Source organism: Xyrauchen texanus, chromosome 22 (assembly GCF_025860055.1).
Source record: "Xyrauchen texanus isolate HMW12.3.18 chromosome 22, RBS_HiC_50CHRs, whole genome shotgun sequence".
NCBI lineage: Eukaryota > Metazoa > Chordata > Actinopteri > Cypriniformes > Catostomidae > Xyrauchen > Xyrauchen texanus.
In genome coordinates this window covers 3,612,600-3,882,426 of record NC_068297.1, presented here as the reverse complement: position 1 = coordinate 3,882,426, position 269,827 = coordinate 3,612,600, and the positions used below count along the sequence as shown (strand labels likewise).

The 269,827-nt window shown below is 38.7% G+C and overlaps 11 protein-coding genes, 14 non-coding genes and 1 pseudogene across 34 annotated transcripts in view; 6 read left to right on the top strand and 20 right to left on the bottom strand.

Moving 5' to 3' along the window:
* Nucleotides 1-3,259: 3,259 nt before the first annotated feature.
* Nucleotides 3,260-4,701, top strand: LOC127662300 (zinc finger and BTB domain-containing protein 2-like; annotated as a pseudogene).
* Nucleotides 4,702-4,998: 297 nt separating this feature from the next.
* LOC127662472 (mucin-2-like) lies at nucleotides 4,999-11,246 on the bottom strand. The gene is made up of 2 exons (XM_052153652.1): nucleotides 6,313-11,246; nucleotides 4,999-6,184 (listed from the first exon to the last, which is right to left on the bottom strand). Exon 1 carries the CDS (start codon nucleotides 11,119-11,121, stop codon nucleotides 6,346-6,348), a length of 4,776 nt encoding a protein of 1,591 aa, XP_052009612.1. The 5' UTR covers nucleotides 11,122-11,246; the 3' UTR covers nucleotides 4,999-6,184; nucleotides 6,313-6,345.
* Nucleotides 11,240-17,795, bottom strand: akap12a (A kinase (PRKA) anchor protein 12a). Its single transcript, XM_052153433.1, has 4 exons — nucleotides 17,539-17,795; nucleotides 15,489-15,588; nucleotides 11,368-15,317; nucleotides 11,240-11,254 (listed from the first exon to the last, which is right to left on the bottom strand). The coding sequence occupies exons 1-4, from the start codon at nucleotides 17,653-17,655 to the stop codon at nucleotides 11,240-11,242; spliced, it is 4,182 nt and encodes a 1,393-aa protein (XP_052009393.1). The 5' UTR covers nucleotides 17,656-17,795.
* A 13,041-nt stretch (nucleotides 17,796-30,836) lies between these two features.
* stx11a (syntaxin 11a) lies at nucleotides 30,837-35,631 on the top strand. The gene is made up of 2 exons (XM_052153675.1): nucleotides 30,837-30,954; nucleotides 34,069-35,631. The coding sequence occupies exon 2, from the start codon at nucleotides 34,074-34,076 to the stop codon at nucleotides 34,953-34,955; it is 882 nt and encodes a 293-aa protein (XP_052009635.1). The 5' UTR covers nucleotides 30,837-30,954; nucleotides 34,069-34,073; the 3' UTR covers nucleotides 34,956-35,631.
* A 6,355-nt stretch (nucleotides 35,632-41,986) lies between these two features.
* On the bottom strand, nucleotides 41,987-42,069 carry trnal-caa (transfer RNA leucine (anticodon CAA)). The gene has a single exon. It is a non-coding gene; the product is annotated as a tRNA-Leu (tRNA).
* Nucleotides 42,070-42,831: 762 nt separating this feature from the next.
* On the bottom strand, nucleotides 42,832-42,914 carry trnal-uaa (transfer RNA leucine (anticodon UAA)). The gene has a single exon. It is a non-coding gene; the product is annotated as a tRNA-Leu (tRNA).
* A 1,179-nt stretch (nucleotides 42,915-44,093) lies between these two features.
* On the bottom strand, nucleotides 44,094-44,176 carry trnal-uaa (transfer RNA leucine (anticodon UAA)). Its single transcript has one exon. It is a non-coding gene; the product is annotated as a tRNA-Leu (tRNA).
* A 1,018-nt stretch (nucleotides 44,177-45,194) lies between these two features.
* trnal-caa (transfer RNA leucine (anticodon CAA)) lies at nucleotides 45,195-45,277 on the bottom strand. The gene has a single exon. It is a non-coding gene; the product is annotated as a tRNA-Leu (tRNA).
* A 669-nt stretch (nucleotides 45,278-45,946) lies between these two features.
* Nucleotides 45,947-46,029, bottom strand: trnal-caa (transfer RNA leucine (anticodon CAA)). Its single transcript has one exon. It is a non-coding gene; the product is annotated as a tRNA-Leu (tRNA).
* Nucleotides 46,030-47,203: 1,174 nt separating this feature from the next.
* Nucleotides 47,204-47,286, bottom strand: trnal-uaa (transfer RNA leucine (anticodon UAA)). The gene has a single exon. It is a non-coding gene; the product is annotated as a tRNA-Leu (tRNA).
* Nucleotides 47,287-48,035: 749 nt separating this feature from the next.
* On the bottom strand, nucleotides 48,036-48,118 carry trnal-uaa (transfer RNA leucine (anticodon UAA)). The gene has a single exon. It is a non-coding gene; the product is annotated as a tRNA-Leu (tRNA).
* Nucleotides 48,119-48,713: 595 nt separating this feature from the next.
* Nucleotides 48,714-48,796, bottom strand: trnal-uaa (transfer RNA leucine (anticodon UAA)). The gene has a single exon. It is a non-coding gene; the product is annotated as a tRNA-Leu (tRNA).
* Nucleotides 48,797-49,545: 749 nt separating this feature from the next.
* Nucleotides 49,546-49,628, bottom strand: trnal-caa (transfer RNA leucine (anticodon CAA)). Its single transcript has one exon. It is a non-coding gene; the product is annotated as a tRNA-Leu (tRNA).
* Nucleotides 49,629-50,993: 1,365 nt separating this feature from the next.
* Nucleotides 50,994-51,076, bottom strand: trnal-uaa (transfer RNA leucine (anticodon UAA)). Its single transcript has one exon. It is a non-coding gene; the product is annotated as a tRNA-Leu (tRNA).
* A 1,487-nt stretch (nucleotides 51,077-52,563) lies between these two features.
* trnal-caa (transfer RNA leucine (anticodon CAA)) lies at nucleotides 52,564-52,646 on the bottom strand. Its single transcript has one exon. It is a non-coding gene; the product is annotated as a tRNA-Leu (tRNA).
* A 1,176-nt stretch (nucleotides 52,647-53,822) lies between these two features.
* Nucleotides 53,823-53,905, bottom strand: trnal-uaa (transfer RNA leucine (anticodon UAA)). Its single transcript has one exon. It is a non-coding gene; the product is annotated as a tRNA-Leu (tRNA).
* Nucleotides 53,906-55,079: 1,174 nt separating this feature from the next.
* trnal-uaa (transfer RNA leucine (anticodon UAA)) lies at nucleotides 55,080-55,162 on the bottom strand. The gene has a single exon. It is a non-coding gene; the product is annotated as a tRNA-Leu (tRNA).
* Nucleotides 55,163-55,755: 593 nt separating this feature from the next.
* Nucleotides 55,756-55,838, bottom strand: trnal-uaa (transfer RNA leucine (anticodon UAA)). The gene has a single exon. It is a non-coding gene; the product is annotated as a tRNA-Leu (tRNA).
* A 6,534-nt stretch (nucleotides 55,839-62,372) lies between these two features.
* On the bottom strand, nucleotides 62,373-71,089 carry fbxo30a (F-box protein 30a). The gene is made up of 3 exons (XM_052153668.1): nucleotides 70,953-71,089; nucleotides 65,652-67,740; nucleotides 62,373-65,075 (listed from the first exon to the last, which is right to left on the bottom strand). Exons 2-3 carry the CDS (start codon nucleotides 67,692-67,694, stop codon nucleotides 64,872-64,874), a joined length of 2,247 nt encoding a protein of 748 aa, XP_052009628.1. The 5' UTR covers nucleotides 67,695-67,740; nucleotides 70,953-71,089; the 3' UTR covers nucleotides 62,373-64,871.
* Nucleotides 71,090-76,398: 5,309 nt separating this feature from the next.
* On the bottom strand, nucleotides 76,399-85,093 carry LOC127662484 (pancreatic secretory granule membrane major glycoprotein GP2-like). Its single transcript, XM_052153673.1, has 9 exons — nucleotides 84,934-85,093; nucleotides 84,252-84,340; nucleotides 84,057-84,161; nucleotides 82,671-82,831; nucleotides 82,218-82,353; nucleotides 80,687-80,781; nucleotides 78,670-78,838; nucleotides 76,718-76,832; nucleotides 76,399-76,605 (listed from the first exon to the last, which is right to left on the bottom strand). Exons 1-9 carry the CDS (start codon nucleotides 85,007-85,009, stop codon nucleotides 76,433-76,435), a joined length of 1,119 nt encoding a protein of 372 aa, XP_052009633.1. The 5' UTR covers nucleotides 85,010-85,093; the 3' UTR covers nucleotides 76,399-76,432.
* Nucleotides 85,094-86,297: 1,204 nt separating this feature from the next.
* Nucleotides 86,298-109,171, bottom strand: shprh (SNF2 histone linker PHD RING helicase). Of its 5 annotated transcripts, none has more exons than XR_007972893.1 (31): nucleotides 109,058-109,171; nucleotides 108,059-108,640; nucleotides 107,745-107,874; nucleotides 106,976-107,194; nucleotides 106,776-106,854; nucleotides 106,495-106,645; nucleotides 106,263-106,359; nucleotides 105,804-106,057; nucleotides 102,544-103,203; nucleotides 101,956-102,207; nucleotides 101,730-101,808; nucleotides 100,722-100,885; nucleotides 100,120-100,376; nucleotides 99,876-99,997; nucleotides 99,693-99,781; nucleotides 99,336-99,428; nucleotides 99,117-99,224; nucleotides 98,895-99,037; nucleotides 98,622-98,795; nucleotides 96,198-96,260; nucleotides 95,447-95,672; nucleotides 95,039-95,176; nucleotides 94,844-94,945; nucleotides 92,472-92,543; nucleotides 92,191-92,379; nucleotides 91,943-92,035; nucleotides 91,769-91,855; nucleotides 90,847-91,025; nucleotides 90,677-90,757; nucleotides 88,846-89,445; nucleotides 86,298-86,557 (listed from the first exon to the last, which is right to left on the bottom strand). XR_007972893.1 is itself a non-coding variant. In XM_052153649.1 (31 exons), the coding sequence occupies exons 2-30, from the start codon at nucleotides 108,629-108,631 to the stop codon at nucleotides 89,349-89,351; spliced, it is 4,971 nt and encodes a 1,656-aa protein (XP_052009609.1). In that variant the 5' UTR covers nucleotides 108,632-108,640; nucleotides 109,058-109,171; the 3' UTR covers nucleotides 86,298-86,557; nucleotides 89,312-89,348. The 5 variants fall into 5 exon arrangements, 4 of the variants coding, with proteins under 4 accessions (XP_052009609.1, XP_052009610.1, XP_052009608.1 ...); XM_052153649.1 differs by having other exon boundaries at nucleotides 89,312-89,445; XM_052153650.1 differs by having other exon boundaries at nucleotides 89,322-89,445.
* A 2,898-nt stretch (nucleotides 109,172-112,069) lies between these two features.
* Nucleotides 112,070-117,613, bottom strand: LOC127662298 (kelch-like protein 10). Its single transcript, XM_052153432.1, has 8 exons — nucleotides 117,468-117,613; nucleotides 116,617-117,109; nucleotides 115,573-115,992; nucleotides 114,706-114,903; nucleotides 114,471-114,620; nucleotides 114,168-114,284; nucleotides 112,641-112,732; nucleotides 112,070-112,235 (listed from the first exon to the last, which is right to left on the bottom strand). The coding sequence occupies exons 1-8, from the start codon at nucleotides 117,611-117,613 to the stop codon at nucleotides 112,070-112,072; spliced, it is 1,782 nt and encodes a 593-aa protein (XP_052009392.1).
* Nucleotides 117,614-129,206: 11,593 nt separating this feature from the next.
* grm1b (glutamate receptor, metabotropic 1b) lies at nucleotides 129,207-164,395 on the top strand. Of its 2 annotated transcripts, none has more exons than XM_052153663.1 (9): nucleotides 129,207-129,246; nucleotides 129,755-130,568; nucleotides 132,734-132,983; nucleotides 136,687-136,922; nucleotides 143,785-144,031; nucleotides 144,398-144,566; nucleotides 144,769-144,895; nucleotides 155,617-156,547; nucleotides 162,201-164,395. In XM_052153663.1, the coding sequence occupies exons 2-9, from the start codon at nucleotides 129,854-129,856 to the stop codon at nucleotides 163,003-163,005; spliced, it is 3,480 nt and encodes a 1,159-aa protein (XP_052009623.1). In that variant the 5' UTR covers nucleotides 129,207-129,246; nucleotides 129,755-129,853; the 3' UTR covers nucleotides 163,006-164,395. The 2 variants fall into 2 exon arrangements, with proteins under 2 accessions (XP_052009623.1, XP_052009624.1); XM_052153664.1 differs by having other exon boundaries at nucleotides 162,236-162,473.
* A 1,248-nt stretch (nucleotides 164,396-165,643) lies between these two features.
* On the top strand, nucleotides 165,644-169,793 carry rab32b (RAB32b, member RAS oncogene family; the record flags this gene model as incomplete). Its single annotated transcript, XM_052153431.1, has 3 exons — nucleotides 165,644-165,911; nucleotides 167,354-167,631; nucleotides 169,289-169,793. Coding segments are annotated over 3 exons (687 nt in total), but the record flags the coding sequence as incomplete, so codon positions are not given.
* Nucleotides 169,794-181,943: 12,150 nt separating this feature from the next.
* Nucleotides 181,944-232,604, top strand: LOC127662475 (syntaxin-binding protein 5-like). Of its 5 annotated transcripts, XM_052153658.1 has the most exons (29): nucleotides 181,944-182,412; nucleotides 186,199-186,296; nucleotides 201,711-201,792; nucleotides 201,890-201,990; nucleotides 202,382-202,516; nucleotides 203,744-203,807; nucleotides 203,916-203,999; nucleotides 204,709-204,832; nucleotides 205,151-205,229; nucleotides 205,493-205,647; nucleotides 206,650-206,722; nucleotides 206,807-206,954; nucleotides 207,178-207,245; nucleotides 207,762-207,802; nucleotides 210,737-210,957; nucleotides 212,973-213,160; nucleotides 213,315-213,440; nucleotides 213,711-213,862; nucleotides 215,993-216,055; nucleotides 220,736-220,810; nucleotides 220,908-220,955; nucleotides 222,581-222,625; nucleotides 224,321-224,410; nucleotides 225,891-226,130; nucleotides 226,332-226,689; nucleotides 227,086-227,251; nucleotides 227,492-227,603; nucleotides 229,025-229,245; nucleotides 229,558-232,604. In XM_052153658.1, exons 1-29 carry the CDS (start codon nucleotides 182,275-182,277, stop codon nucleotides 229,597-229,599), a joined length of 3,537 nt encoding a protein of 1,178 aa, XP_052009618.1. In that variant the 5' UTR covers nucleotides 181,944-182,274; the 3' UTR covers nucleotides 229,600-232,604. The 5 variants fall into 5 exon arrangements, with proteins under 5 accessions (XP_052009618.1, XP_052009619.1, XP_052009620.1 ...); XM_052153659.1 differs by lacking the exon at nucleotides 224,321-224,410 and having other exon boundaries at nucleotides 229,558-232,603; XM_052153660.1 differs by lacking the exons at nucleotides 220,908-220,955; nucleotides 224,321-224,410 and having other exon boundaries at nucleotides 229,558-232,603.
* A 2,841-nt stretch (nucleotides 232,605-235,445) lies between these two features.
* The window catches only part of LOC127662474 (SAM and SH3 domain-containing protein 1-like), a 110,882-nt gene continuing 76,500 nt past the window's right edge, over nucleotides 235,446-269,827 (top strand). Inside the window, exon 1 of the mRNA XM_052153653.1 lies at nucleotides 235,446-236,330. Within this exon, the coding sequence (XP_052009613.1) occupies nucleotides 235,806-236,330 (525 nt within the window). The 5' untranslated portion in view covers nucleotides 235,446-235,805. The remainder of the gene's footprint in view (nucleotides 236,331-269,827) is intronic.

The window sequence follows — 269,827 nt, the reverse complement described above, 5'->3', positions numbered from 1 at the left end:
TCTTAGCTTGTTTGGCAATAGCTTTCCATTTATCATGATTGGTCTTAAAGCGACACTGAAGCTTATTTACCCTTTCTTCGTGTAGAGCTTGGGCCTTTTCAGTAAACTTTCTGTTTCTTTGGCTTTTTCTCAAAGCATCTTCTTCAGCTACTTGACTTGTATTTGCCTCTTGCTGTGGGCTTGGGTCTACACTTTCTTCATCAGGGCTTGCTTGCTGCTGCAACTTCACAGCTTCACTTACTTGGACTTCAGGCTCAGCCATTTCACTACTTGAGCTAATGTATGTGTATTGACTTAAGGTCGGATTACTTGTGAGTTTGTAAGATTACCTAAATTATTGTAAAGCACTATGGGAAATAATACTCCTTAACATGAACTCCGGTTGCCACTTGTCGCGTTTCCGTGCATGTAGTCCGTGTTGTCTTTGATGCTTGTGAGCGTAATTAACGATGCAACGAGCTGATCGTTGTTGGCTCCGTTGCAACAGGCACCACTCTCTTCTCCTCCAGCACGAAGCAGGCTGAGTTCTGACTGTTACTCCCCTCGAGGTTTAATAAAGGCTCAAGTCGTTCCTGAGTTTTAACGGGCATTTATTCGGTGACAGAGTATTCAAACATGTCTTTACATGCTCTCTTCCACATTGCCGTCAGAACTGATATAAATAAAAACACAGAAAAACTTTAATTAACCTTAAATTCTTGACATACTTGTAGACAATACTAAACGAAATCACATAGAAAACTAAGAAATAAAGCATACATTTATGCCTTGTAAAATAATATCTTAATTGGCTTGTTACAAACACAGTCGCGTAACACAAATAATTGACCAAGAAAGAAAAATATACCTCATTGGCCACATGAACCCGAGAGGGTAAACTTGAGGGGTATTAATCTTCACGCTTCACCGACAAAACTTATGGATAACTTTGTAATCTTCGGGCTTTCAGACAGCAGGCTCGCAAGCCGCAGCACATATCTCTCTGATCTTAGCGAGTGCACCCATACAGCGTCCCCATAGCAACAGAATGATAATTTCCATACGGAACAAAAAAAAATAAGTTCCCCCCTTCTTTCACAAAGTTCTTTAACAAAGAAATATACATGAAATTATTATTCATTGGCCATGAGACATTGTTTCAATCATATGATTTTTACCTCATATATTTATATTTTGACTATGAACCCTAACTGAAATATACGAGTTGCCTTTGACGGCAGCAACACACATGTACTCAATTCCATATTGCAACCTGTTACCTGTTAATATTTGCATATTTGTTTGTTTTTGAGTAGTCTATGGGCAATATAAACATTTTATTTTATTGAAAAACTTAGTAAAATAGTAAAGTATTAGTTTGTAGTCGAAAAATGCATCAACAAAAAAGGTTCCTGACCCCTGTTATAGTTCAAAAGGGCAAACAGTGGAAGTTATCTTATTATGCAAGATACAAAAAATTGCAAAGCTGCAGCGTTTGTCATCCACCACCGTGACCGCAATTTGACTTTTGAAGCTGAAATAATGAGTGTATTATACATGCTCTTTCAATCAGCAAGAGAGGAACAACATGGATGTTATTATACCAACTGTCTTGGCAAGCAGGATGGATTGTGTGCATCACGGTCAGGCACAGGAGAGAAGGCTACTAACGCTACATTAGGTAAGACACAAAGGTTTATATTCACAACTTGTTAATTAACTTGTTAATAGCAATTAGCTGTGGGATCTGTGCTGATCGGGTTCAATTGGGTCTGTGTGTCCCGGGTCCAGATTTCAAATAATAGACTGGTCTGAGTCGGTTCCGGGTAGTACATTTACTGCATTTCTCAGTTCCTTAGAGCTTAATCAACTTAATCATTAATTTAGAAAACATTTCCAAAAAAGGTAAATAATATAAAAAAAATTATAATAAAATTACGAATGTTTGAGTCAAGAAAATCAATGGGTTTTCTTAGGGTTACCCACTTTGACCTGAATTAAATGTGCCTTTTCATAAAAATGTCAGAATATCTGATATTTACAATATGTCACACAGAACCATGAAGGTATAAAGGGGTCTTTTGTCTCATGACAACAGACTGGCTACCTATATGTTGGTTACATCACCTGACTTGAAGGTTTTTCAAATATAAAAACTACTTTTTTTTTTTTTTTCCAAATTATGGAATCCCCATTTCCCAATACTTACTGGGTCCTTGAGGTGGTGCGGTTACTCACCTCAATCCAGGTGGCAGAGGACAAGACTCAGTTGCCTCTATCTCTAACAGTGGTGCATCTTGTCTCGTGGCTCGCTGTGCATGACATCACGGAGACTCACAACATGTGGAGGCTCATGCTGTTCTCTGCGATCCATGCATACCACGCACCCCATTCAGAGTGAGAACCACTAATCCCGACCATGAGGAGGTTACCCCATGTGACTCTACCCCACCTAGCAACCGGGACAATTTGGTTGCTTAGGAGACCTGGCTGTAGTCACTCAGCACAATCTGGATTTCAACTCGTGACTCCAGGCCCTCAAAAACTGCTTATTTTAAAAAAGTCTAATAAATATTTCTCCAAAGTTCTCATGCCAACATTTTTTGATTTCTTCTTTTTATTTCAAGAATTTCAGCTTCTACTGAGACTTTTTTTCTTCTTTACTATCTCTGGACACTTTAAAAAATATATATTTTTATTATTACTTTAAGCCACCCAAAAGAATATCAAAATTACTTTGAACTCAGAAATTGAAAACATGTTCATCAAAGTAGAAGTGTAGTAATTGTATTGTGTGAATTACATTTGTAATACATTTTTTAATTACTTAATAGATCCAAACAAAAAATGAGTGTTACGTTAAGACTCATACAGTATGCATACCATTACAAATAATGAAATTCTTGCACAGATATGAAAAAGAGACTGAAACTAAAACGTTACTGTGATGAGGAGGAGGGTGACAAGAATTGGGCGGTGGAGGAGTGTGACAAGGAGGAGGGGCCGTGAGGACGCACGCACGGCGCTGATTTGTGCTAAAGGGATAAAGACGAGCCGGCGGTGCCAGTTTGAGAGAGAGAGAGAGAGAGAGACACATCTGTGTGTTTGTTTCTTTAAGTTAATTTATGTCATTAAAGTTATGCTGACTCTCCGCCTCCTTGCCCATTAAGAACCCTGTGACAGTTACCTGTTATTTAATCTGAGGCTAGTTAAATTGGCCAATCACTGGAAAACCTAATTAGTGTTTTGTTTTTATTTGTGTATGTGTGTGTGAAAAAAAATGGAATTGGCCCACCATGGTCTGGTGCTTCTGAAACATCTCAATGCTCAAAGGGAGTTTGGTTTCCTCTGTGACTGTACTGTGGCCATCGGGGACATTATTTTCAAAGTCCATAAAGCTGTTCTTGCAGCTTTCTCAAATTACTTCCGCATGCTGTTTATTCACCATGACAGGTGAGCATAAATGCAAAAACAAATATATAATAACAAATAAATAAATAAATCTGCATTTTTACCTGAACGATTTGTGACAAGTTCTACAATCACAGTTGTAGTAGAGGTGTTTTAGCGATGGTCTGGATTAAAATAATTCTTTCTACTATTTTCCAGTGACTGTGTTTGACTGAAGCCCTCAGATATACAACCCGACATCTTCAGCTACTTGCTTAACGTAATGTATACTGGAAAATTTACCACACAGCTCATTGACCCTCTTCGCCTTGAGCAGGGTGTAAAATTCCTTCATGCTTATTACAGGAGGCAAGTCTTATAAACCCTGAGTCTCAATATTTACCTTTGACAAACTCCCTTTATGGCATACAGATATCTGATGAGACATTCAGCCTATCCAACAACAAAACAACATGCAAAGAAGATGCTAACAACTGTGAAATTATGGGCCAAGAATGTTCAGAGATGCCTGATATGGTATATAGATCTCCACAACCTGTTGGCATAGAGTCACCCACCCAGAACGCTGCCACCATGATCCAACATTTCACCTATGGCATAATGAGGAGAAACACTTCAACTAGAAAGCATTACACCTGCAGTTATTGCAGAAGCCGTTTTAACCAGAGGTTCAGATTGAAGGAGCATCTACATCAGCGAAGCAACAGAGCCTCTGTTATCGTCTATACAAAATGGTTATCCTTTTGAGGTTGAAGGTCGGGAAATGGAAGAGGACAATTTGCAAGCTGACAGTGATGTTATAAGTGATATCGATCAACAAACATGGATGGATGGAAGACACTCCACCACCCTCTGACATTGCTGACATAGACAACCTGGAGGGCATGGATCGTGAAATGAAGCGGCGAAAATTTGAATGTCTGACCTGTGGCCGCAAGTTTATTCAGAAGAGCCACTGGCGTGAACACGTGTATATTCACACAGGAAAGCCATATAAGCTTCTGCAGAGCGAACCAAGCTGCTCGACATGTTTGTTTGAGTCAGGGCAGCGAGTCATACATTATGGTGAACAAGCAAAGTTTGGTTCTTTGTGGTGGAGAAGGCAACAGTCAGGTGGAAGCTTTCTTCCTGTCTTCAGAAAGACCCAACAAATGCAGCATGTATGCAGTACCTTTCAGCAGCCCCTCTGCGGTTCCCAGACATCAGTGTTTGGCTAACGATGAGGCTGCACCAGTGGTAGACAATCCATTGGGGGTAAATGAGAACTGTGATTTAGTAACAAGTCCTCCTCAGGTAATCAATTCTTCCTAGAATTTTGCTGACCCAGCATTAGCCAGTTTCAGTGCCATTGTTTAACTTGTTTTAATCAAAGTCAGTGCTTGTATTATAAACTTGGTTAAAGAGAGAAGTATTTAAGGTCCACTACATTTGTTCATGTACCTATTTGTTTGGAACTAATAAAATGGCAAAAACGATTTACCTTTTTCCGTCAGAAACATACTTTACCTCTTCTATGTCATGTTGCAGAAAACAAACATTGAAAAAATGATATTGGTGTTCAGGTGTGCTGTGGTGTCCACTTCACACTGACCAAAGCTCAAAGACTTGTAAAGTTTGTTTTATTTAAATAAAACTTGAAATATAACATGTATTAAACAATACAATATGAAATTTAACAAAGGTCTAGGAACTAATACATTTAATTCATTGTTAATATTGCAACTTCTTTTAAGATGCATAGTCAAACACAGTTGTACAGGTGGTTTCAGATGCTTCATTGCTGAAAAGCAATACATTAGAATAAGTTCAAAATTGTATTTTGAATCTATCAAGCCAGATGCATTCAAACCACTTTAATACAGGCAAGGCAGCTTGAAGAACATTTAAAGCAAAATAAAAAATGTATATACTATATATGTATATAGATGATCATGTGCAGTGTGTATTGATCTTCAGTATTCGTGGTTTATAAAGCTTTTATATATGCTTTTTTATGTAGATATTTAAAAATACATGATGACAGTCCAGTAAATGCAACTAAAATTGGTGTGCGTGCATGCTTCAATAGATGTTTATACTTAAAAATATGCTGTATATTCACATTAATGTTTTCTTAAATTGTGTTTATCTGTCAATTAAACGTCACTTGTAACCATGGCCTTTTTTCTTGAACAAAATAAAATCATTAGTGCAGAATAGTACCTAAATACTCTGGTAATACCTGTAATACAGTCATAAACAGTGGTTTAAACAGCAACTTTCAATGCTCATTATAGCTTTGGTAAAGTGCACCAGATAACTACAACATATTTAGAGTATAGAAATCTAGATGACCACTGTCATGGTTCCCCCTAAAAGTAAATCATATTGTTATTTTGAACAATATGATTGTTCAAAATAAATTTACCATTAAACTCTTTACTCATTTATTTAGTATCCTAATAAACTAGGTATTTCACCTGACTACACCACTGACAATCATAATTTATTAATACCAAACGTATCAATGTGAAGGCTGTAATGCATGTATTAAGATAAGTTTTAACAAAATGGAATGTTATGGAATAAAACATGATATAGTGAGAGATATAAATGGTCTGATGTCAGAATCAGGATTAGATTCATACAAACAGGAACAAATACCATTAATATAAATATGACAACGATTTATCCAAAGTAGTTGTGTTGCCAGGGTTTCTACACTGAAATGATTTCTGCCAGTAGATTACACAGCCTCACGAGGTGTCACACATGACAGTTCAAAGAGACCGCAGTCAAGCTCATCTTGTAAAACCTGCACATGAAATTGTGAAAAAAGTGTGATGTTAGTTCTCTGAACACAGAAAAATGGAAACATTCTAGATTGATAATTACATTAGATGATTTCAGAGTTTTGAATGCTATACAAATGAAACGACTTACCAGCTTCTTTCATCTCATATAGCAAGACAGTTCTCAAATTGGAGCATCAGATGCTTCTTCAGCAGCAGTATCTTTTGGCACACCATCTGCTTGCGTCAGTACAGCATCTCCAATATTATCTACAGCATCCTCCCACACATCATCTTCCACCTCTGATTGAAGTTCTGTTGAAGTTGCAATGGACTCATGCTGCAAGGAGCCCTTTGCATTTCCTTCAGTTAAAACTGATGTCTTCACCTCTTTCTCAGTCACAAGTTGTGGATTAATATAATTTCCAGATACATCTGAAAGCTCTGCCATTTTTTCCTTTACCACTGGTGTCACAACCACTGAAGCAATAGATGGTATCCCTAACACAGGGGCTTTAGCAGGTTTCTCTACTGTTGAGGTCACAGTGGGGGTCTCCACCACTTCATTTATAACTGGTGTGCCAAATACTGAGGGGACAATTGATGTCACTGATGTCACTGGTACCTCTGGATTCACGACTGGAGTCTCATCCACTGTAACTGTGGGAGGTTTTACTGCTCTAATTTCAACTACTGGGCTCACAACTGATGTTTCTGCTGTTTGAATCACAGTTGGTGTCACCACCATTTGGATTCCATCTGATGTGTCTGCAACTGGCTTTACTGCTGGAGTTTCTACTACTGGGCTTTCAACTGATTTATTTTCTAATGGACTCACAGCTGGTGAAATGACTGGAAGTGTAGCCACTGATTCAATCACTGTAACCAGAGCTGAGGTCTGTAACACTGGGGTCACAACTGGTGTCTCTGCAACTGTAATTAGCTTTACTGCTGGTGTTTCGACTACTGGGCACACAATTGATGTTTCTGCTATTGCAGTCACAGCTGGTGTAAATACTGAAGATGCAGCCTGTGTTACTATTACTGAATGCAGAACTGGTGTTGCCACCACTGGGGTCACAATTGGTGTCTCTGTCACTGGAACTGGCTTAACTGCTGTAGTTTCTACTACTGGGGTCACAACTGGTGTCTGTGTCATTGCAACTGACTTTTCTGCTGGATATTCTACTACTGGCATCACCAATGGTGTTTCTGCTACTGGAGTCACAGCTGATGTAACTACTACTGGGGTAAAAACTGGTGTCTTTGCCATTGCAACTGGCTTTACTTCTGGAGTTTCTAATACAGGAATCACAACTGAAGTTTCAGCTAGTGGAGACACATCTGGGGTAACAACTGGTATCTCTGCAACTGGCTTAATGGCTGGAGTTTCTACTACAGGGGTCACATCTTGTGTCTGTGTCATTGTAACTGATTTTTTTGTTGGAATTTCGACTACTGGCATCACCAGTGGTGTTTCTGCGACTGGAGTCACAGCTGAAGTAACTACTACTTGGGTTGCAACTGGCTTTACTTCTGGAATTTCTAATACAGGAATCACAACTGCAGTTTCAGCTACTGGAGACAAAGCTGGTGTCACCACCACTGGGGTAAAAACTGGTGTCTCTGCAACTGCAGTTTGCATTACTTTTGGATTTTCTACTACTTGGCTCACAACTGATGTTTCTGCTTTTGCAATCACAGTTAATGTCAATACTGGAGATGCAGCCTCTGTTACTATCACTGAAACAAGTGCTGGTGTCACAACCATTGAGGTCACATCTGCTGTCTCTGCCACTGCAACTGGTTTTACTGCTGGAGTTTTTACTACTGGGGTCACAACTGATGCTTCAGCTAGTGGAGTCACAACTGGTGTCTCTGTAATTTCAACTGGCTTAACTGCTAGAATTTCTATAACTGGGGTCACAACTGGTGTCTCTGCAACTACTGGCATCACCAAAGATTTTTCAGCTACAGGAGTCACAGCTGGTGTTACTACCACTGGGGTCAAAACTGGTGTCTCTCCCATTGCAGCTGGATTTACTGCTGGAGATTCTTCTACTGTACTTCTACCTAATGTTTCTGCTACTGGTTTCACCACCACTGCTGCTTTCACAGTTGATGCGTCGGTCACTGCAACTGGCTTTACTGCTGGAGATTCTACTAAAGGGGTCACAAGTGGTGTTTCCGTCACTGCAATTCGCTTAATTTCTACAGTTTCTACAACTTGGGTTACAACTGATGTCTCTGACATTGCAACTGGCTTTACTGCTGGAATTTCTACAGCTTGGGTCACAACTGTTTTCTCTGCCACTACAACTGGCTTTGATGTTGGACTTTCTACTACTGGCATCACCAAAGATATTTGTGCAATTGGAGTCACAGCTGGTGTAACTACTACCGGGGTAAAAACTGGTGTCTCTCTCATTGCAACTGGCTTTACTGCTATAGTTTCTTCTACTGGGGTCACAACTGATGTCTCCTTCATTGTAACTGGCTTTACTGCTGGGCTTTCGTCTACAGGGGTCACAACTGATGTTTCAGCCACTGGAGTCACAGCTGGTGTCACCACCACTGGGGTCACAACTGGTGTCTCTGCCACTGCAACTGCAGTTGGCATTAATAATGGTATATCTACTACTGGGCTCACAGCTGATGTTTCTGCTTTTGCAGTCACAGCTGTAGATGCAGCCCCTGTTACTATCGCCGATGCAAGAGCTGTTGTCACATCTGGTGTCTCTGCCACTGCAACTGGTTTTACTGCTGGAGTTTTTACTACTGGGGTCACAACTGATGCTTCAGCTAGTGGAGTCACAACTGGTGTCTCTGTAATTTCAACTGGCTTAACTGCTAGAATTTCTATAACTGGGGTCACAACTGGTGTCTCTGCAACTACTGGCATCACCAAAGATTTTTCAGCTACAGGAGTCACAGCTGGTGTTACTACCACTGGGGTCAAAACTGGTGTCTCTCCCATTGCAGCTGGATTTACTGCTGGAGATTCTTCTACTGTACTTCTACCTAATGTTTCTGCTACTGGAGTCACAACTGGTTTCACCACCACTGCTGCTGTCACAGTTGATGCGTCGGTCACTGCAACTGGCTTTACTGCTGGAGATTCTACTAAAGGGGTCACAAGTGGTGTTTCCGTCACTGCAGTTCGCTTAATTTCTACAGTTTCTACAACTTGGGTTACAACTGATGTCTCTGACACTGCAACTGGCTTTACTGCTGGAATTTCTACAGCTTGGGTCACAACTGTTTTCTCTGTCACTACAACTGGCTTTGATGTTGGACTTTCTACTACTGGCATCACCAAAGATATTTGTGCAATTGGAGTCACAGCTGGTGTAACTACTACCGGGGTAAAAACTGGTGTCTCTCTCATTGCAACTGGCTTTACTGCTATAGTTTCTTCTACTGGGGTCACAACTGATGTCTCCTTCATTGTAACTGGCTTTACTGCTGGGCTTTCGTCTACAGGGGTCACAACTGATGTTTCAGCCACTGGAGTCACAGCTGGTGTCACCACCACTGGGGTCACAACTGGTGTCTCTGCTTTTGCAGTCACAGCTGTAGATGCAGCCCCTGTTACTATCACCGATGCAAGAGCTGTTGTCATATCTGGTATCTCTGTCACCGCAACTGACTTTAATGCTTGATGTTCTACTACTTGGCTCACAACTGATGTTTCTGCTAGTGGAGTCACAAGTGGTGCAACCACCAATGGGGTCACAGCTGGTATCTCTGTCACTGTAACTTGTTTTACTGCTGGAGTTTCTACTACTGTGGTCATAACTGATGTTTCTGCTGTAACTTGTGATGGATATATTACTGGAGCTATGGCCTCTGTTACTGTCACTGAAACCACATCTGGTGTCTCATTCACTGGGGTCACAACTAATGTCTCTGCAACTGAAATTGGTTTTGATGTGATTTCTGATGTAGTGGAAGCAACTGTAGTTTCGACTACTGGGCTCACAACTGATGTTTCTGTTACTGGGGTCACAGCTGGCATAGCTACTATTGGCATTTCAATATTTGTCACTGAAACAACTGATGTCTCCACCATAGGGGTTGCAGTTAGTGCAACTGTGACATTTCCTACCGTTGATATCTTCAACTCTGGAGTCTCAATTGGGATTTCTACTGGTGGGGCCACAGTTGTTGTGTCTACCACTGGGGTCATTACTGGAGTTTCTACTACTGAGCTCACAACTGAAGTTTTTGATAATGCATTCACAGTCAGTATAACTACTTCAGGAGGTGTAGTATCTGTTACTATCCCCGAACTGAGAGCTAAAGTTTTGACTACTGGAGTCACATTTTGCATCTCTACTGTTGACACAGCCACTGGATCAACAGCTGGTGTACATACCAATAGAGTCAAATCTTGTATGTCTTTCACTGAAGTTACAGGCCTTGATCCGTTGCCAAGAGCCACAACTGTTGTAACTACATCCAGAGCTTCAGCCAGTGTCAATACCGCAGGGGTTACAGTGGGTATCCCTACAACTTGTTCTTTGCCCTCTTCTGTCAAGAATGCGGTGTCAGTGTCTTTGTTTTGATTCTCTGATGTTGCAGAAGAGCTGTGTGTGTCAATAGTTTTTGTCATAGATGTAACTACTGGTGAATCTACCTCAAGTTCTGCAACCACTGATGTCACAAGTGGGGTCTCCACTTTGAGTTCCGTCTCTACTTCAACTTCTGTTGCCACATGTGTTTCTACCTTTGGCTCTGTCACTTCAAGGGTAGCTGTCTTGAGTGTTTTTGCTTCTATTTCAGAGCTCAATGACAGTGTCTGTGAAATGGGTGCTACTTCTAGTTTGGTAACAGCTGATGACTCCTCATTCATATCCATTAGTGGTGGTATTTCATCTTTAATTTCCACATTTTCTATCTGCAGCTTGATTGCCAGTGGTTTCTCGACTACCTGTTCAGCAGGTTCACATTTTAGCATGGTGTCTTCTGTTGCTTCATCCTTGTGTTTACTCACACTATTAACCTCATTTTGTGTAGCAGTATAATGTTGTGCCACTCCTACAGACTCACTCGCTGTTGTACTAGCCACTTCAATTTCAGTAGGCCCTGAGCTTTGTGGTTCAATAACAACAGGGGTTTTATCTTTTTCTTCTGGAGCTGATGTTTCTATAATTTCTGTTGCTACCATCACTGATGCTTGGTCCACTTGGTCACCACCTCTTACTTCAGCAATTAATTCAGTTATTGCTAATGCATCATTATCTTTTTCTGTGACCTTTGGTAGCTCAGATACTACAAGTGCCTGTGCTACTGGTACTAGTTTCTCCATCTCTGATTGTTTTGTTACATTCTCTATAATACCAACCATCTCTAAAACTTTAACAGTCTTAATATTGTCAGTTGTTATTGTTTGTTTATCCTCTTTGGAAGTTTCTGGACTTTGTTCACTGTCCAGACTCAATTCTGTTTGAAAGTCCATGATTTCTGTTTGTATAGGTTTTGTCTCAACTTGGGGAACAGCAGTTTCTAGATGTGTTAGCATGACTTCAGATTTAGCTTCAGGCTCTGCTGTTGTTTCTTTGTGCTCCAATACATCCTTTGAACTCTCAGAAACATCTGAATCCTCTCTTATTCCACTAACCATCTCTGTATTTTCTGTTCCATCATCGTTTTCAATAATTTCAGGAGATGCCTCAGAAATATGTGTATGCGCAGAAACCTCTAGATTCTCTAATTCATCTGCTTCAATGTATGTTAATGGTTGCTTTTCCTTCACGGCAAGTTCCTCTTCCTCATTCAGACCTTTCCTGTCTGTTTTGTCACATGCATCTTCTTCCACTTTATCTTCTACATAAGTATCTAATTCTTTGGGCATTTCTTCAGGCTCCATTGTAACTATATCCACCTCTTCAGTCTCCTCAACTAATACTGTTTCTGGAAGTGACACCTCCTCGGCTGGTATGTTTAACTGTTTATCCTGCAACTCTTCCCAGACAAAAAATTCAGCTGCAGTTCCTGAAATGTTTTCAGCATCAAAATTTTGAAAATCTTCTGAAGCAACAACATCCATACTCTCCTCTACATGTATGTTCTCAATTTTCTGCTGTTCCATTTTTCCCCCTCCAATTTCTTGTATTTGCTCACAGATGTCTTCCACAACAATTGCTGAATCACCTGCTGAGACAACTTGAATAACTGTCTCTACTTGTGCCCCTGCTGTTTTTAAGACTGTATCTTTTATGTCCAATTGCATTTCATGAACATCCTCATGCACTGATTCAACTAATTCTGTTTGTATCCTGTCTTCTACTTCGATCACCTCTGCCTTTATGGGATCTGAAATTGGACTAATAGTATATTTGGTTTCAAGACATTCCACAGTAGAGGCAAAAATGTCATTTCCTTCTTTATGAATGTCTGCAGCTTCACTTCGAGTAGTGTCAGGAACACTGGCTACATAATGTGTCAAAAACTCCAACACTTCAGGTAGTGCAGCTTGCTCAAACTCAGCAGCTGACAATTCATCATCTGGAAGCTTGATCATGTTTTCAACTTCAGCAGTTACTTCGGTGCAATGTACTGGTTGTATATACACAGATTCTTCTAACACTGGGTGTAATGGACCTTCTGTCTCAGGATCATGGATGTTTTCAGCAATTACCTGGTCCAGCACAGCTTCACGTTGTATTGTATCAATCACTGCCACATAAACTGGTTCAATACCCATCACTGGTTCTGTTGGACATTCCTCTTTGTCCTGCTCTGCCATCAACTGAATTTCTTGCTCTATATTGAGTTCAGTTTCAGTGGCATTTGTTATAATTTGTTTCTTATACTTTGTTTTAACTTCCACGATTTCAGCTTCATAGACATCATCTGTCCCAAGTCCTGCTACTTCGGGTACATCTGTCAGGTTATCAGAGACTAATTCAGTCAGGAGAGCATCACTTACTTCAGGTACCTCCTCCACTAAGGGTGCAGGAAGATGTTCTTCCAAAGATTCTATTTCCTGAGATATTAGACCTGTACATATTGCTGTTGCATCTGTTTTCTTATGTGCAACTAAAACTTTTGTTTCTTCTGGTGTGGATGACTGTAGAATATAAGGTGAAAGTGACACAGCCAGGGATTTTTGGCTATCATCTTTTGTGGTTACTGACTGAACACTTGGAGTCATGCACATAGATTGAACAGCTTCTTGTAAGATCACATCTGACATCTGAATGCTGTATTCAGCCGCCACTGGTGTAACATGCCCAGATATCTTGGGTGATTCTGTTAGCTGGGAGACTGCTGAGACCATTTCAGTTGTGTGCTCCCCAATTAATTCTTCACTTGCAGGCACTACAAAGTCCTCAGCAAAGGAGTCATCCTGTGTTGTACACTCAGCAGATGATATTGGCATTTCTATGCTTTCCTCGATCCCTTCCTCTGGTATATCATTCAGTTGTTGATGTTTGCTTATGAAGTCTGTCAGTTCTTCAAAGTTTTCTGATGGAACATGTACATTATTTGAAACTTTAGCTGCAAGCTTGGGCTCTGATTCATTTGGTTTGTCCTTGTCTAACACTTGTGAAGTCATCTCTGTCATCTCATGTTCTATAGTAATTTCAACTAGTTTTTCATTCAACTCTCGAAGACTTTCAGGCTCTATTATTTCATACTCGGACAATGGAATAATCGCTGGTGTTTCATCATCTTCATCACCACTTTCAGCATCCTTACCAGCCTCATCAGAGGATGTCTGTTCTTGCATTGCATCAGATTTTCTCTTTTTATGCCCTGGAATAAGTTTCTTTATCGAAAATGAGTCATCTTTGGTCATTTCACTGTCTGAAAGAATCGGTTCAGGTGAGCTACTTTCTCCCGTTCTTACCTTCCTCTTTGGGCTGACCATTTTTTTAAATGTTTTCCAAGTGGATCCTGCCTGTCCTTCTCCAGGACTTCCAGCTTGATCACTGGATGACGTAAGATGTTCATAATCGCCCTCAAAAGAACTTCCTAGTGGAGATTCATTTTTTTTCTCATGTTCCTCTCCTTTGTCTGGTGTCTCATCATATGCTTTTCTAGCCCTTTTCCTAGCAGAACCACCACAAACCAGTGCCTCCCAGGTAACGGTGGAGTCAGATTTCTTTTTGTTATCTTGAGGGTTAACATCAGCCAACTGCTCCTCTTCAGATGATTTTGGTTCTTCAATCAGTGGTTCCTCCACTTTCTGGACCTCTGGCAATTCCGATGATGACTCAGGCTGTTCAGAGACTTTTTCCACAGCCTCAATCACATTTTCAACAGTTTTATTTTCTCTCTGCCTTCTTGTGGAAAATTTCCTGAAAAGTCTTTTAAGTGGACTTCCTTGTACTTTATCTTTCTCTAGAGATTTCTGTAGTTCTTCTTCAGGTAAAAACTTGATGTCTCCTTTCCCCTGTAAATCTTTTTCTTCTTCAGATATGATATGAGGTATATCAATGCATATGCATTTACTACCCTCTTTTTCAGCCTCCTTTGCAGCATCTATTTGATCAATTATTTTGAGTTCCTCTTCCTTTCTGTCTTTTTGTATTTCCGCCTCTTTCTTTTTCTTTCTTAAACTGGCAAAAATTCCTTCTGTAAAGAATTGTTTGATTGGCGAAATCGGCTCCTCTGACTCAGGACTTGCTTCAGCAACTTTTTCCTGTTCTTTAAAAGGTGTGACCTCTAAATTATGTTCCCCTATATCTGCTTCCTGATCCACTTTGGTTTCATTTTCTGTTTTTTGAGAGGGATCAGCTCCCTCAGGCTGGGCAGACACGGCACTGTTCAATGGATCATCAGGCGTGTTCTCATATGAGATGTTTTCATATGCTGCCTCAGTGATTGTCACTTTGGTTGCCTCAAAGTATTCAGAGGTACTTGCCACTTTCTCTACTTGCTCATTTGGTAGTAACCCTTCTCCTTCAGTCTTTTCACATGTGTCTTTTTTCAGGGTGAACTTAAATCCAACAAATCTGAAGATTTTTTTGAAGCCATCTTCATTGATATCATTTACTTGGCCATCCTCCTCCATTCCCTCCACACTCACACCATCTGAATTAACCATTTCTCTGCTCTCGTTCTGAGTGTTTGGTTGAAGGGTATCCACATCATGAAGATCATCAATTGTGCCATCTTCTTTTATAGTAACAAACCCTGAGCCAACTGACAAAAAGGGTGTCAAGCTTAGTATGTGTGCTTAATACTGTACATGAAATATTTGCACATGGATATTTACAATTAAAAGTTTGGTTCTCGTTTGAAGCAATCACAAACAAGAACGTGAGTGGATGAGGACAACAGTGACAATAGTAGTAATAATATAGTTGTACCCACCATCTGCAAGTACCCTCTCCTCAAAGTGTCCATTTAATTCATCTGCATGGTTCTTTGTCTTTATATGCAAACTGGAGATCTGTCTATTTGTCTGTAACAACTGTGAGCACAAGACAGCACATATTAGAGTGTGACCTACAAGGTAAAGAATACATTTATATATCAGAACTTATGACTCAATGTCACTCATCAAGGAACTAAAATTAATACATTATTTTGCATTGCAAACTGAGAGTTAGAGCACTTTATAAGTACAGATACTTTATGCAGCAAAAGTGCAACACTTTAAGATCCAGGGAAACTGTTCTTGCAATCAGTATACTGATGTTTGCTAAATAAATGGCAAGCTAGAAACCAATCTCTAGGCCATTGATGCACAACTGAAATTTTTCATGAATTTGCTAGTACATTGTCATGAGTATTATATGCCCAATCAGCAAGCAACGATAAATATAAGCAACTGTGAACTCATGTTTAATGGCTATTACATTTTTGCACTAAAACTTAATTAAATAACAGTAAAAAGTGTACGTTAATTTTAATGTCTATTGAAAACACTATATAGAAAGACAACAAATAAAACAACAAGATCATACTCAAAGGCTCAAGGTTAAAATGCAGACAAATTGTTGCAAGTGGAAATCATTATAATAAATGATATTCCAGCTAAATCACTGTAGTCCTTTTCTTTCAAGTAACATTCTTAGTGTGTTTGTCTGGGTTACTGTTTATCTTGTGTCTGTATAACACTCATCACTCAACCCAACAATCAATTGAAGTAGATGGATTGAGGTTCAAGTGTAATTCCCCATTTTTACAAAATGTAACATAAAATCAGACTGCCTAGATTTTCTCAGATATCAAATGCATCTAACCACATTCAGGGAATGTGAGTAGTAGTTATCTGTCTTTGGACTAAAAGCCATCTTAGAGACTTCCTGTTAAACCGTGGCTGACCTAATCATGTTTTACATGGAAAATTCCATCAGTCCTCTGGGAAAAGAGCACTATAAATATCTTTCTCCATTAATGTGCACAAACTAGGTCTGAAAAACTCACAAAACTAATCAAATATTGCAATGCCTGTAAATTAACGGTAAAAGACTGTAAAATGCTACAGTAAAAACACTTACATTAAAAAAGACAGTACATGTAGTTTTATGGTAAAATGTTGTAAAAATTATTATTTTTTAGATGTAAAAAGTATGATTTCCCCATATAATTAATGGTTAAAATTCATATTATGTTTAACAAGAGAGTAAATTTACCTTTTTACAGTAAATTATTGTTAAAATTACGGTAAAAAAAAAAAAACAGTATTCCCAGAATTCCTTGCGTGACCCATTACATTTCATTATATTTTATGGGAATAGTTATGTTTCTTGTAATTTTTTATATCACATATGTACTTTGGGGTGTTCTGTGTTATATTTTATATAGATTAGTTCATGTTTATTGGATAATTCAAATGTCACACATGTTACCATGATGGTGTTTAGTGTTTGTGTAAGTAACACTGAGCACTGGCTTTACATGTTTTTTGGTCAGTGCTCCTGAAATGGCCTCGATTGATGAACTTCATGTCATTATGAGCCCTTCTGTAATTACTACGGTGATTAACAATACATATTATAAAGTGAAAAGAAGATTTTTACCGTTCAGAAGTTGAATATATTAAGTTTACCATTTAATAATGTAAACGACGGTACTGTACCGTAAAATATACAGTAAAACATTTTTTTAATTTACAGGTTGTTCTGTAAAGTTGTTTACATTTTTTCTGTATTTCTTATATTTATTAAAACCTATAGTGAGCTTCCTTGGCAGTATTTTTGTGTCGTCCCGAAACAATTTATTTTAGCGCGTGCCAAGTCAGCATTATTGCCACGTCCCGATACAGAATCCTATAAAGCCTCCAGAATGCGGTCAAGGAAGGCAGTCCAGTCTCACTAAGTTTTAAAGACAACTAATTGCTTCAGATTCATAGATCGCTCTTTTGAAACTTTGTAAACCATCTACATGTACCAGGAGTCAGGTTGATTTTATCTACCTTGTCATCAGCATTGGCGTCATCCCGAGCATCACTCGCCCCCGCAGTCTGTTCCTCCGGCGCTGCGTCTTCCTCACATCTACTGTCCTGTTGCGCGGATGATGCTGTAGCTCCCATTTCAGAAACCTGCTCTCTTTCTGTTCCGATGTCCTCCCTGGCTTTCACACTACGCAAGTGAAACCCGAAAAGAAATATCCACGGATGTGTGTCGAGCGGTGGACCAACTCACAAGTGATGCCGTTTGGCTCGATGCAAACTTTTTCAGGTCACGTCCTTTGCGCTATCACACGACGGGCCTTGATGGGAGAGAGAAATACTGTCCTCCCATTTCAGAAACCTTCACTCTTTCTGTTCCGATGTCCTCCCTGGCTTTCACCCTATGCAAGTGAAACCCGAAAAGAAATGTCCACGGATGTGTGTCGAGCGGTGGACCAACTCACTTTTTTAGGACACGTCCTTTGCGCTATCACATGAACACTCTCTGGCACGCCTTGATGGGAGAGATAAATACTGTCCTGAGATCACTGCGGGACAACCTCTACAATGAGCTTATTTATTGTTAAAGGATTTATGGGTTCGATATTATTGATCAACATGCAATAGGTCATACTTGTGAATAGTGGATGTAGAAACAATTTAAAATGCTTTATAATATAATTTTGAATTTAATGTATAAGATATATTATGGAAGACTAAATGTTCTATTTTTTAAAAAAAAAATAATAATAATTTATTTACTTATTTGGTATATTACAAAATTTTACTGCAATACAAATCCTGCATAGAAAGTAGCCTAATTGTATTCTTCTTCTTCTTCTTCTTCTTCTTCTTCTTCTTTCTTCTTATTATTATTATTATTATTATTTAGAGGTAATTAGACCTGAAACTGTTAAGGTGTAAAAATGTCACTTTGGATGATATTTTCATTTTTGGATGAACTATCCCTTTAAAGGACATTTCCGGGTGCAATACAAGTTAAGCTCTATCAACAGCATTTCTGGTATAATGTTGATTGTCACTCCTTTTCTTTAAAAAAAGTAAATCATTTTTTTTGGGTTACAGTGATATACAGTTATAGCCATTTTTTACAACTTCGTTGCCATGACGATGCCATCAACAAACCTTAAAATGACGATTTAAACAGCTTTACAGCTGAAATAATACATGCATTTTAACAGAACAAATAATGTAAGTGCTTTTATAAAATTATGAGCTTCTTCCTTTAAACCCTCCAAAAATAGGCCCCCATTCACTTCCATTGTAAGTGCATCACCATAACATTGATATTTGCTTTTTTAAAGAAAAGGAGGAATGAGTCACATTTTGTTTTTGTTTTTTTTTGGTAATCAACATTATGCCACAAAAGCTGTTGATTGATCTTAAATTTACTGAACCCGGAATATTCCTTAAACTACACATTTAATCCAATACATTTAACAAAAGTACAGTTCACATGTAGTTCGATTCACAGTTGTTATACACTTAAATTTGCAAATTATGAGGCTTCAGTTCATTAGTTTCAATAATAATATTTTTCTAAAATGGTTTATTTGTACGCAACATACTTATCAAATCAAAATGTGCTCTTTGCATCAGTATTTATGCATAAATGTTTCTTCCTATGCTGCAAAAGCAAAACAGTTCCCCAACAAGGACAAAGTTGTCAACTACATATGAATCATTATAACTACAACATAATCTAGGCTACATAAAATAATGTAAAAAAAAAAAAAGAAAAGAAAAGAAAAACAGTCCGAATAGTTATCTGGATTGGTTCAAACCACCTAGATATTGCTTAAGAAATGTCATCTTTATCTGTGATCTGAAACCTATGAAAGAAGCCACATAGACCAAGGAGTTCCCTTTGAAGGAGATACAGTATCTGCGAATCCAACATAATAATTGCATAATAACTGCACAAATTTGAGGAGGTTGGTCCAAACCACCATCTGAAGTCTAAAGATCTCAAACAGACCCATATAAAAGCAAGCCTGTTGTATAAAAACAAAAGGAGCCTATAGTGGAATTTTTTGGCAAAATATGTGGCTCAGATCTGATACTGCACACACCTAAAAGTCCACCATGCCTTCAGTAAAATATGGTGGTATATCGTGCAATGATGCTGGTTTCATCAACAGACTTTGGACATCCTGTTACAATGTACTGAAGGACAGAAGATGCTAACTTTAGGAAACTTATGGTAGAAAGTTCTTTCAGTAAACCCAAACATAAGGTCAAATAAACATTGGTGTGGCTCTAGAACAAAAAAGGGGAATGTCTTACAATTGTGTGCACAGCACTATTTGCATGGCACAAGGATGTAGGATTTGTAATTCATTAAAATGAGAAAATCCATTTAAGGGATAACTCACCTAAATATGTAAACTCTGTCATTGTGAACTCACCCTTGTGTTCCAAACATGTGACTTTCTTTCTTCTTTGGAAAAAAAGCCTTAGTCTCTATTCACTTTCATTGTCTAACAACCTCTTTTGAAGGAAACTCATGTGGGTTTGGAACTACATGAGGGTGAGTAAATTGTGAGACATAGCAAGGCAATGTATTTCTTATATTTTAAAATGTTCCTGCACTGTCAAGGTTTTAAGGGTACTGTGTCATATACACTGCTCTATGTGAAGGTACAAGTTATTATTGGCAACATGCTAAATTTAAGACTGGAAAATAATCATGGGTCATATTGTCAAGATATGACCTCAAAGTAAATGGTCTGCACTTATACAGCGTCTTTTTAACCTTAGTGGTATTCAAAGCACTTTACACTGTGACTCATTCACACATTCACACACCAATGACGGCAGAGCTGCCATGCAAAGCCCTAGCCTGCCATTGGGAGCAACTTAGGTCAGTGTCTTGCCAAAAGACACTTCGGCACGTGGAGTCATGTAGGCCGGGAATCAAACCGCCAACCCTGCGATTAGTGGCTGACCCACTCTACCACCTGATCCACAGCCGCCCCCAAAATACCAAACAAAAGTACCAAAATGGGTATGCAATCAATAGCTATACAGATACAAATGACTTGACTTGATATTAGCAGTTAAAATAATATTGTAGATTTTTGGACTCTATGGCATTTTGGGCATGTGCCAGCAACTTTATCAGGGGAAAAAGAATAAAGCATGGGTACAGGGTGAATTCAAATCAACTGACTGCTCAAATGTTATTCTGAGGAGGAACAGCCTTCATCGTAATGAAATTTGACATTAAACAAGGCCATGTGAGCTCAGCATCACAAGCGTGGTAAACAAGACCACACAAAATGCTCTGTAATGGTTCTTTTATACTCTGTGTCTGTCTCTCCAAGTATCTCTCTGGTTATCCAATGTTGATCTGAAAGCATGTTATTTGCTTGCTTGAAAAAAGCATGACCTTTCAATGTATCAGAACATAAAAAACAAATTAAAAAAAGATCTATAAAAAAAAAAACTGTTTACGTGAAATGTTAAAACCTTTAAAGGGATACTTGCCCAAAAAGGAAAATTCTGCAAAACATTTTTCAGCCTCATGTTTCTCTAAATCTGATTTCTTTCTTCCGTGGCACACAAAAGGAGATACTTCCCAGAATTTCCAAACTATTCATTACCATTCAAATAAGTAGACAGTGACCAAACGTTGTCAAGCTCCAGAAAAGGACAAAAAAGAAGTCCATAAGTCTCTTCTGAAGTCATACAATGAGGCTGATCTCATGAAAATTACATGATTCTGGTGACATTTTTGCAAAATTATATTACGTGGTTCCTTACATGTATCGCGGCAGTTCTACGGTGAAGCATCTGCTGTGTGGCGCTGAAAGTGAGTTAAATGTTTAGCCAAACAAAGAAGAGGTTTTAAAGGTTAATTCTCTATCGAGTTTTAAATCAACTATCCCTACAGTAAACCTTAAACCTAACCGATAGTGTAATAAAAAGCAAATGTGACATGAAATATGCATTATTTTGTGGTGCTTCTATGACACTTTCAGCTTACTTGCATGCTCTTCAGGACTCATACTACGGTTCTTTGCATCGCAAGTGCAACGCTCTATCAGTTACTATTATTTGATCAAGCTCGAACAAGTTTGTAAATGTAATCGTGTAATCAAACATTCAATTGTATCACCTTACAGGTCATACGCTATAGCAAAAGGTGTCATAAGATAGCATTGTGTGAGGAACAGGGTAAAACATAAGTGTTTATGAACTGTTAATCTGCCGTTTTACTTGTGAAATTTAAGTCTTTAATCACAGAAAAACTACCCATCCACCGTAGCTCTTCAATCTCATTCACACTTGAACACCTGGCATGTCAAAACAGACAGATCTTACAGTGAAACCGGAAATGGTAGGTTGACTTTTCTTTGGCTAAAATCGGTCTGTGCTTACTGAAATGGGAAACACTGCCCCCAGTGGACAAAGCGGTGAGTGTTGTTGGGTATTTGAGCATGTGTGTGCTCCATTTTCTGGGTGTAATGTCCACAGGGGGCACCAAAAGCAGTTGTGAAGGAAGTTATTTTCACCCGCACAGGATGTAATAAATGAAAGAGGAATGCATATTTTATTAACTGTACCCTCCAACCCAAACCCCAAACCTAAACATAACCATCAGTGGAGTAAAAATGTTATGTTAGAGAGAAAAATGCAACCTCAGAATCACACTCGTCACTGATAATGTGAACACAGTTGCTTCATGATATCAATACAGGACTCAGATTTGGGTCTCCCAAGCCTGAGTTTGGGACGGGACAACCTGTTTCACGAAAAATAGCAGACTATTATAATATACACTTCAGCTGTAACCATTCAGTCTGATAATGTTATAAACATCAACACAATGGCTATAAAGACTGAACTTGGAGATCAGGACATTGTGTGAAACAGGAAACAAACACAGCAGTGCTGGAATGATGTGTTCCTGCAAACACAATTATTGGTGGATAGATGCTTGTATCAATGTTAGGTCAAGGTCAACAGGCAGTTTTGCTGAGAAATTGTTGAACCCAAATCTCACAGGAAACTTGTACTTCTTTCCACATTACATGTGTATTCCCCTGCAAAGACACACAAATCAAATGGTGAAGAGTGGAAAGACAGGAAGTGACAGTTCTACAAGATGTTCAATCACCTTTTGACTTTTTATTGCACTCCAAATTCACTTATTTTAAACAAAAGTCAAAATCCGTACAAAAATAAACAATCAAGCATAATTGAATCACTGTAAGCTTTGGATGTTATCTGATATACAGGATTAATCTGGAAAAATATGGCAGTGTTATCTATGAACAGAGCAATTGAGCTATTCTGTGAATCTTTAACAGCAACCATGTCCTTATACTTTGAAAATTGTGCATGCAAATGTAACCATCACTGCTAATTCTTAAGTTTTAGAAATGTTTCAAAACTCCTACTAATTACACTTCCTTTGAAAATATATATATTTTTTACCTTTGCTGGGACATTTCTAGATGTGGTTTTATGTGTGAAATAACAACAAATCATCATTGATTTGTTCCTATATGAAGCAAAAATCACAGTCATAACAAAAGTCAGTTGTCGAGCAAAGAGAGATCTGTAACTCATGACAAACATGAACGATAATGTAATAAAAAGGCCCTGAAACACAGGAACGACTTTGGGTACTCTCATATGGAGTTAACAGGATCAGTTAGTAATTTAAGTCACAACTCGCAACTTGGCTAACAAAAATCAGCTGATGTTTTCTTCAGACATTATGCAGTTTGAAGTCCCTGGAAACAGGATAAACGATGTGACGGGAATAGACCACTGGCATGAAGGTACCTCTCAAAGTTATGGCTTGTTTGTCCATGAAACCTTGTTTTGCATCTAAATCTCAGAATGCAGCCAAAGATTTAAAGGGATAGTTCAACCAAAAATGTAAAAATTTACTCACGCTCATGTTGTTTCAAACCCAAATGACTTTCTTTTTTTCTCTGTGGAAATGTTAGACAAAATGGCATAGAAAAAAACAGTTAACATAACCTCAACGCCAACATTTACTTTCTATGTATGGAAAAAAAGATGCAATGAAAGTGAATGGTGAATGAGGTTAACATTCTCCACATTACTGGGAACAACATGAGGATGAGTAAATTATGACTGATGATTTTTCATATCAAAACTTTCCCTTGAAAGTCAGTCAATGAAAAGCTATTGAACATTTCCACCGTTATTGCCCATGACAAAAGATACAGTTCATCTATCTTCATTATATACTGTTGTTGACCCTTGCTTAAATGCACTGTATGCTAGTGTGGTTTTATTGTGTTTGCTTGTTTACCCAACAGCTACAGTTCAAATTATGATATTTAAATTTTAGTTTGGAGGATATAACTCACTAGGTGTTTGGAACATACAAAACTACTGCTTGATTTGTACTTTTGACTTTCGAGATATAGTTGCATAACTACTAGCCCCAGTCTCCTCTTTTTGGCTTTTGTAAAGGTTATTTGAGACCTGGGGAAAAATGTTTCCAGCTTGCAGGATGTTTGATTAATTAAATTGTGTGTTGCGTTTCTTTGCTCTGTAATGGTATGTGAATTTCTGCTAACCACTGATTCAACGCAAGGCTGAGAAGCACCTTTACCAAATTAATATTACAGTATGTGATATTTGATAGAAGTCTTTTTCATATGGGCACAAAATCACATTTATGTGGCAACTAAATTAACTAGTTTTATTTCAAAAATTGTATTTGGAATATCTGAATTAACCTTGTTACAGTCATTTACGTAAACAAAAGTCCTTTTCAAGTGTCAGATCAAGTAGAAAGAGCTCCTTTTGTGCATCAAACTGCATTTCCACTTTTTACAGTAGGCCTATGTATAAAAGTTATGAGCACATGCCCTGAAACAGATAAAGGGCCTTATTTGATAAGCAGAACAAATTTGTGTGTAAATCGCCTTGTTCGATTTAAAGGGATAATGTATGTGACAATACAGTGCTCATTTTCCATCAATAAAGTCTATAATAAATATACTGTGGCCCCAAATAGCATTTGAACACTTAAAGGGATAGTTCCCCAGAAATGAAAATGTTCTCATCATTTAGTGATGGTGGCGTAGTGGGCTAAAGCACATAAGCGAAAGCAGATAACTGTTAATCAGAAGGTTGCTGGTTCGATCCCCACAGCCACCACCATTGTGTCCTTGAGCAAGCCACTTAACTCCAGGTTGCTCCGGGGGGATTGTCCCTGTAATAAGTGCACTGTAAGTCGCTTTGGATAAAAGCATCTGCCAAATGCATAAATGTAAATGTAAAAATGTACCCTCGTTCCATAGATGTGTGTGACTTTTTTCTTCTACTGAACACAAACAAAGATTTTTAAAAGAATATTTCATCTCTGTAGGTCCATACAATGCAAGTGAATTGTGGCCTGAACTCTGAAGGTCCAAATATCACATAAAGGCACCTTAAAATTAATCCACAGAAGGGGGACATGGTTTAATCCATGTCCTCTGAAGTTATCCGATCGTTTTTGGGTGAGAACTCCTATGCAGTCTCTAGGCACGATCATGATTTCAAGCTCAATTACACTTCCTAGTGCTCGACGCATGCATAGAGTGCTAGATAGTACTACAGAAAGTGTAATCTAACTTAAACTCATGATCGCCAAGGAGACTGCAGTCAAAATGTATACTGAAAAGGAATAACATTTGGTCTGTTCTCGCCCAAAACCAATTGGATCGCTTCAGAAGACATTGATTTATCTACTGGAGTCATACAGATTACTTTTATGATGCCTTTTTGTGATATTTGGACCTCCTGAGTTCTGGCCACCATTCACTTGCATTGTGTGGACCTACAGAGCTGAGATATTCTCCTAAAAATCTGTATTTGTGTTCAGCTGAAGAAAGAAATTCATACACATCTGGGATGGCATGAGGGTGAGTAAATGATGAGAAAATGTTTTGGGTGAACTATTCCTTTGAGCCACACATAAAAAAACATGAATGACTTTGCATTATATTACATATCAAAATTGGAATTTATGTTAAAGAAGCCCAAACATGCTTTTTAAGCAAAAGAAGAACATTTTCAGTTTTCATATTGTCAAACAAAAGTCAGAAAGTATTTTGGACACTTTTTTTTTTACGATAGAAATACCACAATGTAATTAGTCTAATTAACGTATCCAATTAGCTAAAGCACAGGACTGATAAAGTGTTTAATAATATGTTTGATTAACTAATAACAAATAAAAAATGTAAATGTGCCTGCCCGTGCAAAACTGGTCGACACAATGTTCCTAAAAATGTATTGGTTCCTATGTGTATGGCCCCTTTTTAATGCAACTCTATGGGCCTTTTCTGTTAGACGAAAAAGTCGGAATATTTAGTAATACAGTACTGGCCTATTATTTTCCATCCATTTCTAGCTTTTTGACATGTTTGAAGATCACTCTTTAATCATTAATTTAAATCATTAACACCTCTCCTGTCGTTAAATCCAAGAGTTTATTATAAATTGTATATATATATATATATATATATATTGTATTGCTGGTCCCTTTCTAAGTAATTTAATATACTAATGTAACGGAAAAAAATATATACATTTTGACCATTTCTTAATTGGAGTGACTATTTGCACCCCTGTGTCAATAGCATCTGCCGTAATTCATTTGGGAAACACCCTCTCTGTGTTTGCACAGCATGTCATAGTTTTCTGTGCAGAACACAACCTCTCTTTTCTCACATGGTAGAAGATTGTAGGCAGAAGGATGTAATTCAGTTAGACAGTCTATCATGGACACAGTGTACAATAACAGTAACCTTGTGCAATTTCATTATTCATATTATCAAAATGACATGTGTTGTTATAGGAAAGATGCCAGGGCAAAAACAGCATCAGATTTGTAGGTATTATCGTCAGCTAATATATGTAATGAAACATCAGTGAAGTGCATAATAAACAGTGTCATAAATACAGTGTTTTTAAAGATATATTCCAGGTTCAATACAAGTTAAGCTCAATCTGTAAACATTACAATACTCACTGTTTCAAAATTATAGCCACAAGACATAAACAATATGCTTGATTTTAGTGTAAAAACATTGCTTGCTAAACTTTTCTGTGTAAAATGATATACAATTTTACAACTTCGTTGTCATGACGATATGACGACATCAAATCTGTAATCCTGCAAAAACAACGATTTAAACAACTTTACAGCTCATATAATACACACGTTTTAAAAGAAGAATTAAAGGTGGACTAAAGGTTCTTGGAATTACACTGACCCCTAGTGGAGTGGATGCAATATCATTCAAAATGAATAGTTTTTAGTTAAGCCATGATTAATTTAATCATTCAGTGGAAGCAGGACCGAACTGGTAATCTGGCATACCGGGCATTTTCCCGGTGGGCCGACACACTTTGGGGCCGATCAGGGGCGGACTGGCTATCGGGAGAACCGAGCAGGCCAGTGGGTCGACCGCAAAATGGGCCGAATGGGCCGCGATAAGCTAAAATGAGCCGTGGTGTTATGAAGAACGGACCACAAAACGGCGCCGTGATATGCAGAAAAGGACAGCAACATTTGGGCCAGTTGCTATGTAAAATCGCAGGCCGATATCTCTTCCCAGTCCAGCCCTGAATGGAAGTATCCAATAACATGCAGTTACTGAGATTAAGTGAGCAGTATTCAGCTGGTCGTGTGATCTTAATGTGGTGACCCCCATGAGGGGACCCTCTCCGTGTAAATAAAACAGCTTTTATAAGGTTACTGATATGACTGACGTCTTCGTCTCATCTAAGTGCCTGTGATTTTTTTTTACATATGTTTCTAAATTGCAATTCATTTCTTGAGAAGTAAAACTTTTTTTTAATGAGGAAAAAAATATTGAGTGCACCTTTAATGTAAGTGCTTTTATAAAATTAGATGCTTTACATTTCTTCCTTTAAACCCTACAAAAATTGGCCCCATTCACTTCCATTGTAAGTGCCTCACTGTAACACAGATATTTCTCTTTTTCTATGAAAGGAAGGGACGAGTCAAAATGTATTTTGGTGGCAATAAACATAATGCCACAAATGCTGTCAATTAAGCTTAACTTATATATACATTTATTGGAAATTTGGAGAGACAAAATGTACCTGGCAACTGTAGGGTCACGAAATTCATTTTTTGTGGACCATGGCTGTAGTACAGGGTCTGGAAACCTTAAGAGTCATCTGACAAGAACATAAGCCCTTATTTTCAAATAGCAAGACAAAACCTGTTCACAGTTTTTCCTCTTGCACTCATGGATTATATTAACTTTTGAAATATTGCCGTCTCACAAACTTATAAAAAAGGTTAGAAGAATTAAGAAACAAACAAAGAAAAAACTATTCAGCCATTAAATCCGTACAAGTAGATTTTCAGTGTATTTGATATATCAAGAAGGAAGTGTACACATATAGATAGAAGAAAGAGCAAAACCAGCACAATTCTGAACTGGCCTCATATGACAAGACGAGAAACTCTAGAAGAGCCAACAATATCTCTGCACTGTCACGCCAGTGTACAGACCCTGAGAAAATATTCTGATCAGTGTCATCTGACTACATTAGAGGTAATCATATTTTAATTACAACATTAGTTTGCATGTTTTAATTAGGCGTTGTCTCATGTGATCTCTCTGCTGTGTTTAATCAGTTTGATATGCGTTGTAAAATCAGTTCCAGACTTCAACATCAAAATTGTAGTTTGACAAACTACCACAAAATTACCAGTTAAATCAAGTAATAGGCCTACCAGTCATTTTTGGTATCATTATTAACCCGCTTTGTTTCACTGATGTCTGTTCCAATAAATTTGACACCATTTTAAGAGCAATTTTAACAGTTTCACAGGGTAACATCTTTAAGGGTTTCCCATGTTAACGTGGGGCATTGGTTTGAATGGGAACTGGCGATTACACTTGTCAAGAGCAGTAAATCACAAGTGGAATTCTTTTATATATAACACTAAAGCATCATAGGCTGACGTCTTCCCATTCAAACCAATGTCCCATTACAACATGGGAAACCCGACTGTGGCAGGGCGGAGGGCTTATCCGGGTTGTGATTATACACACCCGGTCCCTTAGCAGGCTAATTAAGCCTCCGAGAGGGATAAAGGCCGATGGCAGACGTTGGTGCGACGAGAGAGAGATAGTTTACGGACATGTCCGTCATGTGTGTGTGTGTGTGTTTGTCTTTTGCTTCAGTTTTATATTAAAGTATTATTTATATTATCAAGCCGGTTCTCGCCTCCTTTCCATTGAACTACGTTACACTGGTGCCGAAACCCGGGAAGGAGGAGGGATGCCCGTCGTGGATCCCCCGGTGGATGGCAGCGGTGCACCTCTGTGTACGGCAATGTCGAGGACTCCACGACGGGCACCCCTCCTCCTTGTACAATGTACAAATGACTAAAATGAATATAATATAACAAGGCATATTAAAAGATTAAAAGATTGACTAAATTTGAAGGAGATTTCCATAAAAAAAATATACAAAAAACAATAAAACAGCAAATAACCTTAACACATTAACATAATACAAACAAACCCTTTGGTCAGCCAAAGGAATTGAGGCACAGAATATGGTGGAAAACGCAAACCAACATTGAGAACAAACAAAGTCTGTTTCTGTATCATGTTTAAGCAACATTATTTGGACAAGCACAAATTTACAGCAACAATGAAAACTCTCTCAGAACCTGAAGTAGGGAAAGAACCACAGTACAAAGAGGAAACCCACTCCTCTGGTCAGCCTAAGATAGCTTAAGCTCCTATAAAGCACAGGAAACAGAAATTTGCCATCATTTTCAAAAACACAAAATGGGTCTCCATAAGCCAATTTCAAGACTTCATGAGCAAACTGCTATAAATGGAGGCGAATTCAAAAATCAGGGAATGTTTTATGTTTTTGGAAGGGTCACAAACTGCTGAGAACTCACTAGGCCAACTTTTTGCTCCACTGCCATCATGTGGTGTGTGTGCTGCATAGACTGAAAGGCTGTTTCCATTTAAATTGAGCATGTTTCTTAGACAAACATCTAGATTGCGTAAAGTGTGGGGGCACCTGCATACAAACCTTGTTAGATTGTGTTGCTTTGTGTGGCAGTTGTGGTTGTCAGCATCTTTTGGCTGTTCCACTTCTTCATTTTCACTCACATGATTGCTGTGAATCATCTGCTTTACATCTTTCTAAAAATAAAAAAAGCAGCTTTAGAACACATTACTGCATTATTTTAGCATTGGCACATTTTCCCTCAAGCACAAGATATGGGAGCTGCTGGCTCCGTGTGTATCCTATGGGTCACCTGTGGCCAGGAGTTGCTTGCACCAGACTTCTTGTTACTAAAGAAACTGTCAAAGCATTCAGAATTAATGTGTAGATTAAGGAATCCAATAATGCGTATGTCTTAGTGGTTGACTGCAATCAAAGCAGACTACATACCAAAGTATAATTGTCCAAAGGCTTGTCAGTAAAGAATGGGGCTACAGTTCACAGCCCTAACATGGCTGTGAACTGTAATAATAATTTTTTTTTTTTGTCAATGATAAGTGCTTTGGTAAAGACAGTGAAAAAAAAGAAAAAGAAAAAAAAAATAGATAAAAAACAAAACACATTTAAATTTCATTCCTATCAAATTTAATTATCTCAGACAAAACAATAATAATAATAAAAAACCTAAATATTTTAATTTTAATTTGTAAGACAATTACACAGTTCAATTTGATGGCATTTTGTTATTAAATTGAAGTGCGAATATCTTAAAAATAGGCAAAAAAAAAAAAAAAAAAAAAAATTTGTGCAGAATTAGACTGGAATTAATATATAAAATATAATATATAAAATGCTATCATGAGAACAAGCGAGATTATTTGCAGTTTACACATTGCCAAAGACCTCAGACTTCCCATATACTGTCAACCAAATGACATTTGCTCAACCTTAAAATATTTTAATCTAAACATAGCTGGCCTAAATGTTTATATGAATGGCCCATGAGTCTTTAATGGATTATTTATGATGAATTTGACCACTGTTCATTAATGTTAAAAAAGTACTTTTTTTTTTTTTTTTAGTAAAAAAACAGTAAAGATAGCCTCATAAAATATAGTTTAGAAAATATTCTTTGCATAGATACTACAGTAATGACAAAAGTATTCTGAAAGCTTTACAATCTGAAGATCCCATATTGATTTTGGCTGCAGATGTGTTTACAGTGGTAACCCTTTGCAAGAGATCTCTTCCTTTTAATCGGTTAACTTTCTTGTAGCGACTTGTCGGAAACTCCCACCAGTCATTCGATTGCAACGTTATTTCCTGTAATGATGATGTGAGATGAGATGGTGCGTGTGTGGTTGTATTTGGAAACGATTAAACTTGTGTTTATCTCGAGTGGTCAAAGGGGCATGAAATAGGGTAATGTAACAGTTTATTTCTTGTTTTATTATTTATTCCAAAATTCACTCAAATGTGATTTACTTAATAAGTGTCGGAAAGTTTGGACTTGTGCAAAGTAAATTCAAGACTTCGTGATAAAATCGGTATTTAACTACACACTCAACTTTATGTCGACAAAGTCTCTTTGTTTTGCCTTTTTGTTTGGTCGTGATTCATAGGCTTGAATTCTATTTGATGTGTCGAGGAAGCCGACTTAGACACGCTTTGTTATTTTATATAATATCAACTTTAATTAGCGCATTAACATTGTTTACAGTGAATCAATGCCGATATTTTATTCGCTGTACTTCCTTTTAAAGTTAAATGTAATGTTTACATTAAAATAATTAATTGGTGCACAGTGTTGACCTTACATCCGGCATAAACTGGACGATCTATTGTTCTATTCAATTGTGTTTCCATTGCTTGAGTGTTGTATTTTCATAATTATACAACATGGTGTTTACCCCAGGATTTTAGGTACGAGCTCTTAAAGTCACATTTGCTGTTAGTGGTACCTCGTGGTGTTTAACAGTAGAGCAAAGGGAAGTTCCACACCCTTTTATTCACTCTTGTGAGTTGAATTGATGGGAAATGTGCAGCATCATGTTTTATTTTAGATTTCTCCACTTGAATTGCTCATGGCAAGTCTTCATTTGTACCAGAAGTTAGGTAAAAAAATGTGAGCCAACTCACCATTAAACACACACACACACACACACATATATATATATATATATATACACACACATATGGTGGCAAAAAGTTTGGAATAATGTACATATTTTGATCTTATGGAAAGAAATTGGTACTTTTATTCACCAAAGTGGCATTCAACTGATCACAATGTATAGTCAGGACATTAATAATGTGAAAAATATCTATTACAATCTATTTGCAATTCTTCCCATAAGGCCTCCTGAGTGTTCTCTTTACGGTTGTACATGAAACTGGAGTTTAGCGGGTAGAATTCAATGAAGCTGTCAGCGGAGGACATGTGAGGCGTCTATTTCTCAAACTAGAGACTGTGATGTACTTATCCTCTTGTTTAGTTGAACATCTGGTCTTCCACATCTCTTTCTGTCCTTGTTAGAGCCAGTTGTGCTTTGTCTTTGAAGACTGTAATGTCTTTGTATAAATCTTCAGTTTTTTGGCAATTTCAAGCATTGTATCACATTCATTCCTCAAAAAAATGATTGACTGATGAGTTTTTAGAGAAAGCTGTTTATTTTTTGCCATTTTTGACCTAATACCTTAAGACACGCAGTCTGTTGCATACTGTGGCAACTCAAACACAAAGACAATGTTAATCTTCATTTAATGAACCAAATATCTTTCAGCTGTGTTTGATATAATGGGAAGGGATTTTGTAGGACCAAATTAGCAATTTACCATGATTCCTCAAGGGTAAGGTGTACCCTTCACTCCAGATGGCTGCTGGAATTGGGCCTGTCTAGATTTGATAAAAAATTACTTTTTTAAAATAGTGATGGTGCTGTTTTTTTTACATCAGTAATGTCCTGACTATACTTTGTGATCAATTGAATGCAACTTGAAACTGTACATTATTCTAAACTTTTGACTGCCAGTGTGTGTGTGTGTGTATATATATATATATTATACACAGATCAGCCACAACATCAAAACCACCTGCCTAATATTGTGTACGTCCCCCTCGTGCCACCAAAACAGCTCTGACCCTTCAAGGCATTGACTCCACAAGACCTCTGAAGGTGTCCTGTGGTATCTGGCACCAAGATGTTAGTAGCAGATCCTCCACAGATTGTTGGTCCAGCACATCCCATAAATGCTCAATCGGATTAAGATCTGGTGAATTTGGAGGCAAAGTCAACACCTTTAACACTTTGTCATGTTACATTCCTGAACAATTTTTGCCGTGTGGCAGGGTGCATGATCCTGCTGAAAGAGGCCACTACCATCGGGGAATACTGTTTGCATAAAGCGGTGTACGTGGTCTGCAACAATCTTTAGAGAGGTGGTACGTGTCAAAGTAACATCCACATGAATGCCAGGACCCAAGGTTTCCCAGCAGAACATTGCCCAGAGCATCACACTGCCTCCATCGGCCTGCCTTCTTCCCATTGTGCATCCTTCTGCCATCTCTTCCCCAGATAAATGACGCACACGCACCCGGCCGTCCATGTGATCTAAAAGAAAACATGATTCATCAGTCCAAGCCACCTTCTTCCATGGCTCCATGGTCCAGTTTTGATGCTCACATGCCCATTGTAGGCACTTTCGGCAGTGGACAGGGGTCAACATGGGCACTCTGACACTTCTGCGGCTTCATAGCCCCATACGCAGCAAGCTGCAATGCACTTTGTGTTCTGACACCTTTATCATGGCCAGCATTACGTTTTTCAGTACTTTGTGCTACTGTAGCTCTTCTTCGGGATCGGACCAGATGGGTTAGCCTTCATTCCCCAAGCCACCAATGAGCCTTGTGCGCCCATGACCCTGTCGCTGGTCCACTGGTTGTCCTTCTTTTGACCACTTTCGGAAGGTACTAACCACTGCATACCAGGAACACCCCACAAGACCTGCCGTTTTGGAGATGCTTTGACTCAGTCGTCTAGCCATCACAATTTGACCCTTGTCAGGGTTGCTCAGATCCTTACGTTTGCACATTTTTCCTTCATCCAACACATGAAATTCAAGAACTGACTTACTGCCAAATCCTTTTTTGTGATCTAATGAAAGTGATTGGTGACTTAAATATAGGGCTGGGTGATAATAAATATTCACAATATAATTACGATGATTGGTTTTTCTGGGGGTACAGAATTGAGCAATATCATTAATATCGTGATCATGATTTTAATGCGCTTTATGTTTGGCCACAAGTTTTCCTGAAGAGCGTATCATAAGACTAATTTCGCAATTCTTTAAGGCTGCACAGTTCAGTAAAATTGTTGTATATTGGTGCATATAAATGAAAATGATAAAATATAATTCTTCCTCGTGTTCATTTAATGCAAAAGTGTGGAAAACATGCCTTCATTATTATTAAATAGATTGTTACAGAATCTTCATTTTTGAGTGTACTATACTTTTAATCATCCTTTTTTCCAGGAGAAATGCGGGACAGGCTTGTTGAATTGGGAGGTGTTGCCACCAAAGTCGTACAAGAGGAAGACCGAGTGGATAAAGGTGAAGACGTGGACAATGGTGTACTTGAACAGCACGTGGTGGTGTTTGAGGGCGAAGATGTCATGGATTACATCTTCAGAGAAGCCCAATCTATCCAGAAAGAAATCGCTCATCTCAGGATTGAGGTAAAGAGACTGGGCAAACAAAACACTCGCTTTCTCACCTCCGTCAGACGCATCAGCAGCATCAAACGTGACTCTAACACGATTGCAAAGAGCATCAAAACAAAAGGGGAGAACCTGTATGCTCGCATACAGAAGATGGATGCACTTTGTAAAGAGTTGGAGGAGAAAAATGGACCGCAATCGGCTTTGGTCCGTATGATACGCTGCCAGTTTGTCTCAATAACGGGCTCGTTTCACGAGGCTATGAACGAATACAACAAGGCCGAAATGGCGCAGAGGGACAACTGCAAGACTCGTATCCAAAGGCAAGCGGAAATCATGGGTAAAGAGGTGACTGGAGATCAAATTGAAGAAATGATTGAGACTGGCAAGTGGAATGTCTTCGCAGGCGACTTGCTCACGGACGGGCGAACCGCTCGCTCAGCGCTCAATGAGATCGAGAATCGCCACAAGGAGCTTCTGGAGTTGGAGAGTCGCATCCGAGACATCCATGATCTGTTTTTCCAGTTGGCTTTGCTGGTGGAGGAGCAGGGGCCCATGGTGGACAACATTGAGGCTAATGTGTGTGCCACCGAGGACTATGTGGCCAAAGCGACTACGCAAATAAAGAAGGCTGTGATATACAAGAAGAAAAATCCTTGTCGTCAGCTGTTCTGTTGCTGTTTTCCATGTTGCAATAAGTGATTTCAGTGTTCATGTTGAGCTTTTTAATTTCGCATTCGTTTACAAAAGCCATAGCATATTAATTAAATGAGAAACAACCTTGTGCAATTTACCTTCATGCGTGTGAAGCATCATTCTTGTATTAAAGGGATAGGTTACCCAAAAATGAACATTCTGCCATTATTTACTCCCTCATGGAGCACAAAAGAAGATTTTAGGCACAATGTTAGCATCGTCACCATTCACTTCTATTGCATTTCATTCCATACAATAAAAGTAAATGGTGACTGAGGCTAAGATTTAGTCTAAAATCTCTATTAGTGCTCCATGGGAGGTTTGGGTCAACATGCGATAGAATATTGGTTTTTGTGCAAACTGTATCTTTTATGTTAATCTGTATTCTCATTTGCTATAAAGAGGACATTCATAACCCATGGTGCCCTGTGCTCGATGGGTGTCACTGAAAAGTTTTGTGTCTTAACCACAGAAGCTGCAATGCAAATGAGTCAAAGTGATACTGCAATCTTGTTAATGTTTTTTTTTTTATTGCGAGTGTCAGAACATTTAGTTGATGTGTAAAAGCCATTGCAATGGACACCATAAGAGAAAAGTGTTTTACATTGCCCATGTACAGTCCTCGGGCAAGCATTATACAGAATTTATGGTTTTATTGTCTATTTTAAAGTGCTTATGAGAAGGATCTTGTGTATATTTTGTTGTATTAATTTAATAAAATATTTTTTATCTTTCACTGTTGCATTGGTATGCTTGTTTGAACACTTTATTCTGAGTAAATGGTGACAGAATTCTCTTTAAGTGTCCCTCTTAAGGATTCTATGATTAGATCATTTATTTAATACATCGTATTGCAACAGTGTAGGTTTCGTAAGACTGGAAGTTAGTTACTTCTGCAATGTGACTTGTAAAAGGTAAGCCTTTAGCTTAAAGTGGTGGTTTAAAAATACAGCCATATGATGCATTTCAACTGACACGTAGCATTTAGTGAATTAGGTTAATCTAGTACATTGGGTAATGTGGGACACCTAAACTCTGATATGTACAATTATTACTTCTTAACACACAAGTGTGTTAACATTACCGTGTTCTAGCTGGTTTAACTTGAATTCATATTTGTTTGTCTGATGTGCTGGGTGTGACAATCACGGTTGCTGTAATGTTTAAAGTGCACCAAATTTCCCAGTTAACCCCAAATTCGATGTAGAGCTGGAGGAAAGCACACTGACTGCAATATGGGATAAAAAAAAACCAAACAAACAAAAAAAACGAATTAACATTAAGTTTTGGTACCCTCTATTTCAGTCACGTTTTTCCAGACATATTCAAGTTGGTCGTAATAACGCTGAAGATATGTTACCATTTTTTACCTGTAGATGTCAGTATTGTGATTTTTATCTTCAAAGAGTCTCTTGCAGCTGTTGCATAATGCTTAGGTATCTGGAGTAAATACTTAAGATAGTGCACGATATGGAAATAAGGTTTTGTGGGTATGTAAGGAAACACTTAATCTGTACCTAGGTAGCTTATTATTTCTTTACATTATGCATTTGTTGGTTTATTTCAGAAACACTTGGAGCATCCTATTTGTTAATAACATCTAGCATCACTGCAATATTGAAATCCATTTAAAATGTGCCTGTCCCAGGACCAGGAGTGAAGTTCAAACGACTAGACATGTGTACATTGGATCTTATGTCTAATGCCTTGACCAGTCAGCCATCCTGGTGTGAATTTAAGGGCATCAGAGCAGTATAACTTGTATATGTGAACAACCCAAGTGGACTTAGACACCCCTAAAAGGACCCAAAATGCGAACCATACTCAGGAGATGGTCAGAGCAGGGTTCGTTTGTGGGCCCTTTTGTGGTTCCATTGATTTTTGCGACGTGAAAGTGAAGAAGTACCAGCAGGGCCATGACAAGGTATTCTGGGGCCCCCCTGACTGTATATTCGTCAGGGCACCTTTCCTATTAATAAAATAGAGTTTAGAATTTGTTGTGGGGCCCCCTGGACCTGTGGGCCCCTAGAATCATTACCACCTTTCACCCCACTAGCTACGGCCCAGGGTACCAGTCCGCTTAGCATTTTATGACATAAGTACCTAGTGGCTTGTCACAATTTACTGTCCACATATGGGAATTTTAAGCGAATATAGATATATCATGATTAACATGACGTGTTTTTGTGTCTCATTTTCCATTCATGTTGTATTATTTGATCACCTAAAATGAATGGGCCGGCCACATTCAGAGCAGAACAGCGCCTTAAAGGTGCTCTAAAGTAATTCTAATCCAATAAACTTTTTGTCAAATTATGCAAATGTCTCCTCACAGTCTGCTAGCTGTCTGTTCTGTGAGTGGGCTGAAAAAAACCTGGCTCTGTAAATGGAACATAAACAAAGTGGATCAGACCGATCCACACAACAATACTCCAGCCAATTAGCAACATGGGGTGGTTCTTGCACGTGCACAGGATGGGGGTGGGGGCACAGCAAGAGGGAGGGAAATTCATTAGAAGAGCAACGGCAAATCTGGCTGATGCAAACTTTCTAAATTCCAATGAGGACAAATGTGTCTGCTGAATCTTAAGTCCAACGGCTTAACTACTATAAAAGTGTGTAAAAACCCTTTTTTCCTTAACGGGGTGTCTTAGTACTACATTGAGAAATTGGTTTTATTTTTATATATTAAATTTTTTTTATGAGAAGTAGCGTAATTGCAATCTGTTTTTGAGACACTACCAATAGTGGGGTTTGAACCAACTAAGACGTGTCGATTGGATCACCTTAACCACAATGTCAATTATTTTTTTGTTTTGACCGTTCTATTGCTGTATTTCCAATTGCAACTTACTGTAGATAATGTTTACAGTATGCTGCAGTCAATTTTGTTGTTTTTACAGTATTATTGCTGTAATTTCCACTGTGCCTTACTGTAGAAACTGTTTACAGTATGCTGCAGTCAATTTTGTTGTTTTTACAGTATTATTGCTGTAATTTCCACTGTGCCTTACTGTAGAAACTGTTTACAGTATGTTAATGTCAGACTGAGCTGTAATCTTTAGGAAAAAATATGCAGGAAATTATTTACAGTAATTTACTGTTTTAAACTGCATGAGAACTGGCCCAATCTCAGACCTGGACATACACAATTTAGAGAGGAACTTTTTGGTATTATTCAGTGATCTGTTATCAAAATGACGAAACCTAGGAGATGTCTTCTTTCCATTTGATTTACTCATCCAAAAAAAAAAATGTATGGGAATGCACCTGTCAACCTATGAAAGTTAAGCCTGTACTTGACTCCTCATCACTTCAGCCTTTTGCAAAATAACACATTGAACAAAACATCTTTTACCAGTTTATAATAATGTTTTCAAACATTCATCATTTGACAATGAAGATCTGCACAGTCATTTTTGACAAGTATCTTTGTAACGATAAAGTTTACATTCTCAAACAAGTCTAGATACTTGCATTAGTTAAAATAACTGCCGTTCTGTTTAGTATTGAAGTAAGTAATTGAAGTAAGTAATTTGAAGTACTAAGTAACCTTGTCTGTGAACAAAGGTTGTTGTATTTTCAATGGTCCAACATGCTCAACTTGCAGAACCAATCGAACACTTCACTGTCAGGCATGCATGGTGATAACAGTACAATCTATCGTCTCATAAAACAGCGCTCTCTAGTGGACACAACATACCAACCACCCCCCACCCCCCTGCTGCTCTCTAAACATGAAAGGTAGCAACAAAGTCTTTTAAGTGGGACCAGGTGCGAACCGGTCATGGGGAAAAAAAGAGTCTGGACTTGAAGCTGATAGTCACGGGAACCCTGGGAGCAGGGGAATTACAAGGCAAAGGAAGGTCGAGGTCTTGCCTGCCAACCTGGGGCATTGGGGTTTCCCATTCCAATGAGAGAATGGTACAAGTCATGTACCTGCTGCTTTGAGGGGAAACTAGAAGTGGCGATGGCACTTTTCAGAAGCGGCTAGAGTGCCATCGGGTACCATTGTCCAGGAGATAGGATACTCTTATGGGAGGGGACCAGAATAAGGCCATTTTTTTGCTCCTGTGGGTCCTGCAGACTCTCACCCTGTCCTCGACAGCATTGTCGGGCGCTTTGGCACGTTTGAGTCTGTTGAACCGCTGTTTCATCTGCTGCTGCTGGCGAGTGACAGAGGCCCGGTCTTATGGGAGGGGACCAGAATAAGGCCATTTTTTTGCTCCTGTGGGTCCTGCAGACTCTCACCCTGTCCTCGACAGCATTGTCGGGCGCTTTGGCACGTTTGAGTCTGTTGAACCGCTGTTTCATCTGCTGCTGCTGGCGAGTGACAGAGGCCCGGTAGTGTAGCTAGGTGAGGTGAATGGCTTGTTTGAAAGAGCACCCTTGGGACAGGTGTGCTCTAAGGCAGTTTTTAGGGACTGGTGGAAGCGTTCCACACCACCATTGGCCTGGGGGTGATAAAGGGCAGTGCAGATGTGTTGGATACCCTTACTCTCCAGGTAAGATGTGATGTCACCCAAAACTAACTGAGAGCCATTGTCTGTTGTGATGGTTTGTGGGAGGCCCCAATGAGATGAACAGTGAGTCCAAAAAGTCTACAATGACTTGGGAGGTGACAGAGCTGGTGGTAGTCAATTCAGACCATTTGGAGTGCGTGCATTACCACCAGGTATCGCTGGTTGTGACGATAGACGATATGAATTTCACTGAAGATAACCAGCTGCAAGAGCTGCCAGGGTAGTGAGGGCCAGGCTAGGGGCCAGAGGGGTGGGGGAGTTGAGTGACCTTTCTTTCTGCTCACAAGGAAGGCTGGGCAGTCTTTAACTAAAATTTCAATCTCCCTGTCTAGGCCCGGCCACCACACAGTCATGGCAGCACTGCTGGAGCTTCACTATGCCCAGGTGTCCCTTGTGTGCCATTGCTAACACACACGCTCGAAGGGGACCTGAGACCACAGTGCAAAGCCTGCATGCCACACAGGTGTCCTCCCTGCAGGACAGCTCGTATTTGACACGGGAGAATGCAGCTAGTCCTGACACATATGATGGCCAGCCATCTCGGAAGTAGGTACGGAGCTGCGAAACAATTCCTGTTCCTGTAATGACACGATGCCTTGCAGGGGTGTGTGTAGCAGCTGGATGACATCTGTTTCAGAGTGGCTAGTGTCCTCTGGCATGTCCTGAGCTCGGATGGAGCGAGACAAGAGGTCAGCCAAAACATTATCGTGGCCTGGGGTGAACTGTTGGCTATAGTTATACTGATGGAGGCGGTCATACCAGCGATGCTGCCTAACGCCCGTTTCACACATACTCCGTGTGCAGTGCGTATGCGGTACGTATGCGGTGCGTATACGGTACAGGAGCAGCACGCGCTATAGTGCTTTCACATATGTTGCGTTTGCAGTGCGCTACTGATCCGCAGTTTCTGTGTGCCACAAAATCAAAAATGTGTAAGGAATTTTGATTTTAAACCCAAACGTTAAATTTGAGATTGTTTAAGGCATTGAAGCAGTATGAAAATTCATTTTAATCATTGTGATTCTTTGTTTTACATGTAGTTCGAGTTGAAGAAAAGCTATCGCGCTATATCTGTTGCTAAGAAGGAGAAGAATGAGACGCATTTGTGTTCACTCTGTCTTTTTTTAGGGTAAAAAATCATATAGGATGGCATTTTGCAACTTTTGGGACTATAATCATTCTTTTTTGTTTTTCTTGACCCTGTAATTTAGTAACTGTACAACACATTAACTGAAATTATGCGTATATGATGAAATGATTACTGTTTCTTGTCAATCTATGTCTATTTTAATGAGAACAATGCGCTGCCACTTTAATTCAGTGCGGTGCAGCACAGCAAAAATAGACTCGGTGCGTAAACTATCGCTGAACTGCTGTATACGCACCGCAACTGGAATGGATCGACGGACTGCATCCGCGTGCAGTGTAAAAGCTCTAACCTGTTAACATGGGTACGGAAAAAAATACGCACCGCATACGCACTGCAAACGGAGTATGTGTGAAATGGGCGTTAATGGTCTGTGGCCTGTTCCTGTGGTTGCCAATAGTGCCACTAGGGTGCTGTGGTCTGTCCTCAGTGTGAAATGGTGGCCGTAAAGGTACAGGTGCCATCTTTCACAAGCCCAAACATACACTAGTGCTTCAAACGAGGGCAGTGTTTTCGTTCAGTAATGAACAGTCAATGTATGTGACCCCAGTATTTCAATTTTGAAATTGCCATAGCTGCAAAGGGCTGTAGAGGGCATGGTTAGGGGAAACACTTTAAAAACCTGTCTATAGGTGTCATTTTTGATGTTGATGAGAAGTGGAGTAATTGCAGGTGTTATATAGTAACTTAGTAGCAAATCATTCAAAACTTCTGAGACACTAACAAGAGTGGGGTTTGAACCCACAAGGACATGTGTCCATTGGATCTTAAGTCCAACAGCTGAACTACTCAGGCACTGAAAAGTAGGTGAGACCCCTTTGTTTCTGAACAGTATGGCTTCGTACTAGAGAGAATGTTTCTCACTAGGGTGCCTTTGTATTAAATTGAGATGGTAGTAATATTTTGTTGATGAGAAGTAGCATAACTGCAAATCGTTTCCACTTTTGTGTCACTACCAAGAGTAGGGTTGGCACCTACAAAGATATGTGTTCTTTGGATTCTAATTCCAAGACCATAAGCACCCAGCTATCCTGGCCATCAAAAGGCACTGCAGACTCCTTTTTCTTAACAGGGTATTTTAGTGCCACCTTGAGAAATAGTATGTTTGATGACCACATTAACATGAAGTTGCATAAAAGCAATCCATTTATTTCTAGTTAGACATTACAAGGAGAGGGATTGAAGACCAACGGCTGAACAACTCAGGCACTGAAAAGTAGGTGAGACCCTTTTGTTTCTGAACAGTTTGGCTTCGTACTAGAGAGAATGTTTCATTTTTGATGTTGATGAGAAGTGGAGTAATTGCAGGTGTTTTTATGTTATTCAGAAGTAGCTTAAGGGGAAATCATTCAAAACTTCAGAGACACTACCAGGAGTGGGGTTTGAACCCACGAGAACATGTGTCCATTGGATCTTGAGTCCAACGCCTTAACCACTCGGCCATCCTGGTGGATTTTAAGAGTTCCAGAAACCATTTTTAATTAGCAGGGTGCCTTTGCGTCACTTTGAGAAAGACTTTTTTTTTAACCACATTTACCATTGTTACTGTGAAAAAGCATCATTAAACTCCATTTTAATCTAGTTAGACAATACATGGAGAGGGATCCAAACTCATGAGGACGAACATCTATTGGATCTTAAGTCCAACAGTTGAACTACTCGGCCATCGAAAAAATATCATACCACTTTGTTTCTCACTAGGGTGCCATTGTATTACATTGAGATGGTAGTATTATTTTGTTTGATGAGAAGTAGCATAACTGCAAATCGTTTCCACTTTTTTGTCACTACCAAGAGTAGGGTTTGGACCAACAAAGATATGTGTTCTTTGGATTCTAATTGCAAGACCATAAGCACCCAGCTATCCTGGCCATCAAAAGGCACTGCAGACTCCTTTTTCTTAACAGGGTATTTTAGTGCCACTTTGAGAAATAGTATGTTTGATGACCACATTAACCACCATTACTGTGAAGTTGCATAAAAGCAATCCATTTATTTCTAGTTAGACATTACAAGGAGAGGGATTGAAGACCAACGGCTGAACAACTCAGGCACTGAAAAGTAGGTGAGACCCCTTTGTTTCTGAAAAGTTTGGCTTCGTACTAGAGAGAATGTTTCATTTTTGATGTTGATGAGAAGTGGAGTAATTGCAGGTGTTTTTATGTTATTCAGAAGTAGCTTAAGGGGAAATCATTCAAAAGTTCTGAGACACTACCAGGAGTGGGGTTTGAACCCACGAGGACATGTGTCCATTGGATCTTAAGTCCAACGCCTTAACCACTCGGCCATCCTGGTGGATTTTAAGAGTTCCAGGAACCTTTTTTAATTATCAGGGTGCCTTTGCGTCACTTTGAGAAAGATTTTTTTTTTAACCACATTTACCATTGTTACTGTGAAAAAGCATCATTAAACTCCATTTTAATCTAGTGAGACACTACCTGGAGAGGGATCCAAACTCACGAGGACGAACATCCATTGGATCTTAAGTCCAACAGTTGAACTACTCGGCCATCAAAAAAATATCAAACCACTTTGTTTCTCACTAGGGTGCCATTGATTACATTGAGATGGTAGTATTATTTTGTTGATGAGAAGTAGCATAACTGCAAATCGTTTCCACTTTTTTGTCACTACCAAGAGTAGGGTTTGCACCCACAAAGATATGTGTTCTTTGGACTCTAATTCTAAGAACATAAGCACCCAGCTATCCTGGCCATCAAAAGGCACTGCAGACTCCTTTTTCTTAACAGGGTATTTTAGTGCCACTTTGAGAAATAGTATGATGTTGATTGTCCAACGCCTTAACCACTCGGTCATCCTGGTGGATTTTAAGAGTTCCAGGAACCTTTTTTTTTTAACCTTTTTTTTTTTTCAACTGTTGGACTTAACATCCATTGGATCTTAAGTCCAATAGTTGAACTACTCGGCCATCGAAAAAATATCAAACTGCTTTGTTTCTCACTAGGGTGCCATTGATTACATTGAGATGGTAGTATTATTTTGTTGATGAGAAGTAGCATAACTGCAAATCGTTTCCACTTTTTTGTCACTACCAAGAGTAGGGTTTGCACCAACAAAGATATGTGTTCTTTGGATTCTAATTCCAAGAACATAAGCACCCAGCTATCCTGGCCATCAAAAGGCACTGCAGACTCCTTTTTCTTAACAGGGTATTTTAGTGCCACTTTGAGAAATAGTATGTTTGATGACCACATTAACCACCATTACTGTGAAGTAGCATAAAAGCAATCCATTTATTTCTAGTTAGACATTACAAGGAGAGGGATTGAAGACCAACGGCTGAACAACTCAGGCACTGAAAAGTAGGTGAGACCCCTTTGTTTCTGAACAGTTTGGCTTCGTACTAGAGAGAAAGTTTCATTTTTGATGTTGATGAGAAGTGGAGTAATTGCAGGTGTTTTTATGTTATTCAGAAGTAGCTTAAGAGCAAATCATTCAAAAGTTCTGAGACACTACCAGGAGTGGGGTTTGAACCCACGAGGACATGTGTCCATTGGATCTTAAGTCCAACGCCTTAACCACTCGGCCATCCTGGTGGATTTTAAGAGTTCCAGGAACCTTTTTTAATTAGCAGGGTGCCTTTGCGTCACTTTGAGAAAGATTTTTTTTTTAACCACATTTACCATTGTTACTGTGAAAAAGCATCATTAAACTCCATTTTAATCTAGTGAGACACTACATGGAGAGGGATCCAAACTCATGAGGACGAACATCCATTGGATCTTAAGTCCAACAGTTGAACTACTCAGCCATCAAAAAATATCAAACCGCTTTGTTTCTCACTAGGGTGCCATTGTATTACATTGAGATGGTAGTATTATTTTGTTTGATGAGAAGTAGCATAACTGCAAATCGTTTCCACTTTTTTGTCACTACCAAGAGTAGGGTTTGCACCCACAAAGGTATGTGTTCTTTGGATTCTAATTCCAAGACCATAAGCACCCAGCTATCCTGGCCATCAAAAGGCACTGCAGACTCCTTTTTCTTAACAGGGTATTTTAGTGCCACTTTGAGAAATAGTATGATGTTGATTGTCCAACGCCTTAACCACTCGGCCATCCTGGTGGATTTTAAGAGTTCCAGGAACCTTTTTTTTTTTAACCTTTTTTTTTCAACTGTTGGACTTAACATCCATTGGATCTTAAGTCCAACTGTTGAACTACTCGGCCATCGAAAAAATATCAAACCGCTTTGTTTCTCACTAGGGTGCCATTGATTACATTGAGATGGTAGTATTATTTTGTTGATGAGAAGTAGCATAACTGCAAATCGTTTCCACTTTTTTGTCACTACCAAGAGTAGGGTTTGCACCCACAAAGATATGTGTTCTTTGGATTCTAATTCCAAGAACATAAGCACCCAGCTATCCTGGCCATCAAAAGGCTCAGGCACTGAAAAGTAGGTGAGTACCCTTTTGTATTCTGAAACAGTTCGGCTTCAGTACTAGAGAGAAAGTTTCATTTTTGATGTTGACTGAGAAGTGGAGTAATTGCAGGTGTTTTTATGTTATTCAGAAGTAGCTTAAGGGCAAATCATTCATAACTTCAGAGACACTACCAGGAGTGGGGTTTGAACCCACGAGGACATGTGTCCATTGGATCTTGAGTCCAACACCTTAACCACTCGGCCATCCTGGTGGATTTTAAGAGTTCCAGGAACCATTTTTAATTAGCAGGGTGCCTTTGCGTCGCTTTGAGAAAGACTTTTTTTTTAACCACATTTACCATTGTTACTGTGAAAAAGCATAATTAATCACTAAAAGAAACAAAAAAACCTAGTAATTTGTTTCTCACTAGGGTGCCATTGTATTACATTGAGATGGTAGTATTATTTTGTTGATGAGAAGTAGCATAACTGCAAATCGTTTCCACTTTTTTGTCACTACCAAGAGTAGGGTTTGCACCAACAAAGATATGTGTTCTTTGGATTCTAATTCCAAGAACATAAGCACCCAGCTATCCTAGCCATCAAAAGGCACTGCAGACTCCTTTTTCTTAACAGGGTATTTTAGTGCCACTTTGAGAAATAGTATGTTTGATGACCACATTAACCACCATTACTGTGAAGTAGCATAAAAGCAATCCATTTATTTCTAGTTAGACATTACAAGGAGAGGGATTGAAGACCAACGGCTGAACAACTCAGGCACTGAAAAGTAGGTGACACCCCTTTGTTTCTGGACAGTTTGGCTTCGTACTAGAGAGAATGTTTCATTTTTGATGTTGATGAGAAGTGGAGTAATTGCAGGTGTTTTTAGGTTATTCAGAAGTAGCTTAAGGGGAAATCATTCAGAACTTCAGAGACACTACCAGGAGTGGGGTTTGAACCCACGAGAACATGTGTCCATTGGATCTTGAGTCCAACGCCTTAACCACTCGGCCATCCTGGTGGATTTTAAGAGTTCCAGGAACCATTTTTAATTAGCAGGGTGCCTTTGCGTCGCTTTGAGAAAGACTTTTTTTAACCACATTTACCATTGTTACTGTGAAAAGCATCATTAAACTCCATTTTAATCTAGTGAGACACTACATGGAGAGGGATCCAAACTCATGAGGACGAACATCCATTGGATCTTAAGTCCAACAGTTGAACTACTCGGCCATCGAAAAAATATCAAACCGCTTTGTTTCTCACTAGGGTGCCATTGTATTACATTGAGATGGTAGTATTATTTTGTTGATGAGAAGTAGCATAACTGCAAATCGTTTCCACTTTTTGTCACTACCAAGAGTAGGGTTTGCACCCACAAAGATATGTGTTCTTTGGATTCTAATTCCAAGAACATAAGCACCCAGCTATCCTGGCCATCAAAAGGCACTGCAGACTCCTTTTTCTTAACAGGGTATTTTAGTGCCACTTTGAGAAATAGTATGATGTTGATTGTCCAACGCCTTAACCACTCGGTCATCCTGGTGGATTTTAAGAGTTCCAGGAACCTTTTTTTTTAACCTTTTTTTTTTTCAACTGTTGGACTTAACATCCATTGGATCTTAAGTCCAATAGTTGAACTACTCGGCCATCGAAAAAATATCAAACTGCTTTGTTTCTCACTAGGGTGCCATTGATTACATTGAGATGGTAGTATTATTTTGCTGATGAGAAGTAGCATAACTGCAAATCGTTTCCACTTTTTTGTCACTACCAAGAGTAGGGTTTGCACCAACAAAGATATGTGTTCTTTGGATTCTAATTCCAAGACCATAAGCACCCAGCTATCCTGGCCATCAAAAGGCACTGCAGACTCCTTTTTCTTAACAGGGTATTTTAGTGCCACTTTGAGAAATAGTATGTTTGATGACCACATTAACCACCATTACTGTGAAGTAGCATAAAAGCAATCCATTTATTTCTAGTTAGACATTACAAGGAGAGGGATTGAAGACCAACGGCTGAACAACTCAGGCACTGAAAAGTAGGTGAGACCCTTTTGATTCTGAAAAGTTCGGCTTCGTACTAGAGAGAATGTTTCATTTTTGATGTTGATGAGAAGTGGAGTAATTGCAGGTGTTTTTAGGTTATTCAGAAGTAGCTTAAGAGCAAATCATTCAAAACTTCTGAGACACTACCAGGAGTGGGGTTTGAACCCACGAAGACATGTGTCCATTGGATCTTAAGTCCAACGCCTTAACCACTCGGCCATCCTGGTGGATTTTAAGAGTTCCAGGAACCTTTTTAATTAGCAGGGTGCCTTTGTCACTTTGAAAGACTTTTTTTAACCACATTTACCATTGTTACTGTGAAAAGCATCATTAAACTCCATTTTAATCTAGTGAGACACTACTGGAGAGGATCAAACTCATGAGGACAACATCTATTGGATCTTAAGTCCAATAGTTGAACTACTCGGCCATCGAAAAAATATCAAACCGCTTTGTTTCTCACTAGGGTGCCATTGTATTACATTGAGATGGTAGTATTATTTTGTTGATGAGAAGTAGGATAACTGCAAATCGTTTCCACTTTTTTGTCACTACCAAGAGTAGGGTTTGCACCAACAAAGATACGTGTTCTTTGGATTCTAATTCCAAGAACATAAGCACCCAGCTATCCTGGCCATCAAAAGGCACTGCAGACTCCTTTTTCTTAACAGGGTATTTTAGTGCCACTTTGAGAAATAGTATGTTTGATGACCACATTAACCACCATTACTGTGAAGTAGCATAAAAGCAATCCATTTATTTCTAGTTAGACATTACAAGGAGAGGGATTGAAGACCAACGGCTGAACAACTCAGGCACTGAAAAGTAGGTGAGACCCCTTTGTTTCTGAAAAGTTTGGCTTCGTACTAGAGAGAAAGTTTCATTTTTGATGTTGATGAGAAGTGGAGTAATTGCAGGTGTTTTTATGTTATTCAGAAGTAGCTTAAGGGGAAATCATTCAAAACTTCAGAGACACTACCAGGAGTGGGGTTTGAACCGACAAAAACATGTGTCCATTGGATCTTAAGTCCAACGCCTTAACCACTCGGCCATCCTGGTGGCTATTAAGAGTTCCAGGAACCTTTTTTAATTAGCAGGGTGCCTTTGCGTCACTTTGAGAAAGATTTTTTTTTAACCACATTTACCATTGTTACTGTGAAAAAGCATCATTAAACTCCATTTTAATCTAGTGAGACACTACATGGAGAGGGATCCAAACTCACGAGGACGAACATCCATTGGATCTTAGGTCCAACAGTTGAACTACTCAGCCATCAAAAAAACATCAAACCGCTTTGTTTCTCACTAGGGTGCCATTGTATTACATTGAGATGGTAGTATTATTTTGTTGATGAGAAGTAGCATAACTGCAAATCGTTTCCACTTTTTTGTCACTACCAAGAGTAGGGTTTGCACCCACAAAGATATGTGTTCTTTGGATTCTAATTCCAAGACCATAAGCACCCAGCTATCCTGGCCATCAAAAGGCTCAGGCACTGAAAAGTAGGTGAGACTCTTTTGTTTCTGAACAGTTTGGCTTCGTACTAGAGAGAATGTTTCATTTTTGATGTTGATGAGAAGTGGAGTAATTGCAGGTGTTTTTATGTTATTCAGAAGTAGCTTAAGAGCAAATCATTCAAAACTTCTGGAAAACTACCAGGAGTGGGGTTTGAACCCACGAGGACATGTGTCCATTGGATCTTAAGTCCAACGCCTTAACCACTCGGCCATCCTGGTGGATTTTAAGAGTTCCAGGAACCTTTTTTAATTAGCAGGGTACCTTTGCGTCACTTTGAGAAAGATTTTTTTTTTAACCACATTTACCATTGTTACTGTGAAAAAGCATCATTAAACTCCATTTTAATCTAGTGAGACACTACCTGGAGAGGGATCCAAACTCATGAGGACGAACATCCATTGGATCTTAAGTCCAACAGTTGAACTACTCTGCCATCAAAAAAATATCATACCGCTTTGTTTCTCACTAGGGTGCCATTGTATTACATTGAGATGGTAGTAGTATTGATTGATGATAGTAGCATAACTGCAATCGTTAACCACTTTTGGTCACTACCAAGAGTAGGGTTTAGCAGTTCACAGGATACGTGTTCTTTGATTTGATCAAGAACATAAGCATTAACTATGCTGGCCATCAGAAGTAGCATAACTGCAGACTCCTTTTCTCAACGGGTATTTTAGTGCCACTACTAAGAGTAGTGTGTTTGATGACCCACAACCACGATTACTGTGAGTTCATTTAGGCATTCTAATTTCCAGTTAGACCATAAGCACCCAGCGATCCTGAAGACCATCAACAAGGCTCAGGCACTGAAAAGTAGGTGAGACCCCTTTGTTTCTGAAAAGTTTGGCTTCGTACTAGAGAGAATGTTTCATTTTTGATGTTGATGAGAAGTGGAGTAATTGCAGGTGTTTTTATGTTATTCAGAAGTAGCTTAAGAGCAAATCATTCAAATGTTCTGAGACACTACCAGGAGTGGGGTTTGAACCCACGAGAACATGTGTCCATTGGATCTTGAGTCCAACGCCTTAACCACTCGGCCATCCTGGTGGATTTTAAGAGTTCCAGGAACGATTTTTAATTAGCAGGGTGCCTTTGCGTCGCTTTGAGAAAGACTTTTTTTTTAACCACATTTACCATTGTTACTGTGAAAAAGCATCATTAAACTCCATTTTAATCTAGTTAGACAATACATGGAGAGGGATCCAAACTCATGAGTTTCCCATCAAACTCAAGATCCCATGTGTCCATTGGATCTTGAGTCCAACGCCTTAACCACTCGGCCATCCTGGTGGATTTTAAGAGTTCCAGGAACCATTTTTAATTAGCAGGGTGCCTTTGCGTCGCTTTGTGTGTCCATTGGATCTTGAGTCCAACGCCTTAACCACTCGGCCATCCTGGTGGATTTTAAGAGTTCCAGGAACCATTTTTAATTAGCAGGGTGCCTTTGCGTCGCTTTGAGAAAGACTTTTTTTTTAACCACATTTACCATTGTTACTGTGAAAAAGCATCATTAAACTCCATTTTAATCTAGTTAGACAATACATGGAGAGGGATCCAAACTCATGAGGACGAACATCCATTGGATCTTAAGTCCAACAGTTGAACTACTCTGCCATCGAAAAAATATCAAACCGCTTTGTTTCTCACTAGGGTGCCATTGTATTACATTGAGATGGTAGTATTATTTTGTTGATGAGAAGTAGCATAACTGCAAATCGTTTCCACTTTTTTGTCACTACCAAGAGTAGGGTTTGCACCCACAAAGATATGTGTTCTTTGGATTCTAATTACAAGAACATAAGCACCCAGCTATCCTGGCCATCAAAAGGCACTGCAGACTCCTTTTTCTTAACAGGGTATTTTAGTGCCACTTTGAGAAATAGTATGATGTTGATTGTCCAACGCCTTAACCACTCGGTCATCCTGGTGGATTTTAAGAGTTCCAGGAACCTTTTTTTTTGTAACCTTTTTTTTTCAACTGTTGGACTTAACATCCATTGGATCTTAAGTCCAACTGTTGAACTACTCGGCCATCGAAAAAATATCAAACCGCTTTGTTTCTCACTAGGGTGCCATTGATTACATTGAGATGGTAGTATTATTTTGTTGATGAGAAGTAGCATAACTGCAAATCGTTTCCACTTTATTGTCACTACCAAGAGTAGGGTTTGCACCCACAAAGATATGTGTTCTTTGGATTCTAATTCCAAAAACATAAGCACCCAGCTATCCTGGCCATCAAAAGGCTCAGGCACTGAAAAGTAGGTGAGACCCCTTTGTTTCTGAAAAGTTCGGCTTCGTACTAGAGAGAATGTTTCATTTTTGATGTTGACGAGAAGTGGAGTAATTGCAGGTGTTTTTATGTTATTCAGAAGTAGCTTAAGGGGAAATCATTCAAAACATCAGAGACACTACCAGGAGTGGGGTTTGAACACACGAGGACATGTGTCCATTGGATCTTAAGTCCAACGCCTTAACCACTCGGCCATCCTTGTGGATTTTCAGAGTTCCAGGAACCTTTTTTAATTAGCAGGGTGCCTTTGAGAAATACTTTTCTTTTTAACCACATTTACCATTGTTACTGTGAAAAAGCATCATTAAACTCCATTTTAATCTAGTTAGACAATACATGGAGAGGGATCCAAACTCATGAGGACGAACATCTATTGGATCTTAAGTCCAACAGCTGAACTACTCGGCCATCGAAAAAATATCATACCGCTTTGTTTCTCACTAGGGTGCCATTGTATTACATTGAGATGGTAGTATTATTTTGTTTGATGAGAAGTAGCATAACTGCAAATCGTTTCCACTTTTTTGTCACTACCAAGAGTAGGGTTTGCACCTACAAAGATATGTGTTCTTTGGATTCTAATTCCAAGAACATAAGCACCCAGCTATCCTGGCCATCAAAAGGCAATGCAGACTCCTTTTTCTTAACAGGGTATTTTAGTGCCACTTTTAGAAATAGTATGTTTGATGACCACATTAACCACCATTACTGTGAAGTAGCATAAAAGCAATCCATTTATTTCTAGTTAGACATTACAAGGAGAGGGATTGAAGACCAACGGCTGAACAACTCAGGCACTGAAAAGTAGGTGAGACCCCTTTGTTTCTGAAAAGTTTGGCTTCGTACTAGAGAAAATGTTTCATGTTTCATTTTTGATGTTGATTAGAAGTGGAGTAATTGCAGGTGTTTTTATGTTATTCAGAAGTAGCTTAAGGGGAAATCATTCAAAAGTTCTGAGACACTACCAAGGTTTGAACCCACGAGGACACGTATCCATTGGATCTTAAGTCCAACGCCTTAACCACTCGGCCATCCTTGTGGATTTTAAGAGTTCCAGGAACCTTTTTTAATTAGCAGGGTGCCTTTGCGTCACTTTGAGAAAGACTTTTTTTTTAACCACATTTACCATTGTTACTGTGAAAAAGCATCATTAAACTCCATTTTAATCTAGTGAGACACTACCTGGAGAGGGATCCAAACTCATGAGGACGAACATCCATTGGATCTTAAGTCCAACAGTTGAACTACTCGGCCATCAAAAAAATATCAAACCGCTTTGTTTCTCACTAGGGTGCCATTGATTACATTGAGATGGTAGTATTATTTTGTTGATGAAAAGTAGCATAACTGCAAATCGTTTCCACTTTTTTGTCACTACCAAGAGTAGGGTTTGCACCCACAAAGATATGTGTTCTTTGGACTCTAATTCTAAGAACATAAGCACCCAGCTATCCTGGCCATCAAAAGGCACTGCAGACTCCTTTTTCTTAACAGGGTATTTTAGTGCCACTTTGAGAAATAGTATGTTTGATGACCACATTAACCGCCATTACTGTGAGTAGCATAAAAGCAAAAATATCATACCGCTTTGTTTCTCACTAGGGTGCCATTGTATTACATTGAGATGGTAGTATTATTTTGTATGATGAGAAGTAGCATAACTGCAAATCGTTTCCACTTTATTGTCACTACCAGGAGTGGGGTTTGAACCCACGAGAACATGTGTCCATTGGATCTTGAGTCCAACGCCTTAACCACTCGGCCATCCTGGTGGATTTTAAGAGTTCCAGGAACCATTTTTAATTAGCAGGGTGCCTTTGCGTCGCTTTGAGAAAGACTTTTTTTTTAACCACATTTACCATTGTTACTGTGAAAAAGCATCATTAAACTCCATTTTAATCTAGTGAGACACTACATGGAGAGGGATCCAAACTCATGAGGACGAACATCTATTGGATCTTAAGTCCAACAGTTGAACTACTCGGCCATCGAAAAAATATCATACCGCTTTGTTTCTCACTAGGGTGCCATTGATTACATTGAGATGGTAGTATTATTTTGTATGATGAGAAGTAGCATAACTGCAAATCGTTTCCCCGTTTTTGTCACTACCAAGAGTAGGTTTTGCACCCACAAAGATATGTGTTCTTTGGATTCTAATTCCAAGACCATAAGCACCCAGCTATCCTGGCCATCAAAAGGCACTGCAGACTCCTTTTTCTTAACAGGGTATTTTAGTGCCACTTTGAGAAATAGTATGATGTTGATTTCCAACGCCGTAACCACTCGGTCATCCTGGTGGATTTTAAGAGTTCCAGGAACCTTTTTTTTTTAACCTTTTTTTTTTCAACTGTTGGACTTAACATCCATTGGATCTTAAGTCCAACAGTTGAACTACTCGGCCATCGAAAAAATATCAAACCGCTTTGTTTCTCACTAGGGTGCCATTGATTACATTGAGATGGTAGTATTATTTTGTTGATGAGAAGTAGCATAACTGCAAATCGTTTCCACTTTATTGTCACTACCAGGAGTAGGGTTTGCACCAACAAAGATATGTGTTCTTTGGATTCTAATTCCAAGACCATAAGCACCCAGCTATCCTGGCCATCAAAAGGCACTGCAGACTCCTTTTTCTTAACAGGGTATTTTAGTGCCACTTTGAGAAATAGTATGTTTGATGACCACATTAACCACCATTACTGTGAGTAGCATAAAAGCAATCCATTTATTTCTAGTTAGAAATTACAAGGAGAGGGATTGAAGACCAACGGCTGAACGACTCAGGCACTGAAAAGTAGGTGAGACCCCTTTGTTTCTGAACAGTTTGGCTTCGTACTAGAGAGAATGTTTCATTTATGATGTTGATGAGAAGTGGAGTAATTGCAGGTGTTTTTATGTTATTCAGAAGTATCTTAAGAGCAAATCATTCAAAACTTCTGGAAAATTACCAGGAGTGGGGTTTGAACCCACGAAGACATGTGTCGATTGGATCTTAAGTCCAACGCCTTAACCACTCGGCCATCCTGGTGGATTTTAAGAGTTCCAGGAACCTTTTTTAATTATCAGGGTGCCTTTGCATCACTTTGAGAAAGATTTTTTTTTAACCACATTTACCATTGTTACTGTGAAAAAGCATCATTAAACTCCATTTTAATCTAGTGAGACACTACTGGAGAGGGATCCAAACTCATGAGGACGAACATCTATTGGATCTTAAGTCCAACAGTTGAACTACTCGGCCATCGAAAAAATATCAAACCGCTTTGTTTCTCACTAGGGTGCCATTGATTACATTGAGATGGTAGTATTATTTTGCTGATGAGAAGTAGCATAACTGCAAATCGTTTCCACTTTTTTGTCACTACCAAGAGTAGGGTTTGCACCCACAGAGATATGTGTTCTTTGGATTCTAATTCTAAGAACATAAGCACCCAGCTATCCTGGCCATCAAAAGGCACTGCAGACTCCTTTTTCTTAACAGGGTATTTTAGTGCCACTTTGAGAAATAGTATGATGTTGATTGTCCAACGCCTTAACCACTCGGCCATCCTGGTGGATTTTAAGAGTTCCAGGAACCTTTTTTTTTTTAACCTTTTTTTTCAACTGTTGGACTTAACATCCATTGGATCTTAAGTCCAACTGTTGAACTACTCGGCCATCGAAAAAATATCAAACTGCTTTGTTTCTCACTAGGGTGCCTTTGTATTACATTGAGATGGTAGTATTATTTTGTTGATGAGAAGTAGCATAACTGCAAATCGTTTCCACTTTTTTGTCACTACCAAGAGTAGGGTTTGCACCCACAAAGATATGTGTTCTTTGGATTCTAATTCCAAGAACATAAGCACCCAGCTATCCTGGCCATCAAAAGGCACTGCAGACTCCTTTTTCTTAACAGGGTATTTTAGTGCCACTTTGAGAAATAGTATGTTTGATGACCACATTAACCACCATTACTGTGAGTAGCATAAAAGCAATCCATTTATTTCTGGTTAGACATTACAAGGAGAGGGATTGAAGACCAACGGCTGAACAACTCAGGCACTGAAAAGTAGGTGAGACCCCTTTGTTTCTGAAAAGTTCGGCTTCGTACTAGAGAGAATGTTTAATTTATGATGTTGATGAGAAGTGGAGTAATTGCAGGTGTTTTTATGTTATTCAGAAGTAGCTTAAGGGGAAATCATTCAAAACTTCAGAGACACTACCAGGAGTGGGGCTTGAACCCACGAGAACATGTGTTCATTGGATCTTAAGTCCAACGCCTTAACCACTCGGCCATCCTGGTGGATTTTAAGAGTTCCAGGAACCTTTTTTAATTAGCAGGGTGCCTTTGCGTCACTTTGAGAAAGTTTTTTTTAACCACATTTACCATTGTTACTGTGAAAAAGCATCATTAAACTCCATTTTAATCTAGTGAGACACTACATGGAGAGGGATCCAAACTCATGAGGACGAACATCTATTGGATCTTAAGTCCAACAGTTGAACTACTCTGCCATCGAAAAAATATCAAACTGCTTTGTTTCTCACTAGGGTGCCATTGTATTACATTGAGATGGTAGTATTATTTTGTTGATGAGAAGTAGCATAACTGCAAATCGTTTCCACTTTTTTGTCACTACCAAGAGTAGGGTTTGCACCCACAAAGATATGTGTTCTTTGGATTCTAATTCCAAGAACATAAGCACCCAGCTATCCTGGCCATCAAAAGGCTCAGGCACTGAAAAGTAGGTGATACCCTTTTGATTCTGAACAGTTTGGCTTCGTACTAGAGAGAAAGTTTCATTTTTGATGTTGATGAGAAGTGGAGTAATTGCAGGTGTTTTTATGTTATTCAGAAGTAGTTTAAGAGCAAATCATTCAAAAGTTCTGAGACACTACCAGGAGTGGGGTTTGAACCCACGAGGACATGTGTTCATTGGATCTTAAGTCCAACACCTTAACCACTCAGCCATCCTGGTGGATTTTAAGAGTTCCAGGAACCTTTTTTAATTATCAGGGTGCCTTTGCGTCACTTTGAGAAAGACTTTTTTTTTAACCACATTTACCATTGTTACTGTGAAAAAGCATCATTAATCACTAAAAGAAACAAAAAAACCTAGTAATTTGTTTCTCACTAGGGTGCCATTGTATTACATTGAGATGGTAGTATTATTTTGTTGATGAGAAGTAGCATAACTGCAAATCATTTCCACTTTTTGTCACTACCAAGAGTAGGGTTTGCACCAACAAAGATATGTGTTCTTTGGATTCTAATTCCAAGAACATAAGCACCCAGCTATCCTGGCCATCAAAAGGCACTGCAGACTCCTTTTTCTTAACAGGGTATTTTAGTGCCACTTTGAGAAATAGTATCTTAAGTCCAACGCCTTAACCACTCGGCCATCCTGGTGGATTTCAAGAGTTCCAGGAACCTTTTTTAATTAGCAGGGTGCCTTTGCGTCACTTTGAGAAATATATTTTTTTTAACCACATTTACCATTGTTACTGTGAAAAAGCATCATTAAACTCCATTTTAATCTAGTTAGACACTACATGGAGAGGGATCCAAACTCATGAGGACGAACATCCATTGAGCCATCTAAAAGAACATCACACAGGTGCCTTAGTGGTGCATTGAGAAATTATCATTATTATTATCTACATTTGTTATGAGAAATAGCATAAATGCAGTACGTTTCATCTTTTGTGACACTAGCAGGAGTGAGGTTTGAACCCACAAGTACATGTACTCAGTGGATTTTAAGTCCAACACCTTAACCTCTTAAAGGTGCTATATGTAAAATGTTTCATGTAATATTTGCTGTTTTTTTTTGCCAATGTGTGAATGACTTGTAACACAACTTAAAAAACTTAAGTTTTTCTTCCTTCCCGGACTTCCTAGGTTTCCTATTAAAGCCTGTAGACTGATTTTCATGAGAAGGGAGCAGGCCACTTTTGCCGGGAAAATCCAAAGGATGTGACATTTATGCACACTCCCGAGAGCCTTGCCTCAGTACTTCCGCTATTCAGCTATTACAATTGGTAACGTCATCTTAGAGATGGAATCCAGAAAACATCCAGCTCCCAGCACAACACCGACTCCTACACAAACTCAGAGTAAGCCAAAAAAAAACATTTATCTACTGAATCCTGTCTGGCTAAGTGGGAATGTGATCGTGGTTGAGCGAAAACTAGAGTGAGCACCAGCAGTGCATTTGATTCCTGGAGGGACCTTCGTTTGGGGTTGGGGATCAAAACTGACCCCAAATTGCTGTTCTTCTTATTGGACAGGTAAGCTTACATAACTGCAAAGCATGTGAAATATAGTGCCATAAGGATTGATCTGTGTAATTTAAGCTAACTTGATCTTGATTGCTAACGCTGACTAATTGCAAGCTACCTTGCTTCGTAACTTTCAAATAATTTAAACGATCTTCTCTTTATGCTAAATGTCAGGTTAATGTCAATGTTAATCTATAATTATTCAGCAAGGTAAACTACAATAATATATTAAATGAATGCTAGGCAATTTTCAAGATACTTAAAAAAAGACTCATTCATTAGTGTTACGTAACTTGGTTATACAGAAAATATATACATAGCGCATCGCTATATCAAAATGCCAGTTGTGATGGAATCACATTAATACTGAACTGTGTCAACATATTTATAATTAACAGCTATTTATAAACAGCTACTGTCATCATCCACCAAATTTAGCTAACAACTATTGATGAAGCTGGCTAGCTAGCTAACGCCAACATAGGCTATCGTATAAATGCGGTCAATGTATCATGCAAAGAAAAGTGATTACTTCAAACTACAGTCTCGCATAATCAGATCTATATCCACACATTGTTTTAGCCCTGTTCCAGCACTGGAAAGTCAAATATAATATACAGTCTCAAAAGTTTCTAGTAAAACAATTTTAATTATGCTGCCTCATCTGTCAGCATGATGCGGGTGAATCACGTTCAGTCTCTTTGATTTGGTAGATGCTCGCGTACCTATGGAGTGTGTGCACGAGCAACATGTAGCTGGCTATGGCTATATCTTTAATAACAAGGGTTTCTGAATCTTACATACTGCACCTTTAAGCCATCCTTTATTGTCTGATAATATTAATTCAGAGAGCGAAGTTAAAAATGTTTTACGTATTCTAGTATGAGAATATGATAGTTGTACAAAGCTGTTTGTGTAAACTAAGAATGTAAATTGTAAACTGAAGAGTAAGTGATGTGTGATGCTAACACTGATATATAATATAGAACTGGATTGCTCATGAGATGACGGGGGTATTTTAGCCTGTCAGTCACTGATGCTCTATGAGCTTCTGGGCATACCAAGATGGCCGCTCGAACACTTCCGGTGGCTTCACCTCCTGCAGGCAGTTTACCGTTGCATCAACGATCCAGTTCTATATATACACTGATCAGCCACAACATTAAAACCACATGCCCAATATTGTATAGGTCCCCTCGTGCCGCCAAAACAGCACCAACCCGCATCTCAATATAGCATTCTATTAGCTGTGATCTTTCCCTAATGTTTTATAACTCCACTATTAATGCTTTTTTGCAGCCCTGTCACATTTCTAAGCATATGTCCAGAGGATTATGAGTGAGTAATCAGCACCTTTCTCTTTTCTTAGTATCAAGTTGCCTCAAAATGTATTTGGACACTTAAAGGGCAAGGTTTACTTTGAGCTGATTCGTCTCGTGCAGTGTGCGTAATGCAAATTTTGCCATCAGCATAGTGCAGCCTAGTTATACTAGACATATTTGTTCATGAATTACTGTATTTTAACGAATCAGTTGAATCAGTGATTCAATAATAATTTACTTGTAACACATAAAATATGCTAATTTATTGGTTGCCACCTTCTGGCATTAAAGCTGACATTAAAATTAATTTTCCTGTCCCAGCTTAATATGCAGTTACAATAAGTAAACCATTTGTAGGTTGATTTCTTCATTGAGGAAACTGTGGCTCTATACAATATTTATCTGTTTTGAGTGGCCCGGCCAGCCTAACACAACTACATTGGGTCAACCAATGGCATGAGTTTGGGTCAAAAGCAGTGAAATAACTATACGTTGAAATGCCGAGCACTTGACATGGAAAGACACGTGGAAAAGGAATAGGTAAGTATACCACAACCTTAAGCCACACTTAAAATGTCGTTACATTAGATAGAACATCAAGTAGCATTTGCAATCAAAAGATTGTATAGCTTTTCTCAGATCTTACTTAAATGTTACTAATTTTTATTGGATGTATAAAGTGATGTATTTTGGAGTGGTGCGGCATAGTGGACAAAAGCACATAACTGGTAATCAGAAGGTTGCTGGTTTGATCCCCACAGCCACCACCATTGTGTCCTTGAGCAAGACACTTAATCCAAGTTGCTCCGGGGTGATTGTCCCTGTAATAAGTGCACTGTAAGTCTCTTTGGATGAAAGCGTCTGCCAAATGCATAAATGTAAATGTATGAAGTTCACACAGGTGTCCTAGCTGAGTAACAAGTGTAGTTAAGCACATTAACTATGGACATGCTCCACTAACATTTGTCTTTATTTTAATGTGTTGTGTGAATGTTTATTTTTTATTATTTATTATCTTTGAACCTTTCTGTTTTGGGATGCACTTTGGTCAACTGCTGTTGTTTTACATGTGCTTTAGAAATAAAATGTTATAGTATTTTAAATTATATGTGTGTTGTATTAATTTACTTATTTTCATTCATGTTATCATTTAAAACTTAATATGTTTTGCTTGAGATGAGTGCTTGTGAGCTTTCTTAAAAAATAAATGTCACTTGGTGTGATATATTGTTATCTAATGCAATGACATTCAGACAATTGATTTTGATGCATTATTATTTTTTGTGCAGCATCAGATGTAAAAACAAAAACACACACACACTCATGACCTGGAGGACAAAAATGTCAGCATAAAAATACTGCCATAAAAATATTATAGAATAATATTATTTTCCACTTTCACTGACTTTTTTAACCAACATCAGTCCGGATTATAATTACCAAATATTCATTCATTTTCAGTATTTTAACCCTTTAAGTGTCAGTTTGTTTACATGATGCCACTGTTGTGCCACATTGGACTCAATGCAAACATAAAAAACACACTCTGGTATCCATACCAACACACCCACACAATTTTAGCTGCATCATTTATTCAATTGGCCTGCAGTGCTCTATAATACAGCAAACAGAAAATAGGAAAAATCATGTACAGGTGAAACTCGAAAAATTTGAATATCGTGCAAAAGTTCATTAATTTCAGTAATTCAACTTAAAAGGTGAAACTAATATATTATATAGACTCATTACAAGCAAAGTAAGATATTTCAAGCCTTTATTTGATATAATTTTGATGATTATGGCTTACAGCTTATGAAAACCCCAAATTCAGAATCTCAGAATATTAGAATATTACATGAAATCAATAAAAAAAAGGATTTTAAATACAGAAATGTCGGCCCTCTGAAAAGTATAATCATGCATATGTACTCAGTACTTGGTTTGGGCCCCTTTTGCATTAATTACTGCCTCAATGCGGCGTGGCTGAGGTGTTATGGAAGACCAAGATGCTTCAATAGCGGCCTTCAGCTCTTCTGCATTGTTTGGTCTCATGTCTCTCATCTTTCTCTTGGCAATGCCCCATAGATTCTCTATGGGGTTCAGGTCAGGCGAGTTTGCTGGCCAATCAAGCACAGTAATACCATGGTCATTGAACCGGGTTTTGGTACTTTTGGCAGTGTGGGCAGGTGCCAAGTCCTGCTGGAAGATGAAGTCAGCATCTCCATAAAGCTTGTCTGCTGAAGGAAGCATGAAGTGCTCTAAAATGTCCCGGTAGACGGCTGCGTTGACTCTGGACTTAATAAAGCACAGTGGACCAACACCAGCCGATGACATGGCTCCCCAAACCAACACAGACTGTGGAAACTTCACACTGGACTTCAACCATCTTGGATCGTGTGCCTCTCCATTCTTCCTCCAGACTCTGGGACCTTGGTTTCCAAATGAGATGCAAAATTTGCTCTCATCAGAAAAGAGGACTTTGGACCACTGAGCAACAGACCAGTTCTTTTTTTCTTTAGCCCAGGTAAGGCGTTTGACATTTGAAGCCCATGTCCAGGACCCGTCTGTGTGTAGTGGCTCTTGATGCAGTAACTCCAGCCTCAGTCCACTCCTTGTGAAGCTCCCCACACATTTGAATGGCCTTTTCCTGACAATCCTCTCCAGGCTACGGTCATCCCTGCTGCTTGTGCACCTTTTTCTTCCACACTTTTCCCTTCCACTTAACTTTCTATTAATGTGCTTTGATACAGCACTTTGAGAACATCCAACTTCTTTTGCAATTACCTTTTGAGGCTTTCCCTCCTTGTGGAGGGTGTCAATGATGGTTTTCTGCACAACTGTCAGGTCAGCAGTCTTCCCCATGATTGTGAATTCAACTGAACCAGACTGAGAGACCATTTAAAGGCTCAGGAACCCTTTGCAGGTGTTTAGCTGATTAGAGTGTGACACTCTGAGCCTACAATACTGAACCTTTTCACAATATTCTAATTTTCTGAGATTCTGAATTTGGGGTTTTCATAAGCTGTAAGCCATAATCATCAAAATTATATCAAATAAAGGCTTGAAATATCTTACTTTGCTTGTAATGAGTCTATATAATATATTAGTTTCACCTTTTAAGTTGAATTACTGAAATTAATGAACTTTTGCACGATATTCTAATTTTTCGAGTTTCACCTGTATTTGCTCCATAGGCTAGACATGAAAGAAATTGTGCCATCTGGTGGAAGCCAGGGCTCTGGAATTAAAGTATAATATCATAGAATTTATGGTTTTATGCTTTAATGGCACTGGGATCATATATTGGGTTTCAATTGGGACACTTTTGTCCTAAAGGTCCTGAGTTGAACTATTTTGTGTACAGTGTATTATAGATGATAGGAACTGAGATTGAAATATAAAAATTCCCCCAAAAATACACACCTTTGGCAAAATGTAAGCCGTTGGCATTAACACAGCCAAAATAAAAAAAAAAAAAAAAATCAAATTAAAAAGAAAAAAATTCCCGAAGGTCACACAATTGTCTTTCCTCATTTTGTCATCATATTTTGATAATCAAATGAACAGATGGATGCTGTTCTGAAACAGATGAACTCTCCAATAAGACAGACAGACAGACATAGATTTGGCCAGGATGCCCTGTTTGTCTACAGCCCTTCTGAGAACTCTGCTGTTGGAGCCAATTTCCATGAGTTACTGAAGCAGGTGAGCCCATCTGGATCTGTTACTCAAAGTTTTTCATTTGCTATGTGTATGTTTTGGTGCAGAGGGCAAAATAAATTGTGATTAAGGCTGAAAATGAACTGTAAGAGTATTCTCATATTAGTGTTATTACTGTATTTTGGATGATGCACATTGCAGCAACACCACCAAATGGCAAAAACAAGAACAATTTCAATGGCATAAGAATAGAGGTATTTTAAATATAAAGTGGAACCACATCATCATACACTTAAGCAATACATTTTGATCCATTCATTTTTATATTTAATAATTAAACAGTTCAATTTAAAACAATTAGTGTAGCAGGAGGTTGACCAAATGTTAAGTGATTGATTTCATACAATGGCAAACTAATTTCTTTTAACTTTGCATAATGATTTAATTTTAAATATTTGAAACTTGGCTTGGCCTATCTTGTGCTTAGTCAAGCATCACACCAGTGATTGGATCTCTTTAAAATGTGATAAACAATACTAACAAAACGCAAATGATGATAAGATGAAAAAACAGCTTAGGTTCATTTACCCAGGTAAACATCAAACATTTGGATTCTTAACAACAGAAAACGAGGATTTTGTGCACTAGCATGCATGAGGTCACAAACAACACAATAATAGAACTATATGGCAAGTGCCATGCTGAGTTTGAAATGGCACACTACCCATGCAACTTCTGCCATTTCTACCTAAGGCAGAAATAGTAAAAGTAGTGAGATTGTAGGACATTCCAAACTCAGCCTCAGTGTTTGGAGATGGCATTAAATTAACTATATGCTTATTTTCAAAGTAAAGGTGCAAACCACATATTGAATAAACCGACCTCTTCCAAACAAGTAAACAAACGGCACAATTTGTTATCAACCTCTTGGGCTCTAATTTAAAATCCTGATTCCCCTCATTCTTGTTTATAGGGCCTATGTAAAGGTAGGAAAACATTGAGAATTATAGTAATATTTCAATAAATTCATACTATTCACAATTGTTCCAAAATGTGCTCCCACACTGTGTTTACATGTTATATAAATGCATTTTGTTCCTTTAGAGATAAATAAATCACTTCAACATATACATTATAACATGGCGCACATCGACTGGTAAAGTCTCATATATAAGCACTGTTTCGCTCTTCAAAGTTCAAAGACGCTTGAAGAATGTTCAGAAATTTGAACGTTTCAGAATATTGCTCTATATAAACCACTACACATAAATATCAGGAGCTCTGGCTGTAGAATGTAAAGCATGTTATTCAGATTTTACAACATGTCTACTCAACAGGTATGGATAATTATTTCCTCTCCAAATTCAAATTTTACATTTTAACTGTACACCTAAAAAAACAAATAAGGAAAAACTGAACTCTGTAGAAACCGTAAACACTGGCTTGTTTTAAGTTATATTCGAAGAGCATCACAAAAAACTGTTTCTTTGTCACAAACAAAGCCCTCTATAATGGCATATGTTTCATATTAAACTCCTGATATACAGAGAAGAATATCTGCAGATGCACTGTTTAGAAGCACTGCAGTCTTGTACCTGTCCTGCAGGTTTTGGTACATTGACTCAAAATCACAAAGATTGTAATGAGAAATAAGTTTTGCCATACAGCACATACCGTTGACATCAATACAGTACATTTTTGGATGAGTCCTTTGCCCCGGAATTCAACATAATGGCACAAACATTAATAGTCGGCCGACATAATCAATGTTTGTTTACTTTCTGAAAGACAGAAGATTCTAGTGGAAGTGCTGTGTTTGAGGGTATCAAGTACGGGATGTTGTATGTTGGTAAAATGTAAAGGCATAAATGTTTCTCAGAGACTTAACTGCTATATGTTATTTTCAACTGAGTGGTAAAAATGAAAAATGCCTAAAACGAATTGATTTTTAAATGTACAATCAGGTATCAGTGGTTCTCAACTGGGCCTTGACCTCAAAATGGGTTGCAGATCTGTTCTGATAGTTTCACAGACACTAGCAAAAAACAATGCTAAATGCAAATAATATAATGCAATAAACCAAGGTTTCCTAAATAAATGCCTTTACTTGTTGACGTCTGTATGTCCAATAAAACTCTATAATATTTTAGAGCAAATTCATCTTAGTAGAAGTTAGTCAAATAAGATGTTAAGATGTTAACATGACATGTTGAATGACATGTTCCCATCCTCAGAAACCATTAAAATTATGCAAGGTAAAAGAATACATGACCAGATTATATTAAATATAGGTCACGCCAGGTGCTGTGTTGTTTCGCCACTAGATGTCCAATGTAAAATCTGGAAGCAAACCAATTGAGAACCACTGATCAAACACATCTTGAACTCCTGCATTACTAAATGTTGACAATTACAATTGGTCATTACTATTTAACAATTTTTTTCTAGTCTGAGTCTACATATCTCAACAAAAACAATGAAACTCAAAAACATTTCCAAATATATTGTATCAAAATATGCAGGCAATATAACCATTATCTTTACATCAAACAGGTAGATATTGTTTATTAGAAAAATCTCTTCCAAAAGTGGTTTAATTTGAGGCTCCAGTTTTATTTTACTTTGCCATAAAAATTCTGTACATTATAAAGCTTAACTTAAACAGATAAGGCATGCTATATTATAAAATGAAATGTAATCCTCTTCTGTCAAACTGGAAAATATTTTCTGTTTGCATTTGATTACAGCCTATATCACGGGTTTTAGCACTGATCGCAGTGAGCGCCCCTCCTTTGTGAGTTCTCTCGTGAAACTCATACATGGTAGAGGGACCGCGTCTTCCCGGTGCGATACTGTGTTGAACTTGCATGTCTTCAGGTGATCCGCCATGCTGGAAATGTTAGCAAACTTCCACTCATTCACAGTGTCAAAAGCTGTACTGAACCGCCACACCTAAAATCCAAAGACATCAACAATTAATGAAGAATTCTGAAAACAGTTGTATCTATGCATTGTGGAGTTTACAAGAAAAACCAAAAGCTATTTAAAGATAGAATGACAGACAGAATGACAGTCAGATGGATTGACAGAAAGAATAATGGATGATTAGATGGATGGAACGACACAGACAGAGGCTTTGACTTTTGAGGTCTCTTTTCAATAATTCAATCTGAACAAAGAGTGACCTATTTATTTATAAAAACAAATGAAAAGTTAAAAGGATCTCAACATGCAAGAAAAAAAAACATACCATTGTACCATTTAACAAAAACACATTACAGATATTTAGCTAAAAACCCTCTTCATCATCAACAACACAGATAGATAGATATATAGATAGAAAGACAGACAGAACTACAGACAGACAAATAGAATGATAGACAGAACGATGGAACAACAGACAGACCAACAGACAGATATATAGATAGATAGATAGAATGACAGACAGAAAGATAACTTGGCTTTCTATTGGCCAACCACTGGTTATCTGTATGGAATGCTCTGAATAATGAAGACAACTTTGATTACCTTGTCTTGTATCTGCCAGGATGACGTTCCATCAGCACGTTGTGTCTTCACCCAGAGGAGGACTACCATACCACGGGACAGAAGTAAACTGGCACACACATCCCTCATGGTGCGAGACACTCTGGACAGTTGGCACAGGCTAAAACCATCTAGGAAGCTTGCAATATGCTGGAGTAACTCAAAGGGCATGTCACTAAGGTGGTCACAGTGGGAGTCAAACTGACAGGTGTTTCTGGAGAGAGGTTCATCTGAACACTCTGCTAGACCTGGCTGCATGCCAAATGAGCCCAAATGTCTGTCATGGATTATTCTGAAACCTTGTACTGAGGGACAGAATCTTCTTTGTGAGTATGTGCATCCATAGTATGCCAGTGGGCATCTTTGCTCCATCCATCCATTAAGACCTGCATGGATGTCCCCATGAACATTCTTAAAATGGGAGGAAAACTCATCCCTACGAAACAACTGTCCACACACAAAGGTAAACATTGAGCGTTGCTTGGTTTGATAGCGAGCCACGCACTCCAGAACCAAGTCTAACCTCAGGGTATGGAATGGACTTGGGTTGGACAATTGTGGACTGGCATGATCACAGGCAGAAGCAGAGGCAATATCGCCAACCATGGTGTTTGTAGCCAATATGGCAGAAGGGAGAGAGAAGGTCTGTGTACCGAAGTCAATGCGATACCCATCAACAAAACGGCTGTCCGAGATGCCTCTGCCACCAGGCGAGTCACCCAAACAGAAGAGCAAGGCAGCGGTGATGAGGTCAATGCCATGCAGGCCCATTGGATCATCTGCCACGTCAAGGTCCGATGTGTCCACTGCCTTATCCTCCATCTTGGCTTTGAATAAATAGGGGTCAGAAAACAGACTCCTCCGCCCATTGATTGTAAACAAACTCATGCCCCTGAGTACCTGGAGGTTCTCCAATTTGCGCTCCAACCATCTGTCTTCAATTCGAAAATGCAAATGGTGCAGAACATTGTTGTGCATCAGGTTAGGCAAAGCAATGGGCAAAGGGAGAGGTAGTTGGGCCAAAGGGGCCATTTCTGGCTCCCGTGCTACAATAGGCATTGAATGATATGGCAACACTTGCCTAACGTTTGAGGAACCACTGATCGTTGCAGCTCCATCCAGAAGAACCTTTTTAAGTTTGACCAGGTTGTCATCATTCCCTTCATCATGATATCCATTAGGTTCTATTCCACCATTCTCTTCCTCTTCTTCCTCAGAAGACTCACCATATCCATTGTTTCCTAAACAATCATCTCCTTCTTCTTCAGGGTCTACAGGAAAAGGACAGTCAGCTCCACCAACAGCTCCCAACTCAGAGTCTGAATCCGTGTCACTTTCTTTCATGGCGTCACTCCTAGGGTCCCCATCTCCATTCCTGAAATTGGTGCAAGCTCCATTCTCTTCCTCACCATTGCAATTGTCTACGATCAAGTCAATATTCTTTGCACTACTGAGAATGTCCAAAGTTTCTGCTAAAACTACACTGTTTTCAACAGAAGCAATGTACGGTTGACCGAATGGTTCCTCATCTGTTTTGATCAATTTATTTTCCGTATCCGAGTTCAACCTTTCATTTTCCTGATTTTGCTCTTCAACGTTTTTTGTCACAGTGGTTGCGACTTTAAGAGATTCTAGTAACATACGCTGATCCTGTAGAGCCAAAGCCATGTCAAGCTGCTCCACATCACAAACATCCTTACTCAAGTTCTCATAGGACTTGCTATCTGCATAACTAACCGGCCATCGATTCCATTCCATAGTGCAACATACAACACTAGCTGGGCACGTTTTAAGGTGTTGTGCCATTTTCACCCTGGCAATTGTAAATGGACATCCAAATCCAAAGTTCAGACATGGCACTCTTTCATAAGGGCACAGTAAAAGGTGTTCATTCAGTTTGCATGAGTGGAAAACAGCCCCACACACAAGTGGGCAACCCATGAGGTCACAGGAAATGCTAGCCTCTGTTCTTATCATACATCGTCGGTTCACACAGTTCAGGCAATGGAAATGAAGGCCTTCCATTGCAAATATTAACAGCTTTCTTAATTCAAAGAGACTATTCCAAACTCTGTAATAGAATAGAAAACAAATAATTAGATCGGATCCCTAATTAATAATTCATGTCTTGTCATGCAGTGAATGTGAAGTGTTTATTCTTGTTCTGAAATACACCCAGTTACACAAGGTTAAAATCATAATCTTATTTTGGACCAACATGTGGGGCATTTTTGGGTACAACACATCACACGGCTTAAAATTTAAGTCCTCAACTCATTTGGAAAGTCCCTGCTAAGGGATAAGTGTAAATCAGAGCCATCTGCCCTTTTGCAGTATGTTTACCAAATCACTAGTCTAAACCATTGCATTGTATTTCACAACTCTCCTTGTCGCACAGTTGCACATCACACCAATTCTTCGAAGACTCAGAAGGAACATGAGCCTATGTTTCTGAACGGCATGTTACAGGAATCAGTCATGGCTTTCATTCAATAGAAACACTTCCATAAAGGCTAAATACTGCACTGTCATTCAAGAAGCTTCTCTCTCCAACATGATAGGGCTTGGCTAGACATGTGCAGTTAGACTCAGCCAGCATGACCTAAATACAAACCATTCGAGTAAGTTAGGGAGAGGGGGGGTCACACTGTGTTGTGAGCTTTGAATGATCAAGTTGACTTTTAACATAGACCTTATATTGCCGGCTGGGTATAAACATTGTGTAATGTTTGTGTACAATGCCAGCGTGTTAGGCTACCATGTGTCTTGTGATGGCATCTTCTGAAAGAAGTGTACTGAGGGGCTGCAAAACACATTTGAGGATGTTCTGAATCACTCAGGTGTTTGGTATAGTGCTCATGTGCAATGCCAATGTAATATGACATGGTTGCATAATCAACTGCTCATAATTACAACAGACCACAAACCAGTTCAGATATGAAATGGCATGATCCTAAATGACATGACCCCAATATGACAAGATTGAAAACAAGGCATAATTCATAAGGCAATCTAAATCATCGCTTCAGATCAGCAGCAGTAGGCACGTGACAATAGCGTTGACAAGTTCACGTGAGAACTGAGGCATGTGCATCACACATGAATGTGCAGCGCTGTACAGAAGCTTGGTTGGTTTTTGGTTAGATCTGTATTTATCAGTTTCTTTACTCACAATGGTGCGTTTGTGTGCTTATCCTGGATGTCTCGACCAAGAGGAGAATTTGAGATTACGTCTGTAATCTTGCAACGTGAAAAAGTCACACAAGAGACCGTGTGGTCCACCCTTACCTGAAGCTTACCAGAAGTGATGGTTCATAGTTAAAAAGTACTTCAATATTGATAATTTTTGCACCAACAGTGATCGCATCACTTTACAAGACAGTCGTATCGACAACATTTATGCTGACTGTCTGTGATTTTTGGAACTTTTTTTTGGAACAGATATTTTTCTATTTTTGTTTCACATGTTTTTTGCTGAAGAAAGAAAGTAATTCACACCTGAGATATCATGAGGGTGTGTAAATGATGAGAGAATTTTCATTTTTGGGAGAACTATCCCTTTACCATGATTTAATGAAAAAAAAAAAAAATCCCAAACATGATATGACCCCATATATGAAATGATGCCAGTGAACCTATACATGTCATGAACCAAATTGATCTTAAACATGATATGATCCTAATAAGGCCGTCATATAAAAATTCTAAATTAAATTAAAAAAGCTAATTTGAAGGATAAAAATATGCATACAATTTTTTCTGCAGCGGAAAATAAATAAATAGCAAAGTTGGTGTGCCAAGACACTTTTTTTTAACTCGACATACATCTGGAAGCGCAGCTCTCCTGCACGAGATGCTGAAAAAACAGATGTGGCGCAACGGTTGATGACGTCCATTTAGCAATGTTGACAATGAAAATCAATAGAAAAACAGCGCAGATGAACACAAAAATAAGTTTGGTGTAAACAGCCCATTAGATTTAGCTTCATCTCTTATCAGAATTCCTAGCATAAGCAAATGCATTTTAAAACGCTGAGTCAAGTGAAAGAAGTTACATTTGGAAAAGCGATTTTCGAAATCCTTTTGTTCCGTTTCATTCAGCTGCACTCCGTCTAGCGTCCTGGCTCAAATACAAGCTGTTGTTGCGGTGAGGTCGAGTATTAGCTGTTTCAACCGTGCAACATGAAGTGAGCATACATCTGTCTATCAAAGTATTTTCTTACTCATTTTCCTTTTTACTTAAGATTGGAGAATATGAACTGGCTGAATTTTGGATTTGTAATTTTTATTTGATTAATTTAAAGGATTAGTTCACGCAAAAATTTTAATTCTCTCATAATTTACGCACCCTGCAAGGCATCCCAGATGTGTATGACTTTCTGTCTTCTGCTGAACAAAGGAACATTTTTAAAAGAATAGTGAATGGTGACCAAAGCTCCAAAGGCACATAAAGGCAGCATAAAATGTCTTCAGAAGTGAAACAATTGGTGTGGGTGAGAAACAGATCAATATTTAAGTCCTTTTTACTATGAATCTCCACTTTCGCTTTCACTTCCACATTCTTCTATTTTTAAATATTGATCCGTTTCTTGATCATATCAATTCAGAAGACATGGATTAAACCACTGGAGTCTTATGGATTACTTTTATGCTGCCTGTATGTGCTTTTTGGGGATTCAAAGTTCTGACCACTATTCACTTGCATTGTATGGCCCTACAGAGCTGAGATATTCTTCTACAAATATTCCCTAATGTGAGCCCTGTTGACAGCCCTCGATCCTAATAATCCCTAAACATAACAACCCCAAAACATAAAATTATCCCAAAACAATGACCTCCAAACTGGTTTTATACATGCAATGAATTCAAGCTCATCTCAGTCAAAGCTCATGAAACCTGATGCAGCTTTTGTTGTTCTTCCTGAGCTTGAATATAACGACTGTCAACAATAACCGGATAGGGTCGTGACCACTTTTAGATCAATAACCAATGACTTAACACGAATGAACCGTTCCCAAACATCTTTAAATATTTATATTATGACAGGTAGGTTTTAATTTGTTTAAAACTCTCAAATACAAAGACCTTCGCATTAGCTTGGTAGCCGCTAATTCAGGGATAATAAATTACACGCACACGAAATGAATAAACTTCTTTGGCTGGCAAGCATTTTTGATTCTATTTAAAATTGGACAATAAATATTTAATTTGTCATTCAACAAAAGACGGAGTATATTCGGTTATGGAAACTAGTCAAAGTAAACACACATGAAAGTATCTTACCGTCGAACAGTCTTCGGTGTCGGATGGACAGTCTTATTTAATCGCTTATTAGTATTTAATTAGATATAATAACAGTGTGTGATGTTGTCACTGCTGTCTGTATATTAATATTTTGATTTCGGTGCGTGAGTGCTGATATACTGAAAAGAACTGCAGACAGAAATGGGCGGAGATTAAACACACGCGCATGCGCACACTATTTACAATAAAACATTTTACAAGTTATATATATATATATATATATATATATATATATATATATATATATATATATATATATATATATATATATATATATATATATATATATATTTATTTATTTATCCCCCACCCCACATCAATCTACACTCCGTACCCCATAATAACAAAGCAATTTTTGATAACTGGAAATTCATTTAAAATAAAAAACTGAAATATCACATTGACATAAGTATTCTGAACGTTTAGTTGAAGCACCTTTGGCAGCGATTACAGCCTCAATTATTTTTGGGTATGATGCGACGAGCTTTGCACACATGGATTTGGGGATTCTTCTCTGAAGATCCTCTAACACTCTGTCAAGTTGGATGGGGACCGTCGGTGGACAGCCTTTTTCAGGTCTCTCCAGAGATGTCCGATTGGGTTTCTGGCTGAGTTGTCCCAGAGCTGGAGCAGACACGGTGAGAAGAATAATGTCTCAGCAAAAAATAAAAAAATAAATAAATATATACATCACTTGTAAAATGTTTTATTGTAAATAGTGTGCGCATGCGCGTGTGTTTAATCTCCGCTCATTAGTGGTGCTTGCAAAGCATCACTATTGTAATCTCACATACTTATTTTTATTTTTATTTTTCTTCTTTTTATTATTATTCTATCTCCGTACAAAACTTCGGCACCTAACTCGTCCCGCACCGTTTGGCGTAGACCCACAAATGAGGTGTCAAATCGAACGGCCTATTGAGGACACGTGTGCTATGACTTTTATAAGCGATCGGGGTACGGTATTTGCCCCAGGGGCAAAAAAGCGGCCGAAAAATCCCATAGACTTAACATTGTGACAAACTTTGAGCGTCACAGCTCCGAGCGAGGATTTCACAGAAACGTGTGATTTGCCACATTTGAAGAGGCTGGCAGGCTCTGTAAGAGCATACCTCAATATGGGGTAAAAGTTGCACCCCTGGGGGCAGGAGCTGCCCAAAAATGCCCCAATTGACTTATAATGGTGTAGGACGGCCCATGAAATGAAAAGGCATAGGGATTTGTATTGAACATAGCTCTGGATCACAGTGTCATAGAGACCAGGGGTGGGCTCATTTTACTCAGACGACCAATCAGTCTCTCAGGATCATTGTGAAGCTATCAAGCCACGCCCTAGCAACCATTAAGAGCACCTTAGCAACAAGTCCCATAGACTTCTATTGAAACAGATCAAAGGGATATCTCCGGATAGAAGTGTCATAGAAACACAAGGGTGGTCTCGTTTGACTCGGGACAGCAAACAGCCAATCATGCATCAAATCAACACTTCCTAGCCCCTCCCTAGCAACCATTGTCGAGCACCTTAACAACCAAAATCCATAGAGGGATATCTTCCATTCTGAATGTCACAGAGGCATGGGAGTTGGTTTATATCATTCATACTGACAAGCAGCCTTTGGAGATTCATGATTGGCAGCTGCCAAGCCACTCCCTAGCAACTAAACAGAGTACCCTAGCAACCGTTTAGCAGTAACTATATCTCTGCACCACAAAATCAGAGAGACTTCTGGGTTGATTTATTTCAATCAGGATGGCAAGGAGACTTGATTAGTATCACTATGGTAACTGCCTAGCAACCAGATGGGGTTACCCTAGCAACCGAGTAACAAATCACATATCTCTGCATCAGAAAAACGTAGAGACTTCCGGGTTGACTTATTTCAATCAGGATGGAAAGGACACTTCATTAGTATCACTATGGTAACTGCCTAGCAACCAGATGGGCTTACCCTAGCAACCGAGTAACAAATCACATATCTCTGCATCACAAAAACATAGAGACTTCCGGGTTGACTTATTTCAATCAGGATGGCAAGGACACTTCATTAGTATCACTATGGTAACTGCCTAGCAACCAGATGAGCTTACCCTAGCAACCGAGTAACAAATCACATATCTCTGCATCAGAAAAACGTAGAGACTTCCGGGTTGACTTATTTCAATCAGGATGGCAAGGACACTTGATTAGTATCACTATGGTATCTGCCTAGCAACCAGATGGGCTTACCCTAGCAACCGAGTAACAAATCACATATCTCTGCATCACAAAAACATAGAGACTTCCGGGTTGACTTATTTCAATCAGGATGGCAAGGAGACTTGATAAGTATCACTATGTTAACTGCCTAGCAACCAGATGGGGTTACCCTAGCAACCGAGAAACAAATCACATATCTCGGCACCAGAAAAGAGTACAGACTTCCGGGTTGATTTATTTCAATCAGGATGGCAAGGACACTTGATTACTATCACTATGGTAACTGCCTAGCAACCAGATGGGGTTACCCTAGCAACCGAGAAACAAATCACATATCTCGGCACCAGAAAAGAGTACAGACTTCGGGTTGATTTATTTCAATCAGGATGGCAAAGACACTTGATTACTATCACTATGTTAACTGCCTAGCAACCAGATGGGGTTACCCTAGCAACCGAGAAACAAATCACATATCTCGGCACCAGAAAAGAGTACAGACTTCCGGGTTGATTTATTTCAATCAGGATGGCAAGGACACTTGATTACTATCACTATGGTAACTGCCTAGCAACCAGATGGGGTTACCCTAGCAACCGAGAAACAAATCACATATCTCGGCACCAGAAAAGAGTACAGACTTCGGGTTGATTTATTTCACTCAGCATCGCAAGGACACTTGATTACTATCACTATGGTAACTGCCTAGCAACCAGATGGGGTTACCCTAGCAACCGAGTAACAAATCACATATCTCTGCACCACAAAATAGTACTGACTTCGGGTTGATTTATTTCACTCAGGATCGCCAAGGACACTTGATTACTATCACTATGGTAACTGCCTAGCAACCAGATGGGGTTACCCTAGCAACCGAGAAACAAATCACATATCTCGGCACCAGAAAAGAGTACAGACTTCGGGTTGATTTATTTCACTCAGCATCGCAAGGACACTTGATTACTATCACTATGGTAACTGCCTAGCAACCAGATGGGGTTACCCTAGCAACCGAGAAACAAATCACATATCTCGGCACCAGAAAACAGTACAGACTTCTGGGTTGATTTATTTCAACCAGGATGGCAAGGACACTTCATTAGTATCAATATGGTAACTGCCTAGCAACCAGATGGGGTTACCCTAGCAACCGAGTAACAAATCACATATCTCTGCACCAGAAAACACTACAGACTTCCGGGTTGACTTATTTCACTCAGGATGGAAAGGAGCCATGTATTGTATTACCTTGGTAACTGCATAGCAACCACATGGGCTTACCCTAGCAACCGAGTAAAAAATCACATATTTCTGCACCAGAAAATCGTACAGACTTCTGGGCTGATTTATTTATGACCATAATTTTTTTTCTTTTCCAGTTACAACATGCTGTTTGACGAGTTTTGCCACGGCAAGCACCACTCACATTTTCTTCAGGAAATGTACCCATCTAGTTTCTGTCTGCAGTTCTTTTCAGTATATCAGCACTCACGCACCGAAATCAAAATATACAGACAGCAGTGACAACATCACACACTGTTATTATATCGAATTAAATACTAATAAGCGATTAAATAAAACTGTCCTTCCGACACCGAAGACTGTTGTGGGACTGTGAACATAAGAGTCTGTTTTTGAAGGAAATGTGCCCCAAAACATTTTATTTTTGTATTTTACACCAGACTGCTTTGTGAATGAGTGTCAATATAAAGCAGGATTTTAAAAAAAATGATTCTCAGGCACTGATCAGTACCAACTGTTCGTGTTCCAGCTTTATATCCTGAAGATGTAAGTATCACACTTTATATTTTGTGAATGTTTGTAAATCGCCTTTCCGAATGTGCTTGTTAGCTGATTCCACGGCTAATGCAGCTTAAGTTACTATTGTCTCTGATTGTATTGACAGAGACCAGATATACATATATGGCTGAACTCAGGGCTGGACTGGTAATCTGGCATACCGGTGGACTGGCCTTCGGGAGAACCGAGCGGGCCGGTGGGTCGGCCGCAAAATGGGCCGCCGCGATATGCAGAAAAGGACAGCAAACTTTCCAGAAATAATAATACAAGTAGGCGTAAATTACAGCTACTCAAAAAGTGTACTTAAGTACAGTACTCAAATAAATGTATTTCATTACTGTCTACCTCTTATGCTAGCACCACCATGCATCATCGTTGGGATGGTATTGCAAGGGTGATGAGCGGTGCCTGGTTTCCTCCAGACATGACTCGTGGAATTGAGGCCAGACAGTTTCATCTTCATTTCATCAGACCAGAGAATCTTGTTTCTCACAGTCTGAGAGTCCTTTAAGAGCTTTTTTGTGTCTTGCACTGAGGAGAGGCTTCCGTCTGGTCACTCTGCCATAAAGCCCAGATTGGTGGAGTGTTGTAGTAATGGTTGTCCTTCTGCAAGTTACTGCCATTGCCACACATGATCTCTGGAGCTCAACCAGAGTGACTATTGGGTTCTTGGTCACCTCTCTTACAAAGCCCTTCTCCCCCGATTGCTTAGTTTGTCTGGACGGCCAGCTCTAGGAAGAGTCCTGGTTGTTCCAAACTTCCATTTAAGAATTATGGAGGCCACTGTGCTCTTGGGAACCGTTAATGCAGCCACATTTTTTTCGTAGCCTTTCGTGCCTCGACACAATCTGGTCTCAGAGCTCTGCAGGCAGTTCCTTTGACCTCATGGCTTGGTTTTTGCTCTGATATGCATTTTCAGCTGTGAGACCTTATATAGACAGGTGTGTGCCTTTCCAAATCATGTCCAATAATTGAATTTGCCACAGGTGGACTCCAATCAAAGTGTAGAAACATCTCAAAGATGATCCAGAGAAATGATATGCACCTGAGCTAAATTTCAAGTGTCATCTCAAAGGGTCTGAACATTTACTATTTTATTAATTTGCAAAGTTATCAAAAATCAGCTTTTTGCTGAAAATGAAGGGGTCTGAATACTTCCTGAATGCACTGTACTATATATATATATATATATATATATATATATATATATATATATATATATATATATATTCTCAATTAAAATTAATGCCACTTAAAATTTTAATTGATCAGCAAGCTTTCAGGAATCTAAAAAGTGGTTTCATTGTTTTATTACTTTATTTATTTCACAATAAAACACAAAATAAGTACTAAAATAAAATGCACTACAGTTTAGTAGACACTTTCAAATGGAGCATTCCTCATAAAACACATGCGTGCATGTGTGTATGTTCATGTATTTATATATGGAGTTATATATCAGAGGTTAGCTGGCCACCTCTGAGATATGGTGGATGTTGGAGAGGGTGAGCTGGGCCTCTTGAGTGGGATACGAGTTCCTGCTCTGCAACCAAAGTTTCCCAAAAACCCCTGTGACGAGCATCAGGACGAACAGAAGACCTCCCAGCACAAACGTCTCGACAGGGGGTATTTTTGCACCTGAATTGGAGATGTTCAAGAAGACATGCATTATTGTGACAAATATATTTTTTACTTTCTGGTCAAACACAAACAAGCAAAGACCACATATACAACAGTTTGAAAGACTTACCCTGACTAGTGTTTTCAGTGTTTGCTTTCAGCCTTCTGATTGGTCCATACGAGACCGTGTGAGAAGATGCAACATTCCTTCTTATCCGTACTGACCTATCTTCAACAAAGCAGTTCTGTGATGTAAAGATGGATTAATGAGCATGTTTACATGCATGATGTTGCACTGATTATGCTTAGTAAACCATGTGAATGCTTTAAATGGCTTTCCTTTATCTGGTCATTCACTGTTTAAGCAAAAAACTAACAATCGGCACAGATTTTGGCCATTACCCCAAATTGGCTTTGCATGTAAACACCTTAACCGGTGTTCTTTCCGGCGTATCTAATGTGCACCAGTGTTGTGTGCATGCCTGTTTTTAAGTTTTGCCATCAAAAGCAGAGAATAATCAGATACATTTAAAGGGATAGTTCACCCAAAAATGAAAATTCTCTCATTATTTACTCACCCTAATGATATCCCAAGTATATATAACTTGCTTTCTTCACCAGAACACATTTGACGAAATATACTTAAATATCTTAGCTCAGTAGGTCCTTAAAATGCAAGTGAATGGCGATTACTCTTTTGAAGCTCCAAAAATCATAGTCAGCATAAACGAGATCCATACGACTCCTGCGGTTACATTTATGTCTTCTAAAGTGACGATCACTTTTGGCATGAAAAAGATAAATATTAAATAGTTTTTAAACTCAAAATCATACTTCGGTCAGGAGTGGTACGCAAGTGTGAAGTAATCGCATTTGAAACACGAGAACTGACGCACATGCGACACAGCTGGAAGAGCAGCGCTGTTTACAAGTGAGGAGGAGGAACACTGTACAGAAGCTTCGTTGGTTTTGGTTTAGATCTGTACTTATCTGTTTCTTTACTCACAATGGTGCGTTTGTGTGCTTATCCTGGAGATTGGAGAATATCGGTATCATGGCAACGCGAATACGTCTCACGAGAGGCCTCTTAGACACCACTGTCTCATGAAGCTTAACATCACGTTGAATTATAGTGAAAAAGTACTTAAATAGTGATGTTTTTTGCACCAAAGACATTTAGAAGACATTAATTTAACCGCTGGAGTCGTATGGATGATGTTTATGCTGTCTGTCTGTGATTTTTGGAGCTTCAAAATAGAAATAAGTCATTCACTTGCATTTTAAGGACCTACTGAGCTGAGATATTCTTCAAATGTGTTCTAGTGAAGAAAGACAAACACACGTGTGATATATGAGGATGAGTAAATAATGAGAGAATTTAAAATGTTTGGGTGAACTATCCTTTTAAGACACTGTTTTCTTGCATTGTAGGATTTTTTAAACAAGCTTATTTTTGGAAGTTATCAGAATACTAATGTGCATATAAACACACTCAGTTGATGCAAAAAATATTTTACACATTTAATTTTTTAAGGGGTAGTCCACCCAGTAATAAAAAAATCTTTCATCATTTACTCACCCTTATGTCATTCAAATTTTGTCATTTTTTCTTTTTCTTCAGTGGGACATAAAAGAAGACTTTTAGCAGAATGACCAGGCTACTCTTTTCCATAAAATGGAAAGTGTTTGCTGAAAAACTCAAACAAGCGATAACGGCTTAAATTTCGTTCTGTTCCTCACACAAAGCTATCGAATGACTTCAGAAGACTTGGAATATAGCAAACATTTTTTTATGTTTTTGTTTGAACTGACCTGGGCTTTGCTAAATATCTCCTTTTGTGTACCATGGAAGTAAAAATACATGCAAAAAAAATAATAAGTAAATCATGACCGAATTGTCATTTTTGGGTGAATTATCCCATTCAGAACATTAAGAGTAATTCAAATGCTTAACAATAACTGATGAATCATACATCATTATCTTTGATGCTCTTGTGTGCATTGGATATTCAATATAAAAGTGCTTTGTGTAGACTGTCTTGATGTTTTTGCGGTGGTTTGTAGGCATCGGTGTGGACTTACAGGTTGGCACACCCCTCCTGTGTTATGACAGATCTGGACGTTGCAGTGGAGAAACACATCTGTGTAGGAGCTGCCAACAAACTTGAACATTTGGACCCTGAACAGAGCCTCTGGACCTTGTCCGTTCTTCATCACAGCTAGTGTCTGGTCATTTGATAGCACCGGGCAGCTAATTTGATGGGAAAAGACGGTAAGCATTATATTGTTTTCCTCAAGCAACCACCACCATAGACACTGACAGGTGTCCCTCCCAAAAAAAATGATTAGTAGCCAACCGCTACAGGTTTGTCGATGTCCATGTGTATTTACAGTCTTGAACTCATGGGAATGATATTTAAATTGGACAGTTTTCCCTTTTGTTCATAAAAACTGTTTCCACTTTCTCCTTGCTGAAAGCATTGAAACTGCCCGTATTGTACAGGACAGGCACAGCTGTTAAACTGAAATGCATACGGCCTCAGACTGCCGTCACATGACTTAGACTGCATACTTAGTTTTGTCATCAGCTCCCTTAGCAACAGTTTCGACAATGTGTCTCAACAACATCCTTTGATACAGTTGGTGATAATTATCACTGAATGAAGTATTTAAAACACAAGCAAAGGACTAATGAGGTGGAGAATGAGGGTATCTTACACAAAGGACAATAGATGGGAGTTAATAAGCTAAATTAGTTTTTAAATCAGTACAATGCTCATCAGGCAAATATTTACCATGGTAACCATGGTTTCACCATGAATATCACATACAGAAGGTACTACAATAAATAATGCTACAATAAAACTGTGGTAACCTGTTATTACCCACAACGGTCATCAGCAAAACAAAACCAAAAATAAATCAAATGAAAAAGATTCAGAAAGCATCTTGCACTATTTGAAGGAGATTACACATACATTTATTTTGGAAAGAGTAACCATCGTATTTTATATAAGTAATGGAATAGCATTAATCTCACACACATGAAAACAGTATTTCTGCATCAAAGATACAATGAAAACAGAATTGGGGTTTTGTGCCTTTAAAGGAATATTTCGGGTAAAATAAGAGCTAAAATCAATCAACAGCATTTGTGGCATAATATTGATGAAGTTAATTTCAACTTGTCCCTTTAAAAAAAATGATAAATAAAGAATAAATCGAGATTACAGTGAAGCACAATAGAAGTGAATGGGCCAATCCATAAACATCAAAATTACCCACTGATCAAAAGTAAAGACGGCTCGTGAACAATATGCGTGTTTACAGGATTTTAGTGTGATAAAATTGCATACTAACATTTTCTGTGTAGTTCTTTCCAATTTTACAACATATGCCAGTATTCCACCACAAAAACAATGATTTAAACCACTTTACAGCTGAAATAATGCACAAGTTTTAACAGAAGAATTAATGTAAATCCTTTTATTAAATAATAAGCTTCACATTTATGCCTTTAAACCATCCAAAATTTTCCCCATTCACTTCTATTGTAAGTGCCTTACTGTAACCTCAATATTTCCTTTTGTCTTTTTTTTTTTAAGAAAAGGAGGGACATGATGACATAATGCCACAAATGCTAACAAGTTATTAACTTATTTTGAATCTAGATTATTCCTATAAGTCTGTTAGCTTTTAGCTTGTTTGTCTAGCATACTCCTAAAAGTTGAAAATAAATTTTAGCAGATACATTATATGCATTTAAAATGTATAGTCTTTTCGGGAAAGTGGAACAAAAATATTGATCTCATCTTTTCCATTGGATTGTGTACAAATTTTTTAAACGGCTTCTAGAATGAAAATGTCATTGCCCCAATACCACCTGCCTCTGACAAGCAACAGCATGTAGAAAATCATGGTTCTGCTGGGCTGTGACCTAAAGTATAGGCTATTGGCTATTAAAGAATAGAAAAGAAAAAAAAAAAGATGAGCCATTCAATTTGTCCCACACCAACTTGGTATTTGAATAGGAAATACATCAACACAATAAATAATATTGCGTTCATTAAACCATTTCCGGGGGTCTACATCAACAAACCTGTCCCTGATGAAGGTGTATTGAATGTTGCTGTATGGGTCTTTGGTTGGTGTGGCCCAGCATCTCTCCACTCTAAGAAACAGATTCGCTGGAATCTGTAAGATAAGAGTCCAGAAAGCTTTGTCAGTAATAAACAGACATATTTAAAGCAGTGACTGTTTGAGAGATGATGCACAGAACGTGTGTCAGTTTCTTTTAGAAGAGAGATAGAGAGATCAAATTTAGAACAATTGTAGAACAAAGGATGGTTGGACAGATATAACAATAGATTAATTGGATGAATGGACGGAAGGATGGATGGACATAACAATATATTAATTAAATCACTGGGATGGATGGTAGGACATAATGATATATTAATTGGATGGATGGACGGACGGACGGACGGACATAACGATAGATTAATTAAATCATTGGGATGGATGGATGGACAGATGGATGGACGGACATAATGATAGATTAATTGGATGATGGGCGGACGGACATAACGATAGATTTATTAATCATTGGGATGGATGGACGGAAGGATGGACAGACATAACGATAGATTAATTAAATCATTGGGATGGATGGATGGACGGACATAAAGATAGATTAATTGGATGGATGATGGATGGACGGACATAATGATAGATTTATTAATCATTGGGATGGATGGACGGAAGGATGGACAGACATAACGATAGATTAATTAAATCATTGGGATGGATGGATGGACGGACATAAAGATAGATTAATTGGATGGATGATGGATGGATGGATGGATGGACGGACATAACGATAGATTTATTAAATCATTGGGATGGATGGACGGACGGACATAAAGATAGATTAATTGGATGGATGATGGACAGACGGACATAATGATAGATTTATTAATCATTGGGATGGATGGACGGAAGGATGGACAGACATAACGATAGATTAATTAAATCATTGGGATGGATGGATGGACGGACATAAAGATAGATTAATTGGATGGATGATGGATGGATGGACGGACATAACGATAGATTTATTAAATCATTGGGATGGATGGATGGACGGACATAAAGATAGATTAATTGAATTGTTGGGATGGATGGACGGACGGACATAACAATAGATTTATTAATCATTGGGATGGATGGATGGACGGAAGGATGGACAGACATAAAGATAGATTAATTGGATGGATGGACGGACATAACGATAGATTAATTAAATCATTGGGATGGATGGATGGACAAATGGATGGATGGACGGACAGACCTTCATTAGTCTCTTGTATTCAGTGTTAATTTTCAGTTTTTTATTTTAGTCACATTAACTAGAAGTCGCTTTGGGTAAAAGTGCCCGCTAAATGTATTAATGAAAATGTAAACCGCTAATGACAAGCTGTATTTAAAACTTGTGTTCAGCGGGGGAAAAAAACACAGACTTTCCCACAAACTGTTCAGTCTTTTTTGATGCTGCATCCAAAGAATATGCAGCTTTCATGAAAGCCATTAATAGCTTGTGTGTAATGTCACCTATTCTGCTAAACACAAACCATGTAAACTTTGACATAGATGCTGTCTTCAAGTGTAAGTGAAGGAACAGTGGTCCATTTATCCTGGAACTCTTCGTCTTTATAGAGCAGCATGGAGACTGAGAAATTCCCATCCTCTGTATTGAGAGTAATTGTCCTGCGAGGGCAAAGAATGTTAAAAAGGGTCATTGAAGGGGCTGAAAGCCTTGCTCAATGAATATTGATTGAAACTCTTGAGTTAGACCCTGAGGCAGTCTTTTGTTACTTTTCGCATCCTTTTATGTGTTTACATACAAACAAACAATTAGTGGGGCTCAGCCTTTTATAAGCCTGGAAACATTTTAATAATTAAACCATTACTACATTTGGAGTGGTGCGGTCCCAGACAAACTGAGCTTTGAACCAAAATGACACAAGAAAGACTGACAGTTTGAAACTTAATTAACTGGTAATATAATGATGGGACAAACACACCTGACATCCACTCGGATCAAATTTTCCCCATTCTGCTGCTGGACCATGTAGTTTACTGGGTATCGACAGCCAAATGTGATGTTGACATAACTTCTGGTGATAACATCAGTTTCATTGTTGCGAATTGAGTTGGTGAACATGATGTGGTTATCATCCGATGCCTGGAAAAAATATTACCAATAATCAATACATCCATCCATCCCTTAGCAACTGTAAACAATTAGCAACCATGTACAATTTCAATCTGAATAACAACCCTACAGTTTAATAACATCTAACTGACATTCACAAGCCAATAAAAGGTAAAAGTTCAAAGGAAAGAAAGAAACAATTTGGCTATTGAATGGGCCAAAACTTACCATACAGCATCCGGTATAACAGACTTTATTGGCGCTTTATTCCCCTACCATTACAAACACACCTCCTTATTCACACTTAGTCTAGGCTCTAGAGAAAATGTTCAGTGCTAATCCACAAATGCCCTCGTTTCATCAGGCAAGTATGAGAAAACCTTAGGAAAAGTACTAAAGGGGAGAAGGAGGGATTCTGTCCCCTCTCAAAGCTGCGTTAACCTTTTGCTGGCTTTACAAAAAATGCCCTTGTGAAGCCTGAGACAGCCTCTCAACGCTACTCGTGGTCTCAAGTACAGATTTATGCCATGCCAGAGTTTAGCTTGTCGTCTGGGCTGTGCTACTGCTGTTTGAGACGAGCCGTAGAGCCAAATAAAAGAAGCAGTGTAAAGTACGACACTGAATTATAGTTGGCCTATTCACCGCAGCTGAAAACACAGTTATCATTTCCATATAAATCAGGATAATTTAGAGCCGCATGGCTGTTTGCCCTCCCCTCTGTGCTCTGAAAATACTCTAGCCAGCCAATTTGGAGGGAAAGGAACAACGCTGTGCATCTGCTTATTGAAAAATAAATAAATTAATTAAAATTATCACTAAAAAGGAAATCAAACCCTCAAGGTTTTCAGATATTACAATACACATAATTATGAGCATGCTAATGCCATGCATGTCATTTTTATTATTGGGACTTATTAAATAAAGCTGTACAATTCGCTGTTTGGCAGCAGCTTTACTTATATAATGAAAAAGCACATGGTTGCCTTTTATTGAAGGCATAGTAAAATATGAAAATGTACTGTTTGTATTTTTAAGTCTAACAGCAAAAGATGCCAAATTTGTAGTTTGTCTCAATGCAACAAGTGTCTACAACCTTTGTAAGAGTCATTAATGATCTGACATTTAAAGACATCAATTTGGAATGTTAATCCAATTTTAGTGACCTTGAATTAGTTTTCTGAAGTGGTTTATGGTTATACACGTATTTAAACACAACGTCATCTTTAAATCTTGTTGAGGACGTTTTCAGGATTACCATAATGGTGCCGCAGTCCGTGAGGTTTGTCTTTATGCTGAATACGTAGTCATTGCCGACCTCAACACCTCGACATTCGGGATCGTTCAGGTGCAAATCCCATATCTGAGTTGAGATCATGAAAACAGAATATCAAGATCACAAATTTATTTATTGCACATAATTACTTTGGAAAAGAAAATGGTACAAACTTACATAAACAGGTGGATCTTTGCTCAAGAAAAACATACCAGGAATGATCACTTGCATCTGATCATTGGTACAAATGACAGTTTCATTGAGTTCTACGAGAAAAATAAACAAAAATCTATTATTTTAGACCTTTGGAAAATGGCAGTCAGGAAGTAGGAAACTACTATAGACTATATGGGTGTCCAAACCTAACTATGTATAATGAAACTGGTCACCGAATTGATACTAGACAACAACAAAAAATAACAAATTTGCATAGTTATAGTAAGGTTTAAATGGTGGTATATTATTGCAAGCATTTGTTGATCAGATATGGTCTTTAATCAAGTGTCTGATGAAGGCTTAAATATTAATAATTTATTAAAATATTTTTTTTAAATGTAATTAAATAATTAGAATTACATATAATTAATATATATTATAAAATACAAATAATTGTAATGGTAGATGCTTTAATGTTTCAAAAGAATAATAACAATGCATGAGCAGTGCATTTAAAAAAAATATCCTTTAAAATTTGTACTCCTTAAATGACCAAATTGTACAAAAGTTATAAAATTACTACCAAATATAGGCTTTAAGTCAAACGGCTTAAATTCAATAGTCAACATGTTTTTTTTTGTTTTTTAAATAAGAAAATGATGGAATTTAAAGTTTTTAAATGCAGATTTCTAATCAGACTCACCCTCTTCTTCAGTCGGCACAGCAGAGGTGACGGTCCATATTGAGAGCAATGTCAATACCATAGTGGCAGATTCCATCTTTAAAGCAAATGCTCACTGGCCTCTTCTCTCCTGAAATGTAGTTCTCAATGTTTTTCTTCAGCCCGTTCCTCCAGATCTTCTCAGTTATCACCTCGACTAGCTGTCAGAAACAGACGTAGTGCTTGCACTCTCTCCAGACCTTCGAAACACTGCACTAATGAGGTGGGAACCTCCACTAGCTTTGAACACCAGCTTGAATGATGTCCACACCAACAATGAGATTCCACACATGAATAGGACAAGTTGGGGGCAGTCCAAGGTAATAACGTCCTACTAGATTTCAGACAAAAGCTGAAAAAAATAATAATAATAAAAAATAAATACTACTGACAACCCACTTAGCAGACAGCACAATAAACTGTCTTTGTGTGTTGGTCGACAAGGAGTTTGTTTGTCACGCAAAGGGAATGGAGGTACAGGGATGGTGTCTGGTTTTATTAAGACTCTTTTGTTTATATGGGTTTTTAAAAAGCATGGCAAAGGCTTTACTGTTTCGGGAACCCCAATGACTAGCTTGAAAAGAAACCCCGCCACACTGAGTCATGGGCAGTTCACGGACACCTCTGCCATGGATCTGGTTACTTTAAGACTGGACAGAAGGAGAGTCCAGGCATTTAACCTTGTGAGGGAGATCTTAAAATTATTTAGATTAATTTAAAATAAGAACAATTTAAAACAAGAAATGATGCCATTGAAATTAATGGTTGAAAACTTGAATTCAAGATGTATTTCCCTTTTCAAAGGGACACCTTTTGAGATACACATGTAAACTGAAACATTTAATTAATGGCACTAACATTAGTGAAGAGAGAATGTTTATTGGTTAAATTTCTCTCTGTTCACATCTCTTAAGGAGTTTTTATTTTCTTGAGATATTCAGTTAAAAATAAATATAATAATAAAACACTATATTTCACAAAAATCAAAAAAGTGTTTTACTTCTTTCACAAAGAACGTGCTCTTTTTTCCTTTTACTTTCTGGTTTTACATTTTACAAGTGCTCCTTTACTAGTGAGTTTTACGGACATTGAATCACATGTCTTTTGTCTTGCAAATAGCACTAGCTAAAATGTTTTAAATGGTCCGCTACAACTTTCCGCAGACAGTCCAATGAATGAGCGATTGAACGGAAGACACTCGGGACAAAGATTTGTGCTATAAAGTCAAACAATTGCATCCCAAGCATAATGGGACAAAATTGGTTTTAAACCATAAAACCAAAATAGACTATAGTACAAAAGAAATCAGGACAAGAGTGTAATTCCTTCATAGAACGTCACAAATAGTTATTTTTTCCATTTATTTTGAACAACTTTACAGCACAGATTTACAAATCATGATTCATGTGATATTACTGTGGGTTTCTTATAAAACATTTGTGATAAGACAAATCGCATAAATGCTAAAATCACATGGGTGTGTCAGGATATCAGAAGACTCAAAAGCAGAGGTGACTGAATAATAATTCTTTATGTAAAAACAGAGGTTCAGGAAAAAAAAAAAAAATATCACTGTAGGATGCTGGTCCGCAGTGGAGCACAGAGTCTGAAAAATAAAGAGAGTTCCAAACAAAATCTTTAATCAGGAACACTGTTCAGGAGGCAGTTCAATTAACGACTAGCATCATGAAACAATGATAAACTCCAACAGGGTCTGAGAACAAAAACAATACTGACAAAACACATGACTGACAGAGCAAAAAAACTGGTCAACTGAGCAAGGCAAACGGCACAGGACAATTCGACATCAGACAGCAAACAAAGGGGAGCTAAAGTAGGGAGAGAAATCAAGAGGGTAAGGACAGACTGGCTGATAAATGAGCAGCTGTGATAATCAGACCTGAGCAAATCAGCTGCGAGGGCACGGCTTTCACGTGGCACCAGTCAAAACAAAACGAAAACAAACACACGAGTTGAGGGAATTCACTGAGAGAGACAAGAGAAAAGTGGATAACTCAGGGCTCCTGACAGTACCCCCTAGAGGGGAGGCCTCTAGGAGCGCCACCAGATATTGAAACAGCGTCCCCGGGCATCCAGCAGCCTCCTGACAGTATATACACAGGGGAACCGTCAACAAGATGGGGAGGAGAAGACACAGGAGGGTTAAGGGAACTTTGACAAACATGTTTAATATGGGAAATATGAAACATGTGATGAACCCTCCGCAGGGGAACCGGAAGTCTGAGTTACACTACCGTCGGTCTACCCGTTGGTCTGGGGATAAAAGCCTGATGACAAACTGACGGAGGTGTCAATCTAACTACAGAACTCCACCAAAATTTTGATATGAACTGGGGCCCCCTGTCAGAGACCACGTCTACTGGCAATCCATGTAGCCAGAAAACGTGGTCTACCACCCAGGTGTGGTCTCCTTTGTGGTGAAGAGATTGGAGCAGACCAATTGGTTGCTTGTTGCCAGATTTATTATGAGGACAGACCAATCCCCTGACGAGAAAGAACCGACGGATGTCCTCCACCATGGCAGGCCACCAAAACCGCTGGCGAATGGCAGCCAGCTTCCTCCTGACTCCCGGGTGACACGTCAACTTGACCCCACTGGAGAGCGGCAGTCCGGGCCGAGTCAGGAACAAACAGCAGACTGCCTGGGCACCCTCGGGCACCTCGACACTGGCAAGAGCCTCCCTAGCATGCCCCTCGATGCCCCAGACGATGGCCCCCACCACAACATCTGAAGACAGGATGTCATATGTCTATGACAGCAGACTGATGTGAAACAACGACCTGCTTGAGATTTTAAGAGCCGGGACGGTAGCAAAGGGAAAAATCTAAGTGCCCGAAGAAATAGCGGCCTGCGCTGCCGTGGACCACAGAAAATTCTTCTTTGTGGAGGCTCAGGGTTACTGACCAGAAGGTCAGGGGTTCAAGCCCCAGCACCACCAAGATGCCACTGTTGGGCCCTTGAGAAAGGCCCTTAACTCCAGGTTGCTCCGGGGGATTGTCCCTGTAATAAGTGCATAGGAAGAGATGAAAAGAACCTGTGGTAGCCCACTGGCGAGCCTGCTCATCCAGCAAGGTTTTGACATAAGCGACTTTAGCACTCTCCGAAGAGACCGGGACAGGCTGAAGTGAAAATACCACAGAGCATCGAGAAAGAAATGAACGACATGTAGAGGGCTCACCAGAATAACGGGAGGATTTTCTTGCGGTTCTGGTGCAGAGGGAGGTGGAGCGGTCAAATGGGCGGCCGTGGTGACTGTAATGGCAGCAATGGATAGAAATGAGTCCCGGTCCAACCAGAGTCCATGGAGCTGGTAGGTGATGTCGGTGATCTGAGTGGTCAATGCATCTACAACTTGTGTGGCTTCAGCTATTTGTTCTTCATGCCACCCCAGTAAAGTGTCTTAAAGCTCCACTGCCAAATTCAATGATGATTCCTCCACTGAGACCATTATGGTCGAATTGTTCTTTCAGGATATCAGAAGACTCAAAAGTAGAGGTGAGTGAATAATACGTTTTTAATGAAAAACAGACGTTCAAGGGAAAAAACAAACAAATAAAACAGAATAATATCACAGTAGGATGCTGGTCGGCAGTGGAGCACAGAGTCCAAAAAATACAGATTTCATGTGAAACCCTTAGTCAGGAACTTGACCAGTTTAGGGGGCAGTCCAATTAATGACGTGTTGTGAAACAAAGAAGCTCCAACAGGGTCTGAGAGCAAAGACAAAAACACAACTGACAAAACACACGAATGACAGGAAAAAAAAAAAAAGTCAACTGAGCAAGGCAAACAACACAAGAGGAGAGAGAAATCAAAAAGGGTAAGAAGAGACAGGTGCAGCTGATATATACGAGCGGCCACGATAATCAGACCTGAGTGAATCAGCTATGAGGGCCGTCATGTGGCTCCTATCAAAATGAAAATGAAAAACACAGGAGGTGAGGGAATTCACAGAGACATACAAGAGAAAAGCAAGCGGATCACTCTGTGATCCTGACAGGGTGTTTATATTAAAACCAATCCAATATACAGCACGTACAATATTAGAAAAGTATTCAGATTTTTACATACAGATCACTTCACCATTAAAACATAATTCAATATGCTCATAAAAGATGTTAATAAAAATTACAGACTGGAAAACAAATCAATGAAACATTCTAGATAAAACATGGATACAGCACTGTTTTTTGGTACATTAACTAATTTTCTTTTCCACATTTAGTATAATGTATAAATTGCACCATGGAATAGATCATATACTGTAAAAAGGGGAATGTGTAAAGCAAACATATAAGAGTGCTAGAGTGTTGCAGCTGGTATTATTGTAGTGTTCACCATCACTGACAGGCTTAGTTGTGTGCAGTATCAGAGTTTACTCAAGAGCCTCGCCGTCTTCAGTGAACAGCTCAGCCAGGTCTGCTACTGTAAATACAGAGGCCTCCGAATGCTTCATGGGTGTGGAGCTGTGACTGAAGAAAATGTTAGTTTTAAAGTTGCAAATCAACAGAAGACATGTACAAATAATGTCAATCGAATAAAAATTTAACTAATCTGTAACACTTTACATAAAGGTTTTCGTTAACTTTAGTTAACGCAATAGGTATCATGAACTAACAAATTAACAATATTTTTGCTGCGTTTATTAATTTTGGCTAATGTTAATTTATATTTACAATTTGTATTACAGTACAGTAGTTCATGTTAGTTCACAATGCATTAACTAATGTAAACAAATCCTACTTTTAATGTTAAAAATGTATTAATATATGTAGAACTCATCACTACCCAAAAATAAGTTACAAATGATAACGAATACAACCTTGTTGAAAAAGTGTTACCAATTAATCAATTGACTTGATATGCTAATCAAAGGATAGTTTAACCAAAAATAAAAATTCTTTCATCATTTACTCGCCCTCATGCCATCACAGAAGTGTATGATTGACTTCAATATTGATCTGTTTCCACCTACACCTATCATATCGCTTCATAAGACATGGATTAAACCCCTGGAGTCTTATTGATTATATTTACGCTGTCCTTCATGTCCTTTTTGGACCTTCAAAGTTCTGGTCACCATTCACTTGCATTGTATGGACCTACAGAGCTGATAAATTATTTAAAAAAAAAATCTTCTTTTATGTTCTGCAGAAGAAAGAAAGGCATACACATCTGGGATGGCATGAGGCTGGGATGGCATGAGGGTGAGTAAATGATGAGGGGACTTTCATTTTTGGGTGACCTATTCCTTAAATCATTGAATGAATGAATGAATCAATTAATTCATTGAAATGATGTTAATTAATAACGGAATCAATCGATTTATTAATATGCCAATTATTTAAAGACCCATGAAAAATCTTTCCTATGATGATGTATGTAACCGCTGGAGTCGTATCGATGACATTTATGCTGCCTTTGTGATTTTTTGAGCTTCAAAAGTCTGATCACCATCCACTTGCATTTTAAGGACCTACTGAGCTGAGATATTATTCAAATTTCTTTCAAATGTGTTCAGCTGAAGTCAGTCAGTCATACACACCTGGGATATCATGAGGGTGCGTAAATAATTTGATAATTTCTCATTTTTGGGTGAACTATAACTTTAAAGCTAACAAACATAGACAAAAAACCATAAAACTCAAATTTTGATTTCATGGGCTTCATTTAAAATTCCTTCCTTTTGAGCCAGAAACGTACCTTTTTTCTGCCGTTTTTAGCATGGCTTGCATTCGCTCCTCAATGGTGGACTTTATCAGAAAACGATGAACAAATGTGGGTCTGTAAAATGGAAGAGAATGAATTCAAATCAGCACTTGTGAATGTGACACAGGCTCGATTCTAACACAAACGAGTGGGCTGATGCTCACTTGGTCTGGCCAATCCGGTGCACTCTTCCAATGGCTTGAAGCTCATGGGCGGGGTTTAGAATGGGCTCCACCAGCAGCACGTGTGTAGCTTCAATGATGTTCAGGCCGTTTGAACCCGTGTGCAGTGGCAGCAGTAGTATGTTGATCTTCTCTTCGTATTTGAAAGCACTCAGGTTCTCCTAACAAAGGAATGCACCAATTATTAACTTAATTCAAATTATAAGTAAAAAGGTGTCAGCATGGCTTAAAGATGGTTAAAGAGATCTGGACTGATAACCCAATGTTTGAAGGTTTAAATCCCAGTGGGGGTGATTCATGAACCCTCCATTGACTTATTGCTTTTCTAATGTGTTTCTATGAACATATGTACACAAAAACATGTTCTGTGAGGTGCTGAGTCCAAAAATGGTATCAACTATATAAGAGGCTCACACACTTAATGTATGCTCCCAATGGGATATTTAATAAATAACAATGCATGCTTGTTGCTTGGATAAAAAATAAGCTGACATGGTTGTATTTTAAATATTGCAACCATGCCATTTCAATACATTATCAATTAAATACTGCATTAGCATTAGCATACCTGTATATAATATATAATTATTATATATCTATATTAAAGCAATAAGCTGTGAGAAGTCATGCATTACAGTGATTTTACCATGGGTAAGGGGTGTTCAGCAGAAATCACATGAAGTGGCATGTATAAAACACCCTTAACCGTAGTAAAAACACTGTAACCAAGTCTCAAGTGGATTATTGTTTTTATAAAATGGCTACAACAGAAATAAGAATTAACTATTAATTTAATAAAAATATATTAAATCACAGAAAGGAAAGGGAAAATTACCACCATCTGTTAAACTTTCATAATGGCCCAAAGTGTTGCTTATATTAAATTTTCTATCATGAAACAAACCTGAAATTTGTGAATGCCGTTGATCTGTGCAAACTCCATGTTATTGTCGAAAAGGGCTTTTGCAATGATGTCCAGGACTCCCTGCCACTGAGAGACGAGGAATAAACGTGAGGGCAAAGGTCAAGAGCTGTAGTCTGGAGTTTGATGTAGTAACTCATTTAATGAGAGCGTTACCGTGGAGAACACAAGAGACTTGACTCCCGGGTTGGTCATCTGGATTTTCTTGAGGACCCGAACCACTGCTTCGACCTTCGTGGAGTGGCTACCCTACAAGTTAAAGAGATTACAGAGGGCGTTCATTCATGGCGTCATTCCATAAATCATATATGACCTACCTGAAACTGTCCCGATAGTACAAGAATTTGAGTGAAAAGTTGTCCAAAAAATTGAATTTACTAGCTGTAAATAAGTCAGGACTTCACCTTCACAGGGATGTCCTCTCCCTGGTCTGTGCTCTGAGTGGTGAAGACATACGAGATCTCTGAATGTGATGTGGTTTGTCGGCATATGGCGCACTTTATAGCCCTACGTCGATTACCGACACTGTACTGCTCCACGATGATGGAAATACACTCGTTACAGAAACAGTGTCCACATGTCAGTACGGCCCACTGGCAAAAAAAAAAAAAAGGCACAGGTCACATCGAGAGTAACATAAATGCATCCTACAAACTTGTATTTTCTGTAGAGTTTTATTCTTTACCTCCTGACCCAGTGGGCGAGCGCAGATAGGGCATGGTTCTGGATTCAGATCGCCTGTGGACATGTCCTGTGACTGAAACAATTGATTAAAACATTAACTACATCATCAAGTAGGACAGTTTAATTTATCAATATGCACCCACAGGAAGCATTTATAGAAATACTACAGGTTAATGGGGTTAAATGCCATATATTTGATATAACAAAAAAGGAGTTTAATGCACAGTCCACACAGGCTAATTCAGCATGGTATTGACATAACTTTGAGCACATATCAACTCTACTTAGTATTCAGCAACCTGGTAGACTTCAGCATAATTGCACATTTTACATTCAAATTGGTTGGCTAATCATAACACGAGTCATTATGTTGGCTTGAAAAAACAACAAAAGTGTTACTCCTAGAGCTTTCAAGCTGAAGCTACATCCACTAAACTTGGCACAGACCTTCAGACTGTTCTGACTCCTGTTGCTTTGTCTTTTCTAACTGATCAGAGTTATGCTTTTTGCACAGCGAGCGATTAAATATCACCCAAATCCCATTGACTTGCATTAAAGGTGCAGTAAGCAATTTTTTTTCATGTTAAGATATGCAAAAACTGCGATGGACTGGCGACCTGTCCAGGGTGTCCCCCGCCTTTCGCCCAATGTTAGCTGGGATAGGCTCCAGACCCCCGCGACCCTGTACACAGGATAAGCGGTTGATGATGGATGGATGGATGGATGGATATGCAAAAAAGTCCTACTCCCTGAAAAATATCAATCTCTCCTGTCTCTGTGGCAGCTCCAGACTCTGTGAACACCAAACAAAAATGTGTCCACAGGCCGCGGCCTCTGACGCTTTCTGCCTGTCAATCATTTCACGTGTTCTCATAGTGTTGTAGTTTTAGTGGATCATTGAGCCTTAATGCCCTTTTGAGAATTATAATATTTGTGAGTTGAGGGTTCTTTTGTGCTGCTATTGTACAGATTTAGGAACACACAATGCTGCCCAATTGCTAGGTTTCAGTCAAAATGTTATCTTTGGAGGGCGGGATTTGGATAGAGGGGCGTGGCTAACGTAACATCTCAGTGTTGTCAAGTCTAGAAAGCTAAAATAGCTTACAGCACCTTTACATTTATATATATATTAATTGGGAAAGATATATATATCTCCCACATTTTTCTCTCCAAATTGGAATGCCCAATTCCCATAACTCCTCATCCTCATGGTGGCGCGGTTACTCACCTCAATCCGGGTGGCAGAGGACAAGTCTCAGTTGCCTCTGCTTCTGAGACCATCAATCCGCACATCTTATCATGTGGCTCGTTGTGCATGACACCACGGAGACTCCCAGCATGTGGAGACCCATGCTACTCTCCGCGATCCACGCACAACTTAACACGCGCCCCATTGAGGGTGAGAACCACTAATCATTACCACGAGGAGGTTACCCCATGTGACTCTAACTTCCCTAGCAACCGGGCCAATTTGGTTGCTTAGGAGACCTGGCTGGAGTCACTCAGCATGCCCTTGGATTCAGACTTGCGACTCCAGGGGTGGTAGTCAGCGTCGTTACTCGCTGAGCTACACAGGCCCTCTTACAGCACCTTCAACAGAATGTTCAAATGGACCAAAACTATTAAAACTCCAACTGTCAAAACTTCTAATGTAAACAAATCCTTTAATCTGCTTTAAAGGTGCGGTCACACTAACCTTTTCATGGCTAAATTCCACAGGCGAAGAAGGTGTGGGCAGACATTGCACGTGTGTGAAACCAGCAAAAAATGAATTGCCATGCAGCCCCTTTTTAATGCTGCACTTTATTTTCTGTGAGAGTGAAGTAAAAAGAAACTCAATGCTAAAATGACGAAATTGTCCATTGTGAATTTTCAGTGTAGCTGTGTATGAAGCGCCGCCCACACAGAGGTCACTGCAAAATCCAAGCAATTTCCTATTGCTTTACCAAACTTGAACTCCACGCAAAATCCGCAAGGATTCCGATTGTAATTCAATCGGAAATCCATTGCACGAAATTCACGAACGCATGGATTCCCATTGCGATGACTATTTCACCTGTGGAATTTCGCCTTGCAAAGGTAAATGTGACCACGCCTTAACTGTCTCTTGCCTTGTTTTCTTTCTTTAATTGGTGTTAATCTTTTAGACCGACTTTAAAGTTTGTCTTGACAAGTCTCAATTGCCTCTGCTTCAGAGACCGTGCATCTTATCACGTGGCTCGTTGTGCATGACACCGCGGAGACTCCCAGCATGTGGAGACTCATGCTACTCTCCGCAATCTACGCACGACTTAACACGCGCCCCATTGAGTTACAAAACATTACAAAAGTAGAATATTGCCCATTTTAATTGGGAAAGATGGCATGCTTTACCTTCTCCAGATTGTTGAGATAGAGAAACTGGCCAAGTTTCTTCTGTAGTTGTGATTTAGCCACTGCCCTATCATTCAAGAGCTTTATTCGGTTCTGTTCCACCTGTTCAAAGACAAACATACATATTTTCGTACTTCACTTGGTGTAAATCACAAATCATATTTTAGCTGTTGGGGCACTTTGCGTTTTCATTACCTCGTGTGGTTCTATGATATGCAGAACTTTTGGTTTTGGTTCATCAGGTAATCGTACACGCATCCTTTCAGTGGCCATACCTAGTTCATCGATGGCTGACACATGATCTCGTAGCGACATCCAGTACTCATGCAGCAGCTGGCGGGACATAAGAATCTTTAGTATTTGTCATGCAATCCTCTGTTCTTCATGGGGACAGTCACTGTAAAGTCCATGGCACCATTTTACATAGTATATCTTAATCCATTTTGCTTTTCGGGTTTAGAACAACATGAGGGCTGGAAATGATGACATAATTTTTGGGGAAACTCTCACTTCAGTGTATGGTGATATGCAGAAACAGATTCCGACTATGTCGTAATAAATAAAGATTCTTCTATTCTAATAAGACAACAAATGGTCCCAAACCTTATATTCTTTTTTCCAGGACTCAAAGAGCTCCATAAATGTGTTTCCCTCCTCTATGAGACCAGACTCCATGCGCCGGATCTTGGCGAAGGACAGGGTGGCTTTAAGGGCTCGTTCTGTCTCGCTGGCAGCCCAGAGACCTCGACTGGTCGTGGGGAGTCTGTCATCGACCAGCCCATCCTCATCTTCAATCATCTCCTCAAAGAAGGCCGTCTGCCCCTTCACCCTGCCCAGAACACAGACAGTTGTCTGTGAGCCTTTATTTTTATCTATGTGTAAACTTTTAAAGATATAGTTCCCCTAAAATGAAAATATTGTCCTAATTTACATTTCTTTCTTCCGTGGAACAACAAAGTCATTTATTAGAATTAGAACATAAAAGCTGCTCTTTTCCATACAATAAAAGTGATATATGACCACAGCTGTCAAGCCAGATTTTCAAATAAGCTTTATAGGCAATAAAGACTTAAATTTCAGTTTGGTCCTCTCAAAATGATTTTGTATGGATTAAGAACATTTGGAATCTAGCGTACGTTTCATACCGACTACTTATGATGCATTTCTAGCTTCACAAGCCTTGGTCCCTATCCACTTTTGAGAGAGCAGCTCAAACATTCTGCTAAACTTATCATTTGGTGTTCCGCGGAGAGGTTTGGAATGACATGCGGGTGAGTGGGTGATGACAGAACTTTCATTTTAAGTGGAGCTATCCCTACAACTATCACACTATCCAGGGTGTTTTATAACTTACGTGTGAGAGAATAGTTTTGATTCGTAGTCTGTAAAAAGTTCATCCGCTTTGCAAAATACACAGCTAAAGAACAAATAAATAAACAAACAAATGTTAAATTCAAAAGAAAAACAACTACAATCATTTGTAAGTATGAGATTTAAAGGAGAAGAGAGTCATTTCTGTGACACTAGCTTCTTCTAACAAAATATCAATAATGTTTCCAAACACACACACAGTCTCAGGGACGGCAAGCATTATTATTAATTTTTTTTATTTCTTGAGATAACGTGATAGTCATTGTAACTTGCCTTCTTTATTATATTGAAATTATGAGAAAAATAATAACGCAGTCTCCGTTGGCTTGTTGAAATGTTTTAAAGAGCCCACATTATGCTCATTTACAGGTTCATGATTTTATTTTGGGGGTTTACTAGAATAGATTTACATGTTTAATGTTCAAAAAACACATTATTTTTCTCATACTGTCCATTGCTGCAGCACCTCTTTTCACCCTCTGTTGTAGCTCTTGTCTCTTTAAAGCCCCCCTTTTTGAAAAGTCCAGTCTGCTCTGATTGGTCAACAGCTTAAGAGCGTGTCGGAAATGCCCCTTACCATAACCGAAGTAGCCCTTAGGTGGGCATTATGTAAATGCGTTACATAGTGACATATCCAAGTCAAGGAAGTAATGGCAGGCAATTCAGGAGCAGTGTTGTCTGTGGGAGAGAATAACTCCCTTTGGCATGGACTTTGTGCTTTGTATCTCTGCAGACCCTTTACATGCACAAACAGCTATATTACACACTAATGGCACTTTTCCACTGCAAGTTACTGAGCTTGCATTTCCAATGCAGTTTAGTGCCTCTCAATGTGGGTGGGATTATAGGCTGATCGTCATAGTTGCGCCACATCTACTGCCGTGACATCATCTTAAACCCGACACAAACTGACCAATACAATAACATGTTTTGTTTAGCTGTTAGCTACTAGCTCATTGTGCTGCATGAAGCAGTTGTTGCATGGTGATTTTACACAAGTGTAACAGTTAAATTGGGCTGGTTGTTTTAGAAGCAAACTTCTAGTAGCTGGTCAACTAAATAAAGTGAAGCTTTCAAGCAGAGAATAGAGTGAACATAACAACAACAACAACAACAACAACTTACATTTAAATAGCGCTTTTCTCAAACTCAAAGCGCTTTACGTTGTATAGGGGGAATCTCCTCAACCACCACCGGTGTGCAGCATCCACCTGGATGATGTGACGGCAGCCATAGTGCGCCAGAACACCCACCACACACCACACACCAGCTATTGGTGGAGAGGAGATGGTAGAGTGATGTAGCCAATTCAGGCATGGAGATTATTAGGAGGCCATGATAGATAGGGGCCAATGGGGGAATTTGGCTAGGACACCGGGGTTAAACCCCTACTCTTTACGAGAAAGTGCCCTAGGGATTTTTAATGACCACAGAGAGTCAAGACCTCAGTTTAACGTCCCATCCGAAAGACGGTGCTTTTTTACAGTATAGTGTCCCCGTCACTATACTGGGGCATTAGGACCCACACAGACCATAGGGTGAGCACCCCCTGCTGGCCTCCCTAATACCACTTCCAGCAGCAACCTTGGTTTTCCCCAGGAGGTCTCCCATCCAGGTACTGGCCAGGCTCAACCCTGCTTAGCTTTAGTGGGCAACCAGGCAATAGCTGCAGGGTGATATAACAAAACGTACCATCCTCCATCGTGGCTAGAGTCCAGGGAACTCTCCCTCCCATTGCTCGCCGGTTTAGACAGCGTCGAACCACTTCCAATTTTCCTTGATGGTTCTGTAGTCACTTTTAAGCTTTTTAACTTTTCCCTACACTGTTGAGAGGTCCGGTGGTAGCCGTGTGTGGCCAACAGCTGAGACACTTCCCGAGAGACTTTATCGTTTCGCTCATCGCTAACGAGTGGACCGTCTGCACCTCGTTTATTGGCCACGCCGTGGTTTTGTGCACAGCCATTTATTTTTTCACAATTCGAAAGTCGCGTGAACAAATGATACTGTTATCACTGTTTCTAATGCTAAAACTAGCGGGTTGATGTCATGTGTCGGAAATCCAGTGATGCTGGTAGTGACGATTCTCCCTCACCGATCAGTGATCTGCAGGATTTTGACGTCACATTTAGTATCGGCTCGGCTCGCTTGGAACCTCGACCGAGGTCGTACTAAAAAATGTATCAGGTACCAGGTACTATCCACAGTGGAAAACCCCCAAAAAGTCGAGTTGAGTCGAGTTGTACTGTGCAGTGGAAAAGCCCCATAAAGGAAAGGTAAAATCCCAAAAAGCATAATAGGGCCTCTTGAAATTTATGTTTAAACAGTCAATAAATTCTGCAGTTCCATTTGGTGGCGCTAGTGTAATAGAAATGACACGCTTCACCTTTGAACTTTGAAAAGATTTTACTTGTTCAGTGGCACACGAACGGGCCGCAGGTGGCAAAGTGTCGTCTCCTCGATGACTTGTTGCGACGGTGGCCCCTCTAGCTTCTTAACAGCATCCTGGACGGTTTTCTGCGATTTCAGCAAATCGTCCATTTGAGTGCTGAGCAGAAACTGAAGCCCACGGGCATCTCGAAACCTTCATATGAGAGATTTCATTAAATATGTGCAACAATACCCATGTCCATGCTAAAAAATTACTAATCCGCAATTCAAAAAGGAATGGAAGCTGGTTTACTTGTCTGCTAATGAGAGCTTGTTGGCTTGTTGTTTATAACTGCAGGTCAGCTCATTTTGGATGCGACTGATGAGGTCATCGTCCATGGAGTACTGCATCGCCTGCTGTATGACGTCCAGCCACCAGGGGGAGCGGAGGTTTACCTAAGGCACGTTACACAATTGTTAAAAATGTAAGAAAACATTTTATTTAAAAATTAAAATAATAATTAAAAGATTTTACCTTGCGTTTTAGCTCTTTAATGTGTTGAAGAACAGGTTGTAGGTTCTGATGTGCTTCTGAAACCTCCGAGTTCACCTTGGCCATGTAATGTTGCTTTAGCTGTTCAGCCTTAGTAGAACACAAAGAACCAGAACTAATTTGCAAGCCAAACCCACATACTGATTAAAAAAATACTGCATGTAACATAGGTGTCTTGTGGGCTTGAGTGATTATACCAACCTCTTCTTTTAGACTGTCATCTCTCAGGGTTGGAGGTATCCCGGGATGCTTAGCGCTTAGAAGTTCCATCAGATTGTGGGTAGCGTGAAGCCTCTATATTTTCAGCCAAGACATGTTAAAAGCCAAAGAAAGACTGTGAGTGAGTGTTCATTTAAAGAGTGTTTACAAAAAAAGAAATACAATTTGAACTGATTTGAAGAGGGAAAATATTTAATTCAAATTGGAATTGTAACTAGAATTGGTACTGGAATTAAATTAGAACTGGACTTAAATATGGACTTGAAATTAAGTGGAATTGAATTTTACTGGAATTAAACTTAAGTAGAAATTAACTGAAATTGAACTGCAATTCTTTACCTGAAGGGAATCAGTTTTCAGTCTTGCTTTATGTTCTTCAGATGATCGTAACACTTCTCTGTACATCTCTGCTGCATCTACAAACTCAACTTAAGCAGACAGGAAATGATGTTACATATTTACAAATGTCCACAGCTGCCAGCATATCTACAGGTGAATAAACAGGTGTTTACTGGTTAGTACCTCTGATGATATGGATTCCAGCCAGACCATTAAGAGCACACACCAGCTGCCTGTGAGCCTCTTCACACTCCACACGACACTTCTTCTGCAGGGACTTCAATAACTCCTCCATAGTCATTGTGCTTCAATAGGAAAAGCAGTTTGGACAAAATGAACCAGAGTACTTAATTTCCCAAACAACCGATCACTTATTCAAACATCTGTGCCCTTTAGGAATCTTTCTAGGAATCAGTAAGGAACCCACCTTTTCTGGAAAGGCAGGAATTCCCCCCTTACGGCTTGCGGATGGCAGCAGGCCTGGCGTAGTCGCAGAAGCGGGTATAGTATAGTGGTGACAGTACGTCTGTCCAAACTGCCCAGCTTCAGCGACCAATCAGAAATCTTCCTTAGCTTGAGAAGAGCATCCTGGGAGCAAACCTCATGCTGGCGATGGTAAAAGTGTCCTTCTACTGGGGAGAAGTTGAGCCAGTGGATCTCTTCTGCTTGAGGAGGAATTTGGATCTGCAAAGCACATGCCATCAAATGAAGACATTGATGGGAGTCTGATTACCTTGTAATAATTTTATTACTCTGTACTGTTTTCCAGTAAAAATATAAAAACTTTATGAAAACAAGACATTTATCTGAGAAGCAAAATGACAAAATGTCTGAACCATAAACCTCCCCAAATTTTGTTATATTTCTCTAAAATCCGTAAAAAAGTTGTAATATGTCAATTTGCTTTTCAAGTAAAGATTTCAATGATGTTTCGATATTTTAACTTGTAAACAAGACAAAAATTCTGACTTTTTATTATTATTTAGTTTTTAGTGTGTAAGGAAATTGTTTTGGAAGTTAACCACTAACCTGATCAATGACATCTTTTTTGGCAGATCGCCACAGTAGTTGACCAATGACACTGTACAGCGGTCCCGTATTGCCATGGCGGTACGGGCGATAGAGTAACTGTTCCCACCAATACTTAACCCAGTAAGGATCAACACCCAAGAACAGGACAAGACCATACAAATCTAAAAGATTTCATAAAAAAACATATTAAATTAAAATAGGCAAATAAAAACATTAAAATCATAAACAATGTCATTTCTGGTTATATGGGGTTGTCTTTCTAGTGTTCCAGCACTACATATATTTGCACAATCAAGCTTTAGAGTAGGGTTGGGAGATATACAGAATATTTTGATATATTCCAAATTATTTTGATGTGTTATTATATGCAATTATATATAAATATATAAAAATATTATTTGGCAATGAAAGCCTGAGCTTTTCCTAAAGACTGCGCCATAGGCCAGTTACATTAATTAAAATGTTAAAAATATATATAAATATTATTATGTTACATATGTAAATGTTGCTGTTCATTACCATTTTGTTTGACATTCTATAAATTAAAATGATTGAATATCAATCTCAGATGTTAATTTACTGAAAAAACAGCATGGAATATACAAATTTGTACTGCATAGCATAGTTACTACTTAGTACATTTACATTTATGCATTTGGCAGACGCTTTTATCCAAAGTGTCTTACAGTGCACTTATTACAGGGACAATCCCACCAGAGCAACAGGGAGTTAAGTGCCTTGCTCAAGGACACAATGGTGGTGGCTGTGGGGATCGAACCAGTGACCTTCTGATTACCAGTTATGTGCTTTAGCCCACTACGCCACCACCACTGCATGTCTCCTTGGCAACAATGGCTTAGATGAAAAGTGGATTAGAAAATAAATAAAGAATAAAAACAAGCCTTTTCAGAACAAATACACAAACATCAAGATTAATATTAGCATAAGGCTGAGAAATTTCAAATATATTTTTAGCGAGATAAAAATGTATTCCAGCTTTCTCACCTTCCAAACCTCTCTGCACAGGTGTTCCACTGACACACCAACGATTAACAGATGTGAGACGCAAAGCCATTTCTGCAGCCTGAAAAAAAGAGAGATTGAATTTCTAATAGTAATCATTTACTTCCTTGCCTTTTCATTGGCTCCAAATGAAGCTATTCTCTGGCTGTGCAATCTCTGAGAGGCAAACATGTTAAATATTTCTATGCTGTAATAATGATTTGATCACCTTGGCTGTGGTGCACTCCACCATCTGAGCTTCATCCAAACAAACGCGCCACCACTCCACAGCTACTAGAGGGCTGGGTATGGCCATGTAGCGCTTCTGGTTGCGGAATCGTCGGCCATCTTTGCTATTGCTGTGGGGGATGTCGACGTAATTGAGCTCAGTGCGCAACACGTCATAAGTGGTGATGACCACATCTTGCTCTGCAAGAATGTGGGGCTGAATAAAACCGTGTCTCTTCACACCCTGATACACCTGAAAAGAATGGTTTGATACAGCTTGAAACTCAAGGTTTTTGGCGACTTCATGGTAATTGGGAAAGAATTTGGTTGGACTGATTTCATGATGTCAGACTCAAAACTAAATTTGGTCAGCTTTAATAGTAGTTGGGAGGATTTAAGGACTAAACTATGCTGAATGAGACTTAAACCTACTGGAGTAAAGATAAAGCGTACAGCCAAACTTCATTCAAGATATCATGTAGGAGTCACTAAATGAATCAGCAAATTCTTTTGAAGTTAGTAGAATCAAAGTCCCTAGAACTAATGAGTATGACTAAATAGAAGTAGTAGATATCTGGTTGCTCCTTACCAGCACTCTGAGGGAGGAAGTGTGAATGTGCCGGTTAATTTCATCAACCCACTGGTGGCAAATGGAGCTGGGAGAGATGATTAGTGTGGCACCAGTAGACACAGGGGTCATGGCTACCAGGCAGTGAGGGCAATAGAACGGAGTCGTTTCCAGGTTTTCCTCTTTGTAATTAACACACTCAGCATGTTGCCAGAGCAGACAGTTCAGGCACTGGACCCGAGCCTTATAGTCCACGAGACCGAGCTCTCCACAGATGCACTCGAAGCGGTAATCCGGTGTATTGAATGGGACGACAGATGCTCTGGTTGGGGTTTTTGGTTCTGGTTGAGTACTTTGGTAAAGTTCTGATTCTGTACTCTCAATATGGATATTTCCACTGTCTTCTGTTGTTTCTTGATAGGGTTCATCTTTATCAGTGATGTCTACCGGCGTCTTGAGCTGTGGATGCTCAGAGTAAGTGCTGCTCTGGACACTGGGTTTCACAGGCTCCAGAAGGGAATCTGGTTCACACTTTAGTTCCTCTGTGAGGAGAGGCGGTTCCACACTGCCTATTGTATCTTCAGAATCTGATGCTGTGGTGTAGGAGGTCATTGATATCTCTTTCTCCTGAACAGAAATCCGACGAGATGTTCTCCTGGGAGTGACGTTCTCAACTGACTTCTATAAAAATAAAAATAAAAAGTACAAAATATATTATTAAAAAGGAACGTTCCAGGTTCTATACAAGTTAAGCTCAAATGAATAATGTTGATTATCACCCAAAAAATTATGTCCACTCATCCCTTGTTTACATACACTGTGGGCCAAAAGTTTGGAATAATGTACAGATTATGGTTTCGGAAGGAAATTGGTACTTTAATTCATCAAAGTGGAATTCAGCTGATCACAAAGTATAGTCAGGACATACACCTCTAGACAGGTCCCATTTCCAGCAGCCGTCACCCCAACAACTTATACTTGAGTAATCATGCTAAATTGCTCATATGGTACTAGAAAATCACTTTCCATTATATCAAACACGACTGAAAGCTATTTGGTTTGTTAAACGAAGCTTAACATTGTCTTTGTGTTTGTTTTTGAGTTGCCACAGTATGCAATAGACTGACATGTCTTAAGGTCAATATTAGGTCAAAATGGCTAAAAAGAAACAGCTTGCTCTAGAAACTCATCAGTCAATCATTGTTTTGAGGAATGAAGTCTATACAATGCTTGAAATTGCCAAAAAAGTGCAGATTTCATACAAAGGTGTAACTACAGTCTTCAAAGACAAAGGACAACTGGCTCTAACAAGCACAGAAAGAGATGTGGAAGACCAGATGTGCAACTAAACAAGAGGATAAGTACATCAGAGTCTCTAGTTTGAGAAATAGACACCTCACATGTCCTCCGCTGACAGCTTCATTGAATTCTACCCGCTCAACACCAGTTTCATGTACAACAGTTAAGAGAAGACTCAGGGGTGCATTATGGGAAGAATTGCAAAGAAAAAGACACTTATGAAACAGAAAATCAAAAAGAAATGGTTTGAGTGGGCAAAGAAACACAGACATTGGACAACAGATAATTGGAAAAGAGTGTTATGGATCTTCACCCATTGAGCTTTTGTGGGATCAGCTAGACTGTAATGTGAGTGAGAAGTGCCCGACAAGACAGTCACATTTATGGCAAGTGCACTAGGAAGTGTGGGCTGAAATGTCAACGGAGTATCTGGACAAACTGATAGCTAGAATGCCAAGGATCTGCAGAACTGTCATTGCTGCAAGTGGAGGATTTTTTTTTTAGAACTCTTTGAAGTAGTTTTGAACATTTGTAAGGCTCCAAGCACCAAAGGTACAGGAACCCTATTGTATTTGTTCCAATTTTCTTATTAGTAAATTAGTAATTGCCTTGGCAAGTAACAGATCACATTTCTCTTCACCAGAACAACGTAGAGACTTCCTGTTTCGTTTATTAGACTCAGGGTAGCAAGGAGCCCATTGAGAATCACTTTGGTAACTGCCTAGCAACCATATGGCTTTATCCTAGCAACAAAATAACAAAACATATCTCTCCACCAGAACATCATACAGACTTCCTGTTTTGTTAATTTGATTTAGGGTAGCAAGGAGCCTTTTCAGTATCACCTTGGTAACTGCCTACCAACCAGATGGGGTTACCTTAGCTACCAAGTAACAAATTACATATACTGTTCACCAGAACATTGCAAAGATTTCCGGTTTAATTCATTTGACTACAAAACAATACAAAACAAAATCAAATTTTGGGCCATATCTCTTGAATAATTTTGTGTCAAAATATATGGATTCAACCAATGGAGTTTATTTAAATTTTATGATGCCTTTGTGCTTTTTACAGCTTCAAAATTTTGGTACCCAATATTCAACTAATTTAGCTTTGGCATGACCTATTCTGTCAATTTGTATTATTTGGCATTCACTGGATAATTTCTGTCAATTCTGATTATTTTGGTTATTTATTCACATATGCTTGGACCCCGATGATTGCCGCTTGTGGCTATATTTTTCAAATTGTAATTTTTCATGTTATTAATTTCCTGATCTGTTGAATGCCAATTTCTTTCCATAAGAGCAAAATCTGTACATTATTCCAAACATTTGGCCCCCAGTGTATAAAAACAAATGTGCAAAAAACGCAGTTAAAGTGAGGCACTTAAAGGAAAGTGATTGGGGCCAGTTCATAAATGTTAAACTACAAACCCTTTCAAAAGTATAGCCACAAGACATAAACATTATATACGTTAACATGATCATGGTGTGATAAAATCAGTGATTTCCCAATGTTACAGCGTTTACCGTATTACAGGGTTTACCAGCATTAAGCCGTCATGACAATGAAGTTGTAATATTGGATGTATATTTACACAGATAAGATTAATAAGACATTTTATCACACTAAAATCATATTAAAACACATAATGTTTACATCTTGTGACTATACCTTTGAAACGTTTTAACATTTATGGACTGGCCCATTCATTTCCACTGTAAGTGCCTAACTATAACTGTGATTTTAGCTTCTTTCTTTAACAAGTGACGAGTCTAAATGATTTTTTGTGGTAATCAGCATTATGCCACAAATGCTGCTGATTGAGCTTAACTTAACCTAACCCAACCTAACCCTGAACCTTTCTTTAAAAACTGCATGATCTATTCTGCCAATTTAAAGTATAATATACTATATATACCATTTCATTCACAAAAGTATGAATATTCAAGATAGCAAATGTGAAAATTACACACAGTTCGAGGAGTTGCAGGTTTCTTCTTTTCTTTGTAGTTCTTCCCCAGTTTGAAGGATCCTGCTAACCCTCGCCCTTTGATCTGCTCCACAATGTTCTCACTAATGAGCTTGGTTAGCATTTTTTTTATGTGGTTCCGGTTCTTCAAGGTGTCGTACTTGTACATGGTTCTTAAATAAGTTAAAATTGCATTGACTGAAGCACCTTTCCCAACCTTCATTTCTTTAATCGCAGTCAACAGCATCTCACGAACAGCTTCAAGGAGAGAGGAAATGCACATTTATTTAGAATGAATGCTGTCAGACTTCTTCCTAGCTTTTTCTTTTCCTTTTAGACATGATGGGATCATGACTTCATGTAACAGAAGGTTATTATACAAAGCACTGAGGGCAGGATTTCCAAAATTAAATTTAAAGAAAAGAGTTTGTTGGACAACAGAAGTAGGCATAAACATTCTCACCTGGATAGGTGATCTTCTCCTTGGGTCTCACCTCATGTTTAATTGTTCTTTGTCTCTCTAATGGAGGTGGAGGGACAAAATAATTTACAGATCGCCCCTGGAGATGACAGAAAAAGACTGAGACCACAGAGCAATTCTTGGATGGTGCAACAATATATTTTATTCTCACCGCATTTTATTTTCTCCAAACTATTAGGCACATATTTCAAGATAAGTGTTGTCGCAAACCTACCATAGGTAAAGTGAGAGCCCCATGCTCCAGGTTTTGCCGGGTATTACATAGAATAAGGGCTAGTACTTCCACGGTTTTCCCAAGCCCCATCTCATCAGCAAGAATTCCCCCAGGCCAGTCCATTCCAGCCAGGGGAAACTCTCGGATCAAGCTATGAGAGAGGCCAGGGCATTAAGATCAATGACCATGAAGGCAGATCAATTGTTAAATTAAAGGGATATTTTAATTGTGGTATTCTTAAAAACTCCTTAACAGCAATTTAAGTAGAGAAAGAATCTTACCATCCAGTGTAAGGACTGTAAAAGAGTTTTTTGCCACAGATTGTGACCACTTCTCTCCAAAGAAAATGCAACCGTTGCTCTGTACAAGAAAAATAAATAACAGTGAACTGGTATGGAACAAACTCTTTTGTTTATGAATTCACATACTAGTGGAATGTTCAAAATAATTGCTAAACACTTATTTAGAGAAAGGTCCATACCTTGGGAGCTGATGCTTTTATACTTCTCTCTCCTCAGCATCCAGTTGACCGCCTGGCTCTGATAGGGTCTCAGCACTGGAATGAGTCCTGGATGCTGAACATCAAAGCTCTGCTCCGCTGCCTCTGTCTGGTGGTGGTGCCTGACATAATCATACAGCTCCTCAACGTTCTGACGCTCTAAATCAGTGTCACACTCTTCCTCTTCATTCTCCATCACCTCTATCATAAAAGGAAAAAGAGAAATAAAAAAAGAATAAAAGAGATCAGGAATGTATTGGGATATTCTTACCTTAATGAACTAAATAAGCCCAACGGCAAAGCTTGCACCATGGGACCTTTGTGCCTAGAGATGGGCCAAGTCAGCCCACAGATAGAGCTGCACCACATGACCTACTGAGCCCAGAAATGGAGCTGCATCATCGGGCCTACAGAGCCCAGAGATGGAGCTGCATTACAGGGCTTTCTGTGCCCAAAAAAATGGAGCTGCACCACTGAACTTACTAAGCTAGAGATGGAGATGGAGCTGCACCATAGGGCCTACTGAGCCCAGAGTCAGAGCTGCGACACAGAACCACTAAACAGTTTTCTAATGTCTTGACCAGCTATACAAGTAATCCCTGTTACTTCTGGTTTCTGGTCTCCCGCATTCAAATGCATTTCAATGGGAGTGAATGGAGCACAAAGTGCAGTTTAACCACCCCTTGACTGAAGAAGTAACATTTGGCACATTTATTTGCAATTGCACACATTGCTAAAGAGTAAAGATTACCAGGGATGATGAAGTCGTAGAACAATTCCATTAATTTCTGCAAAAGTTGACTGGCTTTTTTAATGCGTCCATTTCCTTCACTGAGAAACTCAGGTCTGCCCAGCCCCAACTCAAGAAGAAAAATTTTCAGCTAAAAAATAAATAAACAGATAATGTTAAACACAGTGATTTGTTTATGTTGAGTGCTATTGTTTGGGAAAATAGACTCATTTATGACCATGATCACAAATGGATCACATAAAATTGACACAGATGTAGTCTAGTAACTTTGCAAGCTGTACATCACTAATTCATGATTATTTTGGAATACACACCTTCAAAGATCCATCTCCTGCCATGTGGTACAATTTAATAATCTTCCTCTTCTGTAGCCAATCCAGATCCTCCAACAGCAATCCACCAAAGGAACAATCAACTGGCACAGGGCTGAGTGGAGCCCTGCTGACCTTATCACCCAGCTCATTACAATTCAAACTCAAACTCAGTCTCTCACCTGTTTGCTGGAGGCACAAGGCATCATCTCCAAGCTCAATTGGAATATTTGCATACAAGGTAAACTCTCCAATCAGTGCATTCCACTCCTGATCCAGAGCAGACAGAGGCATCACATTCAGTTCTATGGTATCTGGAACAGAATCCTGTGTGGAGGAACTTGGTTCCTGTTCTGATGGCCCTTCTGCAGAAGATTTAAAAAACTGGTCTCCCTCACCAAGGCTGCTCTCAAGCACTGGTCCAACCAGACAGCTGTCAGACGGTGCTGGGAATGACTCCTGAATGTCCTCAAGATCTCCTTCAGTCTTCCGATCTTCAAGCATATTCCAGTTGAGTCTCCTTTTGGACTCCTCGTCCACGCGCACCGGCGGCGCGCGTTTCCTCCTGCTGCTCATAGTGGAAACCTGCAAACAAAAGTTGTTACTTTGCATTTGAAAATATTAAGAAAAACCCGTTACATGCATGCCACACAATTTTCTGCAATAATGTATGTGTTTTGCGCAACACGCACTGTTTTATGCTGCAGTTAAATTGTTGCAAGTCACATTGTAACATTTCAGGCTCCTTGCTATAATTTCCGACATTAGCGTTTAAAAACAGTTGATGTGTAATACCGACGTTACTGCACTGACATAATTGCTTGGAAGCTATATATATGCATATATACATACTTGCGATTTTTGTCTCAACTACGTTGAAATATTTTTTGCGGAATGTCAATGTAAATTAATAATCAAACAGTATAGCAATTCATATTCCATTCATTCACACAAACCAGAATGGCTGTCAAAACACTGCCTTATCATAAGTCATAAACGTACCTTTGGTGTGCCCTGGTATGTCCTCTTGTCAGCAGCAATGTAACCACCTAAAATAACTTTAATAAGCTTGAAACCCCGCAAGACATTTTCATGCGTTTATCCGCCATATTTACAATCCCGGAAGTGACGTCAGTCTGGACCAAAACAAAAGACACTTTAGTCTAGCGCTAGCGCGAAAGGGGCTAATTTTTACACCATGCAAGGCATCAGAATGACGGCTTGGTGGTGATAGTTGTTACTTTTCACAGCGCTAGAATTAGATGGGCCAATCATATTCGTTTATGATTATTGGTTAAAGATGAAAATCATTTAATTGAAATTTCAACCACACATCCTTACTTTTTAGTGTATAAAAGTCTCTAATGAGACGTGCAACGTCCTGGGAACAGGACAGTGTTGGACAGATTACTCAAAAATAGTATCCATTACAAATTACTTTTCTCAAATCATAATCAGATTACTATAATAATTACTTAATTGGACAAGTTGTCACATTAGTAATTACTTTACTAATTCTCTAAATGATAATCAGATTACTTTACTAATTCATTGTAATCACATTACTAATTACTTTCATTTTAAGTTACTTTCTAAAAACACATTTCCTCTCAATTAATTCAAAGTAATGTTTATTTTTCCTTCATGTTCATTGTTGTACATAAGTCATACACTCAGTACCTCACATTTCTCCCTCAAATTACTCATTATATTATAGACCTCACTCATTAAAGGTGATAATAATATTAAAAATAATATTATTAAAAAACATGTGTAATGCTAATAATGTACTTAAAAGTAATTATATTAATTAAAAGTTACTGTAATCTGATTACAAGAATTAAAAATGTAATGTGTTACACTAAATTTAAATGTAAAAGTAATTAGAGTAGCTTTGTAATCACATTAAATGCAACACTGCCTGGGAACCACCTAGAGGTAGAATACTCATAGGAAACAGTGTCTATTTTTACCCCTGTGTAAATAGCATATGCCACACAGGGCTGCTATTTGCACACCAATAGTGAAATATATGACAAACTAACCATTAGGTGTCGCTGCAGTGGCGTGCGGTGTAAAGACTGTGTGTGAATGTGTACTGTTGTCCAAGCGACCGTGGTTTGAATTCTCATTTTGACACACTCATTTTCCCATCTGATTTCCTATTTCAACACTTAATATTTCCTTATAGGCCTACTACTTAAAATAATAGATACAAATGAATATAAATGTTTATTTCATCGCAGCAATTTGGTCACAGTGAATGAGAGTGCAGAGAAGGGTTTGATCCGGAGGCGGGGTCTGTCAGTTGCACTTGTTCCCGCCTGAAATCATGGTTACTGTAGTAAAACCAAGGTTATTATTTCTAAGGTAAGATTAAGGTTGGGTTTAGGGGTAGAGGTTAATGTAGTGTTTATGTGGGACTCACATAACCCTGACTCTAAATAAACACAATAAACACTGCAGTGATGCCCATACTGTATGTTAGTATTTATATATGGGTGCAAATAGCATCTGACACTATGTGCACCAGGGTGCAATTAGTATCTACCATTACTTGCACAAGCGTTGGGGTGCAAATAATATCAGCCACTATTTGCACTGGGGTATAAATAGCATCTGCCTTTATTATTTTGGTTTTGTCATTTTTAGTGGTGGGGATTTTGATTCTTTTCATTGAGTCGAGTCTGTTGAATTCATTCATTCAAAGAACAGTTCAGTCAATAGAAGGCAACAAATGAGCATCTTTTATGAGTTATGAGTCATTGAATCACCTAGTCTTTCATGGTCAAAACAATGCAAGTGGACGTGAATGATTCATTCACAAACTCTGATTTGTTCACATATGAAACAGTAGTGTTCGTACACTCAAGTGAAGTGAAAAAGATTCAGCTGAATGGCGGAAGATATAACAAATAGAGCATAAAATATGGATTCACTTGCATCAGGCTAAATAACACACCACGTCCACTGTGGGCTGTACTGTATGTTCTGAGGTTATTGCACATGACAGTTTAAAACCTGTGAAACTAAGACAAACCAAAAACTAACAATGACCAGCCAAACCACAGTACGAAGCTAAGGCACTAAACAAGTACCTCTCATGTTTATTGATCGTGGAGGATGATTTACGACTAGCCATGTCAGGTGTTGAGCACGGATTGCCATATGCTCTCAGAAACAGGCTCGGCCATCACACTAAATATGATGAGTGATGGTCAAAATGTTTTATGTATCGGTATGCACCCCAAACAGATTGAATCGCTTATGAAGACATTGACTAAACCCCTGGAGTCATATTAATTACTTTGATATAGGGCTTTATATAGGGCCATTGGTGACCAAAAGGTCGGGGGTTCAAGCTTCAGCACTGCCAATATACCACTGTTGGGCCCTTGAGCAAGACTCTTGACCTCATCTGCTCCAGGGGTGCTGTTTCATGGCTGACCCTGCACTCTGACCCCAGCTTATTTGGGATATGGGAAAACAACTGCATTTCATTGGCTCTGCACAATGACAATAAAGTTCAATCTTAATCTATATGCTTTTTGGAGCTTCAACTTTTCAGTCATCATTCACTTGCATTTAATGGACCAACAGAACTGAGATGTTCTTCTAAATCTTTGCTTGTGTTCTGCAGATGAAAGAAAGTCATACACATCTGGGATGGCATGAGGGTGAGTAGATAATAACATCATTTTCATTTTTGGGTGAACTATCCCTTTAGATTTAGAAATCATTTAGACAGTTCTATCCGAAACAACTTGCAGTTCACTAGGTACATGGTCAAACCTACAGTACTGAAATAACCTCTGGTGCTTTATTCAAGGGCACAATAGTGATCATTTATGGATTACACCTTGCAGGCTCCAAACCTACAAACTTTTGATGATCTTTAACCGGTGTAGGTTTTGCTTATAGAGTACACCATCTTTTTTGAATGCATTTATTCATGAGGCATATCACAGGTGCTATATTGTTGTTGTTTTTTTTTTCTTCAGGGTCCGTTTGTGGTTAGACTGCCAGAGCGCTGCTTGACGTAGACCAGTCATTGTCAATCTCGTCTTCTGGTATCTCTACTGGGTCTCGTTGGGCAGCATAGTATTTTATATTAGGTAATCCTGATAGTACACAACAGCTCAGGGCACTGCGGAACATGTCCATATCACATACACTATTCCTGTGCAGAACATGCAGATTAAAGATATTGATGCTATGAAAGAAATAAAAATGCATCCAAACATACAAATTTAGGGGAGTTCAGGGCTAGTTGTCTAATATTTCTCAGGGTAGGTTTATTTTTGAAAGCCAATTTCTTTTGGCACATATCTGTACTTCTATATCTTGGCTACAAAACAGCTCTTGAAAATTTTTGGTGGATGGAATTCACAAAGACTATTGTAATTTAAGAGGGTTTTGAACTAGGTGTTTGAAACCAACATACAAAACTGCTGCAACACATTTGGACTCTTCACTCAAAATCTTATAGCTTACATAAAGCCCTAGTGACAACTAGCCCCGGTCTCCCCCATTTACTTTTAATGCAATGTGAAAGAAGAAGTAGCCTAGAATTTGTGAATGTTACCATTCGTTTGTTTTTTCATTGTAGCACTCCACATCACAGCTGGTACTGAAACCATTAAACCCGCCAACAACAAACAAAAGATCATCCACCACCTGGGTTTTGGGGAAAGTAAAAAGGAGATTAAAGGAATAGTTCACCCCAAAATTGAAATTCATAATTTACTCACCATCGTGTCATTCCAATCCTTTCTGACTTTTTTCTGAATTTAACGTGAGTACTTGCATTGTTTTTAGTGCTGAGCAATACAAGCTCTCGCATTAACATGCAAGCCACTGTTAAAGGGATAGTTCACCCAAAAATAATTTACTCATTATATCTCAGATGTGTATAACTTTTTTCTTCAGCAGAACACATTTGAAGATATAAAATATCTCAGCTCAGTAGGTCCTTAAACTGTAAGTGGATGGTGATCAGACATTTGATGCTCAATAAATTACAGACAGTCAGCATATATGTCGTCAATACGACTCCAGCAGTTAAATGAATGTCTTATAAAGTAATACAATTGATTTTGGTGCGAAAATCACCTCGTGTGACATATTCGCGTTGGTGTTATGGACATAATCTCATGTTTTTCTCTCAGTTGAGACATCCAGGATAAGCATAAATATGCACCATTGTGAAAAACATACAAATACAATTTGTACAGATCTAAACCTGTTCTGTACTAAACCGAGCTTCTGTATAGCGTTTGTCCTACTCAGCTGCTCTTCCGTGTGTGTCTCACATGCATCAGTTCTAATGCGAATACGTCACATGCACATACTGCTGCTGACTGAAAGCATTGGGTTATAGTTAAAAAGTACTTAAATATTGATCTTTTCATACCAGAAGCGATCATATCACTTTAGAAGACATGAATCTATCCACTGGAGTCAAAAACAGATGACGTTTATGCTGACTGTGATTTTCAGAGCTTCAGTGGTCTGATCACATCCACTTGCATTTTAAGGACCTACTGAGCTGAGATATATTTCTTCAAATGTGTTCTGCTGAAGAAAGAAAGTCATACACATATGGGATGGCATGAGGGTGAATAAATGATGAGAAAATGTTCATTTTTGGGTGAACTATCCTTTTAACAAGCTTCTCTCTTATAGCACTCATGAACGCACAACGGACTTCAACTAATTTTCTCTGAAAAATGTATTTTCAAAGGTTCGAGTTATCGTCTGCCTTTAGAAGACTTGGATAATGATGCACAAGTCAAATGGACTACTTTTATGACACTTTTGGGACTTGAAAGCTTTAAAGTGAGTCCCTATCACATGCCACTGTATTGAAAAGATGGAGTAGAATATTCTTCCATGTGAACTATTCCTTTAAGTGATTGATGAACATGATCAGCTAAAGGCTTTTACCTTTACATTAATAAATCTCAGTTGGGGAGCAACAATTTTATGGAATACAATGAGGCTAAATTGTAATCCAAGTTCAAAGATGCCTCAAATTTGTCAACATGGGACTAATATGGATTTTTTTCCCTTCCCTGTAACTTTAGATCACTCCTTAGATTTCCTGTCTCACCTCAATGCCAAAGTTGCTGCGAGGGTCGAACATAGATGCAACATCATGCCACAAATCAGTCAGAGGGTTGTAGGCCTCTGCACTGCACAAACGACCGGTACCATCAAAGCCACCAACCTTAAAAATATTGATGTATGTATTCTGTACATTTATCTGTTCATTTACATAGTTTGCCTCCACAAATATTTATTGCAGTACATTTCTGTATAGTCTATATTATGTGCAACCTACACACTGTTATGTTACCGGCATATTTGCCTGTTAGTATTTCCTTATTTCTGTATATGTATGTAAAATACTCACAGCATAAACTAGGCCTCCATAAGCAATCACACCAACACCACTGCGGTGGCTTCTCATGGGTGCGATGAGGCTCCACTGGTTTGTCTCAGGAATAAAACTCTCAGCTGAGAAGAGACACTCAACCCCAGTAAAACCACCACAGATGTACACCTGCAAGACATAGACAAAAACAATATAAGAGGCTTTGTAAGTGTATTCAGCAGAAGAACGTTAAGCCATTGGTGATTGTTCTTACCTTGCCCTGCAGTGAGGTGGCGCTGGCGTCACTCCTCCTTTCATTCATAGGGGCTATCAGTGTCCACTGGTTGGTCTTTGGATCGTAGCACTCTGCTGTGTTCAGCCTTTCATGTCCAGAATAACCACCAATGGCATAAATATAGCCGTCCAGATTTGCTACACTAACATAGCACCGTCGTTCATACATAGGGGCCACCTGCAACCCATTATTTACATCAGTGTATATTGTGTAATACACTTACCATTATAGATAACTTCACTGTTGCTCTCGTCAGCCTCTTACAGAAGGTTTTTGACACTACCAACCTGGTAATACCATAGTTTTCTTTAAGTGCCTTAGAGATTTATTTAAATACCATGCTGTGGTATTTGAACGTGAGAGTTAAGCACAATGGTACTGCAATTTTCAAAGTACAATAGTATTACCAAAAAAACTTATACATTGAGGTTACATTGAGGCACTTACAATGGAAGTGAATGGAGCCAATCCATAAACACTAAAATGCTCACTGTTTTAAAAGTACAGCCACAAGACATAAACTTTAAAACCCCAAAACAGCTATAAAAATGACTATTTAAAAAACTTTGCATCTCAAATTCTACACAAATTTAACAAAAGCATTTATGTAATCTTCACATTTCTGGATTTAAACCCTCCAAAATTGGCCTCCTTCACTTCCATTTTAAGTGCCTCAATGTAACCTCGATTTTTGCTCTTTTCAAAGAAAAGGACGGACTGGTCAAAATTATTTTTGTGGTAATAATTATTTTGCCACAAATTCTGTCAATTTAACTTGGATTGAACCCAGAGTATTCCTTTAAACATACTAGTTGGAATGCAATCTGAAAGAGAAACAATACACACCTCGTGCCAAATTCGATTGATGGGGTTGAATTTCCTCACACTGTTGAAATAGTCCACACTGTCAAAACCGCCAATGCAGTAGATAAACCCATCTAAGACCACTGCACCATGATAGGCTCTAGGACTCTCATCTTCTTGAGTCACATTGACCCAACGTTCTGCCCTTACATCATAAGCCTCAATCCCATTGGTGGGACTGCTGCCGCTCCACCCTCCAATGGCTAATAGGATGGCACAAGGCAGACGTGGGCGTGTCAATGGATTTCTGAGGTCTGAGCTAAAGGGTTCCTCCATATTGAGGTCAAAAATGGCCTTCATTGCATTGATGATCACAGGTGTGCACGCCTCATTCTCCATCACCAGTGCATTATTTTTTACAGTATTCATGAAGTAGTCTGATGTCATTAACCCCATTCGAACCTGAAGCACAGTAAGGGAAGAGCTGACACTGGCATGACTTTACTCATAGTCTTATTTTAATATACACAAATGTACAAAAGACAAAATATTTCTGCCAAAACATAAAAGTTCTTACAGTTATTGTTACTGCAATAAAACTGTGGTAAATGGGTATTAGCATCATTCAAAAAAAGAAAGAAAAAAAAGAACAAGGAATGAAACGTTTATCAGACTTTAAATGGTGACCTGGTCACATATTTACTACAGTTACATTTTTGCTAAATAATTTTTACGTGGCTCTTTGTACATTTTGATGCAGTTTCCATATAGCCAGTTCACTTCACTACCAGCAAGATCTCATATGCGCGTCCACGAGTGAGCCATTCATTAAACCACTCGGGTCTTATGGATTACTTTTATGCTGCCTTTTATGTTATGCTACTTTATGTGCTTTTTGGAGCTTTAAAGATTTAGATACTGATAGCTTGCATTGTATTGAGCTACAGAGCTGAGATATTTTCAGCAGAAGAAAGTCATACACATCTGGGATGGCATGAGGGTGAGTAAATGATGAGAGAATTTTCCTTTTTGGGTAAACTAATGCTTATTATTACATCTAGTATTATTTCTCTCTCTGTGTCTTACCTTTCGCAATAGCACAGCAAAGTGTTTCTTCCTCTGTTCAGGTGAGTGATCAATCCAGTAGAGGATGGCTTCAAAAACCACATCCTCCTGTTTGACATTCAGCTCATCCTGACCAATGATCTCCTCAAGATGTTCCACTGAGAGTTCCAGGAATTCCTCGGATACACGCACCACCTCCTCAAAGTGTTGTAGGATGTAGAGCTTTGCTTTACACTGGAACTTTGAACATGAGTGGAAATGTCCAGCGAACATGCAGATGCCAATGCATTTTTCTGGGCATAACTGTGTCTCCAGGAACTCACAGCAGGCATCTACTAGACCCGATATTAAAAACTGGTCTGCCGCCACCAAGAGCTCTGTCGCGTTATCTTCAGTAATGCAGACTGATCTTCTGTACATGTATTTAAGAATAAGAGACATGATGTCTGGGGAAATTCTTGGGATATTATAGTAATGTTCAGCTATTTTGTTCCAATTAGGGGAGAAAAGAACCCTGTGAACATATTTCAAATACATGCATTATTGATGATCAAATTGTATACATACATAAATATATAAACAATCAAAGTCTAAAGGCAAGCCCTCGTTTTGGAGTGTGCTGGGGCATTTTTATTTATGGACATACAGTAGGCAGGTGTTGATGGTTTATCATAAATATCCTGGTTTTCTGAAGATGTTCCTTCCTATATTTGTCTTATACTATGACAGTAGATCCATTAAAATTTTGTTTTAGGGATGTAAGGAAACAATAATCAAGTAAATAACAAATACAAAAAAGAGACAACATTTTGCATGTCCTTTTTGCCCTAATTAAAATAAACCACCATGCAGAAAGTGATTTATGTCCTTACCTAAAATAAGGGCTGCAGCCACACAGTATGATCTTGTGCACTTTAAACTCTGTGTCATTTACCCTGATGATCAGGTCAGTGAGCTCACCCTGTAAACGTGCTTCTTCAAACACGTTCAAGGCTGTGGCACTTATTTTACGCGTCATGATTTAGCTATCTGTCGGTGCACTGATCCAACCTCTTCACAACAAACTCTAATTTAAGTAATTTCAGATTTAATGAAGTCTTTGTGGAGACCCAATGCTCAGGAGAGTTCTAGAGTCTCTCATTGTGACATCAGAATTGAGGAGCTTGAAAATATTCTATAATCAGCTTGTGTTTTGGCCTCATAATTCTTATGGGGTCTTTTACTGTATTTATCCAGCATCTGGATTGGTTACTGTTGCATCCAAATCCTCACAGCCATTTAACAGAAAGTTCCCATTTGCATTTATCTCAATTACTTTAATTCATTGACCAAACAAATAAACTAAATGGGCAAACCAGGGGAATACTGTTTGCAAATGCAATTACGCACATTCATGGCACAAAACACACACTAGTCAGTTTTGACAGTAGAGCAGGTGTTTCCCTGTAAGACCCCAAACAGGACCTGGTCATCCTAAAGGCAACATTTAATTTTCTTTTCTCAGTTTTTGGCATTTTAGAAATGTACAAACACTTTCTTTTTTTTTTTACATTTCTCTGTTGATTATATATTCGCTCTGCTGGTATATATTTCCAGTTCAACCAATTTGAAAGTTAAATTATGTAGCAGGAGGAACAGAGTGGATACATGAGCTGGAGGAAGTTTGTGTGTGATTTTCAGCTCATTGCTGATGAGACAGGTAATTTTGAAAAAACACATTTATGTGTTCATCATTCATTGATTAATAGCTAATAGATTAAGTTTAGGTTTTCTGCTCTTTACACTCTGTCCAAGCATGGATGGGGACTTTCCCAGAGCAGAACTCTACCACCAACTCCAAAAAATCTACTTTACATTGTCTATGTATTTATATTTGACAGCTGTGATCCAGACTGAAGTGTGTTTTTATCTGTGTGACTCTACTACAGCACTGAATCTACAAAGAGTCTATAAGAGGGTGTTCTCAACAGACACAACTCAGGTAACAACTCCAAACTCTATGAAGAGTAATAAGTCCATGTGATCTAGATGGACGATATGTAATCATCAACATAACCTTAAACAATAAAATACTGACCATTGCTAATATCTATGGACCAAACACGGATGACCGCCAATTTTTCCATAATTTTTTTCTTCAATAGCCAACCTCTCCCAATCAGCTATTATTATTGGAGGAGACTTTAATACAGTTATTGATCCAACACAAGATAAATTGAATATGCCATCACATTTTAAACTGTGGCAATCTACAGAAACCATCAAACAATATATGAATGACCTTGGCTTTGGCGATAGCTGGAGACTCACAAACCCAAACTCAAGAGAATACACTTATTTCTCAGCTGTTCATAAATCATATTCGCATATTGATTATTTTTTAACAAGCAATTCCCTCATTCCAGACATCTTAAATACAACAATAAACCCTATCATTATCTCTGACATGCACCAATCACTATAACTATCAATAACAGTATTAATAAAATTATTTAGATGGAGGATGAATACGTCACTACTTCAAGACAAAGACTTGAATGAATACTTTAAAAAAGAATGGGCATACTTCATGGAAACAAACAACACACCAGACATCTCTGCACTAACTCTTTGGGAGACAGCAAAAGTTGTATTAAGAGGAAAGATCATATCATATTCTACATACAAACATAAAAAGGAACAAAAACTAGTAAAAATAACATACACACATTACACAATATGTACTCTAATAATCCCAACGAACAGACTTTAAAGGAGATAAATAAAACAAAAGGTGACTACGAAGATATTGTAAATAAAAGGATAGAATTTCAAAAACAATCCCTAAGATATACACATTTTGAACATAATGACAAATCAGGTAAATACCTTGCTAATTTACTCAAACGTAACAAAGAAAAGACACTCAGAAGGACAGACACTCCACACCTTACAAGAAGACATCAATGACACTTTTCGTACATTTTATAAACATCTGTACAGTAATGACAAAGAAACAAAAATTAAAGACACTAATTATTTCCTTAATAATATAAATCTGCCCAGTCTAACCACAACCCAAAGAGAATCATTGGAAGAATCTATATCAGAAATGGAAGATAAACAGGCTCTCGACTCACTATCGAATAATAAAGTCCCAGGTTTAGATGGATACCCATCAGAATACTAAAAGCACTTTTGGTGAACTATATCACCATTATTCTTGCGAATGACGGCAGAAATTAAAAATTCTTCTTCTATCCCATCTCACATGAACATAACACTAATTTCGGTTCTACTTAAACCAAACAAAGACCCAACACTATGCACTAGTTACCGCCCATTATCCCTTATCAATACTGATTTAAAAATAATTAGCAAAGCTCTGGCCACATGTCTTGAATAAGACCAAACAGGTTTCATCAAAGGATGCCACTCATCAAACAATACCAGACGATTATTCAACATAAGTAACCTATGTCAACAAAACAAAAAAGACAATAATCATATCATTGGACCCAGAAAAGGCTTTTGATAAAGTAAGTTGGTACTTCCTTCATACAACACTTAAAAAATGTGGGTTCGGAAACTCCTTTATTCACTGGATTAAAACATGATATAATACACCACTAGCATCTGTTATAACGAATGGCATAATATCATCATCATTCCAGCTTCAGCGAGGGACTCGACAAGGGTGCCCCTTATCACCATTACTCTTCGCTCTATTTATAGAACCTCTAGCCGCTGCAGTAAGACAGAATGATAATATTTTTGGAGTTTTATCATATAACACCAATCATAACATTTCTTTATGACATATTATTTTTTGTACAAAATCCTAAACATCACTTACAGAAATCATCAATGAATATTCTACGATATCAGACTACTCCATAAACTGGACCAAATCAACAATTTTACCATTGAATATGAAACCACATGACACGAGCATACAGGATACACCATTCACAATAAATAATATGACATACTTAGGAATAAACATATCCTTGCATATGGATCAAAAGTGACAGTTTCCAAAACTCAAGGCTAGAATTAGAACAAGCAGAATGTAAAGAAATAACCATATCTGATCTCCCGTCACTCACAAAAAATATCAAACAGCAAAATTGTTTTAAAACAGTATTAGGAACACCTGTTCAATTTCTCATTAATGCAATTATCGAATCAACCAATCACATGGCAGTTGCTTCAATGCATTTGGGGGTGTGGTCCTGGTCAAGACAATCTCCTGAACTCCAAACTGAATGTCAGAATGGGAAAGAAAGGTGATTTAAGCAATTTTGAGCGTGGCATGGTTGTTGGTGCCAGACGGGCCGGTCTGAGTATTTCACAATCTGCTCAGTTACTGGGATTTTCATGCACAACCATTTCTAGGGTTTACAAAGAATGGTGTGAAAAGGAAAAACATCCAGTATGCGGCAGTCCTGTGGGCAAAAATGCCTTGTTGATGCTAGAGGTCAGAGGAGAATGGGCCGACTGATTCAAGCTGATAGAAGAGCAACTTTGCCTGAAATAACCACTCGCTACAACCGAGGTATGCAGCAAAGCATTTGTGAAGCCACAACACGCACAACCTTGAGGCGGATGGACTACAACAGCAGAAGACCCCACCGGGTACCACTCATCTCCACTACAAATAGGAAAAAGAGGCTACAATTTGCAAGAGCTCACCAAAATTGGACAGTTGAAGACTGGAAAAATGTTGCCTGGTCTGATGAGTCTCGATTTCTGTTGAGACATTCAGATGGTAGAGTCAGAATTTGGCGTAAACAGAATGAGAACATGGATCCATCATGCCTTGTTACCACTGTGCAGGCTGGTGGTGGTGGTGTAATGGTGTGGGGATGTTTTCTTGGCACACTTTAGGCCCCTTAGTGCCAATTGGGCATCGTTTAAATGCCACGGCCTACCTGAGCATTGTTTCTGACCATGTCCATCCCTTTATGGCCACCATGTACCCATCCTCTGATGGCTACTTCCAGCAGGATAATGCGCCATGTCACAAAGCTCGAATCATTTCAAATTGGTTTCTTGAACATGACAATGAGTTCACTGTATTAAAATGGCCCCCACAGTCTCCAGATCTCAACCCAATAGAGCATCTTTAGGATGTGGTGGAACGGGAGCTTCGTGCCCTGGATGTGCATCCCTCAAATCTCCATCAACTGCAAGATGCTATCCTATCAATATGGGCCAAAATTTCTAAAGAATGCTTTCAGCACCTTGTTGAATCAATGCCACATAGAATTAAGGCAGTTCTGAAGGTGAAAGGGGGTCAAACACAGTATTAGTATGGTGTTCCTAATAATCCTTTAGGTGAGTGTAATTAAAGTTGCATTCTATTCAAACATTAACCAAACATAAGAAATTCAAATTGCAAGTACCTGGTAGTGAAAAGATACACACTTTGTCTGTGTGGGTCAATCTGGTTGCAGAGAGACCCGGGTTTCCTTGCCAACTCCCCTTAAATACTAAGATGTTCCTATTGTTATTTCAGATGTGTGTAGGTGTGATATCACCCAGATTTTGGTTTACAATAAAAGAGGTTTGAAGGTGGACTTTTGAGACTTGAGGGGTTAAGCCCCTGATATAATATAGTGTTTTACTAAGTTCTTAAATCTTACTTGTGGTTTGACTTTTCTGAAAGGGAATGAGACAGTGTTACCAGTTGCACTGAAACTTATAAAATTATACCCATTACACTACAAAACAGAATAATTAATTACTTAGTTTTTTGGTCCTTAAAATGGTGTGGAGAAACAGATGTATGTGTGCTCTATGAGAACAGGACAAGTCATCAGGAACCGACCCGAGGCAAGAGAGAGGTCAGATGTGAGTTTTTCATTTCAGCCACTGTGTTTCAAAACATCCTGAAACAAGATCACAGAGAAGAAATCCCTAAAACTCTGACTGAAATGTATATCCACTTCCTGCTCATCCAGATTAATATGAGGAATCTGAAGTGTGATGAGAAAGATGAGAGAGATTCAGAGAAACTCCTTGTCATGTCTTATCTTGGTATGTCTCACTTCTGTTCTTTCCCTCTACTCTGCCGCCCTCTGTTGATCGTTATATGTTACCTTCCCTCTCCTTCCCTCCTCTTCCAGCTGTTTCTCATCTCCCCTGTATTCCTCGTTAATCCTCTTCCCACCTGTTCCCTCTCTCCTCTGATTAAGCTCTCTATTTCTCCCCTTGCTCTCGCTGCATTCTTTGTCGGATTCTCACTAAGTGTTACTCTCTGCTTACCCTGTCTGTTGCCCATGGACTTGCTCGGGATCTAAGGAAGCACTTGTTTTGTTCAGTTTTTTTATCGCCCTCTCTGCGGGCTGTTTGTTTGTATTCCTCTCAAGGAGAAGACTTTGTGTTTGACATTATTCCCTTAGCTTCATTAAAAGACTCTGTTTTGCTACATCGCATTTGGGTCCTCACTTACCATCATAACACTCCTGTAGTCCAACAGAGAAGTGATTGTGAAACTTGCTGACCTGGTGTACAAACAGCTGATGAAGGGCAATGCCATGTTCTATGAGGAGGACCTGAGAGAGAGAGCGAGAGAGCGGCATAGATACTACTGACGCCTCAGTGTATTCTGGGATTTGCAATGGGACCTTTAAGGAGGAATCTATGATTTATCAGATGAATGTCAACTGCTTCATATATCTGAGCTTTTAGGAGTTTCTAGCTGCTTTCTATGTGTTTTACTCTCATTTAAAGGAGAACATAGATTCACTTCCATTGTTTCTGGAAGGAGAATTAGAATGTAATTTATATCATTCAAACAAAACCCCTCCATATAAGCTAAATGCAGTTGATATATCATTTAAGAGTAAAAATGAACATCTGGATCTTTTCCTCCGATTCCTTCTGGGAATCTCACTGGAGTCCAATCAGAGACTCTTACACGATCTACTGACACACACAGAAAACAGCTCAGAAACCACGAGGAGAACAACAGATTATGTTAATTATATAATCAAGGGTGAAGAACATCTCTCCACTGACAGATGCTTTATTCTGTTCCGTTGTCTGCTGGAAATAAATGATCAGACTCTGTACAGAGAGATGCAGAAGTTTCTGGAATCAAAGAATTAGGAATATTATTATCTCTCTCCTGGTAACTGTTCAGCAATAGCATACGTTTCAGATATCCAAGGAGGTGCTGAATGAACTGGATCTTAAGAAATACAGCACATCAGATGAGGGTAGAAGAAGACTGATTCCAGCTGTGATGAAATGCAGAAAAGCTCTGTGAGTATTCATGTTGGTGATTGTTTCTGAAACTGTATTTGTCTTTTAGGTCATAATGATATGATTCCCTTAATCAGGTAGATCATAGTTAATCTTAGTTAGTAAATGTACCAGTAACAGTTTGGTATGGTACAATTGCATGGAATTCACTGTATGGATTTCTCAGTTAGCTAACCATATTCAGGACAGAAGAACCATGCTGAGGAAATTGCTTTAGTAGACTCAAGATTGCTCACTTGTCAGTTGCTAAGCTACCTCATGATGTTTCAGCACCACAATGGAAAAACCGTTATCATGTCAATGAGCCTGGAGTGGTGCAGAATGGCACAGTTTAGCAAAAGTAACTATTTGGCCTTATGATGGAAATGCACTAATTGATTTATTTTGCATGGCAATGTTTTAAAGGAATGAGATAAAAGTCTGTATGAGACAAATGTTTTGTTGTCAGAAGTCAACATTCCTTACTCAAAAGACATGTTTGTGCCTTATCGTCCTATATATTCATATCTACAATGGACTTTGTTGTTGTTGACTATAATATCAACGGTCAGTGCTGTGAAAGTGTGATCTCAGCTCTATTAAATTATCAAACTCCCTCCTGAGAGAGCTGGATCTAAGTAACAATGACCTGCAGGATTTCTTGATTGACGCTGCTCTGTACTAAAGAGTCCAAACTGTCAGCTGAACACACTGAGGTTTGTGATTTTTGTGATGACTAGTGATGCTACTGCAGTGCTATACAAAACATGATGCAACCATTCTTGACTAATTTAGAGATACAGTGAAGAAATTATGTTTTAAACAGTTACATAATTTTTTACTCTGATCTGTTTAAATTGGCAATCTGTAATCTCACTGATCTGTGCTGTGCTGTGAAAGTTTGGCTTCAGTTCTTCAATCCCCAAACTCTTTGAGAGAGCTGGAACTGAGTAACAATGACCTGCAGGATTCAGGAGTGAAGCTGCTCTCTTATGTGCTGAAGAATCCATGCTGTACACTGAACATTTTGAGGCACTTCAGGTACGTTTTTGTCTAAGCACTTTGGGTCTGTATTTGCTCCAGTCCAGTCTGAAATTATATTAAAATCTGTAAAAATAAAGTCTGTATATGTTGAAAAAAACATTATAGAAATAAGAATAGCATGTATCCAAATTCCAAAACAAAGCACATTAAAAAATAATCTTTCTTACTAAGACAGATATAAGTGTTGAGGGCCTCTGCTTTATCAATTCTAATGTCCTAGGTAATATCAACTGTTGCTGTATGTGTTTGTAGATTATCAGGATGTATGGTGACAGAGAAAGGCTGCTGTTATGTGGCTTCAGCTCTGAGTTCAAAACCCTCACACCTGAAAGAGCTGGATAGGACAGCGATCACCCAGAAGAATCGAGAGTCAAGCTGCTCTCTGATAGACTCAATGATCCACACTGGAAAAACTCAAGTATGTTGTGGAGAAGGATCATATGTGGAATGTAAAGTCCTTAAAAATCTATTATGGATGATGAATTTGTCCATTTTAAGAGATGTTTTGTAAGAGTGATTTCATTTACCTGCAGTCTAGTGCTTTAACTAGTGTTGTATCCATCTCAAGGTGCGGACTAATTTTTCATTGGTGTTATTAGTATTATAATAATAATAAATATTAATTATTATGTACAATGTTTAGAGTGTCTTTTGTGTGGATCATGGAGGAGAGTTCAGGATTAAAGCAGGACCACAAAAATATAGGTCAACCCAAACACAAACACACCTTAATCATTATTGTTTTGTTATGAATGTTATAATCTCTCTTGTCATGTTCAAATGCCTGTAATGTCACTTTGGACCAAACAGAGCACTCAACTCTCTCTGTCTGAGGACAACAGAAAGGTGACATATGTGAAAGATGAGCAGCATTATCCTCATAATCCAGAGAGATTTGATTGCTATCCTCAGGTTCTGTGTAGAAAAAGTCTGACTGGACACTGTTACTTTGAGGCTGAATGGAGTGGAGAAGCCGATATATCAGTGACATATAAAGGCATCAGCAGGAAAGGAGAGAGTAATGACTGTTGGTTTGGTTAAAATGAGAAGTCTCGGAATCTGAACTGTTTAAATAAGTGCTTTACTGCCAGATACAATAATAAGAGAACACCCATACCTGCCCCTTCACCCCGCTCTAACAGAGAATGTATCTGGCCTACTGGCACTGTGTGCTTCTAAAGGGTCTCACACATACATTCACGCACATACATTCCACTCCACATAAACTGAACCTCTCTACACTGGATTTGGGGTAAATGGATCCTCCTCACAGTTCCAGGTTTGGAATTCAGAAAACTATAGAAGGTTTAACTTCGCTGTTGGTGTAAAGAGGTTAACGGGAGACCATAGCAAATAACATTTTTGCTTTTACATTTCCATGACTTTACAAAAGAGTGAGAAAAAAGAAAGAGATGAACTTTGACATTCAGAGGAGAGTACCGTCACTCCCTCAGCAGCTGTATTTGAAACCCCATAGACCTTATTCAGAGTAGTGCCATCTTTGATTTTCAACGGGAATGAAAAACGAAGCTGTGAGGATTACATCTCTTCAATGGCACGTACGGTGTAAAGCTGTATATAGCTCCTAGATCCCATCTGATTTTTCATCTCATGTTGTATGTATTTTTCTGTCTAATTAATGTTCTTGGAAATATATTTTTCAATGTTTTGTCTGTGGAACGATCCAAAAACACTTTAAACTGCACTGCTGCCCCTCAAAGCCTCGTTGTCATTCCTGTCAAAAATCAAAGATGTCGCTGCTGTGAATAAGGTATATAGCAGCAGTGTTGTTTGCTGTTGTTTTAATCAATGCCAGAAAACAAAGTAATTTGATAAAGTTAAACATTTCAAATAAAAAAAGTTAAAAATTACCCTGCTAAATTAAGATGGAAATTAAGTTAAAATTAAGCTATTTTAGCGAAAATTGCAGTGAGTAAAAATCATGCAGACCTTATTAGTACTTTTTGTATTTTTACTTTTAAGTAGATGCTGATACAGTGCATGATGTTGGTTGAAGATGCTGTAAATCTATCCCTCACCAGTGTTGGGCAAGTTACTCAAAAATAGTAATCTGCTACAAATTACTAATTCTCAAACATTTTAATCAGATTACTTTACTAATTCATTGTAAAAATAATCACATTACTAATTACTTTCATTTTAAGTTATTTTCTAGAACGCTTTTCCTCTCAACAAATTTTAAATAATGTTTCTTTTTCCTCCTTGTTCATTTTCGAACATAAGTCATACAGTACCTCACATTTCTCCCTCACATTACTCATTATATTATAGACCTCACTCATTACAGGTCAATAATTCATGCTTTAAAATAAATCTACATATATAATATAATTTCAAAAACATGTGTAACTCTAATAATGTACTTAAAAGTAATTAAATGAATTAAAAGTCAGTAACTGTAATCTGATTACAATTATTTAAAATGTAATGTGTTACACTACTTTTTTGCTGTAAAAGTTATTAGATTACAGTAACTAATACTTTTGTAATAGCATTACACTCAACACTGTGACACCCAAAGGAAATCATTTCCATAGTGTTTCATTAAAATCTTCCGCTCCTTGTGGAAGGTAGAAGTTGACATCTCACAGACTGAATATTTGACTTTTGTTGGGTGGTTTGATGTTTCAAGGTCACAAAGCAAGGATTATCATACCGCTGCAGTTTCGTCATATCTCCACCAGAGGTCTCTGCACACCTAATATGCAACGCTCTTGTTTGATCATCAAATTTTCAATCATCAAAGTCTTTTAAATTCAGAGGATTACCTATTTCTGTTTTTTTCTATTTTATATAAAAGATAAACTACCCCCACCCCCTCCACTCAAGATTGTGGCGGTAGGTTGTTTCTGGTGTGTTATTATTAAATGCAATAATTATTAACTTATTTGGTTATTGTTAAATAGTTCCATGCATTAGATGTGCATTTCAAACATCTTCTCTATTCCTTATAAACTAATAGGGTAATTGAATGGAATTCAATCTATATTTATAGTATTGCTATTATGACATGCTTTTAATTCAAAATAAGGGAGTCTTTATATGTACACATATCAGCCACAACATTAAAACCACCTGTCTAATATTGTGTAGGTCCCAAAACAGCGCCAACCCGCATCTCAGAATATGAATTCTTCTCATCACAATTGTACAGAGCGGTTATCTGAGTTACCGTAGACTTTACCAGTTCGAACCAGTCTGGACATTCTCTGTTGACCTCTCTCATCAACAAGACATTTCCATCCGCAGAACTGCCGCTAACTGGATGTTTTTTGTTTTTAGCACTATTCTGAGTAAATTCTAGAGACTGTTGTGTGTGAAAATCCCAGGAGAGCAGCAGTAACAGAACTACTCAAACCAGCCCGTCTGGCACCAACAATCATGCCACGGTTGAAATAACCGAGATAACATTTTTTTATTAATTGAAGCTCCTGACCCGTATCTGCATGATTTTATGCACTGCACTGCTTCCACATGATTGGCTGATTAGATAATGCATGGATCATTGCATGGATGATTGTTGGTGCCAGATGTGCTGGTTTGAGTATTTTTGTAACTGCTGATCTCCTGTGTTTTTCACATACGACATTTTTGTTTTGATGATTTTTGGGTGAACTATTCCCTTAACCATAGCTAGTTGAATGTGTCTTTCCAAACCTCAGTGCCAGATGAGTTACATCAGTGCATTTTATTTCCTGCCGTTTCTTGTTGTTTAAATGCATTTTTGCATCTTATTTTCATTGACCTACTTAGTTTTTGGAGAAGACTTGTGGAGTTTTGTTGAAAAAAAAAAACTCCACAAGAAAACCTTTTCAAGGCCCATACTTCACGATGAACTATTAATAAATAAATAAATGCCTTGTTGTTTTTTTGTTATAATAGATTGATAAACCAGAAAATGATCCTAAAAAAACAACAAAAAAAAAGATTTGAGTCAAATTACAATCGTTACAAAAAACAGGACACACAAGTAAGCCTACCTATCATACTGCTAATATAATAACATATATTATCTATAATAACATTTACATTTTTTAAGATATAATTTAAAAATATATGAATAAAGTAATAATTATTACTATTTGTATTAATCGTTATATCAATAATAATAAATAATAATTAATTATCTAAAAATATTTGTAGTATTATAAAAAAAATATGATACAACAATGATATAAATAATATTATAAAATATTAGTGTTCCTCAGTTTTGCTCACTCTATCCCGGGGTTGATTGGTGACCCGCATTCACATGGAGAAGACTCTCGCGCTTATTTTGGAGGATGAAAAAGGATGCGCAGTTTGTGCTCCGGCAGCTCAGGAGGAGAGATGCGATGACATGCGCTGTGATTTCAGGTGAGAATGAACTGCTTAAATGAGCTTTGAATGCATGATACAGATAAAATACTTAGGCCAGATGACTAAATCATGGTCATGTTTGGAAGGCTGTCATTGTGGCTATAAATCAGGTCTCATTTTAAGATTGTTTTTTTTTAGTACTAAACAAGTGTGTAGCTCGTCCACATTACACATGGTGCATGCTTTGGCAACTCTGTTGTTTCAATACTGATTCAATCCCTATTTGGTCCACGTTATGTATCTTGGGTGATGTGTGCAGTTGTATTGTCGGTGAGCATGTGTCTGTTTCAAAATGTACACAGCTTATAGATAACATTGCATTGAATAGACAACACCCTTGACAAAATTACTTTCAGGGTAATCTGTTAATTTGAACTGTCCATGGTGCTGAACACAATATCTTTATTCTGTTATAGAAATTCTAAAAGAAAATATAATAACAGCTTATTACATCTATTGGATAAGATCTGCTAGAATGTGACCCCCTCTCATCTTTATTTTGCAGGACACCTGTTTGGACACCATGGCTGGACAGGAAGGCAACACATATCTGCGTTTCTTAACAGCAAGATGGACATGATTTCAAGTGGAAACATCTGACACCATGGAAATGATGTTGAGAATGAATTTCATCTCTATTTTTTTTCTTCCAATCTTACTGTTTTATACCCATCCCATCCCAGCTGCTAACTTACAGCGGTCATTGGTACCCAGGGTAGCAGCCCGCTCTGTGGCGAGGATGGATGGTGATATCATCATCGGGGCTCTGTTCTCTGTCCATCATCAACCGGCGGCCGAGAGGGTCGCTGAGAGGAAGTGTGGTGAGATCAGGGAACAGTATGGAATCCAAAGGGTGGAAGCGATGTTCCACACGCTGGATAGAATAAACGCAGATCCATACCTTCTACCAAACATAACTCTGGGTTGTGAAATCAGGGACTCTTGTTGGCACTCATCAGTAGCTTTGGAACAAAGTATTGAGTTCATAAGAGACTCTCTCATCTCCATCCGTGATGACAAAGATGGATCAAAATGGTGCGTTGAGGGAAATACTCCTACTCAGCCACCAGCCACCAAAAAACCCATTGCGGGTGTCATTGGACCCGGGTCCAGCTCAGTGGCCATTCAAGTTCAGAACCTATTGCAGCTTTTCAACATCCCCCAGATTGCTTACTCGGCTACAAGCATTGATTTGAGTGATAAAACTCTCTATAAGTACTTCCTTAGGGTTGTCCCATCTGATACGCTTCAAGCCAGAGCTCTCTTGGACATCGTTAAACGCTACAACTGGACGTATGTGTCCGCAGTTCATACTGAGGGTAAGTTAAACATTTGTGCATTTATTGTGTCTGATAGCATTCAAGAAGAACATATTGGGGTTTTTAGTTATTGGTCATTGACAAATAAGGTTGATTGTGGTGTGAGAAAAAAAACATTATGTTGTCTAAAAAAAATGATGGATTTAGTGACTTTAAAAATGTCGTGTGGTGTAACCATCAAATAAATAGGTACCATTCTTGCACCTTGAATACATGTGAGTGTACACATATTAATCATTTATTTCAGGTAAAACATTATTATTATTATTTTTACAAATCCCATTATTTAAACTGTTTTTTTTTTTTTACATCAAAACACTTTCTCAGGGTTACTCCATAAGACCTAAAGAAAAGGTTCCTCTTTATAAAAATGTTCAAATATTGAAATTTAATGAGATTACAAAATGTAGATTTTTGTATACATCACAAACAGTCTTGATGGTGTTGGGGTTTTTCCTCCACATGATTTGGTTGTACCACCTGACTTTGATTTGATGGACAAACGTTTTTTCACATATTAACCATATTTTACAACAAAATTGTTTCTCTCCTTTTTTTTTTTAAGAGATCATATTAATAATAATAAAAAAAATTCTGCACTACTCTAAGAATGTTTAAAAAATCGTTAGTTTTTAATGAGGCTTATATTTATTGTGGATACACTGCATAACATTTTTGACGTTTGACCCAGAAAAAATATTTAAAAAATGACTTTAAACTCATTAAACGAACGTTATTTTTTTATGGGTTAGATCAAGTAAAAATAAATATTAAAGGTAAGAATTGCAGGTGACCCTTTTTTCAGTGTAGCATAGTTGGGGTTTGAAAATGTTTTTATTTATTTCTTTATTTTTTCAGTTCTGTGGTGAAGTGAAATATGACCAAAAGAGCCAGTTATGTTTACAGTAATGGAATCACACCCAAACCACGGCCAGGGGGAAATCAGGCAATGTACTGATATTTGAGCATACTTTTTAATAACACTATCATTATCAAGAGATTGATATTGTTCTCATATCAACCACACAACATTACTCCAAATATGACCCAAATATGATCTCCGATTAAAAAGTAACACTTTAATCTTCATAATACCATTTGAAAGCACGATCAAGGTCATAAGCTCTCAAATAATTTAACAAATTACATGTCATTTGGATCATCTTTAGTTATCAGTTCATTCATTCATTCATTTACATTCTCACTCATTCATTCTTGTGTTGTGCAATGAGCACACCAGTGTGAGATGACCTGATCTAGGTCCTGCATTTGGCTTTCAAGACAACCCAGCTGAAAACAGTACATGTATTAACATTGTTAAAGTAATATTTTCAATTGTACATTTCAAGTAATACAGCAATGCTAATTGTAAAAATGCATGTGCTAGATATGTGCCGTAATGTAACCTATTTACAACGTTGTGCACCATTCAGAATTGAATTGTGAACGTTGCTCCTGAGTTTGAATTGAGGTGGCATATAACCATATTTAATGAATCGACTTTCATTTGATGATTATAGTAGATATACTTTTTATTAACTGTATATAATGTAGCATCTTTTTAAAGCCCTGGGACACTTTACAAAACCAAACATGAAGGTGCAATAAAGACACTTAGGAACACTTAATTTCCCAGAATGCTTTAATTTAACCCAAAGTCTTTAAAATGTGGCCAAATAATGAAATAGATTACAACATGGAAACTTAAAAAAAAATTCTGAGAGGTTCTCTGTTCTTGCCCATTTGATGTTGTTGTGTGGCTGTGCTTAATTTCTTTAAATTGTAGTTAAGTACATTCATTGTTTTTCTGTCATTATTCTGTTTAACAACTTACTAGAACACCAGAGCAATGCCTAGCAACCAGCCAGAATGCAATAGCAACCACTGAGTATTATGTTTTACCCTATATATTACGCATAGGGTGTCAATTCAAATTTGAGGTGATAAATTCCCTGCCTATTTAGGTCTGGTTTCTTGTGCACAATAATTAAGGAATAGCATCACAATGTGACTGTAAATTGATTTCAAATTGACAGTGTATTCTAGTACAGATCAACCTGCTCATCTGAAGACCTTTGAAGACATGTATAATCAGGTCAGCTGGATTGAGGTAATGAGACACGCTCCGATGCAGATGCTCTTTTGTGTTTGATGTCATCCCTCAGGGAACTATGGAGAAAGTGGGATGGAGGCCTTTAAGGAGCTAGCATCTCAGGAGGGTCTGTGTATCGCCCACTCTGACAAGATCTACAGCAACGCTGGGGAGAAACACTTTGACCGGCTGCTCCGGAAACTCAGAGAGCGTCTACCCAAAGCTCGTGTGGTGGTCTGCTTCTGCGAGGGAATGACTGTCCGCGGTCTCCTCATGGCCATGAGACGCCTCGGTGTAGCTGGAGAATTCCTTCTTATTGGCAGGTAACTATATAAGTTTAGATATTATTGCTCATTCCCAGTCAATTTTGAGATGAACTATCTTTTTAAAGCATAATCCTTGATAGTTTCATAAGACCAATCAGCGGGATTCTATTTGGAGCTGGTTATTGATTCTGCACTGATGCTGCAAGTTTCTAATTAATGAGATGTTAAAATGAAGTTGGATGACTTCGTCATTTTTCTCAGCAAAACCCTCTCTTGTTGGGTATGTTACAGCTCTGTATTGACGCCAGTACACTCTCTATGGACTGAAAAAAGAACATCAATTGGCCAAGGCTGCTCTATTCTGGGTCAAGGAGAGAAATGTTTCAAAGGAGGCTAATTCAAAGTTCTACACTTTAGTAACTCACTGCAAGCCATACTTGTTAAACCAGGCTTATTTAACTGGCTAACAATTGTATGCGCAGAACAATGGAACATGATAGCTTTACGATGATGAGGTGCTCTGTAGATTCTTTAATTCTGGTTTCAGATTCCTCATCCTTTGGATGCCGATTGGCAAAACCAATGTGCTGTATTGTGTGACAGGAACAGTTTGGGACATGTGGCCAAAAAAATAGCAGATTGATCTTGTTAAAAATAAATTTGGACTGTTAGCTGACAGTTTGGTTTGGGCAACTGGTAAGGATGCCCCCTGGCCGCCTCCCTAGGAAGGTGTTACAGGCACGTCCAGCTGGGAGGAGGCCTCGGGAAGACCCAGGACAAGGTGGAGAGATTACATCTCCACACTGGCCTGGGAACGCCTCGGGGTCCCCCAGTCAGAGCTGGTTAATGTGGCTCGGGATAAGGAAGTTTGGGGCCCCCTGCTGGAGCGGCTGCCCCCGCGACCCAACTTTGGATAAGCGGTTGAAGATGGATGAATGGATGGGATGTTAGCTGACAAATGTTTGTCCCCAGTCAGAATAGGCACATAAGAATCCACTGTTTTTATTCAAAATCTTACAATGAACAATTACAACAAATATTTGTGCTGGTTGTGCACAGAAGCCTATTTTATGAAGGCATTTTAGAGCCCCATTCAAATAAAAAACATCTAAGATTTCAAGATTTAAGTCATAACAATAAGAGAATGAAGTTGATATGTTTTGAGAATAAAGTACAAATTGCAAGAATTAAAAAGTCATGGCATTATGAGATTAAATTAGGAATATTTTGAGAAATCAAAATTAAGGAAATAAATATTTTTTCTTCTTTTTTTACATGACATTATAATGTTGTTATACTATTCTACCTCTTTTCAGAGGCTTTTTAGATGCTGTTCTCCTTTATTTGGGTCAATGTTTGATTTGGGTAATTGTCCCAAACCTGAAAACAATGCAATAAAACAATGAGCGATTTTTTTTTTAATTCAACGTTTTAATCGTAATGAAAAAAACATGAGTGTCAGCTGCTCATGTGAAATACGAAGAGTCAACTAAGAATAGGCTGGTTTTGGCATGTTGCCGATAAGATGCTGAGTGGCAGATGGTACCAATGGTGCCATAACCACAAAAAGTCACATTCTTAATGAGCTCAACAAAACACAATCAAGCCAAATAGGTTTGGACTGTGACTAAAAAACAGCTCGGGACCAGAGTCGGCCTAATGGATACTATTGCCTGCTTTATAATCTATTTCATATACAGTACTGTGCAAATGTTTTTGGCACTTGTGAATAATGTTGCATAGTGAGGATGTCTTCAAAAATTATGTCATAAATCGTTTTCATTTATCACTTAATGTTCGGGTAAACATACAAAAAGCTAAATCAATATTTGGTGTGGCCACCTTTGCCTTTAAAACAGTTTTTCTAGGTTGTTGGCAGATATGATGTTCAAGCTTCTTGGAGAAATCATCACAGTTCTTCTATTTATTTCAGCTGTCTCAAATGCTTCTGTCTCTACATGTAATCTCTTTTGCACAGTACAGTAGATTTTTATTGCATTTTTCCAGGTCTGATATAGCCACTTTAACACTATAATGCAATAAAAATTCACAATAAATTCTCTGTTAATGGTAAATGTTTATGTGATTAAGAGGATTATGCAATACAATGGAGTAACGTTCAAATCCCACATTATTAAACTCATAACTATATAGCTATAAAAATGTATGCAGATTGGATAGCGCAGATATATATATATATATCATATTCAAATCTCTGAATTTTGATTGTACTATTTGAGACTATTATTCCATCTAGAAGAGACACAGGTGAGATTGCTTTTTTTTTTTTTTTTTAGGAGAAACATCTGAGAAGCATGCAAAGCACTTAAACACAAGTCTCCGTTTGCTCGTAATTAAATCTTATTGCTGTCTAAGTAAACAATTGAGATATTAAAGAAATCTCATTTGTTGGCTTTCAGAGCACATTATGAAATCACATTGCACCAAAACATTTAAAGTGAGAGTGCAGATGTTACCTTAACGGATTGTTCCGGGTTCAGTACAAGTTAAGCTCATTCGACAACATTTGTGGCATTATATTGATTACCAAAGACATTATTTCGACTTGTCCCAATAATCGAGGTTACAGTGAGGCACTTACAATGGAATTGAATTTAGCATAAACGTTAAAATACTCACTGTTTCAAAAGTATAGCCACAAGATGTAAACAATATGCTTGTTAAATTGATTTTATGGTGATAAAATCGCTTACTAACCGTTTCTGTGTAAAGCTATATCACGTTGTTCAAATTTGTTGCCATGACGACATAACGCCATAAACTCTAAAATCCTCAAATGATCATTAAAACAATTTAAACAACTTTAGAGCTCAAATAATACACTCGTTTTAACAGAAGAATTAATGTACAGTAAGTGCTTTTATACAATTATAAGCTTTAGATTTTTGCTTTTAAAACCTCCAGAAATTGGCCTCATTTGCTTTCTGTAACATCAATTTTTCCATACCCCATAATGACAAAAAAAAAATAATTTTTTTGATGACTTTGTAAAATTATTAAAAAGAAAAAACCTGAAATATCACATTGACATAATTATTCAGACCCTTTGCTATGACACTTGAAATTTAGCTCAGGTGCATCCTATTTCCTAGGATCATCTTTTAATGTTTCTACATTTGATTGGAGTCCACCTGTGGCAAATTCAATTGATTGGACATGATTTGGAAAGGCACACATCTGTCTATATAAGGTCTCACAGCTGAAAATGCATATCAGAGAAAAAAACAAGCCATGAAGTCAAATGAACTGCCTGCAGAGCTCAGAGACAGGATTGTGTCGAGGCACAGATCTGGGTAAGGCTACAAAAATATTTGAGCTGCATTGAAGGTTCCCAAGAGCACAGTGGCCTCCATAATTCTTAAATGGAAGAAGTTTAGAACAACCAGGACTCTTCTCAAAACTGGCTGCCCGGCCAAACTGAGCAATCGGGGGAGAAGGGCTTTGGTAAGAGAGGTGACCAAGAACCCAATAGCCACTCTGGTTGAGCTCCAGAGATCATGTGTGGTTTGTAAAAAAGCACCTAAAGGACTCTGAAGGGGTCTGAATACTTTTTGAATGCACTGTAATTTTCCAAAAACACTGTATATAATCAGAGAGATATCAATCATGTAAGTTACAAAATTCTGATGCTGTTCCCATGAAAATGCATCACTTATGGTGTAATGATGGTGTAACGATGAAATGTCTCACAAAAGTAATTAGGTGATTAACTCGATTCTCTGTGACCTCATTCCTTCAGTGACGGATGGGCAGACCGAGATGAGGTCGTGGAGGGTTACGAGCAGGAAGCAGTGGGCGGAGTCACGATGAAGTTACAGAGCGCGGAGGTCACGTCTTTTGATGAATACTATCTGAAGTTGCGCCTTAACACCAACACTAGAAATCCCTGGTTTGCGGAATTCTGGCAGTACCGTTTTCAGTGTCGACTCCCAGGACACCCGCAAGAAAACACAAATTATAAGAAGAACTGTTCAGGTAGGGAGAAAAAGACAAGCTATATTTGGGTCATTCCTACTATTTAGTACTATGCATTTTCATGTCCCCATCATATAATGTCTTAATATACTGGATAAAATATTGCACTCACAAGTTTTCTTAAAAAAATAAAAATAAATCACAATTATCAAAATATCACAATTAAAATGGATAGTTCACCCAAAAATGAAAAGTCTGTCATCATTCACTCTCATTGTTTGGAAAAAAGATGCACTGAAAGTGGATGGTGACTGAAAGTAACATAAATGGTCTGCACTTATATAGCCTTAGCGGTTACCAAAGCACTTTACACTGTGACTCAATCACACTCACACACCAGTGACGGCAGAGCTGCCATGTAAGGTGCTAGCCTGCCATTGGGAGCAACTTGGGGTTCAGTGTCTTGCCCATGGACACTTTGGCATGTGTAGTCATGTGGGCCGGGAATCGAACCGCCAACCCTGCGATTAGCCAACCCACTCTACCACCTAAGCCACAGCCACCCCAAACATACTGCTTAACCTTCTGTGTTCCATTAAAGTAAGTAAGTCACACAGTGCATATTTTTCCTTTTTGGGGGAAACTATCCCTGAAACATTGCTTGTTTTTCATATTAGAAAGTATCTCTGCTTCTTCTCAATAAACAAGAAAAGAAACATACGTATGGCTTTTTAGGTATAGAATCATTAAAAGGCATTTTTCTGTGTTTTTGCTGTTTTTGTATCTGACACTTTCTCTCTGCTGACTGAAAAGGTGATCTAGGTAAATTGAATCTTTTTATGACACATCTATCTCTCTGCGCTGATATTTTATCAACTTTTACAAACATCAGTTGAAGTGCAATTTTGAGATAACACTAAGTTGAAAACAAAGCATGTTTTCAAAATGACACCTTATTTTGTTTTCTACATTTGCAGTGCCACATCTCTTTCACTATATGGAATATATATATTTTTCAGCATGATAGATGATATTAATGTTACTGAATCTTTATCTTTATGTTCAAATGTAAATACAGGCAAGCATGCTGCTTTCTCTATTATCTGACCTAATTTTGTGATTGTGTATCCCTCTTTTCGGCATTGCTTTGTTTTTGCTGAGTTCTTTTTTTCTATATGTATTTTTGTTTTAATTTATTTATTGTGAGCAAGAACTTTATATATAGAGCTACTAATTTTGATGTATTCTACAATTAAACGTCTTTAGAACCTAAACATAAAGGCACATTGAAAATCTAATACAAGTAATCAGAGAAATAGTCAAAGTCTGCTGTTTTGTTATTATTTCTTTGTCTAGAACTCCAAGACGGTAAGTCATTTTAGTCATTTTTCCTAGGAGATAAATTGAAGGAACTTTACTTCAGCAATATAGATAGAGGTCGACTGATATTGTACAACTTTTCAGGACATTTCCAGGAAATTAGGTTCTGTGATTCTGTCTATATATTAAGTATATTTACATTTTGGGATCGCCAGTAAAGTTTATTCGATTTATTATATTGTCAAGAAGGTCACAAAGCAGCAATGCATATCGGTGGACCTCTAATATATGAAGTTATTGGGATGTTTCATCCACAGAAGAAACTAAAATGTATGGGCACTTTGGTTTGAGCTTTAGATCCCAATAACTAACTAAACCTCTCATGCCAGTTGGCTTTGCTGCATGTTCCGTTGGGGAACTTTTTTAAGTTTCAAACGTTGCTTGTGCTAAAATGAATCAGAGCCGAATTAAGAAACTTTAACTAAGCAAATTATTATTAAATTTTTTTTGTGTGTAGGTTTTGCTTATCTTAGAACATGCATCTGCTAAACATTGACTGAAAACCAAAACATGTATTGATGTCATACTGTGACTATGGTGGCAACAGGTTTTTGAAACCGAAAGGTCAAAGGTTTTGCGACACTACATTAAAAACAGAAATTAATTCCTTAAAGGGACAGTTCACCCAAAAATGAAAATTCTCTCATCATTTACTCCCCCTCATGCTATCCCAGATATGTTTGACTTTCTTTCTTCTGCTGAACACAAATTAAGATTTTTAAAAGAGTATTTCAGCTCTTAATGCAAGTGAATGGTGATCAGAACTCAGAAGGTCCATAAAGGACATAAATGTAGCAAAAAAGTAATCCATACGACTCCAGTGGTTTAATTCACATCCTCTCAAGCAATATGACAGCTGTGGCTGAGAAAGAGATAAATATTTAAGTCCTTTTTTACTTGAAATCTACACTTTCACTTTCACATTCAGCCACCTACTGGTTGGGGCTGGTCAAAGATGGAAATTTATAGTAAAAAAGGACATACATATTTATCTGTTTCTCACCAACACTTATTATATCTCTTCAGAAGACATGGATTTAACCATTGGATTACTTTATTATGCTGCCTTAATGTATTTTTTGGTTCACCATTCACTTGCATTGTATGGACCTACAGAGCTGAAATATTTTTTCAAAAGTTCTTTGAGTTCAGCAGAAGAAAGAAAGTCATACACATCAGGGATGACATGAGGGTGAGTAAATGATGAGAGAATTAAAAAAAATTTTTTTGTGTGTCGTGTGTGTGTGTGTGTGTGTGTACAGTATATAATGAATTTCATACTTGGTTGCCATAGTGATAAAATTACAACATCTTGGTGTTTCATGGCTGTCAACAAAAAAACATGAATGCCAACTTTTTTAACCCATTCTTTTTTGACCAAAGTAATATTAGTGACCAGTGACTTATTATGGTCATTAAAAGCTAGTTATTCATTTCAGTGCTGTATACACATCGATTTGAAGAAAATGTGGTTTGTAAAGAAGTGAATGGTTGTCACTTCCATAAATTACTGAACTGTGTGTCAACAGTTTGTTCTTCAGCTAATTAAAATGGTTATTGAGATGATTGATAAATTAGATTATGAATTTAATTTTGATTCAAATTACATAGCACAGTATCATATCTTTACTGAGGCTTCCTTTCCTAATCATTTCTCTCTGCATGTTTTCAAATATTGTTTATGCCAGATTAAAAATGTAGTTTTAGAGAATCAGATATCCAGGGGTCTTAGAAAAACTTAGACATCTTTTCTATAACTTTGTATGCCCCAGAGGGCCCCAAGTTGCCTCAGTCATTAAGAAAACACAGATTTAATGTTTAAATGTACTTTCCCTCAAAGTGGAAAATAGGGTTTAACCAAGACACATTTTCAATGATGCATGCCTTTGTTTTACCTTCTGCTCGTTGCTTGCTGCAATGCACTTTAATGTAACTGAGTTTATGTGTAGTGCCATGTTATTAAGAAAGTGTTTTCTTTGAAATCAGTGTGTATTTATGCGCTACGGAGCCTGAAAGTGCTTCTTGCTGGCTTGATACAGATCACAGGATAATGAGCCGATAGGGTGTCCTTTGACATTGTGCACGTCCTTTGAATTTGATAGGAACTTATACAGCGATCATTTTTTATAACAATTGTCAGCCACATTTACTCTTAAGGGAGACGGGAAGAATGAGCACACGGATGCATAATTAATTTTCTTGTTAAATTAATAATAATGTCACATCATGTCCATTGCTAATTAAATGCTGAGTTGGGATATGTAAATGGATTTCTTTGTCATGGCAACAAGCGTGCCTTTCATCTTCTGTTTTAATGCTGCTGACTTTTGATTCACTTTCCAATGCCAAAAATAGAAAGTACGATCCTGTTGCCTGTAGTTTAGGAATAATAATAATAATAATACTGTGTCTTTGGGCACCCTATCATTCGCTTTTAAGTGCTCAAATAATCCTTACGAAATTGGGTCTGGAAATGTCATGGCTGAAAAAAAAGTGGATTTATTTAGAATAATATTTGTTGTTGTTGAAATATTTCAATATATTTTGTCCTATTCTTGCAAAATGTGTAATTATTTTGCAGAATTCGACGATGCTGCTGAATGACTATTTAAAGTGAACATGAAATCAAAATGGACCTTATTTACATTCTTAATCCATGTAGCTGGTCTTATTGTGCATGGTTCCTCAGTGCACATTATTCTCTGTAATATTTCATCAAAATGTTATAACTTGCTCTGAAACATCTTTCCTTTTTGGCTGACTTCACCTATGCCACAAAGGCAGGGAATATAGTGTTGCAATCAATTGCCAAATAGCTATTTTAGGCTAATTTTGTGGGTAATGCCACCTTTCTAAAACATTAACATTTAAAGCTGGTAACATTAATGTAATAATAGTTACTGCAATGATTAAAAATAATTGTTACCATTGGGATACGACGAGATGCTCTGAAGGGTGAACTTTGTCACGATTCCCTGTTGTCTGCCCCGTGTTTTCCATGTCACCGTCACCATGGTTCCCGGTCTCCAACATTGTGTTATTGTTCGCACCTGTTTATCGTTTGTAATCATCCTGTCCTTGTGTATTTAAACCCTGTTTGTTCCTCCTTTCCCTTGTCGGTCGTTGTTTCATTACATGTGAATGTTATGGATGTTTCAACTGTTCTGATGTTTCCCTGTTCCGATGTTTCCCTGTTCCGATGTTTCCCTGTTCCGATGTTTTCTCCGTTGTCTGTCTTCCCGTGTTCATTTCAGCCGTGTTTTCCCGTTTCGTGTGCCCTTGAATGTGTTCGTGTTTTAGTTTCCGTTTACCCATCGTGGTAGTTTCTTTTGTTCCTGTCTGTTTATTTTCCACTTTGTCTAATAAAACCGCATTTTGATCCCACTCCCTCGTCTGCATCATAACAAACTTGAACTTCAGCCTGTACGTCCTAGTCAAAAGCCCTCCCCAAATGTGAGTTTTATATAGAAGATATGAGTTTTTTTTTTCTTCAGTGACTATTTTCTATGTTTTCTAAAGTCATAAAATTGCTGGACGAACTGAACTTGTGACACTATTACTTTTGAGACACAAAACTTCCTTCAGGGGCTCTTGACGCCTCAGAAAACCTTCAAATCTCAGGATGTTTTTATATCTAATTGGAGGTATTTTAACACTGAATAGTCATTTTGAATTAAAACGATAATTGCAATGATTCGTACCTGTGGATGGAATCCCACCGCAGCTCTATATATATATCAAACTACTCATCCATCCAGTTATAGTAAATGACTGCAGGGACGGACTGACAATCTGTGCGTTCGGGAAAAGTCCAGAACGGCCGTCCAACCGAGGGCCGTCCGTCGGCACAAAAAAAAGTATAATAAAGCAATATGAACAGCCAACAGTAGGGACACTAATACGATCACTTATATGCAACGTGTAAAAAAAAAAAAAAAACTGAGGAAGAAGAGTCGGCCTACTAGCCAGTTTGTGATTCGTCCCCGGCCGCAGTCAGATTTGTAATGGAAGCAGGTCAGTTTAGAAAAATGTACAGTTTTGTACATGAGCTGCAGCCAGGACGAAATTAACCCTTTCGCACGTACGATCACACACACACACACACACACACACACACACACACACACACCCACCAACCAGTGTGATTAGAACGGTCAGTGCACCGTGATTAGCTGCTAATATTAAATGTGCTTTCGCGCGTTGGCTGGCGCTGAGCCAGAGACGGACGCGCTCAGCGCTGTCATATCACAACTTAGTTTTCAGTGTTTTCAACCACATGTTTCTTTTAGGTTTTAGGTTTCAGACATATAATTTCATTTCACATACGTAGGTACTAAACAAACAATACAATACATTTAGAGAGACATAGAGTTTGTAAAATACACACTGATGTCTATGGAAACGGCAATAATATTCCTTTCCATAATAATTAGACACGTTTTATTCATATCAATCAGATACACATTGTGAAAGTAACTTTAAAGTTTACTCTATTCTTCTCCCAGTTCACCGGTCACTTACTTTCATGTATTTTGGGAGAAGTGGATGAATTAACGTGTTGTAGCCTAAATCCAACAGGTCCGATTCTCTGAACTGTGGCACTATGACGGCGCCATCGCTCACAGCTCAACTAACGCGATCGTTATAAAGGTGTTTAGACAACAAAACTCACCCACTTGCATTTATTTGACAATCTGAATATCAGATATTTCATGCTAACATGCTAACAAATGTGTGAATATTTTTAATAAAAAAGGAAAAACGGCATAAAGCATATCATCATTCATTCAGTGCTGTTGTGGCTGCGGTGTCACGTGACAAGCAATGACGCGTCACCATGGAAACCATAAAGTAAATAACGGTCTAAATAACAGTCAGCCAGAATATTTTACATTTATGTGAAAGGGTTAAATCGCCGGCAGAATGGCTAGCAGAAAACGTAAGGAGAAAGGTGGATGGGAAAAAGTAAAAGAAAAGAGGCTAGTGGCGAATGGCCGGATGATGGGCCTATTTGGGAGAAAGTCCAGGGCTGTTTTTTAGCCCCAGTCCGTCCCTGAATGACTGTGATTGCTTCATCCTGACCAGTGCTGAGAAAATTAACAGGTGCCAGGTGACAGTGATTTACAGCCTATTAATGATATTTAAACTTTTTATATATATATATATATTGAACTAAAGACTCAATTCACTGTACTGTATCGTGAACATGTCTGATATGAACTGACCAAAATTGCTATTGCATGTTGTTCAGTTGTATATAGCTTCAACTGTATTTTTGAATATGAAAAATTAAATAACTAAAATTCTGGTCTGGCTTCATTTCAGTTTGAAACACCCATTTTTTTTTTATGGTCCAAAATTCGTGATAAATAAAATCAAATCCCACCCTAAACATTTTTCTTGTTTTTCACATTTTAGAATAAAATTGGTTACAAATGCCATTTCATGTTGACTTAAAAGATCTAAGGGTGCCAAAAGATTCAACTTCATGTTGTCTAAAAGGTGCTCTAATAAATGTTGTTCGGTTTGACCAATCTTATAGGTTATGAAAGCTTGGAGGACAACTATGTCCAGGACAGCAAGATGGGTTTTGTCATCAATGCTATATATGCCATGGCTCACGGCCTGCATGACATGCATCAGCACCTGTGCCCGGGTCACATTGGACTGTGTGAGGCAATGGACCCCATCGACGGCAGCAAACTCCTGGACTTCCTCCTCAAGACCTCCTTTACTGGAGTGTCTGGAGAGGATGTTTGGTTCGATGAAAATGGGGACTTACCAGGCAGGTCAGTCTTACTTGCAGGCCTACATAAAAATCTACATATGATGCAACAAATGAATTAAAAAAAATGGCTATAAATACAATTTTAAACTGCCTTGGAGCAGGTCCATAACTTGTAACAACTTATTCAAAGATATTTCAGGGCACTTGGAAAGCAAATCTTCAAGGCTTTTGTGTTGAGATTCAAAGGAAAGTAAACACATTTTTTTTTTTTTATAATTAATGTCTGTTGCACAAATGGTACAGAACCAGCTATGCACCAAAGTATAGTACTTTTGAAAAATACAAGTAGTTCTAAAATCACAAGAACTCCAGTATGAATCTCATATTGTGGATTAATTTTAGCCTTCTGTCTCTCTCTTTCTTGAAGGTATGACATTATGAACCTGCAGTATGTCGAGCCTGGAGTCTATGACTATATAAACGTGGGCTCTTGGCATGAAGGTATTCTTAGTATTGATGATTATATGATCCAGATGAACCGTAGCGAGATGGTACATTCAGTCTGCAGTGAGCCCTGCTCTAAAGGAGAGATTAAAGTAAGTGTGTATACTTATGATCACAAACCTCCATTTAAGAAGTATGAATACTTACCTTCATTTGTAATTGCAGCCTTTGCTCCTCATCCTAACACAAGAACAGAAGTGATGTTATTAATGTAAAGGGATTGCTCACCCCCAAAACGACAATTCCATCATTATGACCCTACAATCATTCCAAACCCTACTGTGTGTCTCTCAGGTGATCAGGAAAGGAGAGGTGAGCTGCTGTTGGATTTGTACGGCTTGTAAAGACAATGAATATGTCCAGGATGAGTTCACCTGCAAAGCCTGTGAGCTGGGATGGTGGCCAGATGAAGAACTGCAAGGTAATATGGCTTCATTTCATTTCCTTAAATTGGAAAAGTTGTTTTGTTGATTACCTCAAAGTCCAGACAGAGTATAAGGACTTATTTTTTGCATGATGTACATTGATTAAGGGGGAAAATCTGCTGAATGTATTTAAACACTGGAAAATGTGTTAAAATAGTTTTTATTAAACTAAACACTTACTGGTTGCTGAAATTATAAAAGTACCCAAACACCCTAGAAAAACATCTACCAATCACCCAAAACCCCCTTGCAAATGTCTAGCAACCACCCAAAACACCCCAGCAAACTCCTGGCAACCATCCCAAACACCCTAGAAAAACATCTATCAACCAAGCAAAACATAGCAAACGTCTAGCAACCATCCAAAACACACTACCAAACTCCTGGCAACCACCCAAAACATTACATTTACATTTATTCATTTAGCAGATGCTTTTATCCAAAGTGACTTAAGAAAGAGGAATAATACAACATAAGCAATTCATCTTAAGGAGTCAGTAGTACGTAAAGTGCTTCATTTTCAAAGTTTCAGTTGCATCAGAAAAATACTATCCAAGACATATTAGAGTGCAACAAGAATTATATATATATATATATATATATATACACATACATACACATACACTGTGATCAACCAAAACATTAAAATAACCTGAATAATATTGTGGAGGCCCACATCTCTTCTCACCACAATTGTACAGAGCGGTTATCTGAGTTACCATAGACATTGTCAGTTCGAACCAGTCTAGCCATTCTCTGTTGACTTCTCTCAACAACAAGGCATTTCTGTCCGCAGAACTGCCCCTCACAGGATGGTTTTGGTTTTTGGAACCATTTGGAGTATATTCTAGAGACTTTTGTGTGAGAAAATCCCAGGAGATCAGCAGTTATAGAAATACTCAAACCAGCCCATCTTACACCAACAATCAAGCATGCGATTATCTAATCAGCCAGTTGAGTGGCTACATTGCAGTGCATAAAATCATGCAGATATGGGTTAGGAGCTTCAGGTCATGTTCACATCAACTGTCAGAATGGGGGGAAAATGTGATCTCAGTGATTTGGATTGTGGCATGATTGTTGGTGCCAGATAGGCTGGTTTGAGTATTTCTGTAACTGCTGATCTCCTGGGATTTTCACACACAAAAGTCTCTAGAATTTACTGAGATTGGTGCCATAACATCCAGTGAGGGGCATATCTGCAGACGGAACTGTCTTATTTATGAGAGAGGTCAACAGAGAATGGTCAGACTGGTTCGAAATGACAAAATCTACATTAACTCAGATAACCACTCTGTACAATTGTGGTGAGAAAAATAGCATCTGCCAAACAGGCCAAGATTCGAGCCGTCACCGTGGGGTCATTGGGCTGGAAAGACAAGAAGAGCTGTGTGTCATCGACGTAGAAGTGGTAAGAGAATCCAAGAGAATCAAGACCCATCTCCATCTCCGAATGAGATGTTAAACAGATGTCCTGACTCTCTGAAGAATTAAAAATCCCAGGGAACTTGTCCTGGCAAAATTCCCAGCATTGGTCCTTATCAATCATGGCCTTTGAATAATCCCCCTCCAATAATTGGCTGTATCACCCTACTTTCTGCTTTCCACCAACAGCTGGTGTATGGTGAGCATACTGGTGCACTATGGCTGCCGTAGAGGATGCTGCACACTGGTGGTGGTTGAGGAGAGTCCCCTGTCCACTATGAAAAGTGCTTTGAGTGTAATTTCAGAAAAAGCGCTATATAAATGTATCATTCATTTATATATATATATATATAAATGTAACAGTCATTCATCCATGTGCTTGAATAATGGGTCCTAGTGATGTTGTGAATATATAGAAGAGAAGTGGTTCAAGCACTGAGCCCTGAGGTACCCCAGTAAGTAGCTGATGTGACTTGGACACCTCAACTCTCCAGGCAACCTTGAAAGACAAACCTAATAGATAGGACTTGAACCAGTCAATCATAGTTCTATCAGGAAGACTCACAGACTTAAGTAAATTACATTTATTTAATGAAATAATAGTTGTAATGTCTCTTTTGGCGCAAGCCCTGTCTGGCGGTCCGATGAGATTGACACTAGAACCGTCAGATCCTGCCGGAGATAGAATGCAGTGGGCGAGGAGCCTACCCCAAAAAGAAAACCCAGATACTACCACCAAAAGAGAGGAGTTCCATGCGGGTTACAAACCTGGTCTTCATGGCTGGAATTTCAGTCTGAAGAACAGAAAAGGAGATGTGAGTGCTTGAATAGACAATAGTGCATGAATTTTGACATCCCTGGCATGCTCATGTATGCTGATGAAACTTAAGAGAAAGGGGCATGGTTCGTGTGATCTCCTTGCTTGATTATAGTAATGCTTGCGTATGAATGTTAATTGTGATATATCTGCCAAAGGATTGACAATGATTTGTTTGAGCCCTATGATGAGGGTGATATAGTTGTATGATCTCTTTGCTGAAGATAATTAACGTATGTATGAGCCCTCCGATGAGGGTGGTTATATGAGCAATGTAGATGACGTTTGATTTTGAGCCCTCCAATGAGGGTGACCGTTGCTTGTGGAATATATTTGCCTAAAGATTAACAAAGTAGCATAAAGCCCCATGATAAGGGCAACGTTGTTGTGCAATACTCTTGTTGAAAGATAATCAAAGTTTGATTGTGTGCCTTCCGACGAAGGTGGAAGTTGTTTGTGGAATATCTTTGCCAAAAAGTTAGCAATAAAGCATAAAGCCCCACGATAAGGGCAACATTGTTGTGCAATACCCTTTGTTAAAAGATAAACAGCGTTTGATTATGAGCCCTGTGACGAGGACGGATGTTGTTTGTGGCATATCTTTGCAAAAAAAGTGAAAAGGGTGACATGTTGTGCAATACCTTCTGTCAAAAGATGAACAACTTTTACACATGAGCCCTTCGACAAGGCCGAGCAAGACTTGTGCATTACCTATGTGAAGGAAAACCATGCTTGGGATTATGGAAGCCCTGGTAAGGGAGGCAGATATGATTATACGTTATCCTTGCAGGAGGATAGACATGCTTGTATTTGAAACGTAGAGGGGCTCATTGTTTTTGACATGTAAAGCTTCAGTCGACTTAATTTTCGGTATCTGCTTCGCAAGAAGCTAATCTGGCACAGGTTTTATCCAAGAGTTAACAAAACCTTACTTACCTGGAGCTAAATGTAGCTGCCCTGACCGTGAGTGTATTTACAGTGAATGGAGTAGAGAGAAACATACATTTTTAACTTAAAATAAAAACAATGTGTTTAGACTAACACAGTTGTTAAACTAACCTAGAGCAGCGTTTCCCCAACCACTGTGCCGTGGCACACTAGTAGTATCAGGTGTGCCGTGGAAAATTATCAAATTCCAGTTTCCCGTTTTGAAACCATAATCGGTCACTTTTGTGATTGTGAATAGCAATGATTAATGTGCAAAAGTGAGTGATATTTATCAAAGATATTAAAAGTGAGTCAGCGCTGCAGAATACATTGAAGTCTATGAAGTGACGTCACTTTACACCAAAGCATTTTTCACACACGCCTTTGCTTCACCAAAAATATCTTCTAAGATATATTTAAAAACTGTCCAAATTTGTGAAGAGACATTGAATGTCTCATTTCTTTTATTTAAATATTACCTTCTCATTAACAAATATCAGAGACCCCAGTTTTTGGACTAATATAAATTCACCAAGAAAACGCTTGGCCCTAAACATAAATGAGTTCTTTTATTTCTTTCTACTATCAAAGCAACTGCAATGTTTTCAATGTTTATTGTGCACACCTCCCACATTTTACAGCAAATTCGTAAAATCGCCCCCTCTGTGATGCTTTCTGCAACTCTTGTCATGTGGAGGGCAATGCAGTGATTGACTTCAGCCTCCAGAACCAAATTAAAACTGCCACGAGGAGTCATCTGACTGAGGCAAAGATGCTAAATCTAATGACAATTGCCTCAGTATTAGTCTCCCTTGAAACATTACATCTCCATTCAAACATTACAAGTAAACACACTAAGATGGACAGAAAACACAGACAAGTTCTATTGACAATGGTTAGCCTATGTGGGATAGTGGTGTGCCGTAGAATGTTTAAGTCGTAAAAAGTGTGCCGTGGCACACAATACGAGTTTGAACCCAATAGCCACTTGTGCACATTTCACTCCCCTGTTAATATAATGTTACTCCGCTCCCTATAAGCTGACTATGCAGTCTGAGTAGGGCACCAACTCCCTAGGGAAGAGAGCACCAGAAAGTCCACCAGCTGCCCATACTCACACGTTATACGTTGCAGAACTCATATGACCAACACCCCCCATGCATTCATTTATATATTTACTTATATAACTCTAGTTGATTATTAATTTTATTGTTCCCAAACTGTAATGAACCGATTTAACCTCATATTGAAAGCCTTGTTGATTCATGACAATTCACTTTGCCATCACTAATTGAAACATGGTACTATCACTAATAAAATAATGAATGAGACCCCTATTATACAAATCTCTGCACTGTAATGATGCCGGCATGATTTATAAAACATAAAACATTATTGTGGGATAAGAGTTGACCCCTGGTTTGACTTGATCATATAGGCAGTAAAATGCATTGCGCTGTTAATGGGAAATGTGTGGATTTGAAATACGAAAATGTATTGAGCCTACAGCTAGGTGTCAGAGGCATGCAACAACAGATGGTGCTTCCTTATTTGGAGAACGCAGAAGTAGACGTATGAAGTACGAAACACTTCTTGATTTAATGTGCAATAGAAGTGACCAATAAAACAAGGCATCTTAATTCCTGTACACAAGTAGTTATGCATGATGACAAGCATAAATAATAGATCTTGATTCCCCGAAGTGGTGTGTGCTCGGGCTTGCAATGAGGTGAACAAATCAAAGTTGTGAACCTTAAACTCAGTTGCCCACATGGTGTAGCCATCATGCTGTGAAACGTGTGATCGCCTACCATGAACTATGAGAACCAAATGCTCAAGTGAAATTAAATATCAAATTGAATATTGATGCAGATGAGGGTTATGATGAACAGACAACATTGGCAGCAGAAAGCCTAAAATCCTGTGCACCATCCTCTAAATGCATTTAACTATTGTTTCCCCCAAGAGAAGATAATTGAGAACTTAGCGTATTTCTGATAGGGACAAGCAGCTGCCTTGAGGGGATGATTTTGATGGAATTGGCGAGGAGCACACACCTTCCAGCTATGGGTCGTGCATTCCAGGTGCGGTTGATGAGGTGGCTTTGACTGAGGGAGGTCTCCTACTTGACTGAGATCTGTATGGAGATCTGGATTTGCTGATCGTTTACACCCTGTAGGTTTAATTCAGGGCAGAAATTTGAGATGGAGTGGCAGCATCGTCGGGGAGGTAAGACAGCCTTCCCAAGATAATATGAATAAGCTGGTTCACCTGTGGCCTGGAGAGATCGGGGATGATGAAGATGCCTGGCTAACATTTCTATTATCATTCCAAAATGGCCGCAACAACACAGAGACTCTGTAAATTGCAGACACGCGCTGCGGCATGGAGCTGCTGACCCTGGATAGAAGGTAAGGAGCAAGTGACTAAATCCATGTCCAGAGCTGGGTATTAGCTTGTCGGCGAGCGAGGTTGACTTGATGTTTGAACATAGTGAGCTGTCGAATGAATTGCCGTATGGCACACTGAAACAGCAAAGAGGTAGATAGAAAGCAGGCTTTTAAAGCAATGGCTGACATGATTGGATAGGAGATAAATAGAAAATGGTGTGTCGATGTACAGCTGTGAGTCTCCTGCTAGAACTATGCTTGCACTTAAATTTCTTGCAATGCCCAGAGTAGAGCGGGTAGACAGAAGGATCTAATGGTTGACTGTATCAACCATTCCTTGCAAACCTCTAAGTGTCGAACTTAGTTTGACTGCGTCAAACACCCTTGCAAACCTCTAGCAAACACCCTAGAAAAACTACTAGCAACCGCCCAAAACACCCAAGCAAACTCCTTGCATCCACCCAAAATGTCTTAGCAACTCATAGCAACCGCCCAAAACACCCTAGAACGCTCCTTGTAACAACCCAAAGCATCCTAACAAACTTCTAGTAACCACTCAAAACACACCAGCAAACTCCTGGCAACCACCCAAAACACCCTAGAGTTCTCCTGGTAACCACCCAAAACACCCTAAAAAACATCTAGCAACCATCCAAAACACACTAGAAAAACATCTAGGAACCACCCAATACACCCTTGCAAACTTCTAGCAACCACCAAAAACACCCCAGCAAACTCCTGGCAACCACCCAAAACACCCTAAAAAAACACCCTAGAGAACTCCTGGTAACCACCCAAAACACCCTAAAAAAAACATCTAGCAACCACCCAAAACACCCTTACAAACATCTAGCAACCACCCAAAACATCCTTAAAAAACACCCTAGAGAACTCCTGGTAACCACCCAAAACACCCTAAAAAACATCTAGCAACCACCCAAAACACCTAAAACACACCCTAGAACTCTGTAACCACCCAAACACCTAAAAACATCTAGCAACCACCCAAAACACCCTTAAAAAAACGTCTTGCAACCACCCAAAACACCCTTGCAAACATCTAGCAACCAAAACACCCTAAAAACACACCCTAGAAAACTCCTGGTAACCACCCAAAACACCCTAAAAAACATCTAGCATCCACCCAAAACACCCTTGCAAATGTCTAGCAACCACCCAAAACACCCTAGAGAACTCCTGGTAACCACCCAAAACACCTTAAAAAAACACCCTAGAGAACTCCTGGTAACCACCCAAAACACCCTAAAAAAACATCTAGCAACCACCCAAAACACCCTTGCAAACATCTAGCAACCAAAACACCCTAGAAAACTCCTGGTAACCACCCAAAACACCCTAAAAAAACATCTAGCAACCACCCAAATCACCCTTCCAAATGTCTAGCAACAACCCAAAACACCCTAAAAAACACCCTAGAGAACACCTGGTAACTACCCAAAACACTCTAGCATACATCTAGCAACCAAAACACCCTTGCAACACTAGCAACCACATAGTAATGCACTATAAATCACTCAGAACACCTTAGCAACCACATACAGTAGCAACGCCCTGGCAACTTCCCACAACACCCCAAAATTAAAACGGCAACTTTTGCATGGGCAAGCACCACTCACATTTTTCTCAAACTGTCAACATTTGAAACATGTCTATCTACTGTATATTAGTTATAAAATGTCTAGATTAGTTGTCAAATCATATATGCAAAACAGCTTACTCAAAGTGTTACATTATAACTGAATTGGCTCTTTAAAATACCTTCTTTGTCCTATTTTCAAAAGGTTTCCCATCACACCTGAAGGCCATTTATCATTTTTACAGAGTGCTAGCGCCATACAATTTATTGCCTGTGACAGCCCTACTTCACTGTCTTCTTCCCTGGCCTATTTTCATACACAGTGATGGTCAATGTTAATGCAGCAGCATAACAGTGTCCCAGTGATGTATTTTTCATTAGTTCAATATACAGAATATATTCCACTCTACTAGGTACTGCTGTTATTCACAGATTCACAGACAGTTTTTTAAGAGGTTAGTTTACCCAGAAATTGAAACACTGTCATCATTTACTCAGACTCATGTTGTTCCAACCAAGTATTTTCTTAGGCAGAATGTTCGAGCAGATCTTTTCCATACAACGGAAGTGGATAGTGATTTTAGATGCAAAGCTACTATCAATGTATTAAACCATCAAAAGAATTGTGTGCTATATTTCAAGTCATTTTGCGAGGAACAGATGGAAATTTCAGTATTTCCCACAGGATTTTGTGAGACTGTGGTGGGTGGACCTCGAACCCTCTAGGGGGGTTATGCTCACCCGGAAGAAATCTTTGTACATTTTTAAGTTAAATGCATCAATCTGAATTACAGAACTGGCCCCATGGGTTCTAACGCAACAGGATGAAGTGAGGTTATGCTAATGGTGCTAAACTTCTTGTACTTACTTTGCATCATCAATCTTAAGAGGCTAGATCTATGAAGAACTTTGTGCTCTTTTAATCAATGTTGTGCTCTAGTAGTAATTAAATCATAAATGGTGTTGACACAGCAAAAAAGTCACATCCACAAAGCATTGAAAATAAGACGGAGTTTAACGCAGTTCAGAAACGGTCAAAACACAAAATCGACTAGAGCATGCATTTGACATTATTCATCATCATGTGCTTGTCCTCCGAACAAGTCAATTGGTCATTCACTTGTCCAGTTAAACAAGTTACTTGTCTGGAGAGAAAAAGGGCATTTTAAGTTACATGCTCAAGTAACAAGTTTATGTTGTTGTTTATTTTTCAAAAATTATGACCAATGCCTAACCTAATAGTGTACCTATGCAATCAATTCTCTGTGACAGGAATGTAAACTGCACTGGGTAGGGAAGGAAGCTATTGTCATATGGTAATTATTTTATGTTACATATGAAAGTCAAATAAAAGAAAGCCTCCATCATATTTACAGCAGGGGTGCTCACACATCTATGGAATATTGTGCACCAAAAGTATCGACTACTTTTATGATACGTTCATCAAGCTTTTTTTGTCATTTTGGAACATTTTGGAACTTTTAACCAGCCTATGCTGGTTTGCTGGTCTTAGCTACTTTAAGCTGGTCTCCCTGAAAACCAGCTTAGGCTGGTAAATAATACTGGGTTGGAATCGCAAGGGGGTGATTAAATGATCACAGAATTTCCATTTCTGGGTGAACTATTCCTTTAATTGCATTAAGTTTTATCCTATACAAATATATGTGATGCAGATGTCATGGCACTGGTGTCAGTAATGAGGCAGCATTGGTTTCCTCTCACATGCTGCAGTCTATGAAGTCTACTTTGCCTTGGTTCTTTTTTATGGCCTGGTCCCTCAGTGTAAGGGCTGTTTATTTTTAGTTGAGCTGAAAACCTACTTTAGCACTTGGTGCATAAGAGAGCTGGTCACACTCAGATAGCCAGTCCTACAAAGACACGAGGCGATCCAAAGTGTAGGCTACGCTTCTGCCATTTTTCATAGTCAACAATGCACGCTTTGATCTCAACCTCCAAATGGCCTCATAGAGTGTTTGCGTATTAGGTGGAAGTATACTTAAAGGGCTAGAACACCCAAAAATGAAAGTTCTTCTCTATCAGTTGTGGTGGTGTAGTGGTCTAAAGCACATAACTGGTAATCCGGTAATCAGAAGGTTGTAGGTTTGATCCCCACAGTCACCACCATTGTGTCCTTGAGCAAGACGCTTAACTCCAGGTTGCTCCAGGGGGATTGTCCCTGTAATAAGTGCTTTGGATAAAAGCATCTGCCAAATGCATAAATGTAAATCATTTAAAAGCTTCTGGGCGGGGTTACGGAAGTAATAAACGAAGTAGGCGCTGGTGTGTTGTTGTGGAGGCAGTCAGATGCAAATGTCTACCACAGTGACATCACAATGTGAATGAGTCGTTTTGGCTGCTTGATTTCAACAAATGCTCTCTTTGTTGTGAGGAGGAAGATTTAAGTTCTGAAACTTAAAGTATGTTTTTAAAGTACAATTAACTTTTAGATGTGAAAAGATTAAATGATGACAGAATTTTCATTTTGTGGTGAACTGTTCATTTAACGGTATGATCAAATTTTTTTTTTTATTTCAATTATGATACTGTCTTGTGGAATATACTTAAATACTGTATATGTTATGCGTGTTCTGTAAGGCAATGCTTATGATTTCTCTCATTAAAAAAATGAATGCTAAACATCTTACGGATTCTGCAAGGAGTATGTGAACATATGAAACAAAGAGCATGTCCCTGGGGTTTATTTTTATTGGCCTTAATCATTTATTTTTTGGTACTTTCAAATGCCTTTTATGCATAGCCTTTAGCCTTGTGCCTAAAACCCAGACTTTCAGTATATAAATAAATAATTGCATGTTTAAAAGTATGATAATCTAAACAAAGAGTGAAATTAGCCATAAACAAATTAGCATAAACCATTTTAATATTTATTGTGTGAAATTATTTCCATCAGTTTTATTTTTTTCCTTCAAAAATTACGACTGCCCTACAAGTTGTGCTGTCATTTCCTCCACACCAAACAATTTTTCAAACAAAGATTTCTCTGAAGTTATGGTACATGTTACAAAAGTGTCAGTAAAGAGCATGCTTTAGATGAAATATGAGACAAGTGATGTTTGAAGAAAACAAAGAAAATTCAAGGTCAATATCACTTGAGAGGAGAATATTTTTACTGGTCATAATTTCCACTCACAACTGTAATTTTGAGAAAATACGCAAAAGTGAAATTATTATTTGTGTGCATTTAGGATACATAAAATATTAGCAATGAAATTAGTCTTAGCAAGACAAAGGAGTTTGCAACTTTATTTCTCGGAAACAAAAATGTATATTTCATTTCCAACATGGTCATTCCCACCACAGAATTAAATTAAACATAATACAGAATTGAATATGCTGGAAATGACACTGTGGTGGGAATTTTCTAGACTTTCAGGAAGAAATTACAAAAATTACTTAAATCTCCAATGATAGAGACTCTTTTTTTAACGAGACTCTAATTTATAGAAGTCCACAGTGCTAAAAGTGTAAAATATTCACCCATATACAGTATTTTAAATGTCTAGACTGATTTTGACTGACAATTTTATCTTTTTTCCACAGTTTGTGAGCCCCTTCCATTGCGTTACCTGGAGTGGAGCCATCCAGAATCCATCGTGGCTGTCGTCTTTTCCTGTCTCGGCATCATGGTGACCAGTTTTGTCACATTCATCTTCATATTGTACCGAGACACACCTGTTGTCAAGTCATCCAGCCGTGAACTCTGCTATATCATTCTCACAGGAATCTTCCTGGGCTACATTTGCCCCTTCACTCTCATTGCCCGCCCCACTGTAGCCTCGTGTTACCTACAGCGCTTCCTGGTGGGCCTCTCGGCCTCCATGTGCTACTCCGCTCTTATCACCAAGACCAACCGCATCGCTCGCATTCTGGCCGGCAGCAAGAAGAAGATCTGTACGCGCAAGCCGCGATTCATGAGCGCCTGGGCACAAGTGGTGATTGCTTTCATCCTCATCAGCGTGCAACTAACGTTGGAAGTCACGTTGATCATTTTGGAGCCTCCAGAACCAATCAAGTCCTATCCCAGTATCCGAGAAGTTTATCTGATTTGCAATACCAGCAATTTGGGCATGGTGGCACCACTGGGCTACAACGGCCTACTCATCCTAAGCTGCACCTATTATGCCTTTAAAACACGCAACGTCCCTGCCAACTTTAACGAAGCCAAGTACATCGCCTTCACTATGTACACAACGTGCATTATCTGGTTGGCTTTTGTGCCGATTTACTTTGGATCCAACTATAAGATCATCACCACTTCCTTCTCTGTGAGTCTTAGCGTAACGGTGGCCCTCGGCTGCATGTTTACACCGAAAATGTACATCATCATCGCTAAGCCTGAGAGAAATGTACGCAGCGCGTTCACCACTTCCGACGTGGTGCGTATGCATGTAGGGGATGGCAAAATTGCTTGCAGGAGCAACAGTTTGCTCAACATGTTTAAACGCAAGAAGAACGCACCTGGAAATGCAAAGTAAGTACAAGAAGTTTAGCGCCATTAGCATAACCTCACTTCATCCTGTTGCGTTAGAACCCATGGGCCCAGTTCTGTAATTCTAGCTTCTCTCCAGACCTAAAGATCATGCCATTTCCAGGAGCTTCTTCAATTAACGGCTCTTCCAGACATCTTTGATTTGCAGGTCAACTACAATTAAAACCTGCACACCCAAGGGTGTCTACGCAACAGGTCTGAGAAAGACTGTGTGACTATAGTAGCTCTGTATAGTATGGTTTCAGTATAGTATACTGCAGTACAGTAAAGTAGCTAACCTTATGTGGCAAAGATTAATACGTCTGCAATCAGATACTAACAAGCTAAGAAGACCCGTAGGGTTGGGCGGTATGACGTATTTAGCGTGCGACGGAAGAAATGTGTCAACAATAGAGAACAACAATGCCCGCCCACTTTTCCAGTCGTCTTGAATATTTTTCCCATTCAATTTTTTAAAATCTTTCATAAAATAGTTCTAAGCCTTGAACCAAACCAACCAGCTCCAAGGTGAATCACAACATTAAAAACTTTGATTTGAAGCAAATAATTATTTGGAAATCTGACAAAAAGACAAAGGTCTAAGACTGTGTACGTAGTGTCTTTAATGAGGGAATGAACTACAATCTGATGAAGCATTGTAAATGACGCAATCAAATTCAAATCTACTGAAAGATATAAAACTATTGCTTTGAAAGTTGTTAATTATAAATATAGAAACAATACATGTTTGCTTTATTCAAAAATATTCATATGGGAGTTTCAGATTCATCATGGGAGTGGGCGGTTACCGCAGAGCTCTTTTGCCATGGTTTGTTGGCTGTGATTTTCTGATCGGTGGATCCTACTCTTTAGGATCATGGGTAGTGTAGTTCTTCACAAAGAGTTCCAGTATTACACACAACCAGTAGCTGTTTTAACCACCATGCAAACCACGCAATTGCGTGGGGCCCCTAACGTCGGGGGCCCCTCACCCTGGTAGGATGGCTCGGCAAAAACCGCTTGAGGGGTGACACATTGTTCTGGGTACATGCGTGGTTCACAAAGCCTCTTGGTTCGGATCAGTAGGACTTTGGGTTTGGGTTTGCAATTTATGAAAAAAATATACAGGCCTTCCGAACTTGTTTCGCCCATGCGCTCTCGCTCACGTGCGAATGGATGAGGGGCCGTTCACACTGAACGTATTTATGCGTGCGTCTACTCTATTTTTCCATTGTTTTTCAATGTAAACGCGCTGGACGAACATCCTTGACTGCTGCATCACGTCTCGCTGTTTCTTGTCTCACACATGACTGGAAAATGTTTAGACATTGTGTCAATCATAGACTGTAAAATAAGATGGACGACGCCCCTTCGCTCTTTTCCATTGGTGAGAACTGAAGCCGCCAGTGTCCCGATATGGCGCTGACATCTTGGGACTTGAGTCTGCGCAGTTGCGATTTTGGGACCAGACCTGCGCAGTAGTGAGCAGGAAGTAAAGCTGCGAAATCAAGGCCCCGCCCCCACTCTCGCTGAATCAATCGCAAGCACACGCCCCTGCACTTATGACTTTTGACTTATGACGGTGTGAAATAATGAATTATAGAAATTTTGATATTAAATTTAAAGCTCCAATCTAATCAGTCCTCCGAAGATCCCGAAAAAAATTCAGTTGGTGCTTCAGTGACTACTTCGCTCAGAGAACCTGTCAATCACAGCTGTCAATCATGATGTCACAGCATCAAATAACTAAAAACAAACTTATTTTGAAAACAAACACTTGAAATGACATCAACGTGATAGAAACGACAGTAAATGACAGAAACTATCTTTGGAAAAAAGATATGTGATGAAGTGTAATTTAATTGTTTAGTTGGTCTCACGTCCCGTTGAATATCATGGGGAGGCGGGGTTTATGACCTATACTAGGACCAGTCACAGGGGGGCGATCGAGACGTTTTGGCTTCACTTTTGAGGGCTTGTGCGGCACACTTGGCGTCAATTAAAAAGAACTTCAGGTTTCAAAAACGCTTGTCGAGACTCTGGCGTTCTGTTTCATTCGTTGCGCTGCATCTAGATTGTTTTTAGCGCAGGTGTCACAAAGATTTAACGTTCTGAACAAGTCCAGGCTGCAAAGAGATGACTGTTACAATGTTTAACATTATTTCAGATTATTCTGTACCATGCAATGGTTTCAGCACTTGATAAAGGTCCATTTTTCCACCTGCTGCTCTAGTGTTCTGAGGGGCCGTCGTGCCTTGTATGCTTACTGTTACAATACTGTAACGAATGTTGCCTACGTTGCTTACATAAAATACAGCCTTATGCAACATGGTGAACAATACACTTCAGCATCAGAATCATACCCGTCAACCTTTCGGTTACAAAATCCTTCCTGCGTCTACTACCTGTGCAGATATCAACAGCGGGGCTGTAGGTTGCCAGGTTGAGGTCATAAATGGGTTGAAGTTTGAATGATGTGTCGATTGTGTGAGTAGGATGCGTTTCATACAAGAACTGGCAACTGGACAACCTTGGAATAATATATTGATGTGATTATTCATATAACGAGGTTTGGGCCATACAAATTACGGGAGTTTCCTGGGAGAAATAACAGAACGAGTAGGGCGTGAGACTCCCGGGAAAAACGGGAGTGTTGACAGGTATGATCAGAATATAAGCTCTAGTTGAAAGTAAAGTCAATAAGACAGAAATATATTACTATTGTATACAACAAATCCTCAAAGTAATAATAGTATTACTGTATCATATTATGATGACATAATAATATGATGGTTGGGGTCTGGGGGGGTCAGGACCCCTATCTGAGGGTTGTCCTCCCCTAAAATATCATTAAAATATGTGTATTGTAAATAATATAATTATATATTCTTAAAATAATTGTTTAAGAAATAAAATAATACAAATGCAAACGGGGCAACAACAAAAACCCCCTTGTGTCCCCTTCAAAAATTGCTCTTGAGGATTGTTATGTTTATTGTCCCCCCCAACATTTTGATGAAATTTTCGCCCCTGGCTACAACGGCTGATAAGATGAATTTAAAATTATGATTTAAAATAAATGTCATTTTTTTAAGCAATATTTTTCTAAATGGGGTTGGTTGTTTGTTTGGGGCCTCAGAAATCATAAACTCGCCCCTGCAAACAACTAAATAGCGCAGACTAATGGCTTTAACAGAAGCACAATCCATCAATTAACAATCTCTGTGCTCACGGTAGGTCTAATTAAAGGTTTATAAGTCATCATAAATTAATTTTTACCTCCGGAACCAAACTGTTGCGGTCTATAGAAATATTTGCGCCATTGGGCAGGAATGATCTGCGTTTTGCAAACAAATCAAGATTAAAAAGAACTTATTAAGGGGTGTTGTTAAACACCTCTTTTTGTGGTGTCGCCAAGGAGGGACTAGTCAAAATTAAATTCTTTGGGAGTCAAAAGTCTGCCACAAATGCTGTCGATCAAGTTTAACTTATGCACATTAAACCGGGAGTATTCCTGTTGATACGCAATTCCCCCGCGCACGGTAGTGACGTGACTCTGCTTAAATTTAATATATAATTTACCATCTATAAATGTAATTAATGTTAACAAATATTCAACTTTTTAAAGGTTTAAGGATTCAACATTGATATCCGATCTCTGTTTCACGATAGCAATCCTCCAGAAACAGCAACTGAGTTATTTGTGCAGGAGTACAAATGAAAACATGCAATATCAAAACAGGACTTTTATTATGAAAACACGATCGCCAGATGAATCCAGTTCAACACACATGAGTCAATCATCCATGACAAGCGCTCATTAAAACATCCAATAGCACTTTTTGTCCATAAGAGTAATAAATGTGAGAAATATTTATATATTCTCCATTGTTTACATGAGATCTCACCTTCGTCATCGTTCTTCAACAAACTGCAATCTGAGCAGCATTCATGTTGTAAAACTGTAAATGATCTGATATATTGGAGTCCCATAAACAAAACCAGCCTGTCTCCAAAGTCTATTTTTAAAAATGTGGCATAGTTTTATTTATAATAGTCGAGCAGTGCCGTCAGATTTAGTGTCGTCTTGAGAGGCAGAGCCTTAATTTTACTCTGTACATCGGCAGCAATTTTACAGAGATAAAAGCTGCAGGAACCTCATTTTTTGTGAGATCATCTTCAAATTTGAAACGTAACTTCTTTAGACTCGTGGCTTTGAGAACATTGTATTTTTGGGTTGTCTTGATACTTTTATTATTGTGTCTTTTAGATTATAAAACATGTTCAGTACAAAATATTTCCATTACTATAAACTTCAGCTTCTCTAACTTTAAAAAATAACAACATAAATTGATTATTAAACTTGTGAAATAAAGTCCAATGTGTCTTCTTTCAAAAGATACTACAACTGTGTCCATACTCCAAAGGGTCCCATAAATACAACCATTTAAGTTCAGGTATGTCATTTTCATGGTTTGCGCTTAAAAAGGGGGCGTATCAACAGGTTAAAGCCTTTTCAGTGTTGAGTATCTTTTCAATGTGGTGGAGACTTTTGGATCCCATTGTATACTGTTACCGTGATATTACCGTTTATATATTTTAATCATGCCGCCCACCCAATTTGTACAAGATGGCAATATCGTATGATATCGTATGACTTGGCTTGTTCGAAAATGTATGACTTTCATTCCCATACAGCCTCCCCCATACAACCAATCAAAAAACATCCAAAATAGGCATCAAGTTTCAGCGAGCCTCCTATCCAACACTTTATTTTAAGAGTGAAAACGTCTGTGGACAAATTGTGTTACTCATTCCTTATTTGTCAATTGTGGCAGGGCGGAGGGCGGGGCCGGGTCGTGATCCTACACACCCGGTCCCGTATTAGGCTAATCAAGCCTCCGTGAGGGAAAAGGGTCGACTGCAGAGGATCGTGCGAGAGAGAGAGATCGTTTCCGGTTCTCGCCGCCTCCTTTCCATTGATCCCTTTACACTGGTGCCGGAAACCCGGAAAGGAGGCGATAACCGGCTTGTCAATATAAATAATAGTTTAATATAAAACTTAAACAAAAGACAAACACACACATGACGGACATGTCCGTAAACTATCTCTCTGCAGTCGACCCTTATCCCTCACGGAGGCTTAATTAGCCTAATACGGGACCGGGTGTGTAGGATCACGACCCGGCCCCGCCCTCCGCTCTGCCACATCAATGTATGTCAATAATTTGTGATACGCTTTTCTCGATGGTAGTCTTCCCTGGTACACAAAAGTTATTTTCCTAGTAAAATAGTGGTTCGGGTTTAGGGTTTAGGGTTTGGGTGAGAGGTTAGACTTTATGGTTAGGTTTAGGTTTAGATTAGGAGTTAAACTTAGGAAAAATCTTAATAAATTTTTTTGTTTGTTCTTTTATTTTTCTCTATGGGAGTAAAAGTCATGCATTTTTATATGAGCCAACTTGTAAGATTTCTTACGGTTTCGCTATCTCGTACTAAAAACAGGGTTTGTACATTTTAAGGATACACTTAATACCTAAAGAAAAATATTCAGAATTGCACATTGTACTCTATCTTTTTACATGAACCAGAAATGTTGTTCTTGTGTTCACCTTTCTCGGTTCCTGTGAAATAACAGTGGTCTTTATTTTGTTCATAGTTCTAATGGCAAGTCTGTGTCATGGTCTGAACCAGGTTCAAGACAGCCTCCGAAAGGAGACCACATGTGGCACAGACTGTCTGTACATGTGAAGAGGCAGGAAGCCGGCTCCAATCAGATGGCTATCATCAAACCCTTAACTAACACCTTCAATAACCCAGGCATGGAGTTTTCCGATCTAAGCACCAAGACTCTGTACAATGTGGCTGAGGAGGACGAGGGCGAACCGATTAGATACAACCCCTCGGGCAGCCCTCCTCTGATGACACTCAGGCAGTCGCCTGTAAGCAAGCCTATGATGGAGGTGGGCACAGATCTGAAATGTTACACCCCTGAACAACATTTGCCACAGAACAATGTTCTCCCCCAACATGTTTTTGCAGACCACCCCCAGAAAGGGGTGGGCAAATTCCACTCAAACATGCCTGATTTGGATGAGATTATAAGCATGCCCGAACTGGGCGATATATTGCATCCTCAGCCCATTCTGCCCATGCAACTGAGCTCTTACACGGAAGAGCCTGTCTCTCCTCTGGAAGAGATTGAAAATGAGCAGTTTGGACTTCTCCACGGCTACATGTATGACAATGCACATATCCACGATATGGATGAGTTGGTACAGATTAAAATGGCAATAGAGGACTCTATGGCACTTACGCCACCTTCCCCGTTCCGAGATTCCCTTGGCTCGGGTAGCCCAATTCCTAATTCCCCCGTTTCCGAATCCAACTTATGCACACCTCCGAGCGTGACGCACGCGTCCGTCATTCTCAGAGACTTTAAGCAAAGCTCCTCAACTCTTTGAAATATGTATAAGGACGTCATTATAGGTGATCATGTCACAAGCTCTTAGTTTATTTCTACTTTGTGAAAATAACAGCAACTAGTTCATGCAACAACGCAACTTAATCGTCCTGGGAATTTGCCTGTTATCAGCGTATTTAAAGAGACTTTCTGGAAGTGAATGTATTTTGACTATTGTCTACAATTAACACACGACAAGTAGACGAGCCTGATCTCATGAAAATGATGTGGCTGTGGCGACATTTTTGCTAAATTATATTACGTGGGTCCATGCACGTATCGCGGCATCGCAGGTAAAATGTCCACTGCATGGCGCAAAAAGCAAGTTAAATTTTATCCCAAACAGATAAGGTTTCAACCTTCAACCTAAACCTAACCGACAGTGTCATAAAAAGCAAATGTGAGATTAAAAACGCAACTGCTGAAGCAACCACATCATTTAGTGGTGCTTCTATACAGAGTGTTGATGTGAGAAACAGGGCAAAAAGTAAGTGTTAATGAACTGATAATCTGCCCTTTACTAGTGATTTGTGTAAAAGTGAATAAAAGTAATTGTTGTTGTAGCGCCTCTAGTGTTCATTACAGCAGGAAACTGCTGCAATACGTACAATGAGCCACGAAAAAAATCAGTTAGCAAAAATGTATTTATAGTGACGTGATTTAATGAAATCAAGTCTTTTGCTTTTTATGAGTGTGATCCAGATGTGTGCATGCATGTTTTGACCCCACTGTTCAACCGACATTGGCAGGTGTGGGAAAAGGTGAATTTTGGACCCTGATGTCGAGCCTTTAACAAACATTTTTTAGAAGGGGGCTTATGAATGTGATGAACTGAATTAAAGGGGCTTCAAACATGAAAATGCTCTATGATTTATGTCACTGTCACTTGTTTATTTTGGCAGCATTTGACATGAAACCAACATCAGTCATGCTGTAGAATATGAGCTATTTCTGTCGTATTCTTTTCCATTGTAGATCAAATCATCTAAAGGATTTTATCAGTATACCATTAGCAGTGAATGAAGGTTTAGGACGTACCCAAATAAACTAAGTTTAAACTAAGTGCAGCAACTCCATCAGTTCCAATTAAATATAAAAAGAAAGTGTTTTAAATAATCAGTCAACATGACTTTTATAAATGACATTTTTAAAAATAACTGCAACATATTTTTTTTCAGTGTTAGGTATATGGTCAGCTAATTAATGTAGAAAAAACATTTGATCAAAGGAACAATCATTTACAAATGCATTAAACTAAGTGCAGATATCACAGTGTAGCAAAAAATGGATAGTGTTTAAGTGCCAATGTCAATACTATGACACCTTCAGTTAAACCTTTCCATGTCTTTTTTTGCATTGTGTGCGCATTTGCTTCTGTGCGTGACGTGTGCGTGCGTACTGTGCACGCGTGCGTGCTTGTGTGTGTTTAAGTACAAAAGAAACTGTATATATTGACTTGCTTCTATATACTGTATATTTAGGATTTTATTATTTTTTTAAAATAATGAGGTATATGCAAATATTAATTTACAATATATAATTATATTACTTGTATCTCTGGGTTTAAATGGTCATAACTGAAAGCCAGAGCTTGCGATATTAAGTAATGCATTTCATAAAAAATTAAATAAATAAATAAATAAATAAATATATATATATATATAGAATAGTTTTTCAAGACACCATGATTTTTCTTTTGTATTTAGTAATTGTGTTATAATGTCAGATCCAAATAATACTACAATGCTTTGCTATTTTAAAACTACTGCCTCCAGACAGTCAATGCTTCAAAGAAGATTTAAGGTATCATTAATGCTTAACAGAGCCACCGACGGAAATTTCACCAGAATGTAGCATTTAATTATAACGAAATAGCAGCCCTTGTATGTTTGCAACATACCTGGCAATTACATCATGTTATAGTTATGACCGTTTAAGTCCTCCACATGACAATTACAACATTGTTATGAAATTACAGAGTATTGTATTTGAGTAACATTTTAGATATTATCTTAAGGTATTATTGGTGTATAATGCTGTAAGTTTTCTTGTTGTTTCTGTTGCAGTGAAATATTCTTTTGTTTCTGAGCTTGTCATATTGCATACTATAGTCTTAAAACTATACTTTAGCTTTAAAGAGAACATTTCTGCTCTTATATATATCTTATAAAGACATTACGTTTGCATACTCCCTATATGGACCCTAGGTATCTTAAGATAAACTACTTGTACAAATTTAGTTACACTTTATTTGTCAAACGGGTTCTCAACAAGTTAGTGAGCATGTTTACTTATGTTTACAATACTGATTAAAAACTGTATATTTTGTATATAACCTCTCGGGGTTGTTATTGCAGATGGTGTTACGTTAATGATTTCCCAAAATGTGACAAGTTTATGTATGTTATTGCTTTCATATGACATTGTCAAAGACGAGTCTACAACTTAGTTTCACTTTGTTACTCCATTATTAGATGCACATAACGATAAACATTGCACATGGATTTCTCAGATGAACTTTGAACATTGGCTCTCCCTCTTCACATTGTAAAGTTATGGTTAGCGAAATAAGACAGACAGGACACTGTCTGCATTACAGACGTGAGGCTGGAAAACAAGGGATTTAATCAGCAGAATAAATCGGAAATAGGTCAGTTAGTGCAGATGCTATTTGCTGCCACTGTCGAAGAAAAATGTCAGGGGAATCCAAATTAGGATCCACTGAACATTTATTTAAAGTTTTGGTAATTGGAGACAGTGATGTTGGAAAAACCAGCTTTGTGAAGCGTTATGTGAGAAATCAGTTTTTCGAGGACTTGAAATCGACCATTGGTGTGGATTTCTCTATGAAGGTCATTGAGTGGGACAGTCAAACTCTAGTGAGATTACAGCTATGGGATATAGGAGGTAAGTTTGCCTTCTGAAGCAATTTGTCTAAAATGGTAGAACAGCATTGTACTGGTTCTCCTTGAGTTTTTAGGTTCATTAAGAAAAACTTGAATTACTATAAAACAACAATTAGAAAACGGTATGTCAGAATGCTGATGTATAGATAACTGTGTTGAATAAATACTTGTGAAAAAAACTCATCACAAAATTTGTCATGGCTTTTAGTTTCTGCCATTGTCTGTAATGATGAGGTACATATATGGCTCTTCATTACACAATTTCCGTTTCACATTCATGTTTATTGAGTATGCATCATCGGGTTCCCATTGGCAGGACATACATAGCCACTCTATATGAATCTGTAAATCAATTTTTTGAATGGTTTTAAGTTGATCTCTCTCACAGAAAACACTACAAGAAAGTATTTGATCAAAACACAGCAAAGATTATTAAATCTCCAAGATTATAACACTAACTAATAGGGCCTATACTAATATATATATATATATATGTGTGTGTGCAAGGTCTAAAAAGGTTGATTTTGAGGTGATTTCATCTAATATTATTTCTTTGTTTTTCATGTTTCAAATTTATATAATTTCTTAAATCCCTAAAACTATATCACATTTATTTTGAGACAAAATACTTGTAATTTTCAGTTTCACGACTGTGATTGGTGAATCCTGAACAGCGCTGAGAAAAGTAACAGGTGCCATGTGACAATGCTGTATGTGCGCTGCTTCAGAAAGAGTCTGACAATAATTGACACACGATTAATGATATTGCGAACTTTTATATTGATCACAATGAAAAATTTAAATAAGTATTTTCTATGTGGTGAAATTGCCCAAATGTGGGTCGGGACATTTCCAGTCTTCTTAATGTTGGTAGTTGGACATGCCCCTACCATCCCTAACGAAATGTATGCCTAAATCCTACGCCTGTGATTAAATCAAACGTTTTTCAATAACTTACTACTAAGTGACAGGATAGTATTTGGTGTAAAAAGGCACCCCTGGCTCACGTTGACTGACTGAATCACAATTGAGATTAATTTGTTTATAGAACACTTGAGACAAAATTAACAGGAAATAGTGTGTCTTATTTTGAAATAAGCATTATCTTAATGTGTTACTCAAAAAAGCATCTTGCTGTCTCAAAAGTATATGCATAAGTCGATACATTTGCCCTATGACTATTGCCCCATATCTACACAATTTCAGGAAACCCCCCAAGTGTGGGGTAAGGCCCCCTCGCCAACTTTTAAAAAAAGATGAATTTGAATCAAAACAACCTTCCCTTATTATATGCATTCACACAAATCTTGTTGCTTCATCAGTATTCAATGAAAAGAAATACCTTTTTCCAATCTTGATTAACTCAGCAACCAGAAAAAAACATTCTCCTTAACTAGTGCCTTAAGCCCCACTGTACCCTATATATTTTCTTCATTTATTCAGGTCAAGAGCATGTAAGGGGAATGAACCGAGTGTACTTCAGAGGATCGAGTGGGGCAGTTGTCGTGTATGACATGACAAATGGTTCAACATTGGAAGGAGCTCTGAACTGGAAACGTGAACTCGATTGTAATGTAATGTTGAAAAATGGCCGTCCAATCCCTGCAGTTCTGCTAGCCAATAAGTGTGATCAGATTAAATTGTGCCAACAGAATTCTGCTGTTCTGGAGAAGCTCTGCCAAGAGAAGGGTTTTATTGGATGGTTTGAGACATCAGCGAAGGTGAGTGGATGTTTAGCATTTTGGCAAGTTGCGTTGGTTTGATGAAGCCTCATACTTGTGCAAATTAGTTTTTTGTTTTTTTTAATCCTTAGCTATCTACTTTACAATCACTCAGAACACCTTCACAACTGCTTAAAAATGCCTTAGTAACCACCCAGCACACCATAGCAACCACTTAGTACACCTCACTAACCACCAAGCAACTATCCAGAGCACCTCAGCAGTCACATAACGAGAACACATTAGCAACTCTTTTGGGATCGCCATTGGAACCACCCAAAAACACCTTAGCAACTACATAGCAACCACTCACAACACACCTTCAGACCTCAAACGTGTTTTAAATTAGACATTCAAAGTTTTTCTAGATTAACTTTACTTTTCTAGTTACATTATAAATAGCCAAAATATGGGGTGCATAATAAGCTGAAAGACAATGTCAGGCAAACAATTTGAACAAATTGTGCATCAACTATGTTTGTTAGTTAATTTAAATCAAATGATTTTTAAAAACATTTCTTTCATGAATATATATATATATTTAAGCAATATCACACAAGCAAGAGTGCGATATGGCCCTACAACATCACTGCTGTGATTCGAGTGCCGTAGGTAATTACAGCAGTGCTGATGTAGGGCCATATAGCACGATTGCGAGTGTGATATTGCTTATATACAACAGCTCAATGAGTGTGTGTGAGAGAGAGAGAGATGTGACGTGAAGTGAATCCGCATCAGCTAGTGTTTACATCAAACAGCTTTTCATGATCGCTTGTATTACTTCTACTAAAGCTAGGAAATAGCTTTAAGCGGCTTTAAACTAATAACCTCAGCATTAAGGCTCATCACAGCTGAGAGACACAACAGGCTGATTAAATACACAATGGATGCTGTTTAAAATGGTGGAGGACATTGCGGTTTCTATAGTGAATGACTCTTGAGCACCGGCTACCACGAAATAGGGAGAAATACCCCCACTTGGATGCTATTTTTCCACTGAGAAAGCTGATCTTTAGAAAGCTGACAGCATCTCTGCTTGGGTGTGGCAACAGGTGATCACATATGTGCCATCTCTCTCTCCCTCTCCCTCTCTCTCTCTCTCACACTCACTCACAAACACACACACACACACACACACACACATCCTTGTTTATCCAATGACTTGTTAGAAACAGCACAAGCCGTGATACTATTTCTGAAGTGACATTTAAGAATTACCTACAGAGGTTTGGACGCATCATTTGTTTTGATCCAGCAACGGCAGATTCTGATTTGTCGCGTAAGAAAGTATTTCCATGCACAAATGTGTTTTTTATGACCGTACTCAAGTTTTGTCTAATTTTTTTAAATGTACTTGTTCATTGAACTGTTGTACATAAGCAAAATCACACTCACAATCATGCTATATGGCCCTAAATCAGCACTGCTGTGATTACCTACGGCACTCGAATCACAGAGGTTCTGATGTAGGGCCATATAGCACTCTTGCTCGTGTGATATATATATATATATATATATATATATATATATATATATATATATATATATATATATGAATAGAAATGCAGTAATGCACCTACTATTTTTTCCAATTGGTTGCTATTAAACAGGCACTTATAGATTAAATGGGGCTTTTGCTGTTGTGTTTGAGTTTTAGGAGAACTTCAATGTGGATACAGCTGCTAAATTCCTTGTGAAGCACATTCTTCAAGCCAACCAGGAGTCAGCGAATGAGGAAGTCCAGGAGATCCAAATAAATCTCACACAGCAATCAAATACGAACTCTACTTGCTGTTAATTTTAAAAGGGTGCTTTTAGCATGAGTTAGCTATTTAAAGTTAAATTTCAGTGTCATGTAATTGTGTAAGTCATTCCTCTATTCAGTTTTGTAAAGTTTTTACATTTTTGACAGAATGACTATGCTGAGTATATAATAAATTCCTCTAAGGTGATTTACCTCATTTCCCTTGCTAAATGTTCATACACATGTTTTTAACTCGCATAAAATGTATATATGTGGGTCACTTCAACCCCCTAATATGTATATATGTGGGTCAAATCTAGATCTAGATCCTTACTTTTTATAAAACTGCTTATTTTTCAAGGACAATAATCCCTAATGATAATTACATTAATAATGCAACTAAGTGAACAGTTGTAAAGTTATGAAGAGAACAGTTGGTATATATTTCATTCAATCCTGTAGTTTCAGACACATAAAACATGGAGTAGGAGTTTTGAGTGACAGTGTGAAAAAGCCTGTATAACCGAAATATGGGCAATTGTTATGTTTAGTAGTCAAATATGAAATGTCTCAACTCTAACCACTCTAACACACACATCTTATTACATTTTATTTTTATTTTAATTACATTTACGTATTTGGCAGACACTTTTATCCAAAGCAACTTACAGAGCACTTATTACAGGGACAATCCCCCCGGAGCAACCTGGAGTTAAGTGCCTTGCTCAAGGACACAATGGTGGTGGCTGTGGGGGTCAAACCAGCAACCTTCTGATTACCAGTTATGTGCTTTAGTCCACTACGCCACCACCACTCCATATTTGTATTTTAGTTATTAGCTATTTAGTGGTGAGACATACTGAATAAAGAAAAGTTGCAATTTCCAATACACTAAGAAGTGGTCCAGGAGCGATAACTATTGAGTCCTTGCCGAAGAACGCATCTAACCCTCAGGTTGCTCCATAAGGACTGTCCCTGTTATAATGTTAAACAATTTGGATAAAAGCATCGGCAGAATGACAACTTTCTATACATTATACTGCACATGAATATGAACGTATACATGGTATTTAACATATAATTTACATAACAAATGGAAACTTAAAACAATCAATGGATTACAACAATAATATAAGTGTTAAATGCAGTGAATACCATCAGAAACACACATGGGCCAAATAGGACCCACATGTGCATTGTAGGGGTAGTGATGCAAATTCTCTTGATACTTTAAAATATATTAAATTAAATAAATAAGAAGTTACTTCACACGATAGAAGACACCTTAACTGATGAATACCTGGGGCAGATCAAATGACCACTTCTTGTAAAAATGTAGGTGCTGGGTCATTTTTGACCCACATACTGTATGTGTTCAAGGGTTGACGAAGCCTAGATCAGATATTTACTGTATATTTATACCTTTTATGGTTTTGAAATCAGGGTGTGTCATGCAATCGGTCCATGTTGGCATTTGTCTAATTTGACACATGAACTTGCACCAGAATACTGTAGAATTGCCAGCAAGACTGTTGTTGTCTGCAACTCTATCAGAAAAGAACTGCGACCCGTTGAGAGTCACTGGCTTTTACTTTTTCAAGTTTAACATTCAAGTGTTGTTTTCATTTGTAAAATACAACAATAATAATATTAACAATCTAACTAGCTAGCCTGTGTTTGAGCAGTTTTCTCTTGGCATTAGTGAGAAAGTGTTTATGAAAAATAAATGTAACTTACTTTTTGCCTGCCAGAATAAAGGCAAAAAAACCCCATAATAAATATTCCATCAGAACTTAAGGTTTCTCTGTTACAAAATTAATTTGCCAACCAGCACAAATGCATAATGCCATCCCTGAGAGTACTGCTAGATCATATGCTTATATATTATATTGTACTCTCTGAACATTGCATTTATATTCCAAAATATCCAGAAGTTTTGATGTAAAATTCAAATTAAGAAAGTGGAAACTAATATAGGCCAATGTTGCTGCCCTATTTTACGGTATCTAATTTATTGTCCACAAATATGTGACATGTACAAGTGAAATACACCTCATGCAAAACATAATCCAGGTCACCAGAATTATCAAACGCATCAACATGATGCACAGCTTCCATACACAATGGTTGATCTTGCGGAAATAGGCAGCAGCTCCCAGCTTGACCCAGTTTTGGCATGCATTTGTAATGTTATAAGAACTCCAGAATTCTGATACTTCCCCCTGAGAACTGTACTATATTGAGCAAACAATTCCGAGTTAAATCTTCCACACCAGTCTAAACTAACTGCTAGGCACCAGCTGCCAGCATATTCAGGTTTCTATGTATGGAAGAGTAGTTTTGAGCACATTTTCAAATGTTTATTAGCTCATACACACCACCGTATTATGTAAAACAGGTCTGATGGTTTTGTGGAGAATGTGTTGATCTGTGCAATGGGTTCTCCAAGGGGTAGTGCAAGAAAAGTTCTCTTCTAAGCTGTGAGCACTATCCATCTGTTTGCATTTGCAGACAGGTGGACAACATGAACTTTCTCTGGTAGTTCTGCCTGTTAGTATTGAGACATACAAGAAGGCATTGTTATGTCATAGTGTCTGAAATTGTGGTGCACTCACAGCTTATGAAGATGACAGACTCATCCTGTTTGTTACTCGAACCCCTCATAAACGAAGCAGGAAGTGAATTATTTATAAAATATCTCATTGATTTGAGCAGAAAAATCATGAACAAATCAAGTCCATCTTTTTAATGTATAATAAACTTACATTTTTGGGGGTTAAATATATTGTAAAAAAGAAAATAGCCAGAACTTTACTGTAAAACAAATCTACATTTTAGTGACTGTATGTTTAACAGTTTATGACAGTATATATATATATATATATATATTATTAACTGATAATATACTTACTGTTTCTCCTTGAACTACAAATGTCTGCTTGGATTACAATGTATTTATAACAACCATTGTAACAAAAGTACTACTATGGAGGGCCACGTAATGCGTTAAATATCATCCAAAGTGGCCTTTCCCACTTGTGACAAATACTCACATTATAAATCAGAGTAGTGGTGGTGTAGTGGGCTAAAGCGCATAACTGGTAATCAGAAGGTCTCTGGTTCGATCCCCACAGCCACCACCATTGTGTCCTTGAGTAAGGCACTTAACTCCAGGTTGCTCAGGGGGGATTGTCCCTGTAATAAGGGCACTGTAAGTCGCTTTGGATAAAAGTGTCTGCCAAATGCATAAATGTTAATGTAAATCCAACAGGTTGTAAAAACAACATAAAATGTAACATAAATCTAAATGCACAGAATTAAGAAATAAAATATAATTTTACCTTTTGAATAAAGTATGCAAACAAATATGGAGTCAAACAGGCAGGATTCCATACCATTTGACAAATTAATTTACACGACTATTTAGGTCATTTGTGATTACCGAAAAATTATTATAGATTTTTTTTCTTTCATAAAGATTGCTTTCGGTTTCTAGCAGAGGTGGGAGCAAATCACACATGTTCAAGTCACAAGCAAGTCTCAAGTCTTAACCATCAAGTCTCGAGTCAAGTCTCAAGTGCAGCGCAGACAAATCAAGCAAGTCCAGTCGAGTCCTGATGAGTTCCAAGTCAAGTCGAGGCAAGCCACAGTATTAAAATAAAGATTTTTTAAATAAATATTTATTTTTGCTCTGAAAAGATTAACTTATATACATTATATATATATATATTAGGGCTGTCGATTTAACAAGTCCTCATAATAAATCTCAAACTGATTGATAAATTCACTTGTGTAATGGATTGCTGTGAACTGTGTGCCAATGATTGACTTATGATCAATAATATGGTAGTAAACAATACATTGTATTCTAAAGCCGCTTTTTGTTTTGTCTTATTAATGATTAACTCTTCTGCTACAAGAATGTAATGCATTTTAATTATCTGAATATTTTGTATTTTATATATATATATATATATATTTAAAGATAACTATGTATAATTATATATTGATAAAAATATTTATAATCTTTATATATTGAATTATTGCTATATGAGGGGCTTTATCAGCAAATAATTGTATATGCGATTAATCGCGATTAATTAATTGGGACACCATGTAATTCATTCGATTACAAATTTTAATCGATTGACAGCCCTAATATATATATATATATATATATATATATATATATATATATATATATATATATATTAGTAAATTGCATTAAATGAACATGCACAGTATTTTTTTATCATGGGCACTTAAAAATACTGTGAATACTTCTAGATACCCTATTATCCGAATTGTTTAGAATTAACCGGTTAAATGTATAACACTGCGTGTATGCTGTGTCAAAATGCAGTCACATTTTCACATCGATCTAACAAAAACGGCAGACGGGCTGTATGAAAATGCAAATTCTCTTTCTGACAGTAGGTGGCGCTTATGCAGCAGAAATATAGCTGTTACACTGGTAACGCCTGTACACAAAGCAGCCCTGCTGTGCTTATAATCAATCAATTCTTTATTAGGCATTATAATGAGGTAAGATGAAAAGAAAATGCCATCGAAACTTTTCTGAAGACAGTCAGTTCCCTTCAGAGATACATTTATATAAAATAGTCAAAAAGGTTTTGCATTCAAGGGCTTTAGTTAAAGTCTTCAGAAGTGATAATCACAATGAGAGCACTTGGATATCGTCACGAGTCGTTCTGTATATTTTATACTACTTGTCACGTTTTAAATAAAGTGTTGTGACTGCAAATCTGCCTGTTATGTTTTTATATTGCCAACAAATGGTTATGGTATATTGTTGAATGTTGAGAAGGTTTAGAAAAGGCACACACACACACACACACACACACACACACACACACACACACACACACACACACACACACACACACACACATTTAGAGGCAATTTTGGGTAATTTACAAGCTAAATTTCACAGACAACATCTCAAAGACTGCAAGATCATGAAGATTTACACTCCACAATATCAGGAAGATAAGACCTTTCCTCTCTGAACGTGCCACACAACTGCTTGTTCAGTCACTTGTCATCTCTAGACTGGACTACTGTAACGCTCTCATTGTAGACCTCACTGCAAGTGCAACTAGACCTCTGCAAATGATCCAGGAATGCAGTAGCACGTCTGGTCTTTGATGAACCTAAGAGAGCACATGTTACACCACTCTTTGTCTCTCTCCACTGGCTGCCGGTTCATGCACGTATCTAAATTCAAGGCTCTGATGCTGGCATACAGAACAGTCACTGGGTCTGCTCCAGCATACTTAAAATAATTTATGCAGATCTACACTCCCACCAGAAGCCTGCGGTCGGCTAAGGAACGTTGCCTTGTTGTACCAACACAAAGAGGCACCAAAACTCTTTCCCGGACTCTCAGTTTCATCATACCACGTTGGTGGAATGCCCTTCCCAACTCCATCCGTGAAGCTGACTCACTCTCTGTCACATCTTTTCCAAGAGCACTTAACCAGTCACTAAAAAAAATTCTTGTTGGACTTAAATCTGTTTTGAATGCTATTCTGATGCTAGTGAAACTTTTTGTCGCTTTGGATAAGCGTCTGCCAAATGAATATATGTCAATGTAAATGTACATTTCAAACTTGTCGCGCTACAAAACATGAGATTAATTGTGAATCATTTTTATTTACTGACAACCCTCAAACTTTTGAACTGTAATTTTACACATTAATCCTACTGGATAATGAAATGATTTACTTTCCTTTCCTTTTGGTTTTTGAAATGTCTGATGAAATTCAAGGTTGTGGTGGTTGTATCGGATATTTTTGCACTGCATATTGTGCATCTGGCAAATCTTTTTTTTTTATTCCCACGGTCCAATTCGAAATCTTTATATCCAAAAGAGATTATTTTGGGAACTCGACAATCGTCTGTCATTTTGGCGCGTTGTGAGAGCAGCATAAACTGCACAGATGCTGATCAGTGGTGCCGGCGGGCTTACATTTTTGCATATGAATTAATTGATGTCGCAATATTTTTTAAACACATTTCATTATTGTTTATAAGTTATTGAAACATTCAAGTAATTGACGAGTCATGCAATTCAAGTCAAAGTCATGTCTCGAGTCGCTGGTTCTCAAGTCAAAGTCAAGTCAAGTCATTTTCTTCATTTAGTCAAGCAAGTTACAAGTCCTTAAATTTGCGACTAGAGTCAAGTCATGTAACTCGAGTCCCCCTCCTCTGGTTTCTAGCCTTTGAAATATTTTAGTGGAGCATGACTAGAAAAAAATCATTTTAGATTTCATTTATTTCCATGACCTTTAGCATCCCAGATATTTACAATGACTAAATAGTTTTCAATCACTATGGAAACCCTGAACAGGGACTTTTCATCAATCATGATAAGGTAATTTACAGTTAACCAATTACAATTTTTAACTTAAGCAACTTTATATTGCTTCATAACTGTTACATTAATGCAACAATGTAGCATTTTTCATTGTGCGTGCCTATTATAGACATCAGGTGCCAATCGAAACAAACACAAACTCAAAGATGAGTTGAGGATGTGATGGCACTCCTAACCACATGCACCCCAGTATACTGTCAAATGAAACATGTTTGTGCTGAGATCTCTTCAGCTGTCTGTTGATTATGTGCTGATTCATTTCTAAATGATTTAATATGGGATGGTGTCTCACTCTGGTCTCACTGATTTCAGAGGTGGACTCCATGTGATTCTTCATGCAAAAGACGAGCCTGGAGGCAGGATTCTGCTGACATGGTGTGTATAAGAGAGCAGATATTTTTACTCTCCCATCTGTTCCGCACTGTCCCGTAGTTTTTCTTTGTAGTGTCCTTGGTGTGCGTCTGGGGATCTGTTCTACATACCACTTATTTGAGCCCCTCAACAGTGCGGTTGTTTACAAATAATGCAAAGTGAATTTTTCTCTCCTGATGAAGTAAGGCTGAGTCTTTTTATTGTGATTAAACTGTAACCTTTTTAGGAACTATTAAATATACTCTGTATGTGAAATCTGACTGATTCACACTGCTTGAAATTTCCTGACATGATACTGTAGCTCCACTTAACTGTGTTTGTTTCATTTGAAGTGGCTATACAGTATTTTGCTTAGAGGAAAACCTTAAACCATCTCTTAGTAACAGTATGTGTCCTATATACAGTACCTCTGCCCTACTTTCAGAGGTGAGTAAAGGAGAGTTCAGGGGGAATCCTTGGACAAGAAGGGTACAATAAGTTACAGACAACATATATACTTAAAACCCAAATAAGTTGACTCTACTCAATTGATTGAGTAAACTCATTCTGTCAATTGAATGAAACAATGGCACCTCAAAAACGTGTGTAATTAAGTTCACTTAACTATTTAAGTTAAGGTAACTAGATAGGTAAGTAGACTGAATACAGATTTGCTATTTAAATATGAAATAATAACTTTTATATATTATAAATTAAATAATAAATAAATATTAAATAATTTAGATCAAATGACACAGCTCATCTAAAAAAAGATTCTAGGTCAATCAAAAAATGTATTTCTCCACTGAAATGCAACTATTTCTTCAGTAGCTTCTGTAGCACAGGCACAAGGTGAACTTAAATGGAGTTAGTTCACCCAAAATGAAAATTCTCTCATCATTTACTCACCCTTATGCCATCCCAGATGTGTATGACTTTCTTTCTTTTGCTGAACACAAATTATCCTCACAATGCAAGTGAATGGGTGCCAGAATGTTGACGCTCCAAAAAGCACAAAGCCATCATAAAAGTAATCAATGTGACATCAGTGGTTTAATCCATGTCTGCCAAAGCAATATTATAGGTGTGAGCAAGAAATTCTTCTCCCTGCCCAGTAGGGGGTGATATGCATGAAGAATGTGAATCACCAAAAACACAAGAAGAAGAATGTGAAATTGAAAATTAAAGTGGAGATTGACTGAGCAGGGAGGAGAATATATAGTAAAAAAGGACTTAATATTGATCTGTTTCTCACCCACACCTATCATATCACTTCTGAAGACATGGATTTAACCACTGGAGTCATATGAATTACTTTATTGTTGATTTGTGTGATTTCAAAATTTTGGCACCCATTCACTTGCATTGTATGGACCTACAGAGCTGAGAATTTATTCTAAAAATCTTCATTTGTGTTCTGCAGAAGAAAGAAAGTCTCACACATCTGGGATGGCATGAGGGTGAGTAAATGATGGGAGAATTTTCATTTTTGGGTGAACTATCCCTTTAACAGGGTCCAACTTGACCAAAGTGGATCACCCTAATGGTGACATCACACGAAACAACTATTTGCAACAAAACAACATAAATAATACAACAAAAGAGCTAAATCTCTATGAATGCTTAACAACGTATATTTAAATGCCCCCATGTTCCCTTTGACTAAGGAAGCATTATTATAATTAAACACAATTAAATAATTAACTTGCAAGGGATTATGGGTATTCCCCAAAGCCTCAATTTTGTACACAATCATTTGAGTTATTGACACATAAAATCTTAAGTGTATAGATTTTTTAAATAAATAAGTTAATAACTTATAACACTATCTAGAGATAGATATTTGAGTTATGAGCCCACAACTTGTATGGGTGTGGAGTGACATAAGAGTGAGTAAATAATTACAGAATTTGTATGGCTGGTTGAACTAATCCTTTTAAAGCACAATACTGCCACCTAGTCCATCATTCATTCATTCATTTCATAATTAACCATGTAGTTGTGGATACCTCACGTTCTCTATGCACCTTTTATAATCCATATCCAAAATGTAACACATTTTATTAATCAGTGTTTAATCTCATTTAGGGTTCACTATGCCCTACTCCAAATGATTTTAGAGGAAATTGAGCCAAGGAATCCCTTTTGTCAGGCACAGGTCTCTATGCAGCTTGGGTTGAACTGCTGTACCCAAAAGAGCAAATGTATTAAGTATTACATGTTTTCTTGCTGACCTGCCAATCAAACAAAGAAATAACCTCAAAGTGTGACCTGGAGGTTAAAAGGGCTGCATTTGAGCGGCAAGCGCTTCTCTCTGCCTTGTGTCTTGTTATGTAAAGCGAAAGCTCCATGTGTGAGAGCAGATGGCTCTCATAAAGAAGCGGATGGTGACTCAACTGATGTAGGGAGCCTGAGAATCACTCAAGCAGGACGGATGCTGGACAGAAGACAGTTTGCAGTATAAATGAAGAGCAATGCAAATGCCTGGATTATTGAATGACACAAACCATATGGAAATACAAGCATTCAAAATGACACATCTTCAACAAAAGTTTAAGATTTTGGATAAATGTAAAACAAAGAAAAGTTAGGAGGTAAAATGAAGAAGACAAACTGTATTTTAGATAAGCTATTTCATGGTCACTAATCAAATGTAAACAAATGTGTGGATGATTGATGTGAACTCCTTCAATAGGTTCAATGTTGTCATTCGGAAGAGTTAAAGGGATAGTTCACCCAAAAATGAAAATTCTCTCATCATTTACTCACCCTCATGCCATCCCAGATGTGTATGACTTTCTTTCTTCTGCAGAACACAAATGAAGATTTTTAGTAGAATATTTCAGCTCTGTAGGTCCATACAATGCAAGTGAATGGGTGCCAAAAATGTAATGCTCCAAAAAGCACATAAAGGCAGCATAGAAGTAATCCATAAGACTCCAGTGTTTAAATCCATATTTTCAGAAGTGATATGATAGGTGTGGATGAGAAACAGATCAATATTTAAGTCCTTATTTGCTTGAAAGTCTTCTCCCTGCCCAGTAGGGGGCGATATGAAGAATGTGAATCACCAAAAACACAAGAAAAAGAACGTGGAAGAGATCTGTTTCTCACCCAAACCTATCATATCGCTTCAGAAGATATTGATTTAACCACTGGATGACTTTTATGCTGACCTGTGTGATTTTGGTATCTTCAAAAATGTTGCCACCCATTCACTTACATTATATGGAGCAAAACAGATGAGAAATTGTTCTAAAAATCTTAATTTCTGTTCAGCAGATGAAAGAAAGTCATTAACATCTGGGATGGCATGAAGGTGAGTAAATGATGAGAGAATTTTCATTTATGTGTGAGCTATCCCTTTAACTCTTCTTACCCTTTCTATAAAACATTTTTGTCTGAACAGAAGAAATAAAAAACACAATTGATTAATAGTAAAAAAAATTGATTTAACCACTGGAGTTGTATGGATTACTTTTATGCTGCCTTTATGTGCTTCTGGAGCTTCAACATTTTGCTACCCAGTCACTTGCATTATATGTACCAACAGAGATTAAATATTCTTCTTAAAATCTTTGTTTGTGTTCAGCAGATGAAAGAAAGTCATACACATCAAGGATGGCATGAAGGAGAGTAAATGATGAGAGAATCTTCATTTTTTGGGTGAACTATCCCTTTAAAGATGGCAACAGTGCATTATGTTGTTTTTTTTAAAGGTCAGATCGTGAAAGAAAATCAATTATTGCCATAAAAGGATTCAATATTAAATAAAGGGATATCATAATATTATTATACATTTTAAATCAAATGTGGCCGAAGAAACCAGTCACGACATCATCCATGGCAACGTCATTTGGTAATCTGAGAATGACTTTGGTGCCATCTAGTGGCCACATATAATCTTCTACATTTAGTGCTTTCAAGTGAATTAAAACTAGTTTATCAGGTTTCTTAAGTTAAACAGGTTTGTCTTTTGGCCAAAATAAAGCAGCATTGGTGAATATGATTTAAATATATATATATATTTCAATTTGAAAACATTATGATGTTATTGTGATGAAGCAGTCAATACACAAATTACAATATATTTGAATCCACTGTAATGTATTAAAATGGATCATATGTTGCTTATCTAAATGAGTAAAAAGCAAGATATATTCTCAAGAGAATACAGCCTTTTCATGATTCTTACCAGTATATATTAATCAGTTTCTTTATATTGACAACTTAAAACTATTTTTAAAGATATTATTATCGTTTTCACAACACATGAAATAACCACATTCTATTGCAATAGAATATCACTCAAACTGTAATCAATGCATTATTATTATTCATAGATGAGCAATTCATGTCATGCAAAATCGTCTATGGATACATCAGTAAACCCTAGAGGCACTCTGAATGGAGACCACGGAGGTGGTTGTGTTACTTAGCATCCAGAAAGAGACATTAAAGGTGACGTCCCAGATGATCTGATAAACCAAACAGTATCAGCACTGTTATCACTCTTCTCTGAGAGAGAGAGAGAGAGAGAGAGAGAGAGAGAGAGAGAGAGAGAGAGTGTGTGAGAGATAGAGAGAGAGAGAGAGAGCGAGAGAGAGAGAGAGAGAGAGAGAGAGAGAGAGAGAGAGAGAGAGAGAGACCTGGTACCATCCATAGGTTACATCTGAGTTAAAGTTTTTATAAATACATTTTCTATTGGTTTTGACTTTTATGTCTTAAATATTTCGAAAGCACTTTGTTGTTTTCGAATGTGCTATAGAATAGTATTGTGTTGTATTCACGGCATTTTAGTTGCAGTTTTGCATATAAGGTGTTGAATAAATGTCTGCATTTATTTCTGATCAAATAATATAATATCTAAGCTTCTATAAGGTACCAGTGAGGTTTTCAGTAAAGTACCATAAAATATTTAGGCTTATTTTAAGATGTACTCATTTCAATTTCATAACACATTTCCATCAAATTGAAAGGTGTAATCTTTAACTAAATTAAATAATAACAAAAAATATTGTAGTTTTATTAATTCAATCATGTTAAAGACAGCTCGGTTAAATCTGATGGAAATTTGTTATGAAATTGAGTGTATATAATAAAGGTACATTGTTCTGTGTACTCAAGAATAGTTAAAGTTTTACGCATTTCCATCATATTAAACTGAGTATATCTTTCAAGTTTTCTAAAATGAATGAAACTTAAGTATGTGAAAATAACTCAATTAAGTTTGATGGAAATGTGTCATAGGCTACAATTGATATGTGTAAATCTTAAAAATAGACAGAGATATTTTTTGAGTGTATATAATAGTACTATTATTGTTGTTATTAATGAGTGTATTAAAATACTAAGGATAGAATGTAAATTATTGTATTTGTCATCAAATTAGTTTTGATCAGTCAACTATATAATTCATGCACAATTTAACCACAAGGTTGAACTATTTAAGTGTTTAAAACTAAGTAATTTTTATTTATTTAGAAATATCTGGCTATAATATTAATTTTAAAAAAAGCTGGTAATAACAATAAAAGCAACAAATAGGCCTGTAAATATATTATTTGTATTATTATTATTAATATATGTATTAAAATAAAACAATTAAAAGCATGTCAATAGTTACTGTATATTGGCATTTCCATTGTCATGATTATTCTGATCATAATAATGATCTGTTGTTGTTGCTGTTGACTGTCTTGAAGGTTATATTATAGATTATACCTGTCATTGCTCAAGCGCGGCTGATCCTGAATCAGTGCGCCGCAGGAGCGTCTCTCTTCTGCACATCCGGGTGTCGCCTCGTCAGCGCAGACGCGTCGCGTTGATTGCAGCCTTGTTGCAGCGCTCTGCGTTTCCGTGTTGGTAAACTGTGTGAGGGGGGAATAGAATAGTACACCGCGAGTTCGGCTAAATCTTACTGGATTACGCTGTCCGTGCCGCGATTAAAATGAAAAAGTGACATTCGACTTGCCGTCCACGTTTTGAAAATGACCGTAGGATTATTACATTCACTTGGGCATGAAGACGGGATGACAACAGTGACTGACATGTGAGATATCCGGATCAATACAACAACAGTGCGCTTGTGTTGCCACCTTCTGTTTATGCAGATTTGGCATTCGAATACGCATTTGCTGGTGGCGGTATGAAGAAGTTTAATATCAGGAAGGTTTTGGACGGCTTGACTGCGGTTTCCTCCTCCGCCGCGTCCCCTCAGACGGGGAACAGGGAGAACGACATCATTCCGGAGACCCTGCAGTCAGAGCACTTCCAGCTCTGCAAGGTGGGATTACTTACTGTCATTGTAGAAAAGGGGGGTTGAGGGTTGAAGTGAGTGGCGGGTCGATTTGTAAACGAATCTTTCTATTGAGTCGGATCATTTCAAAGAATTGTTTAGCCGGTTCTCCAAATTTGAGCGAAACGATTCTTTTACTAATGTCGAACTGAATCGTTCTGACCGTGTCACAACTGAACTGAATCTGAACCCAGAACCGAGGCTATATTCGGGAAATGTTATGTTCTAAGAACGTTTTCTGAATGTTCTCATTAGGATGTGAAAACTTTATTTAAAAGTTCTGAGAACGTTCAAAAATTCCAGTTAAAAATAATTATAATAATGAGTCGACTCAATCCAGGGGGGATGAATCGCAGTTGCCTCTGTCTGAGACAGTCGATCTGTGCATTTTATCACGTGGCTTGTTGAGCGCGTTACCACGGAGACCTAGCGCGTGTGGAGGCTTCATGCTATTCTCTGTGGCATCCATGCACACCACCGAGAGCGAGAACCACATTATAGCAACTACGAGGAGGTTAACCCAATGTGAATCTTCCCTCCCTAGCAACCGGTGCTTGCTTAGGAGACCTGACTGGAGTCACTCAGCACGCCCTGGATTCGAACTTGCGACGCCAGGTGTGGTAGTCAGCGTCTTTACTTGCTGAGCTACCCAGGCCCCCTATATACAGCGTTCAGAGCATTAAGCGCCCCCTGCTGGAGTAAAACTTACAAGACAGTCAGTGGTAACAATGTGCAATTTCAGTTTGTAGGTGTGTTACCCACACAAATCTTTCGTATGAGTTTAGAAAACATGAAACATATCACATGAGTCATATGTGGAGTCAGTGAAGGTGTTTAAAGCGGCCATAGAAATGATCCATTGTTTTTCATGGTGAAGAAAGCAGACAGGCATTTCAGATGAGCAGGTAAGAATTGTAATTTTTGGAAAGGATTAATGCTTTTTCTGGATGTTTGAAATGATACAGTGTAGAAATATTCGACTGCTTTCAATTACCGATCTCCAGTGTTTTCGCTCGCATTGCCGTGTATTCTTAGCGGGTAATGTAATTTTTACGGTTTTACATTTGTAAAATTTGTCAGAAAATATGCCGATACTTCACAGATGTATGTAGTCGAGATGTATGTTTTTTATTGAGAGTGCCTCACCTGAATGTATAGGTGACATGAAGCGATGCTCAGAGGTTAGTTATGTTGATATCATACATTTTTGTTGTTAAAGTTATGACAGCCAACAGTGGCACAAGTAGATGAGCCTGAAATCCATTTTTACACCAAGTGACACTAAAATGGTTGTTGTTCTCCTCTGGATCGATCATTTTGGCAGTTTTTACTTTTGAAAATCCCATATCGGTTGACCACTAGTAGTAACGTTCATAGAACATTCCACTTACAATGTATGAACAAAGTTTTCATGCTAACATTTTGAGAAGGTTTATCATTGACAGAAAATGTTGAAAGATCATCCTACTAATGCGACTTTGTCTTTGGGTGTCCCTAATTCCTGCATTGCAATATCACTAGTGGGCCGCATACGGGGCGGCTATGGTTTAGGTGGTAGAGCGGGTTGGCCACCAATCGCAGGGTTGGCGGTTCGATTCTCTGCCCAAACGACTCCACATGCCAAAGTGTCCTTGGGCAAGGCACTGCACCCCAAGTTGCTCCCAATGGCAGGCTAGCGCCTTGCATGGCAGCTCTGCCATCATTTGTGTGTGAATGTGTGCGAGAATGGGTGAATTTGTCACAGTGTAAAGCGCTTTGAATACCGCTAAGATTAAGAAGGCGCTACATAAGTGCAGACCATTAACCATTTACTAGTGGGTGCTCCTACATCTGTCACTCTAATGTTATTGAAATATACTAAGATGTATATCAAGATGAAATTCTAATTTGATAATTGATCAGTTCTCTTATCTCTAAACGAACATGAAAGGGAGAGTGTTTTATATAACCTGCAGCAGTGCTCATTACATCATATTATTAACAAGACAAGCAATCTATCAGTGCATGAATTAAGCTCGCACAGAATGCCAGCAGTATCTAACTTGGTTTTCCACACATCATTGCTTTATTTTATCCATGCATGTGGTTACAGACAAATGATACTGCACATGACACCAGAATATCACTGGAGAGAGATGATTTGAACTCCAATGCTTTCTCTCCCATTGGTTGTCGCTACCGAATGTCACTCATCATTTGCATTAACTTTTTTTTTAAATGTTTGTGTCGCTGGCCACGCCCACATCTTGTGTTGCCGGAAGTCGCTCTGCTCACATTGAAAAAGAGATTGTGCCGCTTTGCCGCTGTGTGTCACTAGTGGTGTGAACAGGGCTTAAATTCGTCAACTGTTAATGCTTTTGAGCCGTTTTTAACAGTCATCAGATGGAATAATCACCCCAGGGCTAATTTTTCAAAATGAACCACTCCTTTTTTGCACTTTCCGAGGTGACAGTTGACGCATCGGGTGGGGTTATTTTAAGACAAATTAATTTGATGTGGAAATTACTTTTTGAAAGAGCGAAAAGAAACCAGACGGTGACTGATTAAAATTAGTACGAGCAAGCCTGACAGACTAATTTCTGTCTGAACTAAAGGCGTGAAAATCTTGTCTTTCAAGAAATACTTGTGCCTTAAATGTATTGTGAAAGTGTCTCTAGCATTTTGATTTGGATTCATGAGCAAACAGCACATTTCCTTGTGTGAATGACATTTTTTTCTCTTGCTTACTGACCTCTAAAATCATATTAACTTAACCGGTTTATCCCTGAGATAATTTAGTTTAAAGGTGACCACAGATTAAAGCTGCGTTCACACTGCCAGCAAGCCGCAGCGACAAAACGACCTCATCTCGTTCATTTTCAATGAGAGCTGGCGACATCTGGCAACATGAGCGACGGCGACCGTAATTTCCCTCCAAAATGTTTGTTTTTAGCAGCAGGAATACTGATTCGCTGATTTGAGAATGTCATTCATAAACGTTACTAGGCAACCAGTAGTGGGAACGCCCACTAGCGACCCAACCGCCAGCCACTGGCGACATTAAGCAACAAAGTCACTGGCAGTGTGAATGCAGCTTTAGAGTTTTTTGCTCTTCCTGAAATGTTATGCCAATGTTTACCCACAAAGGGAGTAGTTTGTTGGACAACCTCACAAACAAAAAGTACCATGGTACAACAGATGTGGTTTTTTGGACACTTGCCATGGGAATACCCTTTTTAAAACATGGTTCCATGGGAACTTTTTTTACATGTCTTATGGTAATACCATGGTATACTGTTTTGAAGTAACCTGGAGTACCTTGTAAGTATCACAATACATGAATATGGCAATATTTTAATACCATGTTATTTACCAAAGTGCAATGGTTTTACCTCATAAGCCTGCCATAACTGTACCATGGTACCACCACATACCGCCACTATAGTGCATGAACCCCAACCTTAAAATCTGCTTTCATTTCTATATAATTAAATACTAATTGGAACGTCTCACCCCCCTGCCTACATTTACATTTATGCATTTGGTAGACTCCAATTTACTCTTATATATGTTGACATAGTCTAATTAAAACATTTTGTTTTCTATACTCCGATCTTTGCGAGATAATTTTGCAATGAGTCATATATGCAGTATGTAATAATGTTTTCTATCCTGTATATTATCCAATGCAGCATCACTTTACCACTAACTAAATTCACTTTTCTTTTGTTGCATGCACTTTAGATGAACCAGTCATGTCTGTGGTTTTAATGCAAATCGTCTTCTGCTTCACAGACATTGCGACATGGCTTTCCCTACCAACCCTCTTCTATGGCTTTCGACCCTGTACAGAAAATTCTTGCTATTGGGACACAGAATGGAGCCTTGAGACTGTATCCTTTTATATTGAAGGTCTGGCTTCACAGCCAACCAGCTTACTTGGAAAGATAAGTGTCAAATGTGGATGTCTTGTTTGTGTATATTTAAACAAAGGCTGTCCTCCCACCTGTCTTTATTGGAAGTCTTGTTGCGCAAGTAGCAAAATACAAATAACAACATCTTCTGGCAAATCAGCTTCTAAGTGCCTTGACGTTCCCCCAGGAGATATGAATACGCACCCCAGAGAATCATCAAAGGAGCTACTGGCTTAATGCAGCTTGATAAACTAAAAGAAAGCCTTGCAAGCCAAGCTTTAGGGAAATTAGCCTGTACAAATGAATACATCTCCATTGCTTGAATATTAGGCGACAGGCGTCATGACCAAAATCTTATTTCATGGCATGGGTAATACTATATCATGTCATCAATTTTCACTTTGTAATTGCGCAAATGTAAATATATCTATTGGTTTAACTCTATAGCAAAATCTCTCAGTTGACACATTCACATGGTATATGGCATCAAACTGCTCAGAACTCATTTGTAAAACATACAATTTTTGAGTAGTTTTTTGGGAACTGGTGCTTTAATACACTGTTTGTTTAGTCATTGGTTGGGTCGAGACAGAAGTAACCAGTTTCACATTGTAGTCATGCATATGAACATCCTCATTTCATAGAAGCAGTGTCTTTATCCTGGGAGGAGCCGCACTCATTATTGATATCTCTACTGTGGCATGAGCAGCTCTGCCACCATATGTTGCGCAGCTCGTATCATCATTGGTGCTGCCGACTGTCTGCCAGGGTGCCACCTCTCACGTGCTGAAAACATCGCTGGTCATGCTGGGCTCTTCTGACATATTCTCAGCCATGTGGATTCTGCTTATTTTCTGACTGTTCTCATGTTCACATATGGGCTGAGAGATATATTGAATATTAAGCGAATGGCATCTCTTATTTTGAATTTTAGTGGCAAAATGGCATTTAGATTTGGTATGATTTATGACCTTGATATATTCTTGCAAAAAGTTTAAACACTCCAGGTAACAATGGCATAATAAAATGGCATAGCAAACAATATTTGTTTGGCACTTAGAGGTGGAATGATTCATTTCTGTGAATCAGTTCAAACTATCTGATTCAATGAATCAATACAAAACTCTGATTCAACTATTTGTTTGTTGAGTGCATATCAAATAAAATAATGAAATATAATTCTATCATCCTGAAAAACGTTGTGAAAAACATGCCTTGATTATTTTTTGCTATATTTTTACTTAATTATTTTCTTGCATTAAACATATTGAATCTAAACGTGATGTAAAGTTACTCATGTCATGATGGTAGATTTTGGCCATACCGCCCACCCCAACTTCAAAGGTTGCTTGGTCTGGTCTTGTCTGATTTTAGTCTTGACTGTGGGGGTGCATTGGCATTATGCTTTTGTAATGGCATGCAGTGCAAGATGAATTACCTCACTGTTTCTATGGCATTTGTCCTTTCGGAAACTCGCATGCCGCCCACCAGGTCAGAATTGTGGAGAGTGGAGTTGAGCAGCCCACTCCTCGTGTTCAGCTGTTGCCTGGATGTGTTAATGTGCACAGGAGAGCTGATAGGCTACTGTCTAGAGCCCGACCGATAAAGGATTTTGAAGGCCGATACCGATACAAATATTTGTTGGGTTTAAAATCCGATAAACCGATATATCGGCCGATATTTATTTATTTTTTTATTATTTTTTTTTCAGAAACGCGCAACAAAACATTAACAGATTTCCCTAACATTAGTTATTTGTAGTTATTTATGAGTTTTAACTAAAATAATATGATAATGCATTTTAAAAAGAAACTTGTTTCTTTTATTGTCACAACAGAACAGAGGAACATCAAAATATATTAAAGTTCTGATAAATAAAATGTATAAAAATACAAACTTAAGATATGAAACGTAAAGTCCTTTGAACAAAAACACAAAAACAACAACAACCAAATCAAAGTTACCAGTATTAAAAGACTTGGTTGGGTATCTGGGCTCTGCTTTGGCCATAACCCTTTTAAACCCTGCACCCTCTTACTGTAAAAGGCAGGATGTCAGTGGCTATCATCTCCATCAGGAGTTTGTCCATTTCTTGAGTTCTTGGATCATTTAGAGTCCATTTTGTGGTTTTCTCTAGCACTTGTTTTAGGTTTGGCTGTGTCATACTCATCAATGATGTGGTTGGCTGTGCATCTTTTTGCCTCTTCTCGTACATCTCTGTGTGTTTTTATTTAAGGTGTGCCCACAAGTTGGATGTATTTTTAAATTTGAGGCTGCCAGATCCCTGGCTCACAGAGGCTGTACAGATGTTGCATGTGACTGTACCTGATGGGCCTTTTGTGAAATGCTCCCATACTTGACTTCGTCCACCACTTGCCATCTGTCAAAATATAAAGTAAACAAGCCAGATGAGATATACAAAAAACAGCATAACATAAAACGTAACATAAACATACAAATAAAATGATTGCTGCTACAGCCACAACTATTACTACCAGCGTTATTATTATTATTATTGACAGTAATAATTACAAAAAATAATGATGACATTATTACTAGATATATCATCATAATTTATATTATCATTAAACAAGATAAAGGTAATTCCTAAATGTATGTGTGCGTGTGTATTGTAATAATTAGTCCCACTCCCTACATTGCCTTATAAGCTACCTTATAATTACAATGTCAGCTTGCTTATCCCTTTACCTGCACTTTTTAAATTCTTTCCATCAAGCTACATCAAACCATTTTCAATCATCAGTTGCTGCCTGCCTTCTAAAACCTATTATTTAGCGATTCTAAATCCATTATGTGACTCGTTAATGCTGCGGCTGAACGACAGTCTGCAACGCACACTTGGCGTCGTTGGATTCACACACATCATGTAAAAGAAAAGCTAACTTTGTCTTTTATGCACAAGATACGTTTGATACTTTTTCTCTGTCTAAATGTTCACTCCTCGCAAGTCTAACTTACAGTGAGGAAAATAAGTATTTGAACACCCTGCTATTTTGCAAGTTCTCCCACTTAGAAATCATGGAGGGGTCTGAAATTGTCATCGTTATGTCTTGTTTTACATAATCTAAAAAAAAAAATCCAGAAATCACAATGTATGATTTTTTAACTATTTATTTGTATGATACAGCTGCAAATAAGTATTTGAACACCTGTCTATCAGCTAGAATTCTGACCCTCAAAGACCTGTTAGATGTCCACCTTTAATCCATTTATTATCCTAAATTAGATGCACCTGTTTGAGGTCGTTAGCTGCATAAAGACACCTGTCCACCCCATACAATCAGTAAGAATCCAACTACTAACATGGCCAAAACCAAAGAGCTGTCCATAGACACTAGAGACAAAATTGTACACCTCCACAAGGCTGGAAAGAGCTACGGGGAAATTGCCAAGCAGCTTGGTGAAAAAAGGTCCACTGTTGGAGCAATCATTAGAAAATGGAAGAAGGTAAACATGACTGTCAATCTCCCTCGGACTGGGGCTCCATGCAAGATCTCACCTCGTGGGGTCTCAATGATCCTAAGAAAGGTGAGAAATCAGCCCAGAACTACACAGGAGGAGCTGGTCAATGACCTGAAAAGAGCTGGGACCACCGTTTCCAAGGTTACTGTTGGTAATACACTAAGACGCCACGGTTTGAAATCATGCATGGCACGGAAGGTTCCCCTGCTTAAACCAGCACATGTCAAGGCCCGTCTTAAGTTTGCCAATGACCATTTGGATGATCCAGAGGAGTCATGGGAGAAAGTCATGTGGTCAGATGAGACCAAAATAGAACTTTTTGGTCATAATTCCACTAACCGTGTTTGGAGGAAGAAGAATGATGAGTACATCCCAAGAACACCATCCCTACTGTGAAGCATGGGGGTGGTAGCATCATGCTTTGGGGGTGTTTTTCTGCACATGGGACAGGGCGACTGCACTGTATTAAGGAGAGGATGACCGGGGCCATGTATTGCGAGATTTTGGGGAACAACCTCCTTCCATCAGTTAGAGCATTGAAGATGGGTCGAGGCTGGGTCTTCCAACATGACAATGACCCGAAGCACACAGCCAGGATAACCAAGAAGTGGCTCTGTAAGAAGCATATCAAGTTTCTGGCGTGGCCTAGCCAGTCTCCAGACCTAAACCCAATAGAGAATCTTTGGAGGGAGCTCAAACTCCATGTTTCTCAGCGACAGCCCAGAAACCTGACTGATCTAGAGAAGATCTGTGTGGAGGAGTGGGCCAAAATCCCTCCTGCAGTGTGTGCAAACCTGGTGAAAAACTACAGGAAACATTTGACCTCTGTAATTGCAAACAAAGGCTACTGTACCAAATATTAACATTGATTTTCTCAGGTGTTCAAATACTTATTTGCAGCTGTATCATACAAATAAATAGTTAAAAAATCATACATTGTGATTTCTGGATTTTTTTTTTTAGATTATGTCTCTCACAGTGGACATGCACCTACGATGACAATTTCAGACCACTCCATGATTTCTAAGTGGGAGAACTTGCAAAATAGCAGGGTGTTCAAATACTTATTTTCCTCACTGTACATTTTACAATGCAGGGACTGTAACTAGAGATATGCTAGTTATAAATACAGTAATAATCATTATTTATTTAGGCAGAAAAAGTTTGTTGTGGTTTCCAAGCTCATTACTGTTAACGTTAGCGGTCTTCCACTGATGATAGTGGCATTAGCTAGCTTTGTGGTTAGCTAGTCTATGATGAACCATAATTTAGTAATGGATAACGTCATACTGCAAATTGTAAAACATACATTTTCAATATAACAGGCCAAGGAGAGATGATACGTCTCATTGCTATAACTGTCACGCGCTATTAAAGAAATACTTCAGTCACATCGTCAAAAGTTAAAAGGACAGTCAGTCAACTACACTGTAACAACATAACGTAACTATTACTAGCTAATTCCGCTTCACTCTCGGCTTATTTAACAGCAGCAAAACTGGACATGATAGTCACAAATTTTGTCATGCTTATTTGAGTTAAGAGAACTGATGGGGATGTTCTTTTAATTGTTATTCAAGCAATGTATGTGACCAACTCACCATGGCATGAACACACTTCACCGGTGATCTCACTCGCGGATAACTGATTCTCTCTGCCCGACTCTGGCTGGATCAGCAGATTGCAGGATGTGTGGCGCGTTATACACGAGTGTTGCCAACAGGGACGGTGTAGAGTGCCCTCTGGTGGACAAACTATACAACTCCAACACTCATGACATGGTTGAAGGGTGTTTCGACCGTTTTTTTTTTTTTTTAAATATTCATTTATCGGCCATTATAAACGCCGATATCGATAGTTTGGAAAATGCCTGATATCGGCCGATAATATCGGCCTGCCGATAAATCGGTCGAGCTCTACTACTGTCATTCAGTCGATTGGGCTGTTTATCAAAAGACAGGAAGTATTGATTTGCCTCATTGGGAAACACCACAAACAGCTCAGCTGACAAAAACTCAATGAGGTGTTTACCTATTGTAAATGCATGTATTGTTTTACATGATCTGTCCCTTGTGTCTCTATTTGTGTGCTTTCGTATACAAAAGCCTTGCTTTTCTTCGTATAAGTGTATTTAGTATGGTTTTTTTTTTTATGCACATACAAAGATTTTTAGAGGAGTATCTCAGCTCTGTTGGTCCATACAATGCAAGTGAATGGTGACCAGAACTCAGTGGGGCCAATATACACATAAAGGTAATATAAAAGTAATCCATACGACTCAAGGCGTTAAATACATGTCTTCTGAAGCTATATAATATGTTTGGGTGAGAAACAGATCAATATTTAAGTCCTTTTTTACTATGAGTCTCCCTTTGACCAGCCCCAACCAGTAGGTAGGTGGGTGAATGTTAAAGTGTAGATTTTCAGTATAAAACGACCTAAATATCGATCCGTTTCTCATCCACACCTATCATATCACTTCGGAAGACATGGATTTAATCACTTACTTTATACTACCTTTATGTGCATTGTGGACTTTCTGAATCACCATTCACTTGCATTGTATGGACCTACAGAGCTGAAATATTCTTCTAAAAATCTGTTGAGTCAATGATGAGAGAATTTTCATTTTTGGGTGAACTATCCCTTTTAAAGGATTTATTAGGTATAAGGTCATAAATGGTTTAAGCAAAAAAAGATCGGCACACATAGAGGTTTGCCCAGAACCCCGATTTTGCGTTCCATGTAAACACCTTTACCATGGTTCATACTGGCTTATCCAATCTGGATAACCACAACCGTTTATGTTTTAACGTCTAAGTCAGAGAATTATCCAGTGATTTAAAAAGTAATGAAAACAAGTGTGAACGGTTCTTTGCTCTCTTGTAAAGGAGGACGCGGGAGCCGAGTGTAAACTCCAACAATATAAGACTTTAATATTACCACTTTTAAACTGATGTTCAGCACAACATATAACATATGAGCACACAGTCAGCGTTGTGCACCTCTCTCCCTCTGCCGGTCTGGATTGCACCTTTAAATCACTCTCACTCAATCTCATTGCAAACACAAAACGGCTGTTAGATGTGATTTCCCACAGGTGCCAACCCTTACCACGCTCACTCTCTCGGACTTGCTATCCACAGACGTCACTCGACCGTGCCCCCATCACCACAACAAGGTTTTCTTGTGTTGTTACATTTTTTAAATATGTTGATTTTTGTGAGTTATGAGCATACTGGTGTGCATGTTAACGCCCTCATCGTTGACTGTATATTGATGGACTCAATGCATTCATTTACATTTATGCATTTGGCAGACGCTTTTATCCAAAGTGACTTACAGTGCACTTATTACAGGGACAATCCCACCAGAGCAACCTGGAGTTAAGTGCCTTGCTCAAGGATACAATGGTGGTGGCTGTGGGGATCAAACCTCTGTATGTGACCTTCTGATTACCAGTTATGTGCTTTAGCCCACTACGCCACCACCACTCCGTTCAGAGTAATTGTATTTCATTCGAAATACATGTTGGCTTGAAAATTTTCAAGCTTCCTGTGTAGTTTGACTTGTACTTGTTTAAACCACAAAAGAAATCAGATTTTTTTGTGTTTAACCCATAGTGTGCAAAAAAGACTGGCCAGTGGGGCATTTTATATTGACAGTGCAATGAGGAAACTCTCTTTTTTCATGTGTGGATAGAGGCACCGCAAACCACTGTGGTGTACCAAATGAGGAAGTTGCTCTCCTTGTTGGAAAATACAGCTTTTACGCTGCTGTCTCGCTAAAGATGAGTGCAGTATAATGCTGTGAGGACTTTAACCTGTCAGCTGATGCTCTCACAGGGTTAAATAGCATGTGACGAGGGTTCATGAGCCAAAACATTCTGCATGCATGGGTTATAGATTTAGCTTGGAAGACACAGAGTGCATGAGTTACAGCAGAGTTCTGTGCTTTTTTTAAAAGTGGACTAAATTAATAATACAGTTAGTAAAATGTAGCCTACTGTAGATTGCTCAATAAACTCTTCACCAGACTTCCATGATGAAGATAATAATGGACCTTGTGACTTCATAGAAAGCTCTGAGGGTTGTAGAATTAGTGTATTAAAGGCACAATATGTCCTTGCTTTGTTTTATTAATAGTGCTTGCTATGATTACTGTTCTTTGCATTTCAAGTGAGGGATTTGAACAAACCCCTAACCCTAAGTAATAAACTTCAGCATGAAACTCATGTGGTGCTAGTAATACAGACATGAATGCTACCTATAATCATGCAGCTTTTTAAGCATTTGGACTTTCAATTTCACCTGACTGGTGATAAAACAGGTGAAACAATCCTAAAGCAGTTCCAAGCAAGACCAGAATATCATGTAGACTTGGGGGTGGGCTCTTTTGACTTGGACCAAAAAAAAAAAAACAATCAAAAAAACACTTATAGTTAATATACCCAAACATCCATCCAGAAGCACACTTGGCAATAGGCGGAAATCGCGGTGGGTCGGGGGGGTCAGGACTTCATTAGTGGTATTTTTAGTATCATCAGTGCTGTTCAAATGTTGATTTCCCTGTGATCTATAATCTTCTCCTCTTGTCGGCTGCTGTTGGCAGCATCCAACTCCAAGTACTTTAAATAACAGCCATTTTAGACTTCACCAGAGTTTGTTTAAGGCACCCAGGGCCTGTTTGATTACTGTTCTTAATCCTGTTTGGACAGATCCTATCTCGACTACATCAGTCTAAACCCTTCTAATGGCTCATGTCCTGCTTCGACAGGGAGGGAGATTGCAAGCTGTGGAGTCAAATAGCTTTGATTTTTTAAATATTTTCTTCATTACACAGAGAGCTTGTCATTAATGTGGTTTGTCTGTGCATGTCTGTTTGTTATCAGAGGCGTACAGAGGAAGGATGCTATATTGTGCTATGAATTGTTTGGGAATGTTTATTAGCATATTTAAATATAACGAACTGCTTAGCAACTGCCTAGAAAGCACTCTGAACACTTTGTCATCTGCATAGTAACAGCCTAGCAACCCTGCTTGAAACCCTACCATGCTGAAAACCTAGCAACCTCCAAGAACATTTTAGCAACCGCTAAGCAATCACTCAGTACACTCAAGCAGTTGCTTAGCAACTTCCTAGCAAAGCCTTGCAACTACCTAGAACTTGTTAGCAATTCCCTAGCAACACCCCAGAGCCACTCAGATCTCCTTGGCGACCACCTAGCAACCACTCAGGACACCTTCATAATTTAGGGATGTTTATTAGCATATTTAAGTATTATTAAATGCCTAGCAACCACTTAAACACATTAGCCTCCACATAGAAACACCCTAGCAACCCTCCTAGGAACATCCTGGTGGTAACCATGCAAATTACTTCAAAGCAGTAACCCTGAAAATTTCAGCAACCACCTAGCAAATTAAACAATAGGCAGATAATGTTCACGATATTTATCAATCGGCATTCTTTCAGATATAAATAGGGCTGCTAGTTGCACAATAGTCTTTGTCTCTTCATACATATAGTATTTCTCAACACAACTTTGGTAAAGTGTGAGCGGTAGGGTAACTTAAAGTAGGTTGCACACGGATGCGTCTGGTGGAAAGGGGTTAAATTGGGCCGGAACGGTTCAAAATGGCATTCCGTCACTTTCGCGTTCCGCTTCTGTATTGCACCATGGCATGTCTCTCATAGAAATCACGTCATATGGAATCAGCTGCTCACCCTTTTCTTAGATTAATTCGACATCACCCCATTTTAGGGTGTTGTCCACCCATGCTGGTGGACAACATGGCGCTTTCATGGAGTATATTTTTCCAATGAATTCAACCCAACTTCCTAGCAACAGTCACATGATATGTGGTGCCAACTAACTATTAGCCACATAGCAACAACCTAGGAACCACTCAAAACACCTTAAATATTTGGGGATGTTTATTAGCAAATGTAATTATTATTAAAGGCTTAGTTACTACCCAGCAACCATTTAGAACACCTTGGCATCTGCATAGCAACCCCCTTGTAGCCATTTTGAAAACCCTAGTAACCACACAGCAAACACCCCGAACATTTTAGTAACCGCCTAGCAATCATTCAGAACACCATAGCAGGTGCTTACAGCAGCATCCACCCAGCACACCTTGGCAACTTTACATCAACAGCCTTGCAACTGCCTTGTATACGTTAGCAATGCCCCACGAGCAGCTGCATAGCAACTCCCTAACAACAACACAGAACACATGAAAAACCATATAGCAATTAATGTATTTATTTTTCTGTCTGTCTGTCACTCTAAGGCTTATATAATCTTCAATCCTCAAGGCTTTTTAATCTTTCAAGCGAAACAACATTCAAAGTTTGTCTTGACTAACTTTCCGTATCTAGCTAACAGAATTTTAATTATGCTCTTATGACAGGTTTGTTTAACATGCAACCTTGTGCACTGAAAAAACTGCAAATGTCTAAGCTTTGATCATTTCTTTCTAACCTCTGGATCGCTCGCTGACTACTTCACACCTTCTCTGTCATCTGTTTAGTGATCCTTGTTTCATTTATATCTCTTCTGTCTCCCTTGCTCTATTGAGAGAGGCTGCACTGCCTTGTTGGCACTGTTCAGTTCCCAGGAGCGAATGTCAGCAGATGCAGGGAATGTTGACAAGACTCTGTGCTTCTGCTGCATTGTAATCTTTTGCACTTGAGGGCTGTGTGAGGGCAATAGTATGACAGCACATTTATCAGATTGCACAACTGTTTGCTTCAGCGGAAACCCATGTTATTTGATGCTAGTCATCGTTTGTGGTTGGATGTATGGTTCTTTAGAAGTAACATTTTTGTGTATTTTCCATTTGAAATGTTACACAGTTTTGCTCATTTGCATATGTACATTATTTCTAACCAAGTTGCATTTGCAGATTTTAGTAGTACCTAATTGAACATCATTTGAAAGGATTTAATAGCTCCATATGAGAGCGGCAAGGATTTGTGATATTGGGGCAGTCCTTGTATGTAGAAGAGAGGGTGTACTAACACCTTACATTTTCTAGATCAGTTCATACAGAGGGAAAATGACAGAGCAGCATAGTTCTGCACTATAGGACAGCAATTTCTATAATGGACAAAATGTAAAATGTCCCTAGCCTATATCCCATTTTGGAATGCTTGCTTGAATTTGATTGAAACTGTTGTTGGTCCTCATATGCACACACATCAAGCATGTTTTACACTTATGACTACCAAAATCAGATAATGTTTTGCTTTTGATGTCAATGCGCAAACAGGTTGGTCTGATTTAAGGAATATTCCATTCACCTCCATTGTAAGGGCCACATTGTGGCCCAAAAAAGAAAGAGGGACAAGTTGAAATACATTTTTGTGGTAATCAACATTATACCACAAATGCTGTCGATTGAGTTTAACATGAATTGAGCCTGAAATATTCGATAAAGACGAATGCTGTCAATGGTAACAATAAGTGCGTTTAAATGCACCAATTATGTTTAAATCGAAAATGTGTAAAGTTATGTAACGCCTTCACCAATGTTCACCAACATTAATTTGACAATTATTAACGTAGCAATCATTTATTTCTATGAGTCTTCATTTATTACACTCGCATAACACACTACAACTTCTCTTAACAATCCCCTTATTTGGATTGCAATATGTGAGTGAAGTTTGAAGTGCACAATGGACGTGATTATCACACATAATTAGGTTGAAATGGAATAAGCATATATATATTCATCATAGATCTACTCTGAATCAGAAGTTTAACCGTATTTCTGGCCAAGAACCGCCAACTTAGACAGGAAGGGGCCATCAGACCGACACTTAATATGACCAATAACAGTTTTTGTTTCCACACAATGTATACGGATAGGTCAATCTGAAACACCAGAGCAACTGACCAGCCTACAACAATGTGGTTGCCTTTACAAATATTGCAAAATAAGAATTGAGAAATCAGACAACTGATGTCTTCCTCTCTCTAATTCTAGAACGTTTTCATTCACATTCGTATTTTAAGAGATAAGTGCAGCACTATGCCGTTTGTCATAAGCGCAACGTCAAAAGGCATGGCCATGAAGTTTTGGTATTTTAGCAAAGCGCTAATGGGTTGGGTCAAGAACTTTAATACCACCTACTGGTGGAATCTCCAAACTGCAAATGTATGAACTAAGTTTAGACTTTGCACTGAAAACAGATGTGGTACTGAAACGTCTTAGCATAATTACCTATTTCTCAGGAAAATATCCAATTGCTCTTTGCGTCACTTCATTAACACAATACACCCACCGTTTGCACGCATACACCTACAAATTGTGCAAACACTCCCACTTACGATTTGACCTGACATTGTGCTAAGAATTGCAAATTTAGCGCTGTCACGAAAACACGTAGCGCATGACCTTTGCAACTAGTGCTGCGCTTTGCGCCCTTACGAAAACAGAGCCCTAAAGCTCTAATGTATTTTTGTTTTTATGCAAACGTTGTTATTTAAGGTAACTAAATAATTATTTTCACTGGTTTGATTAATCATTTGATAGTTTTCCGTTAACAATGATAGCATTGGCGTCTACAAATACTATTTAACTCATTGATTTAGTCTAAAAGGCACTTCATCGGTAGTTCACTGGCTTCTCCATCTCTCTTGATAGAGTGTTATATATTGGTTTTGTGGTGATGTAGATATTCAGTAATAGAATCATGCAGTTATGTCTTTGTTTGGTTGGCCAACGACCCTCATGAAATGTCGAGAGCTGGCTGGTCAACAGTCTGATACTCCTTAAAGTCATAAATGAATTATAAGGCAATGGTCCACTGCAACTTACAGTTTGCATAACAGCTCTTGGTTATTTATTTAGTCCGTTTGTCAAACAGTGATGGCTTGCTGTATAGAATCCCTGTTCGGTTTCCCAAAGGTGCATCTGAAGAGATAGGATGTGGAAGAGAGCAAAATGTTGACCATTCCCCACCTTTCTGCTACAGTAGGTACCAGACCATAATAACCCTCTGTGCAGCTGCAAAACTGAATTGAAGTCAAACGAGAGACTGGTTCGCCAAATCACCGCCAGATGGCACAAAGGCAGTACAGCTGCTCCCTATAAGCAGACTAAGCAGTCTGCGTAGGGCACCAACTCCCTAGGGGGGCACCATCTTACACTAGGAGGGCACCAGATAGTCCACCGGCTGCCCTTACTCGCACGTTATACGTTATTCAAGTACCCAAAAAGCAGTTGCGGAACACAGATGATCGCTTCACGCTCATATCACACGATTGGGTTTTGATACCGATTTTCAGATTGGATTCCGATTCACTAGCTCTCGATTAGATTCCGATTCCGAACCAAATGTTTCTTTTTGTTGACAAATGGGTTGCGCGGATCTCGTCGTTGGACACGCTTTACACAATACATTTACCAGCCAGTTGCCAAATTTATATGTTGCTATGTGGTTGCAAATCCGAGTGATTTCTTCATAGTAGTAGAGGGTTTTAAATATAGTAAAAGATCGATCTTGGGATTTAAGAATCGATATTGAGATTGCGATGCATCGGAAAATCTATATTTTACCCACCCCTATTATAATCATTGTTAATATTGTTATTATAATATATATTGTAATTTTTACATTTTGATATCGTAAATGAAGATCAAACAATACAAATAATTAATGGTAGCATTAAAGTCACAGCTCAAGAATTTAACATTGTCATAGTATAATTGGAAATCAAATGCTGGAATGTCAGCTAATGTCAATAATTGGTTAAATGCAACACCTAACTGAAAATAAAAACAAAAATACCTGGTTAACGATTATTAATGGTGGTGTTATCCTGTGTTAGAATTGAACCAACGAGTTGGTAGTTGTAGGCTAACATAACATGGTTCAACTGAAACCCCAATCATAAACGTAATAAAATGTAAATTTATTTATTTTGTCATTTTTGTGTGACACATTTAAAATGAGGGTTGTATGATTGTAGATATGTTTGTGTACATTTTAAACATACGCAAGGTATTGATGACAAAGTATCAGGCAAATATTTATTACTAAACATTGTATTGATTGGTGCCAATGATATACAGTGGTATAAATGGTATCAAACAGCTGACACAAGTTCCATGGCAGGACATAAACCATCACACTTTCCAGCAGTTAGTTATCGGCCAAACTAAAAATCCCATCCGTAAATGGTATTGCTCAAAATTTCTATATCGTTGCATGCATTGTAAATTTCATTAAGCAAAATATTGAAAATGCTTGTATAGCATTTGGCCTCAGTCACCTTCTCTTTCATCCTATGGAAAAAAATATGCAATGGAAGTGAATCTCCTTTTGTGTTCCATTGGAGACAGAAAGCCATACAGAAAGTTTCTTGAACAGTTATGGTCCCTTTAACATGACTCACTATTAACACACATTAGAAAGTGGAGTTACAGAGATGCCATGCATAGAAAAAAAATGTGCATTAGCAGACTCGCTCTTCCTTCCTTTGTTCTCGGTTGTGCTTTCTTGTTTGCAAACCATTTGTTTGACTCGTCAGCAGTGTGAGTGCATCTTTGATGAAATAACAATTTTTCCTGGGCACTATTTACCATAATTGATCTGTTTAACTGATACACTCGCTTGTCCACTTGCAGTGTTAGGACTTATGTGACCAAACATCTTAAAGTTAGCATATTAGAGACTGTAGGTCTCAGGTCTTATAAATACATTTTCACAATTCGATGTCTCTCTAGAGGAAATTAGTACGCTGTTGCAGGAAACCGCCGATTAAATACTGTTGAGAAACCCTGTTCCTGTTTGTACATTTACATTTACATTTATGCATTTGGCAGATGCTTTTATCCAAAGTGACTTACAGTGCACTTATTACAGGAACAATCCCCCCGGAGCAACCTGGAGTTAAGTGCCTTGCTCAAGGACACAACAGTGGCATCTTGGTGGTGCTGGGGCTTGAACCCCTGACATTCTGGTCAGTAACCCTGAGCCTCAACCACTGAGCCACCACTGCCCTGTTCTGTAATCTATTTTAGTATTCATTCCCTGGCGTGAGAAGTGTATTGACCTTAGGTAACAACATACAGGGTCCATATGTTGTTTTGTAGTGTCCACATAGTGTGTGTTTTTTTTATTTTTTTTATTTTATTTTGCAGATACTGTAAGTTACAAGCTATTGCTTGAGTGAGCATCATGAGGTTAAGTCAATGTCAGATTTTTGTCAAAATGTTTGGTCAGCTAAACCTTTTAATTTTCCGAAAGATTGTGTTCTGAACAGACAATATGAAGTGCTCTTGTTTGCGTTAACATACCCACCAGCAGACCTACAGTATAATGGTTTCCTCCCCCATTAAAAAGCCCTGGTTTCTGCAGCCTGATATTGCACTCGCATTTGTGCCTGAATGCTCAAAGAAGGCATGCATTACAGCATGTAACATGGTGCTTGTGAATATGAATGACTGTTTGACTGAGACAGTGGCCGTTGTCTTCTTGGAGAAAGGGTATGTGGGAGTATTTACAGTGCTGCACTCTAGGGAGCTGAAACAGACGAGACTTAAGAGACTTCTTAGGGACTTTGAGTAATCCTTTTAGTTAAGTCAATGGAGCAGACCCATGGTAATGTGATGCACATGCCTCAGGGAACACAGATTCCCTTTAGTGCTGCTCTCTGTTGGTTTTCATTGTCTACGCATGGTTTGTTGACAGGTAACATGGATGCAAACTTTATTGTAAGAATTGTAAGAGAGTTCTGCCAAATGAATAAATGTAAGTGTAATTTCCCATGAATTGAAGATATTTTGTTGTTTTTGCATTTGTCATTATAGTCGTATTCTGCAGTTAGTGCATTTGCCAGGTAATCTGAGGTGTTGAGGGATGTTGATATCTTAACTGAGCTGCACACAGATTCGGCCAAGCAGGAGTGGAGTGTTACTGCCAGCATGAGAACGTATCGGCTGTCATCCAGCTGCAGTTCCTCGTCAACGAAGTGAGTTCTTCCCTAACATGTGCACAGGTCAATTTGATGTAAATTATTAGTCCTCTAGACTCAGTCCTTTGCCGTTTCTTTTGCGTTTTCTCTACAGGGGGCGCTGGTTAGCGCTTTGGCAGATGACAGTATTCATTTATGGAATCTGCGGCAAAAAATTCCAGCCGTCCTCCATTCTCTTAAATTTAACCGGGAGAGGTAAGCATTCTGCATACACCTTTATAATTGGTGTGCAAGCTTTCATCTGTTTAAAAAGTAGTGCCTATTACTTATAGAAGAAATGTGTTGCAATTACTGTTTGATCCAACACTAGAGGACATGGCAGTGTTCTCGAAGGTGTCCTCAGATGACATGAATGGTGTCCCTATCAGAAGACACTCGTTGGCAGTAATGCAGGCTTCCACAATAATATCAGTTGATTTATTAACTATGACTCATTCATTTGACCAGTTTTCTTTGCACCGTGATTCCCATTTTATCCGTAATGCATCATGAAGCACAAATCAGTTAAATGCTCCCCGTCAAATGAGAGAATCGCAATGCATATTTCACTTTTATTAAGGTAAATTCTCTCCTTGTGTTTTGGCAGGATCACGTTTTGCCATTTGCCGTTTCAGAGTAAATGGTTGTACGTGGGCACAGAAAGAGGCAACATTCACATTGTCAACGTGGAGTCCTTCACTCTCTCAGGCTATGTCATCATGTGGAACAAAGCCATTGAACTGTGAGTGTCTGATTCTTCCTGTCTAGACGCGGTTAACTCGGTTCTCTTCATGGGACTGCAGTAAAAGAAAATCTCAACTGCTTGCTGCTGATAAAACGCATACTGCTTTTTATTAAAACGAAAACCAGGAAGTGGCAAAATGACTCCATTTATAGCACCAATGATTGACAATTTAAAAAGGTGTTTTCTCACTTTGAAGATTCAGAAAACAATGCAAGAAGTGTACATTTTGTAACAAGTTTGTTGTGGAAGAATAAATCATCTACATGTCAATTTTACAAGTGAAAAAAAAAGCACATAAAGGTGAATCGCGCATAATTTTGATGCACATACGTTATAATAAAAAACTGCTGTGAACATTTCGATTTAATGACTCAAACGAATAATCGAACCGGTACATTGGATTAGGGATGCACAATACCATTTTTTCCTTTTCTGATTCTGAAACCTGAAACCTCAGTATCGGCCGATACCGATCCCGAACCGATATAAGTATTGTTTTTTTCTTTATCGGTTTATAATATCTATACATCACTGTGTGGAACTGATTGGGGGTACTCTTTTATATGTAAAGAAACAAACATCTAACTACACTTTATTTCATCCTAAAATAGAGAGAACAAAAAATAACTAAAGACATTGCCTATTAAGAAAAACTTTATTTTTAAATAGCAAAATTAACAGTTATTCCAGTGAAAGTCTTCAGTAGAAAAGAAGCTAGTTGTCATTACTTATCAATCAATTTCACAGTAGTGCTGTATATGCTTGCCATTCATAATCTGGTGAACAACGAACCAAACTATCGAGCATCTAAATCTAAGATGTAGTTTGTGTGAAGTGCTCACATTTTTTATGCTGAGAGCTAAAAAAAAGCAGCACATTTTATTAAATAAAGGAAGCCTTTATGATTGCACAAAACTATTGTATGTCTTCAAGAGACTTATAAAAATAAAAAAAAATGCACAAGTCGTGTTGACTACGTTAAAGGTGCTTTTATGGTTCTTTGTATGCCATTTTTGGAGCTTGACAATAACGACCATAACTAACACACCGTATCGTATCTCGCCTGACCGATACCCGATCTGGCTAAAATCATCAGTATTAGAGCTGATACCGATCCAGGGACACTATTAGAATATTTTTGTCCTAGTGCTCCTATAATCTCAAAACTGATTTCTTTCAGATCATATATTTTTTCGCTCACCAACTGTCCCGTCTCATCAACAGTTCCTCAAAGTCGCACCCTGGGCCTGTGGTTCACATCAGTGATAACCCCATGGATGAAGGAAAAGTATGAAACCTTGCACAGTAACTTTTTTTCCTTTGCCACCAATATACAGTTTTACTTGCACAAAACAGTTTTGCACCATTTCAGGAAAGTCATGTTTCTGTTTTGCAGCTTTTAATTGGTTTTGAGTGTGGCATAGTTGTGCTGTGGGACTTGAAATCAAAGAAGGCTGACTACCGGTACAACTACGACGAGGTGAGACATTATTATTGTAGAATTTGGACTGATTATGTTGGAATGTTCTGCAGCCGGACTTATTACGCCATGCATTCTACATGGCAGAGATTTAGCTGTCTCATTGTTAAATATCTGAGGGTGAGCTTTGGGCATTGTTAAAAGCAGTCGTATGCAGTGATGTTCCTGGAAGGCAGGAAGGAAGAGGAGTAGGACTAAGACATTTTAATTTGTTATGATAGTTCACTTGGTAGGGGAATTGTATGGAATTTAACGATTCCGATTCCTCTAAACGATTCCGCCACATGCGCGCCACGACTGCTTTGAGATACTGTTAGGAATATTTTGTATTTGAGGCTCTGGGTTACTGACCAGAAGGTTGGGGGTTCAAGCCCCAGCACTGCCAAGATGCCACTGTTGGGCCCTTGAGCAAGGCCCTTGACCCCCATCTGCTCAAGTGGTGCTGTATCATGGCTGACCCTGCACTCTGACCCCAGCTTAGCTGGGATATGTGAAAACAAATACATTTCACTGTATATATGCAAAAATGTATGTATAATGTGACCAAAATAAAGGCTGCTTCTTCTATGGTGGAAATGCACCATATTGACTTCCTTGTCAAAGAACTTGAGAGTAAAAGCGCTGGACTTGTAGACAGATTTTTGCTGTCACAAGTGTGCCTAACCTGGTTTGTCTGTGTTCGATTACTCCTCATTTGTTTTGCCTGTAGGCAATACACTCGGTGGCTTGGCATCATGAGGGGAAACAGTTTGTGTGCAGTCACTCAGATGGCACACTTACCACATGGAATGTACGCATCCCTGCCAAACCTGCACAGATCACAACACCACACGGTAAGCTTCTGCAAAAGTTGAAGGTTGAGTGCTTCAAGGAGCACAGATTAAATATGAAAGGACTTTAAAGGGCTAGTCTGCTCAGAAATGAAACTTCTGTCATCAGTTATTCAGCCTTATTGTCTCCAAGCCCGTCTAAATTTACAATATAAATTGCAACAGTCAACATTTACAACATATTGTGATCAATTGTTATTATTGTCTGCCATGAATCAGTATTATAAAGGGAGTTGCATGATAATACCGTGATACAGGCAATAGAAAAGTATTCAGATTTTATGTGTGCACAGCATATATGATGCATAGCTTCTCTCCCAGGTAAACAGCCAAAAGACGGAAAGAAGCCTGAGCCCTGCAAACCCATCTTGAAAGTGGAATACAAAACAACCAGAGCAGGGTAAGGCTCAGTATGGAGGTTGATCAATGTTTTGCATTCAGAAAGCAACCCCAGCATGTTGCATTTCTTTGAAACGTTGCATTGCAAGAGACTCGCGCAGTCACGTCTGTTTATGTAGAAATAGAAGCTTTGTTTTGTGTTTGATGTAAACATTCTCTACATTCTAGAATGCTGCACTGATGTTAACTAGCTTTGTTCAGCTTCTGGCTTGGCTTCCTTCTGCATCATGGAAAATGTTGATTTTATTCATTTGTTTTGTTTAGGGACCCTTTCATGATACTGTGTGGAGGTTTGTCATATGATACAGTGGGTAGGCGAGCCTGTCTGACTGTGATGCATGGGAAAAGCACTGCGGTGTTGGAGATGGACTACCCCATAGTGGATTTCCTTACGCTGTGTGAAACCCCGTATCCAAATGGCAAGTCACTGCCACGCCTTCAGATGGATTTTGTCCTGTAACCTTTGCTAAATATTTAACTATGGTTTTAATAGTGAAAGCTTCCACAAATGAGAATTAAATTGAAAGTTTGATGTTATTTTAAAGTTAGCAATTTTGCTTCTCAGAAAATTTTCAAACTGTTTTAAGGTTTTTTTTTATTGAGAAGGTAAATATTTAGTACTGGGAAAAAAAAAAAAGATAATTACATTACAGATAATCTTCATTCAAATGCCGTACTTATCTCAGTACACGATTGTAATAGAACAGAAAATATATCAAACTAAGAATTGTTCGCTGTCATTTTATTTACTGTATGTTCCTTCTCTATGATGACACGGGAAAGTTCTCCAAACGCAGCGCATCCCAAAATCATATTTCCCTTTTACAGCTTATATTTGAATGCCTTTTCAATTAGTTACATAAACATAATATAGCCTAATATTGGAATTAATAACGATTAATTCTGTTTCAAGTGCTGAACTACATGCTTTTTTTATTCGAAATGTGAATGAAATGAAAATCAGGTTATAATCAGTCCGTTGGAGTCGACAATTCACACACACCAGTAAAAGAGTGCGTACACACAGTCAAGAGTGTCTGGACGGTGCGGACATATTTACAGCAAGTTTATTTTTTGTAAATCATGATAATTTCGTGGGAAATTGCTTACACACATTTCAATGCCCATTTTGCATATGCAACGTTTATACATCAGGCTCCAGGTCCTTAAAGTGCACTTTAAGTGCTTTAATTTTGCTTTTGGTAATTTTAGTGCTAAAAATACCTTGAAAACCGCCTTGTTTTGTGCTTTAAAGTGCATTCAAAGATGCAATATTCATGCTGTTACTTTTGAATTGCCAACAAAATCATTGCAAACATATTGCACAGTAAAGAATCAATGTATGCCCAACTCAAACATGCTGTGAAAACACCCTGTTTAAGTGTGTGAAGCAACGGTACTTTCTTTCTGTATTAACACAGATTTCCAGGAGCCTTATTCTGTTGTTGTCCTGCTGGAGAAGGATTTAGTTGTTATTGACCTTGCACAAATTGGGTGAGTTACAGTCCAATATAACGCACACCAGACTTTACACTCTTCTTTCACGCACAGTTGTTTTATCAGTGTCTCTCCAAACAGGTATCCGATCTTTGAGAATCCCTATCCTCTGTCCATTCACGAATCTCCGGTGACCTGCTGTGAATATGTTGCAGACTGTCCAGCCGAAGTGATTCCTGCGCTTTACTCTGTGGGCTCCAGACAGAAAAGACAGGGCTTCAGCCAGAAGGTAACGTTCCGCACTCTCTGCAGTTTAAAGGTGGAATCTGTCAATTTTGTGCCAGATGAAATGGCAGTCGTCTTGGACGTTTACTGACACCTATCAGTGGGGATGAAGCATCATACAGCCTTAAAAAAATGTGTGATATAAACCAAGTGTAGTTCTAGTAAGTCCTTTTGCGTGTGTAAAGATTTTTTGCTGAATCTAATCATTCAAATCCGTGTTTATGCAGGAATGGCCTATCAGTGGAGGTAACTGGGGTCAGGGAGCACTAAGTTTCACAGAGATCATCATCACTGGGTAGGTGATCTCACACACACACACACACACACACATGTTGTGTTTCCATGTTTTATGGGGACTTTCCATAGACATAATGGTTTTTATACTGTACAAACTTTATATTCTATCCCCTAAACCTAACCCTACCCCTAAACCTAACCCTCACAGAAAACTTTCTGCATTTTTACATTTTCAATAAAACATAATTTAGTATGATTTATAAGCTGTTTTCCTCATGGGGACCGACAAAATGTCCCCACAAGGTCAAAAATTTCGGGTTTTACTATCTTTATGGGGACATTTGGTCCCCACAAAGTGATAAATACACGCTCACACACACACACACACACACACACACACACACACACACTCTCTCTCGCTCTCTCAGCTGGAGCAAAGCCTTGTCACATTTAATAATTGGATTAGGAAGAGAAAACCAATAGAGTTTATCCGTGCTGGAAGGGAAGTGTTTTTCTGTGTTGATCCTGCATTTCTAAACTACTTTATTTGCTTGTTGTCTTTCTAAAACAACAGACACGCTGATGGATCAATCAAGTTTTGGGATGCCTCGGCATGTGAGTTTTATATGTATTCATTCACAAGCAGATTCTATGGCAATGTTTTCAGCTGGAAGGGTCCCACTTTATATTTGGTGTTTTTAACTTCTGTGTACGAATGTTAAAATACATATAATACTTAATACAATAATAATTATTGTGTTCTGCAAATCCTCACAAGATTCACATTAGCTGCTACTGAGGACGGGTTACGGGTAGGGTTTAGGGTAAGGGTTGGGATAGGTTCAGGGTTTTGGCTCCATTACGGTGCTCTATGTATATGTAAGTATTTATTAAATGAAGCTTTTTGTAGCTTATAGATTCAACAGATGAAGAGTTTTATATGTTTATATTTCACCAGATGAAGTTTATTGATTAGGAATAAAAAAAACTAATTAGAGGAAGAAATGATGGCAAAATATCATCAACCTTCGGCATATATTTTTTCTGATAACCACTAGTTTATCCAGTAAAACCGATATATCAGCCTACCTCTAGTAACTACAGATGTAATTAATAATAATAATAATAATAATAATAATAATACACTTTATTTATAATGCACTTTTCTCATACCCAAAGCACTACAATACAGTACAGATGCATATTAAATGGTTAATGAAAAAAGTTAACAAACTCAGACATAATTAAAAGCAGATATTTTAAATGTACATAATACATAATAGGTACAGTTGAAGTCAGAAGTTTACAAACACTTAGGTTGATATCATTTAAACAAATTTTTTTACCACTCCACAGATTTCAGATTAGCAAACTATAGTTTTGGCAAGTCATTTATGACATCTACTTTGTGCATGACATGAGTAATTTTTTCAACAATTGTTTAATAATAATAATAATAATAATTCATTATATTTATATAGCGCTTTTCTAGGCACTCAAAGTGCTTTACATAGTATAGGGGGAATCTCCTCAACCACCACCAGTGTGCAGCATCCACCTGGATGATGCGAGAGCAGCCATAGTGCGCCAGAACGCCCACCACACTAGCTATTGGCAGAGAGGAGATGGTAGATTGATGTAGCCAATTCAGGGATGGAGATTAAAACAAGGCCATGATAGATGGGGGCCAATGGGGGGAATTTGGCCAGGACACCGGGGTTACACCCCTACTCTTTTACGAGAAGCATCCTGGGATTTTTAATGACCACAGAGAGTCAGGACCTCGGTTTAACGTCTCATCCGAAGGACAGTGCCTTTTTACAGTATAGTGTCTCCGTCACTATACTGGGGCATTAGGACCCACACAGACCATAGGGTGAGCACCCCCTGCTGGCCTGCCTAATACCACTTCCAGCAGCAACCTTGGTTTTTACCCAGGAGGTCTCCCATCCAGGTACTGGCCAGGCTCAACCCTGCTTAGCTTTAGTGGGCAACCAGGCAAGAGCTGCAGGGTGATATGGCTGCCGGATATGGCTGCCAGTTTACAGACCGATTGTTTCACTTTTAATTGACTATATCACAATTCCAGTGGGACAGAAGTTTACATACACTTAGTTAACTGTGTCTTTAAGCAGGAACATTCCAGAAAATGATGTCGAGCCTTTAGACAATTAGACAATTAGCTTCTGAAAAGAGGTGTACTGAATTGGAGGTGTACCTGTGGATGTATTTTAAGGCCTACCTTCAAACTCAGTGCCTCTTTGCTTGACATCATGGGAGAATCAAAAGAAATCAGCCAAAACCTCAGAAATAAAATTGTGGACCACCACAAGTCTGATTCATCCTTGGGAGAAATGTCCAAATGCTTGAAGGTACCACGTTCATCTTTACAAACAATAGTACGCACGTATAAACACCATGGGACCACACAGCCATCATACCGCTCAGGAAGGAGACGCATTCTGTCTCCTAGAGATGCACATGAAAAGTGCAAATTAATCCCAGAACAACAGCAAAGGACCTTGTGAAGATGCTGGAGGAAACAGGTAGACAAGTATCTATATCCACAGTAAAACGAGTCCTATATCAACATAACCTGAAAGGCTGCTCAGCAAGGAAGAAGCCACTGCTCCAAAAATGCCATAAATGCCAGACAACAGTTTGCAAGTGCACATGGGGAAATTTTCTCTGGTCTAATGAAACAAAAATTGAACTTTTTGGCCATAATGACCATGGTTATGTTTGGAGGAAAAAGGGTGAGTCTTGCAAGCCGAAGAACACCATCCAAAACGTGAAGCATGGGGGTGGCAGCATCATGTTGTGGGGTGCTTTGCTGCAGGAGGGACTGGTGCACTTCACAAAAATGATGACATCACAAGGAAGGGCAATTATGTGGATACATTGAAAGCAACATCTCAAGACATCAGCCAGGAAGTTAAAGCTCGTCTTCCAAATAGAAAATGACCCCAAGCATACCATTTCACATTCTTAAAATAAAGTAGTGATCCTAACTGACCTAAGACCGGAAATGTTTTGCACGATTAAATGTCAGAAATTGTGAAAAAATGAGTTTAAATGTATTTGGCTAAGTTGTATGTAAACTTCTGACTTCTAATGTATATTGTATCAAATGCTTACTAACATAGTAGTTAAAGGAACGTAATATAAAGTATGTCCAATATTAATAATCAGGCCAATATGGATTTTGCTGCTGCAAAAGTCCACAGAAAGCTCTGCAGACTTTCGCAGAATTACAATTGCCGTCTTCCACAAAGTTCTACACACCCCTCTCCCCTTGCTTATTTGTTAATTCAACATTTTGGCTACTTTGACTATTCTTGCAGCTATTAATAAGAGTGGAGTACTCTCAGCATAATGTAATACTTTTTAACATGTTTGAATCCATTCTGAAGGTTTTTACTTAAATTCAGAGCACAAAATACAAAAAGAAAAAGTCCATCTGCTAATAAATAATTTTGTGGGATATTTAATAATAACTAGAAAAACCAAATTGCGAATGGACTGAATCGGTTCTGTTTTGTTGTTTAGTAATGCTGCAGGTGCTGTATAAACTGAAAACAGCGAAGGTGTTTGAGAAGCCTCGCTGTAAAGAGGAGAAATCCAACACTGATATTGTAGATGAAGATCCGTTTGCCATCCAGATCCTGTCCTGGTGTCCAGAGAGCCGTGTGCTGTGTGTGGCTGGAGTTTCAGCTCACGTCATCGTGTACAGGTTCAGCAAACAGGAAGTCACCACTGAAGTGGTTCAGGTATGACTTATTCTAAAACAGGATCTATATTAGTGGTGGACCGATGTTGGGTTTTCATTGGTCTATACCAATATCTACACTTTTTAAAAAAAAAAACACTTTTAAAGGAATATTCCAGGTTCAATACAAGTTAAGCTCAATCGACAGAATTTGTGGCAATATGTTGATTACCACAAAAATTTATTTTTCTATTAAAAAAGCAAAACATCTGGGTTATAGTGAGGCATTTATAAGTGAATGAGGGGCCAATCTGTAAACGTTAATATAATCACTGTTTCAAAGGTATAGCCACATGATATAAACAATATGTGCGTTAATATGATTATAGTGTGATAAAATCGCTTACTAACCTTTTATGTGTGAAGTTATATCCAATTTTACAACTTTGTTGCCATCATGACAGAATGCCATCAGTGCTCGGATTAAGGGAGGGGGAAAGGGGGTCCCAAAATATTTGTAATCAAGTAAAGATAATAATGAAAAGTACCTTATAATTTACACAGTTAGGATATGGTAGATTTAGTGAATTATTTACAATAAATGTAATGTATTTTAAATGTATTGTCCGGTTATTTGTCACGTCTCTTTAAAAATGTAAATGCCTCTATGTTAAAAGACCGCTAAGACTCTGTAATGAGTAAAGGATGGGCAAGGGGGCGGGGGGAACCGGCAGAACAGTACACATCATTTTAATGACATAAATTAATTTAAACATAACATAAAACACACAGGCAACGCAGCTGCGTGCATCTCTCGCTCTCTCGAACTGGTGTCCTCGGCTCCTCTTTATCCGTCTCCTGCTGAATGGGCTGATTCAGCGCCGGGCATCCATTGTTAGGGGCCGACCACGCCCTCCTCCTTGACACACTCCTCCTTTGCCCTATTCGTGTCAGGGAAACCTCCAGCATGACACGCACCTCTCCCTTCCTGGAGGGATTGTATTGCCCTTCCGGCCGTCCTTCTGCCGGCAGGTCCTCCCCACCTCTCTGGAGCCCTGGGAGAGACGAGGGGAGGGAGAGGGGAGAGGGAAAGAGCGAGGAGGAGAGACAGAGAGAGGAGAGGGAGAAAAACTTGTCTTCTGGTCCTCAGCCACTCCTCCGCCCTCTGGTGGACGACAACTGCTCCTCCCCTGGTGGACGGCAGTGAGTCCTCAGACCCCTGGCGTACGGAATGGCTCCTCTCCTTCCTGGAGGGTGGCAGTAGTTCCTTCGACTCCGGCGGCCGGCACCGGCGACTCAGTCCCCTGGTGGACGACCGCGGCTCCTACCCTGGCAGACAGCAGCGGCGAGGAATCCACAACAGCGCATCCCTCCTCCTCCCCGGGAGGTAAAGGATGGGCAATGAGGAGGCGGTAACTGGCAGAACAGTCAACATAACTTTAATTACATAAATTAACTTAAACATAACATAAAACACACAGACAGCACAGTCTCTCTCGAACTGGCGTCCTCGGCTCCTCTTTATCCGCTCTCCTGCTGAATGGGCTGATTCAGCACCGGGCATCCATCGTTACGGGCCGGCCACGCCCTCCCCCTCATCACAGCACCCCCCCTCCCACAACTCAACCTCAAGGGCATAAACCCTAAAATCCTGAAACCGTAAAAACAGCTATTTAAAGTTCAAATAATCCACAAGTTTTAACAAGAGTTAATGTAAGTGCTTTTATTACATTTTAAGCTTCACATTTCTGCCTTTAAACCCTCCAAAAATTGTCCCCTATAAAAAAATTGTCCACTGTAATATTGATTTTTGCTTTTTCAATTTTTGTGGTAATCAACATTATGCCACAAATGCTTTTGATTGAGCTAAACTTGTATTGAACCTGGAATATGCCAAGAAAATACTTCAATATGTCAAATGTAATAAATAGCCTGAAAAGTATTGAGATATAAATATTATTATGATTGTTATTTTTCAATATTGCCCAGCCCAAATGACCACTCTGTGCATATATGTATTTGTTTGCGACATGAATTACAGTGTTCCTGTGGGTGCGTGTGTGTGTGTGTGTGTAGCTGTTGGAGGTGCGTATGCATTGTGAACTGAATGAAGTGGAGTCTCCGGAGGATGGAGGGGAACAGGCGTCAGCCGTTTCTACCCCAGGAACCTCCTCCAGTCCTCTGAGCAGCCTTCCTCAGTCCCACCCCTCCACCAGCAGCAACAACTCCTCTGATGGCCAACAAGATAATGTCCCCTGTCTCAAGTATGGCAAATCATACTGTGTTCAATCTGTTCCAAAAACCTAGTGAGCTCCCTATGTAGGCAGCATTTGAAGGCATAATAGACATGCTCTGATTTTCCAGCTATTCTTTTTACTGTTCTTGTTGTTACTTATGTCTTGTGTCTTGTTCGGACAGGGTTAGGAGTTCCCCTCTGAAACAGTCTCCTGGTTACCAGGTGGAGCTGGTAATTCAGCTGGTTTGGGTCAGCGGGGAGCCGCCACAACCGATCACCAGCCTGGCCGTCAACTCCGCATATGGCCTGTAAGTCCATGAAAAGACGACTCATTTACCCCATCAATGATGTGTTTACAAGCACTTTTGGATTTGGATTCAAATTATATATATATATATATATAAACCCTCCAAAAATGGTTCCCATTGACTTCCATTGTAAGTACCTCAATATAATATGCACCTGTTGGGCACATAAAATGTCCTGTAAGTATCCTGGAAAATTGTGCCTTGAAAAGAGTGTGAACCGTGAACAGGAGGATCATGTCTCTCTGAAGCTTAGTTATGTTGTATTTACAGAGTTGTTTTGGGCAATGGTAATGGACTTGCAGTGGTGGATTACCTGCAGAAAACTCTGCTTCTGAACGTGAGCACAGCTGAGCTGTACGGTTCGACAGACCCTCATCACAGACAACCCCGCTCACCCCGTAAAACCAGACAGCCCTCTGCAGGTAAACAGAAGCACAACTCCAGGGGAAAGCTTCATCTAACCACTAGTAATCATATCCTCTGCATGTTTGTCATTGTTGGTCTGTCGGTATCATTTTCTGTTTGGACAAATAAAACCCACATGCTCATTATGAGCGGACACAGTCTAAGAGCCGTGGTGCTCCTCCATTGTTCAAACTGCAGGTGGACATCTCCAACCGAGGAACCATGTGGCACTGGTCTCAGAAAACCATCTGATCCATATTCTCAGAAAGGGGCGCCGGTGTCTGTTCTTTTCTCTTCCCTGTCTTTGCATGTTCTTTCTGCTTGTTGTTTACTCATCTGAGTTTCAGTCTTTGAAATACACAGACGCCAACAGACTGAATTCACGGCCCATGCACAAGCACATGCTAGATTTGTATTGTTATTGTATTGTTGTAGATTTGTAAAAGCATCTTAAAGGGTCTTGCGTTTAATTCCCTTAAATGTGCATATGCATATACACTGGCTGCTATTATTTACTTCCAATATCAGCCTAATTAGACTGAGACTAATTGCTAATACCAATATGGTCACCTCATGGTACTGTGTCATACATTCCTAATTATTGTTGTTATTTGAATTATATAAAACATAATCTCTGATTAATCCTTTGGGTAGGTATTTTGCCTGCCAATAGAGCACAACAGTGTGGTTTCGGAAGTAAAAAGTCTATTCATTTCCATATGGGAATGTATTTATTACTGGCAATAGACAAACATTGAGCTCAGATGTTGCCAATCTATGGTACATGCTTCTGTTAAAACCATCAGTCCGCATTATTTCAAAGTCATTTTTAATTACTACTGTGATGAGGAGGTGGGCGGGGCCGGGCCGTGAGTTCGTATGGCTGTTCCCCAATCGGCTAATCAGCCGAGGAGAGTGATAAAGGCGAGCCGGAATCGGCAGCTGCGTGTGGCTCTCTCTCTCGAACTGCCGCATCCGGCTCGGCTTTATCCCTCTAATCGGCTGATTGGCGGCCGTGTGCTCTCAAGGCCCTCCTCGTCACACTACTCCCTCCTTTGCCTGGCTTGATGTACATCACCAATGTAACAGGGTCAGGATGGGCAAGTAGGAGGCGGGAACCGAACAAAACATCAATATAATGTTTAATGAAAACGTAAAAGACATAAACACACACAGCAGCTGCGTGTGGCTCTCTCTCTCTCTCTCTCTCTCTCTCAAAGTAGCATCCGGCTTGGCTTTATCCCTCTCCTCGGCTGATCAGCCCGATCGGGGGCCAGCCGTGCACACTTATGGCCCGGCCCCATCCTCCTCCTCGTCACTCCTACTACTTTAATAGCGGAATTCCTAATGGAGAACTAGACTACCCATGATCCTGAGGGGGAAAATCCACCAATCACAAACTACTCTCAAAGTCTCATAGACTCTCTTTAGATTAATTTATATTTGGATCTAGATATTTTGCTATACTGTAAATCTATTGTTTAATTTTAATTCAATTACTTCATTCACAATGCTTTATGGCTTAATAGTTCATTCCCTCATTAAAAACGTTAAGTATTGTGGCTTTGTCCTTTTTTCTGATTTCGAAAAACGTATTTTTTTTTTTTGCTTCAAATTAAAGTTTGTAATGTTGTGATTCACCTCTGAGCTTGTTGGTTGGTTTGAACACTTTTATGAAGGATTTTATACAATCTCTATGGGAAAAATACTACCGGAATCAAGGCGACTGAACAAGTATGTGGGCACTGTTGCACTCTTTTGAATACATTTGGGAAAAAGGTTTCTAGACTGTCCTGAATCCGGTCTCTTGGCTCTGGGAGTTCAAAGGCCTTCACGCTGTTTATTTGATTTTGTGACATTGTTTTGTCTCTTCTTTGGAATATTCGTCTCTCTCTGTGGTTTCGTAAAGACACTCTCCATAAGAAGTCTTGCATGTCCGGCCTCTCTAACTTTTATTCTGAATCTGTGAAAAAGCTTCGCTGTTCTTACATCAGTAAGTCACACGTCACTCATCAAAGGTCTTTATTTCACTTTATATTTGTCTCCATTTTTCTGTTACTGTTTGTTGTACTCTGTGTTTTGGGTTAGTTTGTTTTCTGAATACGATCTGATTGGCTGTTTGGTTTAGATGTGTTTGTATCTGACAGGTTTTTGTGATGGTAATGATAGTTCTGCCACTCCAGAGGAACGATGCAAATCACCAACTTCAGGTAAGATGCCCTCCCACCTTCTACCATACAAGAAGTGCATTTTTCTCTTTGTCTTACATTTTAAATTAAATAAATGGGTTTGTTGATTACACCAAGATTATTAGTGAAGATTCTGTCATCATTTACTCTCCCTCATGTTGTTCTAAACCTTCATGATTGAGATGTTTGCAGAATGTTAATATCTGTCACCATTGACATTAATTTTATGAAGAAGAAAAAAGCAATGAATTAGGGCTGGGCAATAGGGCGATATAATTGTTTATCGACAGGGCTGGACTGGTAATCTGGCATACTGGGCATTTTCCATTTTCATTTAGTTTAAAGTGCAATTTGAATTTAGAAATGTGTTTTGTGTTTTATTAACTGAATACAAATTTTTAAGCAAAATTATAAAGCAAAACATTCACAACCCTCGGCAGGTGGGCTCCCATATTTTTTTACATATCGCACAGCCCTACTGTGAATGTGAATGATGTCTGAGGCTGTCATTCTGTCTGACATGACATTTCCACATAAGAAAGAAAGACATAAAAGGTTTTTAACTACATAAGGGTGAGTAAATGGTGACAGAATTTCAATTTGTGCATGAATTACCCCTTTAAGAATGTGATTTGTTTTGGTAGGTTTATGATGAGTTCATTGTCTGCCTCAAAGGAATAGTTCACCCAAAAATGAAAATTCTCTCATCGTTAGCTCGCCCTCTTGCCTTCCCAAATGTGTATGACAGTCTTTTGCGGAACACAAACTAAGATTTTTAGAAGAATAATCCATATGACTTCAGTCGTTTAATCCATGTCTTCTGAAGCAATATAATCGGTTTTGGGTGAGAACAGACCAAAATATAACTCCTTTTTCACTATTCATCTTGCCATTGCAATCTCTAGGCACGATCATGATTTCAAGCTTGAAATCATGATCGCCAAGGAGACTGCTGATGTCAAGATTTATGGACCAATAGAGCTGAGATATTCACCTAAAAATCTTTGGTTGTGTTCTGCAAAAGAAAGAAGGTTATACACATCTGGGATTTCCTAAGGGTGAGTAAATGAGGAGAGAATTTTCATTTTTGGGTGATCTAGTGCAAAAATAAGTAGATGGGTAAAGTTAACTTTGATGTTGGCTTGACAGTGGTTTTAAAAGTTTGAAGTTTAATGGTAACAGACATTACAGTAATAAAAAAAGCCATCTAGCTAGAGAGATATAGTCAGACAGACTGTCACAAAGTCAGTTAAACTGATGGATGGATAGGCAGACGGATGGATGGATGGATGATATACAGACAGACAGGCAGAAGGATGGATATATGATAGACAGACAGATGGATGGATGGATGATAGACAGACAGACAGACGGATGGATGATAGACAGACGAATGGATGATAGACAGACAGACAGACAGACGGATGGATGATAGATAGACGGATGGATGGATGGATGGATGATGGATAGATGGATGGATGGACGGATGATGGATAGATGGATGGATGGATGATGGATAGATGGATGGATGATAGATAGATAGATAGATAGATAGATAGATAGATAGATAGATAGATAGATAGATAGATAGATAGATACAGTGAGGAAAATAAGTATTTGAACACCCTGCTATTTTGCAAGTTCTCCCACTTAGAAATCATGGAGGGGTCTGAAATTGTCATCGTAGGTGCATGTCCACTGTGAGAGACATAATCTAAAAAAAAATCCAGAAATCACAATGTATGATTTTTTAACTATTTATTTGTATGATACAGCTGCAAATAAGTATTTGAACACCTGAGAAAATCAATGTTAATATTTGGTACAGTAGCCTTTGTTTGCAATTACAGAGGTCAAACGTTTCCTGTAGTTTTTCACCAGGTTTGCACACACTGCAGGAGGGATTTTGGCCCACTCCTCCACACAGATCTTCTCTAGATCAGTCAGGTTTCTGGGCTGTCGCTGAGAAACATGGAGTTTGAGCTCCCTCCAAAGATTCTCTATTGGGTTTAGGTCTGGAGACTGGCTAGGCCACGCCAGAACCTTGATATGCTTCTTACAGAGCCACTCCTTGGTTATCCTGGCTGTGTGCTTCGGGTCATTGTCATGTTGGAAGACCCAGCCTCGACCCATCTTCAATGCTCTAACTGAGGGAAGGAGGTTGTTCCCCAAAATCTCGCAATACATGGCCCCGGTCATCCTCTCCTTAATACAGTGCAGTCAGCCCTGTCCCATGCGCAGAAAAACACCCTCAAAGCATGATGCTACCACCCCCATGCTTCACAGTAGGGATGGTGTTCTTGGGATGGTACTCATCATTCTTCTTCCTCCAAACACGGTTAGTGGAATTATGACCAAAAAGTTCTATTTTGGTCTCATCTGACCACATGACTTTCTCCCATGACTCCTCTGGATCATCCAAATGGTCATTGGCAAACTTAAGACGGGCCTTGACATGTGCTGGTTTAAGCAGGGGAACCTTCCGTGCCATGCATGATTTCAAACCATGACGTCTTAGTGTATTACCAACAGTAACCTTGGAAACGGTGGTCCCAGCTCTTTTCAGGTCATTGACCAGCTCCTCCCGTGTAGTTCTGGGCTGATTTCTCACCTTTCTTAGGATCATTGAGACCCCACGAGGTGAGATCTTGCATGGAGCCCCAGTCTGAGGGAGATTGACAGTCATGTTTAGCTTCTTCCATTTTCTAATGATTGCTCCAACAGTGGACCTTTTTTCACCAAGCTGCTTGGCAATTTCCCAGTAGCCCTTTCCAGCCTTGTGGAGGTGTACAATTTTGTCTCTAGTGTCTTTGGACAGCTCTTTGGTCTTGGCCATGTTAGTAGTTGGATTCTTACTGATTGTATGGGGTGGACAGGTGTCTTTATGCACCTAATGACCTCAAACAGGTGCATCTAATTTAGGATAATAAATGGAGTGGAGGTGGACATTTTAAAGGCAGACTAACAGGTCTTTGAGGGTCAGAATTCTAGCTGATAGACAGGTGTTCAAATACTTATTTGCAGCTGTATCATACAAATAAATAGTTAAAAAATCATACATTGTGATTTCTGGATTTTTTTTTTTTGATTATGTCTCTCACAGTGGACATGAACCTACGATGACAATTTTAGACCCCTCCATGTTTTCTAAGTGGGAGAACTTGCAAAATAGCAGGGTGTTCAAATACTTATTTTCCTCACTGTAGATAGATAGATATGAATGGATGGATGGATGACAGACAGACAGACAGATGGATGGATGATAGACAGACGGATGGATGGATGGATGATAGACAGACAGATAGATGGATGGATGATAGACAGACAGACAGACAGACAGACGGACGGACAAATGGATGGATGGATGGATGATAGATAACGGATGGATGATAGATAGATGGATGGAATGATGAATGGATGGATGATAGATAGACAGACAGATGGATGGATGGATGATAGACAGACAGACAGACGGATAGATGGATGGATGGATGGATGATAGATAGATAGATAGATAGATATGGATGGATGGATGATAGACAGAGAGACAGATGGATGGATGATAGACAGACGGATAGATGGATGGATGATAGATAGACAGACAGACAGACAGACGGACGGACAAATGGATGGATGGATGGATGGATGATAGATAGACGGATGGATGATAGATAGATGGATGGAATGATGAATGGATGGATGATAGATAGACAGACAGATGGATGGATGGATGATAGACAGACAGACAGACGGATAGATGGATGGATGGATGATAGACAGACAGACAGATGGATGGATGGATGATAGACAGACGGATGGATAATAGACAGATGGATGGATGATAGACAGACGATAGATGGATGGATGATAGACAGACAGACAGACAGACGGACGGACAAATGGATGGATGGATGGATGGATAGATAGATAGACGGATGGATGATAGATAGATGGATGGAATGATGAATGGATGGATGATAGATAGACAGACAGATGGATGGATGGATGGATGATAGACAGACAGACGGATAGATGGATGGATGGATGATAGACAGACAGACAGACAGATGGATGGATGGATGATAGACAGACGGATGGATAATAGACAGATGGATGGATGATAGACAGATGGATGGATGGATGATAGACAGATGGATGGATGATAGATAGATGATTTATTGATGAATGGATGGATGATAGATATGTAGATGGACGGATGGATGGATGGATGGATGATGGATGGATGGATGGCTAGATGATAGACAGACAGACAGACAGACAGACAGACAGACAGATAGATAGATAGATAGATGAACGGATGGATAGACGAAAGATAGATAGACAGACAGACAATCCGACCGACCAACATAATGAACATTTTTAATTGGCTTTTCCAAACCACTCCCCCTGTTGTCCATTTTTCACCTTATTCAGTTTTGTGTCGCTGATGACATAGAAATTACACACTTTACCTTTAAGACGTATTGATACAATACAATGGCATTACATTGGCTGTAAACTTCTATTGTAGTGGAAAAGTCTTGAGCACAACAAAAAATAAAATAATCTGTTAGCGTTGTCAGAATCCAAGTCAGGTTTGCTGACCAAGCAGGTTTCACTTACAAGGAATTTGACTTTGATATGTAGATAGTTGTCAAAAGTTACATAACACCTCGTTGACTGTATCACATCATTATGCAGACAGTGTTGCCCGTGTCGGCTCCGGTTCACCTTGCAATTCTGATGAAGACAGCAAACAAAAGTTCATTGACAAGGGTACAGTACATTATTAAAACACGCCCCTTTCAGAATGTTTTTCTCCCAGGAAAGCCTTAATTGTCTTTGATTGGTTCTTTTCAACACATTTTTCCAGTGAAGTCCAAAAGCAGGATGATATCCAAGACTGTTGTCAATGATTTTGGTACTGTATGATGTTTATGTTATAGCAGTCTGGGTCTCTCCGTTTCTGCACTAATTCATCAGGCTCTTTTTGTATTAACCAAGTGAACTAACCAAACCAATTACACTAAATCAAATGGGTTTGCTTAAAGACATGGTTCCCCTGAACTTGAGCTTTTTGCCTTGCTTGAATGAGTTTGAATGGCGAACTAATGGAGAACTTTTACTACTTGATTGCATAGCCATGCTTAGTTGAACATTTTCTGTTGTCTTTTTAAGAAATAAAAACCTTTTCTATTTTAAAAGAAACAGTTCAGCCAAAAATGAATATTCTGTTATTTACTCACCATCATGTAGTTCTAAACTCAAATGACATCTTTTTTTTTTTTCCTCCCAATCTGGCATGTCCAATTCCCAATGTGCTTATAAGTCCTTGTGGTCGCGAAGTGACTCGCCTCAATCCGGGTGGCGGAGGATGAATCCCGTCAACCCCTGCATCTTATCACATGGCTTGTTGAGCGCGTTGCCACGGAGACATGGCACGTTTGGAGGCTTCACGCCATCCACTGCTGCATCACGCTCAACTCACCATGCACCCCACTGAGAACGAACCACATTTTAGCGATCACGAAGAAGTTACCCCATGTGACTCAACCCTCCCTAGCAACCGGGTCAGTTTGGTTGCTTAGAGACCTAACTAACTACTGAACTAGTCTGGTCTTTTACCACTGGGCTACCCAGGCCCCCTACAAATTACATCTTTATATATGGCACATACTGTAAAGGCGCATAGCTCAAGGTTTGACGTAGTGATGCTAAATTGGTTCTTACAGTCTCTGAACTGATCGGACAAGATATTTTAATGGAGCATTTTTCCTTTTTAACAGTGTTTGTCTTCATTCACTTTCATTGTAGAGAAAGGAGCAGTGCGAATATGCTGCTTTTGTGTTCCATAGAAGAAAGAACGTCATATAATGTAGGTTTGAAATGACAAAGAGGATTAGCCATGACAGAACATTCATTTTTGGATGAACTATCCCTTTAATATGGCTGAAAATGACGAAAATACCATAAACTTTCAGGTTTGAAACCAAAGAGTTATCACATTGTTTTAATCTGAAAACATATGTTGGTTTATTTCTTTGCTGCAATCTTAACATTACTGGCATACTGTATTTTACCATGATGCATTTCAAGGGTTAAAATAGAAAGAGAATGAAAGTTAAGTCATTATAACATACTGTGTCTCTGATTTAGAGGGATGTGTGTTCACACAGATCTCTGCTTTACTTTAAAAAGAAAAATCACACATATTTACATTGGACAGTATCAGAGACATAATGAGGCTTCTGGTGATGTGACACTTGATCGATGCTGGCGTCACTGCCACTAATCTCAATGCCGTTTTCAGGACATGATCAAATTATTTCTGATTGTAACATACTAGGTCTGAATCAACACGTCTCTTTTCAAGGGCCCGCGGCTGCTCTGTGGCTTCATTCTCCAGCTGATTAACCCTTTCTCAATCTGCTCGTTTCTCTCATAAACCAAGTGATTAATACTTTATCTGTCTTTTGGAACAGCGTATTGTCCAGTGTACTGCTGTTGATTATTTGTTCAGAACTGTGTTATCTCTTTTTTTTCCAGCTAAAATATCCTGGAAAATTAGCATGATTGGTGATCATAAAGATGGTAAGCTTTTGCTCATTCACTTTTAGTGTCTAGGAGTAGCTGTAGGTCTTTTGCAGGTGATTATTTTCCTCCACACTGGGCGTTAATTTAAACAATACTTGTCATCACATTAAAAGGACTCTTGAAGTTGCAGTATGTACACTAGTGAGCTGCCTCATAGTTTACTGTCTAAGGCCCGAAATGTACTCCACGCAAATATGTTAATGCAAGCATGAGGTAAGAAAGCTCGGTTTTACGAGTTGTTGTTTATCCCGAAACATGTCCGACCTCAGTTCAAACCCAGGGCCTTTGGCGGAGCTAGGGCTTGGCCAGGGGCGGACGTGGCCACCATGGACCGAAGCCTGGCCACCCCGGACCGAAGCCTGGCCACCCCATTGGCCACCTCAATTGCAATTGCTGTTTTAGTAATTTATTTGTAATATTTTGGCACAATCTTGTTCTTTAGAGGTGAAATCATCTCTGTACAAACGTTGTATCCACTCAACCCCAGATATAAGGGGTGGTTGTGGCTCAGTTGGTAGAGCGGGTCAGCCTCTAATCACAGGGTTGGTGGTTCGAATCCCGGCCCACTCGACTCCACATCGTGGACTCCTCCATGACTCCACATGCCGAAGTGTCCATGGGCAAGACACTGAACCCCCAATGGCTGTCTAGCGCCTTGCATGGCAACTCTGCCACCATTGGTGTATGAATGTGTGGGTGAATGAGTCACAGTATAAAGCGCTTTGAATACTGTTAAGGTTAAGAAGGCGCTATATAAGTACAGATCATTTACCATAAATATGATATAAATGATGATATATATTTATTATCTGCCCGAACATTTCTGTGCCACCACAGACTGATTGCTTTCCCCTGCCCTGCCTGGCCAACCTTTGAAAAACTCCTGGCTCCAGGAGCAAGCGTTAGTGATCTGCGCAACGACCAATTTCACTGTAGTTGGCTAAAGCACATAACTGTTAATCAGAAGGTCGCTGGTTCAATCCCCACAGCCACCACCATTGTGTTCTTGAGCAAGGCCCTTAACTCCAGGTTGCTCTGGTGGGATTGTCCCTGTAATAAGTGCACTGTAAGTCACTTTGGATAAAAGTGTCTGCCAAATGCATAAATGTAAATGTAAACGTGTGTGGTTTGCATGCTAAAAGATCGAAATGAAATGAAGGTATTTGCAAGTGTTATCAAGAAACTTACTCTGTGTAAAGGTGAACATTTCTAGGTATGCGAGCTCGGTTTCATGGATCGGTAGCTGCCAATGTCAACTTTAACTAACTTGCTCAGCAAGATTCTTTAAAAACTGTGTCTGCACCCTCACAGATGCCGACTTTTAAGAGAGAACTGAACGTAGAAGAAGAGTTTACACCAATGCCCACCATAGGCGCCCCCTAGTGGCTCTGTTGATAATGCACCACGAACTTGCATTGCATTATAAATAGCAGTCTGAGGCTACATCCACACATAATAGGTTTTAGTTTGAAAGCACTTTTATTTCGCTACATTTACGCCTCTCGTTCACTTAAAGAGTTAAAAAAAAACTTTCGTGTGGTTTCTGAATACGATGCCGCACCAAATTTGTGTTTCCGAAACTATAAGCATTTGCGCTCACATAAACCTGTAGAGTATGTTTCGGGCCAGTATGTGCAATTTAAAGTACGTTAGCAAGCTAGTTGTACTTCAAACTGACTGTTTTGCGCGTAGACCGGATGTTGCGCCGTCACTGCTCTCTCCCCAGTAAGAAGCAACAGAGTCGTGTGAGGGAAATGAAGAGGAAACATGCAAGATCTTTCAGTAAGATCACATCATTTGATTCTGACCCCAGTGAGTGACCTGGACTGACTCATACTAACTCACTGGAGTCTGACGTGTGGAGTTAACTCGGCTTGAAAATGTCTTCTAACTTTGGTTTGGTTGTCGAAACTGAATTTTTATCCTCTTTTATCCATCACCTGTTTTTGTATTTTACACAGATTAAAGATTAAGACACACACACACACACACACACGTTACACAGCAGTAAAAACTGATTCGTTCTCGCAAAACAAAGCAGATTATGGATTTTGACCTCAGAATACTGCATGCATTTGATGTGTATCCTCCATATTGTATGGCCAAATCATACTACATAGAGTATACTGTATTTTGAACTGTTTGCTTGATCAGTAATGATCAATATCAAGCATTCAGACTTTAACACTTTTAATCTTTTACAGTTGAACAACTTCTTCAGAAAGACTCACACTAACAACTCTGCTCTCTTCTTGTTGTGTTGTCATTGCCTTGTGTGCTGTCATTACGTGGTTTACTAATATATTGCAGACATTTGAAGAGCGAACAAAGAAATGACTGGGACAAATTTCACTCCAAAATCAAACAAAAAGAAAGAATGATATTTTTCATTTAGAATAAGGCTCATTTAGGAAGGAACAGTAAGTCATTATTAACCAAATTAATTGCAGTAAATTAGTAGTAAATTAATTGCATGTAATACAAAACTGAAAATCATCTTGTATTTTTTTTTTTTATAAAATTAAATCAAAATAATAATAATAAAAACATATTTATTTTAGGTAAGTTAATTTTGGTAATTACATAAATCACCACAATAAATACTAAAATTGTGTTTAAAACCTTACAATTAAAATATATATTTTTGTCCCTTATTTTTTGCATTTTGGAAATGAGAAGTGGGGATAAAATGTGCTTAAATGGCATGAAAATCATGATTAAAAAACTATAAATAAATACATTGTAAACATAGGTTCTAAAAATAGCTTCCATTTCTTTATGGAATATTTGTATTTTTATTTTAGGGAGGAGAAATTTAACCTGGACATGTTCTTGACAGTTTCCTTGATTCACTCTTATATTGCTTTACAATATAAATGATCTAAATGCATCTTGTTTTTCTGAGAGTAAAAACAAATTCTGTATTTGTGTCTCTTTATATTGTATGGAAATGTTTTATGTTTATGGGTATTTTTGATGCATAAGTGAATGTTTAACTTATTAGTATTGTGTGTGTGTGTGTGCTGTCCTTGCCCTGAGTTGTATTAACGCAATAGCTGGATTTCTTACACTTTTCATGATCCTTTAAAACGGAATGTAAAGTTTCAATTTTCTATACATGCTGCACATTAAACAGTTCTTATGAGTGGGCCTTGCAGGTATCCTGATGTGGTTCTGCTATTATTTTATTTTTGGTAAGTCATTCTAATCTGTCCCCGTTTGTTTCTCTGTTTTTGTCCCTGATTGGCCGACATATACTCAGACGCCAAGGACAACTCATTCAGCCGCTCTCGCAGCTCCAGCGTGACCAGCATTGACAGGGAGTCACGTGAGGTCATTACTTCCTTCTTGTTTTGTGACTCTCTGTCCAAGAAGAGTGAGATGGTGGCAGTGCCCAGCCTATGGTTTGGCACCTCTTTGGGCAGCATGCTGGCCATCGCCCTCACAGTGCCCTCTACGCTTGAGCAGAGGATGCAACAGCCTGTGGGCATCGCTTTCTGTGGTAAGACTATTTCTTTACTTTCTCCTTGTCAATTAATGACAATTCTGTCCATTTAGGTATGTCAGTCGAAGCTTCAGCAATCATAGATCATACATAATTACAATAATTTCTGTAATGTATGAATAACATGAGATCAGAGCAACATGGTGATGAATAAATGAAAAAAGCACACTCATGGTTTGACACTTCATGTCATCACAGGATGTGTAGTGCGTTTGAAAGGAGCTATCCTGCGCATGGCACAGCTGGACGCCTGCGGGGCTCTTTTGCCCCACGTTTACGAGTCCTGGTATGAGCCCAACGCTCCTGAGGAAGAGAGAGAACGGACACGAATACGCCGACCCACCTCACCTCCATCTTCACAGGAAAACCAGGACTGCCAGTATGCTGTGGTCTGCTCGGAGAAACAGGCCAAAGTGGTGGCCATGCCCTCCCAAAACTGCATCTATGAGCACAACATCACAGAAACCTCTTTCGTACTCAGAGCTGATGTGGTGATGATGACCGCAGGGGTCTGCATCGCCTGCTTCTGTGCCAACGGTCACATCATGACCCTCAGGTAAAAAATAAACATGTGCTATATGATAATGTTGCGATCGATTCTTCATGCTTTTATGCTTTGTGATATATATTAATCTTCATTGGACTTCAGTACTTTGCACAGCAAGTGCTAGGAGTGGTGGTGGTGTAGACAAACCCAGGTGTGTTAAAGCGCTTTATCTTAATCCATTTAGCGGTGTAAGAAAAATGGTGTTCACGTTTACATGACGTATGAGAACGCCGCTTTCTGCAAAAACCCTGGAATAAACCGTTTTCTTCAGTGCATGTAAATGTGGTTTATGATATGGGAATAAAACCACAAATATATTGACTTCTAAAGCCACTTTTTGTATTGTCTAATCGATGCTTTTCTCGTCTGCCACTATAATACAACGTATTAAGCCCTCTGTTTCAGTTTGCCCAGTCTGCGACCGCTGCTGGATATCAACTACCTTCCCTTGACGGACATGAGGATAGCCAGAACCTTCTGTTTCTCCAACCAGGGTCAGGCCCTGTACCTCACATCTCCCACTGAGATCCAAAGACTCACTTACAGCCAAGAAACCTGTGACAACCTGCAGGTCGGACTGCCTCCCTTTATTTATGCGTGCGGGATAAATTTAGTACACACCTACAAATTCTGTATTATTCCTATTTGTCCACATATTGGAATAAGTGTGCAGTCATCAAAAGCAATAAGTGTACATCTTGAAGAATCACTTATTCCTTCTATTTTAGATTGGGCAAAGTTGCCTTGTTTTATCACATCACATCACATCATATCTTCATATGTATTTATTTTGAGGTGTTGATTTTTCCAGGAGATGCTTGGAGAGCTGTTTACCCCAGTGGAGACCCCCGAGGCTCCAAACAGAGGGTTCTTCAAGGGCTTATTTGGAGGTGGAGCTCAGTCTTTAGACAGAGAGGATCTATGTAAGCGTCAATCTTTCATTCACACATTAATTTTTATGTGAACATCATTACAACAATTGCCTATACTTGGGGTTTAAACAACCCCTAACCTTAGGTATTGAACATGTAAATTGCCCCACACAAAAGCTAACTTAGGAGTTGGCAAACCTGGCATCCAATTAATTAAACACGATTGGAGGTGTGGGTTAGAGATAGTTTGACTTGTAAAAAGCACTCAAAGATATTTTGAGTCAGCTACTCACAAGAAGCATCTGCTGATGTCAACCATGCCTAGCAAAACAATAGATCTCAGAAGACCGACGATCAAGAAATGCTGCTTTGCTTAAAGCTGGAAACGGTTACAAAGTTATCTCGAAGAGCTTGGATAATAATTTTCCATAAATGGAGACGATTTAGCACTGTGGCTACTCTTCTTTGAAGTGGACGTCCAGCCAAGATGACTCAAAGGCACACCGCAGAATGCTCAGTGAGATAAAAAGGACCTTAGAGTGACCGCTAAAGACTTAAAGGAATAATTGGAAATGGTACTACTCTACAGAAAACAGTAAACGGGTATGGTGTCCATGGTAGGACACCACGAAGGAAGCCACTGCTTTCCAACAAAAACATTGCTGCATGCCTGAAGTTTGCCAAAGACCACCTTGATACTCCACAGTGTTACTGGGAAAATGTTTTGTGAACTGATGAATCTAAGGTTGAATTTTTTTGGAAGAACACACAGCACAACGTATAGCGTAAAAATGGCACCGCATACCGACATGAAAACATCATCCTAACGGTGAAGTACGGTGGAGGCAGCAACATGATGTTGGGCTGCTTTGCTGCTTCGGGCCTGGACTGCTTGCCATCATAGAGTTTATCAAGATATCTTACAGCCATGTCAGGGTGGCTGTGCACCAGGTGAAGCTCAGTAGAAGTTGGGTGATGCCGCAGGACAATGACCCTAAACATCGAAGTAAATACACTACAGTCAGAGTCCAGACTTGCCCTCCTCATGAGAGCCATTCACACCAGACATGCTAAGAATATGGCTGAGCTGAAGCAGTTCTATAAGGTAGAATGGTCAAAAATTCCTTCTGAACGTCGTGCAGGTTTAATCCGCAGCTACCGGAAAATCTCAGTTGAGGTTATTGCTACCAAAGGAAGATCGACCAGTTATTAAATCCAAGGGTTCACTTACTTTTTCCACAACACTGTTAATGTTTACAGGGATGTGTTCAGTAAAGACATAAAAGATTATAATTGTTTGTGCGTTTGTCTACACTTGTGACTTTGATGAAGATGAGATCACATATTTTGACTAAATAATGCAAAATCCAGCTAATTCCAAAGGGTTCACATACTTTTTCTTGCCACTGTAGAAACAGTCATAAATGGTGTGCCTTTAAGTTCACGCTTGTTCTTGGTATTTGTGTCTGTAGTTGGAGAGCTGACCGCTGGTAAGGCTTCCCGCAGCCTGGCACAGCACATCCCAGGGCCAGGAGGTATGGAGGGCATGAAGGGGGCTGCGTCGGGTGTGGTGGGAGAGTTGGCGCGGGCGAGGATAGCTCTGGACGAAAGAGGACAGAAACTCGGTGAGCTGGACGAGAGAACAGCAGCCATGATGGCCAGCGCAGACTCCTTCTCGAAACACGCGCATGATGTAAGATCATACCTGACCATTCTCCGCAGCTACTGTATAGTGTGATACGAATGCTGTGTTTCAAAATGTAGTAAGCTGCCTACATAGACGACATGAGTAAGGCCGAAAAAGCTTTATTTTACAAATTCTTTAAGACAACAATAATGGGATTGAAATGTGAGGTGCCATAATTTCTACAGGCGGCTTACAAAGTTTTGAGATGCATCTGTATTCTTTATGTCGGGCCTATCCAACAATGAGCTTAATGTTGCGTTGGTTCATTTCTTCCATGCTTGTTTCTAGTTGGGAAACTCTCTTTTTTTGCCTCACCAGATGATGTTGAAATACAAGGACAAGAAATGGTACCAGCTTTGAGGTTCATGCAAGCAGTCAGCAGACCTTCATATGAATACAGCAGATCCATCATCTCTCCGTTTCTTCCTTCTCTTCTTGTATCTTTCTTTCTTTGATGTCCCACGACTGCCTCTCTCGCCCAGCACAACGTCATGAGCCATTAACCTCAAGCAGACGAGCTGCGGAAAGCCCAAGGAGACAGGAGGGGAAGGAATGGGACGGGGGTTTCCTTCCCATCTCAATGGCAGTTGAGTTTCCTCTCCTTAAACTGAAGCCGTGTATCTTGTCTTGGGAGAGGAGACCCAACATTGAACCCTCATCAGCCATGCTGTCATTTCACTGCCATTCTATCTGCAAAGAAACTACAACACAAATCATTGCGGGACAGGAAACTGAGGGAAATGGTTAAGAGGGCCAAGCATAATGCTTCTGATAATCGGTCACTAGGGCAAGAGTAGATTGCACGTCCAGGGATTCATTTATGAAATTACCATCAAGTTTTTTTTCTCTTGATTTCGGTATATGGGTGAATCTCAAAAAAATAATACAAATTAAAAAAAAAATAACAAAATGTAAATCCCCAAAATCAAAATGGTAAAATAAGAAATCGTATTTTGTTTAAGGAAAATGAAGCCCATTTTTGCATTGTGACATTATTTTCATGACCGCTCCACAAAACCACATTCATCTTTATTTTCTTTTGCAATTCTCACAATTCTCAAAGGTGGTTTCCATTTATGCAATGCAGTCATTTTGTTTTTTTACAATATTACAATAAATTACAGTAAAATAGTGGGCTTTAAAAGCATAAATTAAAGGCGGTAGAACAAATACTACCATGATCTGTAAATACTTCACAATTTAAATAATATCATTTTTATTTTGCATTACATTAATTAGAATTTAGATGAGAAATGTGCTGAATTGTCATTAAAACATTTTTTTTAAATGTCAAAATGCAAAAATGGCATCGCTCTGAAAAACAAGCTTAATTACTTTAAGCAAAATATCATTTCATATTTTTCTTTTGTCTTTTGAATTCGGGTGAAATATGACCTGGACATGATATTTCATGAGATTTACCCATAAATCAGATTAGCTATAGAAAAGGCCGGATTGTCTTACATAAGGTGTGATGATGTACCATTTAAGTTCACCTCTAAAGGGCTGGAAGTTGCTGTATTTACCACATATCATGTCATTGTGTTGCCATACAAATTGCAGACCGGCCGGAGAAGTGGAGCAGGTCTGATTATGCATCATTTCCATTGTCCTCCTGTTTAAAGGACGTGTTGGTTTACACAGATCAGGTCTCAAAATGACTTCAATGTACACTGTACCCTGTGTTATCACTGGAGAAAGAGTTTAAATATACATATAAAGATATATGGGTGCATGAATCTCACAAAAACATATTTGACCACAAAATAAAAATAAATAAACCCATTTTTTGCATAAAGTAAATTAAGCATATTTTTAGAACTGGTGATATATGTAATTAATATTATTATGATTTTGTTTTATTTATTTATACTTGCATTATGACATTATTTTCATGACAATTAAGCACATTTCCCTGCAAATTCTAATTACTGTAATATGAAAATATGACCAGACTGTAAAATGACCATGAAAACAATATTAAATTATATTTTGCATAAGGAAAATTAAGCCTATTTTTAGGACTTTATTTCATTTTTTAACATTATGAAATTATTTTCATGACAAATAATCACATTTCCCTGCAAATTCGAAGTACACTAATATATATATATAAACATAATATAATAAAAAAATGTAATTCTCATTACCGCGCCGCTTTTCGCTATTTTCAACGACTATCCTCATTACAGCAATACTGTAATTTATTATGTATTACAATAAAACTATTGTTATACAATATTTTTATTCTTCATTTAAAATCATTATAAATTAAACAAACACCATCATGATGTATGCAGGAAATACTTTACAATTTAAACAATATTTCCTTTTATTCCATCGTGGAAATACATTTTGGGGGAAAATGTTAAAACCAAAATCTTAAAAAATGGTTAGAAAAAATGAATAGTTCTAAAAACAGGCTCAATTTCCTCAAAGCAAAATATAATTTCTACATTTTGTTTTATTTTGTGATTTAAATATGACCCATTCGTGACCCTTCCGATTTTTTGAGATCCATTTGGGTGAATAAACCTGCTGAATATTTGCTGGTAATATTTATTGATTTGTTATTTATATCCTGAAGGGACGTGAGTGAAAATGCAGAAGTGTGAGGCATGATTTTACAGTATGTGCCTTGTTGATGATTGACATGTAAGAAACCTGTCTGCCCTCAAATGAGCTCTTAAATAGGGGCGGGACACCAGTGGAATGTGCCGAAAGTACTGATTCTTCATATGCAAAACGGGTTCCGCCTCCCTATTTCACATGATGAGGACATTTTAAAGCCACAATGTCTGTCCGGCATTGAGGGATTAAACCTGAGACTGCTCCTCAACGGAGCATGACTGTTGTCATCTGAAGTAAATAACTATTGGATTTCTCCTATACTCATGTCCATGTGTTTTCTAAATGGTCTGTTCAATGGACTAATGCATGAGTTTCTCATCCCTCTCACAGAGTTGAATATAGCGATCTCTGTGTTTGTTGCTGCAGTGGATGTGACCACTAATGTTCAGTGCAACTCCAGAGGATTGGTTTAGCACCCGCGATCTGTCTTCGGGGAGTTGGGGGGTATCTTTTGCCTTTGCTTTGTGACCCATGAATATGTGCTAATCTCGACTTGTGTGTGTATATGTGTGTGATTGTGAACATACATGTATGCAAGATTATGTGTATATATATATAAACTAAAGATCCAATATATTTGAAAGCATATGTTCTGATGTTTCTTTTAAGTGTGTTTTCAATTCTTATCTTTTGACGGCCTTTTCTTGATCAGACATATTAAAGCGATAGTTCAACCAAAAAAATGTAAATCATCTACTCAACTTTATGATTATGGAAGAACGTCACACAGGTTTGGAACAACATAAGGGTGAGCAAATGATGGTAGAATATTCTTTTTTGGGGGTGAACTATCCCTTTAAGGTTTGCTGTTTTGATGTTTTCTCTATATTGCTGCCAAATGTTGTAAATATGAATGCTGCTGAAGACAAACTTGAGAGTGCTGACTGAGGAGAGTGGCCATGATCTTACTAGACTCCAAAGAGTTGCTGTGAAAGTCGTTCTCACGGTGAGGAGAGGGTGATTTTACTTATCATTTAAAACATAGGAGCCATGGCATCTCTGCATATATATATACACATGTACAGTACTGTGCAAATGTTTTTGGCACTTCTGTAAAATGTTGCATAGTGAGGATGTCTTCAAAAATAATAACATAAGTAGTTTTCATTTATCAGTTTACATCATACAAAGTCCAGGAAACATAAAAAGCTAAATCAATATTTTCTGTGACCGCCTTTGCCTTTAAAACAGCCCCAATTCTCGTACTTACACCTGGACAGTTCTTCTTGGTTGTTGGCAGATATGATGTTCAACCTTCTTGGAGAATTCACCACAGTTCTTCTATTTCAGCTGTCTCAAATGCTTCTGTCTCTTCTAGTAATCTCAGAATGACTCGATGTTCAGTGGGGGGCACTGTGGGGGTCATGCCATCTGTTGCAGGGCTCCCTGTTCTTCTATTCTAATATTTTCTATTTGCAAAAGAAATGTTTTGGAGTCTAATATTTATATTTCCTATTGACACACTAAAGCTGAAGAAATAATGAATCATCTTAAGACAAATGCTTTTGTGAAACATCTTATGTTCCTAAACATTTTGCACCTTACAGTATATAAATATATATATTTATATATATATAAAATTAGTTGGCCAACATATATATATACATTAACATACATACTGTGTATATATATATATATATGTGTGTGTTGGCCAACTAATGAATCCTGATTCTCTGCTTTTTTTCTTTTTCTTTCTATGAGCAGTTTTGTGGATTTGCACTACATGTTTTATATTATAATGACATCTAAGTCATTTTAGTAATATTTTGATAGTTTGTATTGTAGTTTGCTTTTTTTGGGGGGACGTTTATGTTTCTTTAAGAAGGACCAAAATAAGACCAATGCTAAAATGTAAATGGCAAACTTCAAAGGGGTGGTTCACACCCTCAGATTTGTTCTTTTTGCCAGTTCAGTGCTATTCTAATATATTTCTACATTTTAAATATATAGCTATTATATATATTATTATATATTATAATATATATTATATATATACTGTAATTTAATTTTAATTTCATATATTTTCAAATGGATACTTTTATTGTTTTAAATGAAAGGACACATTTTAAAATAATAAATTGGTTGTGTATATTCTCAATGAAAAACATACATTTCACATAACAGTTTACAGTAAGCCATCTGCTTGGTTGTCTGAGAAGCTTTAATACGGCATCCTTAAAGGAATATTCCAGGTTCAATACAAGTTTAGCTCAATCGACAGAATTTGTGGCATAATATTGATTACCACAAAAAATTATTTTGACTCGCCCCTCAGAAATCTGGTTTACAGTGAGGCATTTACAATGGAAGTGAATGGGGCCAATTTTTGGAGGGTTTAAAGGCAGAAATGTGAAGCTTATCATTTTATCAAAGCACCTGCATTATTTTAGTCATTTTAGGGGTTTAGGATTTGTTGACATTTTGAAGAAAAGGAGGGTCAAGTTACATTTCTGTGGTAATCAACATGCCATAAATGCTGTTGATTGAGCTTGTATTGAAACCAGAATATTCTGCAAATTCTTTGGCCATCTCTGTTTGTCCTTTGATTTATCTTGCACTTAAGAGACAGCATGATATCGAGTGTTTACAAGCTTGAAACATCCACCTACAATTTATTTTTGGCCCTTTTTCTTTGTTTCTGATCTGCAAGTGAGACGACGCATGTAATGAACAAAACACAAGTATTTACACTTTATTATTGGTAAGGCAAGACTTTTTATTTTATTATGTCTCTGTTATATGAGGTCAGATTCACTGGAACACTATATGAATGGAGTCAAAGTCAATACTGTACTCCAAAGGTCTTTGGGATACTTAGAAGGTTTTCTCATCATAGCCAATGCATTGTGCAGTTTTATTAATCAAACTTTCACATGAATGTTTGTCTTTATCTGGTTCCAACCCAACACTTTAGAAACCATGTTTATAGACATAATTGTGCAATGGAAAATAAATGTAAAATAAATATGCATTTCCAGCCGTTTTCATTAAGGCTTTTAACTCAACTCATGTCACATGCACTAGCCACTAGATGTCTCAGTTGCAACAATAATTGTTAAAATGCCTCTAAGAATCGTTTAAATTTAGTAAAATAATAAAGTTGCATACAATTATTTTAAAAAGACAAAATAAGACACCTAGTTAGCCAAAGTTAGAATTGTTTGGCATTTTAGAGAAAATAATATATGTTGCATTACCTATTGTCGCCGGCAGGTGTCAGTGTTGAAGTAGTTTAATGTAAAATGAATTAAAACCATGTTTGTGGCGCTTTTAGTGTTATTATTAGGCTATTAGGTGGCTGATAACGCCTAGTTGATGGAAATTACCAAATATTTCAACTCTTAAGAATCGTGTAGTTTTGTACACTTCACCAATTGACACGGCTCCCGTCAGCATCGGATTCTGTTGTTGCAGTTCCAATTTATATACCATTGACAGTTCCTCATTTGGCCTGCAGGTGACGCCAGAATCAACATATTTGTTGTGCGTGGAGCTCACCCGATAGCGGCGCAAGAATAAAGGGGAGGGAAACTTCAATTTGGTTATTAGTACCGGGGGCGCCGTTTATTTACAAGGCTTCCTCACCCTGCTGTTTCGATGTAGAGCAGAAGCTCTATTTACTTGGTTTTATATGTCCTTGGGTTGCTTATTAATTTCAGGATCCGAGCGATGGAAAACAGACCAACACACGAAAGAGTGAATCTAACCGCGTTGACCAAAACAGCTGCCGGTTGGAAGACTTCGGTGTATCTGTAGTAAGTGGTGGCAAAGGCGTCGATTATGAACTTACAAGATGGGATACAATAACACAATCTCTTGTTTTCAGGTTGTCTCTGTTAAATTGCACTGTGAAGTCTAAGGATGGAGTATAAATGATGAAGTTGCAGCACTGAGGAGGACGAGAAGAATGTATCATTGGCACTTGGACTTTGGGAATGTCCAATAATTCTGGAAACAATTTGGGAATGATGAATAACGGACCCACTATTGTCTACGAGTGGTTAAAAACCCTCCAGTTGTGCCAGTATGTGGAGTCTTTTGTTGATAATGGGTATGATGACCTGGAGGTGTGCAAACAGATTGGGGATCCAGACTTGGATGCCATAGGTGTCCTGACCCCACACCACCGGCAAAAGGTTCTCCGAGCTGTGGAGAGACTCAAATATGAAGACAAGAAGGTGAAACCAGGACTATATTTTACTTTAGAGCCCCTTCCTCATGGCACATACCCCCAGCCATCTCAAATTAGTGACTGCAAGCAGAATTGCACCAAATCATGGGTGAACTCTACTTGGGACAAACCCAGAACTTGTCCAAGGGTTGAACCTACTATTAACACTAAAGATGTGGGGAACCACAAGGTGCCAGTGGTTTATCCTAAACTCAAGCTGAAGATCATGATAAGGGATAAATTGGTCAAAGATGGGATTGACCTGAGCAAAATGCCCTACTCGTGGAAGGTATGTACAATAACCCTCCATTTATTATCATCCCATATCGTCATATCACCTGAAAATGATTTAACAATCCCTTTGTTTTGCAGTAGGGATGACATTTTATTCTTACCTTGAAAGGTTATCCTCTGGCTTAAAATTCGCCCACCTGGTGACTGTGTTTATTGTCCTTTGGGGGCAGTAAACATCCAAGGGAAATTGTGTCTGCAAAATGTTCCTTGTAAATGTCAACCATTATTATGTTTACCTATGTATTAGTGGTTGACCTGATTTTAGCTGATTTGTGGCATTTATTTCAAGTTATTTCTTGGCTTTATGTACAGTAGGTCTAGTATAGTGTTGAAATTGCAAGTTTGATGCTTGTACTACCTGTGCTATGATTTTATCCAGCCAGAGACATTGGGGTGTAAGCCTGTATTGAAGTCATTATTCATTAGAGCTCTCTGGGGCTTTGAGAGCAGGCGAGTCTCGACTCTAATCGATAACCCAGAGAACAAGAGCTGTAATCCATTAACCACACTGACTGCTATTAATAGAGTGATTTACCATACTGTTATCTCCAGTGAACATCAACTGAAGCTTACCAGCTTTTAAATAATGTGTATTGCAATGCATGTTTACATGTTTGATAAGCATTGCCTAATGGATATTTTCATTTTGACATGTTTTAGTGGTGTCAAGGACTTGACGATGAGTTTTTGGTCAAAATATTGAAAACGTGGTAGTTTCAGTGATTGATGTAGACATATTCAAATGCACTTTGAACAAATGTTACTTGCTATCATGGATGCAGAGTACAAAATCGTGCTTTTAAAGCAGTTAATGGGAATAATGCTTGCACTCGTCAAACTTTCAATGCAACTCAGTCTTTTTGTTTTCAGATGATAGATCTGAAATTGCGTCATGTATATTTTACCACATTGGGTCATTCTGTGTCCACTCAACCAGAGGTACCCAGATCAAAATTTTGTTTTCGGATACATTTTTTTACAGGTGAAAGATGAACATAAATGATGATGAAAGCCCATATTTTAAATGCGATTGGCTAATTACGGAGTCACCATTTTTTTTTAGAGCAGGTTCAAAATGACAATATTTACGCTGATGATCTTGGAGCAAATTTACAGGTCAAAAATATCTTTAGAAAGGTGGTAGCATCATTATTTTATTTTTACATGGAGATTGGTAGGATTAATGAAATCAATTGATTTCAGAACCCCCTTGTTTCGTGATATGTCCAAAAATGTGACTTTTTTTTTGTGTTGGAGTTGGGAGAGCCAATAACTCCAGAAGACCTAAATCTATCTTTATATTATTTTAGATTCTGGTTCTAAACAAATTTTCCTTTTTGTATCTTCATTTTTAAGTCTCTGTTACATTCCTAGAGATATGGTGCTCTCGATGTGGCTCCGTGTGGAAATTGTTAAATTTGATCCATTTTCAAATTTCAGTGCTTCAAAATCAAATGTGACTCACATGGTATGACGCTAGTTTTTCTTGTCCAGCAAAACAAAGGTCTGATTCGGAGTACAAATATTGTTGAAACTAGAAATATGCCCTTATTTATTCACATAAAAACAAAAACAGGTAAAAATCTCATTTCGACACATGTGGCTCTTAAACACTTAAATCTAGAGAATGCATAAATTTGGTTGATTTGACATGGAATATCCCCATTGGCAAATATATATTTTTTCTATTTTTGTGCACAAATCTAGCAAAATAAATTGAGGTTTATGCTTAGAACAAGAAAAAATAGTTGCCCCGTTAGAATAAGTCAACTAAACTCAATGAAATAATACATTTTCTGAAAACATGTCTCAATATTTTCTAATCCAAAACAATACAAAAATACATTTAATAATTATTTGCTGTGCTGTTGGTCTGCTACCATAGAGAATAACATTTTAAACATTTAAAACTAATTTAAGCACTGTAACCTTCAAGGGATAGTTTACCCAAAAATTAAAAAGATCTCTTACCATATACTCACCCTCATGCCATACTAGATGTGTATGACTATTGTTTGTTCTTGTACAGAACAGAAATAAAGATTTTTAGAAGAATATTTCAGCTCTGTTGGTCCATATAATGCAAGTGAATGGTGACCAGAAATCTGAAGGTCCAAATATCACATAAAGGCAGAGTAAAAGTAATCTGGACGACTCCAGTGGTTTAATCCATGTCTTCTGAAGCAATGCAATGGGTTTTGGGTGAAACAGACCAAGCTGTAACTCCTTTTTTGCTATTGCAGTCTCTTAGCACGATCATGGTTTCAAGCTCGATTACACTTCCTTGTGCTTGATACTTGCGCAGAGCACTAGAGGGCGCTATAAGAAGTGTAATCAATCTTGAAATTACAATCGCCAAGGAAGCTGCTGTCAAGATCTATTGTGAAAATGAATTACATTTTTGTCTGTTCTCACCCACAATCGATTGGATCGCTTCACAAGGCATCGATTAAATCACTGGAGTCATCCGGGTTACTTTTATTGTGATATTTGGACCTCCTGAGTTTTGGCCACCATTCACTTGCATGGATCTACAGAGCTGAAATATTCTTTTAAAAATCTTCTTTTTTTTTTGTTCTGCAGGAGAAAGTTGTACACATCTTGGATGGCATGAGGGTGAGAAAATGATAAGCGAATTTTAATTTTGGATGAACAATACCTTTCAGGCCTTTATCAACCTGTAGTAGCAGTGTGGCTCTTTCAGAGCAGTTGTCATGCCTCTGCGGTGAGCTGTCACTGGACTCCACCACTGCTTTTGTTCCTGTCCAAGCCGTGTCTCCATTATCCCGTCTTATCAGCACATTTATCAGTGATGGCTCTCTGATGGCTTCATCTCTGTTTGAGCTAAGAGAGCCATTTAATGTCTCATGCAATGTCAAAGTCCTCATTATCACTACTTTTATTTGCATTTCTAAAGAGTGGCCCACTTTTAAAATGTTTTCACTTGCTTCCTTGGTTTCAAGGAACGCAAACCACTTCCCAAATTGTTGTGCAAATTGAGACAAGTACACTTATGCAGCAACTTTCAACAGTGTGCAATAAGAATGAAAACAGCAGCTATGTGAGGTAGCTTGTTTTAAACGTATTTTTATTTTTGCGGACTACCAACATCAACCCAAAGACTATCCAATGGCCTAATTGGAATTTTACATTTATGCATTTGGAAGACGCTTTTATCCAAAGCGACTTACAGTGCACTTATTACAGGGACAATCCCCCCGGAGCAACCTGGAGTTAAGTGCCTTGCTCAAGAACACAATGGTGGTGGCCATGGGGATTGAACCAGTGACCTTCTGATTAACAGTTATGTGCTTTAGCCCACTACACCACCACCACTCCCACTACAAAAAGTTGTAACCGATTGCAACACACCCCTTTGAATGCGCAGAATTGAGAATGACATTTGAGAGCTGCAACGAAGGGGAAGATTTTCCAGTGGTGCATTACTTACATTTTGGTCTGTTCCTCGCACAAAGCCTAAACTTCCGATTGTGCTTGACGATGTTTGACAAAGTAGTTTGATCATGTTCTCCAGAGAAAATCTCCTGAAATATCTAGGTTTGTATCAGTCTGTTTGGATAAAGCTTGGCAGTGGGAACTTGATTTAAAATTCTGCTCCATGTGCAGCTCGTATTCTGTCTGTCTGGATGAAAGCAGATGACCTGCATTACAAATGAATGGACGTTCTTCTACTTGTGTGTTTGAATGAAATGATCTCTCCCAAACTTCATGTCACTACACGTCCTTGTGTAATGTGGAAAATGAATCAAGGCATCAATTTCATGTTCTTTCTGGCTTCATTAGTGGCTCAGATGAAGCCTGTCTCTTTGCATTACAATAAAATGTGCTGAGGTTTATTCTACATGGGCCCGCTTGTTTTAAATGTTGAATGCTGTTATGGAACCAAGCTTTGGGAAATTGCTCAGTTGAGTTTTGCAGGGGTACGCATCGCACTTTCTTCTTTAGAAAACTGGTTCCTAACAACTAACTCAATGTTTCAAGCACACTGAAACTGCCTTTTCTGATGAGGCTGCTTATCTGCATTTGGTCAAGCTTATTTGAAGCTTTAGTTGCTGTTTTGGATGTTTATTCTTTATTTGTTAGATCTTTAGAGCCATATGGACTGTCAGAATGCTGGGCTGTAAATAAATCACTTTTAGGGCTTTTCCACTGCACGGTACAACTTGACTCGACTCTGTTCGCTTTTTTGGGGTTTTCCACTGTGGATAGTACCTGATACTTTTGTAGTACCACCTCGGTCGAGGTTCCAAGCGATCCGAGCCGATACTAAATGTGACGTCAAAGTCCTGTATATCACTGATTTGACAGGGAGAATTGTCACTACCTGCATCACTGGATTTCCGACACTTGACAACAACCCGCTAGTTTTAAATTTAGCAACAGCGATCCTTATAACTGTATCATTTGTTCACGTGTCTTTGGAATTGTAAAAATAAATGGCTGTGCGTAAAACCACCCCGTGGTCAATATCGAGTTGCAGACGTTTCTCTCGTTAGCGATGAGCAAAACGATAAAGTCTCTCGGGAAGTTTCTCCGCTCTTGGCCGCACACGGCTACCACCGGACCTACCAACAGTGTAGGGAACAGTTAAAAAACCTACAGAACCATCAAGGAAAAGTGGAAGTGGTTCAACCAAATGGACGCTGTCTAAACCGGCGAGCAATGGGAGGGAGAGTGCCCTGGATGCAGCCACGGTGGAGGATGGTACGTTTTGTTATGTTCACTCTTCTCTGCTTGAAAGCTTCACTTTATTTAGTTGAGCAGCTACTAGAAAGCTTCTAAAACAACCACGCCAATTTAACTGTTACACTTGTGTAAAATCACCATGCAACGTCTGCTTCATGCAGCACAATGAGCTAGTAGCTAACAGCTAGCGGTTGTGTTATTGTTTTGGTCAGTTTGTGTCATGTTTAAAATGATGTCACAGCAGTAGAGGTCGGTGCAATTATGATGATCAGCCTATAATCCCACCCACGTTTATGCGGCACTAAACTGCAGTGGAAAAGCAAGCTCAAAAATGGAAAGCGAGTAGAGTTGAGGCAAGTCGAACCATAGCGAGCAGTGGAAAAGTGCCATTTGTTGCATTATAATGGAAGTTGTTTTAGAACTATACTTCATACTTGGGCTTTAAACTAATTAACCGTCACTTAAGACTTTTACCCCTGTTCAAATTAGTACTGCCAGACAAATTAGTTTAGGGATAGTTAATTAGGGAAATTTCACGCATCATTTAATCATTCTCATGTTGTCTGACATTCTTTTATCGGTGAAACACGAAACGCTGATCTCACAGTGATGTCGATAACAGTAGATTGACTTTTTCTTTAGCTAAACTCAATCTGTGCTTACCGAAATGCGAAACACTGCCCTCAGTGTTGTTGTGTACATTGGCACTTATGAGCTAAATTTTCTGGGTCTTATGTCCACAGAGGGGTGCTAGAAGAGAGTTGTAAAGCAAGATGTTTTCAGCTGTACAGTGAAGAGGAATGCTCATTTTATTAACTGTACCCCAAACCTAAATATTACCATCATTGGAGTGAAAATGTAATGTTAGAGGGAATACTGCATCGTCCAAATCGCACTTGTCACTGATTATGCAAAAGCGATAACTTCCTGGTTACAATGCAGGATCTGAGCCTGTGTGTCCCATGTTGTTGATGCTCCGTGCATCCTGTTGCGCCACAGGGGAGGGTAAACACGCTGGAGCAAAACTGACTGATGGGAGATGGCGCTTATTCGGCATATGTGGCCAATGGTACCGGAACTCTCGGAAACAACATGCCGTCTTCCAGTGTGGTCATGTTGCACAAGAGAGAATTTAAGAATGTGTACGCTGCTCTTTGCCATACAATGAACGTGAATTGTGACAGACTTTGTCAAGCTCCCATCAATTTGGTCCACACATCTTGTGCACTATATTTCAAGTCTTCTGAAGCCATATGATGGCTAATTTGGTGTATAGATATTACATTGAGGAGCTCAATGATACGCAAGTCGTCATACTCTGAAAATGTGTCCCTACGTTGTAGTTCTTGAAACTTTTGCATATACTCCAAATAAGGTGTATAAAGCCATGTGACATCTGACCTACATGTGGATTGGATTTGAGTCTTCTTAGGTCAGTGAGAACCTCTTGTGCAGGAGTTACAGCTCCATAAACTTGAATGAAATATTAAAACGTCAAAAGAGCAGCATTCTGGAAAGCACTTTGAGTCACCACTGACCTTTTGTTAGATCCGAGCAAAGGGAAGCATTTTGTGCTTTGAACATTTCTCTCAGGTTTCTGTGTAGCAGTCGGAACAGACTTTGTATTGCCTGTCTTTTCCAAGGAGGTAATAACGGTATGAGATGACAAAATCGGACGATTTAGCTCGAAAAAAGCGGGCAAGATTTACTTTCAAACAAGAAAACGGACAGTGTTATGACACTTTTCCCAAAGTTTAACCCCTAACCCAAGCCAAACCTAAGCATGAAGTCAAACCCCTTACCCAAAACATACAGCTAAATAACTTGTTGGATAGGATGCTAGCTAAAATGTTATATCTGTATTTGATCAACTTGAAATTTTGTGGGAATAAATGTTGTAACTTTTTTTATATCTTATCTGAAGATTTAGCCATTTATGTACAACTTATGACAACTTATATTAAGTCTTTGTATGTTCAAGACAAACAACTTGATGTTCTGGCCCCAAATGTTGTAGATACTTTTTAAAACCAGACTGAATCACTACTCCTGTCAGTTTTATTTGGGACAGAGAACAGCTTGGCAACAGAAGAGGAAGCATCAGAAATGTGTTTTCTGAGTTACTTTGACAGAAACACTATGCTGGGAGGGATTAACGTTTGCCTAAAATCTCAGTTTGAAAGGTAAATGAATGCTTTGGCTTAAGAACATGTTTCCTCTTTGACTGCCGTTCAAAAAAACACCATGTGCAATGGTAGCCAGCTAGTAGATAGCTGTGCAGTGTGTATAAATGTCACTCTCCTGACCTCAAGAGGTGCACTAGCAATTAACTCTAGAGGCTGTAGCCTTTAGCCTCCTTGTTAGTCCACCCGCCTCCCATGCCGGAGACGTCGGTTTGAGTCCCGTACAGAGCGGGTAGAACAGAAGCATTTCACATGTATTCTGAACATTTTTTTTTTTTTTTTTTTTTACAAGAAACATTTTGATCTTGTACTACATCTTTTTCCGGTGACCGATATTAAAATAAATTTTTGGCGGGCTGCTAAAGAATGAAATGTAGTTGTTTCTCCCCCATCTCATACTGCTGACATCTCATGCACGAGCCTGAAACACCGGCCAAGCTCGAGCACCCACTCATGTGTATTTTATTTTGCATTGAAAGCCTACATGCCAATGCAGCTTTTAATTGTGCTAATCGACACACTTGCAGTATCTGGTATAAAATTTCATGAAGCAATGCTGTAGAGCAAACTGGTGCTAAAATGGCACCTAATACCAGGGTACTTGCAAATGAATGAATGAACGGTACATTTATATAGTGCTTTTCTGAAACTACACTCAAAGCGCTGTACACAGTGAAAAGGGGACTCTCCTCAACCACCACCAATGTGCAGCATTCACCTTGATGATGCAATGGCAGTCATAGTGCTCACCACACACCAGCTATTGGTGGAGAGGAGAGATTAGAGTTATAGAGCCAATTAGTGGACGGGGATTATTAGGATTGGCCACAATTGAGAAGGGCCAATGGGGGGAATTTACACCCCTACTCTTTATGAGAAGTGCTCTAGGATTTTTAAATACCACAGAGAGTCAGGACCTTGGTTTAACGTCTTATCCAAAGGATGGTCCCTTTTTACAGTATAGTGTCCCCGTCACTATACTGGCGCATTAGGACCCACACAGGGTGAGCATCCCCTGCTGGCCTCCCTAATACTTCTTCCAGCAGCGACCTTTCTTTCCCCAGGAGGTCTCTCATCCTGGTACTGACCAGGCTCAACCCTGCTTAGGTTCAGTGGGCAAGCAGTCTTGAGCTACAGGTTGATATAGCTACTGGAATGGAAATAGGAATGGGAATGCTAACTGATAGCTCACTCCAGGTTTTTTTGAGTTCTTTGGAAGGATTACCATCCAATATGGGTGTAATTTCATAAAAAAACATATTGCCTTAACAAAACAACATCACTGATTTTTCGTGATAGTAGGGCTGAACAATTTATATTTATCTGCATTTGCTCATTTCCACATGTGTGGCCACTACAAGTTACTAAATAAATCAAAAGTAAAATTGGGGAAAGGGGCGTGGCCTCGTTTATAGGACAAACTCCCAGACTATAAGCACAAAATCAATGTTAATGGTCCATATTTTATAGATGTAACAGGCCTGATGGCATTCAGGAAAATCGAGATGTGTAATTTGATGGTGGCTGTCCTTTTCATAATCTGCTCCACTGCACAATCAATTTGTGTTGTGCGGTTGCTGTCTGCCTTTATGCATGGATGCTTTTAATGAAACCCTACAGCTTGTCGGTTTTACTGTGCTAGTAGAACAATTAATATAATTAAGTATTGTTGTAAATGACCTAACAGCCAGAGCTGATGTGTTTGATTTAAATGTAACCACTTTTTTTTGTTTTGCATTAAAATACAATAAAATAAACGATAAGCTGTCAATCTTTAATGTGACCTATAGTGTTGCATGGTATGTACAATTGTGAAATGTCAGAATAATAATAGAGAGTATTTATTTCAGCTTTTATTACTTTAATCACATTTCCAGTGGGTCAGAAGTTTACATACACTTTGTTAGTATTTGGTAGCATTGCCTTTAAATTGTTTAACTTGGGTCAAATGTTTTGGGGAGCCTTCCACAAGCTTCTCACAATAAGTTGCATGAATTTTGGCCCATTCCTCCAGACAGAACTGGTGTAACCGAGTCAGGTTTGTAGGCCTCCTTGCTCGCACATATTTTTTCAGTACTGCCCACAAATTTGCTATCATAGGTCAGGGCTTTGTGATGGCCACTCCAATATCTTGACTTTGTTGGACTTGAGCCATTTTCCCACAACTTTGGAGGTATGCTTGGGGGGTCATTGTCCATTTTTAAGACCCATTTGCGACCTAGCTGTAACTTCCTGGCTGATGTCTTGAGATGTTGCTTTCAATATATCCACATAATTTTCCTTCCACATGATGCCATCTATTTTGTGAAGTGTGCCTCCTACAGCATCATGATACTGCCACCCCATGCTTCGTGTTTGGGATGGTGTTCTTCGGCTTGCAAGCCTCATCCTTTTTCCTCCAAACATAGCAATGGTCATTATGGCCAAACAATTACATGGTTTATTGAAATAAAAAGAGGACATTTCTCCAAAAAGTAAGATCTTTGTCCACATGCGCACTTGCAAACTGTAGTCTCACTTTTTTATGGCGGTTTTGGAGCAGTGGCTGAGCAGCCTTTCATGTTATGTTGATATAGGACTCATTTTGCTGTGGATATAGATACTTGTCAACCTGTTTCTGCCAGCTTCTTCACGAGGTCCTTTGCTGTTGTTCTGTGATTGATTTGCGCTTTTTGCACCAAGCTATGTTCATTTCTAGGAGACTGAATTAGTCTCGTTCCTGAGTGGTATGATGGCTGTGTGGACCCATGGTGTTTATACTTGTGTATTGTTGTTTGTACAGATGAATCTGGAATGCATTTGTAAATTGCTCCCAAGGATGAACCAGGCTTGTGGAGGTCCACAATTGTTTTTTTTGACAACTTTGATGATTTCTTTTGGTTTTCCCATGATGTCAAGCAAAGAGGCACTGAGTTTGAAGGTAGGCCTTAAAATACATCCACAGGTACACCTCCAATTCAGTACACCTCCTATCAGAAGCTAATTGTCTAAAGGTTTGACATAATTTTCTGTAATTTTTCAAGCTGCTTAAAGGCACAGTTAACTTAGTGTATGTAAACTTCTGACCCACTGTTTATATTAAATCTGTGGAGATGCTAAAAAATTAGTTTTAATAACCAAATTAAAACCATCAACATAGCGGTCATAAACATGAAAAGGCTGATATGAACAAACAGTAGTTTATTTATAAGTAGTTTATTATTACTAAAATGTATTCTTTTATACCTGGTAAAAGTAAAGTATGTTGAATATGTGAAATATGAGTTATATTGTTTAGAACTGCAAAAATGTTTTAGAAGGGCAAAATAACCCATTTTTCCCGACATCAATCATTAAAGTCCCCATGAATTCAAAATTGACCATACTTACTTTGTTTGCCTAAATTGATCGTTTTGTGGTGAACAATTCATCCATGCAAGTCAATCCACACAAAAAAATTTTTTGGCTTTGTAATCTTTAATCAAAATCTGAAAATTCCCCGCCCCTCTGCATTGGAGGACCTTGCCTGATGACGTAGGTTTGACGGTTTAGGTGTCTCCTTAACATCCGTAACCACCAGTGGCGGCTGCTGGTCTTTCAAAGAGGGGAAGCTCATTTTCGGCCTACATTATAAACTTATTTACCCTATTTTTTGCACTAAATCAATCTTAGGTGTTGATCTGCCCTGCTGTTTAATTCTAATTTTTTCCTCGTAAGGAAGACTTTCAAATGGCTTCGCCAAAATCAGGTCGACAATATTAGCACCGTCTGCCATCGTGCGCAGTTTCACCCGTACGACGCTAGCCTAGCCTACTGTATGTATGAACGAACGAACGAACGAACGAACGAACGAACGCTCTAAAACAAAATATATTAAACTTGGTAAAACTGAAACAAGGAATGTGGTGTATAATTGTGTGAAATGTATTATGCAAATTGACTAGCAATTTCGCCAAACAAATATAAAGAAATAGGTTGCAGCAGTTTGTCTTTCGACTACACTTGAGAAATCCACGATGGGACTGAGCACGAAATAGCTTCAGTGACTTCTTATAGTACAGATTCGCTGTCAATCAAAAGGAGATGCAGTCTTTCGACAGATCCTCCAATCATCACGCTGAAGCCCGAGTCCGGGCCAGCCCACTCCTCATTCACCCCCAGAGACGCTGAGCGTCCGTGGGAGGGACATAATCGCAGCATTTATCCAATGACCGTCTATTTTCGAGCACTGAAAAAACTGTTCATAGCAGCCCCATTGAAGTCAATGGACACTCGGCTTCAACAGGGAACTGCACTGACGCTACGGGAATGTATGAGAAGTAAATCGAGTCAGCCGACCTGCTATATGTAATGTAGCTGATTCTGAACGAACTCGTCTTCGAGATGAACGTGTTCTAACGCATTTTTAGTCAATAAATTGTTTACACAATAGTACATATTTGACCATTATTTTTTTGACATTATAGGGGAAGCTGAGCTTCCCTTGCAGTCTTAAAGAAATCCCCACTGGTAACCACGCCCCTCCAACTGACAGTAGACAGGCTGCCTGTGTGTTTGCGAGCATTGACAGCGTGTGAAAGGAGAGATGGCGAGGAGGTGCATTTTTGGTTGTGACACTCACGGAACACTTTTTACCATTCGAACACTCCGCATGTAACGGCTCAAACATGTAAGGTCTGATTCCCCCCGTGACGAAATTATCCTCCGTGTGTTCCTGTTCTTCTTCATCTTCCTCCTCCTCCTGCTGCAGGATGGGGACTGCTGGCGGTGTTTCAGGCGGCGAGTAATCCTCAACAACCGATTGTAAACTTGCGTTAAGATCTGCCTCCATTTCTGAATGAAACGCCTACTTTTTTAGATCCAATCAGGTGCTAGTTGGAAAAAAAAGCCACGCCCACTATTTTGCCTCATTTTAGTATTCCGTTTCTCTCGGAAATACGTCACAACACTGGAGAAAAGTCGTTTGCAACTTCCGGTTCACGGGGACTTTAAGTTATCATATTTTTTTCCCTTTTTAATCTTTTTTATTTTTATTTTTTATCTTAGTTTGTCTTGTATTTGTCTTTCTGTGGCTTTTTTAAATTTTGGCCACATGTGTTCAACAGATCCAAGCCACGTTTAATGGAAATTATTTAGGCCCATTGTTTGTTTGTATATACATTTTTAAAGCATCATTCCTGAGCAAAACAGTGATCTGATGACAAAATAAGGTGAGTTAAGTGGCAAAATATCAGTGTCCCAATCGATATAGCCCAAAAATATTCATAAAAGTGCATATATATTTAAGTGTCAAACTGCCCAGCCCTTGTGTCCCAATATTTGGAGCCATCCTAATGTAAATCTGGATCCGTTGATTTGATTGTTTCCAAACACTGGTGCTAATCTAATCTCATTCCACCAATACAATGCAGACAAATAGATTGAATCTTAAATCGCCATGATAAAAGTGTTTGGCTACCTAAATCATTGGTGTATTGAGTGTTTTTAAGTTCAAATCCACTAGGCAACATACATTTCATCAGTTTTAATGTATGGATTTTGTGAACAGCTTTTCAGTCACTAATGGCTCAGCCGAGACGAGATATTTGCTCTGCATTTAGCGGTACTATGAGTAGACAAGACGGGATTTAGATCCTCTTTAATGCAAACACTTTAGTTGGGCAAACACAGCTGTGTGAAATAATGCTACCGGCTCTTCATTACAAGAGTTGCTACTTGGTGATCGTCATAAATCTATAGAGCTTTTGTGTTGTGTACAATTCCCCAAAAACATGCTTAAAGACAAGGGGTGATCCCTTTTACTGCCATAACCATCGTTCCTAGTCTTAAGCATGATTTATAAAATGTATCTTCAGAAATTTGGGGTTTGTTTTATAAACTTTCATCAAATTGAAACAACTTTCACCACCTTGGAAATGATTTATCTGCTGTTAAAGGGACACTACAGAGTCTCTCTTTTAATTATTTGTTAGAAATGAACCAAATACAACTATTGAGGCAGTATATAAAAAAGTCAGTATTGCATTTTTGCATTTGAGTCACTACGGTAAGATTTTACAGTTCTGATTTTACCTTTTAGAGCTGTCGAGTTCGATTTTGCTGGAAATGTCAGGCTTCCGTCATTCGTCTGTAAACAAAGACGCAGCAGATATGCTACTTGCAGCAGATATTTGTCTTGATGTTTGCCATACCTCAGCACAAATGACATACAAAACACAGAACCTATGGCATAGGTTCAATGCAGAAGTATAAACTGGCAACATCCAACACAAAGACCAATTTGAGTCTCTCTTTTTCCTTTTTTTAAGTCATAATGAATAAAAGCAAAGTCAAGATCACGAGTACATGTTGCTAATTTTGATTTCTAAATCATCTTTTCCTCATGGGTGGAGAATCTGTTGGACTGTGGGAGTGTGAAAGCTGCTAGTTAACTGTGTTGTGTTGACAGGTCACTCTATCATTGTAGGAACTGCTCGGTATCCGCTGGCAGGCTGCCATTATGGCCGTCGGTCGGACACAGCCGATGATTCACCAGCACATCATTGACTGTAAAGAGTCAACGAGTTAGTCTACTGCAGAAACCAGTGCTGATGCCAGCCGAGCTACTTCGAGCTGTCAGCGTACTGTTAAAGGGATGCAAATGCAAACTATGCAACGTTTAGGAAACACTTTCCTTTTATAATTGTCTTTGGTCTAATAATCAAAGTCTGCAGTGTTTATTCCTTTCGTAAAAGCTGTGTTTTGTCTTGCCAAAGCGTTATCTGTACCTAAAAAGTAATGTACTCATTCTCATGTTATTCCAAACCCATTTGACTTTCTTTATTCCCATGCAAAACAAAAGGAGATGATAGGCAGGATGTTAACTTCAGTCACCATTCACTTTCATCCGATGGAAAAAAACAAATGGAATTGAAAGGTGACGGAGGCTTTCAGTCCACAACATCTCATTATCGGTCTGTTCCAAAACCAAGTGAGCTTCCTCTGGAGGAGGCATTTTAAGGCATCATAGGCACGCTCCCGATGTGAAAGGCAGTTCCAAAAGGTGGGTATCTTAATTATGCTGCCTCGTTTTGACTAAACGTGCGCTGCGCGTGAGGAGCGCTATTTTCCGCATTTGTAGAGCTTTCCAAATCACTCTAATGAGGCTCCATTTCAGTTAGGATGCTGCCATAGAAGACAGCCGCCTTGTAGACAAGAGACTTTTTGGAACAGATCATTTGTTTGTGACAAGATCGACCTGCAACAAGATCGACCTGCAACAAGATCGACCTGCAGCGACAAGATCGACCTGCGTACACACTGCCAGCAACTTTGTCGCAGCAGGTCGCCATTGGCTGGCGGTGAAGTCGCTAGTGGGCGTTCCCACTACTGGTTGCCTAGTAACGTTTATAAGTGACATTCACGGATGTCATTCCATTGCTGTTGACAGCGAATCGCTTTTCTTGCCGCTAAAAACAAACATTTTGGAGGGAAAAGACTAAATATAAATGGAATGCTTTATATCAAAGATGAATGAGAAACAAGGCGTGCTGTTTGCCAGAGCGGCTGTTTATCTGTGGTGAAAATGCAAACGCCGGTCTCTCTGGGTCCACAAAACCATTCGGTCTCAGAGTCAGCACGGCGAGTACGGCTGGTGCAAGAGCTGCGGCTGGATATACCATATCCATATCATAGAGCACTGGAAAATTACTAACAGCAAGAATTAGCCTTTCATCCATCTTTCTGTTACTGCAGGAGCTGAGAGAGAGAAGGATCACGTGAGCTCTCCCGTCTTCTCTCCTATTGGCTGTCACTTCCGTTAGTCGCTCTTCATTTGAATAAAGTTGTCTCAACTTTGTCGAGTTGCTGGACACACCCACATCTAGTCGCCAACGGTCCTGACAGCTCATGTCGCCGGAAGTCGCTGTGCTCTCATTGAAAATGAATGGGATGGTGTCGCTGTCTCGCGCGATGTCGCTGGCAGTGTGAACGCAGCTTATGAGTTATTGTCTGTCGCTTTTGCATTTGCTTAGCCCAACAACACATTGAATGAATGTCGAACTCTTTCTGGCTGGCCAGTTTGCCCACTCCCTATACAGAACGTATAAAATAACACTGTTAAAGCATGATTAACATATCATACAGGTTAGCTGGGTTACTTTTAAAGGATATCTACACCCAGATGGTTTTGAATTGCCATTTTTATTTACTGAAACGTCAATATTGGCTATATCAAGCTATCAAAGGCAAATAGAATGGCATATGTATGTAAACACAAAACTACTCTGTATCGACCGATACCTAAAACTTGGTACTTGTGATTGGTGCATCTTTAATCAAAACAATCGTTTTTGGAAGTTATATTTGGTTAGTTTAATCTATATAATTTTGCCTTTTTTTGCTCAATGAACCCAACATTTTAATGGTTTACTTGCTTTGTTGTTTTCTTTATGGGCTGTGTGTGAAATCGCTTCTCGTTTTTTCCGGAAGGCAGCCACAGGTGCCAAACTGAACGTGTACGGTAATATTCGCCTTTTCTATTTGTGTCCACCGCTCACTGTATTTAATGGGATTTAAGTCAGTGTTCATTTTACACTTGATATTCAGAGTATACAACAATATGCACATTTGACAAGATAACAACCCGGCACAAAATCCGTAAAGTACTTATCCGCTGAATTCACATGTAAATTATTTTTCTTTTGTAACCGAGAGCCTGGGGCCTCGGGGAAGTGTCCTGTCATACAAAACCCTTCGATTGGACAAATCCCTACTGCTGCTTTCTGAAACAATAGAGCACTCTATCATCTGTACTGTACCAGCGTCTTTTAGAGAAAACGATCGGCTGTCTTTCTCCTCCGTTGGTGTAAAGGAGCAGTCTCTAGTTTGCGGCGTCTCTTGAGCCAGCGAGCAGTTTTAGACTGGAGGGGCCCAGCAGAAGCTTCTCTGAATGGGGCCGGGCCCCTCGGTTCTTCACAGCTGACATCTGTGAGTGTCTTTTCAGATGGGCGTTTGTGAGAGATAAAGCTCATGCCGTGTTTGACCTCCATTCTTCATGGAATAATAACGTCTGCCTCGCTTTCGGGCCAACGGCTTGAGTGGTAATATAAGGATTTAATCTCACATCTGTTTTCAGACAGAAATACATATTGAAAACCCATATCTGAATGGATATATGTTATATTATGTTGATTAATTCAGCATTTCTGCATTCAGACTTTTTGCCATATTAGTTTGTGAAAGCAGTACCCTATGATTAAACCTAGCACTCATTAGTTGGCATACCTGTGGCTGATAATGTATATATTTAAAATGGTATTATTATTATTATTATTATTATACTTTCATTTTTTTAAAACAATGTTTCAGTACTCCAGTCAGGTCTCCTAAGCAACCAAATTGGCCCGGTTGCTAGGGAGGGTAGAGTCACATGGGGTAACCTCCTCGTTGTTGCCATAATGTGGTTCTTGCTCTCGGTGGGGTTCGTGGTGAGTTGTGCGTGGATGACGCGGAGAATAGCGTGAAGCCTCCGCACGTGCTGTGTCTTTGCGGTAACACGCTCAACAAGCCACGTGATAAGATGCGCAGATTGACGGTCTCCGACGCGACGGAGGCAACTGAGATTTGTCCTCTGCCACCCGAATGGAGGCGGGTCACTACGCCACCACGAGGACTTGGAGCGCATTGGGAATTGGGCATTCCAAATTGGGAGAATTATTTTTTTTTTATCTCACTGTGGCTGCCACTTGTCACTGTCCAATCAAAGCTGAATTTATTCACAACCAATCAAACGTTACTTAGCTTTTACGTAGTCAGAAACAACACGGAGGCGAATATATGCACTGTTGCTGAATTTCCTGAGCTATATACGTTTCCTTGAGCGTTTATAGAGACATAAATGGGAAAACTGCCTTGTGGAAAGTTGTGAGTGGACGAGTCGGTGTACCAGGTGAAAATGGACTACAGAAATATATATAAGCGACTTACAGCGCACTTATTACAGGAACAATCCCCCCAGAGCAACCTGGAGTTAAGTGCCTTGCTCAAGGACACAATGGTGGTGGCTGTGGGGATCGAATCAGTAACCTTCTGATTACCAGTTATGTGCTTTAGTCCACTACGCCACCACCACTCCATTTTGAATGTACATTTGTAGACCTTTTTAATTACTGATGTGATGTTATTTATACTGTATCAATCTGCAATAACATGCAGTCTGTTTCTTTATTCATTTATGAACATGCGGAACTCATCAAACGTGGGACAGGTGGCAAGACGCCATCGATATTTACAATTCAATTGTTTAGCCTTGATACTATAATTTACATTAATATAAAAATGGCTTATTACAATATATATATAAATCATTTTATGATAAAATAAGTGTAATTTTATTTAAGTGCATCACTTACATGAAAACTAATACAACATTTACATAGACACAGTATCTGAGCTGAAGCAGTGGGTGGAATTATTGCAATTCTAATGGCGCATTTTGCACCGCTTCTCGTGTGAATGGAAAACGCCTGTACAAACGAGAAGCGGCAAGATCATAAGCAAAGTCTGCCGCCCACCGCATCCGTGTAACACAGTGTCGTATCCGATTCTGTTACTAGTATCGTATCGGGATATCCCTAGTCATAGACTACTATGGGCTTTTTAATGGCCAGTGTTTATATTGAAATTCGGCACTGGCAATTCGGATATTGAACAATTAAACAATGCAATTTAAAAAGCAGCATTTTAAAACTAAAATATATACTCAAAGTTGCTGAAAGTAATTTTACACAATATTTATGAAAAATGTACTCTTTAAATTTAACAGGATGCTCTTTATTCATTGCCAAAGCTATTGGTAGTTTTTTGAATTACAGGAGAGCTAACAAATCTGTTAACTGTTTTGCACAATAAAGCACAGCAGTCTGGTTCCGATATTAAAGATTGCATTTATTTTCTCCATAGGGGAATTGATTTTTATTGATAACTTATAAACCTTTTAAAGACGGACCTATCGTGAGCACCGAGGTTGTTGATCAGTGTTATTTCACAGCTCTCTGGAATACTCAATTCTGATTGGTCAATGGCGCCATCTAGTGGTCTGATATTCCTCTGTAACAATCGCTCATCCGGGTATTTGCGAGCCATCTTTCCTGCTTCTCGGATCACTGTGTGATCTCTGTGTAAGCTTATGAAATTATTTCAACTCGCATCAATGTTTCATGTGTATTTATTTATTTGGTAAATAGTCTTGTAATAAGATGCATAATGAGCAGTCAGACGTTCATTAATTACAAAAGAAACACCAACAGAATCACATTGCTTCATTGTTGGTTTGGTTCATGGCTTAGAACTCTTTATGAAAGATTTTATTAAATCCTTATGGAAGAAATTAATGCAAAAAATACTTCCGCAAACAAGTCGGCTGAAAAAGTTGGTGGGAACTGTTACGCTCTTTTATCATCCAATCCTGATGATCTCAAAATTGTCCAATTTTGCCAGATTTGCTGGTCTGGCTGATATATCAGTCTATCACTGGTTATCCCACTTTTCTGCTGTATGTTAATACGTTTTGATGATTCATTTGACTTGAATAATATACATTTCACAATTGTACGTTTTTGTTTAGTTTGTTTTCTAAGGTGAAAAAACTTAGACAAAAGTATAGATTTATGGGGTGGAGCCAAATGTTGTTGAGCGGGTGTTCGCTGTCCTTTTCTGCATATCAGCGCGCCATTTTGTGGTCCGTTCTGCATAATGCGGCAGCTCATTGTTTCTTATCGCGGCCCATTCGGCATGTTTCGTGGCCGAACCACCGGCCTGATCGGTTCTCCCAATGGACATTCCACCCCTGATCGACCCAAAAGTGTGTCGGCCCACTGGGAAAATGCCCAGTGTGCCAGATTACCAGTACAGACATGGTTAGACCTAATCTGTGGTAGATGTGGTGTTTTTTTTTGTTTTGTTTTTCTCCGATCTGTTGGAAGATCTTTTTAAAAAGTGAACAGGCTCTTTGATGGATTAGTGTTGTGTCTGCAGTGAACGTTTGCGCTCCAACACCTCTGCTCCGATTTACGGCCACTTCCCTCACATCAACGCTCCGAGGGCGAGAAGAAGAGAAAGTAATCTGCTTTATCTGACACTTCTCTCTTGCCCCTCTCACTCTCTCAAGGCTCAGAACCTGAGGTGTGTGTGTGTGTGTGTGTGTGTGTGTGTGTGTGTGTGTGTGTGTGTGTGTGTGTGTGTGTGTGTGTGTGTGTGTGTTCTGAAGATGGGGGTGGGGTGGGTTGGTGGGGGGCAGAGCTTGGAAATCTTAGTCTGCTCATATGCTTGCATCCTGCTGGTTAACCGACATAACCATGACAACACAAATGCCTGGGGTTGCTGTATGATTTAGCCCGCAGGCTGGCAGAATGTGCACCATAATGTGTCCACTGATTCTCTGGCTGGGACGGGCAGAATTCACCCTTCGGATGTAGGACTTGCACATGGCATGGCCATCCCGTAGAGACCCATTGAATTGTCCATGATAACGTGTACCCAAATATGAAAATAATGGCATCATCTACACTACTTTTTTACAAAATAAAATATAAGTATTTACATTCAGTAACTGCACCACAACCACCGCTATACACTTTGACCACGACACTATATGGATACTTTTGCCGCAAGCGCACAACAACTGCTTTGTGATAATCTGTAGTACTGTCAACATCAGCCACATGTGCAGACGACTTGCAAAGACATGGAATGTCACGTAATCTGTTAATTACGGAATTTGCATTACACACAATGGGCCAAATAATTATAAATGCATTCACGCATTTATTGAGTCACGCTTATTTCAGGATTCACGTAAGACGAAAAAAATACACATTTAAATGCATAAAAATTTACTGTAAATAACGTAACATCCATATATATTTATATAACACATACACGTGTGTTCTTATAAAAATTTATTGTATTTAAATTAATATGTATCTCCAGACTTGTAACCTGTAAGTTAAATGATGGTTGCTGTTTAATTATAAATAAATGTTATTTAGTTATTTTCTAATATGTGCGGCGGCTTAACTGTTATAAGACCAATTGTCATGAAAATGGATGTAACAGTCACATCTCCTGCGGTCTGCACTAGTGCTCAACTACAGTTGTGGCCAAAAATATTGGCACCCTTGTTAAATATGAGCAAAGAAGGCTGTGAAAAATAAGTCTTTATTGTTTATCCTTTTGATTTTCATTCAAAATATTCACAAAATATATATCTTCTAATGGACATCAAATAATTGCAAACACAAGTTTTATCAAAAAACAAATATTTTTGCACCCTTTTATTCAATACTTTGTGCAACCTCCCTTTGCCAAGATAGCTCTGAGTTTGTCCTATAATGCCTAATGAGATTGGAAAATGGCAAGGGATCTGAGACCTGTTCTCCATACAGAATCTCTCCAGATCCACGCCGGTGGACTCCTCTTTAGTTCACCCCAAAGGTTTTCTATGGGGTTCAGATCAGGGGACCGGGATGGCCTGGCAGAACCATGATTTTGTGGTATGTGAACCATTTTTGTTTAATTTTGTTTGTTTTGGGTCATTGTCCTGCTGGAAGATTCATCCGCGGCCCATTTTAAGCTTTCTGGCAGAGGCAGTCAGATTTAGATATTTTATCTGTTGGTATATGATAGAGTCCATGATGTCATGTATCCGAAACAAGATGTCCAGAACCTCTGGCATAAAAACAGCCCCACAACTTAAAAAATCCACCACTATATTTAACCATGGGCATGGGGTACTTTTCCAAATGGCTACCTCTCTGTGTGGGCCAAAATCATCTCTGGTGTTTGCTGCCAATACCTCTCATTTTGTTTTATTTTACCATAGAACCCGGTCCCATTTGAAGTTCCAGTAGTGTCTTAGTTTACTTGAAACACTCCCAAGTAACTTGTTGTGATGTAGGTGACATCTGATTGTAGTTTTGGAGACTTTCTGACCTCAATTCTCCAGCTGTGATCCTTGGAGAATATTTGGCCACTTGAACCATCCTTCTCACCGTGCATGGAGACCATATAGATATACTTCCTTTTTTTTATCCCCTTTTTCTCCCAATTTGGAATGCACATTTCCCACTACTTAGTAGGTCCATGTGGTGGTACGGTTCCTCACCTCAATCCAGGTGGTGGAGGACAAGTCTCAATTATCATGTGGCTCATTGTGCATGACACCACGGAGACTCCCAGCACAGGAGGCTTCACGCTATACTCCTTGATCCACTCACAACTTACCACATGCCCCATTGAGAGCGAGAACCCCTAATCCCGACCACGGGGAGGTTACCCCTTGTGACTCTACCCTTACTAGCAACTGGGCCAATTTGGTTGCTTAGGAGACATGGCTGGAGTCACTCAGCTTGCCCTGAATTCGAACTCGCGACTCCAGGGGTGGTAATCAGCGTCAGTACTCTCCAAGCTACCCAGACCCCCCTTCCAGGCCGATTCTTAAGAGCTCCAGTTGATTGGAATTCTTAATTATTGCCCTGATATTCTTTGGTCTTATACATTGTGATGGATGACTAAGGGAATATGGCCTGTGTGTTACGTTATACTTATACCCATGTGAAAAGGGAAGTCATAGCTGAACAATTTCGTGTTTCTAGTCACCCAGGTGTACTAAGAAAATGTGAAGTATTAATGGGAATATACTACAGATATATTTTACTCCTTTATATTCCGTTAAGACTAATCTGACTATCTTCATCTCATGTGGGTGTACATAACTTTTAACCTATTTTTCATACTTTTCTATTACGAAGATTTGCTACTAGCAAAATAAAAATCTCTGAGTGCACCTTAAATTGGCACAGCTAATAACATTTTCACTTGAAGCTCAGTAACCTCCTGTATAATTTTTAAATATATTCCATTACACTACTTTGTGTCTAAACTAAATGTGATTACAGCAAACGTAAGTGCATTACACCTACAGTAATACTGCAACTAGTCGCTGTGCATCTTGTAAGTATAATAAAGGGTGTCATGATGGGCATGTGCTGCATGTCGGCTATGATCCATGGCTTTTTGTCACAGACTAGAAAGTGTCATAGGCAATAGTCCAGCAGTGTGCGCTTGGCATTCAAATCTGTTTAAGTGACTTAGCGAGAGTGTTTCAGTAAGCTTTAAAAAAGGACTTAAATACAATGCCTGTCTGCTTTCTGAGAGAGCTCCAAATCTCTTCGTTTATATAAATGAATCCTCTGTCATTATCACGTCTGGTCACCCATTAGAAGACCTCATTTTACTGCTTAAGATTTAGGTCAGAGTGCCTTTTAGAACAATGCTTGCATTATGAAAAACATGCGACAGTGCTCATTGAGTGATATTCATGAGCCGTTTTATTTTAGTTTATGTTTTATAAGGTGGAGACGTGATGTAACTTGCCATTTAGATTATGCCCCTTTATCTGAAGTGACTAAAAATGTCAGATTTGATCTTTTAAAGAGGTTATATCATGAGGAATACGGTTTTCTTTTGATCCGGTCATGTTCAAATATGCTCATGTTTAATGTTTAATACATTAGCTAAATGTATTTTCTGATATGTCAGTTATTCGTTAGTATTTACCCAGATCACTCTCTTGGTTATTATGCATTAATAAAGAGTATTTTCCCATGCTTGTGCAGAGGCTGGGAGGCTGTTTATAGTAAAGTCTCTTCTAATACATGATAATTGTTTAGATTGTCCAGAATTGTTATTTTAATGCATCATTAGACATCTCTCTAATCCAGTGTAAATTGAAGATAAGCATTACATGCATCCACAGTGACATTTGCTGAAAATCCCAAGCCATCCAAATAGGGCTTAAGAAACAAATACAGATTCCTTAGTTCTAACTTTACTTTTAAGCTATATCTCTACATCGCCTTTGCAGTCTCAAGAGAGAAAATGTACATGAAAAGCACATCGCTGCTCCCTCTCTCTCTACACACTGACCATGTTCTACAAGGAGCTTTTTGCTGCAAGTGTCAAAAAATATGACAAAATGGGGACAAAGAAAGCAAGAGGAAATATAGATTTGGATGCGAGAACAAGCTCTTTGTTTTTGTTTGTCATGGTGTGTGTGTGTGTGTGTGTGTGTGTGTGTGTGTGTGTGTGTGTGTGTGTGTGTGTGTGTGTGTGTGTGTGTGTGTGTGTGTGTGTGTGTGTGTGTGTGTGGAGGTGATCGAAGGACAGGTGGTGTACTGAGAAGGGCTGTGTGTTCTTTAGAGGTGCGAGACGGCCCTGTGTGCCCGCCAGACGGCTCAATTTTCCCATCCAGATACTTCAGTTGGGAATTTGATTGCACAAGTTTTTTGTGTGTTCACTTAACTCTACTTTTGGAACAAACTTGTCCCCAGATTTGAGCTAAATCTTAACCTCCCTTTGGGGATGCCCTCAAAGATAAAATGATCCATAAATAAAGTCAAAATGAAATCAAAATTGTGTTGCTTTTATTTGATGTCCCATAGCTTTTAGACATTTATATGCTAGTGTATTCCTAAACACTGACAAAATTCACTTTTAGCTTGTAATGTGCACTTGGCTAAAAGGGATATTATTTTACTCACCTTCATGTTGTTCCAAACACATATGACTTTCTTCTGTGGAGCACAATAGGACATGTTAGGTAGGATGTTATCCTCTCACCATTCACTTTCATTGTGTGAAAAAGATGTCATGGAAATTAATTGTTAAGCTCAATTTTAAGATTTTTTTGTATGCAGTTGTGAATAGGAATCAAATCAAAATAGGGGAAACTGTATCGATACCTAGCCCTTTTAGGAAAATAGGGCTTAAATATTTATGTGATTCTCACCCACACTTATCATATGGCTTCTGAAGACATGGATTATTTTACTGGAATCGTATGGAATGCTTTTATGCTGCTTTTATGTGCTTTAATGAGCTTCAAAGTTTTGGACGTGTGTTGACTTTGTATGGACCTACAGAGCTACATTATTCATCTAAAAATCTTAATTTGTGTTCTGCAGAAGAAAGAAAGTCACACACATCTGGCATGGCATGAGGGTGAGTATGTGATGAGAGAATTTTCATTTTTGGGTGATTTAAGTTAATTAATACATTTAAAAGATTACAGAATAAGATTTCGCAACAAGACAGCAGTGGCCCAACTGGCCCAAAACTCTCTCACACAGGTCTTTTTAAAATCCACAGAATAAAGAAAGTCATACAGGTTTGGAGCGACATGATTGTGAGTAAATTATGACAGAGTTTTCTTTTTTGGGTGAACTATTGCTTTAATAGGCGAACTGGGTGGATTGACGCACCATAAACATTGAGGCCACTGCTACGTCCTGCTTGTGTGTTGAGAAATCAACCTGTTTTTCATTTGGCTATTCTGCTGTGAACACTGCTAAAGCAGGTCTCGGCGTCTAGACACTGTGCGCTGCATTTCAATCAGTCTAGTAGAGTAGCTGCGTTTGCCATCATCTCGCGGACGTATGCTAGTCACATGGCTCTTCATTAAAGCGGAAAGACTTGAAAGGGAAAGGCGTTCCTCTGAGGCTGTCGTGAAAGCTCTAGATGAGGGTAATTTGTTGGTGCAAAGGGGGGGTCAGAACTCATGAGGAAATGTGTCGTTAGAAAAGTACAAAAGAGGGGAAGTTGCTGTTGTGTACCTGTGATGGTGGAGAATGGAGGTTTTGTTGTGTGTATGAATGGCACATTGGAGAGGCAGAAGTGATGTAATGTTACTTCAGACCCGTGAGACTATAATCAGGCAGTTTCTGACGGTGTTTCATATGACAATGTGTAGTTAAAGATACACAAGTTTTGTTGTAATAAGTGGAATTTTAGAAAGGAATAAATGAATGAATGTAATATGTCATCACATTTCTTGTTTTTATTTAAAAACAATTATTTGATGTCATTTGTGTCTCTAAATAGTCGGCAAACACCTTGCAATAATTGTATTACATTAATTTAGGATTTGTTATAGCCTATCTGCTCTGTAAATATATGAAATGATCTCATCAATTGGCAACAGACTGCAAAGGGCAGTAAATCAAATAAGAATTGCTTTTGCCATTTCCAAATAATTCTTCCTCAAAATTACTAAAAAATTACTGGAATTGTTTCCGGAACCATTATGGAACAGGAATCATTCATTTAATCGGAACTGGAATCGTTAAAATTCCTTATGATTCCATCCATATGTACACTGGACATTCAAAAATCGACCTGTGACTGGGCGGAGGGCGGGGCCGGGGCCAGGTCGTGATGCTGCACACCCGTTCCCTAATCAGGCTAATCAAGCCTCAGAGAGGGATAAAGGCCGACTGGAGACTGCAGTGGGACAGAGAGAGAGATTTGCACGACTGTCATCCGCTAGAGGGTGGAGGAGTGGCTGAGGATCAAGCTACGGCATATCAGAGAAACAGCGAGTAAGTGTTTTGTTTTTTTTTCTCCCGCTGCCACTACGCATTGGCCTTTACTTTGGTTTTTAGGGGGTACTGCACTGTTACAGGGAGTACCCCCTGTGTTTTTAATTATTGTTGTTTCCCTCCCCCTGTCCCCTCCCAGATTCAGGAAGGCGGGGATGACCTGCCGGCAGATGGGTCAGAAGGCACGCCACCCCCCAGGGAAGGGTGGGGGGTGGGGGGGGGGGAATGGTGTACATCATGCCGGGGGTCCCCGGCCTGAGAGAACAAGGTAGGAATGTGACCGGGTGGAGTGTGGGGCCGGTTCGGGATGCTGCACACCCGGCCCCTAATCAGACTAATCAAGGGATAAAGGCCGGCTGGAAGCTGCAGTGCGGGAGAGAGAGAGATTTACGGGCAGCTGTCTGACACCTTTTGTTTGTGTTTGTCTTTTTTGTTTCATTTTTCATTAAACTATTATTTATATTGTCAAGCGGGTTCTCGCCGCCCCCTTTCCATTTACCCCTTTACACTTACATTGATTGAATGCTTGATAACACAAACACCAACTGTCCACAAAATTCAAATGTAAACAAACCAACAAAAGGCATATTTTGTTTGTCTCCGAGCCATTGAAAAAGAGAGTTGCGACACTCTTTGATCTCACATGGTTCATGTAGCTCTCAATAGTTCCAAACATATCCGCGCTGTCAACCAGTTTGAATGGTTTTCGGCGGGACAGATAGCAGCACCAACTAGATTTACAGCAATTTTCGGTATATTAACACTTAATGTCCATTAGTTATATTATATTACCGTATAACACTAGGCAACAGTATTGTGAAGCAGAGCTAGAAATGGCTATGCTAGCTACCGTACTGTAGCCTACTGAGGACTATTGTTTTACATTTAACATTAGACTGTTTAAGTAAATGGGACTTGTTAAACATGTTCTTTTATTAATTAGCCCACACTACAATTTACAATACTCGATGCAGTGACAAAGTTAAATCTAATTTAAATATCAATCACACCAGCAACTGCTCAGTTTAAGCCAAGAAAGGAGTTTGGTCAATAGTACAGAATATACAAGGCAACCAATTACATTCAATAAAACATTTTATTATACAGTATGTCCAGTGAGAGGGTAAAGGTTGTTCCCCACCCATGGTCTTCCACTGCTGTTAGTTGTAGTGCTACATCCGGTGATCTAGAGCAGTGGTCTTCAACCCTGGTCCTCGAGTACCCCCTGTCCTACATGTTTTATATGTTTCCCTCTTCCAACACACCTGATTCAAATGAATGGGTCGTTATCAGGCTTCCTCTCTCTCATTTACATTTATGCATTTGGCAGACGCTTTTATCCAAAGCGACTTACGGTGCACTTATTACAGGGACAATCCCCCCGGAGCAACCTGGATTAAGTGTCTTGCTCAAGGACACAATGGTGGTGGCTTTGGGGATCTAACCAGCGACCTTCTGATTACCAGTTATGTGCTTTAGTCTGCTACGCCACCACCACTCTCTCTCTCTCTCTTTAAATTGTGCTGCCCTGACCTTGGTTTGGGGTCAAGCTATTTTTGTTTCCACACTAAATAGGCCGTATCAGCAGAATACGTCCTCCAGCCCAATAAATGTTCCACTGGAGTCACAGCCCATCAGCATACTGGTTACAAGCCCCATCATGCCAGTGGAGTGTTGTGTGATTGCAGGTTCTGCTATCTTTTATGCATTCTTGAACACTGTTTAGTGGAAGCTTTTACGTCATAATTGCTATTGGTTGGTGTGCAAGTGGACCTAGTTTAGCTCACACATATTCATGGTCAGAGAGCTGCAGATATGCATTGCAATTTGTTGACACAGTTATCATAATTGTGTTAATTGTTCAACTTTGGGGCTTAAAAGTATCTCTTTATATTAGGGCTTTAATGGCATAGTTGTTTTTATTGTGAGTTTTAGAATATACTGTACTGTACTGTGTGTGGTGCAAAGGATTTGTAGAGGTGTCATTTTTCCAAAAGACGCTTTGGAAGCCACCTTGCGTTCATTGAGGATATTCAATGCATAGATGTCTGGATATTGATGTATTTGCTCTGGAGTGGCTTAAAATGTTGTTTTTGTTGTCTATTTCATAGTTTCAAAAATAATGAAACTGTACTTTCAACATGTTTTATGCAAGAAAAAAACAAGTTAAAAATAATCCAAGCGTTTCCACTGACAGTTTTGCACTTAAATGGAAGAATATTTAATTGTATTCATTTTTACTAAGACATGTTTAAACGTGTAAAATGCCATGTGAAATGTTTTTGAATGCATAGTTCAGTGAATCATTTGAAGTGAAATTCTGTCATTATTTTTGCAGCTCTTATATGTTTTAACTCTTAGTTGCAAGTCAACGTTTTAACCAATTTTTTAAGATTTATGCATTTCTGACTCCAGCCGGGTCTCCTAAGCAACATAATTGGCCCAGTTGCTAGGGAGGGTAGACCTCACATGGGGTAACCTCCTCGTGGTTGCTATAATGTGGTTCTCGCTCTCGGTGGGGCGAGTTGTGCGTGGATGCTGTGGAGAATAGCGTGAAGCCTCCACTTATGCTACGTCACCGCGGTAACGCGCTCAAGCCGTGTGATAAGATGTGCGGGTTGACGGTCTCCGATGCGGAGGCAACTTAGATTCATCCTCCGCCACCCGGATTGAGGCGAGTCACTGTGGCACCACAAGGACTTGGAGCGCATTGGGAATTGGGCATTCCAATTTGGGAAGAAAATGGGAGAGAAAAAAGAGATACGCATTTCAATTTCATAACACATTCCTGAAATTTCAGAGTCATTTCTGAAGATTTTAGATATTTCAGAGTAATATTTTAACAAATTTGAATGAATAAAACTTAATTTTGTTAAAGTTTACATTTTGATGGAAATTTGTTATGAAATTAAAATGCATAAATCTTAAAAATAGGCTATATATATATTTTTTTATTTTTTATTTAAAAATAAATTACTTATACTGTATATAGCTGGGCAAAGTAAAAAAAAAAAAAAAATGTATCACTGCAATATTCAAAAGGTTTATTAATTTTGTTACGGCAACAAAATTATCGAGAATATTGTAAATAATTGATGTATCACCAACCCAACTTCAATCCTAAGAATGTGATTGTGGTGACATTTTGGTAAAATTATATTACGCAGTTCATTACACATATCTCTGCAGTTCAGAGGTGAAATGACCACTGTGTGGCGCTAAAAGCGAGTTGCATTTTCAGCCAAACAGGTGAGGTTTTTAAGGTTAATATTCGATAGAGTTTTAAATCAACAAAACCTTCCTCCCTACCCTAAATCTTTAACCTGAACCTAATCAATAGTGTCATAAAAAGCACATGTGAGATGAAAAACGCAATAGCTGATTGAGCAACCACGCCATTTTGTGGTGCTTCTATGCCACTTTTGGCTCACATGTCGATTTGCGCGATCTTCAGGATTTGTATCCCGGTCCTTTGCGTCGCAAGTGGAACAGAGTATATCTGCCATTTTAATTTGTGTGCAAGCGAATAAAAGTCATTATTTTACAAAAATGTCGGTATATTAACGTGATTATATGATACCAGCTTACGATGGCTGTTTACGCTATAGGCCGGTGTACATTTGCGTGTGTGTGTGCAGCTCTCCAAGGAGGCTGTTAATCTGTTTTCTACTAAAAATGTGACTTGCGTGAATTTTAAAGACCTCTTCTCTCACGTGCATAAAATTGCATGTTATAAATTCCAATCTAGATAAGATTCACACACAGCTGAACTTTTCTACTCCGTTTTTCAGTTCTTTTAATTGTTTTTATTTTTTTCCCAGGTTTACTCTGCGGTTGTTTTGCATCATGATAGATTTACTCGTATTATAATATGACTCCATCTCTTGAGGATTGCAAATGAAGCCTTCAATATTACAGGTTATTGTTTTACAGTGTGTTGTTTTGGAGTGTGTGGGGCTGTTGTGAGTCCTTAGAGCTTTTCAGACAGTAATTGCGCTTTTGAGTGCTCTTGTGCTTTACGCTCGAGAGCTCTTCAGCAGCAGCCAATCAGACGCTCTTGTTTAAAGCCTTGTTCCTGGATGGCATTTTCCTTTCATCAACTCCTCGCACACACACACACACACACACACACACACACACACACACACTCACACATATCATGAGTGCTGCCATGCTGTGATGCATTTTTTGCACCATGCAGAAAAGGCGAGTGCTCTGATAACGCACAGAGACTTTGATCAATACTGTGAAGAAGCTGTCAGCACAGATCAGTTTCACTGCCTTTGAGCAGGTCTGATTACACTGTCGAACACATGGAGTTCTGTGATTGGGTGTTAGCACCTGTCAACACTTAGGAGGCATGAATAAAGGGTAGTGTAGTGGTTCTAGTGGTCAACCAGTATGGGTATTTTAATGGCTAATATAATTTGCCAAATACAAAACTTTATATTTGAATATACTGGACAACTATATACTCTCTGAGTACATTATTGGGAACACTGATAGAGTGCCCGGCGTGGTCTTCTGCTAATATAGTCCATCTGCCTCAAGGTTGTGCAATCTGAGATGCTATTCTGCTCACTAAAATGGTAAATGGTCTGCACTTATATAGTGCCTTTTTAACCATAACGGTATTCAAAGCGCTTTACACTGTGACACATTCACCCATTCATACATGCATTCATACACCAATGGCAACAGAACTGCCATGCAAGGTGCTAGCCTGCCATTGGGAGCAACTTGGGGTTCAGTGTCTTGCCCAAGGACACTTCGGCATGTGGAGTCATGTGGGCCAGGATTCGAACCACCAATCCCGTGATTAGTGGCCGACCCGCTCTACCAACTGAGCCACAGCCGCCCTGCAATCACTACAATTGTACAGAGGGGTTATCGGAGTTACATTTTATCTCCATTCTGATGGTTGATGTGAATATCTGACTCGTATCTGCATAATTTTATGCATTGCACTGGTGCCACACGATTGGCTGATTAAATAATTGCATAAGTAGGTGTAGAGGTGTTCCATATAAAGTGCTCACACTCACGTGTTTATTTTCTAGGGATGTCCAGTATCCAGATACCAGTATCGGTCCGATACCACGCTAATGTACTGGTACTCGAAAAATTGCTCCAATACCAAAAACCGATACCATTTGACGTATGAATGTCATTACGTAAACATTCAGCCCACAAATTAAAATCACGTTATGCAGTGGTTAAATTGGCTTTTGTTGGGAGGGGGAGCCCTAATTTACGGTGAATGGTCATCATTCAAAATCCCGCCGTAAAATGACTTAATGTTTTTTTTACACCAAAGGGGCTCTTTTTCCAGTATTAATGTGTAAGGTAGGGTTGAGTAGTTATTCAAACAAATACTTTACAATTCACTTATTTTATTATTATTTTTATTATTATTTTTTATCTTGAATGTTAACAGGCAGGCAACGGATTTCACCCTCGGAAAACTTATGAAATGAACATGTTTGAAAATATTGCAAGCCAGAGACGAATATGTAAGTGTATTTTTTATTTGTGCAATTTAGAAACGTTGAAGTCCCTTCGCACCTGAATGGTAATGTAACTCTTGCAGTAATTATTTATCATATTCATGCAGCCTGTGTTATTCTGTTGAGTGTTGAAAACCATGACTCTTGTAGCATGTAAACGATCGTGACAAGTTTTAGAAAGAAAAAAAAAAAAGAGTAAACTCGTCCGCTTTGCGACAAACATTAGTCGTTCTATACGTTTTTTAAAAATTATTTTTAAAACTGAATAATAAATTAACAGGGAAGTAGAGATGGCAAAATAAATATATAATCTCTGCCTTTGAGTTTTTTAATGCCTGATAGAAAAGTATCTATCTTTGTAGAGCAATACAGTTCTTTAGGCAATTGCAGAATAGTCTCACTAGTCACAGATACACTTCAGAAAATTGAGTACACAACTATTTCTGGGCTTAAAAGATACAAAAATCAATGCAGAACATTGTATCTCAAAAGCAATACAATGTGGAACCCCATGCACTACTTAAAGCCCGATGTGGCCCCTTAACCAAAATAGTTAAAATATGAACTATTACACAATATTAAAATATTACACACCATCACCTTTACAAATTTGTTTCAGGATTTTACATGAGTAAATGTAACTGTTATATTTTGACAAAAAGTTTCAGTTTCATATGCAATAATCTAAAGGTAGAATTATTATTAGACATCAACAGTGGCAGCTTAAAGTTTCAAGATGTGTTTCAGCTAGTATGTATTTTTAATAAATACATTAATTTATTATTATTATTACTATTATTTAAGACTAGCACACTGACCTAACCATGGTATTGAGGAGCCTTTCCTTCTGTGTATAAAAATGTAATATTAGGTAACAAATGGGATAATAATGGGCCCATATAAGTACAGTTTCTGTAGATTTTGACATCAACAACAAAAATAATGCCACTTGATGCATGTCCTTGTACTGGAAAACTATACAACATAAAACTATGCAAAAGGAAATGCAACTCAGGATACATTAAATACAGGGTATGTTTAATCTATGGCATGTCGACACTTGATGTCCAGTTGTAAAATCTGTCCTGAAGCAAAACCAGTTGAGAAGCGCTGAGATAACGTTACAGACAGGAGCAGGATATATTCGATCGCTCTAGCCTTTAGCGGGTTTCCATGGTAACGTCGCTGTTATGCTTAGAATTGTGACAGTTTTCCCTTGATGGCTGTGGGCGGGGTGCTGAATCAGCGATTAATGCATTTATGACGTCTGATAATTCCATGTAGCCTGGGTGTCTCTGTGTAGTCTTGCTAATTATTCAGTCTCATATGCCATGTATTTGTCAGGAGTCAGGAGATGAAAAATAATTCAAGTGGAATAACAATATTTGGTGCTGAAGGAGTCGGAGCTGAGCTCCGGCAGGGTGTGTTGTGGACCTGAGGAGGCGGAGCTGCGCTCCGGTGCGCTCCGGCCCAATTTAACCTCTGACGCTTATGTCCTAGTGAGATTATTTAACCGTAAAAGCTGCAAATTAATGAGATGAATATATAGTTTGCATGTAATTCTAATTTGAGTGCGTGTGAATGTGTGGAGACAGTGTTGTGCTGATGCCGGCTGCTCGTACCTTTTTAAAGCTCTGTATGTTGGCTTATACAGGGAAAACACTGTCATGAGCATCACGCTCTGTTTAGCAGATGACCGTAAACAGAGTGCAAATTCACATTGTAGCACGAGCCACATACAGAGTACTTATTTCATTAAATAGCAGCCTTGCGCAGTTACTCGAACAGTCTACAGTCAAATATTTTTGTATAATTACCGTTAAACTGTTTAACACACATCTCTCTGCAGTCCCTTTCTTGTTGCATTAACAATCTAATTTATGTCAAAATATTTATATATTTGTTATAGCTGTGCATTAAGCAGGATAATCAGCCGATCACTGTTGCATAAAATAAAGTTCTTCAGTGTGTAAAGTCTGTAGATATCTGAAAACTCAAACACTAATTTCTATTTGGTGCACTGAGAGCGTTCAATAGAAATTCTCACAAACATCAAATAGTGAATGGCATTTTTTCCGCATATCCATATAGTGCAAGAATGGAATCAATGGGAATATGCATGCCCTATCGGATAGCAATCTGATCCATCAAGACGCAAGTGACTGTTTGAAAGAGGGAATGCCTTATATTGAACTGCACACATTGATGTAAACGTGGTCCGTCTGTCCGCAGGCTCAGGTTTAGCTTTCATTAGACACTGTTGTTGTTTTATATGTTCACCCATCAATGTCATAATTAATCTTCATCTTCTCTCTTAACTCAAACATGTCCGATGTGCCTTTCTGTTTTTCCGCCTTCTGCTCTGTTAGGGTTAGAGGGGATTGCGGGGGCTGGAAAACAGTTGTGCTTGACATCTCTCATGACATCATACAAATTAGGCTATACATCACTGTCAGTTTTTATCTATGTTATTATTGTATATGGACATGGTGGAAAGTTATATTGCTGTAATCCATCTGATGTAAGTGAATATTAAATCATCAGAACAAGTAGCAGGTCACAGAATAAAATCAACGAAATATTTAAAAGTGTTTTCATTGAAAATCTTCCCCTCCGCCATAGTTCTCAAATCACGCTTTTAAACGTGTCACATCAGGTTGGAAGAGTTTTTTGGGTGTCGATGAGGGATCGGTCAATCAG

Excerpts from the sequence above, each read along its gene's own strand:
- LOC127662472 (XM_052153652.1), bottom strand. The coding sequence starts at position 11,121 with ATGCTAAAATGTGAACCTGCTGAACAGGTAGTCGAGAAACCACTGGCA.
- akap12a (XM_052153433.1), bottom strand. The coding sequence starts at position 17,655 with ATGGGAGCTACAGCATCATCCGCGCAACAGGACAGTAGATGTGAGGAA. Across the intron at positions 15,589-17,538 it reads ACGCCAATGCTGATGACAAG|TTGTTACAGACAAATAGACA; the intron begins GTAGATAAAATC and ends TTGTGCTCACAG. Across the intron at positions 15,318-15,488 it reads GGAGAGGGTACTTGCAGATG|TTGGCTCAGGGTTTGTTACT; the intron begins GTGGGTACAACT and ends CCTTTTTGTCAG.
- stx11a (XM_052153675.1), top strand. The coding sequence starts at position 34,074 with ATGCGGGACAGGCTTGTTGAATTGGGAGGTGTTGCCACCAAAGTCGTA.
- fbxo30a (XM_052153668.1), bottom strand. The coding sequence starts at position 67,694 with ATGGAAGGCCTTCATTTCCATTGCCTGAACTGTGTGAACCGACGATGT. Across the intron at positions 65,076-65,651 it reads CCTGGCAGATACAAGACAAG|GTGTGGCGGTTCAGTACAGC; the intron begins GTAATCAAAGTT and ends TTTGGATTTTAG.
- LOC127662484 (XM_052153673.1), bottom strand. The coding sequence starts at position 85,009 with ATGGAATCTGCCACTATGGTATTGACATTGCTCTCAATATGGACCGTC. Across the intron at positions 84,341-84,933 it reads TGTGCCGACTGAAGAAGAGG|AACTCAATGAAACTGTCATT; the intron begins GTGAGTCTGATT and ends TTTTTCTCGTAG. Across the intron at positions 78,839-80,686 it reads TACACCTTCATCAGGGACAG|CTGCCCGGTGCTATCAAATG; the intron begins GTTTGTTGATGT and ends CCATCAAATTAG.
- shprh (XM_052153648.1), bottom strand. The coding sequence starts at position 108,631 with ATGAGCAGCAGGAGGAAACGCGCGCCGCCGGTGCGCGTGGACGAGGAG. Across the intron at positions 99,225-99,335 it reads ATGACAGTCTAAAAGAAGAG|GCTGAACAGCTAAAGCAACA; the intron begins GTTGGTATAATC and ends TGTTCTACTAAG. Across the intron at positions 96,261-98,621 it reads GTTCGTGTGCCACTGAACAA|CTGTGTATTTTGCAAAGCGG; the intron begins GTAAAATCTTTT and ends TTTGTTCTTTAG.
- LOC127662298 (XM_052153432.1), bottom strand. The coding sequence starts at position 117,613 with ATGACGCGTAAAATAAGTGCCACAGCCTTGAACGTGTTTGAAGAAGCA. Across the intron at positions 114,621-114,705 it reads CCACCTCACTGCAGGGCAAG|GTGTACATCTGTGGTGGTTT; the intron begins GTAAGAACAATC and ends TATGTCTTGCAG. Across the intron at positions 112,733-114,167 it reads GCAGCAACTTTGGCATTGAG|GTGGTGGATGATCTTTTGTT; the intron begins GTGAGACAGGAA and ends CCCAAAACCCAG.
- grm1b (XM_052153663.1), top strand. The coding sequence starts at position 129,854 with ATGGAAATGATGTTGAGAATGAATTTCATCTCTATTTTTTTTCTTCCA. Across the intron at positions 130,569-132,733 it reads GTCCGCAGTTCATACTGAGG|GGAACTATGGAGAAAGTGGG; the intron begins GTAAGTTAAACA and ends GTCATCCCTCAG. Across the intron at positions 136,923-143,784 it reads TTATAAGAAGAACTGTTCAG|GTTATGAAAGCTTGGAGGAC; the intron begins GTAGGGAGAAAA and ends CCAATCTTATAG.
- LOC127662475 (XM_052153658.1), top strand. The coding sequence starts at position 182,275 with ATGAAGAAGTTTAATATCAGGAAGGTTTTGGACGGCTTGACTGCGGTT. Across the intron at positions 220,811-220,907 it reads ACAAAAGTTCATTGACAAGG|TGAAGTCCAAAAGCAGGATG; the intron begins GTACAGTACATT and ends ACATTTTTCCAG. Across the intron at positions 226,690-227,085 it reads GGTCACATCATGACCCTCAG|TTTGCCCAGTCTGCGACCGC; the intron begins GTAAAAAATAAA and ends CCTCTGTTTCAG.